This window comes from Falco rusticolus, chromosome Z, assembly GCF_015220075.1.
Source record: "Falco rusticolus isolate bFalRus1 chromosome Z, bFalRus1.pri, whole genome shotgun sequence".
In the NCBI taxonomy this organism is placed as follows: domain Eukaryota; kingdom Metazoa; phylum Chordata; class Aves; order Falconiformes; family Falconidae; genus Falco; species Falco rusticolus.
The window spans coordinates 229,491-447,567 of NC_051210.1; the positions used below are offsets into that span (position 1 = coordinate 229,491).

At 47.5% G+C, this 218,077-nt stretch overlaps 4 protein-coding genes and 1 long non-coding RNA gene across 13 annotated transcripts in view; 2 read left to right on the plus strand and 3 right to left on the minus strand.

Moving 5' to 3' along the window:
• The window catches only part of POLR1E (RNA polymerase I subunit E), a 19,313-nt gene extending 4,994 nt beyond the window's left edge, over positions 1-14,319 (minus strand). Inside the window, exons 1-11 of the mRNA XM_037372895.1 lie at positions 14,100-14,319; positions 13,908-14,011; positions 12,138-12,214; positions 9,886-9,971; positions 9,110-9,165; positions 8,574-8,718; positions 6,867-6,974; positions 6,325-6,421; positions 5,152-5,285; positions 3,905-3,986; positions 2,296-2,427 (exon numbers count right to left, since the gene is read on the minus strand). Of these exons, the coding sequence (XP_037228792.1) occupies positions 2,296-2,427; positions 3,905-3,986; positions 5,152-5,285; positions 6,325-6,421; positions 6,867-6,974; positions 8,574-8,718; positions 9,110-9,165; positions 9,886-9,971; positions 12,138-12,214; positions 13,908-14,011; positions 14,100-14,160 (1,082 nt within the window). The 5' untranslated portion in view covers positions 14,161-14,319. The remainder of the gene's footprint in view (positions 1-2,295; positions 2,428-3,904; positions 3,987-5,151; positions 5,286-6,324; positions 6,422-6,866; positions 6,975-8,573; positions 8,719-9,109; positions 9,166-9,885; positions 9,972-12,137; positions 12,215-13,907; positions 14,012-14,099) is intronic.
• A 141-nt stretch (positions 14,320-14,460) lies between these two features.
• Positions 14,461-32,495, plus strand: ZBTB5 (zinc finger and BTB domain containing 5). 5 transcript variants are annotated; one of them, XM_037373133.1, is made up of 5 exons: positions 14,461-14,609; positions 24,009-25,054; positions 25,636-26,742; positions 27,260-27,398; positions 27,531-32,495. In XM_037373133.1, the coding sequence occupies exons 3-5, from the start codon at positions 26,670-26,672 to the stop codon at positions 29,557-29,559; spliced, it is 2,241 nt and encodes a 746-aa protein (XP_037229030.1). In that variant the 5' UTR covers positions 14,461-14,609; positions 24,009-25,054; positions 25,636-26,669; the 3' UTR covers positions 29,560-32,495. The 5 variants fall into 5 exon arrangements, with proteins under 5 accessions (XP_037229030.1, XP_037229033.1, XP_037229034.1 ...); XM_037373134.1 differs by lacking the exon at positions 14,461-14,609 and having other exon boundaries at positions 16,586-25,054; XM_037373136.1 differs by lacking the exons at positions 25,636-26,742; positions 27,260-27,398 and having other exon boundaries at positions 24,009-24,086.
• A 7,681-nt stretch (positions 32,496-40,176) lies between these two features.
• Positions 40,177-47,305, minus strand: GRHPR (glyoxylate and hydroxypyruvate reductase). Of its 3 annotated transcripts, XM_037373858.1 has the most exons (10): positions 47,188-47,305; positions 46,985-47,115; positions 46,796-46,868; positions 46,283-46,399; positions 45,690-45,778; positions 45,236-45,340; positions 43,911-44,046; positions 43,099-43,229; positions 40,727-40,772; positions 40,473-40,586 (listed from the first exon to the last, which is right to left on the minus strand). In XM_037373858.1, exons 1-10 carry the CDS (start codon positions 47,250-47,252, stop codon positions 40,574-40,576), a joined length of 906 nt encoding a protein of 301 aa, XP_037229755.1. In that variant the 5' UTR covers positions 47,253-47,305; the 3' UTR covers positions 40,473-40,573. The 3 variants fall into 3 exon arrangements, with proteins under 3 accessions (XP_037229754.1, XP_037229756.1, XP_037229755.1); XM_037373857.1 differs by lacking the exons at positions 40,473-40,586; positions 40,727-40,772 and adding an exon at positions 40,177-40,458; XM_037373859.1 differs by lacking the exon at positions 40,727-40,772 and having other exon boundaries at positions 40,470-40,586.
• Positions 47,306-67,347: 20,042 nt separating this feature from the next.
• ZCCHC7 (zinc finger CCHC-type containing 7) lies at positions 67,348-187,419 on the minus strand. 3 transcript variants are annotated; one of them, XM_037373542.1, is made up of 11 exons: positions 187,366-187,419; positions 186,501-186,540; positions 183,751-183,872; positions 179,708-180,418; positions 106,847-106,890; positions 105,525-105,650; positions 103,758-103,928; positions 92,556-92,591; positions 74,688-74,783; positions 69,903-70,020; positions 67,348-69,430 (listed from the first exon to the last, which is right to left on the minus strand). In XM_037373542.1, exons 4-11 carry the CDS (start codon positions 180,393-180,395, stop codon positions 68,985-68,987), a joined length of 1,725 nt encoding a protein of 574 aa, XP_037229439.1. In that variant the 5' UTR covers positions 180,396-180,418; positions 183,751-183,872; positions 186,501-186,540; positions 187,366-187,419; the 3' UTR covers positions 67,348-68,984. The 3 variants fall into 3 exon arrangements, with proteins under 3 accessions (XP_037229439.1, XP_037229438.1, XP_037229441.1); XM_037373541.1 differs by having other exon boundaries at positions 187,354-187,416; XM_037373544.1 differs by having other exon boundaries at positions 187,350-187,393.
• Positions 187,420-187,727: 308 nt separating this feature from the next.
• LOC119141741 lies at positions 187,728-190,597 on the plus strand. The gene is made up of 2 exons (XR_005102027.1): positions 187,728-187,861; positions 188,032-190,597. It is a non-coding gene; the product is annotated as an uncharacterized LOC119141741 (long non-coding RNA).
• Positions 190,598-218,077: the final 27,480 nt, after the last annotated feature.

Sequence of the window (218,077 nt, forward strand, 5' to 3'; positions counted from 1 at the left end):
AGTTAGAGATGACTTCATTGTAACCTCTGGGATCAGCTGACAGGCCAAACTGCCTTCTCCCCTGTAGGGACACCTACTGGGTAAAAAACTTTGTCCTATGCTTAACTCATGCTAGCTGTTAATACCTGTATTGTTTTAAGTTTGCTTTGCAGTCAGTGTATTAACACCAGCAATCTTTGAACCTCATTCTGTCACAAACTTGTATTTTATGTAACAAAAATCCTCAGCTGAAGTCCCTTTTGTGTAAGTCTCCAGAGATCTGAGTAGTTGATAAAAGGGATTTGACTCAGTGACTCTGTCAACGGGGGTCCCCGAATAGGTTGGTTGAATTAGCAGCAGGCAGGCTGGCTGGATGCAAGGGTCTCGTCTTTCTCGGGAAACCGACGGGCTGATCAAATATAAATGGTTCAAGGAAACTCCCACTTCTTAACACGACAGTGTCCCAGCCTCAGGTGGGGTCCTGAGAACACACAAATCCCAGAATCCTTCCAGCTGACTTTTATTATCTTTGAAATCTAAAAAGATTCAGTTGGGAAGGGTTCTTCAGTCAAACCTCCCATTCCAGGAAAGAATTATTCCATCAAGTGGCCCAGGGCTATGTGTATCTCCTCAATTTTTCTAACAGGTACCAGCCTCCTCCCCCCTTTTCTCAACAGCATCCTACGGCCCACGTTCCTAGCTCCAGTACAGAAGAACAAAACCTGGGAGCAAAAATCAATGTGGATTCCCTAAAAAGCTTAGTTCCGAAAGAAAAAGGAGGAAAAAAAAAACCCAAACCCTAAATAAAAATTGGATAGAAACCAATAGCAAACACTGCTGTTAAACCCACTACTACCCATCAAAGAATAAAGAGCATAACTGTGGGCAAAATCAGAAATAATTGCAGCAAGGCTGATAAGGGAGCTTGCAAAACCAAGAGGTGACTAAGGGCTCTGATAACTTCCAGTTACGACCAGACCTTAACATAAAGCTCTCAGAAAGAAACCCTAGGATAGTCCACAACGTTTTTCTCGGTTGCAGCGAAGGGTTTGTGTCCCTCCACGGCTCCCGCTCAGCCGCGTGACTACTAAATAATCCTGTTAAGAAAGACCAAGGTGACTGAGTTATGAAGCACATGTCCTTGGCATCAGCATCGCTCACAGAACAGGACAGGGCAGGAAAGAGATGTTAATAAGCACGGCTGGACAGTCACGAACGGGGCCACCTGATCCCTTCCCAGCCAGGATTAAGAAGCTGCCTGCTGAGTTGATGTCTGCTTGCTGGGAGACTCCCCAGACAGCACAGTGGGCTGCTCGAGCAGTTCTGATCAATTCCTGATTTATTTTACCGTGGGGGGGGGGAGGGGGGGGAGAGGCAGAGAGACAGTACAGCACAAGCTGCAGTGGAAGAAGTGCCAGAGGAGCTGGCAGCAGGATCTAGCTGACACCTGCTGGGAAAGGCATGCCTTGCAGCTAGCAGCAGGTGCACGATGCTTCTGTACATAGTCTTCCAGGGAAAATTAAGAGTCCAGGGAGCAACCGCCCCCAAAAGCTAACGGAGCAAGGGTCGTTTGCCCTGAAGTTTATTTTGCAATCTGTTTTCAATCTGTTTGCAATCTGGGAATTTGCAACCCATTCACCATCACCAACCCGGATGTGACAAATCCTTATTTCAAATCCTGGGGCCAGCAGTTCTGCCTACAACCTCTCCCCATGAAGCTTTGCTGTTAAGTCCCCAAGTTCATCAGTTTTTCAAAAACAAGAACCAAGAAGCCAAGGGCAGAGTAAATAATTTCAGGGGGCTGGGTTTCTTCCATGTAAACACCACCTATATGCCCACAGTGTGACTGTAAGAACAAACCCCTCTTGTTTCTAGTTTGCCTGTTACAGTCGGCTACAAACCTGCACTTACAGCCAGACTGGTACCTAACAGGTACCTTCCAGCTCTGCAGGAAAAAGGGATACAGGGGACAGGAAGGGGAAAAGTGATGTGACTTGTCAGGCAAGAAACACAGCTGGGCGGCAGTGGATAGACCATCCTGCCATCTGCCCCAGCTGGCCATTCCAGTGCTGCCTGCCTCTGCTTCTTTTCCTGCAGAATAGCTGAAGAGCCTCTTGATGCACCTGAGGGTCTTTTGAGATGTGTAACCACCCCTCCTTTATGAACGCCAAGGCTTCAAACTAAAGCTTCGACACACAAAAGGCAAGAGTCCACTTACAACTAGTAGGTATTACTATGCCACCCAGGGGCCGGAGAAGCTCCCCAGCTCTCTCCTCAGGAGGATCACAGCAAGCACGAACACACGCAGCAACTCACCTGCTTTCTTTGAGCTTCACGTCATTCTGCAGAACAGTGAGGTCCGTTTGGAAGTTGTTGATGTGCAGAGCCAATGCAATGACATACGCTGTGATTTTAGCCTTCATGGACGCAGAGATTAAATTCTGGACACTGGATGGCAAGAGGGAGAACATATGAGATCCGGAGCGTCAATGAACGCAGAACACAACCCGCACAAGGTACAGACAGAACCGGAGCCCCAGTTAGACAGGACTTGACTTTTCCTAGCCACCAAAGAAGAGCTCAGAGCAACACAGACCTCCAAGCACTGGGACCTAACAGGTTCCTCTGCCCTCACATGCCCATATCTGTTCAGAGGTGCAACCACCAACTAACGCCACTTCAGTCTCTTCGCCACGCTGCTCCCTTGCGAGAGGAAACAAAGGGAAGCTGTTCCAAGCGCATTTGGCCTAACTAGTAATGGCACCTCAAATACATAATCCAGACAAAGCAGACAGCTAGCTGGTGATCCTCTGGGAGCATTTCACTGTTCGTCACTGGTTTGAGACTTCAGACAAAAGCTGGCCCGTTTGGACTCAAGTTCTCTGCTCCCACCACATCAACAGTGGCGGTGCAGCTGTGCTAGCGCTAGCGGAGCATCAGCATTATACGCTGCTTCTAGGTGGAGAGGCTGATGGCTCCTGGAGTGTGGGGAAGGCACTCTGGCAAGAGTGAGGATACTCTTCACCCTTGCCTGTAATTTGGTGCTTCCACTCATCGGGATGGCTGAATAATGCGTATTTATTCAGATTTCTAGCCACTTAGATGTATGTGGCATCCATCTGAAGGCTGCAGCCAAGGGCCACCTGGTCAAAGGCACCTCCACCAGCTGCCCAAGGCCCTCACTGCAGTAAGACAGCACTCAGCATCCCACAAGTGGCCCTGACACTGCTGGAAAGGACCTGCAGGAACTTCCCAGCCTCCGCTCCAGTCACGGAATGGCAGTTTCTCCTGGTGTGGGTCTCAGCCCAGGGTAAGTTAACTAGTGCAAATCTTTACACAGTTTTGTCTGTGTAGGTTTCACCAGAGAATTCAAATTAAGTCATGCCTAAAAGTTGATGTAAAAGCACCCCTGCTCGGCTAATAAAACTACGCAAGTGTGAAAAAAAGCGCCACTATTCAGCCACTGCACCACCTCCATCCTGACGCATTCTGGGACGGTGGAGAGACGACGCATCCGTGAGCTGCCTCGGTTCACAGTGAAAATATACACGTGGACATTTGCCTGTTCAGCTGCACCATCAAGACCCAGCTGCAAAGCCAGCACCCATTCTGCCATCCTCCATCCAGAAACCATCAGGCAGATGGCTGGGCACCCCATTTCGTCAAGCCAGCTTATATCCATAGGTGCAGGCTTGCATTTGCACACATGATCCTGTCTCTCCAAGTGACATTTTAGACTTGCACTGTCTAAAATGGACCATCACCAGCCACAACTCAGTGTTCTAAAGGGCTGGGGGTGTGAAGCGAGGAAGCTACCTTCCATTCTAGTAGGAAGTTTCCCGATAGATAATGTGTTCACGGCCCTTCAGGCTGAATCGGGCATCTCTCTGCCTCAAGGACATTCAAAACACACATAGTTCCTTACCTGCCATTGTTGTAGGTCAGTGAAGTGAAATTCTTCATGAGTTTCCTGCTAATAATGTGTGGGCATTCAGGACCCATCGGATCTAGGACAGAAAGGGGTTTTGCAGTGGAATGAGAAACACATACTCTTTCTCGTACTGCCCACCTCCAGCCGTCACAATAGCACGTCTGCTACCAGGACATTTAGTGCCTCTTTCCAGGAATACTGAGAACCTAGAAGGAGCCTGGGCACTTCATTTCTAGGTCTCATAATTTTTCAGGTCAGAGAGGCTCCTAACAGCTTTTATTTTCTTTACAAATGGGATCTCTCACTTCAACACAACACAACTGGCAACGCATGTGTGTGTCTATGCCTGTTTCTCCTAATAGATACCTGCCTTTCAACCGATGGTCCTGTCACAAAGTAGCATTAGAACCGAAACCACACTAACAAATTCATGCTAGCACCAAGACTGGTCATTTCCACATCCTCCTTGACCAAATCCTGCAGGGCGACTCCTGTGTCTCCAGCAACGCAGGACAATATTTACAGCCAGGCTTGCCATCTCCTCCATCACCCCCCCCCCCAGTCACTGAAAATGCTAACAACGACATTTTCATCACTGACAAGACTCAAGGTATGCAAGTTCTATGGGAGACAGCAAATCCTGAAATTCTTCAGGAAAATCTTTTGTGCAGTGCTTTCGAGAACAGCAGTTCCTACCATTCTAAAAGCAAGATCCTGAACACAGGATTATTGCGATTCACACATTGAGCTAATAAGCAAAGGAGGATGAAAACATTCTCAAAAGCACAAAAAGAGACACAAAGGATGTATCACACACTGTATGCCTCTTGCACCTGGAATATGGAGGCTGGATAGAGAGCGCTGACAGTTTCCAGCCTCTTGGCTTAGGCCTAAAGTGAAAATATAAACCATGTTTGTAAGCACAGTACTATCAATAAACTAGAAAGAACCTCAACATTTTCAATCTAAGCTACCTTATCTTCTATCAAGAGGATGTCACGGTGCCATCCTGATGCACAGCAGTTACAAAGAGACTGAAAAGGATGAGGCATACATCTTCCAGCAGACACAGAGCTAACAACCCTCAGCAACGCGGAGATCCTCAACTTCAGCATGGTACAGGCTGAAAGCAACTGCTGCAGCTAGCTGCCTGACCACACAGCTCATTCCGGGCAGCTTTACTCTTTTCCACTGTAGGAATTACAAACCAAGTCTCAGCAGGTAGCTTAAAACTCTCTTACGCTTCTTCTTGATCATTTTCAGGTAGCTGAACTTAATAAGGGTGTCCAGGAACCAGAGGCAGCGGGCTTTGTGATCTCTACTCTTCTCATCAGCAGGCAGGAACTTCAGCTCCTCTAAAACAAAGGAGCAATGGCTAAAAGAAAGGAGACGGAGGGAGAGGATGAGGCTCAAAGAACTAGGAACTAGTTTACATCTTCAGAAGACACACCTTTAACCTCAGTGCTCAGCTGTTTGAGGAGAGTCCCCTGGACACCTAGGAAAGGATAGCCCAGGAGGCTGCTTCGCGAGCACACTTTTCCTGTCAACGTCCCTCACGTTCAGCCAGCCCCGTTTCAGTGTGCGGCTAAGAAGGTCCCCACACCGCAGGCTCTCAACGCGGCACTCAGACACACTTCTGCTTCAGCACAGGCAGCCACGAAGTACGGGGAGTGAGGCACGGTGCTTTTCCTGCTCACTTCAGCCCCCCCAGCACAAAGGCTTGACAGCTCTAAGTGTATGTCCCTGCCAGCTTGCCAGGCTAGAGCAACCTCTGCAGCGAGTCAGTACTTGGCTGGGACATTTAAGGTAGATTTAGATTAGATATTAGGAAGAAATTCTTTACTGTGCAGGTGGTAAAGCCACTGGCCCAGGCTGCCCAGAGCAGCTGTGGGTGCCCCATCCCTGGCAGTGTTCCAGGCCGGGGCTGGACAGGGCTTTAAGCAACCTGGGCTGGTGGAAGGTGTCCCTGCTCATGGCCAGGGGGATTGGAACTAGATGGTCTTTAAGGTCCCTTCAAACCCAAACCGTTCTGTGATACGATTCTGTAACACGATTCTGTGACAGTCCCCAGCCATGGGCACACTGTGCTCAGCACAGTTCTGTGGTTTACCTTCTAGGCACGTGACTTCAGAGCCCACTCTGGATTTCTCCACGCTCTTCCTCTGCCAATTGGCTCCCCAAAGGGCAGCCGTGCTGCTGTGCATGCAGCTTCCTCACCTGTACACAACTAAACCCCGTGGTCCACAAGGTAGGTGCGGCTCAGCCACGCTTGGATCAAATAACCTTCCTCTGTACTGAAAAAATCAGCCTGGGTACAGCGGAGCTGGCAGCAGTAGCCAACCTGCCCCACAGAATAAACTACAGTTTCACAGGGCCCACCTTCACTATTACAAGGCTGTTTGCAGCAGCATTACCTTTTATCTTCCGTTTTCTTGGCGATTTCTTCCGCAGTGATGTTAACAAAGACCGCTGCTGGAACCCGCAACGCTTCATACTCTGCTGGGGACAGAACTGGTAGGATTTTCAAGAAAAGAACAAGTGTGCCTTTGCTCACCCTTCCGGACTGAAGGGCCCACAGTGAGATAAGCCCCATCCACTCTCACTTTAGGAAGCGTGGGGTAGGGAAGTAGGTAGGGAAAGAAACTCGAAATAGGTAGGACCTAACACCACAACCTGGAAGCCAGTCAGTAACAAAGGACTGTGGTTTGACCCCAAGTCACTTCTCCCGCATGGCTCTGACCTCATTACTATTACCAGTCAAACTGCAGGCAAAAAAACCCCCCAAAACCACCAAAAAACCACCTCAACAAAGCATCTCCCTGCTCTCAGTTTTTGGCTTGTGAGGGGATGAGGTTCAGCTCATTCACACACCTGCCAGCACTCACTCCCATGTGCCAGACCACTGACACCAAAGGCTTAGAGGTGTGGGAAACCACTCCACCACAGAAAAAGATACTGTCCTCAAACTTGTAAACATCTTCTGGTTTGTCAGCATCTTCATTACACGGTGGGAGGAAGATGGAGATGTTCTGTACATCATCTTGGGCCATATCCTGGATCAAAGCTTTGGAAGGAAGCAAAAAAGACGACAGTATTTGGACCACGCAAACAAAAACACAGAGAACATGACCCCAACCCAAATCCTTCCTTTAAACGCAAGTCTACTTAATGGTGGTTCTTTTGTCAACACCAGTTCAGTCACAGTTGGGAGTTTTAAAGTTTTAGAACTCCAGTTTGTCTCACTTGGGCCAGTAGTAAGGAAAAGGCTACCGCTCTCCCCTGTTTTGTTTGTTACTGCCACACGTAGGTGCTGACTACATCGAAAACATTCCAGTATGCACAGAAAGGCCGGGAGCTTCTGATACGCCTGCTACGTACTCAGCGTGCTGGGTTTTAACCTGGTGCCATCAGTTCTACCAAAAACTTTGTGTTCCTTAAGATTTAGAAAAGTCACTCCAGACTAAAGAAAAATCGAGGAAAGAAGCGCACCAAGACAAACTGGTTGCTGCTGCTGCTGCTGCACCTACCTGTTGCTTGCAGGACGGGCAGAAGATGGCTTTGGCAGCCTATGGTACAAAGCAGCTCTGAGAGCAATATCCAACCCGGAAGAGAATGCATGAAAGCCTGATAACAGATATCTCCTCCATGCATAGCCAACAAAGCTCAGAATCCCAGAAATACAGGTGAAAAGAAACTCTGGAGGTCTACTGTCCAACCTCCTGCCCAGAGTAGGACTGTCTCCAGCACCAGATCAGGGCAACCCTGGCTTTGTCCTCCAAAGCTTGGAAACCCCCCAAGAACGGTGACCCTACACCTCTGTGAGCTGTCCCAGGGCCGCACCACCCTCTGAGGCAAGAAGGTTCGCTCAGCCTCCCACCTGGGCCTCCCAAGGTGGGGTGACCACTGCCACTTGTGCTGTTGACCCCTTGCTGGCACTGCTGAGGCGGCTTTGGCTCCGACTGCCCTTTCAGGTAGCGGTGGGGCTGCTGTTAGATCCTCCTCGGCCTCCTCTGTCATTTTTTTACCTCCTTCTTGATCAGGGCAAGGGTGCAGGGGGGGCGGCAGAGGCATGACAACACAGTACAGATGCAGCCTCAAGGGCACTCAGTAGTGGGGTCGCCAACTGTCCTTGAAACATCACTTCACTGTGATGCCTCTGAGAGTGAACGTTCCCTGTAGCCTAAGTCCATCAGCCTGGTTCACAACAGCACCGGGGATGGCACCTGATGGGGCTGTGACCTGGTTTAGGGCACAGACCATTTTCCACAGCCATGCCACTGTGAAGCCAGGGTACAAGTTCACCTTAATGAACATTCAGCATCTCGGTTCAGACCAGGTGAATGTATCACCTTCATCCCAATAAAGTGGTATCTAGAGACCCCCAGAGGAGCTCCTAACAATGGGCAGGGAAGGACAGTGGTGCCACAGGGACCTTCCCTAATTCAGGCAACTCTGACACTAAGTCTAGCAGGATCAGAAGGAAGCAGTTCCCCTTCCACCAGAAAGATCTGCGAGTTCCTCCACCTGCGCCCTTCTCAGCTGTTAGACCAGCTGCTTCCTTGAAGAAAAGCCAAGCCCTTTCTTCTTCCTACCATACTCGGCAAGTAACAGACAGAAAAAGGTACTTCTGATGACATTAATTAAACTCTGAGACAATACTTACCTGTTACTCCCTTTGCATCTATTATGTTTGCTGCTGCTTCTGTCACAGCTGTATTCAGAATATCATTGCCCACTGCATTCATTCGCCGAGAGTTCAGAGCTCGTTTCTGCTTGCTGGTACCAAAGGTCTCAATGCACAAATCCATCTGTGCAAGGTAGACAGAGATTAAAACACACTGAAGACACTTTGCATCCAAGAGGAAAACTCAGCTGCTAAGCACCACCTGTTCCACATTCACACTCCCTAAGAAAACTTTAAACTTTTCCCTGGGCCCAAGTCAACCACACAACAAGAACTGATCTGCGCAAAGGGGCAGGAGGTAACTGGGATTGTAATCAAGCCTAAAATAATTGTGAAAGTAATGCCAAGTCAGGCACTGAAAATGCACTGTCTCATGGACCTCCAAAGCACAGAGACAGCGCTGAACCTGCACGTACACCCTGCAGTAAACCAACCCTCACAGTCTCAAACAAGTATCATCTGCCACTGTTAGCTGTATAATCACAGAAGAACACGATATGGGCTTTCAACTTTACCTTCTCCCTGTAGGATTTTTTCTGATAATCCTTTGTGTCATCAGGTATTAAGTTATCTATAAAAGAACAAAAGTTAGCACGCTTGGCTTGCAGCAGCCAGGACAGCACACATACTCCGTATTCCTGAAGCTCTAATGCATCACTGAAAGACTTGGCACATCACTTGAGATCTCCTCCACAGGAGCTGGTCGATTAAACAAAACACTGAATACACAAGAGTATGTACCGTAAACAAAAAAGGAACGGCAGGCCAGTTTTTGCTATAAAGCGAACAAGTGTTAATGCGTGGACTGCAGCAATACCTGGCTCCTGCTGCACAGGTTAAAAATAAACTCCCCAAAGACTTCGGATTATCCTCCTGAGGTCAGTAACAAAAAGCAGTTCTGCTGAAGAAAAATGGTTTTGTTTTTCAGTGATCCAGTCCCTCGACCTGACAATTTCCAGGCTTCCCTCAAGTCGAGAGCACCTAGACAAGGCTGCGCTTATTCTGAACAGTGACAGCTTTGTTACTGACTCCAGCACTTCCAGCCTCCCATCCATAACACTCTCTGCTTATCCTCCACCCTAAATTTCACCTTGCTTCCTTCTCCATTTTTCGCATCATGTAGTGCCTTGGAAGATGATGCTGAGGGAATAAAGCAAAAACGAGGAGTAAAGCAGCCAGGGAGACAACAGAGACCACTGCTGTCAGCAACCAAGCAGTCCATAGCTCAACGAGTACGTAGGTCTAGCACACTGTGACTCTGGTGCTGGAGTTACACACAGTATCTTCCTACCTGACAGTAAGGGCTGCAGGCTGAATATTTCAGCATTATAGACTTGCATTTGCCCAGAGTCCTTGTCTAACACGCCGACAAAATACCTGGGAAGAACAGGAGCAAGTGGTTAGTGAGAGACAGATCAGTGGAAGTGATGTTTTAAAATATATGGTGCAGAGCCATGTGTACTCCCCACTCCCTGCCAACCCTCTGCCTTGCGAATACAAGTCTTCCAAGCGCTTTCAGGACGTCAAAATAAAACAAGCTACCTTCAGGGCACGCACACATAGTTCACACACACAAGTGTGTGTATATATATATATATATCTCTCTAAAGACTTGTTGCTCTAAGTAAACGTAGAAGCCTTAAGACAACCAAATTAACTCCCAAACGCACAGTTGAAGCCTAGGTGCTGGAGTGCTAGCTGCTACTCTGTCTTTTTTGATGCACCAAGACCCTTGGTTTCTCAGTGCTTCTATGCAGTTTCCTGTGTTTTTAAATCTTGGGTTCCCTGCAGCCAGTTCTCTGCTCAGTACAAGTCACCAAGTTCTCAGAGCTTCTCAGAAACATGACTTTGCTGTCTCTAGAACACGGTAATTTCTCTCAGGTAAATTCCTTTTCAGCCCACATTTCAGTGGGGCAAGCCCAAATGGTTTGTACTGCTCCTCACTGTGCCTCATGACCCACCAGAAACAGGAACAGAACACCCTTGTCTGAAGTTGATCAGGGGTATCAACAGCACCAGTTTTTTATCTGGCCAGAAGAGTTCATTCCACATCAACCCTTCTGACTAGCGCCCGAACTTGCTCTCCTCCACAACACATCTTCCTAAAACTCAGGACACGCTCCCTGAAGACAAAATCCACCAGCACAACAGGATGCCTGCTGCAGTGGGAGCAACACACCACGCAACTACTGCCCAAGTACAGTGCAAATGACCATACTTCGCTGGTCAGGAAAGGATCTCTTGGCAGTTCCTGCTGTTCCAGAAAGCCCAGAGGTTTGCTGAACTCATCGACTCAGAAAAAAACTGGACTGTTCGTTCAGAGGTGGCTTCTGCTCCGTGTTATACCAACAATAGCCGTTACGAGTGCACAGTTTTAGGCTGACAGCTGCCACGAGCAACGGGAATGGATCCACTGTAGGAAATCCTCACACATGTAGCTGAAGCACACGTAGGAAGAAAGGGACAGAAGGAAAGGATAGGAAAACTTGAAAGAAAAGCAAGAAATTAATTTATTAATTCTTGCCTGCATCTCTGGAGATCCTGAGGCATATGCACACCTAATGCAAAACTAGTATTTGAAGCTGAATGTATATCAGCTGTTAGCTTGCCCTCTTAGTTACCACAGCTCAGAATCTCCAGAGGTGCAGGCAAGAACCACTTAAGCCGCTAAAATCATCTCTTATTTAATGTTCAGAGATAAGAGCACTAAATCGCCCTAGAAATAACACTGCAATACCTGTATCACACATTCATTAAACTAAATTTATCTCTCCGAAGTAAGGAAGAAAAAGCCCCTTTGTTCATTTTTTTTCCGCTACAGCATCTTAAAACTGAAGGCTGTTATATCTGACGGTCCAGTGCGCCTGGTTTCACCTCTCGGAAAGAACAAAGATTATTAGTATTAGCATGTTTTGATAGACTATTTGCAAATTTCACGTTAGCTCTCCACCCATTTGGCGGTTCTTGTATTCCAGAATGAGACAGATCTCGCATATAAAACACTCCTTAGGAGGACCGTGGGATCTGCGCCAGTGCCACAAAGGTCACATTCTTAAACCAGGACATGTAAAGGCTGGTGATTTCACCGACACTTCCTTTTATAGTGCATGGCACAGACGCCTTATCAGTTCACATAGCAGCATCATGCTGTGGCCCTGAAGTTAAGGGACGATTAATGACCCAGGGGTTTCCTGGGCAGCAGCAGATGATCTTGAAAATTCTTTATCTTTTAGTTTCTTAATAACAAAGCTGTTATTCCTAGGTTTCAGCTACATCAAATCACTTTCTCACCCTTCCCTTCACAAGATCTTTACAAATACACTCTATCTGTATGTAACATCACAACTTCCAAAGGGACGCAACACACAAACAACGCAGCTGCTAGGTGCTAGAGCCTCCTGTCAAAATCTTCTTGATTAAAATCACAGCCTCTGTGGGGACTTCTGAGCCAGCTTTAAGAAAGTCTACCAGGAACTTTGTATCTGAGTAATTCCTCTGCATCCACCTCCATGTTCCTGCCCCCACTTTGCCTGCAACCCATACCTGCATAGGGAGTTACATTTCCTAACTTCGCTGCTGAAGTTATTCCCCACATATGAAAGCCTTTCAGTTTCCGAGACCTGAAAAACAAAGAAAAATTACCTGAGTACAGGGCTGTAAATAACCTTCTCTGCATCTGCTTTATTATCCCTGATGCCACAAAGCTCTACATTCCCAGGCATCAGACACGAGTCGTGTACGCAAACTTCACTGCCCAACTTGGGTACGTGTTGCAGCAAGTCAAAATCTTTAAAAGACAGCACTTCTTGAAGCTTAAACTACCCATGATTCTACTTCAGCTTTCACTGGGCCAGAAGATGAGGAACCATTGCAAAGAAATTATGAGCATCATAATTTGAATTTAGATTTTATCACTGTAGCAGTTGGGTGCCACTACACTTAAAACATCATGCAGTCTTTACTGCTGTACTTTAATCCAGAAGCAACTTTGTGAAAGTAATAGGTTTATTCACAAAGTTGCCAGTGAATAGAGATCAGGCCTCTCTGCCAGAGAATTTAAGATACTATTCCCAATGCTTTAGGGTCCTTAACACAGCCGCTCAAAGCTTCTCTAAGCTTCCAACGAGGACAAACCTTACAGATTTCAGCCTGGGCCAGAGGCAAACACTGATCAGAGTCACTACTACAGACAAGGGGAACTGTTTAAGATATAATGTCTAATGATCCGCTCAAAGCTCCAAGTGACCGCAATTCACTGGAAAAAAAAAAAAATCCCACCAAAACCAAACCAACAAACCCAAAGAGCTAGCACTATCAGGAATGGCTCAATCACCTAGATGTACTTCAAAACTTTGTGTTTCTACTGTACTTCAGACAAAATCCTCAGGGAAAGTGTACTGAAGTAATTTATTCCTTGAGGAAATCATGCATGCAAGCAGCTGTAAGACTTAACAATACCAGCAGAAAGCATCTCCTGACTTTAATCGTGGTTCCCTCTTCACTGAAAGAAGCAGAAATCTCCTTGTAATGTAATGTAATGTAACAAAAATCTGGGTGAAGAATTCACCGTGTTCACTATGTAAACATAACACAACAGATTTTGTGATCATGAAGACCTGACTAGTTGTTAAGTAACGTCACTTTCAAACATTATTTCCCTTTAGGTTATTAAAATAAATCAACAACACACAGAACTTCAGTAAATGAATGAACCTTCATCTGAGAATACATAACCATGTATCAATCGAAATGTTTCACAGAGGCTGGGGTTAAACTCTAGTTATTTATATACACATTTGCTACAAAGAAAAACTCCATGCAGATTTTCCGAGCTTTGTTCATTGTACAGTAAGGAGGGCAGCTGGAGCAGGGCAGCTGTTTGAGGGCAGCAGCAGTCTCCCTGAAACGGGACCACAGGGCCTGCATGTCTGACCCAGGTTCCCAATCCCTACTTGCAGGAGCGGCCACGGCCACAGACATAAAAGGCGGGAGCGAGATCAGAAGAAGCGCAAACCCTTCGTCACTAGCTGAGGTGGGTAGCGTTGCCGGTATGCCTCGGGGTGCTGGTCTCACGCCGGGTCTCTGGCAGGCCCCGCAGCCTCCCAGGCGCCGCTCCCTCCGTGCTGCAGCGGGGTGCTCCTCGCACACGGAGAGCGGGCACGTGTCGGAGCCGCACCGATGCCACGGCCCGGTTTGGGGCAGGCGCAGCGCCGGGCTCCCCGCGGCCGCCCTTAGCGGAGGCGCCGACGCTGCCAACACGAAGCACCGGCTGCAGGCGGCCGCCGGGAGCCTGCTTCCCTGGCGGGCCCTTACCAGGATCCTCCGGTGTTTCTTCCCGGGATGGGCCGTGTCCTTGTTTCGGTAGACGGTGAACCGTATGGAGTCGGCCTGCCGCACCCTGCCGTTGGAGAACTGCACTGCAAGGCGGAGGGGAGAGGCCGTAAGTCCCGCTCCAGTCCGTGCTCCCGCCCGGCCCGGCCCAGCCCAGCCCAGCGCCCGCCTCACCCAGCACCGCCGGCTGCTCCGGCTCGGGGTCCCCGTGGTAGCACCAGGTGGCGGCGGCCATAGCGGAGGGAGCTCTCTCGCGGCCCGGGCCGCCCTGCCTCCCCGAGCGGCTCTATACGTGAGGCCCGGCGCCCACAGCAGGCCGCAGCCTACTCCCCGCCGCCACCGGGCCCGCTCCGCTCCAGCGGCCGCAGTGCTGCCCAATCACGGCTATAGTTATTGCCGAGTCGTGAAGGGAAGAGTGTGGGAGGGCGGTGCCGTCGCTTATCAGTAATGAGACCGCTGATTGGTTGGCGGTCGGGTGGGCGGGGTCGCGGCGCCGGTGGGCTGCTGCGCGATGGCGTCACTTCCGGCCGCCGGCGCGGCCGCCGCAGCAGCGCAGGACCCGTGGGGGCGGAGCCTCGGGAGCGGGGGACGGGGCCGCAGGGCCGAGGACGACGGCTGCGCCCGGCCCTGCCCGGCCCTTCCCGCCCAGAGAGAAGAGGCAGCGGGGAGGGGCGGGCACCTCAGGTGAGTGGGGCCGCTGCCGGGCCTGGCAGGCGACGGCGCAAGACACCGGGGGGGCGGTCGGGGGGCGCGGCGGGTGACGTGGGCGGCCGGGCCGGGCGGAGCGGGGAGCCCTCGCTGCCCCTTGCCGGCTTCCGCCGCGCCGCCCTGAGCCACCTGGGAGCCCCGCGGGAGGGTGGAGGCGGGCTGCCCGCCGCCCCGGTGCGTGCAGGAGATCGGCCCGGGGGCGGGGAGCGCGGCTGTGCTGTGTTGGGGGGGAGGCCGGCGGACAGCATGCGAACCGGTGGCGGCGGCGCTTCTCCCGGGCCCCCGGTTCCCTTCGCGGGGTTTCCGCCTGCCGGGCACTGGAGGTTTCAGTGGGGCTTGTTCAGGCGTGGGCTTGCGGCGGGCAGGGCCGGGCCGTCCCGTGAAGAGCCCGGCGGTGGTCGGTCGGGCCTTCCACCAGGAGCCGGTGGAACGGAGCTGGAGCCTGGCCTCTGCCTCGGGACTCGTTGGCCCCGGCCTGGTCACGGCACGCCAAACCGCGTGGCGGAGTGCGAGATGCTGCGTTCGGCAGGGAATCCCTGGAGGGCCACCTTGTGTTCACGGCGATGCCCGTGTAAGATAAGAAATGAAATACGTGAAATGTGGTTTTAACAGCTGGGGATGCAAGGATGGGGCGCAGATGCTGTCGCCAGTCTTGAGAGGGGCGTAGTGTTGGAGATCCCAGGTGATAATATAAAAAAAAAAAAAAAAGGCATAACTCAGTTTCTCAGAGCAGTGCATCCCATGCATTCAGGATTCTATGCAGGAACAACAGCATTTCTTATCTGTCTGTTAACTTCATGTTCTGGAATTTTCAGAGAAGCGTGTTCAGATGACATGTTATAAATTGGGGTTTACTTTCTTGCGCTTGGTGTAATTACTGACTCGTAGCTCATCTTGTGGAGGACAGCATACAGATGGAGTGGCGTTACCCGTACTGTTGGTGTACAAAAGTTCCGCGTGCACCGGTTGCTGCCCTGCAATGGATGTCTTATCTCTGTGGTGTTGACTTCACTAGCTTCCAGTTTTTCTCATGGTTGTGCTAGTGAAGGCAAACTCCGCGGGGGTCAGTGGTCAGACTGGAGCTTGTGTTGCACTGTGCTGTAAACCCATATGTTATAAAGAAATGGTAGACCTGAAGTGGCGTCTGTGTGGAATTGGAGAAGGAAATCACCACCTCGGAACTTGACAAAAAGCAGCTTCATTTTTTCCTTCATCTTTCAAAAATTACTCGGCAGTAATTTAGTTAATTTAGCGTGATATGTTCAAATCACAGAAATTGTTATCCTTTAGCGTGACTTTTAAGCAGTGATTAAGGTGATGTTTTTTGAAATTCATTCGTCTATGCTTGTATTGGGTTTGCATGGCGTGGTTTTGGTAGCAGGGGAGCTACAGGAATGGCTTCTGTGAGAAGCACTTAGAAGCTTTCCCCATGGCTTTTACGATGGAGCCAGCGCCAGTTGGCTCCAAGGCTGATCCACTGCTGGCCAAGGCCAACCCAAAGCCCACCAGCAACAGTGGTAGTGCCTCTGGGATAACGTATTTAAGGAGGGGGGTGGGGGGGTGGGGGGGTGGAACCTGTGCAACAAATTGCAGCCGGAGAGATGAGTGAGAATATGCGAGGAGAACAACTCTGCAGACACTCAGGTCTGCGCAGGAGGCCATGAGGTGCTCCAGGCACTGGAGCAGAGATTTTCCAGCAGCCTGTGGTGAAGCCCACGGTGTGAGGTAGGCTGTCCACCCTCAGGCCGTGGAGGCCCACAGTGGAGCAGATCCCCACCTGCAGCCGGAGAGGGCCCCCCACCAGAGCAGAGGGATGCTCGAAGGAGGCTGTGACCCATGGGCAGCCCACGCTGGAGTGGGCTCCTGGCAGGACCTGTGGTCCCGTGGAGAGAGGAACCCAGGCTGGAGCAGGTTTGCTGGCAGGACTTGTGAAACCGTGGGGACCCACACTGGAGCAGGCTGTGCCTGAGGGGCTGCACCCCACGGAAAGGACCCACGCTGGAGCAGTTGGTGAAGAACTGCAGCCTGTGGGAAGGACTCACACTGGAGAGGTTTGTGAAGGACACTTTCCCATGGGAAGGCCCCCATGCCGGAGCAGGGGAAGACTGTGAGGAGGATGGAGCGACAGAGATCAAGTGTTACAAACTGACCGCAATCCCCATTGTGGTGCTCAAGGGGGAGGAGATAAAAAGAGCTGGGAGTGAAGCTGAGCTCAGAAAGAAGGGTGGAGGGAGAAGGTGCGTTTAGTTTTGTTGTTCTTTCTATCCTACTCTGGTATTTATCAGCAATAAATAAAATTAATCTTTCCCAAGTAGAGTGTTTCGGATGGTAATTGGTGAGTGCTCTCCCTGTCCTTATCTCAGCCTGCAAGATTTTCATCTTACTTTCTCCACTGTCTTGCTGGGGAAAGGGAGCGAGAGAGTGACTGGGTGGGTGTCTGATCAGCCCTCCGCAATGTCAAAACAGAACTGTGCGGTGCCTCCGTGTAGATATTTTCCCTTCCGAGGGTAAAAGGATGATGTTAGAAAATGAGGTTTTTAAATGAGTTTGGGAAGATCAGAAGCGGATAATTCAACAGGTCTCATTTGAAATGCAGTAGTCACCTACTGAATCAGTTGTGTGGATAGAGTTATTTGCTTAGGCTGAAGATGTGTAATACTAATGAATCCATTGTGGTCATGGCAAACTAATATTTGTTACTTCAATCTAAAACATTTCCTGGCAAAAATAGATTATTCATTGCGCAGTTAACCCTGGCTTCCTTGGGGTTAAAATCTTAGGCAAAGGAGTCACCAAGGAGCATGGCTGGATCGGGTTGTTTAAAATTCTTGAATCTCTGGTACATGGTGAAGTTGAAGAGCTAGATTTAGAAATCATCGCTGTATTGAGCAAGAAGACGGCATGCTGGCACTGAGCTGTCTGTGGCTGCCCTTTCTTGTGGCATCCTTGCCTGCACACATTTGGTTCTGCGTGGTGTTTGTGGTTTGATTCTTGAATGGGGGGTGATGGCAGGCAGAAGAAGCTGGCAGATGTCTTTCCTTTGCAGTGCTGGCCATTCTTGCGAAAGGACGATGACAGTTACAGAGACTGACGTGGTGTCATGAACCTCAGGAGAGGTCTTCTGAACTGATAACGTAACTGTGAGTTTAGATCAGTCCTTGGTGGTGGTAGTTCACCTTCCCGTACCCTTAAATGGCTTTACTGCCAGTTCTGTGAAGCAGCATTCTCTGCTTTTCCCTTTGTAAATAAATCAAATAGGGATATTGCCCAAACAGCTTTCTTCAGGTGTTTCAGTGTGCAATGCCTAAAACCCTGTGTTGCTCTTGGGAATTGTCTCATATTAGACGCAGGTTTTTAACTTCCTAAGATCAAGGACAGAATCCATGAACTGTTTCTTAATGATACCTAGAAAACACTGTGCTTTTTTTATAAGTTGACCAGAAAAGCATGTCGGCCCTTTTTAAGAGAGACCAATGCCTGTGAAAGCTATGGTACTGACCCTGAAGTCCAATTGGTGAAGGGAATTCGCCAGGAATTAAAAGGGAACAAGTGTTCAGTCTGTTCTGAATATACAGCATTACAGGTGTGTTAAATAGTGGAACTACAACAGAGAAACAGCCCCCCTGGTGACAAGCTGAGATGGCACATCAAAATGCAGGAGTGGGGTTTTTTGCTCTCCTCCTGTGTGTCTTCTCCGAAGTATCACACTGCGCTGTGGGATCTGGATGCACAGAGATGCGTCACAGGGCTGGGAGGAGGTGAGTGGAAATGTCAGGAAGCAGGAGGATGCCCTGTCGCAGGTGGTGTCCCTTTCTTCAGATAACTAGGTGTCCAAGAAAACTCGTCTTTTTTTTTTAGGAAGCTTTTTGTTGCTCCTTTCAAAGATGCTCTTTGCAACTGGCAAGCTGTGCTGTTACTCTTTGTTAATGAGTTAGTGTTGCCATGAGTTTGACTGTCTATTTACAGTACCATTCGGATGATGAGAAAATACTAAGCCATGTGCTAATCTCTTACTGTTCTCTGGAGGGCTGATGCAACTTGCAGCGGCATTTGCAGTGCAGTTTATCCTTTCTGATTCTTACATGAGTTGTAACTCGTTGTCCCTGACAATAAATAGAGAGATAAACTGTGTGAGTTAAACTATATATAAAACCTGGCTAAGGAAATGCCTAAAATGAGATACTGTAAGCTCAGTGTCAGTCATGAAAGTCACTAGTTGCAGATGTGTCTCGTCAGACGCACACAAAAAATGCCTTTCATGGCTGGCACTCAACATTGTCACATGCATGAAAGCAGTGTAACACTGAAGCCTACTTCAGTTGTATGGGGCAAATCCAGAAATCGTTTTGACTGTTAACTAAAATTCCACCATATGTTTGGCTTGAAAACACTCTTAGAGCAGAGAATGCACACACTGCGTGTTTCAAAGTGACAAAACTTGCTGGAGGTGTCAAAGAAAGTGAAGATTTACATTTCTTCCTTCCTCTACTCTCCCACTGTCCCGCTGACTTGTTAAAAAAACGGATAGAACCGATAGAAAGTTTTCTAAAGGAACGTTTGTATCGCTGACTCCTATCTAGATTTATGTTTGTTATTTCAGTCTTCAGCGGAGCTTTTTTTAAGATTTTTTTTATTCCAAGCACAATGGTTAAACACAGTACAAGTATATTGTAACATTTTGTAAAATGTAATTTAAGCGAAGAGGCAAGCAGTTACTAATATTATATTGGCGTACTCTCAGGTTTTGACTATATGCCAAGGATTCTTGCAGGCTTAGTACCTACAATATCGAATGCGTTTAAATACAGGTTGTTGGAAATGAGGTTTGAGGTGCAAGTAATAAATTGCCCTTCATTTATCTGATAAGGAAAACCCAAATGCCTAGTCCAAAGTCTGCAGTACTGTGTTTGAATGTAAGATTTCTTCTGATGCCATTCTGCTGAATGGTATATCTGAGGCAGCTTTTATTGTTGGGTTTAATCACACAAAATGAATTCCTCCACAGACTTTTAAAAGCTTCTTTAGGGAGCAACTTGAGGTTCTCTTTGAATATTTTGTTTGTTTGACTTCTTGACAGTGTCTCAGGATTGCAGTGTAATCTAAACTGTGCCCTTTAGTATGGGACATAGTAAAAAACACTTAAGTAGATCATTGTACAGAGTTGCTGTTTTTCACACCGTTTTATAGTGAGTTTAACTTTTTTTAAAGAAATGAGAGAAAAAGTTTTTGATTCTGCAGTAGTTTCAGTGCAAGTGTACTTAAATACTTGCCGTGTCTCCTCTTGCTGCAGCTTAAGTATTAGAGCAGGGGGATTTGCTGGGAAAAGGGACTGTAAGTCTGCATAGTACTGTCAGTGCTCATCATTCAAGAAATAAAAAGAAATCATAGGAAGAAACAATTACTATTAAAAGTAGTAGAAATATGTGCTAATAAAACCTGGAATTCTGCTGGAGAAATCGATAGTGTCCCTTCTCTCCTGCCACGTGGTTTTGTTACCAGCTGTCCCTTGTGTCTCCTACCTGCCTGCCTGGGCTGTGTGTGCAAACTGGCCAGCTGGCTGAATTTGGTTTTGGGTGTTTTGTGTTGTTTAAGAGAATAAGGGAATTAAGCATGACTTGGTGAAAAGCGGTCCTTATAATTTGGCTGCTTCTGTAACCAGACACCAACTTCCGCAAAAAAAAAGAAGGGGATTCAGCACCTAGTCTCCACTTTGTAAAATTGGTTGGAGTTGACAGACAGACCCAGAGGTTAATATCTAATGGAAAATTAATGAACCGGCTGTGTGATTGTAAAGCGTAGGTCTTTTTTTTTCCCTAGAATTTGAGAACGCTTGCACATCATCTTCCCCATTAGGTATTTTTAATCCTGATGCTTTCTTAACATGGAAAGCTTAGTTTAAGAAATCTAAGCCCTATCTCCATCTGTATACATGAGGAATGTGCCACCAGGAATGTTTGGTTACGGGGCTCTAGCTCCTCTGCACAGCCCCAAAGGAGCTTGAAAACACAAGGACAGGAGTGGGAGCCCCGTGGGGCTGCTTGTAAGCCCATTCCTGGAGCTAGCCCGTCACAGGCCCATCTCTGCTAGCCCAGAGGAGCACAGGCACAGGTGGGAACCCCCCTGAGAAAGGGAGAAAAGGAGCACGTTGTTCAAGCCCCTGCCAGGGCAGTCCCAGCCCAGCCTCTGCCCAGTGTCCTGTTGTGCTAAGGGAGATGCTGCCTGCTGTCGGGACAGATGGGCTGCAGGGAACGCCAGGTTGGGATCCCGCAGGATGGTTAGGGGTGAAACCAAAAGTGAGGGAAAAGAGGAGTTAAGGGATTTGGGGACGAACAGGTGTGGAAATAGAGAGGGGTAAAGGAATAAAAAGGGCCGGTCGCGTTGCGTGTAGGCAGTTGGCTCGTCAGTGCACTTGCCTGGCCATGTCCTGCACCTGGTCAGTGCTGTCTGTCCTGCTCCTTATCAAATTCCTTCCTGGTTGTGTCCTGGGTGAGGTCTCTCTGCCTGATACGAGCACAGCCACAAGGCAGAGGGTCCCTTTGTCCGTGGGGCATTGACTGGAGCAAGTGCAGCTGTGCGGGTGTCTGATGGCCGGTGAAGCTCAACCTGGATGAGCCGGTGAAGTGGCCTGGGAGCAAAGGCGGGGGTGTCCATGGATCCCTAAGGGCAGCACTGGGTGTGAGAGTGCCTGTGTCTACAGGGACAGCACCATGGTGGGGTCAGCTGTGGGACCAGAGGAGTCTTGGCTGGCTCTGTGGACTTGTGACAGTCCGTACCAGCAACTGGAGCCAGGTTGTTGCCTGCCTGCAGGCTAGGGGTGGGGAGACTGGGGACCAGCAGGCAGCTACTGGGAGGGCCAACTGCCGGAGGGGGTCTACCTCGTATGCCTGTATGGATGTTCGCACTGGTGGACTTCCACCCTGCCCAGGCAGAGAGGGAAGCTGAACGAGGCCTCTGGTTCTGCCCATGTGTGAGTGCTGAGTGTCTCTTGTAGTGTGTACATGTGCTCTGTGCATTTGTGCCTGCTGGGGATGCGTCTTCTCCTGCTCTCCTGCTGTCTTCTCCTGCTGGGACCTGGGGATATTTAGCAGCAGCAGCAGCCTCGCCTCTCATGGGCTGTTTGATTTGCTGTGATATGATCTCCACTAGCGGTTTCAGTATCTATTGAGCACGCTTTTTATCAAAGTTTAATTACCTTTTTAAGGATGTAATCCAAATGCTAGGGAGAAAACGCTGCTTTACTTGTTTTCTAGCCAATTAATGTTACATTAAAAAAAATCTGTCGTTCCTTTGTCAAACTCTACTGAAATTACCAAAGCAAACTGTCAAATAGAAAGCCAGAGAGGTAAACCTCGTGTATGTAAAACCATGCCTCCGGTGACTTGTGGTTTAGTGCCTTCCCAGGTAGAGGTGGTGTCTGAATATTTAATAGCTCTCAATTAATTTTTCTTCAGTGACTCTTATGTATTCACGTGTACTTGCCCATGGCGAAGAGTTTTGTCGCTTTACTGTGTTACGTGGAGGAGTGTTTCTTTGGTTCTGACCTTGCTGGTTTCATTTCTTAAGCCTTAGTCCAAGAAGAGGCAGAACAGTTGTTTTCCAGTCAGTATTTCGTAGATGGTTTTTCATTGCTTGCCCTTAAAATTTTCCTGGCTCATGACTAGTTGTATTTGTAGGAAAACTACTTGCCACTAAACAATTTGGTATAGTTTCTTTTCGTTTGTGGTAATTTGATTATAAAACTAAGCTGTTCCCTCTCCCGCTGCTCTCCAAAAGGCTGCTGGGACTCGGTGTCTGCCGTTTGTACCACTGATGCCTCCCCTGAGTCGCACTGACTGGGTCTGATTCAGCAGGAGGTTTCATCTAACATTCCCTGGGTCCCCAGGATGTGAACTGGAGCTGGTTGTGAGCCTCACGAAAGCTGCACGCTGGCCGCTGAAACCACTCACTGCTCAGCTGGGAGCATCTCTTGTCTTTCATCTGAATGGGCTTTCACACAGCCGTGAGATGGGATGTCACCCATCGTGTGCTGGAGGTGTTGGGTTGTTTGAAAGGGGACTGATGGGGATGTGCAGCCCACAGGTGGTTCAGCGGAGTCTTTATGGCCAGCTCTTGCTGAAAGACGGGCTATCACTGAAGCAGGAGGGAAAGACAGACTGAATCTGCATCTCCAGAAATACGCCACCCCTTTATTTTGATACTGACTTAGGTGCGTTGCGTGTATTTAGTAACCTGAAGCAGCTGATATCTCACCGAATGTGGTCTGTGGATATAATGTAGTATATACCGCTCAGCCTAGTTTTATAACTTTTAATTGATCTTGTGCAAGATCTCAGCTCCACTCTGCGGTCCGTTTGTTGATTCTGGTTCAAGGACTTCAGCCTTTATAGTGTAGTAAAAGTTAAATACCAAGCCAAATTAATGTTATTTGAAGCAAAAGTGGGGTTTGTCTTGTTTCAGGTGCATGAAGGATGCACTCGCTTTTGGTGACTGTAAGCCAGTACTCTTTGGGTTCTAAAGTCCCTATTCATTGCTCAAAAGAATGAGTTTTGGCTGTTTTCTCGGGTTCGGGTACACGTTGCTGCCTGGGCAAGAAGACATCGGACCATCCCTGTAACCTAGCTTCCTTTCTGGAGTCTGGCTCAATCTTCTTGCTGATGTGAGATCCTGTCCTCATGTTCAGCATTTTCCACCTCCAGTCTTCTCTGGGCATTGGTTCAAAGGCTTTATTACAAAGCATTTTGTAATACCTTTGTATTACCACCTCCTGGGATTGGCTCGATAGGGGCAAGGCATGAGCGAACTCTCGAGTATTTGATAATCCTTTACGGTGCATTTCCTAGAATGACCTAAAGCAGTGCACAGACTGGGAACTGCTGGGGTGCTCGTGAACAGCTTGCTTCTTGACAACCCTTGAAGCTGGAGCGGTCTCTGCTGGGCCCTGTGCTTTTTTCCGCAGGATGGAGATTTACTGACCTGCCTTTTAGCTGGTGGTGCTAATGGTTCATCACTGACACGTTTTGGAAAGTAGTACCACGGCGTCTGCCAGTTGTGCTCCTTAGGGAAAGGAGATCCCTTGCCTCTCCTGGTGTGGTGGGTGCCTGGCATTTTCTGGCGAGTCTGCCAGCGGGCTGTAGCATTGTATGCTGTGCAGATCTGCTCTACGCGTAGTCGTGCAAGTGTGAAATGGTTCTTTGGAGCTGTTGATATTGACTTGAGAATGAAGTGAAAAGAAAGTTGACCAGCATCCAGGCCCCACAAGAGCGCACTGATGCTATAGTGATGGTACTGTGAATGGAGCAAGAGTTTCTTGTTGCTCTGGCAACTGTTGCCCCTACCCCCCATCTCCTCCTCCTCCTGTCTCCACATTCCCCCTAGGTGCTGCGGTTTAGTCCCTTTCCTGTGAAGCCAAGGACAAAGTGTTATCACTCACATAACACCTGGCCCATCTCAGAGGTGAGTGAAAGAATTGTTCGGCAGTCTCCTCTCAACTTTCCAGAAACGGCCGGCTGAGGGGAAGCTTTCCTCACAGAGGAGGTCATGCCTGCACGGTGCTTGCTGGAACGAAGGAGGCCAGGAGTATTTTTAACCAGGTGTGCCGGAGCTCAGAAGTCAGACAGCGATGTGGCAGCACTGTTCACAAAACAGCCCTGGCCTCTGCCACATTCCAGATGCTTCCTGCCGGGACTTGTGGCTGTTGTCACAGGTTCCCCGTCTTCCTTTTGTCTGCCTGCCTGCCTGAGGTCACAGAGTTTCAGTTTGCGCCTCCCTTCTCCTACGACACCAAGAAGCATTTCCTCACTTTCCCTCTTGTTGCGTTTCTCTTGGAGAAAATGCGTAGAAATAATAACTCCGCAGTTCCAAGGTTTTGTCTCGCTTAACATACTTTTGTTTGAAAATGTCATCTTATTTTTCATGTCAAATACACATTGGTATTGAAAGATAAATAAAATCACCTGTTACCTGTATTGCTATTTCTTCTTTTAAAAAAAAGTGGCAAGCTCAAATTCTTCTGTTTTATTACATAACTATATAGAGATAAGGAAGATGTATTTAATCTATTTATGGTGCTTATTTCAGGCATCATAGCCTTAGTGCTGCCAAATTACAGGATTTTTGATGCTGCTGGTAAGCCGGAACCCTCACCATTGCTGGAAGGCATAAACTGTAATTTATTTATTTATTTCATCTTTTTAAAATACACAGGCACTAATTACAGATTTTTGCCAGCAGAATTTTTTGCCTTTTCAGCGTTTAGGTAAAACTCTGGTTCTTCACGAGCCTGTATCCTTTGGAGAGGGGGCAGGGGTCTTTGTGCAGTGGACTAGGTGGTTAAATCTTTTTCTGGCAAAGAGCTGCAAAGTACGTGTTGATGACAAGAAGTGTTGCTCTGGCCACCCCTTCCATAGCTATTGGAGGCACTGGTAAGTTTTGAGTGAGGAGGTTAAGTATTTTAAGTCCAGCACTGGTTATACCTGTGGGCCTGCTAGAAAAGGGGGGAGCCTGGCTTTGTAACCTTACTGTTACTTTTTTTTTGCTTTTTGCTGCTCTGATAGTTACCCAGCATGTGTTCAGCTCGTGCTTGTCCCACTCTCTGCCAGTGGATGGTGTGACTGGGAAACGTCACTCCACCCCAGGCCCAGCCTGAGCTTCTTCTGGGGTCTGGGGGGGATTCGGTCTGACAGGCCGTGGAGAGGGAGCAAGTGGGGTTGGCGTGCAGTGTCGTGGTTTAACCCCAGCCAGCAGCCACGCAGCCACTTGCTCTCTCTCCCCCTCACCCAGAGGGATGGGGAAGAGAATGGGAAAGGAATGTAAAACTCAAGGGTTGAGATAAGAACAATTTAATAGGTAAAGCGAAAGCAAGCAAGCAGGGAATTCCTTCCCCACTCCCCACGGGCAGGCAGGCTCAGCCATCCCAGGGCAGCCGGGCTCCATCACGTAACGGGTACTCGGGAAGACAAACGCCATAATGCCAAATGTCCCCCCTTCCTCCTCCTTCCCCCAGGGTATATACTCAGCATGACGTCCCACGGTATGGAATCCCTCTCTGGCTGGCTTGGGTCACCTGTCCTGGCTGTGTCCCCTCCCCATGTCCCGTGCCCCCCCAGCCCTCTGGCTGGCAGGGCCCAAGGAACTGAGAAGTCCTTGATTTAGTAGAAACATCACCCAGCAACAACTAAAACCGTCACTGTCCTGTCAACGCTGTTCTCGCATCAGAGCCAAAACACAGCACTGTACTAAGAAGAAAATTAACTCCATCCCAGCTGAAACCAGGACACACAGGTAGTGAGGGCACACACCGCATGGGTTTACTTCATTTCCAAATGCAAAAACCTAACCTCGTGCTGCTTGCAGAATAACTCCTGAACGAGTTCCAAAGAAGTGTCTTCTTCGTAACAGAGGATCAAGAACTGTCCTGCTTTCCTAGCACTTGACGTGCTAGTGGTGATAATGCGAGGCGGGGGAAGATTGCAGAGTTACTTCCCTCCTTTGAGCGGAGTTGCTGCCAGAAGCCAAGGGATCTCTCTAATTCTGCAGCTGCCAGCTTGCATATGCAGAAATGTGTAAATCCGTTGTGATCTTGTGTGTGTTGCTTGGCTTTTTGGCCCTTACCAGCACGTGTCCGGCCTGCCTTGCCTCCCTCCCTGCCTTTTTTTGCCTTGCAGCGCAGCAGAGTACAGAGCCTTGAGTTCCTGCAGGCTGAGGGAGCCTTAGTGGCAACGTGCTGCTGCTGCTCCTCCATCCCTGCCATCTCGATAGCTGAGGTTTTGCTTTTTCTGCTGATCCTTCCAAGTAAATAGTTAATAGACAGCCCTCCAGGTGAACAAAATTCCAAAGTAATGAACAACCTACATCAACAGCTGTACCTGCTTTCCTCTGAATGAATGTGCGTACTTGGCAGCCACTGTCTCTGGCCTGAGCATACCTTCTGAGCAAAGCTGGTGTGTAAAGCGAAACACCTGGGAAGAGTTTGAAAGAAAATGTTATTTCTGAGCGAACCATTCTTTCCTGGTCCAGCATGACTATGGGAAACCTTGTATGCAGATTATTCACATAGCTTGTGACTTTGCACAGACCAAGAAGGTTTGTAAGAAACTTCTTCAAAATAAAGGTATGGAGACGGCTTTTAACGTTGACAGACTTTTCTGTCTCACTACAAAATAAAATAAGAAATGGGGTTTATTTTGTGGGAAAACCTGAGGACTTTTAGTGTATCCTAGCTGATAAACCACAGTCAATAAGAAAATTGTATTGCACTTTTGATAGCTAGTGGCAGTTTGCGTTAAGAGCTGACCGTTCGTTCCAGTGCAGAAGTGTCTCCCTTCTTTTCCATTAACTCTTCTTTTCTGGGTGTCTGTGTTGAAAGCAGGTACTTGAATGACAGTTCTGCACAGTAGCTGAGAAAGTGTGCAGAAAGTCATTTGCAGAAGGTGAAATTGGATTACGTGAGATGAGAATCAAAGTTCAGACTTTTCAGTGGGGGGGTTATCTAATAACGTGAGCCATTTATCAAAGGTTGCAGTAAATTATTCACAATTTTTTAAAAAAAAAAAACCACCCACAGGATTAAATGTTTTACTAAAGAGTGTGGTTTAGTTTGGACAGGTGAAATGACCTGCGTTATTCAGTTTACAGCAGAGCTCCCTGTGACACATCTGATGCTGATGTGACTGTTGCACTAGGTCAGCTCCATGGCAGAACCTGTATTTTCTTCCTTGTCCTCCTCCACAAGATTGTCAGCTTTGATACAGTACCAATGTGGCAGCAGTAAATTAAGATCAGTTATTGTTTTATCTGTCTTTCAGCTGTCATCTTTCATTTTTAAACCTGGTTTTCTTGTGGTCTGAATGGTGCTTCAGCTGTTTTTAGTATTATAGTTTCTTCTCTTTTGTTTTATAGGATCATGGATTTTCCAGGACATTTTGAGCAAATCTTTCAGCAGCTCAACTACCAGAGGCTTCATGGCCAGCTTTGCGACTGTGTCATTGTGGTGGGCAACAGGCATTTCAAAGCCCATCGCTCTGTTTTGGCAGCATGTAGCACGCATTTCCGAGCTCTGTTTACTGTAGCAGAGGGAGATCAGACTATGAACATGATTCAGCTGGACAGCGAAGTGGTGACAGCAGAAGCTTTTGCTGCTCTGATAGACATGATGTATACTTCCACACTAATGCTTGGGGAGAGCAACGTTATGGACGTCTTGCTGGCTGCTTCTCACTTACATTTGAACTCTGTTGTGAAAGCATGCAAACACTACCTTACTACCAGGACGCTGCCAATGTCTCCACCGAGTGATCGAGTTCAAGAGCAAAATGCACGCATGCAGAGGTCTTTCATGCTCCAGCAGCTTGGACTGAGCATTGTGAGCTCTGCTTTAAATTCCACTCAGAGTGCAGAGGAGCAGCCAAATACTATGAGCTCCTCGATGAGAAGTAACATTGAGCAGCGCACTACTTTTCCTATCCGTCGTCTCCACAAACGTAAACAGTCTTCTGAAGATCGGGCCAGACAGCGCATCAGGCCTGCCATGGACGAGTCTGTTTCTGACGTGACTGCAGAGAGTGGGCAGTCAGTAGTTCATTCACGGGAAGATTTCTTCTCACCAGATTCACTGAAGATTGTGGACAACTCTAAGGCCGATGCTGTTGCTGATAACCAGGAGGATAATACTATTATGTTTGATCAGTCTTTCAGTGCTCAGGAAGATGCTCAAGTGCCCAGCCAGTCTGACAACAGCGGAGGCAACATTGCACAGATGTCCATGGCATCCCAGGCAACACAGGTAGAAACCAGCTTTGACCAGGAGGCTGCTTCTGAGAAGAACAACTTCCCATGTGAGAACCCAGAGGTCAGTCTGAATGAAAAAGAGCACATGAGGGTGGTGGTGAAGTCTGAACCTTTGAGTTCCCCAGAGCCTCAAGACGAGGTGAGCGATGTCACTTCCCAAGCAGAGGGCAGCGAGTCTGTTGAAGTGGAGGGAGGAGTAGTGAGTGCAGAGAAGATAGAACTGAGTCCCGAGAGCAGCGATCGTAGCTTTTCTGACCCGCAATCCAGTACTGATAGGGTGGGAGACATCCATATTATGGAGGTGTCAAATAACCTGGAACACAAGTCTACTTTCAGTATCTCTAATTTTCTAAATAAAAGCAGAGGTGGTGGCTTCAGCGCTAGTCAAAACAGTGATGATAACATTCCAAATACCACCAGTGACTGCAGAATGGACAGTGATGCCTCTTATCTGATGAGTCCAGAGTCGGGGCCCGCTGGCGGCCATTCGTCTGCCACGGTCTCCCATGTTGAGAACCCATTTAGTGAACCTGCAGACTCTCATTTTGTTAGACCAATGCAGGATGTGATGGGGCTCCCCTGTGTACAAACATCTGGGTACCGAGCAGCAGAACAGTTCGGCATGGATTTTCCGCGGTCAGGCTTGGGCTTGCACTCCTTGTCAAGGGCAATGATGGGCTCAGTCAGAGGTGGAGCTAGCAGCTTTCCTGGGTACCGCCGCATAGCCCCCAAAATGCCTGTGGTCACTTCAGTCAGGAGCTCCCAGCTGCAAGATAACTCATCCAGTTCCCAGCTGATTATGAATGGGACCACTTCTTTTGAAAACGGGCATCCATCACAACCTGGTCCGCCACAGCTGACAAGGGCGTCCGCAGATGTCCTTTCAAAATGCAAGAAGGCCTTATCTGAGCATAATGTCTTGGTTGTAGAAGGTGCACGCAAGTATGCGTGCAAGATCTGCTGCAAGACGTTTTTGACCTTGACGGACTGCAAGAAACACATCCGTGTGCACACGGGAGAGAAGCCTTACGCCTGCCTGAAGTGTGGCAAGCGGTTCAGCCAGTCCAGCCACCTCTACAAACACTCCAAGACAACCTGCCTGAGGTGGCAGAGCAGCAACCTGCCTAGCACTTTGCTTTAATCTTCTCCACCGCAGGCCCAAAGGAAAATGCCAGTCTAGCTCCCTGAAGCACCACAGGAGTGTGAACACTATTTTCTTCGAGGCTGCAGGCTCGGAGGCTGCTCTTGTCGGTCGGTGAACGCTTCCCGTGTGATTGTGCCACACACACAGAAGTCTTGGGTCTGTCAGTTGGGGATATTACTTTACCTACCTCACAGGGGTGTTGTGAGGCTTAAGCAGCTGTAAGCAAAGAACCTGGAGATCTTCAGAAGTCGCACTGTAGGTGGGTGAAGTGTTGGCTACAACGTACGTTCAGGCCTTGGGCTGCCGGGGATACAATCCCTAAAGCTAAGCAGTTCCTTTGCAGGGCAGAGGGGTGAGAACGTAGTAGTTATCTCATGAAGTAGCACGTTTTCAACAACGAGAAACTGAAGTGCAAATTTCCTCTTTTTTTTTTTTTCTCCCCCCCCCCCCCCCAAAGTATTTTGTAAAAGTGAAAGCATTTTAAAAAATGACCTGTAAAACAAGTTGCTGCATTATGTATGGACAGTAGTGGCAGAGCTGTTAACTGGAACTAACGCAGAGTGCATATCTTTAAAAGAGAAGAACAACTTTGGATGCACCCGTCTTGACATAATGCTTTAAAATATGCTAATTATAAAGATAGTTCTAGGGTTATGAATGTATGTTAGGCTGTTTTGTAGTAAAGGACACTGTGTAAGGAAGGTGCTTAAATTAAATCCCAGACAAGTAACTTTTGGACTGCCAAATGTATATAGATACTTCGAATACAGCAAGATCTGGATGTTTGATTTTATTTTTTTTTTTCTGTAGAAACTTGTATTAAGTGGTAAGTGAAGTACTGTTTCTTGTTTGTGCTATTCTTAGCAGTATTTTAACCGATTTGTATCTCCTATGTTAAAATTATCTATCCACAGAAGTCTGAAAAAGAGCTTGTCTTTGTCTGCTTTGTTATTTTGAAGGAGAGAGAGAATTTGTGATGGCTTTTTTTACTGTGTAAGATAGTCTCTTGCTGTTTCCAGATGCTGATAGTCAATCTGATCCCCGATATTGCATAAGTATATTGTCCTTTTCGGACACGCTTACCTTCTGGCTTTAATTTCCTCCTCTGTACACTTACTTAATTTCCTTCACAACTATAGATTGTTCCTCGTATCAAACCAGTCAGGAATGATCCTCATTTGCCATATTTATTTATGCCGCTATAAAATGTAGTTGTTAAACACACTCTTTCCACTTAGTGTCACAAATGTACTTTTTCACATAAATTAAAAAAAAAAGCGCATAAATTTAATTTTAAAAAATAGCACTTTGTATGGCAAAAAATCAGTGATTGTTATTCTTGAAGTGAATTGTGTAAACCTTATTTTAATTTCCTCTTCTTTGATACCGTTGTAACTAGTACTGTCTGCAGTCTTTTTTTAAGATGCAAATGAATTAACTACTGGTGTTCAGCATGTTGGGTTTCTGAATAAAATTTTGGAGCACTTGTGCTGATAAATGTTGCTGTACCATATAGGAGTTGGGTCAAGGCTGCAGCATGTCTGCTGCTTAGGAGAGACAGAGGATTTGCATTTCCTGGTATCTTAAGTCACAGAACAACAGCTTTCCGTTAATACAAAAAAAAAAAAAAAAATTGCAAACCTTCCCCTCTTTTATTTTATTCTGTATAGCAAATGCATTTTGTGTGATGACATTCAGCAGTTTTATGGAGTTTGTGCTACCTAATAGTTTGCCTTCTTAAACGTCTTGGATTTATATTTGGATAAACTGAAAATAAAATCCTTATCCATAGTTCTGTAGGTCATTTAGCGGGATGAACTATCAAAACTGTGGAAGCATAGAAACCAAACAGTCATTGTCAGACCAAAGGAAATACGGAAATTTTTCTGTACTTGGCTTTATGTGAAACAGTAATCCACTAATGAAGAAATGTGTCTTCATCTCTAATTACAGTGCTTCACATGAAAAAAAAAAAAAAAAAGCCAAATGTCTGTCAATGTGTTACTTGCGCCTCGAGCGTACAAAGTAAACAGGAACATGGAAACATAGTGAATGGATTAATTCCTTTAAAATGTTAAGATTTTGTTACAGGATTTATTTAATGGTCATATTTCTAGCTCTTGATTTTATAGGCATTAAGGAAATGTGCTGCATTTTTTTAAAGCATTAGGATATGCCACAATTTGTTTTATAATGATTTTGATATCAGGGGACTAACAGCATTGAGCTATACTAAACAATCTCACTGAAATGTCAATAAAATGCAGTATTTTGTACTTTAATATTTTCTTGTGTTGCCTTATTAGTGACATTCTGATGGTTTCATCTTCCTTGCATTTCTAGCATGTAGTTTTAAAAATAGGGTGTTTTTTTACATTTTCTGTTTCCTATAGCACATCTGAATTCTTTGAATTCTTACAACACATAGGGATAAAACATCTATGCAAATGAGGAGATTAGAGTAACTGAGAACGAATACGAGCAGATGAACATAGTTAACTGTACCTTTTGAATGAAATTAAAATTGTAATGTTATTAGGAAATATCAGACCTTGTGCAGGAGGACTCATGTCTTTAAGAAAAAAAAATCAACTGGGAGCATTTTTGGAAGTAGCAACTTTCAATTCCATTATTCATTGCCATCTAGTGCAGCTGGAGGAGCACACTACAAACCTAGGAGCCTGTGGCTGGCTTGTCGCTTTCCTGGTCTTCCAATATGAAGCAATATCTCAAGAGTGGCATCTCCACTTAGCTATCCCCTGTTGTAAACTGAGAGTATCTCATCTCAAAGCCTGGTAACGCTGTCAAAGAGCTTATCGCTCTTGAGTTTTGTTCAGAATTTAACTTTCCAAATGCTACAGTGAGAGCTCATGTGAAGCAGTCAGTTATGTTAGTATTACGAAACGTGAAAAATAAACCCTACGTTTTTGTGCTGCTGTGTCTGACTTGATTTACTTGTTTATGTTATCCTGGTGTGTTTGCCAAAACCGTACAATGGATTGACTATAAACAAGTAATGCTTGTGTGTTAGCTGATTTGGCTCTTGGTGAGATCTTACTAGATCACTTGGCAGTGCAAAATGATCCTCTGTTGGTATCTAGGCACGCACGTAGGCATTTTTGTCCGACGAGGCCAAGCACACGCTGCTGCCCACGGCTGCCCGCCTGCTTTGTGCTGTGGCTGTGCCAGTTCTGAGAGGACACGTCGAATCACAGAATCACTGAGGTTGCAAAAGACCTTTAAGATCAAAAGATCTGACCGTTAGCCCAGGACTACCAAGCCCACACCAAACCATGTCCCCAGGCGCCGCATCTGCGTGGTTTTTTTAAACTCCCCCAGGGACGGTGACTCCACCACCTCCCTGGGCAGCCTGTGGCAATGCTTGACCACCCTTTCCGTGAAGAAATGAAGAAAAAAAAAAAAAAAAATCCTAGTATCCACCCTCCTGCAGCGGGGGGCCCAGCCCTGAGGGGCTGGTGTGACCCACGTGCAGGACCAGGCAGTGAGCCTTGTTCAACCGTGTACAATCGGCCTTGGCCCATCAGCCCAGCCTGCCCCGTTCCCTCGGCAGAGCCTCCTGCCCTGTAGCACGTCAACAGTCTTCCCTCACCCCCAGCTTGGTGTCATCTGCAAACTGAGGGCGCACTCTTATCTCCTTGTCCAGATCGTTGATAACGTTACCCAGGGCTGGCCCCAGCACGGAGAGCCCAGAGGACACCACGTGTGAGTGGCCACCACAGGATGTAGCTCCGTTCACCACCGCTCCTCAAGCCATCCAGGCAGCTTTTAACCCAGCGCAGAGCACACCCGTCCCAGCCATGAGCAGGCAGTTTCCCCAGGAGAATGCTGTAGGAGACTGTGTCCAAGGCTGTACTAAGGTCCAGGTAGGCACCACTCACTGCCTTTCCATCATCCACTAGGCAGGTCATCGTCTCATAGAAGGACATCATGATGTCATAGCTAATCAACGTGAAGTGGGTCCACATTTGAGCCAGTATGAGGTCTTGAAGGACCGTGTTGGCCCATCGATGCTTTGTGAGCTAGTCCAAACCAGGAGAGTGTGGCTGGACTTCACCGTGGTGGCTTTGGTTTCGTGTCTCATGGAACCACTGCCCCGGTGCGGTGGGCTGTCTTCTGGCTAGTTCTCTGCTCTGAAGGCGGCATTAAAAATGTTTCATGTGCACCATTTGAGACGTCCAATGGCTGGCTGACCTCCCTGAAGGGATTCTTGCTCCTGCCGCAGCCTTGATGGGAAGGGGCACGTTGCCTGCCTCTCCCTCATCAGATGAAGGCTGGATAGCCTTGGGATCCTGGGAGCATCCCCACTTGTGCATGGAAATTACAGACATTATTTTCCTAGCAGTATCAGTTCCCTGATAAGGTCATTTTGTGACTGTGCAGGTGCTCGTGCTGGCAAGGTAGCAAGGCTAAGGGGCTAGGTAATGGGGCGATTATTTTTTGGTGACAACATCTAAATTCTCATTGGTGACCTTCCAGATCTGCCGCATAAGGCAACTAACAAAGGCTGGTTTGGTGACTTGCTTAACACAATGTACTAGTGCCGCCGGGACCAAATTGCATGACATGATGGCATCATTCACGTCATTCAGGGCAGTTAAACAGATTTTGAAAAGGCATAAAAGTAGCAGTCTGCAATTTAAATGCTATACTGCACTCCCTTAATTTTTTCTTAATATTACGTGAAAATACTCAGCCTGGAGCTTCCTATGAAAAGGAATGATCGAACTAATGGAAGACGTCAGTCGGTAGAAGCCACACATCAACATCGCATCTGCGTAACTGTAGGAGCGCACGCTTAGCTGAAGCCTTGTGTTTGCTTGCGCTGTGGAACCACTTTTGAAGGTTTGCTGTTCCTGCCAGAGAAAATAAGTCTTGGGAAGACTGTGGCAAAATTTCCTGTTGGAAAACTTCCACAGAGGCTAGGTTGTTTGCTCTGGCCTCTGCCAGCTGCGTCTGCGGGCAGCCAGCGCTGTTCACTCGCGTCGGCGACTTCCACCAGGACGCTGCAATCTCACTAGGTCGGTCCACAAGCATCCCTTTGCTCATAATTCAGCCTTGTAAAATGCTACCAAACCCCAGCAAGAATATTTCTGTTCAGGAAGTCCCCTGGCAATGGTTGTTCAAAACATCATTATGTACTTCAAGTGCCGAACTGCGGCAGCAAATCCTCTTGCTTCTGTGGCAGTTTTACCACCTTTTACTGCTTCTGGGTTACATGCTGGGGGCTGACCCTTGCCAGCAGCTCAAAAGAGCAAGCATGACCACCGGCCACCTGTCCAGAGGGACTGCGTTCCTGCGCCTCTTCCCTAGGCTCTTCCTTCTGCTGTGAGCGTGTGGTGAAAGCAGCAGCTGCCCTGCTGGTGTGAAAAGCTCCTTCCCCCATGGCAGGGTGAGCGTGAATCTCATCAGCACCATCAGCCAAATAACCACCAGAACAGGCTGCTTGAAAGGCACGGTCAAAATGATAATTACTGTTCATGTCAACCTGTAAAGAAATACTTGTTCTAGCAAAAGCTAGTTGTAAAAGCCTGTACATCACTCAGTAAGAATTTTGCCCTAGTAGAATATGCTTTTTGTAAAAGCTGAAATAGCATTAGTATCTACGCAGCATCTGTAAAATCCATAATCTGTTGTCATTGTTGCTCTCTGAATTCCTTGTGGGAAGATGTTGATGCTGCTCTGCCCTGGGAGCTGCTGCAGCTCGCCACACTGGCTAGCTATTTAGCTGCTGGTGGCCCAAAGTTTTGACTAGTGACTGCTGGTATGGAGTATTTCCAGAACTTACTGAGCAAGAAATCTTGTCAAGAGGTGTTTCCTCTTGGACGGACAAGACTTACTCATACTTTGCTGTCAGTACATTCAGCTCTGACCAGCCACACTCGGACTTGCCTAAAAAACTACAGGTTCCTTTAAGCAGGAGCAGAGTGATAAGGTTAACATTTTATTACCTACAGGGTTTTAAGTATTTCTAGAAAACAAAATCTTTTCAGAAAGGGCTTATCGATGATTTCTCGTAGAATCACAGAACACCTTGGACTTGAAGGGACTTCAAAGACTGTCTTAATTCCAACCCCCTGCCATGGGCATGGACACCCCCCCCCCCAGCCCAGGCTGCCCCCAGCCCCGTCCAGCCTGGCCTTGAGCCCCCCCAGGGATGGGGCACCCACAGCTGCTCCGGGCAGCCTGGGCCAGGGTCTTACCACCCTCACAGGGAAGAATTTCTTCCTGATATCCTAATATCTAATTTCTGTGCCTGGCAAAATGATAGACAGCTGCAGAAGGTACTCTTTTAAGATGTGACACCTGAGATGTGCTCCAGTCATTCTGGCAGCCTTAGTTACAATCTTGTATCTTATTTCTTAACGTAATCGGGGGATCTAATACAAGTGCTCAGATACCGTTTCATTTGCGCTTAACTATTTCTCACATTGTTAGGGGTCACGATAACCTGCTGAATATTTAGTCAATATCCTTCAGCGTTACAGTAACTTCGCTAATACCAGAATCTTTAGTATCAAAACTGAAAAAGCATACAGACCAACAAACTCACCTGACGGGCTTGCGCCCATGTAATACAGCCAAGACTTTCACATCGAAGTAAATCCTTCTGATTTCTGTTACATCAATTGGAAAATTTCCAGCCAGTTGAGATGCTTGGGAGCCCAGTCATTCCTCCCTACCACCACGGCCACAAGCCTTTCCTTGGTCAGCAGAGTTCTCATTAAAAACTTCCCAGACACTTTCTGTTTCTGATGTGTGGGCATACAGTGATCAGCAAGGCTTGTAATCAAAACACGTTGATGAACATGTCAGAGACTCTCTGAGGCATGAAGCAAAAGTCTTCCTTTAACTAGCCAGCACCGGCAACTAATTAATGAACATATTTCAATAGCTACCATTCCTATCGTAGTAATCAAGAGGAAATCAAGCTGGGAATTTAGCAAGAACACTTGCCATGGGACAGAAAGAGGAGCAGATGAACTTTAATTCCCAAGCACAGGCTTTTCTCTGTGTGTTTCAGCTCCCTCCCTGCACCAGGCTTAGGACACTGCCAGCTGCTGCCCTCCCCTCTCAACCCCTCAGAAGTATTTTGGACTATTCCGCAGCACCCTGCTCAGCTTTTATATGGGCTGAGAGCTGGAAAGCACAGTGCAGACTGGGCTGGCTGGCTGGGATGGCTGCGGGGAAGCTGTGCTGGGCACTGGGCACCTGCCAGCAGAGGTCTGGCCGGGCGGCAGCCTCCCTGTGTGGGGAACCACGAGGCTCTTCCTCCTGGCTCCTGGAGCTCAGTGGAGAGGGGCTGTCAGCATTGCTGCTGGGAGCATCACCAGCAAGCTCCTGAGCTGGGAAGGAGACGCTTCCCCTCCTGCCTGTGCAGCCCCCTCCCCTTGCACCAGCATTTCAGTGCTGGTTTTGCATCAGTCAAGCAGCTGAGGCTTTGTGTCTCTCTTTTTCAGGGTGATTTCTACAGGCATGAGCAAAGCAGCTCTCAGCAAGACCTCAAGTGTGGTGGGGGCCTTCAGACCATAGGAGGAAGGGTCTTTCCTCCCTGGGCGTGTGGCATGGCCAGGCAGAGCCACAGCAGGTAGGCACCATGGTCTGTACCAGCTGAAGATCCCATCTGGCATCTTCAGTGGCTATAAAAAAGGAGGCAGCTGGCTGGTGGGGAGGAGTGGGCTGTCTCTGGTGCTCAGACCTTCGCTCTGCTGGACACGGAGAGGTGGCTGGGTCGGTGAGACCGATGCTATGCCGTCAGGGCAGCTGCTCCCAGGGCAGACACAGCGGGGATGGCTGGTGGGGAGGCTGGGTCATGGTCCGGTGGCTGAGCTTCACCCCGGTTTACTGCTGAAGGCTGACGTTTGCTGAGACTTGGTAAACCTCAGCCGGGACATATGTTTAGCCCAGAGGCATTTGCCTGGCTGCAGAATCACTTGGTTCTGGGAATGGGGGGGCACGAGTGGGGACGACACTGAGCCCGCACCTCCCCTTCCACGGTGCAAAGGCACGTTGGCAAACGCCTGCAAAGGTGAAGGCGCAGAGGAGAGGGCACGGGTGGCCACAGCTGAGCAGCCCTTGCTGTACAAACACACCTCTCAGCTGGGTGGATCAGCCGCTTGTGCCACCATTCACCCTGGCCACCACAGAAGGAGCCCGGGTGTCCTCCTGCATGAGCCTGGCCACCACAGGGAGGTTCACCTGGCTCAGCCCAGCACAAGCACTAAACAGCAAGAAGAGAGCAACAGCCTTGAGCTGGCTCCAGGCCAACGTGCTTGCCCAGCACGGTGACAGTGGAGCATCCAGAGACTGGTGATGGTCATCACTTTGCTGCTGCGATCCCACCGTGTATTGGAATCGCGGTACTGTGTTTGCCCTGCCGTTGCGGTGCGTGGCTGTTATCACTCTGCTAAACCGAAATCCAATGCAACAGGCCAAGCCAATGCCTACAGAGAAGCAGAGCTGGGGGGATGAGAGAGGGGGCTGGTCTGGAGATCGCGCTGGAGCCCACATGGCTTGGAAGCAGGGTGCCCATGCTAATCCATCCCATGCTCATCCATCCCACGCACCAAGCAGAAATCCCAGTTCTTTGCCCGGGGATGAGGGACAGCTTTTCAACCTTGCTTCAAGGCACCGTCTCTAGTCATGTTTAATCCTGACTGAAGGCGGCTCCTCCAAAGCCACGAGCTCCTGGGTTACGCTTACATGTTGCGCTGTGGAGCGCACGGTGGGTTCCCGTGCCCGTGAGGCCAACCGAACTGGTCCAGTCTTGCCTTTGGAGGAAACATAGGGTGGAGATGACCTGGTAGCAGCTGGGTGGCTGGTGCAGGTGCTCTGCTGCCGGCAGAGCTCATCGCTGCTCCGCACCTTCAGCACCTGCCCTGGCTGAACACACCGGGCACGCCTTGTGTTCTGTGTCTGGGGGATGGAATTCCCCTGGGATCAAGTGAACTGAAATGTTCACTCACCTCCTCCTCCTCCTCCTCCTCTCCACGCCTCTTGCAGCCTCAGAAACAAGACTGTCCCGGTTTCATACGCTGCTCTGAATGTTGAAACCTGAGCAGAGGAAGAGCAATGAGGCTGGGAGAGGAGGGGGCCTGACCGAGAGTACAGCTCAAAGGGGACTCGAGTCAAGGTCCGCTTTTCACCTTGTTCCCCAGCATGACTGGGAGCACACGGAGCTGGGAGGAGACTGGTCTGAAACGGGTGAGAGCCATCTCCACACCATGCAGTGAGGGCACCCACGGAGCTGGCCGGAGCGGCCGTGACCGTGATCGGCAGGGCTGTCCCCTCTGCCCTGTGGCCGTAGGTGCCAGGAGGGTGCAAAGGGATGGGACCACGGTGAGGTCGACATTTGCCTCCAAGCAGCTTCATCACCGCCAGGCAGGGATGGACCAGACCCAGGTCTCGTCCCCCCGCACCAGCCCGAGCAGACTGCCCTTGCCAAGGCTCCCCGACCACCCTACAGAGGTAGAACGTGAGAAGTTCAATTTAACAGACTCCCTCATCACACACGGGAACACAAGTTCACAATTTGCAGCTGTGTCCAGCTGTGGCAGCGCTGTCACTGCAAGACTGGGCGCACGACAAGCCTCTGGTAGAACTCCAGCAAAGTAACGTGACTGCTTGTTTAACGCACTTCGGTGTTGATTTCAAAATGCAACAATCCTATACGTCAAATCCTTGCCTTTTATTCTGCGCAGGATCCTGCGGCAGACAGCTTATGGGCACGCCCCGTACAAAACTGGAAAACTTCCTTGAGCCTTTCCACCCTTGCAGTGGGAAGATGCTGGGGGATCACACTCAACACACGCGTTGAAAGCAGGATTTCTGACCAGATTTCAATGTGTTAACATTTCTCCTGCTGCTGCAATGCAATGTCACAGCCACCTATCTTTTCCTTAAGGAAATGTCATTGGAGCACGCATCCCTCAAACAGGACATGGTAAAGAGCGTGCAGGTGCAATCCAAGGGGCACGCCTCACCAGTTGTTTCACCAGCTGGAGCAGAAGCTTGCTGGGGAGGACTACCAGCGAGAGATGGGTTCCAACCCCCATTTACAGAAGCGGCACAATTGTTGCAGGAGGGACAAAACCCTCAAAAGCCCCTGAAATGGGCTCAGATGTGCTCAGCCAGGCCTCTCCTGGCAGCTAGAGGCTTGGCACCCCGCTCAGCTTTTCCTTTGCACTAACACGTGTCTGGGAAAAAAAAATGAACTGGGGAGGGGGGGAACCAGTGTGGGGCTGCAGAACCTCCCAGCATGAATTGCAGTTTGCAATTCCCTTCAGAGCCATGCCCAGAATTAGTTAAGAGATACAAAAGACAGAGCTGGTGATGCTGGGGGGGGGGGCACGCAAGCTTTTTTGCTTTTCTTTAGACACCTGCGGAACAGAAGCATCACACCTTGGCACCAATTCAGCAAGACATCCTCGGCCGTGGGCTGTGCCGAGACCTGCCTCTCTGCCCTTCCTGGAGCTGGAGAGCGTTTTTCTGAGCTGGGGCCAAACCCCATCCATCGCCTTGATGGATGGACCCGCAGACCCCGCAGCGCTGTGTGCTCTGCCCCGCGCCCTGTTATCAAATGAAATGAGCACAACGTGGTCACTGCTTCTCTTTAATGGCTACAGCGCAGTTCCCTCACCACAGGCACCACTGGCATGCTGCTGCAGAGGCGAGGAGGCACAGGACTGGTCCACGAGGCTTCTCCAGGGAAGGGAACGCCAAGTCCTGCTGCTCTGAGGGAGCGGGGCTCTGGCCGTCACAGCAGCAGCTCGTGGGGCATGGGCTCCCCTCGCAGCCCGGCCAGCAGGTTGTTGGCTGCCAGCACTGCCATGGTGCTTCTTGTGGCATACGTGGCACTCCCGATGTGCGGCAGAATCACTGCAGGGGACAGGGAGTTCCTTGCTCATTTCTTACCTTTGCTGACCTCTTACAGGGGCCTTCCCATGGGGGGCAACCTGCATCCTGCGCCCCCCACAGCTACACTGGGATTACATCAGCCATAGAGCCTGAAAGAAAATCATCAGCCACTGAGGACTGGAAAAGACATCTGATAAACGGCTGACTAAGCTATTTTTTAAGTCCTTCAGGCAAAAAGACAGTCAGCCAAGAGTGGGTCCTCCTTTCTGCGTTCAGGCTTGGTACTTACCTTCCCGCACGGACTGAGAGTTGGCAGTAGATGTCAGATACCATCCCTGCAACAAACACGCACTGAAAATTGCACGCTGCCGCTCCCACACAGCTTTAGGAGGTTTTGCTCATGGACAAGCACGAACCAGCACCTCTACGGGCAAGGACCTGAATACTGTCGTGAAACATTGTTTTACAGACCCCTGGGTGCACGGGAGAGGCACGTGTGGAGGCAAACTGCCCCTGCTGAACAGAGCTGCCATGCTGTGGCACGGTCAGGGCAGTAGAAAGGACCAAGCCAAAGCTGCTTTAGTCGTAAATTATTATAACATTAGTAGCGGGTGGTACTTGCCCAAGGTACTTGCACTGCAGTCCCTGGTTGTTTTCTAACAGAGAACATTTACCAACAATGCAGAAACCTGACAGGCTGCTGCCCCGGGGAGAGAAGGCCTTCCCAAGAAGGACTGTGGGGCCACCAGCCTGGGTTCCGTGCTCCTCCAGCTGCTGAAACTATCTGGCAGGTTTGGGTGAAAGCTGCGAATAGTTTCAGAATTATCAAAGCCTCATTTCCGTGAATACGTATGTATTTGCTTTTCTCTTGCTTGGTGATATTCCTAAGATCTCAGAAGCCCTGTAAGTATTTCCAGAAAGTCTCTGCTTTTATAGTTTCTCACACTGTCTACTATGGGGACCAAAGCAAACAAATCAAAAATATTCTTTAGCAAAAAGATAATCAGAGCAACAGCTATGAACCTGTTTTTCAGAAACGAACGCTTGGTCACAGGCCATCCCCAATCGTCATGCGTGCCTCTATGGTTTGGGGTTTTTTTTGGGTTTTTTTTGGAAACAGCCTTTTCCTACTCCAAAACCCTCCTTCCTGGAAAGAGAACATCCTGCACAGCCACTCCAGTACTTTGCCCATGCAAGTGAAGATGCACACGCTGGCTCGCACGCTTTGGGGGCAGCTTGAGCAGCCAAGGCACTCGATCGTGCAAGAGGGAGCTGCTCTGGCCCACCTGGTGCCATCAGCTCTCAGCAGGGCTGGCCACCCCAGCACAGCCCGGCACCCAGGTAGGAACAGGCACCCTGCCCCTGCACCAGTGACGGGGTAGCAGACAATCACAAGATGGTTACTTTCTAACTAGAAAGCACTGCCTGCTCGGTGTTGCATTTCTGTCTTTTTTTTTTTTTCTGCCTCAAGGGATACCTGCGAGCCTGTGGAGGAGGAAAGCTCCTGCTCCAGCTTTACAGGGGACAGGCCAAGATACTCACTGAAGGCCACGCCAGGGAAGGCAGTGAACACACCAGGAGCTATCCCTAACTTGTCCCAGGCTGCTGGCCAGCCTGTGATGCCTGTGAGGATGGAACTGTGCTGGTACGTGGCAAGGCCATAAGAAGCAGCCCCTAGCACAGCCCCTTCACCCTTCACCAACGAGGATCCCAGGAACTAAGACTGAGGGTTTTGCCAACGTCCTGCGCTAAAATATCATCCTGCCCCAAAATATCATCCTGCCCCACACAGCAGCTCTCAGCAAGGTCTCGGGAAAGCACTGGTGAATCAAGCGGCGATCAGCTACTGGCCCCTGGCTGAAGGTGCTCCTGCCTCCAGCGGTTTGGCGATGCTGAAGCACAAGAGCAGCTGAGCAAGCCCCTTCCTAACCAGCCTTTCTCCTCCGACCTAACCTCCTCTGGAGAAGACACGCACTAGTCCTGGGACCAGCACCTTCCCAGCGGCCTGATGCCTTGTTGTGAAAGTTGCCTTGGGCTGTCCAGGGGATGCAGCTAGCCCACCTGCAAAGAAACCCTTGCTCATCCCACACCAGGCTCACAGCGGGTGGGCTAACGGGCGAGCCCCGCAGTGGCTGCAGCGCTCTGAAGGCCAAGGTTCCTCTAGGTAGATCCAGCACCCAGCTGTTTAGCTGCATGGGAAGCTTTTCTAACTGAGTATATGCCCAGGAGTTTACAGAATAACAGAACTTGGCAGGCCACCAGCAGGCATTTGCTTTCCCATTCAGGCACCTGCTGGTATCAGACCCCTTCAGGAATTTCACCCCATGCCTCAGCCCCCTGAATGGAGATCCATCAGGAAGGTGCTAAAAAATGAGCTGATCTCAACTGCTTTCTGGAGAATTATAATACTTCCCGTACTAGTTTGACATCACATTGGTGAGATCTTCCCCTCTGGCAGCTCCCTGCATCGTACAGTGGGCACAGTCTGCTCAAATACACTTGACCTTTCTGTCCTTCCGCATTTTAGTGTATGCTTGCACTGGCAGGCTAACGGGGACAGAGAATCTCGTCACACCAGCTAGCGGGTCCCCAGCTGTGGGCACCCAAGGCACCCCAAGCACAGGCTGCTGGAGCACACTGGGGGCCTTGCTGCCCACTTACCACAGTTCTTGAGGGAGAGCAGGGGGTGGTCAGTGGGCAGTGGCTCCGGTGTCGTGACATCCAGGCCTGCTGCTGCAATCTGCCCATGGGCCAGCGCATCATACAGGTCATCCTGGTTCACCACGGCCCCCCTGGAAAACAGAGAGAGAGGCCCAAGCTGCTGCTGAGGGGTCCCGTGGGCTCCCAGGAGTGCGTGGCCAGGGCTTGGGTCATGTAGGACAGCCTGGGCACCGGCCCCCAGGTCCCCAGGGCTGCCTGAGCAGAGGTCAGACCCTCTCTGGGATGCATCTGAACCTCCCACTGCAATGAGCTGCTCCTGCTCCAGGCTGCCCACCAGCAGGGAGAAGAGCTGGGTGCTGGAGAACAGGATGACCCCAGGGCAGCCACGGTGGGAGGCAACGGGAACGGGAGGCTACTGCCAGACCCCACCAAGGAGTCCTGTTGCAGCTGCCTCCACCTCAAATGCAAGGCTTCTGGCAGTTGCATCTGTCTCTTGCACAAGCCCTCAGCCCCACACCACCCAACTGTCACCGCCCGTCCACCTCACCGGGGTGGGACACGGGGCCCTGGGGAGGAGATAGAGGCTGCAGCCCCCTGAATAACTTCCCATGCCTTTGCCTTGATCCCAAGAGACCTTGGGCTGGATGGACAACGTGCTGGACAAACGGTTCCGGCAGCTGCAGCCATGAACATGTACAGGCTGTCTGGAGTCCCAGCGGGAGCGCACCTCAGAGCCTACCAGTTCTCCCCTGCAACCACAGCTGTCGGCAGCGTGGCAGTCACCCCCCGTGCAGCAGCTAGGTTGCAATTACCTGCTCGTGTTGATGAACACAGAGGTCTTCTTCATTCTGCCAAAAAAGTCCTTGTTGCACATTCCCTGGGTGGCCGGAGTCAAAGCACAAGTCACCACAACGAAGTCCGACTCTTTGGCCAGCCTCGTGAGTGGGACTGAGTGGAGAAACAAGAGGTCACAGCTCTGCTCGGGTATGTCACCAACCCACTTCAGCAACCCTCTTATCCATAAGGTTCACCAGAAAGCACGTGCTGCTCTGAAGAGACCTGGCTGACCATCCTCCACAGACTGGGAGACACAAAGACCAGAAAACATGAGAAACCATGCACATTCCTGCAGATAGCACTGCAGTGTTTTGTTTCACTTTTGATTTAAAATTGAGCCAAAGGGGAAACGAGTGATGCTTCAGCCGTCTGGCCCGAAGGAGGCTCTGGTATGTATTTCATGTTTAGACAGCAAAATATGGCAGCAGCAGTTTGCACCAGCATTAAATCTCTCTTTCACTCCTGGAGGCAAGAGGAAAAGTGCAAGGAGACAGACAAGTTCTGCCGATAATTTCATGCAAAAAAGTACCAACTGGAAATGCACTGGCTTTGGAGTGAAAATTAGCACTTGATGCAAGTCTTGGGACTCTTTAACAGGGCCACGGAAAAGTCCCATTCCGCAGCTAAGAGACATTCCCAGGCTTGGCCGGACATTAATTTAACATGAATGTTAAAGCAGGAGGTTAGAGTTGACGTTTGTTTCCAGCAGCCAGCATCTCAGCAAAGATCTGTGGTCAGCCTCAGCCTGTCCCCTCCTCCGTGCAGGACAGATGCCTCGGTACCCATCTCGCGGGGGGGGGGGGGGGGGGGGGGGGGGGGGGGAGGTCCACAAGACCCTTCCCTTCCTCCCAGGGGCAGCTGCCACTGTCCCCTCCCTGTCTGTTCCATTCCACTTCCTTGCGGGGATAAAACTGGGGGTCACACACAGATGGACACAAGGGAAAGATGAAATGCAAAAGCAGCAGGAACGGCCACAACCCACAATTCCGGTGGGCAGCCAGTTCACGGCCAGGTGTGTCCAGCTTTCCGGCTGGAATTGCCCGGCTCAAGGCAGCAGGTGCCCCTCCCCGACGCTGCGCAGGGAACGTTTGCGATTTGCCATCCCCTCCCCTGTTGCCACCACGGTGGTTCACACCAGCTACACCAGGGAGCCCCCCAGAACCTCCTGCTCGCCCCTCCCTGTGCAGCGGGCCAGCCCTGGTGGGGTGACACTTCCCCCGGAGCCAACCCAGCCACAGTGCTGCGCGCTGCCCTGCCGCCGCTGCCCGACAGCCGCCCCCGCTTCTGCCGCCCTCCTTACCAAACTCAGCTGCAAACTCCGCAGCGCACTCTGATTTCGGACAAGTGCCAGCGTACAAAAACTTCTTGACCCCAAACGGCTTTAGGCGGTGGGCAACTGCCTGTCCTAGGAGCAAGAAAGAAGGAAAGACACAAGCCATCGGCTGACAAAGTTCACAACGGAACGGATGACAGGCACGTCACCTTGGACTTCGTACAGGGCATTCGTTTAACTAAAAATCGAGAGGACAATGTCCAGTTTGCTGTAGCGTTCAGGTAGCAGGCATGTCTGAACGCTTTAAACTTCTAAGGTTTGGGCCTGGTGAGTCAAGATCGCTGTTCAGAGGAGGCCCTACACATCTCCCCTTGTTCTCCTGGATTTTAGAGGCGAGTGCCAGGGACACCGCCTCAGCGGAATCTCCCACCCCCCCCGCCACCACAGCAACACACGAACCTTGAGCCCAACCTGCACTTACCTATTCTCCCCAGACCTATGATGCCCACCGTACTACCAGACAGACCATAGCCGCACATCCATAAGGGCTTCCACGTTGTCCAGCCACCACTGGCAGAGAGCGTGAGATGGAAACAAATGTCAGACAGCAGCAGGGGAGAGCCTGCTCATAGCCTTGTCCAGCCACATTCTCTCAGGTTCCCGTTTTGTGACCTCGGTGGTCTCCTGCAGGAACCTGCTTGGACCCTGGGCGCACAGCAGCCACCTTGGGGCCAACTTTAGGCACCACTAACCACAGCCCTAGAAGCTATGGCCAGACCTTCCACGTGTGTCCTCCTTGAGGGATCTGTGGTGGCTTTGGGTGCTGTCTGCCACAGGTCCGCTAACCTAGCATAGAGAGGGGGAGTTCTGCACCTCTCACAGCCCCCACGGAGCGCATCTCCAAAGTGTCACAGAACTGCAGGGGACTCGGCCTGGGCCTGCAAGATGTTTTGGTGCAAGCCGGGTGAAACTCTGGCCTTCACCTGTCTGGTGTGGCATGCTTTCTCCTGCAGCTCTCAACTGGGAGGCTCAGAAGCCAGGCCCTTGCTCCAGCTGGCAGCTGCTGATACTCACTTCTTTACCTGCTCCGCTGCCTCCGGCAGCCGGCGGCACGCAGCCAGCAGCAAAGCCACGGAGAGTTCTGCAGTGGCATCGGTCAGGACGTCGGGGGTGTACCCCACCCGGATCCCTCTGCAAGGCAAGGAAGGTCTCGGGGGCAACGCCGCCAGCCTCGTGGTGCTACCTACAGGTTTCTGGGCAGGTTGCTGAAGCTATTACCTCCTTCTAGGTACCTGCAGCACCACGAGCAAGAGGGCCCCCGTTTTGGCCCCTGAGCCCTTCCTCCTCCTCAAGACTCTTCTCAATTGCCGTTGGGTCAGCCTAGCCCTTCCCTAGCATCCAAAGGCTCCCGCGACCCCAGCCGGGTCAGGGGTGACCTCAGGCGGGTCGGGGGTGACCTCAGGCGGGTCGGGGGTGACCCCAACCCCAACCTAGCAAGAGGGAGGTGCAGGCCCAGGCCGTGCCAATGGCTTCGCCTCCCTCCCCGCTGCCCCCCCACGCCCCCACCCCCCCCGGAGGGTTAGTTACCGCTTCTTGATTTCGTCCAGGGAGAGGTGGTCAAAGCCCACGGACATGGTGCTGATGACTTTCAGGCCAGGTCCTGCAAGATACCACCAGCACGCGGCTGCCCAGCGTCGCCCCGGGACGGCGGGACCGCGGACGGGGGGGGGAACGGGGTGGTGTTGGGGGGGGTTCGGGGCCGCAGCCCGCACCCACCGGCGGCCTCCAGCACCTCGCGGTCGATGCGGTCGGAGAGGAGGCAGAGCAGCCCGCGCTTCCCCGCCACGCCGGCCAGCAGCTCTGCCCGCGGCACCGGCTCCTCCGAGTCCCACTGCTGGACGCGGCACCTGCGGCGGGAGCGCGGCCCGTCACCCCGCCGCCTGTCCCGCACCCGGCCCCGCACCCGGCCCCGCGCTCACCCGCCGGCCTGCGACAGGACCCGCAGCCCCTCGGCCGGGATCCGCCGCGTCACGAACACCGCCATGGCCGCGCCGCGCGCCCGCCCGCCGCCGCCGCCGCCGCAGCGACCCCGGGCGGCCGCCGCGCCACGCCCCGCCCCGCGCCCCGCCCCGCGCCCCGCCCCGCGCCCCGCCCCCGGCCCCGCGCCCCGGCCCCGCGCCCCGCCCCCCGCCCCGCCCCCCGCCCCGCCCCCCGCCCCGCCCCGCCGGGAACAGGCGCGCTCGGGGAGGCTCGGCTGGGAGCGTCTGTGCGTTCATACCCATACCCATATATGTGTATATATGTTTGCATCCATTGATTTGGGTTCCTTTTGACTTTTTTTTTTTTTTCAAATTCCTTGCAACATCAAGGTACTATCTTGTCTTCTGGTGACATGTCTTCTTGTCTTCTGGTGTCTTCTCCAGAGCTGGCAGAGAGGCCATACCAAATATCGCAAACTGTGACACCGAACTGGGTCCATCAGCATGGTGACACCTTCATGCCTTTGTAGGAGAAGTACTGCTGTAATGCTATAAGGTGTAACGCTGTCTAATATCATCACCGATCAGTAAGTAAGGCGGGGTGGGAACTACTACGTCAACCAGCTTTTAGCCACGGCTTTGTGCCAAGGTCATTAAAGAGGTTGGTGATGACCTATACCACTTTTGCTTGGAGGTGCTGGGTTTCCAGACCACGTACAGGGTGATGGGTCCTCCCAGGTTCTGTTTTGCTGTGGTCACCCAACCTCATCCCTCATCAGGAATTTTATTTTTTTTTTTAGCTCTGATCTCTTTCACTTCTATCTCCTGAGGCATCACTGAAGTACTTCTCTGTCCGCTGGCCCAGGAGGCACAGAGGAGCCATGATACACCCTGCTGGGACCCAACCTGCATCTCTTAAGCAGCGCATACCTACTCTGAAGTGAGAGTGAGAACGTGCCGGCTGAGAGGAACCATCCACGCAGCTTGCTGCTCCAGATACAGCATTCATCTCCCAGAGATCCCTTTGTCCAGCTGCTTGAAGAAGCCATACAGAGCACCCCACCAGTAAGGATCTAGGCTGAGCTGGTTGCCTAAGCTTCACTGATGAAGAGGGATTGCCACCCCTAGCTGACAATTGACACTACAGGCATTGGGTACTGTTGTAGGATGATCATTTCCACCTCAGAGTCTGCCGTGACTACTTTGTGAAGTTTCCAAAGGCCAGAGAGAGGCGGAGTAAAGCCTCTCCCAGCGCTAAACAGACTTTGCTTGTTAATAGCCAGATTGAAATTTGCTGGGAGCCTGACCCGCATCTGCTTTATGGTCACAAAATGAACACAGCTGGCTATAGGAGTGGGTGGGTGGAGAAGCCAAAAAAAGACATGAGCTCATATAGGAAGGCGGGCTAGAACAGGCGTGTTGTCCCTGGGAGTAAGTACAGTCACACCTCTAAAGAGAACACATGCATGGAAGTTTAACATCCCAGAATATCTACCTGGGATTCCTTCTGCGGTTCCACAGCAGGTGCTTCACAAGCTTGCGCCACGCAAGAGGTGGGGATGGCTTGCAGCACACCTGGCGGCAGGTTTTTGTGTGAGGAGGAGGAGGAGGATCTGCAGGCCCTGTGCCCCGGCTGGCAGCTGCGACGTGCCCGCAGGCAGAGCCTGGCTGGCTCGCGTGGCTCCCTGCGCCCGCGGTTCACTGCGCCCGGTGCTGCTGGGAAAACAAAAGGTCTGTCTGCTACAGGGCCTCCTCCTCCTCCTCATTGCCCGGGGAAATAAGAGTCTTCATTGTCTGCTGGAAGCTTTAGCAAGAAGGCTGGAGAGAGCTGGAGTGCACAACTGTCTGATCTTAACGGGAATTTTATAGCAAACTCCGAGGCCAGCAACTTACAGTGCTTTTCTCTGGCACGAATCATCAGTGCTATATGAGGTATCAGCTTATCTAATGAAACTGTACTCTGCTAGTAGGATTTTCCTTTATCGTGATGCATGTCTGCTCCCACCGCCAGTATGTTGTCAGATTATGCCAGCAGAATCCGTTTTATTTTTTAGTAATTGCTTGAAAGTTTATTTGATTTTATTGATCTGGGTTATCATTAGAGCTGACATCTTATCTCCCTCCCTGATCACGTAAGGATTTGTGTCAGGAGTATACGCTCTCCAGCATGACATCTCCACACGAATCTTGCAGCGCAGTGGCTGCAAGGGTTTTCCTTTTCCTTTTCCTTTTCCTTTTCCTTTTCCTTTTCCTTTTCCTTTTCCTTTTCCTTTTCCTTTTCCCTTTTCCCTTTTCCCTTTTCCCTTTTCCCTTTTCGCTTTTCCCTTTTTCCTTTTCCTGCTGATCATCCGGTGGAGGCGGTGGAGTCGCTCCTCCAGGAGAATGTGCCAAGTCTGCCGGTGCCTCTTGTTGCTGGAGCCAGCGTGCCATGCACAGCAATGATGTCTGAACACCTGGCCAGTTCCTCCAGCAGCACCAGTACAAGGCACACAGTGGTCTCAGGATCTGCTCAGCGTGGTGTGCGTGTGCATGGCCTCAGAAAACCACTGCTCGGTGGCAAAAGTTTGTGACAGCATGACCCGGGCGAGGACAAGGGAATGTCTGCTTCCCTGCATGCAGCTGGCAGTCAGCTCCAGTGGGACAAATCCAGCCTCTCACGTGGGACCTGAGGATATTTTGCTTGCAGGCTCAGCCCCGCTCCTTTGGATCCCATCACTCGCACAGTTTGGTGACAAAATCCTTTTGCACCATACAAGCTGGCAGCAGCCCAGCTCTACGTGCCTGTTCCCGTCGCCGGTCACTCACCCAGCATGGTGAGAAACTTGCTGCCTCTTGGAAAGGTGGTAGCTCCTCAGTCCCTCTGGAGGCCAGGTCGCTGCCAGTGCCATGCTCTTGCACTGCATCTTACGGGTGTCCTCTGCAGCAGGGTGCAGCTCAGAGCCACAGGGTCCCTGAGGCTGGAGGCATCTCCAGAGGCTGCCTGGCCCAAGCCCTGCTCAAAGCAAGGTCGCCTATAGCCAGTTGCCTGGGACTGTGTCCGGCTGGGACTGGGGTATCTCCACAGATGGAAGCTCCATGGCCTCTTTGGGCAACCAGTTCCAACATTCAGCCATCCTCAAGAGTGAAGAAGCAGTTTTCTTCTGTTGCCGTGGAACTTTCCGTGTCTGGGTGCGGGCACTGCTGAGAAGAGCCTGGCTCCTGCAACTTTGTTCCCCTGCTGGGTGTTTTTTATACATGGAGATATGACACCCACCCCCGACCCCCACCCCCAGCCTTTTCTTTCCTCAACTCCTGTGCTGGTCAAAAACTGTGTCGTCAGGCCGGGCACAAAAGGGATTGCACTTGAAGCCTGCTCCTAATGCCCACAGCTTCCTCCCCTGGATCACCCCATCTCAAGCGTAACTTGGAGCCCCGGGTCCTGGCATCGTGGGCTTGTGCGCTTGATTTTAAAAAGGCATTCCATGAGCACGGGAAGAAATGAAGCTTGATTCCCCGTGAGTTTCTTCCTTGTGGATGACCGCCTTCAGTGTCGAAGGAGGTGGACGCCTCACTGAAGTGTTCCCCGGGGATGAGGACAGAGGGGGTGAAGGCACTGACCATAAGACTCGAGATTGCAATGCAGCCCTCCCCTCCACGCGTCATTGGCAAGGTCCTGGCCCTCTACACATCCACCTTTTGCCCCAACGGCTGTAGAAATGCGGCTCACATCTCCAGACACAGAGGGCAAATCAGAGTGGTCCAACTTTTTTCCAAGCCCTCGTGGTTTTTGAGCCAGCGAGTTGGGAGTGGGAGGAGGACAGCGTGCCTGATGCCGTCTCTTTGACTAGAGGGGGGTGCAGTCTTGGTACCTCACCTTCCATTGCGGGGGGTGTCAGGAGTGCCTGCTGACACACCCTCCCTGCAGGGATGAAGGTTTGTGACGTCTGCCCACCTCTGCTGACCCTTCCCTAACGTGCATGGGACTTCCATCCACTTTTCATCCCAGCCTGGCCAGCAGTCCTGCTTGCTCAAGCTGGGCACAAGGTGGGGGAGCAGGGCCAGTGCCCTTGCAAGGGATGGAGCGATGCCTCCTCTGTGGTTGCTGCTGGTCCTGCTGGAGAGGCACCCAGGCACCTGGAGCACCAGCCAGCTCCTGCTCAGCCAGCGCTTGTGGAGGTAGGAGGAGACTGGGAGTGCTGCGGGAGAGCTGGAGGGACTGGGGCAGGACCGTGAAGCCGGGTCTGGGGGAAAGGGGTGGCATGGGGGCAGCTGCAGGGAGGTGTGAAGGGCTGTAGGAAATCGGGCAGTAGATTGTACGGCACATCTCAAGGGGTGTGCAGCTGCCCCACCACTGCAGGGACCAAAGCAGTTTGAAGCCATGCCTGAGCATCCCTTGAGGGCAGAGAGCAGCAGCTTGGTGCTCCCATCCCCCTGCCCACTCCCCAGGCTGGCCGGTCCCAGCTGCTTTGGACCTTTCAGAGCAGGGGTACCAGTGAGCCACCCCAAGAAATAACCCCTATTAATTAGCGCTTCACCTGGACCCAGAAGTTGTGCCCTCGGGCAAAACACGTGGGCAGTGACTATTTCTGAGCCTGAACAGGCTCAGATGAGCAGATGAGTGTTCAGTCTGTTTGAGACCCCTCTGTCACCTGGCTCGAGGGCACACCACAGCCCTACGAAGAGAAGGAGCTATTTCCTTCCCTCTTTTTTACACTGAATGTCATTCAACCTGCCGTTCTCTTCTTCCTCTTGTCCCATGGGACAAACTGGATAGCAATTCCCAGTTTCCCATTTTGGTGTTTTGTAAATAGTACACGCATGTATATGCGTATAAAAACCCACACAGGCAGAGATATATGCATCATTTACATGTCGTATTTTCTGTATTTCCTCTAATTCCCTTCTTTTGGTGAAATGCCAGCCTGCGCTGCCTCTCCGCGGTACCCCCCTGGCCAGCTTCTCCGCTCCTCTGTGCACACCATGACAATGAATACGTCAGGCGTAGCCCCCACAGCATCTTTAGCCGTCACAGTATTCCCATCCCACCTTTTCCTTCGGAATCATTTTCCTGCTGTGTATGAGCCGTCATCGCCTCAGCCGGGGCAGGCCACTGACGTGGGTGGCTGTGGGGAGTCCAGCCCGGCCTCCCCGCTGCCTCTGCCTGCTCCTCATGGCTCTGCACCCGCCACTGCTCCACCGACACCTCTGCCATTGACCCGCCTTTGCTGGCTCCTTCTGAAATGCTGCACAGTGTCCATCAGCGCGCCTGACCTGGGGATGCCTTGTAGCCTTTCCTTGTCCTACCCTGCTTTGCTTCACCCCGGAGTTTCAGCATCATCAAAGCAGTTAGTTAATTGGTCTCTCATGTGTGACCTGGCATCTTTCCTGTTATCTGGACACCCTGGTGAAAACTGAGCGGTAAATAAATTCTGGTTTTACCATCTGCTTTGTTTCAGACAGTCCTGCAGACCATTTCACCCCTGGGAAACTCTGCAGAGCTCTGCAAAGCCTGTCTGAAAGCTGAAATGAGAGAGAGGAACAGATGCCGTGTCTTTCTCCACTTGTTGGCAGACGGCTGGGCTGCTGCTGGAGGAGCAAGGACACTGGGTATGTCCCAGCCAGGTCCAGGTCCAGCTTTTCTTTCCCCCTGTGCAAACTTGCAAGGGTTTGTCTTCGCAGCTAGCACATCAATGCTGTCACAACTGGAAAAGCCTTATTGTGGGAATAGCCTCCCTGAATGCTGTTTTCACGTTTCCCCTGTATGAGGCTGTTCTGAAGGCTTCGCTTATATTTTTTCCTGCCACTGGGCTTGGTGCAAAGAGAGCCAGCTCACCGTCTGGGTCAGAAGGCAGCTGTAGGAGACGTGTCTGAGCTTTGCCCAGCCTCTGCGAGCCACGGGCTGCTTGCCAGCAAGGCCAGGGAGCTGCCATAAGTTGAGCAACAGCTTCTGCCAGTGACTTGGGGGGGGTGTACTCCACCAGAGGAGGTGGAAAAATCACCTCTTGGGTACAGCAGGACCTTGATGGCATTTTAGAGTGCATGTCAGGGCAGGAGAAAGACAAGCACTGGCTTTCACTACATGAAGGTGATGTCTTTCAAAATACAAGAACCCCCTGGCAAAGTTTGCAGCCTTCCAGAGGATACAGGAGTGTGGAGGTGTGGCAGTTCCTTGCAAAAAGCCAGCACAACAGCTGGGTCTCCATCTGTCCAGCTATCCCACCCCACCCCCATCCCATCCCATCCCATCCCATCGCTTCCCATCTCATCCCATCCCATCCCACCCCATTCCCAGCATGCCGTCCTATGCTCCATCAGTAATTTTTCTTGTCATCGCCAGTACGTGGTGATGGGAAGGTTTGGGTCCATGTAAGGGCTTCATGTGTGCTCCCACAGGCCCTCATCTCTCCTTCCCCCCATCACCTGAAGGCTCCAAGCTCTACTCCGTATGGTGTCTCAGCACCTACACGCATGGAGGTGGGACTGCCCCGACCCACGGAGAGCCACGGCCCTTTGGGGTTGCTTCTCCTAATGCATTCACTTCCCATGCTCCTTCTCACCACCCTTGGATCTCCAGGACTTCTCCTTGGACAGAGGGACCTGTGGGAGCATACTGCCCACCCAGCTGGGGCCGAGGGCAGCAGGAGCCTGGCTTTTCCCATCCTGTGCCAGTCTGAGCTTCCCTCCATGGCTACTCCTGCTTGCCTCGCTGTGCCCGCAGCAGAGGTGGCTCCTCTCCACGGTGCAGGTTGCACAGCCGGGGGTTTCGCATGCGGCACACGAGGCGCAGGGCACTGCCATTTCAGGCTCTGTGATGTTCAGAAGTCGATTAGCCCGAGGAGAGTCTGACTTTACTGGAGGGCGAATGTGTACTTGGGCTGTTAGGCTATTATCACAAGATTATTTTTAAAATTTTTTCAAAAGTTTCCTGTAGGGACAAAAAAACATACCGTCTCCATTAGGGATTTCAACCACACTGGTTTCTTTAATCCTTCTTAAGGGATAGCTAAGATTTTTTATTTAGGAGCAACCGAAACCTTTGGGCAATGCTGTTCTAAGGAGCAATATTTGAATTTTCCTTTCTTAAAAGAGACAACTGCCACCTTTAAAAGAAGGCTCAAAGCTCTACCTGGGGAGAATTCACAGCGGAAGACCAAGCTCAGCACCAGTTGCCTTCGTGCAGTGTCCTGGCTGGGCCTGGGCCACCGCGCTGGGTCTCTGCTGGCCAGGGGATGCAGCTCCTGGGGTCTTCCCCGTGCTGACTCCTGCCCTCCCCTTCCCCTTTCCCAGTGGCTCGATGGACAAAGCCAAACCACTGCTGGTTGCCTCCTGGCTGGGCTGGCCCGGAGAGGCGGCAGAAGTGGGGCTGCTGGATTTTCACAGCAGGCATCTGCTCCGTATGGTGTCTCAGGGTGTTTTCGGGGGCACCAGGGAGGACCCTGCCAGGGGGGTGGGGGGAACAACCAGCACACACAGCGGGGCCCAGAGAGCTGCGAGAGAGGAGCGAGCTCTGGTTCTTGTCATTAGGCTGCCCGAGCAGCCGTCCCCAGACGCGCTGGGGGGGGGGGGGGGGGGGCACAGTCCTGCGAGGGCAGGAGGTGGTGACCCTTGCCAGCCTGGCGAGAGGGATGGGTGTCCCGGCCAGCAGCGCTGGCTCTGCCTGGCACGGCCCCCCCATGCCGCCCTGCGCCTGCCCAGGATGGCACCAGGCTGCCCTGACACGCGTCCTGCAGCCGCGGCTCAGCTGTCCCTGTGTGTCCCCACAGGTCGCGTCTGCTTCCCCCGTGTCCCCCTTCCCCAGCTGAAAGCGGCTGGACGAAGCTGGGTTGGTTAAGCTGGGGCTGCAGCTCCCGAGGCGATGGAGGGTTTGTTAATCGCCACGCTCCTCCTGGGCAGGCTGCAGGCGTGCTGACGGCAGTGGGACCATTTTCGGGCAGATCTCGTCCTGTCCCAGGATGACCCGCTGTCCCCCAGTCTTACCAGAGGAGCTCCTATGCTGGGTTTGCATTGCTGCCATCGCTTGCCAGGGATGCTGGAGGACGCTTGTCTGGGGGATGCTCGACACCTGTGTTTTAGCATTGCCGTTATAGGCCGGCCCACAAGTTGGTCTTTGACTGCGTGACGTGGATACCACACATGGAGAAATGGTCAGCCTGCTCTGCTGCCCACACCTGTGGCTCTCCCAGCGCTTCACATTGTGCTAGTTGAAGGGCCAAGGGCAAGTGCATCCCAGTCCCGTGCTCTCCATCCTGCTGAAACTGCCGGGAAGCGACCTCCAGCCCATGGTCCTCTGCAAACCGCCTTGGTGGGGAGAGCTTGGAAAGGCAACGAGGCACACGTGGGAGCAAATCTTCTAAACGGGAGCAAAACGACGGCTCCTGGCTGTATCGTGATGAGGCATTGTTTGCCGTGCATCAGTGCCGATTACCAAAACAAGCCTTCCTCCTTTTAATGCTCTTTCAATAAAAATATAACAGCGTGCTCATGGTAACTACCTGCAGCAGGGTGAGGGGAAGAGGGACTGAACGCAGCAAAAGCAAGCAGGCTACGGTTAACAAAGAAGCATTTAGAATAAAAATAAAAAAGGCAGGCAGATGGCATGAATATTAGTGCATGAAAATGACTAACACTCTGAGAATTTCCCAGTGTACTTCTGACTGGTTTGGGCTTGCTTTTATAATTAATTTATGGAAAGCACCTAAATTGGGAATAAACACAATCTCGCAAATCCCTTCTAATCTCTGCCTGTATTTTTGAAATGATACCCTGAAGGTATAGTTAGTTACAATGATTAAACTGTTTTCCTTTTAAGAATTAAAAGGGACTTTTTTCATGCGATTGTGCAGAACATTAATGGTCAGGACCAAACTCAGAACAGTTTTAGATGTGATCTATTGTTGGAAATGCCCGGATGGGGGCATTTCCCCATTGGACCACTGGATGCTAAATCTGCCAATGTTTTCATTTTGTATTCATGTATTTTAATGCAAAATATGACCTGGTATGTTGTCAGTCACCTAATGACTCGAAGCATTCTGACTCTAGCATCAATTTGGAACCCCCCTTTAAAAGGAAAAAAAAAAAAAAAATTTTCATGAAGTTGCTGCTTCTCTGTGACAATAAAACCAGAACTCCCTCCCCCGGGGAAGGATGTGCAGAAAGTGCTCGGGGAGGTGGCGCAGCGCGAACAATGGGGGACCTGGAGTGCGCTGCTGGTTCTTGGTCTCTGGGTGCACGCGGGAACAAGCTGTTCCTTTGCAGCCCTGCACACGAGGAGAAGCCTGTGGAGATACGGGCTTTGCTCCACAGTCACCGCTGCCTCACAGGGGGGGGTTCTGCTGGCTGCTGCTGCTGGCTGCAGAGGAGAGAAGCAGCAAGAGGCAGACAGGCAGAGCCGTGCCCTCTCCTGCCATCCCTTTGTGCCCGTGCACCGGCAAGCGGCAGGAGGAGAATAATGTGTGCAGTGGAGACCCTGGCCAGGCAGACCAGGGGGATGAGGGTGGGGGCCGCCTGGTGCAGTGGTGGCTGCTGATGGCGCAGCTCACCGACTCATGCTGATCTGCAGGCTGGTCCCCAGGCCTCGTTTTTCCTCTGCACCGCTGTGCATTGAGGCTTTGCTGCACCTCGCTATGACCCCAGTGGTGTGGCACTGGGCCCGTTTGGGATCCGCTGCTGTGGGCATATAGCGACAGCGCTGGCCTGAGGAGGGAGAGCGTGCCACTGAAATTTCAGCATTGTTGGTGGCCATGGGGCTGGGCTCCAGGAGGGGTCCAGCAGAGAGAACATGAGGGTGCGGGAAGGAAGCGAGGTTTTTATTACATGGCTTATCGTGTTTCAACATGGAAATCAAGGTAAGAATTACCCAGGGCACAACCGGTCCCTTTGATTTGGCCTTTGCAGCTCAGTCATGCATAGGAGAAACCTTTCCCTTGTTCCCTGCAGCAGCATCTCCTTGTAATGGCTAATGGGAAAATATCGTGGCAGTGAAAAACTCTCTCACCCTCATAAACACAATGACAAGGCTAAGTGATCCGTCTGCAGTGCAAGCAGGGTGTTTGGGCTGCATGTCTCAGATGAATGCTTCCCATTTTGCAGGCTGTTTGCATGTGCTTTATGAGCTCCAGTAGTAATTCAGGCAACTGCCAGACAGATGACAAGAGAGGAGACTGGCAGAGGATGCCATGGCTCTGGCTGCCGTGGGTGCCACCAAAGGGGGCATGCCTCGGACCTCTCATTCCCCAGGGGTGGCCAGAAGCCACCCGGCTGGGAGGGTGAGCTTTGGCAGCAGCCCCTGAGGCTGCCTGTGCTGCAGCATCTCCATGCCCTTGTGCCAGTGCTGGGCACAGCCCTTGTGGCGCTGCTCCCTGCAGCGCTGCCTGTGTCCCCCCCGGGGGCTGCAGCTTTGTCCTGCGCTGCAGCTGCACCTTGCTGGAGTGGAGGCCAGAAGCTGGGCTGGTTTGTACGTCTCCACCAGGGTATTTACTTCTCTCCCGTCGCAGCTCTTTGTTCGATCGCAACCTTCCCGGGGGTCCGCATATTTGGTTTTGCTGAACAGTTCTCTCCTACGTGTAGGATCGGTGGGGTTTAACATAGTTTTTCTGTTCCTTGGGGAAAAAGAAAGGAGAGTGAGGAAGATTGAATGTGATCTTTGCTTTCCGAATATTGCTGCAGTAATTAAAATGCTTTGGAGAAGGTGTTCTGTTCCCTGAAGTAATAAATAGTTTTGACTGTTTTGCCCCATTAATTGCATATTAGTTAAATACGTGTATTTTATAACATGCGTATTCACTCACCTGCTTACTCTGACAGCTAAATGCATATTTAAATATGCATTATACCCTTTAATGCATAGTAATTATTTGGTAGAGAGCGAAGACTCTTTCTGAGCAGTCCCTTTCAAGGGAGCGGCTGTTTGCGTGCGCAGTCTCGTGCTGACTCTGGAAGGCAAACTGTGACAGGTCTGCTGAGGTCACGGAGCATGGCTGGGCTGCGTGCGCTGCTTCAGCTCACGGCACCCCGCTGCAGCCCCGGGGCACGCATGCTGTGCCCGCAAGGCGCTTGGGGACTTGTGCCCGCTGCCCCGCAGCCTTCCCCCTTGCGCACCTCTCGCAGCGGCCACCTTGTCTTCTCCACGCCTAGGGCAGGCGCTTGCAGAGCAAGCACGTGGCTTTGACAAAGGGTCAGCCTTTTCGGGGTGAAAGGAAGAACTGGTGATGGTGCCCTGGGCTGGCCTCAGCCCACGGCTCTGCTGGGGGACGCCGGCGGGTGACAGACACCTTGCCAGTGCAGCAGCATCGGGTGGTGGCACAGGGTCCATGTGCGCGTTGTGTGAAAGAAAGCGTTGGCTGGGAAGGGGCTGGAGGGCTTGCTTGGATTCCTTTTTCTGCTCCACATCTCAGCAAAAGAGGCCCTTGTTTCAGATGCCCGAGGTCAGCGCAGGCTCTTGAGCTGGCCACCAGCTTGCTAAAGCGACAGCTCCTGCTAACCGTAGCTGGGCACTTCGCGTTCTCAGATTTTGTAGTAAACGCCACTTGCATGCTTTCGGTGGCCACAGTCAGCTGGCATGCCAAGCCAGGAGACGCCTTGAGGGGAGCAGAACCAGCAGTGTCTGGGACAGGACAAGCCATTTCCATGGCTGCTGTCCCCTCCCAGGATTACATGGGTTTTCTTTTGGACTGTAGTGCATGACAGCAAGAGCTCAGCAGAATCATCATCACTTAGGGAGGGTGAAGATGCCTTTCATTAGGTCACTTGGCAACTGAGGGGGTCTCTGCGTGTCTGAAAGCCCACCCGCCTTTCTCAAGTACACTCAGATGTTGCCTCCTGCAACAGGACCCTGATCTCCTACCGCTGCACTGGGGAAGAACAGCCAGCAGCTACTGGCGGCCGAACCAGCACTCTGTTCAAGACAAAGTAATGAGCTGGTGCAAGCGACGTCTTTGCTGGGGGCGGGTGAGTGAGCAGTTGCACCACCTCCCTGCCTCCAGCTGCTGCTTCCAGCTGCAGCCTGAGCAGTCCGCACATTGAGGAGTGGAGGTGGTGGTGGTGGTGGTGGGGCGATACACATGCTCCCATCCCTCAGAGCACTGCCTCTGTGATTGCCTCCTCCTTGGCAGTGCCTCCCTCCCTCCTTGCACAGCCCAGCAGCCCCTGCTTTGCAGCCGTGGTGCTGCTTTCCAGCCCTTGCACCCTCCCAGATGCAGCATTTGGCTTTTGAGCCAGCAAGACTGCAAGGAAGGGGGTCCACAGCCTTTACGTGGCGTGGTACTGGGCCAGCTTTCCCATCCCTGAAAGGGAGGGGGTCCCAGCCCTGTGCTTGGGGTCCTTCCAGCGGGATGTTTGCTTGTGCTGGCTATGTCCTCACCACAGCCATCGGCCTCGGGCGAGATTGCTCCTTGAGCTGGAGTCAATGGTGCAGTGTGGCACCAGTCCTGTTCCCCGGGTGGATGCCCCTTGGCAGTGCCACGGCTGCGCCCTGCCTCCCCGGGCGCTGCGGCCAGCCCTGGCGGCACCACTGCTCCGACGTGGCGGCGTTTCCAGTGAGGGGTCCGGCTGCAGACTTCTTAAGAACAATGGAGTCCTACTGTATGGTACCAGATTGTACATCAAAACTATTATTTCCAACATCTCTGGCTTAATTGTAAAACTATAATACAAATGACATTGGGGGTTTGCTGGAGTTAAATTTTAATAGCAAGCCAGTGCCCTTTTAATGACATTTTATACATTTAAATTGGGCATGATCCCTTTGGGAACAGTAATTTTATTCATGGAGATTATGTCTAATTTGAATATAAAAACACCACTAAAAAGATATTGGATTTGCTATTTTTCACTTGCAGGAGCTCCGGAGTCCAATCTTCCCAACCGACTGGGCTTTGGTGGATTAATAAAAAAAAAACAACCCCCACCCCCCACCCCAACTTCCACCCAGCCAAGTGTTGTACAGAGATCTACGTGCATGCGACCGTCACCACCCCAGCTTGGCGGCCTGGCTGGCTGATGCCCGCCCTTGCCAGGCATGGAGCGATGAGGGGAAGAAGCCACCCAGGATGGACCACTTCTGAGGCCGGTGCAGCTGTGCTGTGCACCTGCACGAGCTCTTGGGGACGGCGACGGCCTCTGGCACCGCTAGTCTTTCCCCCTCCCCGGGCCGGCCACAGCCTCTACATGTCAGCACTCAATCCCTGTGACTTCTGTCAAAGCGGCAGATCGCTTGGTCGTGGTGGGTCCTTGCCCCACCGAGGGCAGTACGGGCCCAGCCGCCTCTCTGCTTCGGGGGCGGCAGTCCTGCTTGTCTTTATTGCAACAGCCAAGTTCAAGAGGAACGGCCTACAGGCAGAGCACCTCGGGGGCACGTCACCAGCCCGCACTCACTGCCCGCTGTGCGTGAGGGACCCTCAGTGGCTCAGGGCGCTCTTGAGAGCAAATACGGTCTTGATGAGCTGAACACTCTTCCAACCGAAGTGATTCTATGAGAGGATGCTTGCACACAACCAGTGCTGAGTGGCCGGTCACCAGGGCACCTAGGGTGGCTGCTGCTGGCTCTTGCAGAGGCCAGCTGGCTTTAGTGGGGAGGATGCTGAGCAGGAAGGCACCAACTTTGTACGACACACGTTTGAGCCCTCTCCATCGGTGAGGCCGGCCCTGGTGGGGATCGGGGCTGTTTCGGTGCTCACCACTCTTCTGGCAGTACCTCGCTGTGCAGAGCATGTGTTCGCTCCGCATGGTGCTGCAGGAGGCAGACAGCTGGTGGGCAGGTGAGATCTGCAGATGCAAAATAGCTCTGCCGCTGCCTGGGGACCAGAATAAAACTTCCAGGGTTGCAAAATCCCTTAGCTTGATGGGGAGCGGGAAGGGAGACTTGGCTTGCACAGGAGAAGCAGGTGCTGGTGAGGACCTGGAGGCTGCCGCGGTGGCCAGCCGGGCTGCTTTAAGCGTGTTGCGTTAGTCAGCACACGGGGCTGCGTGCAACCCTCCCTGGCTACGAGCTGTATCCTTCAGCACAGCAGAGCCGATAACGGTGCCGACGCTGCTGCGCGTCTGCACAAAGCTGCAGCCTCGTCTCTGAGCCAGGATAAACTGTTTGGCCTTCGGACAAGATTATTTCTGTTCAGAGCAGGATGGTTATCACTTAATTGAAAATAATTATCCAATGCAAATTGGCTTCAAGTTGGCAGGCCGAGTTGAGAAGATGGCGCATTTCCAAGCTGTCCCGAGGAGGGCTGAGGATGGTGGCATGGGACTGGCCGCGGGGCTGGAGGAGGATGCTGCGGGGGGCAGAGCTTCCCTTTGCAACACCCACATAAGGAAACGAGGAAAACGGTGGGGTTCATCCTGCCTGCCTGGTGATTTCATGCACTGGGGTCCTCCAGTTTGCTTTTCCAAAGCTCGGACAAGCTTTGAATCTCCCCCCCGAGAGCGGGAAGCACCAGTCCGTCTTGGGGAAGCGGGCAGCCAGCTGCCAGCATGGGCAGAAAGGAGACGAGATGGCAGCTTTGGCCCCAGGTTGGCTCAGTTATCACCCCACTGGGAGCTGCAGGGGTCGGGCATATCATTTGGTAAAAGAGTGCGTGGTTGTGAGAAGGTGCCAACACCAATAACTCATCCTGGCGATGTGCACCTGGGATTTCTTCACACAGAGGATCCAGCTCTCCTGCTGCTGTCGGTCAGGATTGCTGCGGTTGTGTCCAAGGGATGGAGACAGCTGGCACTGTAGAGGGGCCGGGCCATGTCCAGGATGTGGAAACCTTTGGAGAACCAGGCAGAAACAGACCCTCTGGTGCCTTGGCTGGGCTTGTGCTGTTTTTACTATGGACAAGCACCCGTCATTCAGTATGTCACCTGCATCCGCATGCTGTCGCCAGCAACATCTTCTAAGGAGAACCAGAGATCCCCACATCTCTCTGTGAGGTTTCCCCCACCCCAACCCCCCCAACACCCGCTGAACCTTCCACTTGTGGAGTTCCTGTGGCCACCCTTGCCTGCAGGCTCCACGGGCCACAGTCAGCCTGAGGAAGGGCATCTGCCAGGGAAGACCCTACCCTGTGGACATCTCCTGGGGACTCATCCTGCCCTGAGTCAATGTGGGCACGTGTCTGGTGAGGAGCCTTCGGGCTTTTGTTCTGATGCGGCGGTGCTCTGCTGTCTGTCTGCCATGGGGAAAGCCAGCGGGGCCAGCCAGAGCCCTCGGAAAGGCACAGGCATCCCGCTTGTCCGAGGCCATCTGCACCAGCAGGGACAAGCCCTCCACGGTGAACAGACCCCGGGGCAGAGCCTGGTTCTTTGGCTTCCCCTTTGAAGGGAAATGCAGGAGCGCTCACCCCATCAGCTCCCACTCCTCTTCCCTGTCCTGCTTCTTGCGTACAGGCGTGTAAGCCGGCACAGCCACACATGCAGGGAGGGCTGGCAGAGGAAAGCAGCGACAGGTGATGGATCAGACACGGCACTGGCCGAATCCAGGTGGCGTCTGCATGTCCATGCTGCCGTCCCACCAGCAAGGACCCCCACCTGAGGTCCAGGGGCTCTCTGCAGCCATGCTGCCTTTGGTGTTTTCTCCTCTCCCTTTTTTTTTTTCCTGCCTGAACGGGTTTGGATTACACAAGAGCCTCCTGAATGTACACAACGCCTCTGGCAGTGCACAAACACACAAGAGGATACTGAGGTTTCACAACAGTTTTTATATGATTTGACCAGACTGGTACAAGGTTAATTAAAAACCCCAATGTTTAAATGCAGTTTCATCACAAGAAGTGTAAAATGCTTCTGCAAGAATCTCTGTCAGGCCTTTTCAAAGATTATGTACTTTACCCGGCAAAGCATAATTAGACACAGTCAAATATTGTCCCGGTTAAAGACTATTAATTTTCCTTACATTTGTCATGAATTAATTTTTTCTGGCTGTATCAACAGTGTTTCCTTTATAAATACAACTGGCTCCTTTACATTGAAAAATTAAATTTGCTTTGATAATGAACTGAGGTGCTAATAATCATTTTGCAATGCAAAAAACAGTGCAGTTACTGGCTGCCGTGCCAGGTAGTGCCACAGGCACTTGTAACTGGTGGACACATGAAGACAGTGAAGAGCTGCTCGGGGTCGCAGGGATAAAAGCGGCCCTGGCTGGAGAGCGGAGCAGTGCTGCGGGGCCGTGAGTGCTCGGTCGGTCCCCTCCGTCTCCGCCAGGACCACCGGGCAGGGGCTGGCGGGGCTGTGCCAGGCATCCTGTGGGCTGGACCCTGCTTTGCTGCACTCATCCACCCAGGTGGCTGCAGGGCTCTTTTGTGCCATGAGCTGCAGCCTTACCTTGATTTCCATTTTGCAGCAGCGCTCCTGCCTGCTGACAGGGTGCCAGTGCCTTGTCCCTGCCCAGATGCCACTGTCCTGCCACCACCACCATCGCACAGCTGCCCTGTTCCCCTTCTGCAGTTCCCGGCTCTCCCAGCATTGCCTGCACATCTGCTGTGAATGCCTGATGCCCACAAGGCTTGGAAAAACTATGCCAGGGCAACTGGGGCTTTCTTTCCCTCTCTAGGACACCCTCATCCATGCCAGCAGCAAGGAGCAGAAGGGACACACAGCTGCCAGCTTAAGACAGCTGGCGGAAGCAAAATGACAGGAGATAAAGACAGCTAATTTTGTCCCGCTCTCTGCAGGCAGCGCGGCTGCAGCTACATTCGGTGCTTGCTGGCTCAACAGCTCATCTGGGGGATACTGACTCGCCTCTGCCCTCGTGGGACAAACCCACCACGGCAAATCCACATCTCGCCCCATAGCGAGGAAACGGTCCCAAAACAGGGTGGCTTCCACCCTGTCTGCCTTGCTTTGGCAGGAAGCATCCACAGCTGCCTCCCTGCATGGATGTGGCCTCCAGCTGCTCCTGTGGCACAGAGCAGCATCCCCTAACTGGCTCCCAGGTGGATGCCATGGCTGGGCGCACGCCCTCCTGCAGCCCAGCTCACCAGCACAATGCCGCCCCACCAGTCCTGCCCATCTGCCTGCCACTGCTCCACTCCGTTCACCTCTGCCAGCAGAGACAACATCTACGTGTGGCGCTGGGGCCCTGAGTTAAGGAAGAGGGCCAAAGCCAGCAAGCTCCATCGCAAAGCACAACAAATTAAATCCCAGTCATGATCACGCTCTGCAAATGACTCACAGCAAGAGATTACTTCTTGGCAAAGAGAAAGGGCTGAAAGCTCCACGTGCTCTGGCAAGCCTGCCAAGACAGCGGTGTAGCTGCAGCTCCTTGCCTGAGAGGGAAGGAGAATGGTTTTAGGGGTGACGGGGCCATGCCTGTGCTCAGCTCCTGTTTGTGTGGGAGGTCTTAGGTATAGGTGTCCGGCCTTTGCCCTCCCACCAACAAAACGGGGGGATAACAGCTCCCTCCATAGCCCCCCAGCCTGTGCGCCCCCAGCTCCAGGACACCCCACTCCACCTGCTCCCACTGCAGCCTCTGCCTGGGCAGGACTGGGACACGGCTCTGTACTGTGGTGCCCCGATGCCACGGCGAGCTCTGGAACCAACGTTTTGCTGCAGGACGCCTGGGACCAACATTTTCACCAGTTTGCTGACAAACTGGGTGCCAGCCTGGAGAGCTGTCGTGTCCAAGACAGACTAACCAGCACTGCTGCTGGAGGAACAGCGCCAGCCCCAAGGAGGTAGCACACGCTCCAGTCAGACCAGCACGGGATCCCGCACCTCACCGGCGGCGTTGTCTGACGGGGGAACTCTGAATTTTGTCCCTGCTATCAGCAGCATGCTGCTCACGCGTGGTGCTTCCCTGATCTGGCACTGGCGACACGGGAGCAGGTTACGGTTCTGCTGTGGGTTCCAGACCTCTTTGCTGGGGGTGTGCAGGAGGGCTCCAGGCCAGGATGCAGCTGCGGTGCCCCAGCATCACCGGCTGCACGGTGCACAACTGAAATGTTGGTCACTGCTCCCCACGGTGCAGCACAGGGTGGCTGCGTAGCTCGGACATGCTTGGTTAAATGACTTTCCCAGCAGAATCTACAAGAGCTGGTGCCTTGAGAGACAGAGATGCCGACATTTTTAGGCAGACGTTAGTGAAACGAAAGCTTCAAGGAGGAGCCAGCGTGTTACAAAGACACGTTTAATTCTTTGCCAACGCACGCTGGTACGCTGCTGGGATGTACACCTCAAACACTATTCCTTTCTTCCTCAACCTTGCTGTGTAGCGGCCGCAACAAATGATAGACCAAATACTCTCTTCTCCCCTCTTCACTCCTGGGACAAGTGCCCCCATTATCAAACAAGACTCTGACCTTTCGATCCATCCATCTTGTCTCCTCCACAGAGTCTGGGCTGAGCTACGCCCCTTTATTTATTCACGCAATGTAGGTTTCCTCATGCTGCTTCACCAGTGCACATCAACTGTGACCTCGAGACACTGTCCTCTCCTGGGATAAGCATGTTTTTCAGTCCCAGGCATCTCTGGAGTAAAGGCTGACAGTTCTTTAGAGGAAGGGGGAAAAAGCAGGTGGGAGGAATGACAAGCTGAAGCACTTTTTGGTTTAATAGGATAAAATGGAGCTTGATGGAAGTAATTCAGCCTGCAAGTCACCTGGTCCCGAACAGGATTTTAATGCAGAGCTTTCCTTTCCGTAGTTGCTAATGTGCTATTTTTGCTTGTGGAAAATGCGTTAACTCCTTTTTGCCATTTTCCTCATCCTGTCCTTCTCATCTAATGCAAAAACATCTTCAACTGTATTATTTTTGCACTAAGCTCTGTAAAATACATCAATCTGCTAGACAGAAGCCTTACTGGCAGTGCTGGGAGGCACAAGTTACCAGTGACAGGCTTCTGGTGCTGGCAGCAACCCCTTTTAGTTAAAGCGTCCCAAGAGAGATGATCTGGGAGTGTCGTCCACTGCACAGGCACACAGACCAGGCGCTTGGTCTCCTGCAGGTAAGTGGAGATGATTTCCTGACTCCTCCACGTAGAGTTTAACGGTCGGGGGGGAGAAGGTTCACTCACTGGGTGTACGCTGCGGGGGGTCCATCTCCACGGCTGGAAACATGCTGCCGAAGAAGGTCCTGGCTGGCAAGAGACAAATCCTTGTCCTGCTGCACCTTGTTGCTCCCACGTGCAAGAAGGCTCAGCACCCAGCCTGAGGGGTGCTTTTGAAACTGGAGTATGCTGGTTGTGAGAGGTGGGGCACTGGGTTTCAAGGACCCGAGCGCTGCCTTGGGCTGGGGAGCGATGGCTGAAGACAGCGCAGCCCTACACAACCGGTGGGATGCGAAGAGTCTCGGTTCTCCTGCTCTCTATTCCAGCAGTGCCTGGCCAAGGGCGTGCTGAGCTCCTTCTGCCCAACAGCAGCACGGGCACGTTGCTTACACGGGGGCAAGGCCAGGACCGGGCTGCTGAGAAACCACTGAAGGGACCTCAGCAGAGCGCTCACGCATCAGCTCGCTCCAACCACCTCTTGTCATCTCTGGCAGATGTTTGTTCTACGCTTCCTTGAAACCCTCCAGGGAGAGTGCACGCCCGCCTCGGACAACCTGCTGCTCTCCCATCACCTTTACTGGTTTAAGCTCTGTTTTCTTTGTGCCTCATCTACACGTGTCTGTTCTTCGCTGTCCCACTTATTAAGACCAGCCATTTTCCTTTGCACCTTATTTACCCAGCTGCTTTTCTCTAGAAAAATACAGATGTTTATACATGAAAAATACATTCATGTTTAGTATTTCCATGCTAGCTGCATTATCCAGACCTTCTGATTCTTCTCCAGATTCTCCGGTTGGCCCTCCATAGCAGATTTGCTCCGTTTTGCTGTGCAAAGCCTGATATAAGTCAGTATTTGGGCCGATGTCTTAACATGCCATGACCCAAGTGGACGGTGCAGTTAATACTCCAGTTTGTATACGTTGCACCAGTATCTCGCTTCTCTTACTACAGCTTTGCTGCCTCGTGTTGGGCTGGGGAGTCACATCCTGGCCCTCACCTGCAAGGCTGCTTGAGGAAGCCAGACACGACGCACCGCAGGAGTCAGAGCTGACCTCAATGCTCAATCTAAACCAACCCTCCTCCCCTACCTGCCAGTCTACGTGCTGGTTCAGCTAAAGGCTACCAGAGGCTTTCGTTCAAATAGAACCAGGTATCGATAAACAAAAAGCATACAGGAAACGACGAGTTTCAGTGTTAGGGGCAAGTCTTTTCAGGAGTGGAATTAATTTATTGTTTTTATTTTTTTAAAAATCAGGGGTAAAAGCGATTTACTTTTTCAATATCGTCAGGAACTTTACAACCATGTAATCAATGAAGTTAAGCAAAATTAAATTTCAGTTGCCAGCAAGGACACACTTCAGCAAAACCGGGCATTAGGTTCCCAAGTATTAGGCTGGCATAGTTCTACCCCTAGCACCTCGGAGATGAGGTGATATGGTCACTGAAGTACCAGCGTTCTCGCTGGTGACCTTGCCAAACAAAAAGCTGATGAATTTAGGGAGTACTACCATGGGACACTACTGGCAGAAGGGCAGTCCTGATTTTTTTCTAGTGTACCCATTTCCCTTTCCCAGATAGCCTTGCATTAACGTAGGTTACAAACGCTTCCTAATCTTGAAACAGAACTGTAGCCAAAGGCCCGCTTCTTCGTAAAAATTCAGAGAGGACACGCACCTTTATGAAGCTGTGCTGTTATTTACTATTAAATGCTTAGCAAAAGGAGTGGTATCGTCCAGAGCAGGTCATGAATCTACAGTACAGTAGCTACAGCATAGGTAATTTCCTTTTCAAAACCAGAAAATCTCTTGCCAGGGGTTCAGTAAAGAGAAGACGACACTTTTTAATTATGTTTGGTAATGCAAGAAAATGTAGAACAAAGCTACGTTTTTTTAATATCCCTCATGTAAAGTTTTATTTAGGTTGTTCCTTCGATGAAGCGATTATTCTTACAAACCTTTTAACAACATGCTTGTTTAATTCCAGTGTACAAAAATAACTGTGTTTTGAAAAATTACTAAATTTTAGCACAGTTTGTCTGGAATTGAATACATTTTTCATACTCTGCTACCTTTTCTCCAGAAACAACTTCCACATCAAGGGGAGCAAGGACGTGATTTGAGATGTAAACTCTGTTCCATTCTCAGCTGGTTTTTCCTGCCCTGCTGAACAGTCAGCAAGGAGAGGGAACAGACTCGCGCAGAGCTTGTCCGTGCTCAGCACCAAAAGCCACGGCACCGAGAGAGATGGATCCATGACACCACGCTGGAGCACGAGGCGGAAGACTGTCACAGCCCAAAGTGCAAAGGCAATGGCTTTGTAGCACCTTCCAGGAGGGACAGCAGTGCAAGTGTGCCCAGCTGCGCTCTGGAGAGGACTGAGTGGCTGCAGGGAACATTTGCTACATCTGTGCCCCCGGTCTCTGTCCTGATGACTCCTGACGTGTCCAGCGTCAGCTGCGAAGGCACTGTGCTCCCTAGCAGCGGATCCTGCTCTGACAGGCAGAGCAACATCTCACTGGTGAAGAAACAAACCCTACCAAACCCAGCACGACCCTTTCCCCATCACCCCCCCCCGCCCTCCCCAAGCAAAAAAAATAAACTTACAGCCTATTCTGGGACTGCTGGAAAGTACGGCCATTTCAGGCAGGGGCACAAAGTCCAACCTGTCAAGCGGACCGTTCATGAAAGACGATGTTTGATGTTCATGAGAGGGATGTCTGGTGTGTGACCGCCGCCTGGGCATGCTGCCCGGGCTCAGAGACGGACTCAAAATCAGCGTGCTAAGAGAGGAACAAAAATAAACAGAAGGCAGAGCCGGAGCCAGTAAAGGCTGGTGCTACCTATCTGCTTCCTCATCACCAGAATTTCTGTTTGGACTTCTTCTTCCTTTGTTTTATGAGGAATAAATTCTCATTGATATCAAGACCAGTGTCCTTCTGCTTTTTCCATTTCCTCTTCCGTTTAGCACCCTCCAGAGGCTCCTGCACGTACGCAGTCTTGCTGCCCGAGAATGCCTGGAAAATGGACTTGTAACGGATTTTACTGCCCTTGCACGCATGCCTTTTACACCCTTGAGGGAAGTCCTCCAAACAGCGGTCCATTGCAACTTCACTCCTGTATTTCTCTTTTCGGGGTTTCTCTGCCTGGGACATCCTCATCTTTTTGTAACACTCGCCATCTTTGTTGTATTTCCTATGTTCTTGCCAAGGCTTGCTGCTTTTCTTATGGCTGTGCCCTCCGTGTTTTTCTTCCTGCCACAGTGTCTCTGACTGTTCTGGCAGAAGGCCGGCTTCCTGTAGTTCTGTAAAACAGAGCAGTTTATTTCAATACTGATGCAGAAAACACAAAACGCCAGTGGCCAAGTCATGACAGCTTTCCTTATGGACGTTGAAGGTAGGTAGAGAAAAAAATTTCTCTCTGAAAAGATTTTTTCATAGTGTTTTTTATCCTGCCAATAGACTAGAATCTTAACAAATTACAGTTTAGTTCTCTTCTTGTTAGTTTATAGCACTTTTAATGTCACTATGTTTTTTAGAATTAAAACATCTGACAATGTGAGGATGTTTTAGTGACTTCGGCACAATAAATTTCCATGGCAGACATGGATGATTGAAGTCACAAATCTTTTACAATCGTTAGACTAACTGTTCAAATCCCTATTGCTTTTCTCAACACAGGAAAATAGTCCCGCAATATTTCTAAAAGCAGCAAGCACAGAAGAAAGTATTTCTAAGAACTGAAAGGTAGGAGGAATCTCCCAAAATATACTGTACCTGCAGCCTTTCTTTTTAATCTGTTTGTTCTTCTCTTGATATCGTATTCATCATCATAGTAGCAGATGAATGGAGAAGTAGGGAACATGCTCCCATGCATCCGCCTTTCTGAGCACTCCTGCAAAACACATTTCGCGTCACCATATGTGGCTGAGTTGCAATTTTTTGGGAAGGTAAACGGGTTGGATTCCGCAGGTGCTGGTCTGTACCTGTGGAGGATGTGGCCAGCAATTCTTTAAACATTGCTAATTTTATTACCATCCAATAATCCCACGTTACACGTATTACATGAGCTGAGCTGCTGTCCTCTCGCAGCAAACTGAGAGGATCCCACCTCTGCCCATCCAATTGCCCATCAGCAACGGTAGAAGCGGTGAGTAGGAGGTAAGCGGGAGACAAACTGCAAACACAGCTGCTGGACCTGGGGAATGGGGCTGTCCTGCCTGCAGTGGGGCCAGGTCCCCCCGCCACTCGCCTTCGCTGCCCTCTCCACCCTCCCAGCACAACCACGTGCCCAACCTCCTCGAAAGACAAACCACTTGTAATTGCAGGGGAGCTTTTTTGCCCCAGGTCATTTTGGGTGAAAGCAGGTGCAGAAACGCGGCGGACTGAAAGGCTGGGTGAGCCGAGGGAAGGAGCAAGCGGATGCTTCCTGCAGTTTGGTCGTTTTTTTTTTTCAGGGCACCCTGTGGTATTAACTGATGCTTTTTTCTCTTTGTAAATTGCTTGTTACCCGTTGTGCTTTGCAATATTATCTCTCTGCTTCCTACTGCCCAAATCTAGTGAACTCTGGGCCTTTCCATTCTCAAAAAACTGTCAGGAGCTTTCGCTTGCCCTGGTGTCTCCACCACAAGCTAAGCATCTTTCCTTCTTGCGTTTGCTGCTTCTACCACTCGGTGCCACCTCCAGCATATCCTTTCTCTTCGTGTCCTCCTGCCTCCCCCCCTCTCTTTTGCCAAGGCAGAGTACATCAGAGATGCATTTCACATATATTTCGTATTTCTCCACTTGTATTTGGACTTGGCTGAAATTAAGTGAAGAATCAAGTTATTCCCTGTGGTGTCCTCCGAAAGGGCATCATTAGGTTGTGAGACAACTGGCTGGTCTCCCCAAGCATGGAGGAGCACGGACAAGCAGCGGCAGCTTGTAGCTGGAGCCTACCCAAGTCTGAGGGCTCAGCCTTACCGCACTGTGAATCAGGCTGAAAGGGACCTAGGAGGGGGCGTGTGGCTCCGTCACCTGAGGCTGGGCTCAGCAGCTATTCATCGGAGACATGCACACCCTGGAAGACGACCGGATTTCTTATTGCACACCTCGAATGGCCAGCTATCACCCCACCACACAACCTCCCCTCTCACCTTTCCCGGGTCCTCCATGTGCTCCCTCAGATCTAAGAGGCTGGAAAAGCATAACAGAGAAAACGCCACTTCAACTACCTGCATTTCACATGACTGAAAGCTCCGAGTAGCCTTTAGGCAGAGCACAAAGCTACCTGCTTTTATTTATCTGAAATAAAATGAAAGAAAATGCTGTCTCTAAACGTTGCCATTCCTGAAAACAACATAGATTGGCTTTACACAGGAGTAGGCAAAGGCACATTCAGCTTTCTGTGGCACCTGTGAAATGTACGGCTTGAGATGCCGCATCAAATCTAGGGCTTGCCCTGCACGCACATGGCCTGTTCATTATTTTTGTTCTGTTAAGGCGCTGACAGAGAAGATTTAGTGAATGAAAGGCACGTGCCACCCCCATCAGCACTCCTCTTTTCCTCTTTGTCGCCACTGCATTGATAAATCAGCCCAGCAATGCCCAGCATCCCTCCCAAGTAAGCTGCCGCTGCTCCCATACGCCAGGTACTGTTGAACACTCTCGGGACAGCCTTCAGCATCGGAGGTATCGTACAGAGCATGGAAAGCAGAAGCCGCTACCAACCTGCAGGAGGATTTTTCTGTGCGATTGGCACGCTGGGATGTGAATGCAAGGTACATCTGCGGATACCATACAGTTCCTTATCCCTGCTGCCTTGAGAACTTGCTGCAGCCTGAATAATGCAGCGGGCTGTGCCTCATTAACTTACCCTCCCTCTTAACTTTGCATGGGGGTGTCCCTTAAAATGACCACATCTTTGTCATGGACCGCAAGAGACAATGTTTTGGATGTGTGGACTGCTATGAAATGAAGTATGATGAAAAGGCTGCTAAATAAGATTTCTCGTCCTTATTAAATCCTGCCCTTAGTTCACGTAAAAACATGACTGTCTTAACTGTTTCCATTTCTAGAAACAACAAGAAGTGATCTGCAGTGACCTCCTTGCCAGGACTGTACAGTTAACTCTGGGATTAGGCAAGTATTTTGCTCTTGTCTCTCTTTTGGGGAAAGGTCTCCCTAGGCCTCTAGCAAAGGAAAGGAATTCCGGTGTTCCTAAATGGAATTAAATGGTAACATGAAAGGAAAGGACTGCAGCGGGAAGCACTGAGTATGGTGTGTGTACACAAAACTAACACCAGCCTTTTTTTCTTGGGTCAGTTTGTTACTCCTCTGCTTTAACTGCTTAAGAAAAGCAATAGGATAGTGTTCCTGAGGTACAGAAAGGGGACAAAAGTTTAGAGATGCTTGCCATCACAACTGATTTTTACCTGCTTAAAAAGAACTACATGAAATAAAACCAAACCAAAGACCTTTTTCTCCCCTTTAAATTATAGGCAAGAGCCTCCAAGCTCTGACAGAGCTGCTCGCTGCAGGAATTCAGGCACTGATTATGACCTTGGTTTTCTTAGCCAGTGAGAGCCGCAGCTCTCAGATGCATTCCCTGCCTGGCTGGGTCGCTGTGAAGATGCACGTGCAGCCTGCCAGTCCAATTTCCTCGGCCGTTCTTGAACAGGGTTAGTGAGTTGAAGGCAAATACTCGGTTATCATCACATAACCTGCCACGCGCCCCGCACATTCGTCTGTGTGCGTATACAAAGGTCTGGTATCTCTGCCCTTCTGTGTTGTTACTGACTTCTCCCATCTTCCTTCAGTCACTGCTAAGGCTATTTCTGCTCCTCGTACTGTCTTATCTTCTCTAACTTTGGAAGACATACAATGCTGTGCCTGAGTCACTTTACTCCTGTACTGACTTCATGCAGCTTCGCCCATTTTCTATTCAAGTAACTACTACCAGCTCCTCCCACAGATTTACTAATTATTTTTACAGCAGCCTTATTCGTATCCATGTACGGTTGCCTTCCTCAATTTTTAACAGTTCAGGAAAACGCTCCTGATCCATTGCCAGCAATCAGCCTCACCGCTTCTTCAATCCCGTCACTTCAGTTTTTATTCGATATGCTCATTCTAGTGCCTGTATTACTGGCAGGGGCTTTATTCTGGTTTTAACAGGATCAGTTTCAGCGCTGCTTTCATAGGTTTTATCAGCTTTACTCCCCAACAGCGGGCAGAACAAGCTAGTTCACATGACTGTATCACTGGGGTCTTACACCGCTGCCGCACCTGTAGCTGTGCTACGAGCAGATGTTTTGCAGGATTGGGCCCCGTGCACTGCAGCCGAAGCAGTGCTTGCGCTCCTGTTGTGCCAGGGTGCCACTGGGCTGCTGGCTCATGCTCGTCTCCTCCTACCAAGCTTGGACTGAAACCGCTGAGTATTTCCTGCCCCTTCCAATCCGGCTGCGTGGGCAGCAGCATGTCCTGGATGTTCACGATGACCTCAGCGCACCACTTGAAGGGGAAAATCTTTATGTGCCTCCAAAGACAGCTTGGCACTAAAAATCTTTCATCTATCTTTCAGCTCTGCCATGAGAAGATCCCAGCAAACCCGCCCTACTTGTCCCACTATTCCCCGCAGGGATTAACCCTTTAGCTGAAAACAGCAGCAGGCTTTTCACAGTACATTTTCAGTAGTCATAGTAGTCATAGTTGACGTAGGAGTCAACACACAGAGCACGCAGGAGAGAAGGAAGGAATTTGCCGGGAATTTGCTGTAGGAAACAATAAACTTAGCCCATCCAACACATAAGTAACATTCATTTTCTACAATACTTGTGGGCCCTGGACCTATTCCATCAAAGAAAAGAACGAACATTTGTTAGGTGTTCATATTTGCAGGTAGAGAGTTGCACTTGTCACGACAGGGGACTGAAAGAGGTGATAAACATAAGCAAGCAATCCTAGAAGATGCAGCACACCTCCAGTTTTCACTGAGGCCACTTAAGGATCACGATGTCCTCCTTCACCAGGCTGTGTACCTTACAGAGGGTTGATGTCAGACTTAATTCAGATGTTGGATTAAACTACGAAACTACAAATGAGGATAGTTGAAAGCAGGGAGAAATGGAAAATTCCTAAAACGGGCATTCAAATTGTCGGGCTGATTGTGGTGAAAAATCCTGCATGATGTCGAACACAGCAGTGAGGCACTAATAATTCATCCCATGAGCCACAGGGGGGTGGGGGGTGTGGAAGCTGTGTTCTGTCACTGTCTATTTTCTAATGAATATTCTGTCTCCCAGGCAGTCTCATTTTGATTTAAGACTTAAACAACAAAGCAATAAACCCGCCAAGGAGAGACAGTAACTTTTCCTCCGTATCTTTAAACCAGATGGGTGAGACCACTTTGTAGGTTGGCCTCCACTGATTGCAGCAACGCCACAAAGCCACAAACATTTCTTTAGGGTGGCCCTTCATTAGCTTGACTCTTCCATCTCTTTTCTCCAACCACACGCCACGGCATAGATGAATTTTTACTCCAAGGATGTACTCAACACTGAAGCAGAGACTGCTGAGACTTACATATCCGAAGTGTCCCTTCTGAGAGCAGTTGTAGCAGTACACCAAAGCTGAGTGCTCAGGGTGAGAACTGGCTGCCTTGATTGGTCCTGGCTTTGTCTGAAACACAGAAATAGGCAAGAATCAGGTCTGGCAGTATTCCGAGTGCTGAATTAAAAATAAATTAAAATTACATAAATATAATTTTATTATGCTTAAATCAATACATTCCTACTTGCAGTTGGAATATTAACTTGGAAAAAGAAGCAAGTGGTTCGTATTACTGTAATTTTGAAGAGCAAGGTTCAGCCTCAGCATCACAAATGAGGTGGGAAGAGGCATCCCCAGTATCTATTCCACCTGGCCATGTTATTTCAGCTCTGAATACAAGAAAAAAGGCTGCTGATTTATCTCTCTCCCCTCCTCCTTGTCTCCCATCCCCCTGCCCCTCTCGCAGATGTGCCACCATCCCCAGGGAGGGACAGGGCCATCAGATATTGCATCCACCAGCTGGATAGGCACATTTGTGTATTGCTGAACTAGTTTTGCTTAAAGCAATACAGCAAAGATCTGATGGAGATCTCCAGGCCTTCACCCGTGGCATTCCCAAGCCTATGCCTGCTTCCAGCTGCGGTGCCCTGAAGCTGGCGTGCCGCAGGAGAACCTACCAGTCCGTCCTAGAGAATGGGGAACTGGTTCTCCTCCCAGCAGAGGAGACACGATGCTACAGTCCAGAGCTGCTCTTGGGGCTTAGGTAGGGCAAAGGAAGATTTAGCACGGTCCATCAACTTCAGGGGAACAGGCAGTGCTTTTTCTTTCCCCTGTTTACTACCACAAAGTGGATTACGTGAATGTATTGTCTGTTCCTTTACTTTTCACATGCGCAAACATGCTCGTCCCCTGGAGAAGCAGTGGCCATGGAGCTTGTGCCTAGCCACAGCAGGCACACGATGAACAAGGGGTGCGTGTATTCCAGCTAAAAAGCAGCGGGCCAAGAGAGCGACCTTACTGCTTCCCACATCGCATGCATTTCCTTCTCTCTGGCACTAAAGGAGCACTGGAGAGTGGCCTGGATTTCAAATAAATTAGTAGTGGTTGCTAATGCTCATTCGGGGAACTGCTTTTTTCTTTAAATCTGTATCACCACTCTCTTCCGCTGTTAGAGCCGCTGTGTTCTCCTGCATAGCCTCCAGAAGAATGACAGCAGTGCTTGTAAAATAGTCAGAAACAACAGAAATCTTCCAATCCTATCTTTTATGAATCTGATCACACTTGCAGGGTCACCTTATTTTGAACCTCTTCAGCCTCGGGTTTAAATGCATTTCAGATTCATGTTCCTCAGTTCACATTCACTCAGCAGAAGGAGGCTAAAGAAAGACCAGGAAGAGTGACACATCCAACAGTGATTTGTGACAAAAGGCGGGGAAACAGGGAAAGGGAAAAACCACCATCTATAAAGTAATTTGTATATTTCTCATCCATGTCTTACAGCAAGCGCTCTCCAGCTAACAGCAGTGTATAAGTGACTTACTAAGCCGGCTTAAGTAGTTCAGGTATTCTTTTATCATAAATACATAGAACAGGCAAGGAACTCACCCACCCCCAGCCAAATGCAAACATTTGTATATTCCCTGTGAGGAAAAAAATCTGTGTGTTAAATTTATTGGATCAATCACCTGTATTCTAGTTAGTTTTTAGCATGAGGAGTGGCTCCAGAAATCATCTCCGCTTTGGACAGGGCTCCTAAAGAGCAAAAATAAATCCTACGAGTGATACCTTCCTCCGTCTTCCCACCGTGTAGAATTTTACCCATAGTAAATGTGTTTTCAAAGCTGATGTCCACTGAGGCCCACACTGGGATGCTGCCACAAAACCCAAACAGGTTCCTTCAGTCAGGCTCTTTCTGCTGGAGAGCTCTGCGACCAGAATACTAGTGCAATACAGCTGTCAAAAATAAAATCAAGACCATTACGTTTCTATTCCGCTTTCTGCCAGCTAGAAGGCCTTAAAATGAACCATAACATCAGTTGGAAAATGACACTATTATACTGTTTGGTCCTTGCAAGGTGCAGTGTAACAACAACACATAGTTATAAAAACCATGCATTATTCCAGAGACATGATCCTTTACGTTCCAAGGTATTGTCTGCTAAAGCACCTGCTGTAGGGTCCAACACCTTCATCTGCTGAATGGGCATCGTGCAGCATAAATAATGATGATTGTGGCCATCATTAGAGTTCTTACATGGAAACTCCAGTAAAATTTGCACTGAACAGTAAGATACTGTTACTTTTTACAGAAAAGAAACCACCTGCCAGCTGTATGGATGTTGACAAGAAATGGAGCACGCACACCGGAGTGTTTTATATGGCTAAATTAGTAAGTAAAGAGCCTTTACACATTCCTGCAATAGGTGCTTCCGCATAATCCAAAAGTTAAACAGGCAGCAGGAGATGCGAGTTAACTCACCTGACTCAGAAATTACACCTGGCACTGGCTCACCGGTATGTGAGCGCTCCTGCTACTAAATGCTTGCAGCTCTCAGTGGCTAACAAGAGATCCAGCTGAAACGCAGCAGCTGTGCAAAGTGCCGGTGGTGCTACCATCCCCCCGCTGCCCTTGTGCCACCGGCGGGGATGGAGGAGCACCTGTGGGGATGGAGAGGTGTCTGCAGAACAGCCTTGCCTTGCTAGAGATACCGGCACCTATAATCCAGGTGTGAAAAGATACGTCGGGGCTTTCCGCTAGTGCAGGAGCCCTTCCGATGCTCCCATTTATTAGGAATACACCCCCTGTGACCCCAACCTCCCCCGCTGCACCCCCTCCCAGGCCAGCTTCCCCCCACCCTGCTGCCTTTTGTTTAGTTACTAGAAAAGGTCATATTTAAAGAAAGAAATTAAACTGAATACTTGCAGGTCAGATTACAACTCTGCATAACTTTACTCCTTTCCAAGGCCAAACAAAAAGGAAACCCACATGTTATATACGCTCTGTTTTGTTATTATTGAAGGCTTAAAAAAGCATCTAAAGGCTCCAGCCATATGGGTACAAAATAAACTATTCATGAACGTAGCTTCTTTATGTTATAGGTTTTTTTGTTACAAACATTTAAATAATCTATATTTGTAGGGTGATATCTTGGAGATTACTTCACTATCAATATATAGAAGTAATAACCTGGTAGATAGCATTACCTATGAAAGGTCCATCCCATCTGCTATTCTTGCTGAAAGCTTTTCATGCACCAGTAAACTCAGTAAATATCAGAAGATAAAGCATAAGCCTACCACGCCATGGATTTACTCCTAATGTCTCCTCAAAGTGCAGCCTGATGCAACGATTACAAATGATTTTTCTTCTAATGTCATTTTACATAACCCTTTTTTCTGCATGAGTAGTTAGTGCGGAATGAATGAATGAATGCCATTAAAACAGTTAATCATTATCTGGGACACTGGCCTTCCTCCCTTCTCAACTAGGAATCTCCATGACAAAGGCCAAGAGATCAAAATGCCAGGGCTGCCTCTCTGGCCTATTTTTGACAGTAATTTTTTATGCAAATGGACCTGCTGGGCAGCTCCCTCTGTGACCTTGAGCTCCCCTTATCTGCACTGACTTTGATCCAATGAGGGCTTGCTTTTATGAAGCTCATTACTACTTAGGATCTGCAATCTGGCTAAATCTCACTAATTAAGGAAAATCTTCTGACTTCTATTTTTGTGGATTTCTCTGCTCCTCTGCATTATGTGATGCATGGACCTCGATGGCGTTGGGGGACCAGAGGTGAGACCCTTTTGTGCCATTCAGACCGCCCGTGTTGGAAAAATGCATCTCGTGGCTAGCCACGCCAACTGACTTCTACAGCGCAGCGCAGCGCGTCATGGCATGCTTTGTGATCCTCACTGGTACGACAACACACACCCAGTGTCGCTGATGGCCAACAGCAGCTCAAGCCCGGACGGGAGACAGACAGAGCCACCTTGTAACTCGCAAAGATGCGCCGCACCCGCGAAAAGAAAAGCTTTGCACCCTACCCCACGTGCCAACGAAACCACAGTGAAAAATAACTAAAATTCAGATAAATTCCTTGTACTGTAACTAAATTTCTGTAACTAAAATTCAGATAAATTCCATGGGCTCGTAATCAGATGAAACAAGGGTCATGCCCTCCATTGATCCATCAGCTATCGCGCTGCCTTTGCCTAAGGCTTGCGCTGAGGTTTTGGTTTTGGTTACGTACACCACCAGTTTGGGCAACTCCCATTTTAGCACGCGAGGGAATAATTCTGTAAACCCTTCACCCACTGCACCCCAGGACTAGCTACTTACACCACCTCCAAGTCACTCAACGCCATTCTTGCACGCCAAGAAGAGACAGTTACTTCTCCTGATGCATTTACATACATCGCTATGCTCATACTTAATCTGTCAGATAATTTTTACTGTTATTTCTTGTTGCACTCTAAAGCTAAGTAATTAAACAGTGGACTACAGAAAGAATGCAGGGGGAGTCAAAAAGCAGACCCAGGACACTCCTTCCAATAACGTGCCCGACACAATGAACACGAGCTCTGCACACCGCAGTCTGTTTTTGTGCAACTCTCTGAGACAAACAAGACATGAGGCTGGGAGTAAAACTCATTAGCAGTGATGTTTCACCAATTTCTTGAGTCACTGAAAGATGATCATCAAGTGAATCATTACACACTGTGGGTTGCTGACTGGAGTTGGACAGGGGAACAGTCACAACAGCTCTATCACTGAAAAATACACATTTCTTTTCCCTTTACCAATTATCATAATCTACTTGTATACCAGCTAAAACAATGGCAGGTTAGCATCATTCCCTTATATTCAAAATTGCCAATATAGGATATCATGTAATATAGTAATTATACTGAGGGGTTTTGTTGTTGCTATTTTCTTTAACCATGTCATGCACCCAGTAGACTTGCATTCCATTGGGTAATTCCTTAATTAGGCAGATTTTTGAAACAAGTATTATGTACACAACAGACCGGAACGTCTCCTTTGGAGTCTTCCTAGTCTATCAGGTGATTGCATCATTAAGCCACACATGCTACGTAGTAAAAATCCTTATGAAAATTCATGACAGAAACATACTGAGCTTGATGCATGCTAATAAGTGAGAAACACACAAATTTGGTATCTTGACTTTTAACTCCTCCCCAAACTCCAAACAATTATAAATAGAACAATTTCTTTACCAGATTTTATTCTTAATTTTTAAAGCCATCTAAATAAACTTGCTCTTCCAACAGGTGTTGTGGGGGTCACACCTGAGTATCTTTCCACAAATTACACCTTGACATTTAGTTTACTAAATGTGCTTGTAGCATTCGTTCCTCCTGGATTGCGCCAAAACGCAGCAAAATAACCAAGAAAAAAGTGATCTAACTAAACTTTCAGGTTTCGGTTTGTTTTGTTTTGAAGTACATGATACACATTAGATTACAAATCAAGGAAAAAAATATTTTTTTGATTGCACAGTCTGGAAAAACAAAACCTTTCCCAGAAGAAGAAATTTAACTTGTTCAGTCCACAGTATAAGCACTGTGAAGTGGTTATTTTCTACAGAAATAAGACATTTCTACAATGCATTTTAAATAGATGCAAATAGCATCTACAATCGACTGTGTGGAAACATTAAAAGGAAGAGACAAAAAGTACAATATTACATATTTTAAAGAAATGAATGTAATCGTTTGATACTCTTAAAAGCAGAGAAAAAAACATCCTAAAATATTAATTCAAAAACCCTTTCCTGAAAAATGGACAAAAAAATTCTCAGGTTCATAGAGAAAATGAATATATGCAAGATAGTAAGGATAACAACAATACAATCCCTGAATGCCTCAAAATCTTCATGGTTTAAAAGGCATCCCAATTTTCTCCAAAGGTGGTGGCATCTATCCAGTCGTCCATGGCTAATTTTACACAGAATGCAAAACGTTATTTAAATAGGACGGTGCATTAAACTTCAACTATTTCTGATGCAGCTCTCAAACTACAAACCTATCTTTCTTCTATTTTAATTTTAAAGTAAGTTAGCAAACACTTCCTTCTTAATCCCCAGAGACTATCTATACAGTGACACAAATGCACAAATTTATGACAGTAACATAAATGCTCCTCCGAAGTAATGTGCAACATTAAGTGAAATCGTTTCCTGGAAAGATATTATAGGTATCTATATTTTATTTGCCATCTTAAACATATCTGGGTCTTTATGACCTTATTTTTAAAATGTATTTCCTTTTTACATTTCCTGGTGCAAATGGACTGCATAAATAAGCAATGTGCTATGAGGCTTCAGACTAGCCGATAAACCCTTTCAATTTTCATGCCAGCTTCTTCTTTTGTAATTCAAATCTGGCTGAAAACTGGCAGCTCTGAAAACTGAAACAAGCACTGCCACAAATACCTTGTAATGCTATCGACCTTGTCTGCCCATGCAGTGAGAAAGGGGGATGCATATGTGTCTGCAGTCATCCAGATAACACAACTCATTTTTTTGGGGGGATAACAGAAGCCAGCCCCGGACTGTGCACCAAAAGCAGTCATTACCAGGCAAGCTGGAGAATAAGTCTCTTCAAAATACACAGCGCATTTAAAAACCATATACAGGGCTCAGCCACTGCTTTCATTACCAATTTTAATTTAGCTCCTTCAGTTTGCCAGCCAGATAAACTCTTTAGTGCTGTTTTTTAATCTATTTGCCACATTTTATGTTTAAGATTATAGTAATATGGGACAGGAGAAGGAATCACTTTTAGAGGAAATAAAGAAATAGATCCGCTTATCAGCGCCCATCAGAAAGTTCATTAATCAGCCAGGCTTTGTGCCCCCTAAATTGAAAGGTTAAATAATCCTCTCAGGAATATTTCTCGGCACCACTGCCAATTGTCCGGAGAGAAGCTGCCATTCACAGCACTCTGGATCGGTGACAGGGTATTTTACCACTGTTTGGACCCCAAACAATGACGGACAAATGGCCTGGCTTACAAAGAAACCTTTTAGTACAAGGATGGAAAAAGGACCACAAGCTTTGAAGTGGGGTGGGGGAGGGGGGTGCGTGGGGATGAGTCAGGGGAGGAGGAGAAGGAGGAGACTCGTGCATGGGGATACGTAGATTTTATTTGAATGTTTATTAGGAGACCCGCCAAATGTTGTTATATTGCACCCAGGCATACGTGCCCAGAGAGAGCACGCGCAGGCAGGCACTACACGCTCGCACACTCGCTGCACTAAGTGTATGCATACTTACACATACATTTATACATTAATCTGAACACAAACATTTGCAAAGCCTGTAAAGTCAGAAGATGAACAGAACTAAAACATGGTTATATTTATTAGCTAATACACCGGGGAGCCCAGGAAACCCCAATGTTTTAATTTTTACTGTCATTCTAGATGATTTACAGCTTCCTTTCTCTCTCTTTCTCTCTCTTTAACCTTTATGTTGTCTACTAATCACCTTTCACGATCAGAAGCAAAAGGAGGAAGTACCACATTTGAAATAACTTTCTTAGCGGAACATTCTTAACAGATATTTACTTTGAGGTGATTTCTGATTATAGCTAAAATTGAAGTAAACACAGAAAAAATACAGTGCTGCTGGAGGACACCAGATGCCAAAAGAGTGGTGCATCAGTTTGTTAGAAGAGGGTTTTTGCTTGGGTATATTCTAAATAAACAGTAATTCAAGCTTTTTTCTTTAAATTTCGTAGCAGCTAGGCTTCAATCTGTAGCATCCTTTACTGACGGACAATTTTACAGAAGCATTTTCCTGACATTGGCAACATGTTAACTGTGCATGTTGTTTATCAATTTTCTCATTATTTTTTCATGTGTTCTCCACTTAAGAGCATCATATATATTCAGTAATGCCATAATTATTTTTACCTAGCTTTTTAACAAGTGACATTCATCCAGCATACATCCTTGAAGAAATGTCTGGCAGTCTGTATACAACCATTAACGCACACAAGCTTTTCCATGTCCTTCTTGCACATCTGTTTTTGTAAATCAGTCTCAATTCCATGAAGTTTTTCCTTGAATACGACCTGGTACTTTCTAAACTGTCTACAGCATCTAAAAATGGATCAAAAGATTTCAGATTTCCGCTCTCTCACATCATGTAAATATGCCATTGATCAAAATTGTTTTCTCCAAACCAACTTTTAGGTATCTCAGTGCTGTTTTCTCTTTCCCTCCTCACACCATCATCAGAAAAGCAGAATTAATTTAATCGGGGTCTCATCAGCCATCAAAATAAGCCAGACAGCAACTGGATAGCACGCGCAAACCCAGTGCAATTAATTTTAAAGGAGAAGATATTTTGGGGTTACCATTTATTCCACAGAAATCCCTCAGCGTTTGCGTATCCTCGTGCACAGGCACCCACCACCCCATTTCGTAAGAGCCAAAGGAAGTTACAAATATGTTTTAGAAAGAGATTTAACTGCATAGTCAAGAAACAACATGAAATTACTTTCTGTTAACTACAAGCAGTTGCTAGAGGCAGAGAAACTGTAACTTGGGGGGGGCGGAGATAAAGGGGGAAAAAAAAAAAAAAAAAAAAAGACATGCAGATTTTGGACTCTGAACACCAGCAGTGACCAGTGACTCTCCATTTTGTCCTGGTCTACTATAAAAGTAGCAGCTCACCCTGTAATTGTTGCCCCCCTCCTACATCTGGGGGGGGGCAAAGCCTGCGCCATGCTCGTGCCGCGCTGGGCTGCCGCAGCACAGACCGCGATGCGGAGGGCACCGCAAAGGGACCACCAAAACGGGCCTGTCAGGCCAGGTGTGGACTGGGCTACAGAGTAAAATGCCTAATGAAGCAGCAGGTAAAAAAGTTTGCCTGCTCCCGGCGGAGGCGGTAAGACCAGCGAGGCAGCGGTGCCACACTGTTGTGATGCAAGCTGCTGCCAGCACCAGGGCCATACGGACATTGTGGAGCCGTACACATGGCCGTTAGGGTATGTTTGTCGAATGTTGATGTCACCCAAGTTCAACATTCAAAAAATAAGTTCAAACTGAGGGCCTAACTTCACTCCCCCAAAGCCAAAAATTCCGAGGGACGCTGCCTTCTTTTGCCATACGTGGGTGCTACAGCATACGTGCATATATCGTGCAAATCACCCACTGCTCTGAGACTTCTCCAGTGCTGCAGTAAAATAGCACCAACTTTTCGGCATATGGCTCTACGCTACTCATCACTTTGTATGGGTCTTCGGTTCCTTTGAATTCCCTTCATGCTTGATTTTTCAACATCTGAAACCAAATTCAAGGTAATTCTGTCATGGGGATAGCAACTTTCCTATTCACATGACAGGACCTAACAAGATGTATTAATATTATAGACATGATAGACCCTCTCAGAATTAAATCAGTGAATACTTTTAGGGAATCCTAATCTGTAGATTATTAACATGATCAAGCATAACTTGAGAAAGTTACTGTCTTAACCAATGCAAGCTTCTGGCTGCTCCTAACACACGGATCATTGACAAGATAAACTAGCAGGTCTGGGAGCGACATGGACGATCACATATGCTGATACCAGCGCAGAGCTCTGTAGGCTGCCGTTGCTAAATACCTGTGACATTTTACCATGCAAAGCATTTGTCTGTTAAAATGCAACAGTTTCAGTACTACTAAAGCACATAATTTACAAGCAGCTACTGAGTGGACATTTGACAAGTAAAAATGCCATTCCTAGTTAGGATACAGGCGCAAACAGTTTGTGGACATTTACGCTCTACTGACATTTCACATTTTTTCCACTTTGCAATACGAAAATGCACCAAAATACATTTTACGTTACCTACATGAAAGCGTAGTTTTTACGTGTTTACAAATGTCTGATAGATCACAGGCAATTTTTGGTTTCCTATGGAATTTTGAAACTGACTCTTAAGTTCTAATAAAACAAAACTGAGAAAAAACACCTTTATATCAAGGCCAGAGGAATAGTTTTCAGGAATTTCAGGGAACGTTAATATGGATATTCATACACAGAATTTACTGCAGAAAAAGGGCACATGTTTTTTTCTCAAATAACAGCCTGGTTTTTTTAAATGCATTGAAAATCTCACTCTAGCTTGAAAATTCTATTTTCCTTATTTAGGTGCTTAACACTAGAACTAGTAAAAATTCTTTAAATGATCATATAGGTTCACCTTTTCAAACTAAAGGAGAGGTGAAAATTTCTACCAAATTTGTAAGCATTAAAGAAGACAATCATCTGAATCCCCCCCGTTAAAAGAACTGCATTTACGTATGCGATGGGGAGCCATGCCAGCAATCAATCTTACCACAATTGTCCTGTTTTCTGTTTAATTAACCAGCTACCCAACAGTTTTGGTGTATCACAAAAATGTGTGTCACAACAATTTTGGCGCGTGTTGGGAGAAGGAGGAATGCACACGGCAGTTTCCACGTTGAGAACAGAGGAACTGCTGCCTGCAAGTTTGCAGGGGAGGGAGCAGCTCTCTGCAGTCATGGGTGCATCTTGCCACCAGGATTGCTGGCACTGCGTTTGAAAAATGTCACGCGCTGCAAAAATAGCTTCCTGGGCATGCAGGGGTCAGCTAACCACAGATTTAAACTTTCAAAATATTAAAATGTATTGATTTCCATGCCCTGCACTTCTCCTTTTCCCATTTAAAGGCAGGCCCAAAAGGCGTTGCTTTTGCAGAAAACACAGCGTTCCTTCAATAACAGTAACATGCATACTGCAGTCAGGGATTCTCTGAAGGACGCCGCTTCTCAAAGACAAACGCTTCGAGGAGGTTATTTGGAACCCCAAAATCAGAGAATTGGAAGTGACTTGGTTCAGTCAGCCAAGCTTTCTGTTTCCCTCCAGTCCCAGACTGCCTCCAGATATAAATCAAAGTGCAATTTCTGGTCAAGTTGTACTCAGTCTTTAGTGGTCCACTTCAAAAGCACCTTTTATTTTATTTTCTGGGGAGACAGATGAGGAAGAAGAGCATGAGCCGGATAAATGTTAAGAGAAAGCAAGGATGCTCTCTACAATGCCTACACGATTAAGGTAGGTGGCAGCTGGTGACGGCGCTGCTGGAAGGTTGCACAGCCCACCCGAACGGCCTCTGGAGTCTGGTCCAGCCTGGCAAGAGCTGGATGCTGACCTGGGGTAATGACCTTGAGCCCGGGCTGTCGGAGCAGACACCAGCCAGGGATCTGTCCTCTGCACTAAAAAGGCACCAAGACACCATTGCTCCTTCTCAGGAAACAAAGTGCAAAGCACAAAGATATGTCGGCATTTTACAGATAACCGCTTTGAGCCTTCTATTTCAACTTAACCGGCACACAAGACACACCCCCACCCCCACCCCCCACCCCTTAATTATTTGGTAGTCATAACCAGCCGAGGGTATTAGTTAAAAACTAACATTTTCATGAAAAGGCAAACTCTAACCAGTACTTTTTGTAGATGTTCCATATTTAAAGTTACTGAAGCTATTCTTTTTCCTGCAAATTTTAAAATCCAGTTTTCAAGTAAAAATTGGGAAAGAACTCTATCTAGCATGCTTTTGTACTGAAAGCAATAGCATACAGCTTTGTACACATAAACACACACTTACTTCTGAAATCCTCTCTCTTTTCTGTAAAAAAAAATATCAGAAAGGATACTGTCTTTCGTCAACTACAATTTCTTTGCAACAGAAAAAATATTTGGAGTTTATGCTTCTGGCAGCCTCAAAAAATATCCAAGACTTGAAAGAAAATGGTAACTAGGGAGAAGTTATAATCAGTAGGGGAAAATAAACACAATGTAAAATAAAATCCAAGGGACCCTCTAGACAGCTTACCAAACCACCTCTAACGTACTTAGTTTCACCAGAACAATTGTGCAGGGCAGGCAGGCATTTCAGAAGCATCTCTATCACAGAACGGCACTTGCACAAGCGGTAGAGCTCAGCCTTGAAGAAAGTATGTAGATAATTTACAAATAAAATTGCTGCTGGTGCTATCCAAGACCTGCCCTACCTCCTCCCCTGGCGAAAGAGGCTAGCACGCGTTTTTGGCGAAGATGAAATCTTCGCGTACCTAAGCACCAGAACGGCACCGCTCCCTCAAGGGCAAGTGTGGGGACAGCATCACCCTCCAGGTGTTCATGATTCCGCTACAATCCACAGGAGGGAAAGCCATCCTTACCCTAAATTCATATCCTCAGGAATTTTGGGTTGCCTTCCCTGTGAAACATCCTGCCGAATGGCTATGGAAGCGTTGGCACGCAAGGACCCGCTCTGTGAGTCCGAAATACGAAAAAATACACTGTCTGTCACATAAACCAGGTGGTAATTTGACTGGAGTTAACAGAAATAACCTCAAACCACCTGGAGAGAAACTGGCCAAGTGCTGAAATACTTCACGCAAACGCAATGATCTCATGGTCCGCAGCCCCACGTCACGCAAAGACTGGAGGAGCTGGCACTGCAGCCATGTTCACAGCCACTGCAGCAGCCCCATCCCTGCACACGGGGAAGCCAGGCTTAATCTCCTCCTGAAAATACTTCTAAACCCATCCTTTCCCTCACTGCACAAAACCTACAAAGCTTCTCTGGAAACCAAATGCTCTTTCTCTCCCAAGCTTAAATGTTTTGGGTTTTTTGGTTGTTGTTGTTTGTTTTTTGTTTTTTGGGGGTTTTTGTTTTGGTTTTTTTTTTTTTCCCCAGAGTGAGTCAGATTTTAAGTTTTCCCTTTCTGCAAGTCACATTTGAAAGGATACAGATTGACTTTAAGCAACGCTGCTTACATTTTCATTTCCGAAAAAAAGTGGCAGGCCATGAGGAATTTTAATAATGCACACAAAGAAATCCGAGCGCAAAATTTAAACACAAAAGATGCATTGTCCCTTCATGTCTTTTACGCACAGAGGCCAAAACAGCCAATTCCTGGTTCACCTTCTTTTATGTAAGTGGATTAAAAGTAAGATTAACAAACTGTCAAAAAGCATGTTAAATGATAGCTTCTGCTAGTTAAAAATTCTGACGGTTCTAAAACTCTGTTGGTGGCCATCTTGGCCTAGGAGCTTTAATATATACGAGACTGGTGAAGGCAGGGGATGGGGGAAGGAGTCCTTACGTCCAGAGCAGTAGAGGGAGAGGAAAAGGTTATTAAAAATGAGCAATCCCTGCAGAAAGAAAACACCTAGTGCGAGCAGGATTTGGATTTTAACACACAGCTCGACACTGAGAAACACGTCAGAAACGTTTAAAAAATTGTGCTCTGCCCATTTTAGGGACAGAATTTCATTACTCTGCGGATATTTACTGAAGAAGACGCTAATACTCGCAACAATATCTCCTATTTGATTATCGCAGCCGCACCTTGCTCCCGAGCCGGCCCAGCTACGCTCATTGCTGTGTACCACAAGTCCCCCCCGAACAATGAAGCAGTGCAGTGTACGTAGGGAGATCTACGCAGCCAGCACGTCTTCCATTTGACATGGAAATACCGAGGTGGTCATTTGCACGTCTTCTGGGTACCCTCTCCAGTCCCGCCGCGCAGAAGGGGGCTGAGTTGCACTTGAGGGGGCCTCGCTCAGAAGAAGCGCAGCTTCACGCCTGAAGCAAAGCACAGGTCACTACGTGCTAAAAATAAATTTCCTTTGCATTCTGCCACGATGTCATCCGTTGGGTGGAAACGTGACCGCTCACGGCAGCGCAGTGTCTCTACCCGCACCTTCACAGGGCCACTCCAGCGGCAAAGTTAGGGGTCCGGGGCCCATTCGGCTGCAGAGCGCGAGCCGCTTCCTTCCATGGCGCGGAGCCCCGGCAGAAGGCCAGCTCCAGCCGCGCTGGCCACCTGAAGCCCCAGCTGTTGGCGGTCACGGCAGCTCCTGTACCTCGGGACCCCGCTGGCAGCCCCACACTGAACCTCCGAGCCGGGGGGGCTGCGGGACCCCTCACCTCAGCACACCAGACCCGCTTAAAATGGCAGCTGCCACTGGGCATGCAGTGAGGCAGCTGGGTAGCCAGTCGGACTCAGAGGGACGCTATTGTATTTTTTCTCAGAATGAACCGCAAAACTGAACCAAACACATGAAAATCGTGGGGTGCCTTCATCTCCCAAGTTTTTCCACTGATGCCCTTTTTTTTTTTTTTTTTTTAATTTGAGGACTACAGACTGGCCTCCACTTCAGTGCGGAATACTTAATAAATGCCTCTACCTTTACGGCTGAAATCCTAAATAGAGGAGAAAGGGAATGAAAAGGCTCCAAACATTCTGAGGATGAAAAAGCCCTGCCAGGAGCATCCCCAATATCCTTAAGACGAAAAGGGATGTGACGGCATGTCCTTTGCAGCACAGACTATATTTCTCTGGGTTTGTGGAGCATCTGGCATTTAGACAGACAAAGTTGTAATCTAAGCTTCCTTATAATCATGAACAAAGCGCTTTACAAGACCTTCACATGCCTCGCCTGTGAAAAAAATTTCACACATCTTATTATTTACACTGCAGTAAGCTATGATCAAAACTGTTTATCCTGAGATCTGCAATGAAGTCCTTGTGTTAGTATCTGAATTGAAAATAACTCCTTTGATAAATGTAAGCAGGTATCAAAACTGACCTATTTATTGCAAACAGATATCTACAGGAAGAAAAACTTAAAATATGTTTTGACAAACCTAATTTCCCTTTTCTGCTACAGGAGAAATACACAGAGAGCAGGCATAATGAAAATTATTTGTAAAAGTTTTAAATCACCATCTTAAAGAGGTTATTAAATATTATTTTAAACCACAGTGGGAATTGGATTGTTCTGCTGACTTTGATTGGCTCCTTGCAGAATAATTCTAGTTAACAGAGTTGAAAGAACAAGTTAAAAGAAACTAACTTCATCCACTTACAAAGCTTTGATTATCATAGAGCCTTTAAATTTAAGCTACATTGAATACAATATGATAATCTTTTTTCTATCAAAAGGCAAATTAAAATATTCTGCTCATAATCCTTTTTGCCATTTCAACCGCTCCTAACATTTCTTGCACTGGCAGTCTATTTTGGTTGGAATAAGACATTTCTGCCCATACAACAAATTATTTGTAATGTGCCAAAATTTGTCACCACAGCTAATGTAAACAAAAACCTACCACCATCCATAACAACAGAATGGATTTATTATTTAGTCATTGTTCTAGTCAATCCACGTTTCTGTGCAGGGGCTTCAAAAAGTCAATAGATGGCAGTCCATCTCTTAGGAAAGAGCCAGATAATGAATAAAATCACCAAAAGCTTCACAAAAGAGAAATGTGGAAGGCTGTGTGTTTTTTCACAAGCATTCACAGCAATTAACTAAGAATACTTCATATAATGCAAAACATTTAGACAAACTTTGTAACGGCTGCCTGCAAGCAACGTTATAAAAACGGTCTTTCATGGCAAACCTGAATGCCTTGTTTTATTTCCGCTTATATGTACCTGCATGTGTGACATCCATGATCAATTTACCAAAATCAATTTAAATCTAGGGGTTGTATCCATGGCTAAAGCACAGGAAAAACTCACTGTAGCCTTGGTCTGTTTGCTAATGATCAGGTAGCCTCTGCAGCACAGCAACAAACACGACACTACCTTTCTTCAAACTTCTGTTATTTTTCTTTAAACTGTAACCCTGCTCGTCCAGAAATACTTTTTCTAAACCAGGAAAACTATAAACTAATTTCTGTAGTGAAATACTACTATGCTGATATGAGAGTAAAAGACCTCAGCTTGTTAGTTAATGATCCTATCATTATATAACATACATTATTGTAACGCAGAAGTTTTGATCCTTGTGAGAACACTGTTTACTTTTGTTCTGCTTTGGGTGCAAAAGAGAATATTTAAATGGAATAATAAAAGCTGGGACTCACATCTAAACAATTCAGACAATGAAGTTTCTTGAGGTTTAACTCATTTTTCTGTATCACAAACGTCCTTCACCACACAAATTTTTAAATTCCACACTTAATCTGACTACTAATGTAACTTTGTCACTCAAAGTGAGCCTTCCCAGGCAAAAAATGGAGATGTGCAAAGCATTTCCCACATTATCAGAAATGTTGATTATTTACAGATAATTTTCAGTTCACTGCAAAATAAAAAAAAATATTTATCAGTAGCTAGGGTCTGACTCCATGTCAATTTGTCTTTGCGTGCCCACATTTGACCGCATTTCAGAATGTCCCTAAAATGCACTAAGAATTTCCAAATTTTAATAATACACTCGGTACTCGTAACAACTACATTTTCTAACAAGAGCTTGTTTTGACAGATATTTCTGGCTTTATACTAAGTAAAGTGTAAACTCCAAAGCTTTTCTACAATATTCACAGATAAAATTTCCTACCTCAGGTACCTCAAATTCTGCCCTAGTAACCACTGGGTGAGGTTTTAAGCTCCCCCACACTTTTTTCCAAAAATATTTATTTTTCTAAGTGTTGACTGCAACTCATTTTTGGGGGGAATTTTCAATGGCAAGCAAGACTAAAATTAAATAAAAACTTACACCTCAGTAAAAAGAGAACCCAACATATTACTACATCTAATATACCTATCTGATTATTAGACTCCAAACATCATAAACAATTCAGAAATAGTTTTCACATGCAATCTTAGGAATTATAATGAAAGACAGTATTTACTTTTTCCTTCATGCAATTTTAAAAAAGCAAACAAAAATACTCAGTGAATGTACCTTTTGCTTATAATGGGGTTTTATTTTGAAAGTCTATACCAATTCTGTTTAAAATAAAAGTAAATGCTCAGAACGCGTGGAGGATTTCCAAAGCAGATCTTTGTTTTAAAACCATTATGCAGAAAACAGAAGCGAGAGGTTTTAAGAACCGATTTCTCCTGTTCATTGAATTTAGAAGCAAAACCAGAAAAAACACCATTCCACTACCATGAAGAGGTGGAGGAAATTAATTATAAAGCACATCCCATTTATTGCTCCAAAGAAAAAGCCCACACCAAAGACGCATAAAGAAAAGTAGTGGACAAACTTTTCCACTTTGTTTTGAATGGACAGCAGTGATTAATTGTAACAGCTAAATACCTACGAGGTTGATCTGGAGAGCAATGACAGCAAAGGTTCAGATGAAGTGCAAAAATCCTAATCTTCAAAGGTGTTTTTATGTGCAATAATTTTATAAATAAATATGTTTAAGATTTGTGATACCAATCCATTGAATACCGTCTTCACCAGTTAAATACTGTTCCAGGTTTAAATATCAGCCAAATTTATGCACATTTTGTTTTATTTTTATCTCTGTTTTACATAGGAGGAAAAACCTTAAGTAATACACTGGTACAGTTCACAAAGTGCTATTTTCTTGTCTCAGTGATTACAGATCAACTAATGCAGGCCAAAGAGGCAGCCATAGCTATATCCTTACCAATTAGAAATCATTCTGCAAAAGTTTATAAAGTGTATTTGCTCAATTTAGCATCTCCACTCTAGCTGAGGTTTATTTTACTCATTTAAAAAGAAAGCTTTGTCACACACAGTGATTAATTACCAGCATCTGGGATATCTGAGATGGGATTATTGCCTCTGCTCTGCATCTCAACTTAAAATTTAACCCTCTTTATATGTGTAAATGTAGCCACCGAGAGGAGAGAGTGCTGCAAGGCACTCATTTAATGATTACAATATTAAAATGAAATCACAGGTTCTAAAGATGTTTAAAAAATAGTGACAGTGTTTCATTGCATTCTTCAGTTCAAAAACTCTTCAGATGTTTATTATCTTCTCACAGAAGATGCTTGTCTATATTTTATGGTCAGCAGTTCACAGAAGAGTAAATAGGTTGGGTGTAGAAGAAAATAAAAAAGGTGTTTCTACTTACTGTTAGGTGATACTGCCTCCATATTTCTGGGCAAGCCTGGAAAATAAAAATATTGATCAGCTAGGAGCATGAAACAAGGTGCTTTACAGCCTGTTGGTTTTGGCATAACACAGTATCCACCGGTGTCGGTCACAGGAAAATAAGAAGCTTAACTGAAAGGGTCTGCATTTCAGCTTCAAAAACCTGGCTAGACAGTTTAATTGAATTTTACACTGGTTTAACACACTCCCTGCCATTGTCAGAAAGCCAGTAACAGTTTTCTCTCTCCCCTTCTTCTCTGAAGGTTAGAAGTTTGGGACAGTAATGTGCTCTTAACTGTAGTAAGTATTAATACTGCAAAACAAACAGGAATGAATTTAAATTCTACATTTTCTGACATTTTATATTTACAGAATGTTTTGGAAATTAAATCACAAGGTACCTTCCTTTCACGGAGGAACAGAAATATTTTAGTATTTTTGTACATATCTCTTTCCTAATCAAAATATAATTGTTACATGTAATAATCCTCAGTAGCCTAACGTCAGATGAGTTGTAAACAAGAGGCATAACAGATTGCTTTAACGTTTCTATTTTTACAATGGCTTACTTTATTTTTTCTTTCTTTTTTTTTTTTTTTTTTTAAAAACTTGCCAGACTTGCAAACAAACTTGTAAGTGCAGCCCTTCGTAAAAAATTTCGCAGAGCAGATTTTTGAATCACAGCAATAACACAATAGACCCGAGGAATACAGAAGAGAGAGGAAAGAGGAAAATGTGGATCTTCTTCTACAAACAAAATCAGACTGTGTTAATGATCAATAAGACAGAGGTTACTTTCTCAATGGTTCTTAATATCTTCAGGAAATTTACAATATTTCTGTCTTCCACAATGACCCCCAAGCCATAAATAAACGCAAAAAATAGTGGTACTTTGTCTGTTAGCCATTTAAGTGTTTAAGGGAGTGTGCACACGGTTACTTCAATGGAGGTCTTGCACTTTTGTTTAAAACATTTACCCTTTTATGAAAATAGCTCCTTAATCATTTGAACAGTTAGCAATTTGGTTTGCCAATCTCAATTTTCAGTATTTTATGAAGAAATATTAAGTTATTCCATGGCTTCTACATAATACGCTGTAGCTCCAATTTCAAACATTGAAGCCTCATGACTACTTGCAAATGAGTACTATTAACATTTCTTTAGATTTCTAATAAATTTTTCACTCATGCCTAAATTCTGGCCTTCTTTTCGTCTGACAGAGCATGTTAATTAAGAAAGACCCCACTCAGCAACCGATACCAGCAACTGAACCTCTCAAAAAATAATCCAAGTTTTTGACTGTCACTCTACGGCACATACAGCATGTTTTTCCCGGATGTGATGGAAATTATATTATTTATTATTCATTCCATCAGTAACACCATTTTCTGGCGAAAAATCTACAATCTGTTCTGTGTAATAGTTCGACATTCCTCCTCTTACTCAAATTCTGCATGTAAATATTTGAGTTTTATATTAATATTTCTATAAAGAAAATGTGTGAAGTACATCAGATCTCTAGCAGAGGAACAGGCTACAACATTTGACAGTTTGAACACACTCAAGCTGTCTTCGAGTGCAAACAAAAGGATTTTCCTCTGCTTTGCTAACTTACGTGGGATTTGAAGGCGCGATACATGAACAGTCTCTAGCGTATAAAAATACTGTATCAAGGGCTTTGCCTTCTCCCTCAAACCTGTAAAAGGTTTCAACTGTACAGGAGACTTTTGCTGGTTTAGCACAGGGGTAGCAAGCACTTATTTATACATTAGTTCTGGATAGTTTTCGATTACCACAGTGTCCCCAGACTAATATGGTTGAAAAATCGCAGTCAATGAGTTGTCATATACCGGCAAAATGCCACTCTGTGATATGACCTTTACTCGCACAGCAGCTATTTACTAATATTTAAAAAAAAACCTCCAAACCACTTTATTTTTTAATTATAGTTTGGTTGGGTTTGGTTCCCCCCCCCCCCCCCGCCCTTGCTCTGGACACAAAGGCATCACTTACAGCGAAAATCCGTAACTTGGAGTAGGAACGTCCAGTTGGCACAGCTCTTACCACTCTTACCAAAACACCAGGAGAGGCACAGTCCCCCCCCCTCTGCAGTGCTATCAAGAGGTAGGTTTTATCATCGCCATCTTTTAAGGATGTTTTATGGCTGTGGGAAAACTTAGGGGAGGTAGGAAGAAGGTGGCAAGGGAAAATTGGCCAAGCATATTTCTTCATTCAGATGGTGATTCAGTGCAATACTTTTCATGGTCACAATGATCACTTACAAACTTCAGAAGTTGAATACAATAGTTGAAAAACGGATGCCTGGCTAAACAACTGCTTTTTAGCAACAATGCTTTTAACTAGGAGTCTTATTACCTTGCATCAGCTCAGAGTTATTGTCTGCATCTTCTATCACAGGATGACAAAATGTATAATTAACAATTACTGCCAAATACTGGCTTCTCAAATGAAGCAAAGAGGTTCGCTACGGAAGACAGCATAACCAAATACAACAACCACCGAACCTGTGATTTTTCTTATTTATTTAAAAGTACTTAACCATGAACGGCCCTCATATAAAGAAAAGCCCTCGTGGTACACAACCATGATGGTAGCGTGATGAACTGCATTAAAATAAAATTGCATCTATTTCCTGCCCCAGTGGTCTGACCTTACGAGCATGTAGCTGTACCAGTGCAGAAGGTGCCTGCGGCGGCTGGCAGCGCTGCCACAGCACAGCCGCAGGACGCGCTGGCGAGGTGCGCTCCCCCGCACCTTTTGCTGTGCCCGCCGGCCTCTCGCCGCACGAGTGCTGGGCAATTAATTTTCCCAAATCCGCGCTGTTTTCGCTGCGGCCCGCATTCAGTTAATTTGGAAGGGTGATTATTCATATCGGAGCCTGATCCGGCTCAGGCTGCCTCAGCAGATGAATCGAGGCTGGGTACCGCACGTTTTGACCCGTATTGAATTTTATCAGGTGCTAATTATTGTTTTACCAGAACAACGGCTTAATGCATCTGTTGTTTAATTCCCACTTCCCCATTCTCAAACGTGAACATCAAAGAAAATAAAACACTCAATCTCAAACAGCCCCTGACAGCAGACCAGGACTCGAGTGCTCAATAGACAAGGCCCTTGCCACCAGTTCTCATATTTCCACAACAATGAGCAAACACAAAAACAGCACTAAGCGGCCTTTCCTCCTTTCCGCTCCCCTTGGCCAGTCGTCTGCCTTGCGCCGAGAGGGCCCTCGACGGCAGCCCTGCTGGGAGCGCGGCGCGGGGGAGAGGATTAGCCTCGCTAACATGCGAGCATTTGCAAAAGGGAAGGAAAAACCCCGCTACTGTATTTGGCGTATGAATAACCAAAATGCACGCGCTGACAGGAGACCAGGACGGGCCTGCAGCTCCCCGGGAGAAAATGTAGCTGTGATGAGTGACAGGGCTTTCAGGAAATATGTTCACAATCACAGACAGTGAAGGCCATGACCTAGATCGTTTAAGAGCTTGTCTTGTCAAATTATCAAAAGCTTCTTCGTCTCTGAATAAAGAGTGACATAAGTGAGTGTCAGAAAGCTGCAGGCTGACAAGCCAAGCATACAATAACAGCATGCACGTCACATACTTGCCGAACACCGCCACGGCTAGCGGCAAATCTTAATGAGAGCGCGGCTGGCCCAGGAGACTTGGGTCCCTGCTGGCACAGCTACTCATCTCGCAAAAATCCTTCAGCTCCAAGTCAGTTATGGTCTGACACGACGACTACAATTACTAAACACAACTTTTTAACAGAATCCTCTGGTGCTTTGTCAAAGCGGCGGCTGCTAGGAGCTGCCCCACCGCAAGCCACCACAATAAAACAAAAGATTTGCCAAAACACGCACTTTTCATCACCTCCGCATGGGAACTGCGGCAGAGAGTGCACAATGCTGCTCTTCAAAACCACTCCTGCACCAGCAGATGTCGAGACCTCTAGCCGCGCCGCCCGCGCAGGTGGCTGCCACTGCTAGGACAGACGCCAGTGCCCACCGGGCTCCTGGCAACGTCCGCTCGCGCCAGCCATGAGGTGGGCACCAGTGTGCCGTGAGCGTGAAACGTGGGCAGTGTTGTTGGGGAGCAGGGGGAGAAGGGCAAACCCCCCTCTCCTTCTGTCTCAGCACCGCTGGCAGGAATGGCCGCCCGCCAGCCCCCATGGACTGGTGCCCATGCCTCCAGCTGCGTCTCGGCCCACCGGGGCTGCCACATCCTGCAGGACGCACCGGCACGCTGCCCACAAAGGCAGAAGGAAATCTTCCAGAAGAGGTGGTTTACATGGCCAGGAGACACAAAGAATATGCTGGCCAAGATGCTCGGCTGATTCTCGGGAAGGAGCACGCCTTACTGGGTCTCGGGGGTGTGCAGACAAAACCTTACGAATGGGGCCAGCAGGCATGGCATGGCTGAAGAGTGACAGGGGCCAGGGTGCTGCCGGGGTAAGCTCAGGCGTTACCCAGCACCTGCACGACATTTTTCCTGAAGGCGTACAGGGATGCGCTGCTCTGCCTGCCATGTTTGCCTCCTCCCTGCCACGTCACCCTGGTTTTGGAGTTCTTTTCCCACCCTTGCAGCTGGCAGGCAGGACTGGAGACCACGAGCATCGTGACACCCACCCAACTGCCACCAAACCGGCAGAACACAGCGTGTTCACAGCCTGGGGTTTGCCGCATATATATACAAGAGCATAATTATATATATACATATATAAGTATGTGTGTATATACACGTATACACACACAGAAATATGGATACACATGTCTATGCGTGCACATGTCTGATGTGCTTTTTTCTAGGGGGAGCAGTGTATGGTCAAGTAGAGCTGCACTTGAAACTTTTGAGCAGCTCTGCTACCTGCTCCTTTGATGATCTTCCTAAAGAAAGCACACGAGGTTGAGCTGCTTCCAACAGGACTCCGTGTAAAGATGATTCCATACATTCTCAGGGCTGCCTTGGGGAAAGAGACTGACCTAAAATAATAAGAGTATTACCCTGAAAATGTTTTAAATAACTTTGAACATTTTCAAATCAGACTAGGCAAAGTATCTTGAGCTGCCTCACAATCACTTCGGGACAAAAGCATGACTGTGGAGAGTCCCTCTGAAACACTGGGCGCAGGAGCTCGTTCTGCATGCTTTGTGTCACAGTAAAAGAGAATAAATTTTCTGAGAAAGACAAAACCTTTTTGGAGCATCCAAAGTACTTGATAATGGCTCAAAAAAATTAGAGAATATATTAAGTCTTGCCCCCCCCCCCCATTAAGCTCTGGTCTATGAAGGCTGCAGTAGCATTTCAAGAGAATTTTGGAGAGCTTTGGGGAATGTTGGACTCATAGAGCCCCAGGTTCAGAGCAAAACCTGTTGACCTGCCTCCACCTCCTATGGACATGGAAGAAACAACCCAACAGGCAGGCTGATACAGAACAGTCACAGTGAGTGGGCTTGGGAAAACACTTCCAGGTTTTTGATGAAATGCCCCACGGAGGACTTGTAATCCTTTACAGAAAAGTAATTAGCAGAGGCACAGAAATAAGAACCTGTTACTATGATCAGTTTACAGAGCTGTCTACGTCAGACCACCTGCCCGTGGTCGCTAACTGCGGCCATAAGCCAATGCTCATGGAGCTTAAAACCAGGGCAAGCATGCACCCTTACCCCAACACTCTTCCACACCCAACTGTGCAAGCTGGATGAAGTTTCTGTGCGTTCAATCAGTCCACGCTTTCTCTTCCATGAACTGCTCCTGCCTCCTCCAGAACCAGAGCAGACTTTCTGTATCTCCTGCATCCCTTGGTAAGGAGTCTCACAGGTCTGCTACTGACTGCATGACGAGTGACCTCCTTCTGTCTCTTCTGAACTGAACTCCTACTGCCTTCATCCCCTAACTCTTGCACTGGAAGAAACAATGAACAATTGATCCATAACCACGGTCTCCCACCACGGATGACTTTGAAGTTCTTTACAGACCCTTCCCTCTGTCATTTCTCTTCCACGCTGAAGAGCTGCAGCTGTGCTGAAGGATGCAGAACAGAGGGACCAAAGTTGCACCCAGGTGTCTGCTGCTCTTCTGGTGATTCCGAGCATTTCACCACCTTTTTCTCACAGCTTGTGAACACTCGACTGATTTTTGTGGGGATGGTATATCATAACCCTTGACATTTGAGTCCTGAATAGTAATGCTCAGAGCCCGCCATTCCGCGTGCAAAGATGGGATTATTTTTCCTCAGGCATTTTACTTTGCCACTCAGGTTCATCTGCCATTTTCTTGGGCTCTCCCTCTGTTTCTTCCAGTACTCGGGTAGTTCTTCACAGCTGGACACTCTAAATAAATTCAGTCTTCTCAGCAAATCTTGTCGCCCTATTGTTCACCCTTTTCCATGTCACACTAGCATACCCTACCTCTACCCTCTTATTCTACACCTGTTCAGTTTCTTTAAAAGCTTTTGGTCAGGAACTTTGTCAAATGTCATTTGGAAATTGCTGCCTACATCAATTGGATCATGTTTACACAAATGCTTGTTGACCTTCTCCTTTGAAGAACTCCACAGATTCCTGAGAACTGGGATTTCTGTTACAGAAGCTATCTCGAATCCTCCCAGGTATATCATATTTTTGTGCATCCATTCCACCATGCCGCTGTTATTGCTGTTCCTGCTAATCGGCTTGGTGTACACAACAGGCTGGCAGGCCTGGTGGCCCAGCTCTCCCTGGGACCCATTTTAAAAATTGTCATAATATTTGCCACTCGGTCACCGATCAGGCAGAAAGCAAAAGGCTACCCACAGCCATCAGTCATCTGGCTATCTGACCTGCCAGTTCCTCTAACAGCTCTTGGGTAATTGTTACCCAGTTCTGGTAACAGGTTAGTATTCATAGGTTAGAAGTAACCCTAACATTGTCTTCAATTTCAGAGATCCTCTGATGATTCCCTCCACAAAGGAGGACTGTGGTGTTGGGGATGTCCCTGGTTTCTTCCACGATGAATGCTAGATACCACAAAACTATTTTTAGGTTGTTAGAAATAGCCTTATCTTGGCTCAGTGTTCTTTCGTGTCTTGATCATCTGTTGGCCTTACAGGCCTCTTGCTCTGATGTGAATAAAGATTTACTGTTGGTTTGGAGTCCTTTGTGAAGTGCCCCTTAAACTCCTTTTAACCCTCAGTTCTGCACTTTCACATTTAATCTGCCAGAGTTTATGATCACTTCTGTTTTCTTCATTTGCCGATAGACATCAGGTTTTCAGATGACACCTTCTTGCTTTTTGTGTCCTCTCCCACCCTGCCATGCAGCCTCACAGCTTTCATTTTGTTCTCTGCAGTTCTGCCATGCCACATTTCTTTCCAAGGATGAAAGGTTGAGGCAGACGAGACTCTGCTCTCACACTCCAGTGTTCACTGCACAGGCGGCCTCATGCCCGTCACGCAGAAGCACAAGAATACTGCCTCAAAGTTTCAAAGACAAGCCCTACTCATCTTAAGGTGGACCTAAATGAGCAGGAAAAAAAATACATGTGCTGTGATGTTCCTGAAAATCTACACAACTCAGGTAGGATTTAAATTTGGGGATGATAGAGGCATATAATCCTTTACAGAAAAGAAAATCACTTTAGACGAAGTGAAATCTCCCTGTCTATGGTGAGCCTGCCACAAACTCTCAGTTTTCCTTCCCTAACTGCTCACATCTGGTGCAGCTCCAGGGCATCTTCAGCAGGAGCAGGATGGACCCAGGCAGAGCCCGATGCACAGCTGCTCTCATCCCACCTGGACAGGACACTCAGAAAGCTCTGGAAGGGAAGGAGGTCTCCAGCGTTGGACTGCTAAGCCACAGGGTCAAACCTCCCGCTGAAACGCTATTATTCCGTCATCCAGCGACACGGGGACTGAATATAATGACAGCAGTTATGGAATGTAAGCTTTATCAGGTAGAAGAGTTATTCAGATAAACCTCTGTACTCAGTGAGAGGGAGGAGAAGGCCTTCTCAGGATCTCTCTCATTCTTTGACCAAATAGAAGAAATAAAGGTAGGAGGAGGAGATATTTAGGAAGAGGTTATAATACTTTTGAATTTCAACAAAACCCAGCATTTAAGGGAAGCAAGCAGGTGTATTTGGAAGACAAACATTTAAGCCATATCTTTAGATAGAAAACGAAGTAGGAACGTACGCTGATGTTACCACAGGTTGCCTGTTATCCTCATCAATTTGTGTTTAATTTGAGGGGAAAAAAACCCAACAGCATAAAAGGTTCATTTCTATGTATAGGACTGAATTTCTGGGACACGTAAAACCATAATAACATCTTAAAAAGTTAAAAAAATATGTTTAATCACAGTTGAATTTTCACCCATGTTTTCTCTTAGTAGATCATATCAAACTCAAAGGCCTTCAAACTCTTTCTGTCTTTCTCTTCAGTCCTTACAGTATAATGGCTGCTGCTACCAAAAAGCCACAGAGAAATTAAAGAAAGGACACAGCAAGTCCTCTGCCTGTATTTAGGAAATATGAGGACAAATCTTCATGTCACCTTCATAACTGAACCTCCTGCTAAACCGAATTAAGTGTCCTACTGCAAAGTCACTACCGTCATCTAGTTTACTTTTTCAAAAATCAGTTCAGCACTGTCTATGTAACTACATGAGAAGTACACACGTTTAAAGACTATCTGGGAAGGGCTTTGTACACAGACACACACACAAAAGCACATAAATACAAGACCTTTTCAAGTGTAGTTTTCTAGTGTCACTTAGTGTCATAAAGCGGTATCATCATTGCAATATATTTCTGCCTGGTTGTAATCACACAGATCTTTAATGTTAAATATAGTTATTAACCTCGACAATTTTGCTTGTTTTGCCAACCTCTTTTATTTTTCTACCAAACTTCCAATTCTATAGCATTCAACACTTTCTTAAGAATATTGAAGAATGCTTTTGTATAAAAGTCTCCTTCAGAGGTGTAACATTCGTGCCAAAGTAGTTCATCCTGCACTGAAACTTGATGTGAAATAATTCATCCAAGAAGCAAAAATTTAAGAATCAGTGGTGTCTAGGTTTGAGGTACACCATACTTAAAAAAGAAAACAAATATCGCTGGTTTGTGAATTCTCTGAGCAATTACAAAAAAACTTCTGTTTTTATATAGATGTATATGTGTGTGTGTGCGTGTATTATGCATGTATTTTGAAGTACTAGCAGAAGCTTTTAATGCGAGAAGCTTTTAAGTTCACAGAGTCACAGGATGGTTTGGGTTCAAAGGGACCTTAAAGACCATTTAGTTCCAGCCCCCCTGGCTTGGGCAGGGACCGCCCCCCCCCCCAGCCCAGGCTGCTCCCAGCCCCGTCCAGCCTGGCCTTGAGCCCCCCCAGGGACGGGGCACCCACAGCTGCTCCGGGCAGCCTGGGCCAACTCACCACCCTCACTATAAAACATTTATTTTTTAGATCTAATCTAAATCTCCCCTCTTTTAGTTTAAAACCATTGACCCTTGTCCTGTCACTACTGTCCCTGGCATATAGCATCTCTCTGTCTAACTTCCACGAGCAGTAATAACAGCTTTGGGCAGACTCTCAAGAGCAAAGCAGTTTCGACTTGTTTCAAAACGCATTCAGACGATTTGAAGAACTATATTAAAGGAAGGAGATCATGCAGAGTGCGTTTCCGTAACAGTAGTGTTTAAACAATAGAAAGTTTTGAGAAAAAAGTCTCAGTCAAATGAAGTCCCATGACCTCACCTCCTACCCAGTCTTCAGTGCAGAGAGTGCACTGTAACTGAATGACCTTTAACATGCTTCAGTACCTTACAGGACTTCAATGATTTTCATGTTTCCATACCTGGAACATACAAAGTAACTTCGTGCCAATGTTACTCATTCACTTTTCCAAGGCAACTCTGAACGCTCAGAACACAAGCAGAATGCATGTGTTTTACGGGGCCTCCCCCTCCCCATGAAATAAATAGAAACCCCTCCCCCGCTGTGCTGCTCCCACCCGAACCAAGTGGCCAAACATCTGGTGGGAAATACACTGAACATCCAATCTCCTAGTGAGATGAAAGGCGAGCTTCCATATTGCCACTTGACAGAACCATTTTGGCTAGGAATACAGGTGCCAGCTCACGAACGCCTCTGAAACGTTGTTTTAGTAGGTAGGGTACGGAAATTCTTATTTGCACCAAGTACTTTTTTCTCTCCAGTACTTGTGACACAGAGGCAGCATAACGTAACATGAACGAGGAATTAGGATGACTGGCAACAGGAGCAGCGCCCACCCAACTGAGCTGGTCTAAGCAGAAGCTCGGGTTTGAATGACAGCAGTGAAGATGGAAAACACGAGGGTGGTTCTCGTGGGATTAAGACAAAATATCAGTAGGTTCCAGACATTAAATGCTTCTGTCAATACTTCTAATAGCAGGGTATACCTTCTTCCAACTGTTCTACAAATTCTGTTACACTGTATGTGTGATGGGCCTGTCCGTAGGGATAAGGAAGTAGAGAGACAATTTCATTATTGTCTTTCTTCTTGCATATTCACAAATAATCGAGGACTCTGACAAAAAGCAGGCAGAAACTAAGCTAAGGCACATGAATGTGGTTGTAGACCTGCTTCTTTACGAGCTACTGTCAGATACAACTTTTATTCCCCTATAACCGCGTGAGAAATAAGGTGTACCATTTCCATTTTGTTTTTAAAGGATGTCTGTAACGTAAAAATACCTCCGGAAGGCTACTAGACATTAGTTTAAACTCCTCATATTTTCATTGTGGAATACAAGACCATAGTGGAAAAAAACCATGGATGTGGAACTCTTGGAGCATCAGCGTTATTCTTTACCTCTTGCTGGCATGCTTGTAGCATACCATGTCTCCTAATTTCAACCTCCCTACACCTTCCATTCAATAGAAATGAGGACATTTTTCTCCCCCCTAACTAAACTGGACAAAACTAAACTAAAGACTGAGCGTTCACAAAAGCTTGTTTTCTTTGAACCGTTCTTCATGAAGACTGTGATACTAACCACGATAGTTCCGTATGCTTAGAAAAATACACACTATATAAAATTAGAGAAGCATGAGAAGACTGTGGTGGTTGTAAATTCAATTTTTGACAGATACAAACCCAGTAATGACTGAGCTCTTTGCCACGGGCTATACTCACATCAGCATAATGCCCCTTCATATCACAGCGACTGCAGTGTTTATTCCAATAGGCTCTCTCGAGACATTCCCTGAAAAAGTGGCCAGGCAAACAGCAGTTCAAACAAAAACGTGCTGGGCAACTGTTCTGTAGGTGACCTCTCTCTGCACACAGACAACAAGGGGGAACTTTCTGTGAAGAAACAAAAAAAGAATTATGTTAAGTGAGAATGTTTCAAAAGATGAAGAAAAGGAAAAAAAAAAAATAGAAAGAGGAAACAAAGAGACCACCCCAAGTAAGTGTCTACTGCTTCCTAGGTGTTGCGGAGATGTTATGTTTCACCAAGGAATCAAAGTGAAGGGAGACTACGAATAGAGTAAAACTCAAAGCTGTAACTCTCTAGCCTCCCTGTACTTTCTTGATTTGGACTTTGCATCCGAAGCACTTGTTAAATGCCCAGCACCCATGTTATTTGCTCAGTGAATACAGCAAAAATAACCATTAAACCGGAAAGCGTATTTCACTCAGAGTGGAAGTATTGGGCACTCTGTAGGAACACTTGATTTTTTTATCACGTTTCTTAAAAGTCGAAAACAAACCGGATCATAGGAACATGACGCGCAGTTTGTACCACAACACACTGGACTGGTCTGTAAATATAGTTTGTGCCACAGACCATTGCACTGCCAGCAGGTTTGGGGTGCACCAAAGGCCAGCGGGACACAGCCAGACAGTCGAGCCAACAGCTGAAGGGGTATTTGTTCCATACAGTGCTGTGCTCAGCAACAGACTGGGGGAGGGAGGTTTTCTGACGTTGCTGTTGCTCAGGGCCTGGCTGGGCAGCAATCTGCTGCGGTGAATGAGTGCTTTTGCATCACGGGGCGGGGGGGGGGGGCGGGGGCGGGGTGTGTCTGCATTTACTATACTGTCTTTCTTTCGACCCTTGAGTTTTTCTTGCTTTTGCCCTCTCCCCCACCTCACAAGTAGTGTGTATGCGAGCAGCCGGCTGGGGGCTTAGCTGCCAGCCAGGGTCAGTCCGCCACAACCACTTGGCTGCATGCCTTGCGACTCACACAAACAAGCACATGCAGCCACAAATACAAAACGCTGAAGACTATTCTAAGGCCGTACCTGTATCTCTTTAAAGCCAATCTTCCCAGTGAGTGAGTGTATCCTCACTCCAAGGGCTTACGTTTCAACTAGATGGGATGCAGTTGCTCGAAGTCTCAGTGTGGGTACCAGCCGAGGGGACTGAGGTTTTTACAGATTCTGTTGTGGGGACTGGTAAATCCAGACTCTCAAGCAATTGCCCTCACTTCTTCACAGTATAGCGACTGATTTTTAAAACTCTAATCCTCGAACAAACTTTCTGTCTGTAATTTTTTACATTATTCCTATCACAGTTCATTATATAGATATCTGCTTTCATTCATTTAGTAAGGGTGATTTCTGGATTGTTGAATGTTGAAAATCCATTTGAAAAACAAGGTACATCTTAAAGTGGTTTTACAATAAGAAAAAAAAATGTTTCTATGTCGTACTTGACCCTCTTTTTGCTCAGTTTATACTCACAGATTGTTTCCTTTTATAAAAACAATAAAAGCAATGACCTCCACAAAACAGACAGCTAGTTTTATGTAGTAAACTGATCTTGTGCAAACTATCCTTCAACTTGGAGCAACTTTTCAATGAAATAACAAACCACTGAAGTAATGCTTGTTACGGCAAGAGCGAAAGAGTACTAGAAAACACAGCTGCAACTACAAGCAATTTAGGTGTTGCATTTACCTTTGGAGTAGGACAGTTCTTGGACAAATGACCTGGTCTATCACAATTTCTACAGGTAACATTTTTATTGGCTCTGTAGTACCGCATACTGGTATGCCTCAAACTTCCATAGTTGGAGATCTGTGCCTGGTGAGACAAGAAAAAAGCAGCAAATTTATCATTTCAGATTCTGTAGTTTAGTGTTTGTTGGAAATTTGTGAAGGTCACTGCTGGTAGCGTTCAAGTTAGAAATCTAACTTTTTACCAGTTCAATTTACATGTACAAGTTTGAACTGGATAATTCTGTATAAAGGAACCTGCAGAGTCTTGAAGTATAGTCTTGTTCAATGTTCAAATATGCTTCGGGACATTCTTTTTTGCTGTTTAAAATTGCAGTTGTGAAGTTTTGCGTTCCCTTGATTAGTCAAGAGACTTTTACTCACTACGCTACTTCACGATGAACTGACATTTTTCTCAGAATACAAACATAACTAACATTAATTGCAAATATAAGTTACACATTCCCTTGCACACATTAAAGGAAACTTCTTGGACAAAGTACAATGCTATACAAGTCTAGACCAAATCTGCAAGTTGCAATTGTAAAGAAAGATTTAAAAAGGAAAAAGAGGAAAAAACCAGAAGCTGGAAACAACTCTCTCTCTCTCTCTCTCCCAGTGACCTCACACTTCCCTTCTGTGCTGGCAAACAGAATTGAAAATCCAACCTCCAACCTCCGCGGCTTAGTAAACATCGTAATTAAAAAAAAAAAAACAAACCTGAAATAAAATACTGAAGAAGTGAATGGGAGAGGTACAGAAATACCATTTCTCTTAAAGGGAAGAATTTTTTAACGTTAGCCGATTATGTAAGCTTTACTAAACCTTGGAAAGAGAACTCGAAGGAGTTGGATCTTATAGCTGAAGCGTACTCTTCCTGGACACGATGGCATCCTGCACGAGTACTCCGGGCCACAGCCTAAGAGCATCAGCTCCTAAGCCAACTCCGACCTCCGGGAGGGCAGGAAGGCTACCCACACACAGATGGCTTGTAGTGCTCCCGCGGGGATGGGATTTAGCTCCCACAAAACAATTACTAGTCTCTGAAGAGACTGGGAAGGAGCTGAGGAGGCACTCCTGATTCACGGCACCCTCTTCCCACTCCGTTTGTGTGACTGCTCCAGCGTTCCTGCTGGACAGGAGCTCAGGCTTCACCTGCCTTTGACAGGACACCGCTAAGGATTCCACACCAAAACTACAGATGGATATTTCAATCCCATTGCCCTTGCTCTGCTTGTTAAGAAACGTAAAGAATTATGGAACAATTTGGGTTGTCTGTGTTACCTCTAAGTCTTTATTGCAGATGGACCAGTCCACATCAACTCCTTCTGAAAAACAGAAATAAAATTGATCGCACTTAATTTATGTGAATATTTTTCTATAATATATTCAAATTTATCATCACTGCACTTACTGAAACTGGTAATAGACTCTGAATTGTACTAAAGCAGAGAAACTAGCTCTGTCTTCAGTAAAGGAAAGCTATCAGCCCACTCGGCATCAAATTTGCTTGACCTTAAAACCAGCAGACGTCCAACTCTTGGGTGGACTTCACCTGACACCACCCTCTTGCGCTGCCCCCCAGGGTATAAATTCAGGCAAGGATTTAATTTCTTCAGAGGCAGGGACTCCAAAGCTTCTGTTTCCAGCCATTTGAATTATCTCTGCCTGCACTCATGGGGATGCCTAGCTGCAATCCAGAGCTTGCCAGAGTGGGAGCACATGGAACAAGAAGTTAATGCGCAGCATAAAATATGCTTTTCCTCTTTGCAAATTAGAAAAATCTGTGTCTTCAGCACTGCTTTCTGACTGCTGCATGCCAAAATGACTTTATGCATAACCACGGCAACTAAAGACTGTAAGCTAAGTAACTCTATTTCAAAACAGAGTTTGGTAATGTGCAATAAATCAGGACGACACACTAAATTATCAACTGTCACACCATAACCTTCTCACAGACAGCCTTTGGACTGGCAGAAGTAAAAAGAAAAAATATAAAAGGAAATAAAAAGCAGCGAGCTAAAAGAACAGGGACGCAGTTACAGCTGTTTAAAAATTCTGCATGTCAACACTGTTTACTTCTCTCGCTGTGCAAAGACAGCTGCATCATCTTTTTCATCATTAAAGGAGGATTCATGTCAACAGAGGTGTTCACCTTACCTATACTTTTGCAGTAACCATTACAACCTGTGCACAAATTAATCCCGTGTGTTTGCAGACTTTTTAATGCAAATTGTTCCATCCTGTTCCCACAATCCAAATCTGAAGCATCTATATATGTGTTATTAACACAAATCACAACAACATCAAGATTTACAAATGGTAGAAAAACCAGTAAAAATGTATCCAACTGATTTTGATTGTTACTATTCATTTCCAATGACTAGAAATTAAAATTATACCCTCTATAATGTCATGTCTAACCCTTCATTTATGGAAAAAGTCAGTAATCTCAGCTGAAGTGTGTAATGCAGTATCTGGGTACAAGGTACGTCACTCAAACATGCAAGGGGTGCTTTAGAGCATAATACCTGCTTGCTGCTGTTCTTCATCCAGAATCTGGGGCTAATACTATCTTCTGTAATCTGAAAGCACTCTGAAATGGTTTTATTTTGCTTTTATTTTATTTTACTGGCTAATGCCAATAACACTTAAAAACCATCACAGAGACATAAATAATGAATTAACTAGCCTATTCGTACATCAATTTGAATGATGTGTCGTACCTAAGTCATGGTACACATAGCAACTGCCACGGCACAAACTCCAGTACAAGCCCCCAACACATCCTTCACTCGAGCATCATTCAGGGTGAGAAGCTATGACCCGAACGAGAAGTGGTACCATGCCCGCAGCCCTGGAGACTGCTTCTCCCGGACTCTCAGGTCCCAGCAAAGAGGACGGAAGAGACAGCATTGCATCAGGTCGCTTCGGTGCAAGTGAGTCGTGGGTATGCCCAAGGGAAAATCAGGCCTTTGGTGTCCGGTCATTGCAAGTAAAGAAACGTGCTGACATATTTGAGAGCATTATTTATTACTTGGAAGCCTGTTAGGGAAAGTCATACATGAAGAAAAAATATCTGTAATTCAAAATTCTGCCTTGGCAATCAGTACTGTGAGCGCCATGTTTCACAGAAATGCACGTACAGAATGGTTGGCAGGTTACAGATCAAAATTACCAGCGAATTAACTCCTGTTAATCATTAGGCATGTCCTTCCTGAGGACAAACCAACTAAGTTTCTCTTCTTCACTGTCAAAATCCCCTGCTTCATAGGGGAAAACCGTGATACAAAGATTCAATTATTCCTAATGCTAGAAACTAAAAATGCTCAAAAATAAATACAAGAGCTTTCATTTCTTTTTTTCTGTATAAAAATACTTTTTTTTTTTTTTTTTAAGTAATGAATTAATATTACTACAAAATATATCTCCACTAAACTTGTTTGGTGACCTAAAAGTTACGTCTAATTCACAACAGATTGCATCAGGCTCTGGTTTTACTCACAAGAAACTATTCAGACTGAAATACGTAGGAAGGGTTACACTTCTGCACCCAACACGAAATCTTGCTTTAGAGACACACAGAAAAATCTCCACCGATTTTCCTCATTGACCACAGCACTAAATCATGAGACGAAGCACAAAACTCTGCTCAAGTTGACAAATACCTCCCCTTCCCCCCAGTTCACTGTACTTATTCGGATGAATTAACTTGTCCAACAGGCACTTCCAGTCTCTGGGTGGCTTGCGGGTTCCCCTGAGCTGGCTTTCTGGCCACTCCACCTTCCCCCAGCCCTGCAGCTGCCCTTTGCTCGTTCTCCAGCGGCAATACCCATCGGCGTGTTGAGGACCCCATTGTACCGCGCTCTCCCTGGTCTGTAGCACCCATAACGTTTGTTTTCACTCCTTAATACTCAGAGGCATGCAGGCGACAGGCCTGGGACCGCTGACTTCAAGAAACTCTTCTTGCAAGGAGACAGTGGTGGCCCAGCTTGCAGCCCTGGGGTGGGCAGGCAGCCAGCACCCCTCAGCACCTTGAGGTGCGCAAGGACGATGCTCTCCCACCCCAAACCCCCAATCAGTAGCCTCAGACCTCCCCCTGGGACTGAGAGGGTGATTTTGGTCAAAGCACAGGCATGAAACACATATGCTAATTACGGAAAGTTTCCGTATTTAGCAAAGACTGGTACAATTAAATCTGCCACCTGATGTTTTCCAAGGCCAAGCCAGTAACTCATTAAATCGTTTCATCCTTTTTTCAGACGTGCACACACACACACACACACACACAGAGGACAGATTTCTGCCTTAAGAATGGGGCTATGAGCACTTTGTTTTTACTCTTAAGAAAGCAGCAGTTTTAAAAGTATTCAGATAATCTCTGTCAAGACTTTCCTCTTTTTTTTTTCTGTGGAGAAGTTGCACGCTTGAAATTTACATTACTTAAAGGGTCCTGTGAGATTTCACAGTGTATTAATAAAATCCTCCCAGAACATCTTCAGCAAATTTGTGCTTTTATTCTTTCTCATCTTCATTCGTTAAAAGCAATCTCCTTTGTAAGATTACACTAATTCCTATACCTCAACTAAAAAAATACAACTTGTTGTCTAAGTTTCTTGAATTTATACTTTGAAAAAAATGGGTTTTTCAAATTGCAGAACAGGGAAGGAGAGGAGGGGAAGAAGAGGATGCAAAATATCTACAGTTTAGATGTAAATGGAAGCTCTGTGCAAGGTTCTTCCTTTAGCAAGTATTACACTTTGGCTGTCCTGTGCCCCTCTACAACAGGATGAATGATACACAACAGCTTTGCTTTTACTTAAAGAAAAATTTTGAAAGATCATTGAGATTCAGATGTATCCCTCCACCAGCATGAAAATGTAAATTTCCGAGCAGTGCTCATGGCGAAGCCAGATTTAGGACCACTGTTCAATGTGCATTCAAGCCTTCCCTCTTTCATTCCAGAAAGGGAGAAGAGGGGAGGAGGGAGAATGAGGACCAGCAGTCAAACCCTGAAATTACCCGGAGAAACAATCCGTTTCCACAGAACAAAAAACTGACTTAGAATTAACAATAAACTGCTCAGAAGATTTCCTTATATGCCACACCACCAACGATCCCAGCAGCAAGCAGGCTACCCCAGCAAGGCAGAGCACGTCCGGGCGCAGATTTTGACCCCGCCAAAAAGTCACACTTTGCTTATTGGGGCTGGGAGAAAACACGTCCCTGTTTCCCCATGCAAGTTCAGCCTGCCTGCAAGGGTTTATTCCATTACCTCATTTAAAAAACACAGAGAAACGGTAGAGTATGGACATTCAACTTTGAAAATAAACCACTACGTTTTCTTAAAAGGGGAAGGCAAGTCGTGCCACCCCTGCTCCCTTCTAATTGGAAAATACAGGCAGACATGTATTTTATTTAGTTTAGTTTATGATCAATTCAGTGAAACAGGATGCTTCAAGCTGTGACGGTACGATATGTGGCCTGAAGGGCAAACACAATTCAAAGCTGGGCTTTAAAAATTGGATTTTGACTGCTAATTAATATAGCACATTACAGAATAGGGAACCCTAATTACATTCCCCTGTAAGACCTCTGTGGCAAGGACTGTTTCAGACGTATCTCTGAACAATATTTAGCATGTCAGGACACAGCTTCTGCTGCTACTAGAATAACAAATAACATTTTAAAATGATAAGTCTTAAACCCCTAAAAATTATCTAGATCTGTAAGAATTTCACATTGTGACGTTTTGCGTATATCTGAAAAAACTCCTGTTTATGTTTGAACCAAAGTGATTCAAGTCTGACTGTAACATAATTTTCTATAAAGAGTTCCCCGTTTTTCTGTGTTCAAGCAGCCCTTCCTCCAAAATACAAGTAATGGAAGTGTGAAGTCGTACCAACCAAGCAGCGTCCCACAAAAGAAGTCGAGATTGCCTCCCTGCATTAGACTTTGCAAAGCACAGGAATCCAGATTTCTATGCACTAGGATGCACTATACATTTTTCTCTTCTGGGAAGATGTATCCCAAGTACCCATATATATATATATGTGTGTGTGTGTGTGTGTATCTATATACATGCACACGCACGTCACCAGAAGTTTTTGAAGTAAACGACATCTCTCTGCGGGCACTGAAGACTAACTGTGAACTGAAAAGGGAGCTAGTCCTCCTTATCCTGCCTGAAGTTTGTGCCCAAGCCACATCTGGATGCAGCACAGCGCAGGTACAGAGGGCTCCAAAACACATTTGGAGGGAGGGAACCACAGGTCTGAGTGACTCCTCGTGCAACCTGTGGATCTCAGCACACTGTCCGGAGAGACCAGTCACGCACCTGCATCACAGGTTCCTGATTTGTTGCAGTTCCAGCTCCATCCCAACATGGACAACTCCTTGCAGGGTACCCAGGCTAGAAGATGCACACCAGCCACAGTGGATGGAGCCCTCTCTGCAACACCCAGTTACTCAAATTAACTGCTGTGAAGAGGGAATGGAACCAACTGTAGTATTTTTCTTAAGACACTTCTAGGGATTTCTCAGCTTTGCTTTGATGAGGAAAAAGGTGATTTACTTCTGCCTCTCCCCTTGCTACCTAATATGTATATACGTGTGTGTGTGTGTGTATATATATATGTATGTATGTATGTGTGTGCAGTACTATGCACTTCTGCCAGTGAGAAAATACATGCAATACTTAATTTTTAGGAACGTTCATCTGATCCAGCAGGACTTTTTCACAAAATCTGAAAGGTGACAGTGAACAAGCTGCAAAACTCAACCCATTTGAAATGAATTAAAACGTAAGAAGTTGATTGAAGCGAAGGCAGCATCGGCCAAAAGCATACCAGAGTTTAAGAAGAAAAAACCCACACCTCTGAACAGTTCTGCATAAGTGAAAAAAAAAAAACAAAAACCAAAAAAAAAAACCAAACCCAACCACCAAACCCCAAGACCTATGAAAGCAACTTTAAGCAAATTTAAGCAGCCATTACCCATGGGAGAAGACAACCGTCATTGCCAAAGAAGGAAAGTCTGATGGCTGGGGGCTCCGACGTGGTACTTATAATCCCTAGGCAGCATGTTTGGCTGGGGCCCGCTGCAGGGCCAGAGCCGCAGTTTTCAAGAAGACGCACAGGTCATGAAGTTTAATACAGATGAATTAGGAGTAACCTAACCAGGCAGAGATGTGTGCTTTTGATATTTAAAGGGCCCACGAAAAAATACAAGAATCACCCAGGTGCTAGCACATCCTGCCTCTTTTTGGTGAATGTCAGGCATTCAGTATTGCATTTCAGCTGTGTCTCTCTTTTCTGCATAGCTGAACTGCTAGACAACTTCTCTAACAATAAATCCTGAACCTTCTCCCAAGTGTATGTCCTTTTGCATCTACCTCAACTCCATTTATTCTTATGGGTATGTATGGGCAAGACGTTTCACGAACTAAGTGGGAATAATGATGTGCAGTGAAAAAGGTGAAAGACAATATGATTCTGTAAATCGTATTCTTGAGGAATATGTATAGCACCAAATTGCTAAAATGCACAGACACAGGTTAAAACAGAAATACATACTCTGTTTTTTCTCTTAGGTAAGTACGCATAATTTTCTGTCTGTTTTCTGTCTCATGCTATAAACACTGCTTCCTTTAGTCTTGACCACTGCTAGTAATGTTAATTCACAAAACTCAGTGGCTCATGATTTTCAAAGCTTAGCGCAACATTTGCAGAACAAAGTAGGTTTTTCTCTCTTTTTGGTGGGTACAAGTATGGGGACCACAGGAACAGTTAAATTCATGGCATGGTTGGTCTACCACACAGTCGGGGGAATTCTTTAAATAGAGCCTGTCACTCTCTTTGCCCATCAATGGGATTTCCTTCTCAAACTGCTGATTCGTTCAGGTACACAACAGAGGAAATTTCAGTTAACCTTTGTTTCACCCCGGGGAAAAATCTGTCTGAAAAGTATAAAATGAATAGATTTAAAAAAAAAAAAAAAAAAAAAAAAAAAAAAAAAGAAGAAGAGGAAAAAAAAAAGAAAGAAAAGCTGCAGGGTCATTATTCCTAGTGTTCACAGCAGTCAAAGTTAAACAGAGAAAAGGAGGCAAACATGAACATTTTATTCCCACCAGAGAATAAGGTGTAACATATGATTTAGAAATTCCGTTGTCTATACTGTGATTTCTAATTTAGAGAAGGAAAGACAGAACACAAATCCTTTGTCCTCACTGGGTGCATCAAGAATTCACTTTTTGACTATTTCCTATATGACTGAAATAGGAATAATTTACTTTGAAGAGAAAGCCTTTTAAACTATTTGATTAAGTTGTCTTAAATACCTTTTGGATTCCAGCAGTCCCTGGTGAAGAGAAAAATAATAAATGCTAACTCAGAATTACCTGTGAAAAAATGCATGAGATAAAATCAAAAGTACAGTCATAAAATAAAGGGAAGCTTCAGGACAGATTACTGCCAAAAATGGCCTTAGACTGTTTTAAGTTAATCACTAAAAAATCACAATTATAATTTCAAAATAGGAATAATAATTTTCTGGTGCGATTCATCTGACAACACGTCCGTACTATTCACTCAGGTATCGAACTGAACGTCACTGCAAACCTCCCCCCAGCCAGTCTGCGAGGGACGACCGCCAGCAGAGCTCGGGCTGGGCGGTCAAGGTCCTGGCGTGGAGGACTAGAGAGGTCTGCATGGGTCTAGCTCCAGGGCAAGTGCTATCCTGAAATTTCTTGGAGGATCAATAGGATGCCAAGAATTGATGCTGGAGTACTGACTCCAACATCACTGAGCCTATTTCTGTATTTAAGTCATCATTACTGCGCAGCAGATTTTGTCAGTGGCAATACAGCACTTCATCGAAGAAGGTCATAAGGGAAGCCAGAGGCTTTGGCAGCTGCATCACCATGCAGAATCTTCACCTCTTAATCAGCCCTTGAAGACTGGTATCTACTGCAGTTATCAGCGTTAACTGTTAGAGCCCAGAAGCCTAACCAGTGCCCACGGATTGCTTTAACGATCTGTACAGATTCCTTCACGGAGTCAGCTAAAATGGTACTCAATTAACGGCTAAGACACGAGCCTGAAAAGTACCGCTGCTCCACCTCTCAAGTGTCAGTTAACAGCAAATCTACAGTTGTACCTTGGGAATCTCTTTTGGCAACATAGTGCGTCTTTCTCCACCAATACAGAATGAAGGAGATACAAATAGAAAAGAGGGAGCAAAGTCCACGAAGCCTTGTTCTACTAAGGCTCGTGGTGCCTGATCTGGCAAAGTCACTGGGCCTAAAAGAAGCTGTGTAAGAGATGGGCTAACAACATTATGCCTCTTCCCACAATGGAGAGGAATCCAGATTTAAAGTTCCTTGGAAATGATTCATTAATTCTTCAACTGAATAACAAACCTGAAACCATTAACCATCAACTGTATCCTAGAAAAAAAGCACGGCTCTCTTGATGCTGCCATTAGGAAATTCCTGAGTTTGAAGAATGCTGATGTAGATAAGCATCTGAAGCCTGTAAAGTTTAATTGGAGCTCTTGCCTCTACTTTTGCCCTGAAATTCAAAAAAGCTTTAAACCAGGAAAAAAGAATAAAAAAAAAAAAATCACATTTCAACACAAGCTAACTGCCAGTCTTTGGCTATGGGCTAGAATTTCACTTCAACTGTCCTTCATGCTGATAACCTGACTCATTGGGCAATGGCAAGCTAAATCCTCCCAGTTCTGATAACCCCTTCCCACCCTCATGGTCAGACCAGGCTCTCCCCACATAGTCATGTGGGAGAAGAACAGCTCTTGGAAGTCGTAAAGAACCACCACTGGGTCTCTGGGATGAGGCAGACCCCAGGTGGTCATACTAGAACAGCTCCAAAGGTTCTCAGTGCTTTCAGATTCCTTTCCTGGGAGCATTCAAACAAACTCCACAGTGACTAACCTGTCTCTAGAGAACAAACTGTAACGGCTAGACATCGTGGCTTGATTCTCATTTGGCACTTCTGTGGTTCTTAGGAGAAGCAATTTATAAATTGTTAACACAACCAGACTTAGACCGTGCCTATAGCTTTTCAAGGTTTTGAAATGTTACACATCATTCGGTAGCTTCACAGATATGGAGGAGGACAACCCTCAACACTTCTAAAGACACAGATGGAAATGGGAATGCCCGAGTACTAAAGTGTAACGGCACCAATGCGGTTAACAGGTTCCAAAGGTAGTACAGAGCTCTAACGTGATGAAGAGCAGGCTAAAATGACACCAGAACAGAACACCAGAGAGGTCTTTACATGGTCTTTACCTCTAGATGAAAGGAATCCCCCAAAGCCTGATCAAAACTAGGATGCAGGCGACTGCGTTACCCTGAGAGCAGAACTGAAGTTTGAGCTAAAGCTACTATGGAGACCTGGAGTGGGTGAAAACCTGTTGGATACATCCCTAGTTCCTCTTTTTGATCCTCGTGAGGATTATAGTAAAGATGGAATAGGAAACACATGCAGGAGGCTCCTGAAAAAATATTCATACTGAAAGAAAAATTCTAACAATTCAGGAACAGAAATCCACACCACTTCATTGATTTCCCATAGACGAAAAAATTCTACCCAAGGAAACCTCCTCATGTGGCACACGTGAGGAATACAAGCAGCACCCTGGGCACTACGGTGCCCCTCCATGTTAAATCATCTTCAAACTCGCAACTTCCAGGAAAACAAAGACATGAGAAAAGCTCCAGCAACACAGCACTCCTAACAGCAAGTGGTAACAAAGCACTGATCCAGTGCAGATGTCTAACGGCACGTCGTGATTTTACGAGAAGAAAACTCCAGTGTTAAGACTCTGCTCTAATTTTGGTGTTCCTGAGCTTTTTACGAGCTTACTACCATACCAGACAGGCAGATCTTTTAGCCTGTATCTGGAGGCATGCACCACAAACATCTCTCACTGCCGGAAAAGGGGGAAAGTTCTTCTCAATGCCTTCTTCATGGTTTGTAAGCATGCATCAAGATGCTGCAGTGGCTCTTCTGAGAGTCACTAACATGGAAGATTGTAGTTTGCCCTAGCGAAGATGATACATTGCTCTCAAGCCACTGTGAAGCTCTGTAGACACTTCAAATGTGAAAGCACCAAACAGCATTAGTAAGCTGTGGAGACCCTGAGAGTCGTACCTCTTGAGCATGATCTCACATTGGTTGGGTTCTGAGGGACACAGATTGAAAAGAAGCAGAGAATTCAAAAGAACAGTGTCTTTTCCATTTCAGTCCTCATTTTTTGGTGTACTACATTCCACATGACAAAGACATCCTTTTCTTGGGACAACCGGGATGGACTTCTCTCAACATCAGCTCGCAATAGAAAACAGAGTTTTCCAGAAACACATTATTTCCATACTTGAGGCACAATTGCAAGGTGATGAAAAACAAAGTGGCCTTGCTAAAGAACTACTAATTCTCACTGGCTAGAACAGTTTCGTCCTTGCAAGAAGGACGCAGCAGAAAAGATGTCTCTCTCTTTCCTCCTTTTTCTGAAGAAAAGAGAAAGTGGGGAAAAGAAAATGTGATGTCTCTCTAGAATCAGCAAAGAACGATTCTCAATGAGAGAATTCAATTTTTGCTTATTCAAAAATGTTTCAGTGGTGCAAGTGGAAAACAATAATCCCCCAAAGCATCTGAGACTCCCAATTTCATCTGTTTCCCATGTACACCAGCATGTACATCTTGACAGTGGGGTACAGGCACCACAGGAGGAATTTTTTTTTTTTAACCATTAATAAATAAAATAAAATATGTTTTTAAAACATCGTTTACCTAATGTTTTTCTCATCCTTTTTTACTTTCTATTTTGTCTATGTTTTATAATGTACATAAGACATCAGTACAGTATTACATGTATATAATTTATAAATAAATAAATACACATATGGTGAGGGTGTGGGCTCAAAAATGTTTTTCCTGATAGGGGTGTGTGATCGAACGTGTTTGGAGACCACTGCGCTAGGCCATGGCTTTCACTAGTGGCCAAAGAGTTACCAAAGAAACAGAGGGAAGCCAATTTTCTGTACAAAAGCCTGCAATGGATAGAAAAATTGGAAGTCCTCATATGGTGTTTTTTTCCATATCCTCAGATCCCGTGTTTGAAAGACGATGTATATTTAGTACACACTAACTTTCATTCTTTCAGAAAAAAAGCTGGAGTCCTTTGAAGGAGGATGCACTGTAACCGCAACTGACACTTAAAGCGCCTGGTACAAAAGAGGTATTTACACTTCTTTTTTTTGGTGTTTGTTTGTTTGTTTGGGGGTTTGGGTGGGGGTTTTTTGGTTATTCAGCATGGATGCATAAAAGAAGTCAGAGGAAAAGTCAGCCCTGTTTCACTGAACTGCAATTAGACAATAGCAATACTTACGCTCTGAATGCACTACTAACCAAGTTTCAATAACCAACAAGCATTAAACTAGAACCATAGTGCTTTTAGGCATAGATAACATACCCTGTGTTCTACTTTCTACTTAAGAAAGAAATTAAGCATAAATACAGTTTGTGCTGGATGTGGTTACTGGCCTAGAAATTGTACTGCAACCAATCTGTGCTCAAATTCAGAAGTCTTGTTCTATAAAAAAAAATCATTGGAAAAAAAAAAAGCAAGTTGTCCATTCAGATAAATATCTGAGGGTGAATAAACATGAGATCAAGGAAGAAGTGCCCCAGTGGTTAAGCACCATATTAACCCTGGTGAATGCTGCTCAAATATTTTCACAGCCTGTGTTGATCTGCTCAAGATATTAAAGTTTTGTGGGGACAAGTAGAGCTCACAAGTCTTATGTTTGATTTTAAGCATTTAAATTCAGAGAGTTTAACCAGCCACTGCTGAAAATCAATGAGACAACAGAAGTAGTTAAGGTGCACGTAATTGTTTTGAAAGTAGCACTTAAAGACATTTAATAGCACTTTTTCCTGACATTAATAGAACTGTATAACACACCTGCTCTTCCTACCTGGATATAAATACTGCAACTCTCGATTTTTCACTGTTCCAGTAGGAAACTGTTACGCACTTCATATTTACAGGTGTTTGGGTTTTTTAATTTATAATGTTTTTGTTTGATTAAAGCTTTTTTTTGTTTGTTTCATTGTTGATTTTTAAGCAGTCATATTCTTTAAAAATATGCAGTTATTTAATTCATCTCAGTAACTTCATGTGTGGGACTGAAACATTTGTATTAATCTGAGAAAGCTGAAACATTTCTGAAGTTGTGATTTAAGTCATTCTTTTCTAATAAGGCCTGAATAACCTAATCAGTTTAGCCTATATGCCTCAGGCGAAAGTCCCTTACACTGTAGCAGAGTTATGATTCTACTCTGCAAACACTGAATATACTTTCCGTATCACAAGTCCGAGCAATAATTTGTGAAATCTTCCAGAAATCAGGTTTCCCCCCCCGCCCCCCTTCATCTGGACAAGAGCAAGGGATGTCTGAATCCATGATTAAAGGGCTGGTTGCAAAGCAGATTCTGCTTCTACCTAGCAACACTCAGAAAAAAACAACTGGTCCCACCGCTGAAAAAAATTATCAATGCCTCATTTAAAATGTGCAATCAACCGAATTTCCTGAGCAGTGTGGTAGCTGGTCACTCCTTTAAAAAAAAAAATAATACAGACACTCTTTCTAACTCCCACTGTCTTTCACTAGGTGGTAAGCAAAGAGGAAGGGGACAAGAAAAGCAACAAAACGTCACATCGGATGCTGTGAATCCTTCACCGGGGCACAGGCTTTGCACCGTGAAGTGGAGCCACCACAGATCTCGTGAAGATCAATACCATTTCTAATAGTCTTGAGGGTCTGGGAAGTGGAAACTCATGGCAAACGTTACAAGAGACACTCGTGAAGGGAGATGGCAGCATTTGAAAAAAGACAAACCAGACTTCAGAGGAGGAGACAGAACACGACTCATGTCTACCCTCCCGTCTTTGGCTGTCCATCGAACGCCGGCAGATCAGCACATGCGGGGCACTGCAGCAGTGGCCGCTCTGGTGCTTACAGAGGCTCTCCAAAGACAAGTCCTGTCTTATTTGTCATATCTCGACAGCAGAGTAACATGCACACCAGCAGGTTTCACTTGGTGTCAGTTTATCAGACGTTGCCTTACCGAACGCCCTTGGCACAGAAGGGGCTCGCCAGCAGCACTGTTGGTTTTGGTACTGGATCAAGCCCTAGATGCCTTCACGAGCCTCAAAGAAACTATGGCTGCAGGAGGTGGTTTTTGCTGGAACAACTGCCTGCAGTGGGGGATTGCGGTCAGCACTGACGGCGCCGGTGAGCAATTGCAATTCAGTGTGTCACTAACAGAAATGCAGCGGCACAAGCGTGCAACAGTCCCACACGCAACGAGCATGTGGCCTGGCACTGAAGCTATTGTACACATGCACCTGGTGCTGACAGCCATGAATTGTCATGAGGTTTGGCTTTGATGCTCAGTGCACGTGGTTTAGAAAAAAAAAATCCAACTCTCAATTAAACTAAAAAAAAAATAAAATCCAACTCAATTAAAAACCAGACTTAAAATATTCTTCCCATGCACTCACCTCCTAAACTGAGGGCAAAACCAGAGGCAGCAAACTACTAAAACATGACTGGGTTTGGGTGGCAGTTAGGACCTCTCTGAGAACAACCTTAAATAAATTTATTTCAAGTCAGTAAGAAATGGTGGGATGCTAGAGTTTGCCCTTCCTTTTTCTGTAAGTCAGTGATTCAGAAGATCCAGTATGACTGAATTCAGACATGTATTTTGCATCTACTGCACAAGCTTGAAAAATCATATATTAATTTTCAAGAAATGTGAAGACAGCATATTTGAAACGCATTGTTTGTACATTTGCTTTAGTTTACTCCTGTGTTCATGCAAGATCAATAGCTTGCTGATGCAGTAGGAAAAATGCGATCGCACTGTTATTATTTTTCTTAACAGAAGTGCAGAGGGAAGTATAAGGGAAAGATAATCTGCAATTTGTTACCCAGTAAGCCTCTTCGAGTGATTTTCAAAAAAGAAAATACAGTACAAAAGTAGAAAGCCACCTACTCAACATAAATGCTTTCAAGTAAACAAACTGTTTAAACAGATTACATCACTCACCAGCAACATTCAAAATCTAAGAAAATAAGTGGGCCAACTACTTACTGTTAATCTGAGAAAGGGCACGTACAACTTGCCTTCCTCTCTTCGAAACATGAAGAACGATAAATTAACTGGTTGCTTGAAAAGAACATATCTAAGGCGTTGTAGAAACACTCGTTTCCTTTTTTGCCATTGTCTCTGATGACATGCTCTTTGAATTACATACCTGCCTCCCGCCTTCATTATTTCTACGTTTCATTATAATGAAGATTATACTTTGACTTCCAAGGCTGCTCGCCATTATAAAACCCTGCAAAACCTTCTTTTCCCTTGCAATCTTACAGTGCCACAGTGAAAACAACACAGAATTCTTCCAGGTATTCCTTTTACCCATAACACAACCCTTGACACCAAATGAAAAAAAAAAAAATATTAAAAAAATAGTGCAGAGAACACACGGCCAATGAAGCCCACAATAGGTGCCGCCACTGTTCCCGATTTCAAAGAGAATTCTTAGATTGGAATATCTCGTGACCTGCAGCAGTGAACAAACAAACTAGTGGAAAATATGAGTTGCTTAGTCATGGACAATATTTGCCCTCTTACAAATGTACAAAACTGTTGAAATATCTAAAATGGCTGATTTTCCTGTCAAGTCTCCAATTATCTCATGAGATGCACACAAACCTTTTATTGAAATTCCCAATTTTGAGTTCTACAGCTAACTTGTGTGAGGAGTCTGCACAACTGACATTCCGTAAGCATCCCGTCAGTGCTGTGCCACTTCTACACTACATTGCAGAGGACTGCGCTCTCGTCATGACCAACTGTGAGAAACCGCAAATGATAAAGCTGAGGCTGGACTGTGACCTCCTGTTCCTGTCCCTGTCACTTCTCTGGCACAAGAGACGAGCCCCGGCGCCAGCAGATGCCCTGGGTGTGTGGGCACTGCCGGGTGGGCTCTCCACCCGCCCCAGTCAGACCTGTCCCAGGGCACCACGTCCTCTCCAGGCAGCACCAGGATGGTGGAGCCGCAGCACCAACTGGGCAGCACCTTCGCCCTCCTGGCCACACAGGGATGCCGTCTGCACGGTCACAGCCTGCTGCTGGCACACATGGGGGGAGGGGGGGGAACGGGACAGCTGCTTGGTCACCAGTTACTTTTCTGTGCTGAACTCCTGACACTTTTGCTCAAGGTTCACGCTTGTGTTTGCACTTCCAAAGAGCGTTTCACATGAGACCGAAGGTCCAGTTACCATCTTGAGCATCTACAGCTTCAAAAAAAAATAAAAAAAAAATCAGGAGGGTTCCTGTTTAAAAAGGAAAGCAGCGTTCAACTGTTTTGTCAGGAACACATTTTACCTGCTGCGATATACTATTTGTTTAGACCAAAGAAGGAACTGTAGCAATCCCCCTGGGTTATTTTGGGCACAGTTCCCAAAGCTCTTGCACATGCCTGCAGGCTTTATTTGTGTTGAATAATATAACCTTCTTTTTTTCTTCGTCTTCTTTTTTTTTTTTTTTAATTCAGCTATTCTTGCACTCAGACAAATTTTAAAAAATTAACTTTCTGTAAACATAGTGTTATCTTAATAAGTTCAAATATTATTAGACTATTCCCCAGGGGAAGAAAAGCAATATGTTCTAAAGCAAGTGGCTGTACATTTTGCAGAAGGTGGCTATTCGGAAATTAAGAAATGCAAATGATTCTACAGTTTATGTGCCTCAAAGTAAAAATAATGATATTAAATTTTAAAAAGGTAGCATAAGATATTGCTGCTTATGCAGGAGCATGAGGATGCCAAGGGACCCAGAGCGATCCTCGGTCTAAGGTTTTCAATGGCACAGACTAGTGATCACAGGATGCTGGTGATACTCTCCAGTTACCCCTGGCAACCCTTCTCAACTGTAACGATGCTGCCCTACAATAGCTTTCACTGGGCAGCTTTCTCTTCACTTAGCTGAATGCTTTGGGACCATCTGCGTCGGAAAGCATAAAAGGCCAGCCTGCCTGTGGGCCCGTCACTCTGAACACCACCTCTCTGACCCCGATTAAATACAACTTTCAATCCCTTTTGTCCTCCCTGTTGACTTCTCCTATTAAGGGAGCCCTTTGACAAAGAAAGCGGAAGAGTGGACTAAGTGCCCCCAAGAAAGGTGATGTCTGATACTGCTCAACACAAGGATTAGCAAGCCAATACATAACAAAAGCAAGTTTGGGGGAGGGGTAAAGAGGAAAAGAAAAAAATGGTTTTAGCCAGGTCTTTGACTAATTCAGTAGGTACACAGTTCAACAAATAGCTATACAAGAGGCCTGCTCCGAAAGAAACAACTACTAGAGAACAATAATTTGAGGAGATACCTTTCAGCATCATGACACAAGGCCATGACATTGACAAGAATGGTGGATATATCATTTGCTACCTATGCTTTTTTAAAGTGAATTTTGTGGAGAGGAAAGGCATTAAGAATACTTGAGAAGTTACATCAGAGACAGACTGCTTCCTACAGAAGGGCCTTGGAAAATATCTTAACTTCAGTCATCCACGCTAACTTTAAAGGCAGTAGGCTACAAACCCACGAATGACAAGAACAGCATTGGCTAGGGGAAACCTAAATTACTTGCCATGCAAGAGGTGACGGTTTCCGAAGGCATACACTAAAAAATTGACTGCTGTTTGGAATGTGCAACGCATCTTTACGAAAAATGAAAATTTGCCTTATTTTTGGCCTGAAAAGACTTGCAGTAGCAAAGTACGCCAAGGTAAGACAGCCTCTGAGCCTGAAGTCAACAGTCAGCACCAGGGAGTGTCCGAGCGGCTCCAAGAGTGCGGAGGCATGAGGAGCAGGAGCAGAGGGAAGAGTGGAGTGTCAGTGACTCCCGCCATCCATGCCTAACCTCAGGAGAAGAGACCAGTCTCCTGGCCAGCACTCTCCGCAGTGGAGATGAAGAGCTGGGAGATTGGGAACCTAGCTGTGGCCTGCCACAAGACAGAAAATAATGCTGCTCCAGGAGTGCAGAAGATGTCTCCACTGAAGACCCTGAAGCCAAACTCAGAAGAAAACACTTCTGTAGAGTGAAGGAGCAGGAGGGATTACCAGGGGTTTTATTTCCAGGAAAAAAAAATAAAATATTGAAACAACAGGAGTGACCAGAAGGGAGGAACAGTAGTCAGAAAGCCATACACAAAACAAACCTTAGAAGAACCCCAACGAGTCCTGGGAGCAGACCCTATTTCTAACCCCAAAATCATCAGTAATTAGGCAAGGGAAGCAAGCAGATCAGATTAGCCCCGTGAAAATGTTGCAGTATGGCCAAGCTACCCACCAGCATATTATGAAGGATTGCATTACAGCACAACTGCCGGCCCACAGAGGTTCTTTTCACACTACCTACAGCTTCACAGATTTTTTTCCCTTCCTTACAACAGCTCTGCCTCCCAAATCTCTGAAGTTATATCCATGACCCTTCCAGCTGAGGACCAGAAAAGACTTCCTCCAGAGCATGTCAGGAATGCCTGATCTAGTGGTGTTTGTCCACAGTATTACATTCTCTTCTTCTCATTCTTCTTGGTGGGGCATATCATTCCAAGGAGCAGATCTCTTCAGGGATTAAAAGCAACTTGGGCACATCATCAAAGCTGCGTTCACTTCCCAGCCATCAGTAAAGTCTGGTTTTGCTATTTAGAACAACATCAACTCCTGGCAAAGTTCCTCTCTGCGTGAGTGCTCTAAGTGTCCTCAATGAAGCTTGATCTGCAGAGGCATCGGCACTGCTGGCCCTACCCGAGTCCCCTTCTCTAGCCTGCTCCTACCAGTTCCAATCAGGTTGTCGAACCTTATCTTGTTAGATAAGCAGCCAATCTCCAGCTTTCACTGTGTCACCAAAACGCTCTTATACTGCCTTTAACACTGTCCACCTGTATGGCATTTCAGTGCGACAGTAGCGTCACAAACATAAGGCAGCTGGCGGTCCTGACCCTGAGAACTGGTTCTGCATGACAAGAGGCAGAAATGGAACAAGAGCATGTGGAACGAGTAAAAGTCTCCGGCCGCCACAGAATAGCAACAGAAGGAGATACAAAATCAGTTTTTAAGATGAAATGATGAGAGGAGATACGCCACTGGGGTTGGCCCTGGGTCACAGAACAAAAGAGTTCCCATCAGAAGAGGCTTCTTGCCCTTCTGGCGACGAGCAGCGTATTCACACCCCCGGAACTGAGATCGCACCAGGGAGAAGCTGCACAGCCCAGAAGTTGCAATGCTGAACTTATCCTCCCCCGGAGTGGGGAGGGAAGAAACGGGGACACATCAGCCATGACAGCTACCAAAATGGATGGTGTTAGCCAAAACCTGTGTGTTCCCCTGGCTCGGTGCTGGCGGAGACGGTGGAGCTGGCAGCCTGCCGTGGCTGGAGCATGGGGATGCGTGCGCTGAGCTCCACCGCCATCCGTGTGTGGCACGTGGCGAGATCTCACACACAGATGAACGGACGGGACGAGGCACGCTGCGGCAGTCATGGCTGGAAAAACCGAATTCATATGCTAACTGTACCTTAAAGCATGGCAATCCCACCTTCAAAGAAAAGGTTAAAATTGCGCTAGCATCGGTGAAAAACCTCCCTACATGCAGCTAGGCCAGAGTTCCACCAGCTGCAAGTTCACCGGGGCAAAGATCAGCAGCGCCACTCTCCAGTGAGTGAAACCTTCCACTTGCAAAAGGCATGCCTGGCTACTCCAACCTCCTCAACAGCGCTCCCTGCAGCGCCTCATTTTGACTCCCAAATTGGTACAGCAAGACACAACGTCAAGTGGACCTGGTGTGTCTTAAATCTTAACAGCACGAGATCGAAAGGAACAGACCACCGCGCTACCCACCAGCCAGCAGGCAAAGCTTATGGCTCCAGGGACAGCTTCCAGGCACCACTCCAGCGCGGGTCCTGCACGGGTTACAGCAACCACTCAGGCATGGTTCTTGCAGCAACTGGGTTTTTACTGACAGCTTTATTAACATTAACTCTGTGCCTTTTACATTTTCTATTGAAATGTAATGTTTTAGTTCGCGCAGTCAATTTAGACGACAGATGTATTTCCTCCTTCCTCTTTTTGTCTTTTTTGAAAGGGGGGCAAAAAAACATCAGTAAAGTCCCCGAATGGGTGCCACTGAAAATTAGTATTTCTCTATGCACTCCAGAAAGTAATAGATGGGAACCTGTTTCTAATAGTTTTACTTTCTGTGTTATCTGGAGAAAAACAGATTCATACATACAAAGTGGACTGTTTCAGAAGATAGTGCTGTGAAAAATGAAAGACTGTTCCAAAGTAAAAAGTGATTATTTCAGATGAAATGAGAGGCTCCAATGTCAACCCTACTGCCTGAATCAGCAAAAAATCAAAGCTTCACATAGAATAGGAAATTGGAGATTTTCCTTAAATTTACATTTCTTTTTGCTGAGCACATTTTTGCTTAAACGTGAAAGAACTTCTTAGAGACACTCCTAGTTTCAGACATTGCTTTTTGCTACGGTGCTGTAAAACGCTGCTGCCTGGGACTGGAATTCCATTAGTACAATTGGAAGAATTTATGTATTAATGCTAGATACGAGCTACAACAGCCACGGGAGCCAGCTATTCTTAAGACTTATGCCTACGGATAACATCATCTAAATGAAATTTTTTTGGTTTTGGTTGGTTGGTTGGTGGGGGCTTTTTTTGTTGTTGTTGTTGTTAAATAAGATCTCCTCAGCTGTATAGACAATTGTCCAACAGAAAAGCCAAAGCCATATAACCCCAAAATATAAATTGTAGTTTCTGGAGGCAGAATCCATCAGAAATGTAGGCAAAATATTGACATACACGTCTGATATTCTGTGCACTACTACAATAAAATAGGAAAAACTAACTCTCGGAATTTCAGAATATAGCATTGTACTATTTATTAAACCTAAGTGATACATTCCATTGTATATGGAATACAATTTCTATTCCATATATGTAGTATCATAATTACATTAATTAAAAGATATAGGTTTGATATTACAATCTACCTATAGGAGGCTCCTTCTCAAAACTATCTTTGTGATTCTGAGCCTCCAAAAAAAAAAAAAAAAGGGTAAAAAAAATAACCCTGATCAGTCAGAAAACAGCTTTGCTTTAGTCCTTAAGTGCTGCTCCTTCCCCCTCACACACATTACTGAAGAAATGCAGAGTATCCTCCCTCATAGCACTGTGGCTGTACAGTCTCTTCTCGAACAATGTGCAGATTTACCAACTGAAACTTTCAGTGAAAATAGTAAACTACGGGCAACACAAGAAGCAGCGATATGATTTTTCTCTGCAGGTAGGGATGATAAAATAATGTGTATTTACTACATGAACACTGACAATTCCCCAAGACAGACCAGACTCTGTAAGATGTTTGGTTTCCAAAAAAATTTCAGTAAATGAAGCATCCTCAGCCGCACTATGACCATAACATTTTGAAAATAAACCCTTTTCTTACAGCGGTTGGGTTTTTTTGGTAACCGTTCCTGAAGTATCTGCTGAACTTCTGGATGAAACACAAAAGTACAAGGGAAGTTATCATTGAGCTGCACCTAAAAATACCGGGATTACAGAGAGAAGCAAAATCTTCTCTTGTGAAGAAACCCCACAATTTGCAATGGGAAACCAAAACCTGGTTCTCCAGCCTGTGCTGACAGTACCTGCTGCTGTGGCCTCTTGCAATACATACGCCCTGAAGAGCACAGCAAGAGAAGACGCTAAGGTCTCCAGCTGCACATCCAGGGGTGCACGCCTGCTCTCATGGACCGTCTCTCCTGCAGAGGTCCTGCAGAAGAACCAGCCTGGCAGAAGATGAGATCAAGCTTTTCTAGGACTGAACTCACCAGGGGGTAGCTGGTTTCTGAATCATTTGAAATTGCTCCGGCATGTGAGCCACTGCTCCCTTGCATAAGCAAACTCCAGTAATCCTTCAAAAGCAGAGAATATGCTCACATTAGACTTTCTTGAATAGATTAATAATTTACAGAAAATACTGTTGGATGAACTGCTGATTCATCCACAGCAACAAATATCCACAGTGGAATCTTAAGCTGTGGGCATTAAAAATAATAAAAATTTAAAAAATTCAACAAATAGTTGTTTCGAAACTTAATCAAAATAAATCTGCTCTGTATTTGCTTCTTTACTTTGGCACTATGTGTTAGTTGTGTATGATGATCTCCCCTTGTGTTTTTGCCTGTCTTGCTAGTAATCAAGTGTTTTAGTTTTGTTCTGGCTAGTAGAAATGCAAAAAAACCCCACCCGTGGGTCACCAGTGTCTGCAAGGTAGATGGACAATCCAAAAGAAAGGAAAGTCACAGGGAAAGAGCAAAGATGTCACTGCAAAAGATAGGCAAAAAGGACAAGCACAAAGTAGTCAGAACTACGAAAAACACAGCAAAACCAGCAGAGATGCTAAAGGTGTTTTTTTCTGCTTCTTGCCATCAAAAGCACTACATTTTACTAGTAAGTGACCTACTCAGGGGTTAAAACTCTAATTATTCTGCACTTAACCCCATATGCAACCCAATCTGTTCCAGCATGCATAAGATGGAAACAAACAATATGAAGCCCAACAAACACGTACAAGTTGCCATCAAGACATTTCTTCTTAAGACTGCCTTTTCAGAATTCACAGACAGGTATCTGTGGCAGTAATTTGTATCTAAACCCAAATAATAATAATAAAAATTCCCTTTAGATTACTATTTTTAAAGTGTTTCATGAAACGGAGTGGTTAGATGACATTCCTACATTTGGAGAGGTCACTTCAACAGAGATTTCATTTGGTGACAAGCCAGAAGGGCAGAGGGAGCAGTGTGAGCAGCCTGCCTGCCAGCATTCCGTTCCTGCTTTTTCTTTAGTGAAACTCTGCTCTGCCCTTCGCTGCCGTTATCAGGGAGATAACAGCGCCCGCCGGGGCCTGCTGGGGCCAACCAGAGCAGTGAGGACGGGGCGCGGGGGCGCAGGTTGCAAGGCCGCAGCGACCGGGCTGCAGCAGCGGGGGCAGCATGGCCGGGGCAGTGGGCAGCACCAGCGGCGGGACAGGCAGAGGCCCACAGGCCTTAGGGTGCATGGCCAAGGATGGCAGCACCATGCAGGGGGTTTCAGAAGCTCCTGAGGGAGGCCTGGGCAGGGGGGAGGGAGGGGTGAGAGCACAGCCCCCAGTGGTCCCAAATGTGCCGGTTCCCCCCAGACACAGCCCCCACCCAGGCTGCCCAGCTCTGGGGCGTGCAGGGACCATGGCAGCTCAACCTGCGACAGGGGAGGTGCAGTGGCACGAAGGGACGCCAGGCCAAAGCCAGTAGCAGCAGATGGAGCTCAGCCATGCACCGAGCCAGGACGGAGCTGGGAGCTGCTGGGAGCTCTGGGCAGTGCTGGGGAGCCCATCAGGGCACATGCCGCCCAGGCAGCACAACGCTGCCCAGGCACTCAAGACTGGACAGACAAGTGCTACAGCCGCGTACCAACGCCGCAGCTCTGAGGACACCTTCCCAGCTGGGCTGCTGGGACAGGGAGCAGGCGCCAGGCTCCCAAGGAGGGTCAAAGCAGCCATGGGGCATGCCTTGGTGCTAGAGAAGGACTCACTGGTGGCCGAGTAAGCGTCCCCCCCCTTCACATTACCTTGTGTAACAATTAGCAGCACAGGGCAGAGAAGCAAAGTGATGCCACCAGCTCCACCCTTGCCCAGCATCCCAGCTCAGGCTGTGGAAGCACAGAGAAGAGCCGGGCAGGACCTCCTGCTCCTCCTGCAGCTCCTACGCTGCCAAGGCAAAGCCTGCTACGCCACGGACAGCAGGACAGAGCTGGCAGCAGGGTGAGGCACTCAGGACGGAAAGCTTTAAAATTACTGAGGGGAGCTCTCCGAAGACCAGGCTATATTTAAACACTGAAGCATTTTGCCTGTCCAAATGCGGAGGAGGACGAGCAGCTCAGGGGAGAGAGGACAGCACCGACCCTTACGTCACTGAGATGCATTGCCCAACGGAGGGAAACGTCCAGCCCCGTCACCTCCAGCAGCGCAGGCGGCAGGAGCAGATCCACGTGCTTCTGCGGTCGGAGCTGTGGCGAAGCATCACCAGCGTGAGGCCCAGCTTTGTTGAGAGGGACCAACAACACACCCTTCCTCGTGAACAGAAACAGAAAAAAAACCAAAACCAAAACAACCCCAAAACCCACTTATGACTTCAGCCCACAATATCTGAACTTAGTGAACGCAATCGCCTTTTACCTTTTTGTCTTCCAGCCTTGGAGACTCCAAGAACCCTCTTACCTGCCCGGGCCAACTCAGGACACCTCTGCCATCTTCCCAATTGACAGCAACTCTGCTGGGGCTGAGCCCCAAATGTTATTCCACAGAACCGCGGTGGCGCTGGGAGAACCACACAGGGATGGCGTAAGGAAGAGTGCTTCGGCATGCACAACCTGTTCTAGGAGCGTGGCTGTCAGTGTACAAGCGAGAGTCCAGCTTTTCAGGACCGGGTAACAACTCTTGTGAAAGATATTTTCATGGATGAAAATTTCTTTCTCACGTTAACATTTTCACACTCCAAAAATTTAGTTCCCTGCAGGGGAATGGTATCTGAGAGGAATTCGCTTTCACGACGTATTTGTAATTTCAGCATGGAGAGGGACGGAAGTCTTTCTGGCAATCTAGCTGGGAACAATGATAAACGAAGCAAGGCAGCCCAAACAAGTGCATGCAAAACCTGCACTCAGAATATTTTTCTACCCATGCTCTTTAAAAGGTGAAACTGCACTGCTAAAGTCCTCTCAGCAAGCAGTAACAGCATATCATCTGTGCAATCAGTTAAAAAATCTCTTGATTCCAGCATTTCATAGCCAACGCCGCGATGTCACATCCCCACAGCAAATTTACCTCTGTGTTCTTTATTCCCATCTACTCTTCTAATGACATGAGCCAAAAAGAAAAGACTCAAGTGAAACATAATTCAGACATTTTAAACTTTTCTCTCAACTATTTCAGAAACATATCTGTTCCATTCAAGCCTAAAAAAAGGAGATACAGAGTGGGGTTAAGTGCATCTTTTGTCAGTAACCTATCTGCTCCCTGTGGTCTCGTAAACAAGCCGCTTTCTTTAGAAATACAGCAGACCTTCAATTTAAATTTATGGAAACGCTGAACCAGAGGAGCCCACACTCAAATAATTTTAATAACCTATTAAGTTGCGACTTCAGATTCATTTTATAACCATGTTCCTCAGGGAACAGCACTATCAGGATAAAGATAGAATTTTTTTTCTTTTAAAGATAAATAGCATCATTAATCTGCAACATTTCTTTTCTATTATCTTTCAAAACGAGGAGTTATTTTGTTCTGATCTTCAGGTAATTAGCCCTCATTCACTAGCCAGAAAATGTCTGTGTTCTGAAAATTAAAAATGTGTCATTAAGTGGAATTTACCATAATGTCATTTATCTTTATATAGTTCATCAGTGACAGCAATGGGCCTGGGAATCCATCAGCTTTTACCAAGGAAGCATTAAAACAAATTGAAAAACAGAATAATCCCAGGCACTCTTTAGCACAGTCAAAGCCATTTGGGTAATTAAATAGTGGTATTTAAAGTTTTAATTTAGATTTCCCCCTCTGTTCATCAGCAGTCAAATGAGATGTTCATATTCATAACTGTTTGTAATAAAGGGTTTCATAAAGCAAACGGAATATCAATGCCATTAAAATTAAAGAGAACACAGAGAAATCTTTCAAGTGCAAACAGGGAAGTTCATTCCTACTGCACCCTATTTTCTAAGATTACATCGGGAATAAACCGTCGCTATACCTGGCTCGCTTTCCATACTAATAATGTACAAATTCTATGACGCTTGTGCTCCCCGTAGTTACAACTATCTTCATTTACATTTCTTGTCTTTGAGTGTTTTGTTACACAGAAAAGCCAACTTCAAGAAGTGGTATAGTTTACCTTCTGTTTCTATTGTTTTTCAATTGTTTGCATATTAATCTCAAACACCTTTTATCTTGTATGTTCAGCTCTTGAGAGGTTATCATTCTGTTGTGCTCCTACAGCTATTGCAATGCAACAATGTGCACCCAGGAAACCAGTACGTAGTATAAATAATGCTAACAATAATTATTTAGGAACACAAATAGAATCACTAATGAGCGAACCGCACAACTGTAATTGACTTCAGGGGATCTTTTTTTTTTTATTTACTTAATGTATACAGGCAAAATGTTAAGAAAATGTTTATTAAAGCCTAAGAGCATCCCAGCTCAACCTGGAATAGTTTCTGTGAACAAGCTGACATGAGCATCCTGCCTAGCACAGAGAGGTAAGCCAGCGCGTACTTCTGGAGCCTGCTCCCGTGGACCAGCTGACTTTGGCAATAGATGGTTTAACAGAAAGATGATGTCTCTTCGAGGAAGGTCCTCAGTACTGCTATATAGTGAGATAAAACGCAATTTAATCTTAATTTCAGGACACAGCTCTAAATTTTGTAATTATGGTTTGATTATATTTAATTACAACTTCCATGGCAGGAAAACCAATGTATAAAAGCTTGCTAGTACCCTTCTTACCAGATACCATTAAAGTCTACTGCCAGTTTTTGCCAAAATTAAACTAGAGAGATAAAATTAGTAGTTCCTCATGAGGCAGTTTCAACTGAAAGAAATCTGACTAGTGAAACTTCCAACACATGTACATTCTCACCAACATGCTATTGGCTGGGACACAGTTATTTAAAATATGGGAAAAAAAAAAGCATATAAGCTCTCTTCTGTGTGCAGCTGGACCTAAAATAGATCAAAACTGTCAAGAGTTTAGTGCATGATTTTTGTTCCCTTCTTTCACATGGTAAAAAATGTTAAAGGATTTTAGCTTGCTTCTGAATGAGAAATCTAACAACTTTTGTTCACTCTATTTTAAATAAAGCAGAAAACCTCCAAATTACGACTCCATTTGCAATGTTACAGAGACTTCAGATGTACATTTTTGCAGAACCACCTGAGATGTTGTGTTTTTCAGTTCCAGAGCAGTGGGCAATATATCGGGCAAGAAAAGATACTCTTATATAGCATTAGAAAGAAACATTAGAAACTTGAGTGCCTCTGGAATTTTTCATGTACGGAGCAGAACAATAAGGCACAGCATAAATTAGATAAGACGTAAAATCAGCAAAAGGTTAACAACTCAATAAATACCACGACACTGATGATAAATCAGGCTGTAGTATTTTATGCTATATTCCTATTCCTCCTTTGCTGAAAAATATTGTAATTATTTCTCACAATTTTAGCACAGAAAAGTTCAGTACACATACATCTTTCAAGAAAGGCTGGTCTCTGAAGAAGTTGCCATGCTACTAGGTTTTTAGTAGTGTAAATTTTCTTTTCTGACAATAATGACATACTTCTTTTAGTTACCCTTTTCAAATATCTTCCCAAACTTACTTACCTCTGATAACCTGTTCCCATGAACACCATTCCAGCAACTTTGGGTTTTCTTTCCCCCATTTTTTTTTTCTCCCTTTAAATTTTAACTAGATGCTTTTGAGTCTTAGCTACCTTTGAAGCATGGTCATACTGGCACATTTGGACTTTAAGCTCTACAGCCCTGCTAGATTTCACTCCTTTTTAGCAGCTCCTTTTGTTCACAAGCACACATTGTCACTGAAGGAGATGGGGAGCAACTTTCAATTTGTGAAGCAAGTAGGTCTTGTGAAATTGTTCCATTTCTAATTCCTCCTACACAGGCAGTGAAAAAATACACCATTACAGCTGCTGTGGAGCGCAAAATAAACCTTAAGAGTTGAAAAGATAAAAGTGAAGTCATACACCAAACCAACAAAAATACCTGTGGTACCTGCTAGAACGAACCGATCAGCACTGTTTTTAAAAAACAAAGTTGGCTCACCTAAAGCCTAACACAGACTATTTTTAAAGGCGTACATGGAAGGAAATAGAGAAGGTGGTGCAAAATTCTCCCTGTTACGTAGCGGCGAAGTAACTTAATAAAGAAGTTACAGGAGACATTTCATGTCAGTAGACAGAAACCTCTCTGCCTGCCAGGAGAGCCGCAATGTCCCCCCGCAGGGCTGGCAGGCTCTGGAGAGGAGGGGAGCCCGTCCATCCCACACCTGCCAGGGCAGCCAAACGGGTGCGTGGGGGCAGGGGAACAGAAAGGAGAACACCAAGATACACATCTACTAGGAATATTTCCACCACCTCCCGCACAGCCGGGATGAGACTGAAAAGTTGCATTTTATAAAGTTACCCAGATAGCTAAGGGTGACTAGTGGCAAAGACAAAACAAAATGCAAATAGATTCTTTAAAACGACCTCTGTACCACAGCTCTGAGTGGCAAAATGCAATCAATATGATGTTTGGAGTATGCACCTTATGCCCCAAACCACCGGCTACCTAGTAGGGTCACAAAAATAGCCAGACTTTCGGTAATCTGAACTCTATTCTGGTAACATTTAACTTAACTTCCTGTGTCTTTGTGTTATTCAAGGAAGTGAAACTCATGCATAGCATGTTTATATTATTCCCCTTATAGCAGACTTGCAGACAATGTCAGGTCTGGAGAGATAAGAGCTGCCTCTAGGACATGAATTCTCATGAGGATTAGACAGCCACCATCTGGGGCCTCGCGTTTATCTGCAGCAGCTGCAGTCTAAATATCGGTGCTGGATAAAAACGGGTGCTGGTCCTGAAGTGTTTAACAAGTTGCTGCAACTTGGTTTCAATTACGGTTTGCTGTCTTTTGAAAAAATGGAAGAATAAAAAACAGAATGACCTCCCTTCTCAGCAGAAAAGTGCCAGCGGACGCTCGCTGCTGCTCTGTGACGTTCTGTACTGCTCTCTGCCCAAAAGAAAACCAAAAATCACAAGAGTCAAGGTGAACTGGTTTGGTATAAAGGCTTCACAAAAAACAGGACATGGCGAAAAGAATCAAGTGTTTTAAGTTCACTTGCCTACTGGCAATTCCCGAAAAGTAAAACTTCCAAAGGTCTCCAACAAACAGCATGAGGGGCTGCAAGTTTAGGTATCCCAAACATTCAGCATTTCCCCGGCAATTAAGGAATCAAAGGTAATCGTCTGAGGCATCTAACTTCAGACATATCAGAATCCTATCCGGCATGTTTTTCCAGGCACCGTGAAGAAATGGGGGAACTGGCAAATAACTTGCACTTGTTCTCAGTTTCAGCCTGCAGACAAACCGATCGAGCATGTAGATCGCTCCCTGCTGCGCTGGCCAGGCAGCGGGAACAGCCCTTGCCTAGAGATCTTTGGCACTTTCCTCTCTAGCCACTCTTCCTTTTTTTCCACTTATTTTCTGCTGCAGCTGCATCTTGCTTTGTAATTCTGTTAAGCAAACCGCAGGGCCCTACCTAAAAACGGTCAGTAAATCTCATTAAAACAATTCTTTTTTTTCCAGGAAATATTGCTGATGAAAAAGCTATTGGAAAGGTATGGAACAACCTGAAACAACTGGCAGGAGGAAGAGAAAATCCTAGTGTGAGCTCTGGGCATGCCTTTCTAAGTTGACGCTTCAAATGCAGAAGTCTCATTGGCTTCTCAGGCTTTAAAAACCTGATTTTTAAAAGAGCATTTTGGGTTCGTGACAGGGTCTGCCTCATGGTGTTGCTACAGCGGTGAAAAGGGAGGGTTTCTTAGTTCATTCAGCTCCCTAGTCTTGGGTTGGCATTGCTCTGCTCCACGTGTCCCAGTGCCATCACCTGTAAAACTGGACTGAAGCTAAAGATGGCCATTTGGGGCCACTGGAGAAAGCAAAGTGCCTCTTACACTCCCGCTGCACGAGAGGTGAGCAGCCCTCAGACTGGACGTGCGAGCCCCCAGTGTCCCACGGCTGACCTAACCCAGGAGCAAAGACCAAATCCCAGTGGGAGGCAGCCTCCAGCCATCCCCGGCGATCCTGAGACAGCTACAAATTTGGGTCAAAAGTTCCCGTTATTGACCCCGGTGCCTTTTTCCCAAAGCTGGAAACGTCCACCAAGGGAAGTCAGCCAAAGCAAGGACATGCCAGATCAGCAGAAACGAATTAAATATCCAGCCTGACGCCGGACAAAGCATGCAACCACCCTACACACTTCTTAAGTAGAAGCCAGATATTTCCTGACAAAGATGTTTTAGCGCTGTCAGGAAATATCTGGCAGGTATTTATCTGTCTGGATTTCTGATTGATATCTGCCAGGAAATTTAGATATCTGATTGATATCTGTCAGGAAATTTATGGCACTGAGTGACCCCCCAGTACAGCAGAGGTGCTGCTTCAGCGCTGGGCACTTAGCACTGTCCAGCCAGATGTGATGGCTAGGTGCTGGGAACTAAATTTTTAAATCCATATTAAACGTTCAGCTAAACCCCAGTCAAAGTAGGAGACCAATTTTAGGTATTTTGGGGGTTTTTTTGGTGGTGGGTTTGTTGGTCCACCCCCCATCCCCCCGATTAGAACAAGGCACAGATTTTGGACATTACAGCAGCACATCAGATGCACCTCTTCTACCTTTTTTTGTACCCAAAGCACAGGTACCACAGGGTGTCCAGGAAATGTGACCAAACGGGCACATCTGACCAGCTTGTATTGTTGCCCTGCCTGACCACAGCACATTTTGTACTAAGCCAGGACACTTGTCAGGTCACTGCAACAAACCCGCAGGCCTCTGTGCAATCCAATATCCACCAAGTCACGGAGAGGTGTGCAACACAAACGTTCACAGATCTCACAGGAAAAAGGGAGAGAACGAAACCTGCCATAACCAGCAGACTACCAGGATCTCCACAGAGATCCACCTGAACGCCCTTCGTCCGCCCGTGGCCCATGCTTATGCGGCTCTTCAGAGCTGTGTGGCTTCCCACAGCAGCAGTGCAAGGAGCAGGGTGTTCGACTCGATGATCCTTATGGGTCTCTTCCAACTTGAGATACTGTATGGTTGTATGGTTCTACAACTGGCGCCAGCTTGAAAGCCTCCTGTTCCATCTGCACAGACGCAAATGTCAAGAACAATGTTGGATGTGGAGTAAGTAGCCAACCTCTTGCCCTCTGGACTAAGAAGCAGAGGGCTATTTTAGGAACAACTGCAAACACTACGCTTCAACACAGCCATCGGGCACGGGAAACCTCCCAGAAGCAAGAGGTGTCCGGAAAAGCCCTCAACTTCTTCAACAGAGATGGTCTGGGACAGGAGTGCCCACTGACAGAAAGGCCAATTTCTGCTTCTTCCAAGTGGTCCCCAGAGCCGTGATCAGCCGCAACACACACGGGGGCCCGTGGCAGGATGGGACACCTCAGCTGGGACAGGGCAGCCTCTGAACCCAGCCCCGCTGGCAGCGCCTCCCAGCTGTCCCCACACAGCGCCGCCTGCTCTCGCCCACCTTCTGGAGACCGTCTGCCCCATCGCCAGGTCACTCTTCAACCGCAACTGCAACGCAGCTCACCAGACAGCAGCACCCGACTGGGGCCAGAGCGGCTGTGGCACGGGGGATGGACTTCACGGGCCACCTGCTTGGTGGCACTGCAAACCTGCGTGGGGTGCCCACAGCAGTAAGGACCATGGCCCCGAAATCTCTTATTTCCAAATACGCCCGTGTCTCTTCATAATCCAAAGGAGCCAGATGACAGACTAATTGTAAAAAGCAGCAAACTGCGGTGACTACTTATCTTTACCGTTAACAGCCTTTTCTGTTCTACCTCCAAAGGGCTGGGGCTACCTGCTGCCTTTGAGACATCTGGCACGTCACTTGGACACAAACAGAGCTGCAGGAGCTTGGAACAAATAGTTGTGGCCAGTTCATCTCCAGCTGTGGCCAAGAGCTGGCACCTCGGGAGATGTACCAGGGCATTGAAACCTCTCCTGGCTGCCCTCATGGGTCTTCTGAGCCCATGAAGCATCTTGTGTCATGAAGTGACCCAGCTGGGTGACACGGAGCCTGAAGAAGGACTGTTTCAAATGCCAGCTTTGCTGGGTGGTCGCAATGAACAGACAACAAAAATTTTTAAACAATCCTCTTTTCCACACATACGATTTTACGCAGCCCCTTCGTCACCCTCCCACTGCCTCTGTTTGAGGCCTCATTTATCAACAGCAATTATAAAGGATCTGAGAATCACCATGAAGTGTCGCATATATCCCGTCTGAATGTATTTGCAAATTTTAGTTTTGTACAGTAACATTTAAAAGCACAAATACATAGGCAGTTAAACGCCTAAAATTCAGATGCCGACTCCAAGAAATACTGATGTGTGCCATCATCTTCATTGCTGAAAAAATGAAAATAGTTGTATTTCTGTAACAAAAAGCCTTGTATGTCTTATCTTCTCACCTGTTCTATTCCTGCCAGATAGTCTGTTCGAATGCCCAGCTTAACACACTTTGAACACACAAGTATGGCTAGAAGAGATGTACTACTTTTGCGTAACTATAATGAAGATGCTATATTTGACAAGAAGATACTAAAAACTGAGTTGAAATTCTCCTGTGCCAGCAATGCATGTAGCGCGTAGGGCAAGAACAGCCAACCCATCCAGCCGCAGCTCCCAGTCCTTACATTGCTCTGGTCTAGTCCTAACAGACTTCATTTTAAAAGCATTTTAATTTCGTGTTTCTGAGGGACGGGGATGTTGCAGACAGCCTGCTGACTCCATCAGCTTCATCCTAGCTGATAAACACATTCATTGGTGCGATTTTAACAATCTCCTTCTACTTGTGTACCGCACATAGAAGTACGAAGGGCAAACAGGCAGAATTGAAAAGCTGGCCGCTGGGCTTTAGCCCCAGACACTTCACCGCTCAAAAAATGCTGCAACTTGATCACCCCTACACATTTCAGATGCTGCAATTTCTAGTGTATTTTCCATTACTTTAAACGTTTTCCTAAATCCATGAAATATAAAGGTGTAAGTGAAAGGCCACGGGGACAAAAGGTAGATTCCACTGTGTATCAATTTTATGCAAAGCAAGTATGGTTGATTACAACCTCCCACTTTCATTTTGCAACCTGCACTAAATAATGCCATTAAAAGCCTTTGCAGTCATCAAGAATGAACAGATGTATGGAAGAGGCAAGCAAATCGCGCACAGTTCGCTGGTGGATCAGAACACATACTGCCTGTTCTGCCAGGAGACGCTGCTGAGATAACCCGGCCCCATACAGCAACGCTGCCAAGGGTGGCCCTCGGAGGATGGGCTCGGGGAGGACTGAAGAAGTTACACCAGGTCAGGTCCCCCTGGACACACTGATCTCCACCGGTGCCCACAGGCAGGCGTAGGAAATCCTCCTCCGACCAAGCGCGAGGCGTGTTCTCCCCAACCCCTCAGCTCCACTCTTCCAGGAACAGACCTGTGACCACCTGCAGAAACATCTTCTGCCTCAGCCCCTCGGTCCCCACGGGGATCGTTGGGTTTGCCCTCAGACACGGACGCTGCTCCCTCCCAAACCCAGCAGCCGTGCCCCAACGTCCTCCCCGCTCTGTGAGGGCAGCGTCAGTCCCCCTCCTCCTCACCACAGCCCCACCGGTGGCCCTGGGGACCAGCCGCCGGCGGGGATGTGCTTTGGCCAGCCAGCCCCGTTGCCGTCGCCAGGTTTTAACGGTCTGCTCTGGATGCTCCCAAAGCCAATGAAGACACACTGAAATTTTGCTGGAAGGGGTTTTACCAGCCAGTAAACAAATGGTTCCCTGCTGTGTTTCTAACAGAGACAGCAGCATTGTACAGTGAGATCCAGAACATGTTCAGGGAGGTTTAAAAAAACCACAAACCACCCAACAAAAAAACCCCAAGCATGACTGCTTTAACACGAGTGAAAGGCAACATACAATAGATACAGCAAGCTATGTACATTATTTTACCAGTCTAGGGCTCTAAGTAGACAATTATATGCTTAAATGTTAAGATTTCCTAAGCTGGCTTAGTGGTCTCCATGAAACAGTTTGAAGCATCTGTTTTGCAAGAAGATTGGCTGTTCAGAAGTTGAAGAATAAGAGGAAGAGAAGCACAAAAATATGGTTTTATGGAAACCAACAATTCCTTGGAAAATAAGCAAATAGTAGTGTGGAGGGGGTTTGCTTTTCCCCCAAATGAAAGCAAGTTTCTCAATGTCATGATTAGAATTAAATTTCTAAATTTAGGTTGTAATTCCTTAAAATTGCCTGTTACACTGAAGACAGAAAAAAGAAAAAAGGGCTAGGTAGTGTTCCCATGACTAAATGGATTAATTCTTTAGTACAATTACTGCTCTCCACACAGTTTCAGTGAACATCTAAATAAACATCCAAAGCTTATTTCACACAAAGAAAAGATCCATTCTAAGGAATAACCCAAATGCTAAAAAGTTGACATTTTGTGTAAAAAATAAATACAAGCTAACAGGGAAACGGGGAGAAAGAAAAGGACATTTTAGGTCAGTTTATGGAGTGACATCTACTGACAAATGGATATCTTTGTTGAAGCCGCATGGTTCATGTGCCTGTTTTATTTCTGGATGGCTTTCTCTGAGCAAATTTTTTTTTTTTTTTCCTGACACGGGGAGCTCAGCTTCAGCCCATCTGACCTTTCTGAGCAATGAAAGGACCTGGCTGAGCAGCTTAGGGTTCGGAGGAGGCCGTGTTACCGTGCAAGTCCATGCGGAGCCAGCGTTCGCCGCAGAGGCAGGGAGCTGCCATACCCAGCTGCTCCAGGGGTCCGGCAGCCCCCGCCAGCCCCCGGACAAAGGCTGTACTGGGGGATGGAGGGCGGCTGTCTTCATGACGTACGGTTGAGGAAGGAGAGGCAGCCAGGGCATGCGCTCCCAGGGTGGCACGCAGGCCACCGCTCCCATTGCTGTAATTGCTAACACTGTATCACATTTTGTTAGGGTAGAAATGGCTGCGGCTTTGATTTTTCCAAGGTGGGTATCCAGATTTCTAGATGCTTACATAGTGCTGTTGATAGATTTGTTACATCATGCCTTTTTCTAAAAAGCAAAAGCTCAAGAGCCGTAAACCACTCCGGGGGGGAAGAACAGGAAAAGTTCTCCTCAGCTTCTAAATTTCACTGATTTCTGCCACTTCACAAAAAGGCCTGCTGAGCTGAACAGACACCACTTGTTCTGCTTCTCTTAAGGGAAGCAGCCTGGCTAAGGTCAGTACTACCTGGTTTATAGTAAGTTACGGCAGATTAACGTTGAAACTGGTTTATATTTAACAAGACATGCCTTGCCATCTACACAGAAATCCTCCTCTCCCATCCTTCTCTCAAAAACATCCTGCATTTCAGCAGAGCGGCATTTCCATGGTTGTTCAATGCAGACTTAAACGGGGGGGGGGGAAACCAGCACCATGTCTCAAAATCGGTGTAAAATTACAGCCTTTGAGGGTCCAATGACCAATTCAATGTTGTGAAACTAAAACAACGGCAGAACACGAATACATGTCATATTTCTCCATTTCGACAATATTACTAACAGTTTAAGAACCAGCCCGCGCAGAAATAAGATTTAGCCCAGCACACAGCTGTCCTCAGGTAAAGGCATGTTACTGAAAGGCTGTGTGTTACGCTGAGCTCAGCACATTTTTTAAACCCCTTCTCTCTAGCACATTTATCAAAATTGCTAACAACAAAATGACCACCGGCAGAGTTTGGAAGGATTTCCTTTTCCCAAAGAAGATGGTTCACACTCAGCATGACAACCAGAGAGGAAGCATCACCACGTCTCTTTCAAATTACTAACGCTGACTGCAACTCATCGCAGAGTAAACGTAACCAGCGTTTTATTAAGGACAAGGAATTACCCAGCAAGAGCATCTGGCTGTGTTGGCAATCTCTGACCAGATGCTGAGGACAGGAAAGACAGGTGTGTAGGTCTGTGCATCCAGCCAAAATCAAGGGAGATGGGGTACCCAAAATTAGGTCTACAGGAAAACACCTTGGTTTTCTCTTGGCCACCCCCACACACCCCCCACGCACCCCTGAAATGGGCAGATTTGGTGCTGAGTCCTAGGTAATATGAAAACCTCCAGAGGCTTATTTTTGTGTGACATTTTAATGGTTAAAAACTGAACTAAAAAGATGTATTTTGGAAAGCACAAAAGCATAAAGGAATGCCTAGCAGTATTTTGTACTTAAGAGAGAATGGTTTTGACTCGGACTAGTATTTTAATATTCACTTAGAAGTGTGCTGTATTACAGTATCTGGCGCAGCACCCTCTGCTTTCACTGGCCTTTCTGAAACTTCTGTTGTTTCACTTTGGTTTACCCCTTTAGACGTAAACGAGATAATACCTATTCCCAAACCATTTAGTTGAAGGCTTTATATACTGCGAGATGGTAAAGAACTTCTGTTCCTCTGGTTCAAGACAAATACTTTCTTTCCCCTAGGTAATGGGATACTTTCTAAGTCGCTTTTTAAAACACATCCTTGAACACAGCAGCTTGCTGACGTGGAGATACAAATACCCTCCACATCGAATACAAATTTCCACCAAATCAGGACCACCTTATCCTTGAAAGTTAAGATGCTGAATTCATCACGTTTGTGTTCTGTGCTGTTTACAGACGCCTTTAATTCCATTAAGGCCAATAAAAGAAACAAAAGTTCTGTAGATAAGCATGTGTTGCTTGTTTTCTTATGTTAGGGCACCCTTACTTTGAAGGCAAGTGGTAGGTTCTGCCAACTGTACTTAACGTGTTTGTAAAACCATAAAGATTATACAGTATAATGTTATAAATCCTATTATAGTCTATAATCTCTAAATTACATTCAAGTGGATAAAAAAATACACAGCTTGTTAATGAACTTTACATTTTCATAGCACCACTTGCACTGCATAGAGGAATTCCGTTGCTTTGGATAAAAAGTTTATGAAAATCAACTTTGCATATTCTGTTCGTCCTGGGAATCCATTCCCCTGAAAACACTGGTCTTAGAGAGGGGCGATTTCCTCACCTGTGCCCTTTTTGCCTTCTCGGGGCTCCCACACATCACCCTGCATGGCAGCCAGAAGCAAAAAGGAGGTGGGTGCAGACCAAAGACTGGGGGGGGGGGGGGGACACGACACATGGGATGTGACCCCCCTCCCCCTCCCTGGCAATCAGGAGAGGGCATCCACAGCACAAGGAGGGCGGCGAGGCACAAGGGTGGCAAAAAGACTTTCTCTTCGTGCTGGGACATCAGGGAGCAGCAAGGGCGAGAGTGGTGCAAAGCACTATTGTGTGAAACAGAAAAAAAGTAGCTTTGTCATGGTGGCTCAAAACAGGGGAAGCTGGAGTTTCAGAAGCAGCTTTTTTTTTGCAACGGATGAATGAGTCTTCCCGATCCCCGATAAATAACATGGAAACTAATGTAAATCTGTGAAGCCACAAAGCCCAACCAGTGCCTCCTGGGCAGGGTTTTAAGGCAGCAGGTTGTAAAGCTGCGACTTTCTGACCAACAGTGGAAGTAACATAATTTGATCTGAAGAACTGTATTTACTGGCACCCATGAAGTTTTGGAACAGTTTGACACCAACTGAGCAACCAAACCTTAAGCAGTAAAAATCAGCAACTCTGAATACAGCACACACAGGAGACAGCATGCTCCTTTATCAGCAAGGGGTTGTAAAATCCTAGTGACGTTAATTTTACTAGTAAAACTGCTGGAAGAAAGAAGCGAAATGACTTTCAAACTTGTTAAGGCTGTAATCCCTTTTCCAATCACCAGTGTGTGCTAGCACCAGTGAAAACAGGAGTGCATGAGGACAACTGCAAAAGGAAAACATCCCCTTGTCAGATTCAAGCTGCAAAACAATAAAAGGGTACGAAGAACAATGTATATATAGGTATGTGTCATTATAGTATAGCACATCTTCCCTTGGGTGCTCCGAGCAGTATGTTCAACCAAAGAAATTCAAACTACGTGAACATTTACTGTAATACTACTTGTGTAGACTAAAAAAAAAAATAGTATCCCAAAAACAAATCACTGGAAAAAAAACCCACTTCACCAGTGACATTTTAACAAGGCCTACCATAACTGAGTTATGTGGCCATGATTTTTGTTACGGTGTTCACCTCGTCCTCCATACTGTAATTCTGTTTATAAAATAAAGCATGCCTGTCGTCTTAACTTTGAGAACAGGATTTGAAGGATCTGGCATCCTTAAGTCTGCAAGAAGACAATTTGAATGTGGGAGTTAACAAATTCATCTCAAATTCCTTAACTCCACAGGTCTGAAGCTTTTTAAATTTTTCTCCAAGAGGCCACAGAACTCGGCATTTCTCAACAGAAAGTGTAATTTCCCTGCAGCCAGACATCTGTCAGGTTTTGTCCCCAGGCAGCTGCCTCTCACGTTCCATCCTTCCCCTATGGGAGACGTCATGGGCACACAGCAAATATCCCTCACGGTGACACGCAGAGCTCGGCACTGGGATGTAAGAGACCAGAGCTGAAAACCCCATCCTCGTAAGAGACCCCAGCTGCAAACCCAGCCTTGTTTTCCAGCATATAGAAAGCAGCATTCCCAGACTGGAAACCCTGGATGCCTGGGCTCCAGGAGTGGGAAGATCAGCAGTGCAGCCAGGGGCAAAACCCCGTTGCTGTCTGCCGGCAGGAGCAGCGAGATGGTGCAGAGGGCACGGGTACCGCAGTGGGAACCCGGGCCAGGCTGCCTGCAAGGCAGGAGCTGTGTCTGGCCAGGCTCCCAGCCCCTCTCCCTGCCTGGTACTGTCTCTCTTTCTCCACCTCTGCAGAAAGACGGGCAGTTTACACTCCCTCAGAACTCTGTGTCACGAAGGCTTTTAAGGCACCAGTTTCATCTGCCTGGTCTGTTGACGGGCTCAGTGCAAGGCTGCAAAAACCATCCCCCTTGGCAGGCTCAATCTGATGCTCTGGCTGAAATCAAAGGAGGGATAACAAGGGGATGAAAAGGTCAGGGAAGGAAACGGGTGGAGGTGAGGGAGAGAGATACCAGCAGGAACTAAGTCTGGGATTTCGTAAGGGGTTCAACATGGAGCCAAACTGGGTATGAGGCACACAGATGTCTCCCTTACCTCACTCTGGGCATCCATCAGAATGAAAATACTAGTATTTCATGGCCCGACTGCCAATCTAATGGCTACAGAAGTTGGTGGCATGACTGACAGATGCGTGGATCAACGTTTGATTCTAATTGTTTATTTGGTGCCACTTCAGCTTTTTAACCTCCGAGTCCTATTTTATGGCTCTGTGACTGGTCAAATGACTGCACACCCCGCACACCTCTTGCTTATCAGCTACTCTAACAATATTCTGGGGTGTGACCATAAAATATTTCTGTTAGCCTGATTCATCTTTTTTATTTTTTATAATGAACTCTTACTGGCAGTTTTATGTAGCCTGTAGCTAGATTCCAGTTCCTAGCAAAAATTAAAAGCAAGGACCTCTACAGCGCGTTACCTCTTCTCTGCGCCATAAAAAGGCTGAAGCTTTCAATTAAAAGGGGTGGTAAAGTTATATTCTTCCAGTCGTCATTAGAGAGGGATAGCATTTCTCAGTATGCACAGACAACTCAAGCTGATCTTGCAGAGGCTGCTTCTGCAAAAGCATCACTCTGCCTTCAATCACCAGCACGTGGTCCCAAGTGCTGGGTGAAGGAGTGTCTCGGGTAAACTCGTATCATCTGCTAAGTTATAAAAACACAGCCTGTCCTGTAAATCCAGTGGAAACCCTGCTAAACAGATTTCAAAGCTCTTTGACACTGACGCCGTACCCACGTGTCCGCATAACAGGTCAGACACTGGCTAGGGAGACCTTCCCCCGGGGAGGGGGACTTGGTCCTCTGCCGAATCCCACAGTGGAAGCCTGGCACCTTCATGGATGGACTGACCGAGGCAGAGGTGGTCTGGTCAGCTGCTGGGTGAAGCTGCAATAACAAAATCCAGGCCAGAAGAATGACCTTTTTGTGCCCAGCCACAGCTGTGACACGGGTCGGGAGGACTTTGACAGGAGCAGCAGATCCAAGGATGTCCAAGTGCTCCTGGGTCCACTGCAAATGAGCCCTTACGCCTGGGCGGTTCATCTCCTACTCTGTGTAATCTGAACACCGCTGTGGTACCATGACAGCCCGCATTTTTCACCTCTTTCGCCAAAGAAGGACCGCGGGACAGCAGAAAGCCTGAAGGAAACCAGCACAGCCATTATCCTCTTTGCCATCTGCAGCTGGGCTCTGCTTGCTTCCCCAAAATGTATGTTTTCATGGAAGCATGAGAATGACCTCAAGTTTCTTTAAATTTCTCTGGTCTTCTTCAAGGCCAGGCGGGACGGGGCTTTGAGCAGCCTGGTCTAGGGAAAGGTTCCCTGCCCGCAGCAGGGAGACTGGAACTGGATGAACTTTAAGGTCTCTTCTAACACAAACTATTCCAGGACCCTGTCATCAACGGGAATAACACGGGACTGCAGCTGGCAGACGGCTGCAGGGCAGCGTGACCACCAGCACCCGTCACCAGCAGCCAGCTGAGGCTTGCCAGGCAATGCACAGGCACCACCAAACCTGGCCTGCAACGAGGTACCGCGGGGACCCGGCTCGACGCCTCTGCCACGGACCTCAGCAGCCACGACACCGGGTGACAAGCGGCTTCAACCAGAAAAATAAGCATGCAAGGAATAAGATTCCCCCAGAAAGCCAGTTTCGCTGGTTTTTTCCTAGCCTGGACTGAAAAACGAAGTAAACACATTTCACAAAACGGTAACTGAAGCACAAATACTAAACTTAAGCACTCGTTACGAATTGCATGAGGCTGCTTTACGTTCTGACATCACTGCTTAAAAATAACACATTCCTCTCAAAATTTAGCCAAACAGCAAATTTTGCAATTTTTTTCTTCAGTGTTAAGTATACAAAGTACAACATAGATGTACTTGTTTAACTTGACTTTATGACTTATGCAAAGCATCACCTATTATTCCAGTGCAAGTCTCCTTAAATAAACCTTTCTAAGACATTGTGAAAATGGAGGTTGTGGATTAGTGAGCAGCGAAAGATGAGGTCATCTAGGCCTATTGAAACCGTGTTTTGAGACCTTGCGGACCAACAATAGCAGAACTTCAGCAAATCCTCTGAAGTACACCCCCTTGTTTTCCACGCAGCCGGGATTAGTCTTGAGCTTCTAGATCTAAAAATACAATAACCCTTTCACTCATATATAATAAAGAGAAATAGACTATACTAAAAAAAAAAAAACAAACCAAAACCTAATAGGTTTATTTACATGCCCAGCACATAGAACTCTTCTATATTTCCAATACAGAGGGCAAAAAAACCCAAAACAAATGGCAATTTAAAAAAAATACGGTTTTTTTTCTAAAAGCTGTTTGGATGTGGTTTGCAATTTTTCACAGCTGTGTCAAATAAGAGGCATTCATGTCTGGAACTGACAAATGCACGGGCCTCCAGGAACATCCGGGCTGTATTTTAACAAGCCTAATTTTTAGGAGAACATAATAGTACAAGAATAAAAAAATTCACACGTGCAATTAGGTCCACCAAAAATTCCTGAAAACACGCAGAAGAAAAAGCTGAACAATAAGGGCTGCTCTCCTAATTTAGGGTTACTTTGGCCAGAAAGTGAGGTGTGTCTGGGAGCAGATCCCGCAGGGAAAGAAGAATTTTGCTCCCAATCTCAGTGACAGGAAGGTCAAGCTTGTAACAGACTGTGATTTTCATATAAATGCATATTTGACATTTCAAAGCCACTGGAAAAGAATCGAACTGATGCCTCGAGTTTTCCAAGGTGCTCTGGCAACAGGAAAAAAGGAAAAGAACTCCGCAGGTAAGCTGTATGTCACACTTGGTTTGTGCTGTTGAAGAGGTAGGACAAGGGGCTCCACTCAGCGCAAGCAAACACGAGGTTTGGGCATTTCCACGCCGCACCCTGACTTTTACATCAGAATTTTAGCACTTGCAGCAATCCTTGGCAGAGCTGTCTTGTCTTTACGCTGTGGGAACAAAGTAATGGGGCCTTGGAAAATCTGGGAATACCGGGGCTTGCTACGAATAAGCGGGGAAAAACTCCATTGCTGTTTTCTATGCCAGCTGCTCTTAGCGTTGAACAAAACAGAGGAGGGAACATGGAGAAAAGTGTCGATCATCACTGCATTCATTTCTTCCAGCAGTAAACAGACCACTATAGGCTCTATAGCAAACTCGCCACAGCTTTAAATCACCCCATGGCAAAGTGGCTGAAATACAGGAGCCGCAAGCACCATCCTGTGGATGTCACACAGATGCAACAGAGGACCAGCCCCCAGTGTCTGTACTGTTTGGTTTTACAGACAAAAATATTTACAGTATTTTGCTCAACTACCACAATATGAAACGAATATAAATGCATCTTGATCTCTCAAAGAAATCATTATTTTTTCATAGTTTTAGGGCATGAGCAAGAGGGATTGACTATAGATCTCTCCATAATACCCGATTTCTGCATTAAAAAACCCCAATCCTGAAGCAACTGTCTTTTTACCAGTAGAAACAAACCAACGCAACATGCATGCAGCACACGTGCTTTGCAACGCTGGGCAGCTACTTCCAAATCTCTGTCACAGATTGGGAAATGTGGAGCTAAACAAAGCCATTCGCCCAGGCTCACAGGGAGATCACGCCTCACAACCTGGTGCGAACGCCGGCCTTGTGATTCTCTGTATTGCACCCCAGGTACCACCTTGAGGGTAGGATGGGTGTGCAGCTCTGTTTTCCTGACGCAGAACAGGTTGCTGGCTGTGGAGGAACTACCCTGCGCCCAGAGGCGGCTCCCTACCCCCATTTTCAGCCCTGCTGGATCTATCACAGTTACAGGGAACCACGTTTGCCCCCATCCTTGGGAACCGCACCCTTTGAGTTGAGCATCTCTCCTGGTGAGAGCGAGCACAACGCACGAGGTCCCCGGGCTCCGCGTGGTGGTGGCAGCCTCCGGGCACCCACCGTGAGCAGGGTGCCGGCCGAAAAGCGGGTGCAGAGCACCAGGCAGAGCCACGGCCAGCAGTTGGGACCGGCTGATGGCAGCTGGGGCTGGCTCCCGTGCGGTGGGAAGGTTGGGCTCTGCAGCACTGGCTGCCCAGCGGTCAAGGCCCTCGCAGGTGCCCTCACAGACCTGACCGCTCCGGTAAATGCTGCTGGAAACCGCCGCCTTTCCAGCTGGAGGGAGCTTCCCTGGTTTTGCTCTGCAGCTTAAACAAGCCATCACTTCACAAAAAACAGCTGCGGGATTGCCCTGCGATTTGTCGGACACCCACCTCCCGCTACGTCCCGCCAGGCTCACGCCAACCTCGAGCCTCCCTTTGGCACAATTAAAATAAATGCTGGAAGTGACAAATCTCAGAAATCTGTTCTCCTCTGCAAGGCACTTATCACTCAGAAGTAAATTTCTCTTGCATGTGCCAAGAAGGAAAACCTTTTTCTATGTTGCTGGCAAAACTGTCAATCATCTTGATGAGCAGCAAATAAATGAATGCCCAATGATGGGATTCTATATTATCCTTAAAAAAGAAATCCATCAAATAAACATCAACAGGTAAATGTTTATACCCGACAGCCATCAATTTCAGCTATCCATGCAAAAAGACAGGTGAGCTGGACTGGTAAACCTCGAAATTAGAGAGGTATTAATCATCTGCTCCCAGCCAATATAAACAGATGTTATTTTTAAACAGGCAAAATCATCTCTTCCTCTGAAATTTATTTGCAACAGATAATGTTCTGTTACATTTTTAATCAAGCAGATGAAGTTACATTTAAATTGAAAATCTGCTGCACTCAACTAATCAGGCAAGTAAAATTCGAAGATGATTGAATGGCAGTACAGAGCACACTATTACAGCAGGTAAATTGTGAAATTTACCTGTCACACCACACAGCTTATTGTTCAGCCACCGCGCCTGCAAGTTAGGAGCAAAGAACTAAGACAAAAAAAGGAAAGCCATGTTAAACGTATTTATAAATCCACCATATTTTAGGAAAACACCATTAACAGTGGGGGAAAAAAAAAGAAGCTCCACCTCTTTCCTACAAAAAAGCCAATAAAGATTTACATAGGTTACTCCTGTCTGCTTCATGCTAGTCTAAGCTGCCGAGTGTCTAGATATGCTGAGATCAAGGCACATCATGAAAAACCTCTCATATTTCTCCCACAATAAAATAAAAAGCAAGAAAAAAAAATATCTTAGGGAAGAAACTGTGATTTTTCTGTTAATCTGTTTCCTGTCTCTCCTACAGACACGTCTGCAAGCTCTGTGCCACCACCTAACTTCTCTGTGCCTTAGTTCACCACTTTTAAAAGCTGGTATTGATGTCCTGACTCAGAGGTTCGTAGATGCTACACTTATTTATGTAAATAGTGCTGTGGCAGAAGCAGCAGTCATCTCAACAGACGAAATACAGAGTTCAGCTACCTACTGTCTGCAGAAACACCGTAAAATACTTTGCTACAAGAAAGTGCCAGAAACGAGTATCTTTCATCTTAATTTTAAAATGAGATCCATATAGTCTCATGCATGACATTTATAAATTATGCATGGCTACTCTTTTTTTTTTTTTTTAATGTCAGGATGAATAGAAACTGACAGCAGACATCTGGAAGACTGTCAATTACTGTACTTTTAAAGCATCCACACCTTAGCCGGCTGCAGATGTGGACATACTGACACTGAAGAGCAGCGCACAGACCAAGCCCCATACGCGCTGCAAACTCTGCATCATCCTGTGCCAGGTGCAGGTGAGGCTTCACCCCACGCCTGGGCACTCAAACCCTGCAAGCCACGAGGACCCTCCCTAGGATCAGTGCTGATCATTAGAACCAGAACAAACCTGGTAGTAAATCTAATAATCACGTTAATTTGTCTTTGCAAGCATTGGTAATTCTTGGGTGGTACCAGAGCGCGTGTACACTGCAGAAACTCTTCAGCACACAGCTCTGCAGTGCGTTCCCATGTCCTCCGCCACATGATGCCAGTACTCCCTCAGACTGCAGCTAAAACTTGCCATTCCCTAAAAAAATAACACATTATTTTTTAAACCTGAAAATGACACAGAGACCCTAATGCGCCATGGTGAACACAGGAAATATAGGAAAGACTCTAAGAAAGTCAGGTTTAAAAAGCCGAACAGTTGGGAAGTTGTTTCACTTCCATTACTATTCACAAATTGGTAATTAAGACTCATTTCTCCCTTTTTTCCTCTAGGAGTGTAATAAACTATTATTTTTATGCATTATGTTATTTGTTAATCAATTGGTCCTCTAACGACAAAAAGTTTAATGGTTAGTTTAGCACGGTGTATTTGGGCAAGGGGTACACCCTGCGGTTCACAGTCTAGATTAGGAAAGCAAACGTTGTTTAAAAACAAAAATAAAATCAATAGAGTCATTTCATACTGGCGTATTTAAACCACTGCGAGAGTTTAGACACTGCAGCAGCTTTTGAACCAAACCCTTCCCCTAAGACCTTTAAGTTCAAGTTGAAATATATAATTACACATTCTGTACGTCCTGTGGTTAAAACCTGGTTCACCGTGGCCCAGTAACACACGGTACCATCACAGCACTTACCTACACCACCTACTCGGGAGAGCTCACGGCCCTACTCCGGGTGACTTGGTCCAGCTACAACTACCTGGTGGGACGTGGCTGGGGTTTCTGACAAGCAGGGCTCAGCCCGCTCTAGTCCGTCACGTTTTCGCACGGGTCTGCTGGCCCAGAATGGCCGTGTACTGCGGGGAATGGCAGAAGGAAGGTGCTGCCTTCACTGGTGCCACCAGCTGCATTTACAAAATCAGCGTGTGCATGCACGTGTTGGATGGGAATTCACACCCGTAGAATTTCCCCAGCTACCAGTATTCAAACAGCTTCACTCTAAAGTCACAGGGTTCCCGTCATATTTTTCGACCTGCCTCCCGGTGAACTGGCTTACTGGTGTTAGAGAACATCTTGCAAAGGCTGTGGAGGATGTCCATAATATCTCGTGCAATCTTCTCCAGCAGCAGCTAGAAAACAGAGGCTCCCCTTGCATGACGTTCGGGCAGCCAGGTAATGCAGTCAAAGGAGCAGAGTATTTAGATTTCCTTCAACTGTTGCTGAAAAGCTGATAAAAATACGATTTTTCTTAACTGAGGAAAGTGAGTTCTTCACCGACCAGGTGAACAGTTCTGTCCAAATTCTGAAAAGAATTCTGGTTATGTGTCTTAAAGAGGTAAGACAATATACATTTACCTGAGACAGAAATAGTTTGGGAAAAAAAAGAGAAACATTACAATGCAGTCTCTGATTTCACTACCACCACTCTCTATCAAATATACCAAGCAGTGAAAAGAAAACAAACATTATCTAGAGCATACCATGTCCTGGATTTTATTAATACGATCAATATGATGATTAATATGTAAAAAAAGGAAGTGTGGTCCCTTAACATCTGGCTGAACAACTGCCCCGGACCATGGTCCTACGCAGTGTGAAACAGCTTCTGGTAGCCAGTGCTACACAAATCCAAAGCATCTCACCTTTACCTGAAGGGGGGGGTTGGTTTGTTTGTTCTTTTAAGAATATTTTATTAAGACACCCCCAAAACCTTACACCCGTTTTCTGTTCAAATTGAAAACGGCACATGGAAAGTGAAGCTGTACCAAACCCCCAGCCTGCCCACGTGGCCGTCGCAGTGCCACGTGTGGCACACAAGGAAACACAGTCCCCCGTGACGTGGCTGCCCACGGCAGCGCCGGGACCGCGGCACGACCACAGGGGTTGCGGGGGTGTGACAAGCGCAGCGGGAGTTCTCTGTCTGAAAAATTACCGCCCCATGACCATGCCACGCTCTCACTCCTATACCGTCACTACGGACCACATAGCGGTTTCCCACTGCGGAGACACGCACCCCCCTGATCGCGCAAGGGCAGGGGACGGGAGAGCCAGGCAGCGTGCCCACAGGCGAGGCTGAAATGCCCTGGCCTCCACTTGGAAAATATTTCAGGTGTGCTTAGCTTTAAAACGAGAATAATCCTAAATACAGAGGACATAAGCATGCATTTGAAGTTAAGCACATGTTTGAGTGTTTTGTTGAGCCAAAGCCTTTCTGCGTATTTCTGTCTCATTCACTGCACACTGTTCAAATTATTAATTAAATGCCTGGGCAATTTTAACATTGGGTTTTATTGTTCTAAGTACCTCAATCATTTTTCCTTTAGTGCTAGTTATTTTTCTGCTTTTTCCCCCCCAGCATTTAAAAAACATTCTGTCATGTTAAAACTGCGCAGAAAGCTATACACTGAGACGGATCACAAAAAGTCCCCCAAAATATCCCTTTTCCTAATTGCCCTTTAATACATCTAGTCTTTAAACCAGACTTCATGTTGAGTTATTATGTAAGAAATAAGCACAAGAACAAAAGAGAGTAGTTTTCATTTTAAACGTACACAGTAGAGACCGAATCTTTGGGCAGCACTGTAGCGCTATATTGCAAATCGATACAAAAGTCTGTAATTGTCCAAATCTGGAAGTTCACCAAGCAAATATTTACATTTCAACAGCCTTATTCAGGAAACTAAAATTTCTCCACCGTTTGAAACCAGAGGTGTCTGTTCACTAAGCGTCCCTGCAGACCTCACTGCAGCCAGCAATTAGCACCGGGCACCAAGACCTTTGCAGGGTTCAGCTCTTCCAAGTTCACACTCATTTATAGCTCGTGACTTCAAATTCCATAGTATGTGTTAACCTGCATAGTATCACGGGTTTCAGCCATTCAAAATGTTATGCCACCAGGTTAGTTTTTAGTTAGCTTTTAGAAGCGAGGGTTGGGAAATAACCAAGTTTAAGATGACACATCCTGCGCAGTAACTTTTATTTTGAAACTTTTTAGGAGTAACTTGCAACAACATATTATGACAAATCATTTAAAACTAATGTAGCAGATTACTAAACATGAGCACTTCATGCTAAAACTGAATTGCTTAACTTCCAAATATTTGATCCTTCAACTCAGTATTATATTAAAGATTTTTTTTTGCACATAATTACCCTTTTAAAGGAAATGGAAGTTAGCCAGAATTATTGACAATACCTATATCATAAAGTTTAAAAATTCAGATGACATAAGCCCACGTATTCACAAAAACTAAAAATCCCTTTTAAATCATAAGCAACTAATTTCTAATGTTTCCTACACGTGCAAGTATTGCAATACTGCACAAATTAAACTTTGTACACATTCCAATTTCTTTGGCATTTAATGCACCTTTAAAGTCGTGTTCTTCCCAAAACCAGGAAATAAATTTTGAAAAGCATTATAATGACATATTAATGATGAACTAGAGCATTACTTTGATTAACATCAAAGCTAAAGAAAGGCAACTACTAGCAAATTTAAAGATGCATTTAAGAACGCCTCTGCGCGCAGGGATTCCTTTTCAGACTGGATGTCTCACTGAAAGAGACTGCTGTGCAGCAGTTGCTGACTGGTTTGGTTTAAGTCTCCAAGCAGTAACCAAGAACCTCGTGCTTCTTTGTTAAACTGGAGAGGAGCGCGGAAATGTGCCTTTGAGATGCTCAAGCTCGGAGGTCCTGCCCAAACTGCAAAAAGCTACAGCAGGGGCAAGATTTCAGTTTCAGTTTTGAAAAAGCTTTGCCTGCCCAGACCTGCAAAAAATGGATTGGATGTGTTTCTGGTGAACTGGAAAACACACCGTGTGCTCACAGCTTTCACATGTACTCCTCGCTTTCAGAAACACAGCACTTGATCTGCAAACTGCTTTGGACACAAACTGAAAACACCCGTGCCCTCTTAGCCCACCCTGCTTTTCTATCAGCCTGAATTACTCAAAAAAGAAAACACCACAAAAACCGGAGTAAAGTAAGGTACTTGAAGAGAGGCAAGGGGCAAACTTTCGAATTTTGCTCTGGCTGTGACCTGAAAATCCTATGCATGGAGTAACACTGCGAAAAAGTGGCAGGCGTTTCAGTAGTACAGTTGCACTTACACCTCTGTGCCAACAACTGGTGGTGTAAATCCAGCAGACCATGTACAAGTAATGCATGCTACAGAGCTTCTTTTTTTTTTTTTCCTCACACACACACCCTCCCCCGCTTTTTTTTTTTTTTCCTTTAATTAAAGGAAAGCTGCTCTGCAGAAGACAGGAAACTTACTGTAATTAAGACTTTCAACTTCTAGAATCTGTGCTTTATTATCGTAACACAGCAGAAAACTCTTTTCTAAGATTTTAGAGGACAGTTTTGTATAGTGTGTGATTGCTTTCACTTCACAGTTACAGCTGGGGCTGAAAGCACATCGCTTCCCACAAGCAGTTCAGCGAAACCCGTGCACTGCATGCTGCTTGGGCCTCTCCTGAGCTCCTTCCACCCTCTCCACTGCAGCACCAGTATTTCTACAAGTGTTTTCTTTCTGTAAAGAGCAGCATAGTACTTTTACTTCTTAAATCCAACAGCATTTACTGGGTTTAAGGGGATGTCTGCAATACAGAATGAAGAACTGCACTCAATTCACTGATCTAATAGCCCAGGCCATCATTAGACCCTGCTGCTCCCAGAAGAAACTACTGTATTTTTTAATTGTCTCTTACCTATATTGTCACACTTCAAGTACGGGAGCCAGGATTTCAGAAATAGTAACAGGCATAAGAGAAAAAAAGACACGCACTACACTTTTTCTCTTGCACTAGTAACAGAAGTCAAGAGGAGGCTTCAAATACCGTCACAATGAAAACCTGAACCTAACTCTGCTCCTTACTACATTCACCATTTCAAGGGCAAGTCTGTTTACAACATTTTTAGTAATGCACTTAAGATTAGAGTCAGGCTGTGCCTTGAGTAAATGGTGTCACTTCAGGAACACTTATTTCACCAAGTAATGTATGTAAGCCAACAATAAAAAAAAATACACTTACTATTTACACTAATAAAACCAGTGCACTTCATTATTTCTATTCTGTAGGTTTTCCCTCACTTCATTGGGCAGCAGGTGATTGTTTTCTTGTAGCCTCTAGCTAGGGAAGCATCAATGTCCCATCTGGGATGCGCTCAGAGGAGGAACGGGTTTGTGAAGAGCAGCAGTTCCTGTTGCTGCCAGACCACCTTGGCTCCACTTTCAGTCTTCACAAACAACCAAGACAGTACGATGGCTCAAATGGGAAATGAGGATTACCCAGGACTGCACTGTAAATGGGGCTTACGATTGCTGGACATTGCATGAACTCACTGTAAGGGATAAAAGAAGTGCCAAAAAGAAGTTTTGGGCTTTGTAATACCTGTTACTAAAGTTAGCAGAAGACCTACTAAACGTATCAAAAGCTTTTCCAAGTTTTAGTGTTGTTTTTCCAATTCAAAAAAAAAAATAAAAAATAGAACTATTGTATTTGGCGCTGTGTGTTACGCAATCTTTGCAAGAATAAAGGAAGCCTTGTTATTAAATAAGCAAATCAACTTTTTTAAGCATCACGAGCAGCAGCCTGAGGAACTGCCGCACCTCACACTTCACAAATGGAGACAACGAACTTTTTCCGCACAGGTTAGAAAGTGTAGCCAGCTACAACTGCCAGCTCCAGCTGTCCTCCAGTGAAGACTTCCCCATGCAGCACGGCTGGATAAACCTGTGCCCCTGCAGCACTGGTACCTGACCCACATCCACCGAGGCTCTGCACTGGCCTGTGCTTCAAAAAAAGTGATTTATTGCAACTGCAAGGCCGCACCAGGATCTGAAACGAAAGAAGTATGAGGAAAGGTCACTGCTGGCAAGGGGGCAGGAAGGGCAGGGGCTGCGGACCCCTTCTCCCACCTGCCTTGACCCGCAGTGCCTTCGGCAGCGTGGCTGCACTTGGGGCTGCAGCACGCGCACCCACCAGCAGCCCTCCTTGGAGGGGGGCCGGGGGCGACCATCCCCATGTCAGACACCCCTCCAGGCTGCTGAGTCCCTGGGGAGCACAGAGCCCCGGCGGGCTGGTGGGGCGAGCCGAGCGCTGGTGACCAACGCTCACAGCCAAGGGTGCTGCCAGTTGCTCTCCCCAGATCAAGCTGTCACGCTGAAGTCCTTTCTCCTGGCGAGCTGGCCACCAGATTGTGGTTGAAATACAGGTCTTGCTAGTGGCTGCCCTTCACCACGGTGCTGCTGCTGCAGGCACCCAGCTCCAGGCGATGCCTGGCATCCTCCTGGTGCATCCCTCATCCTGCACACTCCTCCCTCCACAAAGACATTGTCCAGACCCTCAGCATCCCAGGAGCAGGCAGACACTGCCCTTTCTGGCATGCACAGTCTGTTATTTCCTATGCTGCTGCCCAAGTACCCTTCCCACGCTGTGACTCTGCACCTCGCATCGCCAGCTGTGGGTTCCTCGAGAAGCTTCCCTGGCTCTGTGCTTCCAGCAGTTCACTCCTGGGCAAAGAAAAGCTGGCACGGGGAAGAGGGGAGGCACTTGCATAGAGGATGAGCCAAGTGTGCACCCATCACACTGGCCATTTCGGGAGATGGCAAGGTCCCTGCGTGCCATGGGGAGGCGGGCTGGGAGGGCTGGGTGCCACTGCGAACCACCGCAGCACTGAGGGGCATGCTGGCAGGGCTTTTGCCAGAGCAGTGCAAAACACACCTGTCACGATCCTGGCCAAACTAGAAGTTGCTCAGCTTCACCTAATGTTCTCACTCTGAGCCGTTACTACACGATCTACCACATTACTGCAGTAATATGTAGTAATTAGGTAGTAATACAATGCTGTAGTATTGGCTGTACTAAAGTTAGGACTCCTGCAGTATTTCTCACCAGAAAGACATACACAAGAGAGCAAGTCAGAAAGGCTGAGGTGCCACCTAACGCGAAGGGACAGCTTGCACAGAAGAAAGCTCAGAGGATAAGGCTGCAGACTGGGGTTTCCCAGCAATTAAAAAATGTTGACATGGATTTTACTAGTATCCATGGTATGCAGATACTGTGATTACACTGACCTCACCGTGCTAACTGCAAAGGTTAGCTCGTTCCATAAAAGAGAACAAAAACTAGCATGCAATCTGCCAAAATGCCCCTGAGAATACCCCAAACTCCTATTTAAATGCAGAACTTGGTGACAGAATACAATCATAGTATCAAACGTCTCAATGTGTACTCAAAGTCCATCCATCCTGTGAAGGGGAAAAAAAAAAAAAAGAAAATAATACATTATATTTCCCTCTGAGTTTACTGTAAAATTTACCTTCTAGGTAGTGCATGTCTTCTTTTCACAAGTCTTAAAATGCCACCACAGTTTCTGCAATAGTCTCCATGCTGCTCCAGTGATGCTCACTGCGAGTGCACTGAGAAGTTTTACACTGTAAGATTTTAATTACTGATGTAATATAATCCTCAATCTTCCTTGAATTACAATCCTGAAGCCTTAAAAATCCCACCTGCCCTGCAGGGATTTCCAATACGGCAGATTCACCTCCATTTAATAAGAGGTCCCAGACAAATGCTCTTCCTTTATAAGACACGTGAGATTACCGATTTGGATTTCTGCTTTTCCAAACGTAAGTGAATGCAGGAAACGTGACATGTTCGAAATCTGAACCTGGTAACAGGACTTCTTCAGCTGCCCTTCTGCATTTACGTGACCAGATGATGGAGTAGCTGTTGGCAGGAAACTCTCCCATTTGTAATTTTACAAAGGTATGAAATTGAGATGTCTTCATACGCATCCCACTTTTGTTCTTAAGCACGACACATTAGCAGCCCACCTACGCAATACACTCTAAACACCAAAAAACCCCTCCCAACCCCAACCCAAACCTGGGCTACATCTGCTAATGTTGAAGATCCTCAAAGTTCAACTTCAAGTCACAGTTGCTCATATCACCTGGCGGGTGGGGAACAGCTGTGTCAGTACATGGACACTGACCACCCACAGAGTGGGACCAACTGCACCAGCCTGCAGAAGGCCCCTGACTGGAAGTGGCCAGATGTTCCTCATCCAAGCCCGACGGGAGGAGAGCCCCACACGGAACAAGGCAACGCAGATGACCACTGCCAGCGACAAGGCTTGATGCTGGTTTGAATCCTGAGCCTGAGCATGAGTCAGCTCCCAGTTTACCACTGAACACCTTCCATAGGCCAGGAGTTAACCCCATCAGAAGCCTAGATACACACAGCTGGCCGCCAAAGCTCAGGATCGCCAGGGTTTATTCAGGTCGGGCACAAGAGTACGCGAGCACCTGAGCCAACCCAGCCATTTCAAGCCATCGTAAAGCACGAGAGCGCACGCTGATTGACGTAGGGATGCCGGGAACCTCTGGCTGCATGAAGGCTGCTGAAGGGCTTACTCATCTTCTGTGCGCTTGTGCCCCGTGCCAGACTGGCCGTCCTGAACGCAGGGCTCCAGGGAGCGCAGTGCTGGGAGATGCAAGGAGCTCAGAGGTTCTGGCGTGTCCAGTAGTCTTCTGTCAGAGCTCATAAATCCTGCAGGGACAGGGCTGCATTTCGGAGGCAGTAGGTCAGCACTTGGTATCCTGAGCGTGCCGCAGTATGTGACCATCAGGCTTTTCTGGTGACCTCGCCGTTTACCTAACGCAAAGCCAGATGGGCATCACCGCACACAGCGATGCGATGCTCACGGGGGTAGGAAGAGGGTATCACTTGTGAAAAACCTTCAGACTCTCTGGACCGGTCTGGATTGCTGCGTTTGCCATTCCCAGACGATCCTCACCTTGGAGCTGCAGCAGGATCTTCTACCCATCTGAGGTTATTTCTTCTGCAGCCGGCCTTCAGGCTGCCTGATCATGGTCAGTCAGCACAGGCTCTTCCAAGGAAATGAAGAAAAGCCTGCCAGTGGAACTGCCTCAGTTCTTCTACCTTTACACTTGCTCACTTTAATCGTCTGTTGCATGGGGGACTGGAAGAGGCAGAGCAGCAAAGCAAACCCCAGTCTGCTGCCACCACACGCAGAAGACAGCCTGAGCTTCTGTCTTCTACCCCAGCACCAGCTGCAGCTCTGCTCCCACCACCCCACCTTGCCCTCCAGAATGAGGGTGTCCGAAAAATCTGTAGAGAAGGTGAATTCAGCATTATTTGAACAGCAGTAGCATTTTGTTGACTGGGGGTCTCCTTAGAGCCTGCATAATAAAGAAGTTACCGGCACTAACACTGAGATGACGGGCTAGACAGAAACGCCACTCAGCAAACAGCAAGAACCAAGACCAAATGCAGCGCCAGTTCAGCATTAAGACATTCAATACCATCTCATAAATTCACACAGTTCAGAAGATTCTCTTTCCTAAGCCAAAGAAAATAACCTATGCCTGCAAAATGGCAGCTAACAGCCGTTTTCCTTTCTTCTTTTCTTGGTGTGGTAACTAACGTACACTTTAAGCCCACTATGCAGCTGGCTGCTTTCTAGCCCCCACCATAGTTTGCAAAATGCATGAATAATATAAAAATAAGACGTTGCCAAGTATTCCAATTAAAGAACAGTCTGGCTGTATCTTTCAAACTATCACACGCCATCAAAAATGTTATCTGTGTAATTCCAAAGATGAGTTCCTCATTATTTCAAATTATGTCAAGGGATTATTTGGGGGTCAGGGAGGTACAGAGCAAAAAGGTCAAGAAGAGTAATTTGACCTCTCAAAAGATGGAAATGAAGAGCTTTTGGCAAGATGCCTAGAGGCCATTTTCTGTACCTTGAATGATATTATAACTCGCTGGTGGAACTTGGAAGAGGCAAATAAATTTTTAATCAGAGAAAGTAGAGGGGAAAAAAAAAGCACGCTAGAGAAACTGGCAGTAATGTTTTGCCTCTTTTAGGATCAAAAAATAAGTATTCCACATTTGGAATGGGGCAGCCAGACTGACTGCATCCTGCCGCGTCTGCCAGCCAGCAATCCCTGCACCTGGACCGCTGTTTCTATGTGGCCAAGCTCCAGCACACGATGAAAGAGGCACATCTTGTTATAATCAGACAGTTCAATCTAAGACTCGTGTTTAGAAAAATATAATTAAAACAGGACAGCTGTACAAAGTATTTGTTGGAAAGCAGTATTCAGGAAAAATTTACCTAGTGAGCTTTGGCAACCGAAGAGCTTGCTGCTCAGAGGATCTGATACTGGCAGAGGAGCATCCTGAGAAAAGATGCTGTTTGGACAATGTTCGGTACAGCCTGTCTGTCCTTCCTGGCCCACAGGATACTCTAATCAGTGAAAATTAACTAAGCAGGCCTGTTATCAGCACATTTACTACACAAGGAAGCACACAAGTTGGACACAACAATTACCATTTTACACCTCTTGCCACATGTGATGAAATTTACCCCGAGTTCTCTTTAAAGCAGCCTTGGCTTTTTGCAGGGAAGATGAGCGAAGTGACAAGTATCCAAACAACAAACCATTTAAAACGGCACCCTTCCAAAATGCATGAAAGCAACGGTAATCTTGCTTTAAAGGAGGTCAAAGAGCGGGGTGAAGACTAGGTACAGTGTTCCAAGTAAATTGCAAACGAGAACATGAAGCGGGGCAGGAATTCAGCCCAGCAGGACTGAACGCTTACAAACGCCCCTGTGTCCGAGGGATGAGCGTGTACTTGTACAGGACTGCCCTGAAAGCCAGCCCTCGTTTGTTTGCTATCTAAAGCAGATTCTTCTCCATCACTTCAACACGCCCCCCGCCTCATAATCTCTCGGCTGGCAGTGCCATTGGGCCTTAAACATTTGGATTTGGTACATCCCGCTACTGTTAAATGCAAGCACAGAAACCTGCAAGAAAAAGTAAGCCGCTTACAGAGCCCAGCAACAACTTCTATTATTCTTTCCTTCCCTCGGGTTGTTGATTTATGTTCAAACACAGGGATAAAACACTGTAGTATCAGAACTATGAGAACAGTTACTCTGATACCACACATTAACACTAAAACATGTTTCCAAAGGTAAATCTTGTTACTGCACTAAACCCACTGAAAAATTAAATTTCTCCAATACACATATATTAGAAATTCAGTAATTTTCCTGCTTCCAAGATAACTTGTGCCAAAATCCATGTGAATTATTCGTTAATTTATTACTTGTTAACAAAAAAAAAAGGGGGGGTGGCTGGGTGGGGAGTGAGAGCCTTCTGTTAAAGACAAGTCACAATTACTGTGGCTTTTACAAGCTGCAGTCAAACAAGGATTTTTTCTGTTTCCATCCACCTTATTTATAGTTTTTAAAAGATCATAATATATTTTAAGGAACCGCTCTTTTGCTAAAAAAAAAAACCAACAACGGGGGGGGGGGGGGGGCGGGCGGCAAGTTAGACCAAAGAAGAAATAGCAAATGTTACTTTCCAGGTTATGCTTTAGCAGTTACCATGCATTCACATTGTGATTTCCTTAAAGCTTTTACAAGTTAACTATCTCGTACAGTGCCAAAACTAGCTCTACTTTTCAACAGACAAATGTTAAAGGTCAAAAAAATCCAAACCACAGCTATTCCAGCTACGGATCACCCCCTAACTGTAGCTGTTTTCCCATACACATCCTCTAACAGCATTTGCTGCAGAAATAAACTCGTGTCATCTTTCCGCCTCAGAAAATAAGAATGACATAAAATTGGAAATCATATTTTGCCATTTTTGCTGGTTAAAGATGATTATTTCAATGCAAGAAGCTTATTATTTTGCAATAACATTTCATATGGTTTTCTGGCACATTTCAGCCATTGATATTGGGGTCCAGGACGGAACGTAGCTGAACTTACTAGTGTTAGTATTTTATTAGCAGTCTGTGGCATTAACAACTTAGCACAACTGTGGTCTTTGCAGGTTTTTGAAATTGTTATTAGCTACTGTATGTTTAATTTCAGAAATAACTAATATATATCTCTTCACAGATACTCCATCCAAATTTTTTTATTTAACATTTGTATAATTAGAGATACTACACAGCCACAAACGTAAGGATTTTGCCGTAAATAAAAATACAGGAATGAGTTTTGTTGAATAGAATTTGTGTGTGCAGAGCTGAAAAGCACAGAGGTAGCGTAATTGTTTCCAGAAAGATACAATGAAAGTTTATTTTGAAGCTCTATGTTTATACTTCATTTTGTATAAATATTACAGAAATTGCTCTATTAACTATGTGTTCAAGGGGGGGGGGGGGGGGAACCCACAAAAATGTCTTCAGAAAAGTCAGTGCTAAAGTGTAAACGAGCAAGTGCCCTGTCTTTCTGGTGGGCCACAAGGTGGGCCATTCCTCCACTTTTCCTGATGTCTCTTTGAGACTACTCCCCTCTCAAGGGGGAAAATAACCTTAACTTCCGAAGGAAAAACATATTCTTAAGTCACTGAGGGTTTCGTACCTATTGCCCCCAGACTACCTTGCACCATTCTTCTCCCCGTTGTGACGTTGCAGTGCCCAGGCCACAATGCATTCTGCATGAAGCACCGAGATGAGAGCAATTGTAGTGATTTTAATTTCTGTGGTAACACATCAAATACCAGGGAAAACATTGTACTATATTGCTTTACTGGTTCCACTACTTATCAAGTATACTAGAAAACAGAGAACTAAGCCTGTTTTTATTACAAAAAACCCACTCTGTATTACACTGCTTAAAGCAAAAAGCTGAAAAATCATGGGTTTTTTTTAATCAAGAAGTGTATGCGGAGATAGGATGCTTGTACTACACAGCTGAATATGGAGGTTCAGCAATGTTGCCTGTGTACTAATTTGATTAACTGTCCATTGTTTTCAACTCTTAAGCAATGATAATGTATATGCTCAGGTCACTTGTCCTAGTTTTTGCTCACTGAACCACGCTGCCATTGGTCAATATTTAAAACACAGAATTTTAAGTGTGGAGGCTGGTGAAGGCAGCCTGATACTTATTCCTTGATGTCATTTTGATTTTTCTTCCTTTCTCCTCCTGTCCTTTTTTCTTTTTCTAGATGACAATTGTTTGAACAGACTGATTTTTCATTCATTCCATACGGAATCGTGTCCTACATGGCATTTAATTTTATTAATAAACTTCAAAATTACAACAATAAAGTTAAATTTTGGAACACAAACTGAGAAGAACTTGTGGACTATCTAAATTTCCCATTCAGACGGGAAGAACATTTTCTGTTCTTCTCTTTTATCCTTTAATTGGTTGACATTAACAATGATTTTCATGTTTTCCTCATTAATGGTACGTATACCGTTTTTTAAAAAAAGCGACTAACCAGACATATTAAACCAGCTATCCATTTCCTTTAGGAAAACAGGATGGGCACTAAGATCTCAGTTATTTCCCCGTCTGATTTATCCTGCAAACTTCAGGTGAGCCCACTGTGGACAGTCCTGTCAGGAGATGGCAGAAAGCAGATTCAAACCAGGGTGACCTGTGACATTTAATTCTACCATAGCTAATACCACAAGCCTGCGATCCTTTCCTGCTTCTCCTTTTAATTTCAAGTGCTGCACCCAAAGTTCAAACCAACAGAATTACCTATGAGAAGACGAATTACAAACAATGGCTTCCTTACGTTGGTTAACCTTAAAAACATAAAAACTCCCACAATTCTCTTGGAGCACATGGGGAAGCACAGAGGTTTTGATGCACACGCTGTGTTCATGCTGCTGTACGGCGCAGTGAAGCTCTGCGTGGGAATACCTACAATTTCCCCAGTCAGGACATGCAGGTTTTTGCTGCATGATTGCAGGGCATCTGAGCAGCTGTGCTGTCTGGCAAGCGTACTGCTGACATTATAATCCACCTGCGCTGGGAAGCTGTCATGCTTTCCTTCGCGTATTTATGCTCTCGGAGAAACTGCAGAAGAAGAGAGCTACATCCAAATTAAAAGTTGTTCTTGCAGCTGTACCATTCCTGAACGACTGACAAGGATTTTTTGATGTATTTTTCGTTTATGCCTACTTTTATGAGCAGATGTCCTCCCTGTGAGATACAAACTGGAATGGCGACGTAAGAATGCCGACTGAGAAATGTTCTCAACTTTTACTGATAAAAAAAGATCAGATATTTGCCAAATTAAGAAAAAAAAAAATGTTTCAGCAAAGTTATCCTTAATAACCAATAGATTTTCAGCTTCTTTTACAACACCGTAAATAAAGTGAGACTACAAAAATTTTCTTTTAGGAAGAATTCAGTTCCCAGCAAGCCTCCTTGCTCCTTCAAGGTCCTGCAGATTTTTAGCTTCGCAAAGCAACTTGAGATTAGCCAAGCTTTGAAAAATTGATAATAAAAATAAAAACGTGAGGGGAAGATGCCTTTGAAGGTGCATTGTCCGTGATGATGAACGTAGGATGCTAAGCAAACCAAATAGGCTTTAAATGAACTAAATACATTAGACATAAGCAACCTGCAGGCTTAAAACTAGTTACCCAAGGAAGTACCACTACTCCATCAATAAAGGGAGTCCCTCTAACTCCCGAGGCGGGCCTATCCTATCCGTATGAACGCAGTCTCAGGTCCAAGTGACTGTTGCTGGATGCTAGCTGTTTTCCACCCCGTGACAAAGCCTTAGGTGCTTAGCGGAGAGCTGCCAGGCTTTCTCAGTCTGCATTTATTTCCCTTTTCAGTGCTAAGACAACGTGGGCTGAAAAGCAGTTACAGCTGCCTTTTTCTATTTTGATGCAATTGTGTTTCACTGCCCCACCAAATACCTAGCACATTTTCATGTGTTCCTTCCTAATTATTTGAGTCCATTGGAGAATGATTTTCAAATGTCTATTTCCACACAAGCCGAAGTATTTTTTAGCTTTTGTCCTTCAGAGACAGCACATGCATGTGCCATTAAAAAATTACATCACTGACACACGTCATAAAAGCGCCATTCATATTTAAAAACAGTGCATTTTGGACATGGAAGCTAAGATATATAACTAACAGCCAAACTTAAGGATTTTTTGCAATTTTACTGTTTTCTGAAGTCGGTAATTTAATGACCATTTTAAAGAAAAGGTAATTTTTAAGGTAAGTCACAAAGGCTTGGGTTCAGAACGGCCCATTAGCCACATTCCTTCTGTCCCAGGGACTGTGAAAGCAAGACCGGAGACAAAAGCACACTGGGTCTCCCCTGACTCCTCCACAAATGTAGTCAAACAGTGAAAAGATACTACAAGGAGAGAAAAAAAAAAAAAAAAAATCAGAATGAACCTCTCCGATGAGAAACTAATTAGTACTAAGCACACAACATCTTACATTTAATCCCATTAATCGTCAGGGGCAGGAAAGATGCGACTCGCTGTCCAGCTGCCTCCCTGGCTGGCTGGTCTGCAGGGCCAGCAGCACTATCCCTGGCATTGACCCTGGCCCTGACACCAGCCCTCGCCAAGGACCCCTCTCCCCCAGCCACCCATCTATCAACAGACGATGCTCCGGGCAGCACTGCGGCCAGGGCTGGGAGGGCGGTGGGGGTCCGGCCACCCAGCAACCTGGTACCGGCCCAGCAGTGAGAGGCAAACAGGAGGGGAAGGGGTGCAGGGCACAGCAGTGGGCATCTCACGACCCCCCCCCCCCCCCCCAAAGCCACGCAGCGGGGGCTCCTGCCCGGAGAGGCCGGCGGAGGGGAGTGGGAGCCAGCGGGACCAGTGACGCGCTGCTCATCCCAGTCATCCTCGTGCACCTCGCTTTCAAAGCAACCACACTGAAACACAGCACGCTGCGACTCTTAAGCTGTAATCAAATCACCCTGGTTTTAGAGAAATGACAAGTAAAACAGTGTCATTCCACCGGCGCGAGGCTCAAAAGGACAAAAAAACCCAAAAACCAAAAAACAACCCAAAAACCCAACCCAAAAGCAAAGTGAATGCCTGATGCCTGGTTTAGGCTTCGTTTTTGACAAAAGGCTGTAGCACTAGATCATTTTAAATACTTGGGTTTGCTATGTAGAAATCTAAAAACTTCCAAAAGTTTTTGTGTTGGTCTTTTTGTTTGGGTTTTTTTTTTTTTTGAAAGAGTAAATTGAAAATTAAATGAAATAAAATAGGTAAAAGAATAAAAGCAGACAAGCAGACAAAATCACTACTACATTCAAAACAAAGGTCAGCATGGACGTATTTCAGAAAAAAACCCAGGGAATAAATTGCCTTCGCTACCCACTCACAAAAACACAACTCATGGGAGGTGTACGACATAAGTCATATATATACTACAAATGCCAGCTGCAGTCCCTCTGCTCCGGCTGCTGACGCTGATTTCTTAAAGGGATCCTCTTCTCTGCCACTTTGAATTTTATGCCGAAACAAAATGATGCTCATTCAAAAACAGATGAGAAAACCCCCTCTGGCACATGCCCACTCAGCTTTAGTTCTACAAGTATCAAAAGTACAGTTAGATGACACAGAAATTGCCTCTGTTCGGAAGAGCAAGCCTCAGGGCACAGCTGTGTTTTGTGTCACGACTATCGCACACTGAAGCCTATCACACAGACCCCAGCCATCTCAGGAAGGAAGAAAAGGCTGGAAATGGTGCTGCCCCTTCTCGGAGGTGTATTTTGAAACAGGAGAGAAATCTCCGTTCAAAGCTGGCAACTTTTTTCCACTTCACTTTTCTTTGTAACGCTGCATGCTGGATATCCCGCACGAACGCAAGGCAAATGGGAACGCTGCACCCTCACATCCGCCTCTAAAAATATACATACAAATCCATACATGTTGCATATGCTTACATGTGTGTGTATGTACGCTTATAGGCAGTCCCGAACCGGAGCGAGCTGCCACGTCTCAGGCCAGAGCCCCCCACGGCTCCGGGGTGGGGGAGGGGGGTAATCCCCCGATCTCTGCAGCTAAAGTTTTAAATATACAAGACACGGTTATCAACTTAGCGGCTTTACGGCTTACCTTCAGGCAGCGTCGGGGCTGGGAGGTGTGTGCAACCTTAACGCAATTACTGCCACCACAGAGGCTTTGACACCAAACGTTTCGCTGCCTCCCCTTGAGAAGGGCAGAGAAAACTGATCTTTCACCATGCACAAGAGTTTCCAAAAGAGACCGAAAAAAGCATCTGGCAGCCTTCCCACACGCCCCCCCCCCACCCCCACCCCCCACCCCACCCCCCACCCGCCCCTCTCACTCTCTGGTTGTTGGGGTTTTAAAGGGGTTGATGGAGGAAGATTTATCAAGTACTGAGGATGGCTGGCCGGGACTTTGCTGTTCCTGGTGCTTCAGGGCTCTGAGGCAGGACGAGCACGCCACGACGAGCCGTGCAACAGCGACAAAAAGCAGATAAAACTGCCCTCTTCGAGCAAAGACTTGCTTTGTGACTGGCGCCAAGGTCTGTGCTCTGCAATAGGGCCTCCTCAGTGCCTGTGAGTATATTCTCCTCACCTACACTTCAAAAGGGGCCATACGGAAGAAAAACGGCCACCACTTCTCACACCTGACCCTGCGCAAAGGCACTCAGAATTGGCACCAAATGGGTGACAAAAAGCATCTTGGCAGCCAGGTCAGTGCACATAGTCTTCCAAGCACGTGGGTGATGGCCTCGCTGCTCTGTCATATAAGCCATACATCACCAAACCCACCACAAGAAGGCCGGCTGAACAGAGAGAGCTTTTATTGTCATGTTTTCTCATTTCTAACAATGTCATTATCTCCCAAGATGTAACCGGGATACCTGTCACCATTGCATACCATGTAAAACCAGGAGCATTAGCAGGAGGAAACCCAAGCATCACCATCACCACCATCATAGAAAGTGAGTGGAGGTTGAGCCGGGCAGATGGGAAACCTTCCTGGCGCTAAAAATTTTCAGATAGAAAGAAACAGCTTCAAGCTAAATTCCACAACTGCCCAACATGCCATGTTAATGGGAAATGCCCCTGCTAACCAGAAACCCTCGGCAGGCTGCCGGTACAACCTCCTGCGAGGTCCTCGGCGCCTGCCATGCCTCGGCTCCTGCCAGCCCCGCAGCACGGCCAGGGGGACCACGTGCGACCACCGAGAGCTGCCAGGGAGAACCAGGGCACTGGCAGCATCAGGCAACTGGACAGGTCCCGGTGAACAAAACCTCCCAAATCTGAGCTTCTCTGGAGATTGGAGAGAGATTTGGATTTGCACGTGGAAGACTGGAAACGCTGTCAGTGCGAGAGGGGAAACCGTACAGTCAAATAACGATGTGAAAGCAGGCGCAGGGCTGTGCTCAGCCTCAAGCACGCCGGACAGTGGTGCCCGCGGGGCTGGTGAACAATGCCAGGCGTGCACTGACATGCACTGACTTTTCGCCAGTGGACACCACAATTCTCATCTAGCAAAAGATGCTGGAGGGGGATTGGTACGCAGGAAACACTGGCACGAAAGGCATATAACATTTATTAATAACAACACTGGAATATCAATTATATACATCAATAGAGTATGAAGACAACAACAATATTCATCCCAGGACTCGCTGGCCTGCGTTATAGACATCGCGTGTATCTACCTGTAACATGCACAGATGTTACAACAGGCTAAGGATCTACTTCTGTATCTCCTCCAAATTAAAAAAGCGACGAGCCACCGCATACCAGCTGTCACGAGACTCATGGTCACCATGATGGCAGCACAGGGTAAGTTTTCTGTGCTCTTCAGTAAGAAACCCACAGATTACCAGATGTGCTGCATGCATGTCCATTTTGACCACTCAGCACTTGCGGTTCAAACCTTCCCAGCGAATCCCATCCCGTGCCAGAAGGCAACGGAGCAAGTTCTTTGAGGCGAAAAGGCCCCGATTTCTCTAGACGCATGCCAATTACTGCCTAAGGGCTCACAAAATGATGTGCCATCCTTCTGCATTCCTCTGAATGTCAATATTGCCCACAGCTTCAAAGCACAAACCCACTTTCACTAGGTGCTCCTATTAATGGAAAGACACAGAAGGTATTAACAAGCCACCTTATTCCTCCTACCAGGCCTTCTCTACTTTCATTCTGTTTTAAATTCATTAATATAAGCTGTTTTCCCTGTGCTTATTTCATGCACATATCTGCATGATTTATGCCCCTTTGTAGCCCAACTCAAACTTTACTTTTTCCCTTTTTAAACCCTTAAGTCCTTTGTCTTCAGTATATTCTCTGTTGCATTTTTTAATTACTTAAAAAAATTGAACTTCTCCTTCAGAAGGATTAAATCAGTTTCCCACCAGTGTTCAAAAATTCAATTGCAGTATGACAGTCTTTCCCCACCTGTAAGAAACCCAAAGAAACAGGGACAAGGAAGAAAGATCAAACTGATGACAGAAGTGGGGAAAAAAAAATTCGTCTTATAACAATCAACAGAACAGGGGGGGAAAAAGAAAAAAAAAAAAAAGAGAGAGAGAAAAAAGTGAAAAAGTCACCCAGAATATATGACCATGTAAGCATGGGCACTCTTGCAGAAAACCTAGTCAGCAATCCAAAGCCATGGGAAATTTAAATTAGAGCTAAGGTCCACAATAGCAGAGAAATCTGTACAGATAAAAGGGCCTGCTCAGGCTGCAGGTATACTTAGTCTAGATCTCTTCAGATTTGCAAAGGAACTTTATTAGTTTTATTAATTTTTTTCTTAAATAATCAAGAGATTCGAGTGTATCCACATTACACGGCAAAGAAGATTAAGTTTTTTTCTTTAATCAAAATATCCATATGCATGTGCTGTATCTTCCACATGGTGGGTGGATTCCCACTGCTTATTACTGCTCCGGGGTGCATTCTGCTATAGTAACTCATGCACAAAACACTCCTACTACATTGAAGTAGCGTTAAGGGTCTAGCAAACGGGAGCGAGAAGAAAAAAAACCCCCTCACATCACAGCCAAAGTCCCAGTGTTGAGCAGCGCACGGTTCTGAGGAAAGCAAGCTGATAAAAGGGTTTCAGCAACGCAGCCACAAACAGACAAAACACCAAACGCGGTGACATCAGCTTCTACTTTCCGGGCAGCCGGCGTGACCTGGCATCACTCCGCCGGTTTCGCCCTTGGAGGGGGATGAAGCCCCCAGCCCCGCGCCTGGCTCTGCTCAGGAGGGATGGGACGGGGAACCGTGGTGCGGTGGATGCTTGGCGGGACCGCAGCACGGCCACGGGCACGGCCTGGGCAAGGGGGACCAAAGACCACAGGTTCCCACCCCCTCTTGGAAACCCCTCTGTCCTCAGGCTTCGCAGCAGGCAACAGACAGCGCAGTCCCATGTGCATGGCTTACCAGCCCTCACAAACACAACTCCCGGCACAGGCTGCTTCCAAACAGCCGCTAATTTCACACCGAGGCATCTTTCTGCGAGCTCTTCCATCAGCTGACCCCTCCAGCTGCCCAGCGCCCACCCTCAGCATCCCAGGGGAGACGCCATGCTCCAGGGTCACAACAGCTTGGCCCCCGCGACCCCTCGGCAAGGGGCCACCGAGCCGCCTTCGACATGACGTGACGTGGATGGCCACCGACCCGCAGCGCCCGAGCAGCCTCCCCGGCCTCAAGAAGGACCAGCAGCGAGTGGAGATGCAGCAACGTGCCTGCAGCACCCAGCCGTGCGCCGCCACGCAGAACTGCCCGGGAACAAACCCTTGCCTTTTGGTTTGGTTTTGTTGTTTGGGGGTTTTTTTTCCTGGTTTTTTTTTTGTTTGTTTTTTTTGCGACATTGGAATTTGTACATGAACCACACTTACTTAGTCTTGCTGATACCATTAGGTATTAATAAGAAAAATATTTTCATTGCAAAACTAATTTTCACCAAGAAATCTTTTTTTTTTTTTTTTACTTTTGAAAGCAAGTTTTGCTGAATTCAATCCAGCAAGTCCACAGCTCAAGCATCCAAAAAGTACATCTCCTCAAATAGTATTTCTGTAGCCTAACAAAATGAAAACTTTCTTGTAGACGTTTTTGTAGAAAATTTAAGTTGATGCTACAAATACCAACAAGACTCTAGAACAAAAACATACTACATCGTGCAAAGGTCGTGTTCAAAACTAGCTGTCAAGGGGAAGGGTAAATTAAAGAAGAAAAGCACAGCTCACTGTACTTTTTTGTCATTTTAGAAATAAGCTTACCCCTTCTCCCCGTTTAAAAATACACCAAAGGATTTGAATAACAGCACAGAGAGGAAAAAAAAAATACAGATGTGGTCAGATCTTTGAATAGTTTCTGTAGTACCATGCAGAGTTAAGAGAAAATTAAGTCATACATCGAGAAGCCGCCATTTGAAACACCAATAGTTAACAAAGGGTATTTCCTTTTTGAGCATGGCTGACAGAGATAAAACAATGAGCTAAATTTATCAGAGACTGCTGTTTTCATTTTGACTCCTTAAGCTGTAGTTACTGCTGCTGAACAGAAAACTCCTTCCTGTATTATTTTTTAGGGAAGAGGGTCAAATGAAATGCTTTCAAATTACCTTTTTTTTTTTTTTTTTAACCGTTTCATTCACTAAATGTTCAAATCTTTTTTTTTTTTTTCTTTTTTCTTTGAAAGATGTACTTTTATTGTTTTGGGTTTTTTTACTAAAATGAGAGACTTGATAACTCAGGCTAAAAAGCAGTGTATAGAAAGACCTCTAAACCTGGAAAACAAGATGGAAATAGATGCCAAAATGGAAAGCTGAAACAACTGCTTTGGAAATAGTAGCTTGCCCTTTGTTTTATGTTCACTGTTTCTTTTCATATAGGGCAGTTTTACAGGACAGTAAAAGTTGACATAAAATCCTGTGCCTCAAGTGAAATGATTTACCCCTTGAACGCTGGCTTCCCTTCATAACTCCTGTCAACAGAGAAGATTAAAAATACTTGTATTTTACCAAATTCCAGAAGTCACTCTGTTAGGAAACACCAAAATCACTTCATCTACTCAAGATAGCTAGAAGATCATGTGACAAACAGATTTCAAAATATCCTGCAACACCCCATAAGCCTCAGCTGAGTTTTGTGCTTTCTCCTCCGAGCATCCTGCTCTTCCGTGTGTCTGAGGTCACCACCAGAGCCAAAGCTACACCACACACGGCTTCTACACAGTCGTGGAACAAAATGCTTAAATAAAAGCACAGTGTCATCCTTGCTACAGAACCTATTTACGCCCCCGGGCAGGAGCAAGCTCCGGCTGAACAGGCGCTGCACCCGTACAGAAGCCACGTCAGTCCTTGGTCTGGGGGGGACACCTCGTGCAGCAGCTGCGCCGAGCAGCACACATGGGAATTGCTCCAACGGTTGTGTGCCATGTCACTGTCTGTAAATGTCATGAAAATGTGGCGAGAGCTGCTAAGGAGGTGGCACCAGGGTGCCTGACGAGGTTTGCAGGCCGTGGAGCAATGACCGCAAAGGCACCTGGACACAACGCTCTTTACTAGAACAGACTGATACCCAGTGACTGTTACTTTTAAAAGCAACTTCTTGTGCTGGAAGTAGCATCTCTAGCGATGCTCTTGTAAAAGCCTCACTTACTGCGCTAATAAGAAAAAAAATCACGAGCAGAGAAGAAAACAACCGTTCCCTCCCTGGGAGACCAGCAGAGCACCTATGTGCTATTTTATAGAAACTTTGGATTCAAAAGCAGCCCTACCCACTGCGCACCACAAAGCTGCCAAGCGCAGAGTGCAATCACATTAGTTTCTTGCGCCCGAGGGCGATACTGGGTGGGCAAAGGATGAAACAGGCAGACGATGCATTGGGTTTTGTACCCCTTAGTGGCCTGACATCAATGCAGCACCTTCGAAAGCTGTCTTTCCAAAAGCCGTGAGGAAAAAAACCAAATTGCAGAGGTTATGATTGCAGCTATACGTGGGAGAGGAAATACAATAAAAGGAAGCATTTAATGAAGGAATGGGTGGAAGACTTCCAACTACAGCAGATTAATGCTCTTATCATATATACTCTTACTGCAAACTGGAGGAAAGGGATGGAAGGGGAGAACCCTCCTTCAAAGACCTGGAAACGCTCCAACACTAAAAGTGAACTCACTGCCATTTACTATATGGTACAGTTTGTAACGATTCTCTTTGCACACTTACTTCTAGAGCCTAAAAATTAAAAAAAAAAATCAGAAAAATCATACCAAAGACCTAGATTTGCTGAATTACCTGGGTTTGAAACACCACAGGAAGCAGGTAGGACCCTTTATGCAAAGACCAAGCAGCAGCAGCAGTGCACGCTTCTCCAAATGCCATTGCAAGGAAACCCACCGACGACCGAGTGGAAGCAAGTAACACATCACAGGTACACGGTCACTGTCTTTCAGCTTGGCCGACCGTCTGTAATTCCAGCGCCTGCTTCGCTTCCAAGCTATGCGCAATCTCACCACAGAACAAACAACAAAGTCAGAATAAGGAGGGACAAGAGTCGCTACAGACACAGCAAGCGCTTTGCTTGATACCCCTCCCCGCGAAGCGAGAAAGCCAGTGCTCATCTATATATCCCGGCTAACGAAATGTTGCCAATCAGCTGTACAGCTGTCTTACGGAGCAACCAGCAGACGCATGACAAAAAGCTGTATTTTACAGAAATACAGGCAGAGATACGCTGCTGCTTAATGTGGTGTTAGGCAAGCAAAATAAAAAGTGAGAGGTATCTAAAGCCACTTGGAAAGAGGGTAGAAGCGGCAGGAAAAGTTTCCAGCTGTGTACTGAACAGCAGTGTTTGTGGACCAGCCGTAACGTTTGAGATGTGAACTGAAGATGGAAGGGTACAGGTGAGTCTTGGTTTTCTATCAGGAACCACAGGTCATTTCTCAGGCTCATTTCTGCCAAAGCAGCCAGCAGTGACTGAAGCTAGAAGTGGCTGTGTGGGAAGAAGACTCTCTGTGCATTGGAGGCATCAAGAAAGTGTTATTTGTTTACAGAGAACATGAAAAATAATAAGGCTGTTAGACAAGAGCAGGGCAGACAAATAACATGTAGAGGAGTTCGCAGAATAAGGAGATATGCCCAAGTCCTTCCCTCGAGGAGTTATTTCTGACTCCAGTGGAACCTCAGCACCCCTGTTTCAGGGAGGCAGACATGAAAACACACTCATCAAATGACTGACACAATCAGCTACGCTCAGAGTCACAGAATCATTCATGTTTCAGTTCCCTTTTTAATGTGAAGCAAACTGGACACTGGACGTACCATGACACTGTCACGGGAGGTCTATCCCATTTACAGACAGGCAGTTTTGGGGGAGAAAGGAAAAGGCAAGGATTCACCAGTCACTCCACTCTACATCCATCCTTACCGATACTGCAAGCCCTAAACCAGTAATGTACGTACTGTGTAGTCACCTACATACTTGATCTTGTTCTTTAGAAATGGTGAAAACAGAACCGTGCACACGGCTCAAAATAATTTCAACGAATTAACAGATAATATCTTTGCCAGAAAAAACACAGATTTTTTTTTTTTTTAAATGCATTTCTTCCTTCAGATTTAAAATTTTATGTTTCTGTTTCAGCAGGGGAGTCCTTTATAGAACTGGAGATACAACGCTGCGTAAGCTCAATAAACAAATTATGGTTACTTTACATTAGGAAGATTTATGGTTTTTGTTCCCTAAAACTATTTTGATACTGTTTTGGCTTTTCATTACATACATACACGTACATACCACAATGATTTATTTTAAGCCTCTGTCTTTGCAACCCCATCACCATTAGAAACAGACCAGCCGAACCCAATTTTTGCATGCCAGAGCTACCTGAATAACATTCACTGGAATCTGGGAGGTGGTCGAGAACCTGAGGTTTGACCAGAGCCCAGCCTTGTGGTACCCACTCCACCTCGGGCATGTGTCTACGTCAGGCCAGCACGGGGGCATGGCCCTCTGCTCTGCCCGCTACATACAGTGGAGTCAAATGTATCACCGTGAACTCATTCTCAGTTGGAAGAACTGTGCAAAGGTTGAGGCTTTCTGCAAAGTCATACATCTGTAGAAAGGCAAAAGCTGAGATGAAGAGAGAGGTGTGCGTACCAGCACCTGCTCCCAAACGGCTGCACGTGCCTCATGCATGTTGCTTATGTCCCATTCCTCCAGGCACGAGGCTGCTGTTGGCAAAACCACTACTGATGCCAGGCAAGTCACAAGAAGGGGTTTTGAGGAGGTTTTGATGTAGCTTGGAGAATAAAAATCAGAGTAGGAGCAGAACAGTTGTATTTATATGAGTTTCTTGTGTGGCTGCTTTTGACTTCCCACTCAAGCCCCTCAAAATGTGTTTACACTGACTACATTAAATTCAACAATTTTAGTTCTGACCAGTATGACAATTTTATACAGCGCAGGAAAATTCTGCTTCTGTTACCTGCCTTGAACATAGCTTGCTTATTTTCAGCATCTATGAATGTATATATGAATAAAAAACATTACCCAATTTCTTACAAAAGCATACCACAAGTTAGCAAAACTGCCTCCTGATATTTACCGCCCACGCTGATTTTTAAAAGCCTCTCTCAGTTAGCACTGGCACACTTTTGCGAGGCAAAGCACTGGCAAAGAACGGAGACATAAATTTTCATTTTCATGTATACCTAGTAAGCATAATCACTCCAATAAATTAATTACAGAATGTTCACCACAATGTGTATATGGAATTTTGAAATATGCTTGAAGTCTCAAGTACTGTTTAAACATTTTTTATCTTCTGTTTTCTTGAGTACTGTTTAGTGCTACCATCAGCAATTCTGGTACATAAATGCAAATTGATACACAGAGTAAACTAAACAACGGAAACCTAGCTCCAGGTCATTTGCCTGTCCAGCAGTTGTGAGAAAAAGAGACAATTCCCAGAAAATGCATTAATGGTGCTAGGCACAAACTGCATCACTGTTACAGCAGTCACCACATGGCACCAAACATTTGCTCCCCAAGAGGCAGAGTAATTTAAGAAAAAGACAAGCTAATTAGCTCTAGTTTCAAAGAAAAAGATAGGATACGGCTATACAAAAAGAAAGATATTAATGAAATTTAGCAGCTTCTCAGAAACTCCATTTTGAAAGATTCACGGGGAGAAAAAAAATTACATAAATTCCAAATATAATGTGGCTGTCTGGGGTTCTGGCATGGCAACTGAATGCTCTGACACTCTTCCAGCATCGCGCTGGGAAGAGGGAAAGCATTTCTTAAATCTCTGAGGCTTGGGCAAGCACGCTGGCATCTTTAATCAACAATCTGAGACTGAGTGCACGCTATGGGCTCCTTAGCCACGTACTATGCAAAACCAGACAGAACAACTCTAAGCAAAAAGTTACTGAACGTTTACAGGCAAGAAACAGGTGTTTCGCCAGAAAAGAAGGCAAAGGCCTCCTCAGCTTTCCCCTCTCAAAACAGCTTAGTAGCAGCATGCGAACAGCAGCAGTTTACAAAAACTTGATGAGTGTCAGCCTTTAGATCACTGCTGCAGAACACTTCATTGCACCAAAAAACGCCACCAATTTGCATGCGCACCTAGTAAAATTATGGTATAATTATATTAAAGGGGGGGGGGGGGGGACGACGACGGGGTTTAGTCTTGCAAAGGTCCTGAGCGCTGTGGCTGATGTGGCTAGCCTTGCCTTTCTTCAGGTCGCATTTTCTCTCACACTGGCAAGGGATGCTGTTTCTGGAAAAGATCTTTGTGCACTGGGAAACCGGTGGGCAAGGAAAAAGCACGGCTGGATTGCCCAGCAGAGTTTTTAGTTGCTGATGACGAGGTATGTATTACATAGTACGATTATTGCAAACACGTATCTAAAATCTGTCACATTAACCATCACATTTACTAACTTTCTACACTGTAACTTGGAAGAATATTTTGAGAAATACCCAAAATGTGAAGATGTTAGTTCTTAGCAATTGGGAATCTCTCTGAATTACTTAATGCAGAATCTATGCAAGAAGTCCCAGTAAATTTTAGATCAACAGCTCAAACTGTCAAGACTCCTGAAGGAGTGGTTAACACAACCTGCTTCAGGAAGGGGAACCAGCTCAGAAGGTCTCCCTTCCATTCCTTGCCCTCTCCTGTTACAGCTCATCCCTTTCCATCAGAGTTCCAACTTCTCTGGTCTAGCACGCGGCAAAGCCTAAACAAGCACTGGCATCTGCACTGCTGAGGGGCAACGAGGCAAGGCAGACAGGGGCAGGGGGGCCAGAAACCTCATCACATGAAAAGAGGAATGACACTGCTCCCTGGGCAATGAGCACTGTTTACTTTCCTGCCCTGTGGTACTATTCAAACTTTTTATTGTTACGCAGTTTCTACCTCTGTCTTTCTCTCTGCCTGTAGTTCTCAAAGGGCTGTTTTTTCCTACATACTTTGTTTACAAGAAGAAAACATTGTATTCCCTCTTCATTTCAACCCCCTTTCCCCTTGCAATTTCTTCTATGATCTTAGGAAAACAAAATGTACAGGCAAGTTGGAAAGCTCACACTGTGAATCACTCTGATGACACTACTGAAATGATGGTATTGAAGTGGTGTAAATAATGGCTGTTTCCTTGGTCATAGTTTTGTATGCATCATTACGCGCTCCGATTCGCTTTCTGTTCATCATTCTTTTCAAACAGGGACCACTGGAGATCATCTTGCCCCCTCCCCTGGGCTGCTCTGCAATCTCAGGAACCCCTGTTAGGCCCTGGCCGCTGTGTAACGAGTCGGGCAGTTAAGCATCCCTTGTCCGTGCATGTGTTTGTGAATTAAGTACCTCATAGTAAGTATAGTATAAGTATTACCATCCTGGATCCCTAATTAAGTCACTGTTGTGATTACAGTAAATCCTATTTGATTCACTTTGTAAGCAATAAATTAGTCATTGATTACGTGCTACTAAACCGCTATGATCAATCTTAAAACTGTGAACAAAGCTTGCCTTTCCTTTAGATATAAACCATTGACCAAGTCTGGATCTAATGGCACCTAAGCTCTGTTAAGAGTTCAGAAAGCAAGGGGGTCCACTCTGAACCTTGTGACTCAATGGGAGGATCTCCCTTACTCTGTCACATTTATAATCTGTGTGAATCACTCTAGCTTAATTTTAAATTTGATTCTTTGTGTGACTTATCTATGTAGTAACAGAGTGAATCTTGCCATCTAACCTTGTGAAGTTGCACTCCCACAAATACCTGTTAGAACTATTTTGCTAATACTTTTGATGGTGACTCTTTAAGTGACCTAAAGTCGACATCAGTGTCGTGGCCGGGTGGTTTTTGAATGTCTCCAGGGAAGGAGATGCCACAGCCTCTCTGGGCAGCCTCTTCCAGCACTCCGTCACCCTCAAAGAAAAGAAGTTTTTCCTCGTGTTCAGAAGGAACCTCCTGTGTTGCAGTTTGTGCCTGTTGCCTCCGTCCTGGTCCTGTCACTGGGCACCACTGAAAAGAGCCCAGCCCCGTCCTCCTGACACTCGCCCTTAAGGTATTTGCAGATACTGACAAGATCCCCTCTCAGTCTCCTCCAGGCTAAACAGGCCCAGCTCCCTCAGCCTGTCCTCACGAGAGAGATGCTCCAGCCCCCTCATCAGCTTCGTACCCCTCCACTGGAGCGTTTCCAGTAGCTCCCTGTCCCTCTTGAACTGGGCAGCCCAGCACTGGGCACACGCTCCAGATGCGGCCTCACCAGGGCGGAGCAGAGGGGGAGGGTCACCTCCCTCCACCTGCTGGCCCCGCTCCTCCTCATGGACCCCAGGATCCCCCTGGCCACCTTGGCCACAAAGTCACACGGCTGGCCCATGGGCATCTTGCTGCCCACCAGCACTCCCAGGTCCCAGTCCGCAGAGCTGCCCCCCAGCAGGTCAGCCCCAGCCCGTACTGGTGTGGGGGGCTGTTCCTCCCCAGGTGCGGGACCCTACACTGGCCTTTGCTGAACTTCATTAGGTTGCCCTCCACCCAGCTCTCCAGCCTGCCCAGGTCTCACTGAATGGCAATGCAGCCATCTGATGTATCAAGCCGCTCCTCCCAGTTTTGTATCATCACCAAACTTTCTGGGGGTGTGCTTTGTCCCTTCAGCCAGGTCACTGATGAATAAATTGAACAGGACCGGACCCAGTACCAGCCGCTAGCTACAGGCCTCCAGCCAGACTCTGCAAAACTAGACAAACTAGACAATGTGAAACACTGACATCAGTATCATTGCAGACAAATCATCCCACACACAGAAGAATAAACAAGTGATTAAAAAAAAAAGTACTAACCTTCACTGACAGAAGTTGGACAGCCTTCAAGGTTCAACATTATATCTTTATCTCTGTCATCTGCACCGGCTCCCAAAAGCATCCAACTCTGGACATCACCACTTTCAGATACCAAGCTCTCCTCCTCCGAGCTGTCATCTATTACCAACACATCTTGGATGTCATGAACTCCAGCACAACTAACTGGGCTAAGCTTCCCACTAATGCTTTTCCATGGCCTTGAAATGTTTGTGCCTGATCCGGCAGGATCCAGGGTATTACATCTAGCAGCTTTGGCCTCATTTGGTGTGGAAGATCCTGGATGGGTATGCGTTTTACCTTGAGCTAAAGAGCTTGTTGAGTGCTTCGCTTTCATTTTGTAAATACTATCTTCTTCTGGTGTATCAGACAAGACGATGAGCTCAGGGTCATCTGAAAGCTGAGCACCACGATCAACTAATTCAGCGATTTTCTTGTCTTCATACTGCTTCTCAGCTAGAGCTGAACTGTGACCCATGGCTCCTGAAACGTCAGCTTCCTCATCCACTTCCAGCGTGCTGGATTCTCCAAGATTCTGGGAATAGTGGATCTGGCTGTACAGATGAAATTCCACCTCACTATCAACGCTCTGCTCACTGGATGACTCCTCGTTATAAAGTTCATCTTCATACGCTTCAGTATCCTCGGCGTCTTCATATCCGCCAAACATTCTGGAAAGTGAATAGTCTGTATCTATAAAAAAGCCAAAAGGTTTTATCAGAATGGTCATGAATGTATGCCCAAAACAACCTTTCAAATGACACCTCTGGTCTTTCTGAAATTGCTAAGGTTAGTCGCAGAGCTCTGCGTACAGAACATAAAACTGAGCAGACTTAGCAGCTACAACAATCCATGCTCAAATCCGTAACAGCAAACGCTCCTCAAGGGTCCACCTGCTTTACTTTTAACTACCACTTAACCTCAGCTAGTTTGGCCTCGGAAAGTTGCACTTCATGTGCTCTCAGCTTCCTCAGCTCCTTCCTATCCTGGGTTCAAAATGAGGGTACCTGCATGAATTGGGAGCCAGAGAAGTGTCTGAAGCACAGTCTGGATCATTCCGCCAACTAGTATTAATTCTGAGTACTTTGCAACTTGTTTTACTAAGTAACATGTAGATACCTGAAAGAGCAGGGAAGGAACACTTCGCAATATTTGACAGAAATAACTTGGAGCCCATCTGCACCTGGGCTGCAGAGTCACCTGAACTGGCACTCCAGAATTTAACCCTCTGACGAGAAGTGCTAGGGCAATGGTACCAAAGCACCCACGGACGCTCAGCACAAGCTCAGGTCTGAAGGTAGCATAAAAACCCCAACCAGAACAGTAGAGGTAGTATACAAATCTGCATCCTCCATACAAGCTAGCAGGTCGCATGGTCCCATCAGGACTTAACCAACTGAGTTACAAAGCCATGAAAATGCAACTACAATGTTCTGAGACCTGAGGAAGATAGACCTCTGAACAGTGTCTGCCCAGCTCAACGTTAGCTGTGACATCTCGGTGCTGCTACCAGTTAAGCAATAATTACCTACAATCTTTAACGGCCTTTTTGGTGGATCTAGGACTAAAGCCTCAACCTCCCCCTTCTCATGTACTCAGCCATACTGCTTTTTAAACAAGGATGCTACAAGAGTCGGCTGACGGGACAAAGTGCACCCTGAGCAGCTTGCAGCTGATTCAAAATGGGGAGGAGTGGTTGATACACCAGACGGTCAGGCTGCCATTCAGAGGCACCTCAACAGGCTGGAGAAGTGGTCAGAGAGGATCCTCATGAAGGACAAGAAAGGTAAATGCCAAGTCCTGCACTTGGGGAGGAGACAGGCTGAGGGCCTCCTGCCTGGAAAGCAGGTTTGCAAAAAGAGACCTGGGGATGGGCCAAGTTGACCATATGCCAATAAGCTTCTGGGACAAAAAGCATCCTGGGTTCCTGAAGAACAGCAGCAGCAGGGTGAGGGAGATTATCCTTCTGCTCCAGTCAGCACTCATGGGACTACATCTGGAGTGCTGCGTACAGCTCTGGGCTCTCCAGTACTAGAAAAAATGGACATACTGGGGTGAGTGCAATGAAGGACCTCTGAAACGAGAGCATCTGTCATATGAGGCCAGGCCAAGACAGCTGGGACTGTTTATCCTTGAAAAGAGAAGGCTCAGGGGGATCTTACCAATGCACCTAAATACCTGATGTGGGGGGAGTAAATAGGACAGAGCCAGGCTCTTCTGAGTAGCAGCCAGCAACATGACGACAGGCAAGAGACACAAAAATCAAAATACAGGAAAGTTCACTTAAACATAAGAAAAAAACCTTTTTTTTTTTTTTTTCATTTTGCGGAGCCTCCATCCCTGAAGATGTTCAAAACCCAGGTGGACGTGGCCCTGAGCAAACTGCTCTAGGTCACCCTGCTTTGAGTCAAGGGGACTGGAGGTGGCAATTGCCAGAGGTTCCTTCCAGCCTCAGCTATCCTGCGATCCCAACCCAAGAGTGAGTCTCTACAGCTCACCACCTACTCCCTAGCCTACAGCAAATCCAGAGACCTTCTGAAGTTACTTTGCCTAATTCACAGGATACTTTAAGTCTTTTACACTACCACATCATGCCTGGAGGAGAGGCAAAGGAATACTTTCTCTGAACAGCCTACCTTTATTTCTGTGTTACAGTTACTCCCAGGGAAGCCAACAAACTTTTTTAGATATGAATACTGTCAGATGGGGTTCAGTTTTTCAGTCATGGAAGTAAGCTGCATGGTATTGTTGAAATTCACATACCAATACTCAAGTAAAAACTTTTCGATTCAGGAGTTTGGTACAGAAGTAATTTGCATGACGATGGTATTTGAAGAACTCTTACTATCACAGCTTTCTGTGCTCACCCTGCACAGGCTTCTTCCCTGATTATGATACATTTGATCTCATTAGTATTCCTGTTACACCAGAAGTCAAACTAAAGAGGAAAACACTTATCCCACAAAAATAAACAAAGCAAAACCACATAAACCATGACCAAACAAGCAGGAAAATACAATTCATACACTGTAACCTTTTCTTTTGGGGCTTCCAGCAGATCAGCATATGTCATTCAAAGAAATCATCCTGGTCATCACCAGCTGAGATCACATCCAAAGACCACCAGAACCCTACTCATCCACGCGTGTGCTCAGCTCTGCCACCTTCTAAATACACTCACGTGGGTTTCTAACCTGCAAATACAGTCCTAAAACTTAATGAGGGGAGGCTCTAGAATCTCTTTTAAAAGCTCTCCTAACCACACAGCAACTACAATCGCCTCGAAACTTTTACACCTGTCAACGCAGAACTCTGCTTAGTGGCATAATGTGTGCAGCAATAACCTGAAGATAAAGAGGGTATCTCTGTATCTGCTAGGCTCTGCCCATCTCATCCACGTTCTTAGGTAACTATAATAACTATTATGCCAAATAAAATAGGAAAGAATGAGGTCAGAATTTGGCGGTAATAAACTAAATGACTCTATGTTATACCAGTATTTAGGTTTGGATGCCATAGATAGGAGGAAAGTAAAATGCTGGTCACCTGTGCGGTTGTAGGTAGTAAAAAACTAAGACAGAAAAGCATCTGACAGACCCCATGAAGCACCCATACTTCAAACATCTCTCTCAACTTTATGTGGAGTCACCCTTTCAAACAGGTCTGCTCCCACCCACAGGGCAAGAACAAAAGCAGACCTGGCTCCAATCAAGCACATTTACAATATTAATCTGTGGTTGCTATACATGAGAAAAGAGACTGTCACCAATGCAGGAAATTAAAGAATTCCCCTGAAGCATGCCATAATTTTAGTGATACTCGACAAGCCAACTCAAGCACTCTTTCCTTCCCACTCTGTCACCGGCTGGATGAAGTTACAGAAAGTAAGTATGTGACCATTGCTGAAAACATGCAGCTAAACAAGCCCGTTGAGATCACAAGTGTCGAAGAGTGCCCAAGGAGCTGACTCACAGACGCTGCATAACTAAGACGAGTAAGAAGAGGCAGCATGGCACTACACTTACTGTAATTTATCCTCCCCAGAAGCTCAGGTCAAACAGCAGCTCCTTGTCCTCCTCCTCTCAGGTCCACGCACAACTGGAATGACAAAGGGCTCTTCCTCTTGCTCAGCATGTATGGCAGGCCACTGGGGAAAAAACAAACATCAGCATCACCGCATAGTCTGAAGATACCTAGTTCCACTGTTCGCCATCCTCAAACTCAGGCAACAGCTATGCCCACCTCTTCATCACAGAATGAGAAAAACCTCTTTCAGGTGTTTGGCATCAAAGCAGACAAAACCACCGCAGCTAGGAAAGGGAACTGGAGCTCAACAGACAAAAAGTTGCTGTTTTTTCAGATTGTCTCTTACTGTATTCATACTGATACTCAAACAGAGAAAGATATATCTGACTGCCAGTCTTCAGCAATTTTGATTTCTTCTCACCAGTGAAAGGTTTAGCTTAGGGGCAATCATCTTTTTTGCTACCAGCCAGACTGTGATAAAGACATCCCTCATGTCGGAGTGTGAAAACCACATTAAAAATAATAGTAATGCACAGACTAGCTGGTTTGATAGGTAATACAGGCTGCAGAGAGCGCAACACACTGATGCATCATAGTTTGGAACGGGGCTGCCGTACTTTTAAAAAAACGCCCCAAAACCCTCAAACCCTAGGCCACAAAAGCACCCCGTCCCTTCATCAACGCAACCCCATTCCTATGTGAACCCAGACCACAACTTTCCTCAAAAGTACCCGACTGCCTCTGTGGTAGGCTCTAAGGGAGGAGAGTTCAGGTAAATGGCTGCTGATGTTAAAATCAAAACATCACAAGCTATCTGAATTTCCTTTCACCGTTTTTGAACAAAACTCCAGACAGATACAGTTAGAAAAGGCAGGAGATCATCTCCCCAGGTCATTTACAAAGACTGCTTGCCAGTACTTTTCATCTAGTCCATTAAGAAAACCAACAGCCCACCCCTTGATAAAGTAACAAGTTGGCAGCAGCAGAGCAGTAACGAGGGAGGTGCCGACAGCAACCTGCAGCCAGGGACAACACGCACAAACAAGTTAATCTTGAGCACCCACAGCAATTTTCAAGTTGGTGTGGACAGCTATCCCCCTCAGCCAAAATTTGAAAGCAGTTTGGGACACTCAAATGTAACATACGTGCAGAAGGGTCTCTGCATCAGTGGCAGCAAGATGCCGAGGCCATTCCTCCTTCATGCACCTCATTTCTCCCAATCAACTCCTCCTTTCCTCTGCTTAGCTTCGTTACTTCTGCTGCTCTTGCTTTTAAAATTCCTCCTTCAGAGCTTACACAATAACCTTCTCCTCTCTTCCTCTTGCCATTTGAAATATGCATTCTGCTTAACTTCAAATATTGAGATTTTTTTAAAAGAAAAAACCCTCAAACAAAAAAGGAATTGCAAAAAAGATTATTTGTCCTTTGCAAATAAGACTTTTCGGACAAGTCTACTATTCCTACCACAAATCACCAGTGCATTCCAAGTATTTCCTTATTTTTCTTGCTCTCTGCTTATCTTTGCAGTACTGTCAGATCTAACACTTTGTGACAAAGGCCGAGTTGAAAATAGAGCAACAAATGTGTTCTTTGCTGTCTTAGGAGGTAAAAACACAACATAACCCTATCATCAGCCTCTGTTACAGATAGGAACAACAATAAAATGGGAAAGAAAGTTCTTGTGAGGAAATAAGCAACAACTTCCTAAAACCACAAGTATCTACCAGAGCAGAGGTTCAGACATGGGAATGGCAGGAGACATCAACAAACTCAACAGTTGTGTGCAGCCTAGACCTTTTCTCGGTTTTCTATTTAGTCGTATTTGTGATACATAAACTGCCTAGGCCTTTTGACTGTTAGGATACTGCACAGGCACAACCGCAAAACTGATGAAGAACTTGTCTGTTCCAATTCAGTTAAATGAAACCTTTCATTTCAGCTGCTGGTAACTACTTTTGTACCCTTCACCAAAAGCAGCGTACCCCTCTTAGGTGAGAGAAGTCAAAATTATTGTGATGAAGCACGGCCCCAGAATGTCACATCTTTGTTCTTCTTGCCACCCTACAAAGGTATGCAGATGTCAAACCTGAACATACTTCTTTAATAAAAAGCACAACAATATATGTTTATTATCAGAGGTCAATGCCAGGAGACAGGCGGGGGTTTTCTTCACCCGTTTTGTGTTTCTGTACCAAACGTTATACAGATCTGATTTTGGCTTACAGCGATAACCACGCTGCACGTGAAGCATGTGAGAGAGAAATTCTCTTCATTTGCCACCCAAGGTGAGGTGTGCAGTCATTAGACACCTCGAGTTGTTCCCTGCGCTGATGTGCTCAATCTAGAGGAGAAATGCGCTCACAGTGAAACATGTTAACATGTCATGAGGCAGATTCCAGGGCAGCCACCCCCTCAGTTTTCACGCAGCAAACCCCGACAAGTATGTACAGTAGCCACTGTCTCAGTTTCAAGTAGCCAGGAAAAGGGTTGACATTGCCATAAACCTCATCTAGCAGTGACATTTGCTATTAATTACTGTCGACTAAACTTTGCCGCTCGTTTCTTCACAAGGATAACTTGTGCTGCTCGATGCTGAGATGTAAAACGCGTGTTTATGTCGATTTGCTGTGCGCTCGAGAAAATGTGTCTTTTTTTCTGTAGTTTCTTTAAATACAGCGCAAGTGAGTGTAAAGGAGAGAAGAAAAAGCTTTGGAGAAAAGGTGAATGTTTTTCTAGTGACAAGCTATACCTTCAGGAGATCACAGGAATAGATCTTCCACACCCAAACCCTGGAAAATAACAAAACATTCGAAGTTTACTTCAAGCCTTTTGGAAGATTATTTTTTTTTTTTTTACTTTTCCCCCTTTAACAACAGTTTTCAGGATTGTGTTTAACAGTAACTGCACGCACATCCTCAAAATAATACATTTGCTTTTCCTTCCACTGGGACCAGGTCTGGTCTGGTGACCTGAAGGGAGCTGTGCCCGCGTGCAAGAAACACAACCCTGAGCTTCTTGGAGCAGCAAGAGGGAGAGGCCAAGGGCTGGGCCGGGCGCGCTGCTGGCAGCCGTGTACCGCCCGCGGCCCGGCGCCGGCGGGACCTTCGCCGCCCCGAGCTACCGCAGGCCGGCCCCGCCAGCGGCCCCCGCACGGCCCCCGGCCCGACGGCGGCTGGGGCTGCGGAAGGAGCGCGACACGCCGCCGCCAGAGACACACACGGACACCCAGCAGCGACTCGCAGAGTTTAATGGCAAGGAGGGGTTGCGGCGCTGGACACCGGCACAGCGGCCAGAGCCCGGCCCGCGCCCGGGGGCCGCACCGGCGGAGGCAGGCCGCAGGGACACGGGGACTGGCACCCCGCCGGCTGCGGCGCCGGAGCACGGCGGCCTTCACGGGGCGGCGGGGGGCAGGCCCGCGGGCAGCAGCGCCCCGGGGCGGTAGGGCCGGGGCCGGCCCGGCGGGGCGGGGCGGGGGAGCCGGCGGGCGGCTCTGCCGGTGGCGGAGCGCGGGCCGGGCCGGGGGCAGCGCGGGGAGCCGGGAGGGCGCGGGGGAGGGGGCGGGGACGGGGTCCGGGCGGCGCCGGCGCCGCTCGCGTACTCACTGCCGGCCGTACCGGGACACGCCGAGCAGGAAGTGGCGGCGGGCGCGCCCCGCCTCCCCGGCCACGTGCTTCCGGGACCGCCCCCCGGCCGCCGCTCCGCCCCCACCGGCCGCGGGCGGGGCCGCACCGGGCCGGAGCGGGGCGGCCGGGGCGGCTGCGGCGGCCGCTGGAGGGGGCGGCCCGGTCCTGGCCCCGGCCCCGGCCCCGGCCCCGGCCCCGGCCCCGGCCCCGGCCCCGGCCCCCGGCCCCCGGCCCCCGGCCCCGCCTCCGCCAGCGGCAGGGCGCGGCACCCGCCCGGGCTTCTCACCGGGAGGCAGGGCCCTGCTGGGCGAGGCCGCTGCCTCGGGGCCGGGCCCGGGGGGAGGGAGGTGCGGGGGCCTGCGGTGCTGGGCGGGTGGCAGCACGGCGTTGAGGAGAAACTACCGTGAACTGGGCGTTTGGAAAGGCTTGCCGTTGCGGCCCACCTGCCTTTGAGCTTAGGCCTCTTCCAGGCCTGCGAGAAGCCCCGGTGAGGGACGGGAGGGAGCAGGGGTCGGGGAGGGGTGTCGCGGGAGAAAGGCAAGGGGGGAGCACGCAGATGCTGGGGAGCAAACCCCCGGTCAGGCTGGCTTCCCCACAGCTGCACACCGGTGCCGGTGCCCGCTTGCTTTGCCACTTGAATTTCTGCTTCCCGAACAGGACGGTGTGGGGCTGCAGCTCCGTGGTCAGCGGGAATGAATCCCATCAACGCCCTCCGTGTGCCTGCGCCGTGCTGGATGCACCGTAAAGAGTTGGTGAGGATGATTGCGGTATCTCTGGGGAAGAAGATGCGGTATCTTTGCAGACCGGTCAAGGAAAGGGATTGCACATGAGTTGGGCTGCCTCGGGGAAAGCAGAGCTGGCTGAGGAAGAAGCAGTCATTTGGGTGCAAAGAGCCTGAGTAACTCCGAGGCCGATTGCCCTCAGGGGAACGGACTTGGACATCAGGGAATGGACTGGGACATAACGGTGAACCATCACAGGAGTCTGCTGAGGATTGCTGAGGACGGGACTGAGACTGGGAATAACCAGCTTGTGGGGTTTGATGGATGTCCTGGAAAATGTGAGCCTCTTGTCTGACCCACCTGCCAGATTGAAGCGATTTAACCAGATCTTTCAATCTCAAGCAGTGGCTGCTTTGGAGAAGGCGGAGGATTTGGCATGTCATGTTTCAGGGCAGTTCGGAGGAGAAGGGACACTCTGGGTCAGAGCTTTGGCCACGCTGCTGAACCCCCGTGGTGGTTAACCTGAGCTGGCCCACGCTGCCTGGCCCTCAGGCTGGGAGGTGCTGGGCACATCCCTTGGCTGCAGGATGAGCTTCCCCAGCTGGTGATGGCAGCAGGGCAGCTCCCACTTGGTCCCAGCAATTATACCACCTGCCTTGGCCTTGCCTTTATCCATGAGTGCAGCAAGGAGTTCTCATGCAAAACTGCTTTCTGGCTGAGAGTACAGGTGACGAATAGGGCTGGGTCTTTTCGGAGAAAATCCTGTAACAGCCCAAACGACCAAAGTGGGGTACCCCTTCCACAGATGGGACCTGCGGGGCATGCTGCATGATGGTTGGAAGCCTGTCGGGTGCCGCACAGCTTGTGGGTCCCAGCATTTAAAGGGACCCAAGATTATCTGTGTTATCCTCTGTTTACGGTGCTAGCTCTAATAATTAGCATATTTGGTGATACTTTATGGAGTCTTAGTGCCTTTCTTACTGGGATCGTAGTGAGCCGGCACCTCCCAGTGCAAAATAGCTGCCTCTTCCCTGACTTGCTAATACAGGAGGTTTTCTCATTACACTGATCTGGCAAAGACAGCGAGTAATAATGTTTCTTGATTTTGCTGTCTTTGATTTTAGAATGAACTTCTTCCACCCTGGAGGGACAGAACAGACATGCAGATTTTCAAGAGCATGCAGTTCTCCACAGAATTTGTTCAGGATTTGCCTGACACTGGAATGTTCAGTTAAACCCCACTTGATATTTGTCATCTGTTAATGGCTTTGGATATAATTTTTTCATAGAAAGAAACATTCTGTAAGCTGAATTTCTGCACCAGACTGCTTTACCTGCTCCTCTGATGGCAGCAGTTAAAAGATTTTCCTATGCAGCTTACTAAAGATGAATAAAAATTAATGCAAAAAAAAAAGCATTTAAAGGAGCTAAAGTCAACATCTGTGGTAAATATTCCCCGTGTGTAAAAGCATGTTTCAGAAACAAAATCCAAATGATTGGTAGAAATTGTCAGTGATGCCATGGTACTCCCCTGGAGCATGCTAGAAAGTTTTAACATGCTTTTTGCTTGTTGTGTTTTGATTTCTTGTTCAAATACTCAAAACGGATAGGAGGCGCAAGCCGTTTTCACTTGAACAACAGGTCATTCTTCAATGCGTCATGGGCTTTCAAGTAACTTTTTCCTTTTTTCTCTTGAAAGCAAACCTCTATAGAAGAGTACAGATTTGGTTTTCACATGTTCTGTCATGGTGATGAGTAATTCTCTCCTTCCAGCTTTTGGTTGAATTACTTCCATGGAAATCTCAGTGGTTGTAGCAAGAACTGCTCTTCTTTATGCCCTTGAGGCAATGCTGGAGGGGGTTGTTTTTTGTCTGGTGGCCCAGCAGCAGTAATGTACCATTGCTAGCAGCGCGCTGCTGGCCCTGGCCTGGTTTGTGCTGTCAGACTGTGCTGTGCGGAGGCAGAGCTTGCTAGCAGGCTTCTCTTCTGTGATGACAGCAGAGGCCCTTGAAGGTATGGGCACGGGTTGGAAGCAGAGACCCCAGAGACCAGCAGGGACAACTAATCAGTTACCAGTCATTGGAAAAGCACAACTGCGAGAGCTGGGAGAAGCCTGCTCTGGTTTTGGGGAAGAGGCAACAGCCAAGCAGAGGAATAAGCAGGTCAAGCAGCCACGTGGCCCATCGAAGCAGCCCCTCTGCCTGCCAGCACCCTGCAGCAGCTATCACCTCCAGCCTGTGCGTGGGCAGGGTCCCATACTGGTGGGAGAGGGAAGACACTCCAGGCTTGCCTCCAGGAAGAGCCTGCACACTTCTGCCTCTGTGACCCTGGCAGCACCAGCCACCAGCGTGGCCCCGCTGGCTCCTGTGCTCCCAGTGAATGGAGGGCAAGCCCGGGGAGTACTGGCTGCCTTGAACACGTAGTGGTTCAGCACCATCTGTGGGCATGAAATGTGGTGTTAATGAGTGTGTGCTGCTAATGAACCTCAGCCTTGTTCTGAAGTTCAAACTGGCCTGATTTATTGTTCTCCCGAATGTCCTCATTACAGCAACCTCCAGTTCCCTCGTACACATACCCACACAGGCATTCAGTGGCAGCACTGCTCTTCTCGCTTGTGCAAAGGCTATCTGCCTGCACAGCAGCGGATGGCTGCTCCTTCCTGGCCCTTGGCAGAGACCCCAGCACAGTCCAACAGTGCAGCAGAACCCCTTTCTCCACTGGGTGTCAAGGGGTTCCCCCCACGGGGGCCTGCCGAGGCCAGCAGCCCAGCCTGCCCTGTGCCGCATACCTGGGACCAGCCAGGAGTGAGAGTGAGCGTGTTTGCCCGTGGGCACGTGAGGAGACACACACACGCGGAGCACGTAGACGTAGACATGTGCACGCAGCCTGCCATAATGGGCTATCAACAGGGACAGGAACCACAGCCTTGTCTGGTTCCCCTCTCTGGCTGCTCAAGACGCAGGTCTGTTGGTGAAAAACATGCACATAGATGTATGCATACGTATGCAGGCACATGGGTGATGTATGTACACGTGGGTCATGCTAGTAGTTGACTTTAGCCAGCTGTGGTTGCCCTGACGTCCCCAACTGCCACGCACAGACACATATGCACCAAGCACGTCTAGCCTCGCTGTCACTCGCTAGTGAGCACTTGGATGCTCCAGTCTCTCCAGTACCTATCTGACACTGGGCTCCCAAGCTGGCTGCCCTCCTTGCTGGCCGGCACAGCTTTACATTTGGTAGTGATTGCCCCTCACTGGCAATGCCCCTCGCTGCCCACACAGCCAGCGGGGATGCGCTGCATCCCCCCAGGTGCTGCGTCATCACACACATCCCTTAGGACCCGGGGTCCAGCTCCTCTGGCTGGCTCTAAGACCTCTATACAAAGTTGTGCAACACACCATAGAGAGCCCCTCACCCTAGAAAACAGATGTCCTGTTTAATATTGCCAAAGCAGCTCATATTAGAGTCTGCATAGTGTGCTTCTGCTTTTGTGAGCCCTGATGAGCTACAGCAAGTAGCAGCGGGGGGGGGGGGGGGGGATGTGTGGTTTGTCATGCAGGGCATCCGAGAAGCAGGAAAGGTGAGCAGGAACAAACGACTGGATGCAGGGAGCCATGGAAGACTTCAGCTGGATCTGCTGCTGAAGGAAGAAGGGTCATGTGCCCGGTCACCCTGCAACCATGGAGCAGCTCCTCTGTCCTGCCCCGGGACAGGCACCTGCACGGCTCCCTTGGGGCCAGCAGTGTTCTGCACTGGCTCCCCAGGGTGGTTCGCCTGCACAGCCAGCCACACGCACACTGCTGCGTTTGCTGAGCCCAGATCTTTCATTTTTCATTTCGTTTTTTTTTTTTTTTTTTGTAGGCCTTTCAGACTTCGGGGGTTTCCTTAATGCGCTGCTAGTCCTCTTATTTTCAACATTACCGGCGTGTAATTACAACCTGCGTTTTGCCTCTGGGAACATTAGCACAGCCATGTACATGTTGGCTGCAGAAGTGCCTCTCAGAGGGCAAAATGATCTGGTTCTCTGTTCGTCTAGGCTTTCTGTCAAGAAAGAAGTGAACAGAAAATGACCCACAGTATGAAGGTTTTGTCTTCCAGCAGAGAGTAAGCAGACCCTGGCAAGAGTCCGAAACGCAGCCGTGACACCTGATGCTTGCAACAGGTACTTCTCTCTGATCTAATCACAACACCTTTCGAAACCAAAGTGTTTTTACTGCCTCTGGATGTTACAAAACCATCTCAAAATGTATCAGATAATTAATTATTGTAAAACATAGGCTGTTAATACGATTAAAGGATGGGCTGGAACTGCAGCTGTCTGGGCCCTGAGGACACCAGTGTGTTGTATTGACCCAGGGCCGTGTCTGACCCCAGTTCCCGTCACCAGGCCTGATCGTGACACCTGCCTATGGGCTGGCATCGTGGCCCAGCCAGCCTTGTCCTATCTCAGTCCCCATGGAGGTGCCCAGTGCCTGGGGCTGCCCTGGTGACCCCCAGCTGCCCTGTTCCTGACTGGGGTGGTGGGCTGGGCGCTAGCCACCGAGCCTGGCACTGTCACTGAAATGGTGTAAAATACATGTTTGGAGAAAGAGCTCAGGTCAGGTACTTTTCCTCAGAGTAACAAGGAAAGAAAATGCCATACTTCTAGAATAAGCCACCGAAAGTTTTGAGAATTTGGGTTTAGCACTGATACAGTGGTATTTTGCATTTGCAAGAACTCAGTCTTGCCCATTTTGACCTTGAGAGGAAGTTTCTTTTTGGCGGCGCCATTGCGGAAAGTCAGCAACCTACCGCCTCTGATGCATCCTGCGCACGGTCGCCCGTCCCCATGGACTTGTGCACCCCCGCAGCACCCTGGGGACACAGCAGGAGCTGACAACAGCCTCTTCAGCTGGCCAGTGACCAGTTAGCCCCCGTGCTGTCAGTTCACAAGCCCAGCCTGGGCCATACGTGTACATATGGGACTACCTTGTGATGGATGCTTGAAGGCAGGTCTTAATATGGGTTGTATTGCTCTGGTTTGCACCAGTGTAGAAACGGTACAAACAAGCCAGCAAAACTTTTCAACCAAAGGTGTGCCAACAGCATTCACTGTTAGCCTCCCCCAGTGAGAATCGGTGCCTTCTCCAGGTCCTCCAGCGCAGCTTCTCTAGTCCAGCCAGTTCTGTGTGCAGGTGAGGTCCTCAGGAGCCGGAATGTCTCTTACTGAGCGAAACTTGAAAGCAGTCACCACTTTAGGAGACACTGAAGCACAGTGGTTTAGGTGTGTTACAGAATTTCTCAATGTCATGCAGCAAGGGAAAAGCAAGGCCACATGTCTGCCTTCATCTTGTTTGTCTCTCCTGGAAGAAACAGCTTTCGTCAGAGCTTTTACTTCATATTGTCCAAGGGCATCCATCCTAGGTAGGGAGGTGGCACAGCTCCATTTTAGATGTGCTACAGTGTACTTTGCTGCTGCGGAGAAGCGGAGTCGCCTGCATTCAATGCAATGTGTCATCATCAGGCACCGGCATTTTCACCCTTGCACCCTTTCTCTCTCGGGCAAATTGAGTCCTGCTGCTGCCTTGGCTTCTGAGAGCTGTTTCTTAGAAGGACTGCTAAACTCTCCCTGCTATGCACCTGAACCCAGTCCAAACTGTTTACCTCTTCCCCTAAACAGCACACTCACATGAGTGACTCGCTCATGAGAGGAGAGAACCTCAGCACAGCACAGAGATTCACGTTCTGCTGCTTACACGCAGCCAGGAGATGAGAGAGTGGAAACCCTTTTCCACCCTGGGGCTGGTGCTGTGAGACATCCGTGGTTGTGTTTGGCTCAGCTTGCGAGGCTGCGTTCCCTCCTTGGAGAAAGTCCCCTTCCTCCACAGCTTTCCAAGCTGCTCAAGGTGGAAGGAGGCATCTTCCTGCAGCCCAGAGCTGGGCTCCAAGGCTGCAGGGAGCAGCAGGACTGAAAACAACCCTGTCTCCTTCCTACCCGACTCGGTGTGCTGCAGCTAACTGCTAACTGCTCAAGGCATCTTCTGCAAAAGCAGTGCAGCCCAGTCCAGGCTGTGCCTGCAGCATGGCATGGGCATCCTCCACACTCAACTCCAGCCAGCATAATCCTCTGCAGAAGGAGAGTGATGGTGTTTTGGCCACCACAGTGCTATCTTCCTGCTGTGATTTGCTCAGCCACCCCCCCACCCCCCATAAGTCACTGTCCGTGCAGGGAAAGGAGCATCCCTTCTCCCATGCCTGACAGTACTACCCTGCATCCCCACGGTGCCCTTCCCCCCCCCCCCCCCCCCACTCTCCTGCCCTTTGGAGACTGCCCGCATGGCTGCACAAACACAGCAAGAAGAAACAGGCATGCCAGAGTCTGTTGGGGATATCTGCGCAGGCAGGCTTTGCAGCATCTCCAACTGCTTAGGGATGGCCAGGGTCACCTTGAGTCTTCCAAGGTGGAGACCATCTTTCTTCCACCACAACCTTTACGGGCTTAAACATGGAAAGGGAAGAAGGCGGGAGATTTTCCACGTGTGTACTGGCAATTTACAGTCCAAATGCCAGTAGGTGGCACCCAAGAATGTGCAGCATTGTTCATAGCCTTTGTGCAAGCCTGACTGCTTCTCACCAGAGGTCTTCAACATTTGCTCTCCTTGGAGCACCGGGGAAGCCTGGAGGATTCGGGTGCCTGGGCGGGAGGAGCTGTCAGAAAGGACCCTGGGCAAGAGAAATACTGATTTTCCTTGGCTTCTCTTCCAAGCATGTTTCTGTGTGCTGTAGGAAACAGCATGAAGTAATCTAGAGTTAGTCTCAACAGGGTTACTCATTAATAAGTCATGTAATAACATGTCAGGATGCTGGTTTCTATTTCTCTTACCTTTGCTGGCTGTCAGCCCTGTGATGTGAAGTGGTCTCCTAGAGCTGCTGCTTCACCTGGCGTTCCTTTGAGAATTTACAGCTGGAAGGAGCTGCCCTGTCCAAGAACCTCGCTGAAGAAAATCCCAGGAGCATTGGCCACGTTGAAAACTTTGTGTGATGTCTCTTTCAGTCTGGAACAATGTGAGAATGCGACTGAAGAATGCAGGCGTGCAAGGAAGTTGATTAAATGTCTACATGCACTCGTCTCCTTGTTTTTAAGAGCTTGATTTTGTAATTTTGTTGAACGCTATTTTTACCTGGACTCATTGAATGGGACGGGTTGTACTTTTTTGTGGTTACCTGTGTTAAGGAAAATTGGCTCTGACCCAGCACAGGCTGTTTCCTGACAATCATGCTGGCCCAGCAGCTGCAACCGATGTTTTTCATCCATGACAATCCGAACCGATTGTCTGTGTTGGGTGTGTAAGCCTGTGAACTCTAGTTTCATCTGTCCTGATCCTGCAAAATGTGTAAACTTTGAGGTGATGAACCAGTCCTCCTCCTTGAAGTTCCAAGGTGGTCCTGCCTCACTGTGCCAGGCAGAAGCAGGCAGCACCACCTGCACTGGTCTCACACAGAACCTGACAGGTTACAGCTGCAGGAGGACTGAAACGGTTCAGAAGATGCTGGGCAAGGAGGCAGGGAGAGGCAGGGAAGTGGAGGGGAATGAGAGGAAGAAGAACAGCTAAGACAGGACAGAGAAGAGGTGGTAGATGTCTGCTATTGCACTTGCCATTTTTGCATCTTGCCACCTTGCACGGCACAGCATCAGAAACCTGCGTTTCCTGGCTCACAAAACCAGCACTTTCAAAAGACTTTGCACTGAAACAGCATACGAAGATCGTAGGCACTGAACCTTGGCAGACCTCAGGGTACTCAGTGGCCTGCCCTGGTGGGATCCCACTTAGGAGAACTTCATGAGAGCGCGGAAGCTATGCGCGACTCCCAGTGCCACTGGATCTGGGCACAGACCACAGGGACATTTATCACCGCACTGCATTTGGACCTCTGCAACCTCCTGAGCTGCAGCCCATCATCCTCAGCCGAGTGCAGCAGGGACAGGAGCACTTCAGAAGTGAATTAAATTCCCACCCCACACCTGATCCGCTCTTCCTCTTCCCGGTGCTCCACTTTGCCGCTTCAAACCAAGCAGCAGGAGAGGGGAGGGAGTGTAATTATTTAGCTCCTTAGAGCTAGCTCTACTGTGCTTCATAGCTTGTTAATTACACTTTCAGATGTGCTAGTCAGTGGAGGACCAGAAGAGCATGTGGGTACTGGGGGGCATGGGTTGAGGGAGGGGAGGGACTTGGTGAAATGAGGAAGAAGCCACAGGGAGGGAGAAGACGGAGGGGAGGGCCAGGGTCACTGGCAGCTAGGAACCTGGGCAAGAGCTGCAGGAATGGGAAGCAGCTGTAAAGCAGGGGGAGACAGAGAAGAGAGCGGAAAGGCAGAGCTGTGTAGGGGTGGCAGCATGGTTTCTCTGTGGAGGGTGATGGGGACACAGGTTGAGCACCCAGGGATGCTGTGCACCGGCATCACCAAAGCATGTCCTTCATAGCTGCCTGCCTGCCTTCTTGGGCAGAGCAGAAATGCCCAGGTTCCAAATCCAAGCGCTGCCAGTGACTGTCCTGCAGTGCAGTTGGGTGGGGATCGGTTTCTGGAGGACAGAATGGCTTTCACAACACGCTGACCCTTGTCAGAGAAAGTATTTCCTTTCCTCAGTCATCCTGATTTTCTCACTGAATGAGCAAAATAATTGCCATGGTGTTCTGCCTCTCTCCCTATTCCAGCAAGTAAGAACCCTCAGCATTTTCAGGGCAAAAAGCCCCCAACGTTCTTGCTGCGATGAAGAGCTGAAGCCCTCCGTGGGACACACGCAGGACCCCGGTCTGCTGGGTACGTGCAGCACTGCAGAGTCCCTGCCAGCTGCCAAATGCCAGAGCTCAGACAGGAACCGTGAATCGGTGAAGCTGCCGTTTTCCTTCTCCTTTATGGGGTCGGTGCCCCGGCGCGCTGTGGAGTGAGCCGTGCTGGCCACACTGGGCAGTGCCCTTGGAGCGGGCAGAGGAGGCTGAGCAGCCGTGACAGCTCCATGCCGTGCTGCCATGTGGAGGGCTGGGCTGGGAGCCTTGGGAAGGCAAGTCCTGCTCCCTCATCTGGCTCTCCTCCTTGCTCTGCTGTCTTGGTGGAGAGGACATGGACCAGGCAAGCGAGGAGGTACCCGTCCGTGTGCTCCCCTTGCCTCTGGGGCAGCTCCCTGCTAGAGAACAGCATTTCTGCTGCTGCCCCCTGCTCTGAGGGTCCTGGGCTGAAGGGAAGAGGTTGCCCTTCTGGACATGCACAGTTTCCAAAAATAGGTGGTTTAAAAGAATGTGGTGGAGGAAAGAATGTGCAGGTCCTCCATGGAAAACCATTTTGGGCTTATCTGTGGCTTATGAAATGAACACATGTGAATTTGCTCTTTTGACAGAAGTGAAAGGACAATTGAGAGCCAGAAAAGACTCTGTGCTCAAAGACCTGATGCTGCACTGCCAACAGTTTTTAACCCTGACTTCATGATTTCCATTTTCTTTTGGCAGTTCCCAGTCTCTGTTTCTCTTCTTTTTCTGGAAAATTTCCCGTAAGAAACCACCAGTGATGGCCCAGGAGACAGTATGTGAATGCTTTGCATTATGTAATGCTTTGACATTTGGCATTCCCATGGCATTATCCCCATTATCCCCCATCAATACAGAGTAAGTTGTCAGAGCATGAAATTGGTATTTTTACATATTCTTAACGTACAGATGTCAGTCTGAAAGTCATGCACAAGCATTATGATTAAATTCTCTGTTTCATTCTCTGCGTATGCATGGATCTGTTTGGAAGATTTCTTTCCTTTTTGGGGGGTTATAGGGAAAAGACACAACCTTAAAAAGAAATAATTCTATTTAACAACACTATGAAAAGGTGAAAGCTAAGTTTAAGACATTGTGCACTGAATGCAATATAGACTCATAAATCCAGAGAAATAGTGTTCAGTTTTTAGCACCTGTGTTCCTGGCATGGTGGCAGAAAGTGAACAACAAGTACCAGATGCATAGATGGAATATAATCAGTGACCCAGTTTCTGGTGCCAAATGTATCAACATGTTCCAAATCAAATCTGCTCAGAGTTTACAAGTTTGTTATTCTATGTTAATTACCATGTAAGAATGGCAGATCCTTATGGGAGGATTAATATGCCTAAACATAATGTACCTGGAGAAAGAACAGGAAAGGCATGACTAAGGATCCACCTAGGACTCCAAATTGCTTGATTTGGTTGGTTTGATCACAAATACACAAAGAAGAGGAGCTCTTGAAAGTCACTTGCTTGGAAGCAAACCAGCTGCTCCACCCTCTGCTGTCAGCCCCTGTCTTGAGGACCTGCGCTGTGACAGAAAACAGAAGCCAATATCGGTGCAAAATGATGCAAGAGACTGTGCGGTTTGCCATTGTTGGGAGCTTCCAAGGCCAGGCTAGGGAAAGCCCAGAGCATCCTGGTCTGGTCTCTTAGCCGACCCCACTGTGAGCAGAGGATTGGACTAAAGAGTTCCTGAGGTCCCTTCCAGCTTGAACTGTCCTGTGACCTTGTTCTCTGGTAGGCAGAAGGTTAGAGCAAGAGGATGTCCAGCTTTTGCATGACGGACCTTCCTGCTGGAGTTCTTAGTGTCTGTCTGAACAGCTCTTAAGGTTGCGCAGAGCTGCATCGTGGCACTGCTGTTCACCATGCTTCGATGCACGTCAAGAGTCTGCGAGCATCTGCAGGGTTATAGGAGGAGCCCACCTGCTCAGGCAGGATTCCACTTTACACTGAAATCGGGAGAGAGGCCAAAGGCCTGACCTCTCATCATGTGTACCGAGAGCAGCCCATGGGCTATTTTCAGCTGGATTTCCCTAAAAAATGAGGTAGGCAACTGGGTCATCAGCCATTGCTTGCTCCTCTTCCCTGTCCTGCTCTCCACCCTCCCAGAAGCTTGTGCTGTACAGGCCACCAGGTCTGGTCAAACACACTAGAGCAGCGAGGAACTCGAGGGGAATGACCTCAGAGGATTTTCATGAAAAACATCTCTGTGGAGAAGACAGAGGGAGACCAGTGTCCTCACTGGTCACAGGGCTCCAGAATGGGCTCAGCAAGGGTCTGTGTGGGCTCCTGGCTTGGACGTGGTCCAGGACCAGCAGACCACAAGCTGCCTCTGGCTCTGTGCTGGTTGGAAGAGGTGAGGTGGAAGGATGCTGGGGAAACAGGAGCTGTGAAGTAGCAGATGCTGGGAACATGGGGGTGGAGAACAGGAGGAAGTTGCACAAAAAGCGAGAGATGTGATGAGGAAAGCTGGATTTATTGGGATGAATGAGGGAGATGGGGTATAGGGAGAAAAGCTGTAGATTTTGTTAGTTCCATTATTTATTGGAGAAATTGCTAACTGATGGCATTCTTACTGAAAAATCACTGGCTTGATTAAATATGATGGCACTTGGGCTTGGTTTTCAGCAGAGTACTTAGTCCAGGAGACAGTTCAGGACCAAATTTGGAAAGAACAATTCAAGCCACAGATGCAACATAAAGCAAGAAGAGTTTCAGGACTGCTTTCTGAAGTGGCCATTTATAACGGTCTTAAATTCCCACCTTTGCAACCAAATGGCTGGTGACATGTGCAGCTGCTCCAAGAGCCTGCCACATGGTGAGCACAGAAGTTCTTGGGCTCTGTAATCGTCTGCAGCCCCTGTCCAATATCTGTCAACAAACAGAAAGCTGCTGTTCTCTTTTGTGCAGGTGGACAGGCACCTTCAGTCTGAGATGTTCGCATCTCCCAGGTGTATACCACCTGCTGCAGTTCATCCATTTATTTTGAAGGTCACAGACCGTTTTCATCATTCTGTAGGAGATGATGAAGTTAAGGGTTGAGTAGGGACCTCCAAGGGAAGTCTCATGGAAGGCTGAAGACAAGTTGCCCCAGAAAAGCCACTTTTTTCCCCCAAAGTGAATGTGTTTCTCTTCCTACCCCCCTTCTGCTCAGCTCCCAGTCTGACTGGGAAACACAGCAACCGGGAATTTGGCCAGATAACTACCATGGAGTCCATGGAGTGCACCAGACTGCGTCCAGCTGCTGAGTCCTTTGAGCAGGTGCTGTGCCTCTGGTGGCACCCGCCATCAGAAGCGTCGGGAGCGGAGAGGATTAATCTGTGTGCAGTACCTCCACTCCGTTGCTGAAGCCAGTCTAATACGAAATAGCTGAATGAGTATCCTCTGGGAAATGAACCACAGCCAGGCTGTTTCGGCAGGGCTTAAAGCAACGCTCCGAGACTGCAGCAAGATTTGCACATTTGGTCCAGGGCAAGACGGCCTTTCGCTATAAGCGTGCGTTACAGCGATCTCCTGTGTAACCACAGATTCCCCTCCAGCGCACTCCACGGTGCTGCAGCTCTTCGTCGCTAGGTCCAGGAAAAGATCTAAATGTGAGCACGGATTGTTTTGCCTGAGAATGGCAAAGGCATGCTGGACCTTCTGCACGAAGTAGGTAATCATTGCTGGGACCTGGGGTCCTCGTTACCACTGGGATTGTACATTCAGATATGAACGTGTGCTTTATCAGAAGGAGCAGGCCAGGAGAGGAGAAAGTAATCCATGTAGTGACTGTAAAAGGCTATCCCGAGCTAGTTGGGCAACTTCCATTTACTGAAGAAAATGTTTGTTTTGCCAAACAGGGGTATGAAGTTAATCCTCGTAAGGGGAAATCTAAGTCCTGTGCTGCTCTCTGCAGGATTTCTCCTACTTCATTAAACTCTGACATCTCAGAGAGCAAATCCGCATTGTAACATGTCACTTGTGCTTGAAAAAAACCCGTGCGTATCAACGCTTAATACAAGCTCGTTTTTCCTTCTTATTTTGCAAGTGTAATGGCATAGTAAATCGAACTCTGGGCTTTTATTTACTTGTAAGTGTTAAGTGTGTGTCAGGCTATATGTAAAAAAAGGGTTTGAACACAGATCTGGAGTAGAGGCAGCCTGCGGCATCTGAAGACATGGTCCATGTCTCTCCCTTTACCAGGATGGTTTGAGGGAAAGGCAATCAGAAGGAGCAATGACTTTAGCTCAGGTTAATAGGCTGGTAAATACCATCATTCGCCAAGACAGTAGCATAATATTCCTGGCTGGTTGCTTTACCACCGAGATTTTAGTCTCATCTAACATTGTTTTTCCCAGGAGCCTTTCCGTCTAAGCTGATGAAATGTTTAACGCTTGTGGGAACAAAATTTCCAGGAGCTCTCCCTGCTGTGAGACAAGGGGAGGCGGGCACAGAAAACCTGGGAAGCACCGGGACCACAGCCTTCAGTGGGGGAACAGGCTGTCCCACAGAACAGATTGCTTAACGCTGACCTGAAATGCCGCCTTCTGTTTCTGGGGGATCATTATAGACGATTTTAGTATTTAACAATGTGGGAAGAATCCTCACGAGCAGGAGGCATGGCCCAGACAACGCAGCTCCCCTGGACAATTTCCTGGTAGCTCCCATAGCAATTGATGCAAACACCTCATTTGGGGCAAAATGTAACAACGCAACAAAATCAATCTTCCTTTGAAGTTTTCCGGCACTACCCTGTAAATCACTGCGGTGGTGAATTGTCCTCACCATTCAAAACCATAAGCTTAATTTCCAGTCCGGGTTTATCCGATTCCTGCTGCAGGCGCAGGTCATGCTTTTAAGTTTGTCTGCTGCACCAAACAGCCCTGCCTTGTCAAATTTCTTCTTGCCAGGAAGGCATTCGCAGGTAGTGCTCACAATCTCCTTGATAAGTGGAATAGCTCATGCAGCCTTGGGCCCATGAGGTTTCCAATCCTTTCACCTCACGTGGCTCCTCTCCGCACCCCTTCCCCTGATCCCTGGACAAGCTGAGTGGGGAAGGGCAAGTGGGACCCCTTGAAGCGACGCAGAGCCAGCCCAGCACCACCACTGCTGCCAGACTGCCCGTGCCACCACCTGTGCCGTGCGTCAGCGCAGAGTCACCCTGGGAGCCTCCTCCACCCGATTCTCCCCTTGCAACATGTTCTCGCTGGCCAGAGCCCACCTGCCTGGGGGGAGTCCGTGCTGCCCACCCAGGGTCACTCTGGCTGCACCACAAGCTTTGTTACTCACTTTCATGCAATTTTCCAAGCCATCTCTCTGTCTCTTTACCAGAGATTTGCAATTGTTCGCCTCGCTCCCTCCCTGGGAACAGCATCAGTGGACATTTTACCTGTTCTGTCACAAAACTGGGGGAAATAACCATCAATCTGCCTGCACAAACGACTCCCTGAGAGGTCATCCTCTTGCACCTGCTCCATGCAGATGCAGGCTTGCTTCTTGTGGTCCAGCTTAACCTTCCTCCCTGCGCACAAGGACTTCCAGTTAAACTCCACAAGTTTTCCAGCTTACCTCATAGCCGCCCCTGTAGCAAGGTGAATCCCTCTACTGTTTCCCGTATTCTACATCAGCCCCGACTTTGGTGCTGAGCCCTGGCTAAGCCAGGAGGTGTACTGTGAAGGAACAGACCACATCCACCCCGCTGTGGATCCTGCAGCCTGTGCAAGGAGCTGGCAGTGATGAGAAGGGTGGCAATACAGGGGCTCCAAGCTGGGGCAGGGGCGGGGAGGAGCACCCAGAGAGGCAGCACCCAGAGAGGGAAACCCACCCCGCAACCAGGCTGCTCGAGTAAGCCATATGTCCCACTCCATGCAACTCCAGAACCTGCTTCCAGCACCATGTTTCTTCTTGGTGACTTTCGTGGTGCTTGTTCATGGGAAGAAGATCCCACCGGAGAACTGCTCATGTTGCTGAGGATGGACAGAGCAGAAGAGATGATGCTGGGAGTTAGGAAAGGCAGGTTCTCCTTGCTCCCAAGCCTGTTCCCGCAGATGCTTGGTATTTGACACCCCAGGGTCTTTCTGCTCTGCACCCCAAGGTAGAAGAGTAGCTCATGCAGAGCCACCTGTGCAACACATCACACAGCATGTGAACTGCTGCGGTGTGGATTCACCAGGACCCTGGGGAGACCCTTGGACCACGCTGCGCTGCTCTCCGAGCTGCAGATTAGCACTACCCAGAGTTGCAGGAGTTACTGGCATCAGTATTGCCAGGTTGTGCGTTTCTCTAGGCATGCTCTGCAAACATGCACATGGTCTGCAGACAGAGGACGTAGCCATGGCAGGAGACGCCCCCGCAGCCCCGAGCCCCTGCAGCACCCTGCAGAGCTCAGTGATCATTCCCTTGGGCTTTTATGAAGTGGTGTTCGATTTAAATGGCATTCGGGAGCAGCCAGCTGTTGACAAGGCAGCACCACAGGTGTCTCTTGTGAGGTGTAAGGCAAAGAGGGGTAACGCAGCCAGTACGGACAGTGCAGGGGCAAAACAAGCCCGAAGTAGTCCGAGCAGTGCGGCATACAAATGTGACTGCCGATGCACTGCCAGAGCAACAGCTGCCAGTACAGATGCAGCAAGTTTAACCCTGAGGCCACCTCACAGCCCACTGCTTCATTCTTTGCTTTTCATTTCAGGAGGGCAAATGGAGCGGGAATTGTGTCGTTAACAGCATCCAGTTGGCCTTAGCCCTGCTTCATTCCTCCTGCCTTAGGCTACAGAGACATCTTTCCAGGAGAGCTGCTGCCTGTCACAGCACAGCTGCAAGGAGCAATGCGCACGGCTGCAGGGATTTCAGACTCCGATACTTGGGCACAGTCTCTGGTGCTCCTGAGCAAAGATCTCTGGATTTGCGGTGTCTGTGGTGATGATGAATGTGAAAAAGTGCTGTGCAAATGCGTTTTCTCCCTGTAGGGAAGCTTTCCGTGGTGGCGAAGTGTCCACATGAGAGCAGCTCTACATAGTGTCCGGTTGTGGCTGCTTCAGGGTGTTTGCTCTCCGCTACAGAGACCACAGAGGCACATCCCCAGGGACACTGTGGGAGCAAAAGACCATGTCTCCTGTGAAGGCAGATGGGACATATTAAGCGTAGGCAAAGCAGGCAGTTGCTCAGCAGCACATGGCTGGGGAGGCAAAACTCTCTGCCTTTTGCCAGGGTGGTGGGAAGCCAACCAGTGATGGCTGCTGCTCTAGTGGGAGGTATCAGGAGGCACAGGGCTGAACTGACGGGAAGAGGAGTGGTAACCACATCTGCCAGCGCAAGAACATTAGGGTCATGGTGATGTAAATAGAACTCTTTTATTCATTGCAATTTTAGCTAATTCCATTGCTGAAATAAGTGGTAGATACTGTCATGTTTTCACCCCGGCTGGTAATTAAGTACCACGCAGCTGCTCACTCGCTCCCCCTCACCCAGAGGGATGGGGAGGAGCATCAGAAAGGAACGTAAAACTCGAGGGCTGAGAAAAGAACGATTTAATAGGTAAAGCAAAGCTGCGCACACATGCAAAGCAAAGCAAGGAATCCATTCACCGCTTCCCATGGACAGGCGGGTGTTTGGCCATCCTCAGGACAGCCGGGCTCCATCACGTAATGGGTACCTAGCTCATCGTCCTGTTGAGCTGCTGCTTTTTTCAGCAATGAATTACATAAAATTGCTGGTCTCCTCAGGGGTACCAAGCCTGACCAGTTATTGCACATTTCTAAGAGCAGGCTGGTGCAGAATAGCACAAGTGGAAGGATTTCATATGGTAGCTCTGAAGCAAGGTGATGCAGAGGGGATGTCTCTACTCTAAAAGATCTTAAAGGTCTTTTCCAGCCTAAATGATTCTGTGATTCTAGGAGCGGATGGAGGAAGCAAATAATGGGTCTCTTTGGTTGAATCCTCTGCATTTAGTAGACAAGAAATGTCTCTGAAAACCTATTTGGTATGTCTTTCCTGTGCTGGAGAGACAACCTGGCTGCTCATCGATGGGCAGACAGGCTACACTGTGTGGACAGAACATGACAGTCCTGATGTCAAGTACTGGTGTTTAGGAAAGGACCCACATTTTGGTGACCTGCTGAACCTCCTTTTTTTTTCCCTGGGTGGCCAAAGCCAAGGCTGAAGGGAAAGGCTTTCCCAGGATGTCCTGTTCAGACCGGGCTGAAACAAGCTACTTATTGACCTTATGAAACCAACACATGTCTGAACCAGAGAGAGGCAGCGGAAGGAAGACAAGATGCTGCTCAGCGTGGGTGGAAGTTCAGGTGCTTGAGCAGCCAGTTGCCTCACGTCTGCTGGTCATATATGAACCAGCAGTTTACAGTGTCCTCAAACATCTGTGGCTTTCCACAGGGAAAAAATAGATGTGTAACTCTGAGAAGTCCACTACTACATAAGTGTGGTATTCTCATGGTAAAAACTGGTCAAAGTACTGCTCTGAAGCAAATTCTGAAAAAAAAAAAAAAAAAAAAAAAAAAAAGAAGTTGAGGTAGGAATACAGCATGGATTGTTGTATTCTTGAGAAATGATTACTTTTTATCAAAGCTATTTCAGAAAACAACCACCAAAACAAGCGAAAAAACCCCCAAAGAACCAAACCATCGTCTGAGTCATATGCATGGTGTGGAAACTTTCAGCCCAATCTCTTAAAATCTGGTGAAGGTGTCAGCAACTGAAGATCAGATGGGAAGTGATGGCCATGCTTTAGTTAGGCAGTGAACCTTGAATCACCTATAATTAGACAAGGGAACGTGTCTATACCAGAAACGATACAAACAATAGCTGCTTCGTTTTGACCGTTCTCCAGCCAGCGGTTAGGGCCAGGCAGGTCTCAGAGCCTCGCTGGCAATGGTTGGGGTGGCCACCACACCGAGGTGCAGCCGCCCTCGGACCCTGCCTCCGTGTGGGGTCTGGCCCTGCTTCATTCTCAGCAGGTCCTGCAGCCATGCAGCGTTTCTCGGTGCAGCCTGCACAGATGACACAAGGCGAGCAGACACGGGGAACCTGAGCGCTGTTTCCCATGGTAAAGCAGATGTCCAGAGGGGACATGCAGGCTGTAACCCATTTGTGATATGTTCCCTCATCCAGCAGCCCAAGACCCTGGCCAAGGCAGGACGGCATAGTGCAAAAGGCTTGTTCTGGAAATTTGACCCAGATGTTCATATCCCGTTCCTCGGCTCACCTGTACGGCAAGACCAGGAGACACTTCTGGTAGTGAGTGGCTTTGGTCTGCTTGGCTGCGATGCTCCTTACAGATTCCCAGTCGCACCTGAACAGCTGCTGGCGTTTGTGAGAGCTGAATGGTGGCAGCTCCTGAGCCATGGGAGATGGGAGAGGGAGCTCCCACCCCTGCCTTCCATTGCTGGACATCAGGCAGACATAGAGGAGCCCGGGTCTGGGATCTCCCCATCTAGATGTTGTCCACAGGTTAGCATGTGGAGAGCTTTGACAAAAACGTGTTCGTCAAATATGAACATGGCCCCAGGAATAATAAAAGGAAAGCAAGGGTGTCTGCAGTGTGGGGAGCTGGAGGGCCATGTCAGGGCATAGGACAGACCTGCCTGGGCGTGGGGACCGGCACAGCCCCATAGCCATGGGGACTTCCCAGGGAGGTGGAAAATGCAGTTGGTGCTGATCAAGCACATGATGGTGGATCCAGTCCCTCCTGGGCAGGACCTGTCCCATTTACAAGACCCAGGGATTCAGGTCTGGATTTCTGGGTGGCACAGGACAGCCATGGGTCTCAGACCTCTCTGTTCTCCTCCCACCGTTTCAGCCACAGCCACATCGAGTGTCTGTGGCTTCCCCGGCTAACCTGTGGTCCGCCTTCCATCAGGGGTTCTCCTGCACCTGGCGCGAGTCGCCCAGGTCTGGGACAGCACCACAGCTGCGCTGGCGCAGGAGGGAGGACAGGCTGCAAATCAGGGATGGGAATCAGGGAGGAGAGGGCCATGTCTGTACGTCACACAGGATCTAAAGGATAAGGGACAGAATCCCTGCAACTGGCTGGGAAAATACCTTCCCATGCAGTCTGGTGGAGATACGCTCAAAGAATCTTCCAGATCAGGGCCCCCTGGCTCCCCTTTCTGAGCAGCTCCAGCATGGCGTGATGAGATGCCAGCAATTATCTCTGTGCTGGCAGTGTGGAGACGCACCCTGCCGTGGTGGTGATGAATAAAGTGTCTTCGCTCTCTGTTATCATCCTGCCCCGGGAAGACGTAAGGGCTTTCTACTAGTTGTAGAGGTCTTCGTTTGTGTTCAAGAGATCTACAGGTATGTCCCAACCTGTACTGCGATGGCTCCCTGCACTAAAAAAACGTGGTGGAGACCTGCCACACCTTTGGTACCCAGCTCCTCGTTAGCGGGAAGGCAGATGGATGCCCTAAGTGTTAGTACAGAAACGCTCCGGTGAAATTACTCATTTGCGTGTTTGCAGAAATACATGTGTAACCTTGTTACCGCAGTGTCTGAGAGGCACGGGCTTAAGCGGGAGCCCTAGAAAAAGGACTGTTAGGATAAATCCTGGAGGTTTAGGTTCAGGCAGCCACTGCAGTGTATTTTAGCCCTGGCTTGTCTATGAGTATCGATTTCTAGAACGAACTAGAAATCTCTCTAATCTTTGTCTTGCTTAGTTAGAATTGATTGATTCCGGCTAATATTTCAATATTTTACTTACAAAGGGCAAGTTTTCCAGCCCCGTCGGCAAAAAAGAAGCTCCTTTGATATATAGGGGTGGATCTTTTTAAAATCAAGCTTTTCCGAATTATTTAATTATTTTGAAATCAATCTGTGCCTGATGTCAGCTTTCTCTGTGCGGTGAGTTCATGCAGTGTAACCTCATATTTAGTATACTGTATCTGTTGAAGCACCCTATAGTTTCCAGCACGTTTTCTGAGGTATTTAGATTTATTTCAATGTTTACAATGTATTTGTTGTTCATTAAACATATTTACCCAGGCTAACCCAACATGAAAGAAATTATCTTGTTTACAGTGGAATCTTGACAAAAATACATGCAGAAAAGATAGACAAACACACATAAACCTGGATTGCTGAGTGGAACATTGATTTGCTGCCGCTTCCAATTTTTCTCATTAGAACTTACTTTATTTGAACATAACTCGTGTAAATGTGAAGTTGTTAATCTTCTTACTATACAGAAAACAAATTAATTATTATGCATGATATTGGAAATGGGTTGTTAGGTTGGCATTGGGGAAGATTAGAAAAATACACTCATTACTTCAAATTATATCTGATATACATGTACAACTCTGTTTTTAAAATCATTTGCAATGTTCACATAGCAAATACAGAAAGTAGAAAAGCGCTTCTTCTGTGTGGTTTTAAAATTTCAGGCCCATGTTCTGAAGGTTGGATTAAAGACTGTAGTTTGCAGTTAGACTTGTATATTTTAAAACGCCAGTATTGAACCAGAGCAAATGAAGTCGTTAGATTGAATTTCATCCAGCTGCAAGGCGGGAGTCACTGTGTTGGTGCAATTAACTAGTTTGAGATCTGGGTGGCTTACCTAGACAGGACAAGGAACTGCATGTCAGGTCTGCCATCTCACCATGACTGCTTTTTAAAATCTCTCAGATGGAGACAGAGGAAGCCCACTGGTGGTATTAATTTAAAAAAAAACCCAACAAAAAAAAACCCCCAACAACAAAACAAAACAGTAATACTGGGAGTAGGAAAAGGAGCGTGTATGTAAGGTGTCTTTAGTGGTGAAGCTTGCGTAGCTGCTAGTGTACAGGGGAGCCAGGCTCTGGTCAAGAGCGCTAGTTCCTGTGGTAGTAATAATATTTGCTAGTTAGTGAGCATGGATTTGAGGAGGATTCAGGGTGTGGGGGGAAGCTGCTCTGCTCACATTCTGTCTGTCTGGAGCGTGTCATTTACTTGCTGGTGAGACAGTGAGAATGGTTGGGGTGGGCGACGTGTCTCCTCCTTCTAATGTTGCTGAGAGAGCCAGCCTTTTGGCTGAGTGGTGAAGAGGACTGGCATGGATGGGCTAGGCTCACTCCATCCTTGAAGATGCCTGTGCTCCCTCCTGAAGTGTCTACTCGTGGCACCCATTGAAACATTTACTGTTCTTAAGTGTCACTCGTTTGAGTAAGGGGGCAGAAACAAGCCTCAGCAGTCAGAACCGTCAGGTCACCAGTCACAGCTTTGTAATGTAGTTAGCAAAATAGTAAGTTTTGTCTTTTAACATCTTCTCATTTGCTGTTAGATTTGCATGCTCAGGAGCTGCCTCTTTTAGCTTCTCCTTTGCAATCTTGCAGACACTAAATGCGTTGCTTTTTCCAAGGAGAGCTGACAGCCCAAGGAGTTTCATGTGAACCCAAGTGGTGGAGCTTTTAGCAAAACGTATGTAAAATTTGAAACAAAAGAGTGAGATAACAGCAGTGGAGAGTTGACACAGATCTTTGCCTTGCTCGTCTCCTGTGTTTGTGCTGGGATCTTTTTGCCCTAATCACATAGATCTGGCAGATCTTAGGAGATGTTGAAGCCTGCCCTCCAACCAGAATGCTCAGCCAAGCTAGGGACATGTACAACCTCTGACTTCCATGCCAGAGCCTTTCCATTTTTCAGACCGAATCCTTCTCCCTGCAGATATCCTGCCAGTACAACTGTACTTCCCCACCAGACTTGGACAGACCTTCCTTTGCAGCGTACCGCTGGAGTTCTTCAGGTGGTGTCCTGTCTGCTGGGCCAGACAGTGAGACAGAAAGATGGGGAGCTACCTGCTGATCACCCATGCCTTGCTGCAAAGCGTAAACCCAGCTGGGTTTACTACCCTCCTGACCAGATCATGACAGCCTGACAAAGCTGGTGGCATCTTCCTTCACAGCGGTGACAAGACCCACTTGTCTTGTGCTGTGGGTGAGGTTGGAATATGGGCCAGGGTGGTTTCTTTGACTTCTAAAACTAGGGAGGGGAATGGAGAAAGGCAGAACTGCCAAAAAGCAAGATCTTTGTCACACCTCGAGTTTCCAGAGAGGTCTCCCAGCTGGGCAGGCATCACCGTGCCCTAAACAAGAGTTTAACAAGGTCCCATGTAGCTTGCTGCAAAACCTCTGAAAAACTCCTCTGAAATTGGTTGCTATGCTTGAAATAATGCATGTCCTACAGGGCAAGAAATAGAGACAAAACTAAAATAGCAGCATTAATGAGCGACGTAAATAAAAGAGCAGAGCTGTAAAAGCAGTGAGGAAATTCCCCTAAAGAATGTTTTGTTCCGCTTTAGCGACGCTAGATACGAGGGCTTGTCTTTGCAGTCTCCGTCATGCTGGAGGCTGCCATGAGCTTTGGTGACAGGAGCGCATCCCGTGCGAGCAGGGGGGTTGTCCCACAACTCAGCTGGGCTCAGCTGGACATTCGTTGGACAACGCCATCTCATCCCCAGAGCCACAGTTCCACCAGATAATAACCTGCTAGGGTCTCCAGCCTGGGAAAAAAAAAAAAAAAGAGAGAGGCTAGGTTTTAGGGGAAAATGAACCTTTTCTTCCTGTTTGAGCTACTGAGCAGGCAATTACGCAGTGCTCCCCAGCGAGCATCATGCAGCAGGCAGAGCTGGCTGTGCCCTCTGGGCCACCAGATGGTGCCTGCCCACAGCCATGGTCCCTTCCCGACCAGGGCGAGCGGCTCTTTCCCCCACGCACGCACGTTGAGGCAGCCTTGGCCCCGCATATCGGCAGCTTGTGTCGAGGTGCTGCTGCATGACGGTGCAGGCAAAGCCTTTTTGCAGAGCAATTTTTGCTGGTGAGATGATGGAGGAGTCTTGCCCACTGGCTGTGATTACCAGAGTTTTCTCCTTTTGGTGATGCACCCTGTATTTCTGCTCACATGTGTTGCCCCATCTTGTGCTTAACTGTATTTTATTTTATGTAACTGTATTTTAAAGCCAGTGAGCAAGGAGAGTCTTCGGTTTTCCTTCCTGCAGAACACAGCACAAGGTAAATAGCTTTTCATGGTGGTTATAGCTATATATTGAGCAAACAGAGTAAGTGTTATCAAACTGCTCTTTTTTAATTTTCTTCTTATTGATTTCAAAATTTAACTAAAAAAAAACATTTCAATTACAAAACACCCTTTTCATATTTCACACCCAGTAATTTTCATACAGCTGTGTAATTGGAGGTAAGCAGTATCTGGAGTTAATGAAATAGATTTCTGTATTGTTCTCAAAGTCTCCAGTTAACTACAATTTCACCGTGTGATGATAAAGGGCAGAGCTCTTTGCCATCTGCTCTAAACACGGCCCCCACCCTGCAGAATTCAAGTGAATGCAAATAAAGAAAAAGAAATTACACCAAAAATACCTAAGGAGAGGAAAAAAAAACCCCAACCAAAAACCCAATCATCTTGTGCGGTAGTTATTCTCAAAGGAACGCACGGACTGAAAACACCCCCGACTTATCGCTGCGTGTAGCTGAAGCACTGCAGGTCACTCACACACACACAGACAGTCCTTTCGCATCCCTTCTGCAGGATGGATTCCTCCCAAGCTCACGGCATTAGGGAGCTGCAACCGTCCCTGCAGCGGGACAGGTGAGGCACCCAGCCTGGCAGACAGCAGAGGCCACAGGACACGCGATTCCCGATTCCCCACGCAATTCCCGGTTCCCCACGCGATTCCCGGTTCCCGGGGCTGGGCAGGGTTTGCTGAGGCTGCGCAGGACCTGCAGCTGGAGGCTGCCTCTGCCTTTCGGTGTTTTTCAAGGCCTGGCAGTTTGAAACACTGCCCACGAGTATTTCCAGGGGAAGGAAATGCTTTGTTTTATTTTATGCCAGGGTGTAAATTACTAGGAGTGAGGCTAGTGGCCAGGAATGCAGGTGGGAGAAACACAGTGAAAGCAAAAGGGGAGGAGCTGATTCTTGAAATGAAAAGGCAAGAAGCCTTCCCAACCTTTGCAAGTAAAATAACTGATAAAGCACAGATAGCAAGTGTGCTGAAACTTTCCTTTTTTTGTTTTTATTTTTTTTCCCCCTTGTTGGGCAACGGACTTTTTTTTTTCAGTCTGTTCTTTGGCAGGCTGTTTGGCCCAGAGGGCAAGCGGTGGCAGTCTTGACAGGGCTGGGAGAGCAGAGACAGCTGGACACGAACAAGGAGGAGGGGGTGACTGGCCCACACTGCCAGTATCCTGGCAGAAGGCAAACCAAAAGAAATGGTCACCAGAAAAATATCCGTGCTGAGCAGAGGTGGTGTTGCAGTGACAGAGAGGCTGGCACCTGGCTCACCAAACCAGGTGCTGGCCAACCACTGTGGAGTCACCTTGATGATGGTGCAGTTCACGGGGTCTGTCCTGCTGCCATGGTACGGGCATTTCCAGTTTGTCAGAAACTATTCTGTCCGGATCCTGGGAGGACGTGATGATGGAAACCCTGAGCAGCACGGCAACGGAAAGACAACAGAGCTGGCAAGAGACATAATTACTTTTTTGAGCATCATGACGAGAACATACCACCTCTGTTAGGGCCCAGCCAATGTCATTTGCTCTTTGCTGGTGTCCAAGCAAGCCTGGTGCTGGGTTGTAACAGTGTGGCCTGAGGACTGGACATGTACAAACATTTTCATCCACTCTGCTCCTTTAAATATCTGCCATAAATATATAGCTCTTGCTGCATAAAAAACTCTGGTGATTAGCGTGATAAAATACATATTTAAATGTTCTTGCAAGTACTGGCATGGTTCCTAAAACTGTGAAAGGAAACCTTTCTGCAAGCCATTGAAAGGTGGTGGTTAAAACACCTACCTAAAGCATGTGTTCTGATGTATCTAAGAAATATTCTCGGGAAAATTTGAGATCTCTTTAGAAGCGCAAGATGTTGAGATGAAAAATCCTTTGGCAGCTAGGTTTTACAGTGGCATCTATTTGTGTATGTGGCAGCATGTCAACTGAGAGATGTATTTACTCGACCATCAACTATCTAGCCAAGGAGAAGCAGGAGAATATTGTACTGTGTTTTCCTGTAGGTATTAAACACCTGACCTAGAGAGATTCTGGACAAAGCTGGACTCTGAATGCTGCCCGGTTTCTGATCTTGGCCGTTTATTTGATTACAGTTAATTATGTGTTTGGAGGCTGTGACCCACCACCCTTTTTTTCAATCAATAGGTGTGAAGCGGATATTAACACGACACCTAATCTAGAAAAAATAACAGTTAACACCCTGGGTATGGCTCCTTCTGAGCCTTGAGAAAGCCATAGATTTCTCTAACCTCCTGTCTCCTGCTTGCGTTTTCTGGGCACTTTAATGTCTAGCAAAGGGCTCACTTAATCAGCTGTATTTTCCTCTTCACCGGTAATTGTTGGTAGCCGACTATTCAGTGATTTAACTTCCTATTTTCCAATCTACCTCTTCTCCCAGCAAGCGTCAAAGCAAAGGAATCAATTTGACCTTTTTCAGCATTTTAATAGCAGCAAACACAAAAGTTACAGCACAGGATGAACTTGGGTTGAATTTTTTGTTCTTGGCTTTCTAGAGAGAGGCTGGAAAAGCAAGCATTGTATAAGGAGAGTCGATCACTTTCCAGCTAGATCTCCCGTAAAAAAAGATCTTCATTCTTGGTCTCTTTACTTCACAGCGTAGCTGAAATGGGCCCCTCTTTTCAAAATATCCACAGGAGGATGCATTCAGAAAGAAGGAAGCAGGGCTTATAAGTGAGCAAGCTGTTCCTTCAAGCAAGACGGCAGCCCCGCAGCAAGCTTGTCGGCTCTGCCTAATGCAGAAGTTCCGTTACAGCCTGCCCCTCGGGACATGCCGCTTGCCAGGTGCCCCAGGGGTACTGTTGAAGTCCGAGCTTGGTGACAAAGTCTGGACTTCGAAGGGGCTTTTTCACGAGGCCCCTGACCTGCAGCTGCACGGATCCGATTCCTGCTCTGTGCTCTGGCCGGACCTGCGCGTTCCCCAGGCGTGCTGCTGCACCTCCTGGGGTTTCCTATGTGGCAAAGGGATCAGCAGCCCTTCCCGGCGCCTGGCTGCAGCTCTGCTGGCAAGGTGGGAGCTGCTCTCCATGCCCAGGCACCGCAGCCTTTGAGGGTCTGTTCCCTCTGCTCTGCACTCCGGTCCCAAAAGCAGCACTCACCCCACCTCCGCCACTGCCTCTGGAACAAGCACTTTGCCTTCCCGAGCATCCTGCCAGGCTGGATCCCACTGGCTGCAGGGTACCAGCTCTGCTGCCGGTGGTGCCTTGTGTCACGCTCTTCCGCTGGGTTCGGCCGAGGAGCTGTCATGCAGGGCCTGGGGAAGCCCGAGCTCTGCAGTCCAGCCGTGCTGCGCTCCTGGGAGGCCAGGCCCTCACTGTACCACGTCACTGCAGTAATGTCAGAGGATACGGTGGGGTTTCTCACACGGCTCTCAGGAAGAGGTAGAAGCCAGCATCTGGTGTGGCTTGACCTCCCTCGGGTGCTGGCTCGTTTTCAGCTGCGCATGTAACCGTGTCACCAGGCAGAAAGTTCTGCCAAGTTGACTTTTAAAACCGTGTCTTAACTATCAAAATAACCACACTTGAGATCAGTGAAAGTGACTGAGGGGACTGAAGCATTTGCTACGTCCCTGAACCCTTCCACAAAAGACTGATAAAACAGGTTTGGGCTATTCATTGTTTTGATAAACTGGGTTGGGCTTCTGCTTAGATGCAAATTTATCAGTGAAAATGCAGGTCCAGGCCACTGTGTAAGTAAGTAAGTAAGTAAGTAAGTAATAAGTAAGGCTGTGGAATGGAGAATAAAAGTCTCAGAGGTGCAGAAACGGTGGTGAGGAGCAGCCTTCAGGGTGCGGTACAGCAAAGTCGCGGGCAGCCTTTTCAGAAAAGCATTTCACCCTGCCTTGGTGCTTCCTGCAGCAGGATGCCAGGGGCTCTCTGCTAAATACGCCCAGCGAGGACCCCCAGCGCACCACTTGCCATCTGGTGCGACCAGTGGCAACTTTCTGAGACAGCAGGTAGTGTTAAGGGAGGGGAGAGCAAAAGTAATAATGCACATTGACTGAAAAAGAGAAGTCTTTCAGCATTTCCTGTCCTCCTTTCGCACTCAAAAATAAACCCCACTGGTATTGCCAGCTGTGCCCCTCGGCTTTGCTCCCTTGATGGACTGACCAGGCTGGGAAACGGAGCGCTGACAAGACTGGCAATGTCTCTCCCTAATAAATTTCCCATTGTTAGCACATCATCCATGGGGACAGAGCACCTCTTCCGCATGGGCTGCCCCAGCAAACTCTGACGATGATGGGATGCCTCCTCTCCATGCTTTCATCCTTCAAACCTCATTTCCCAATGGCCTCCTGTGGACAGCTCTCTGAAGAGGGCCCTGGATATCAGATTATGCCACCCAAGTGCTCTCAGCTTTACAGGACTGCCCATCTAACACGTTTTACGTTCCTACAGCCTAATTGTCACACCCATCTCAGAGTTCACTTTTATCCCTGGGAACATACTGGGCCGGAGTCACCACTAGATCTCCCATATTTTCAATTTGAAATGACAGACATTAGAGGGAAAAGAGACGATGGTACCACTGGGAAGCAGCGGCTATTTCTAAAACAGTAACACCCCCTACCCTCTACTAGTCCTGCCTAGGCTGAGGGGCAGGTGGGTCATTTGTAGTGGCGCTCTCCCTCTTTCACATTTGGTGTTGGTGTGTTTAACAGAAATGTGAGGAAACTGTTAACTGTAAAGATGGTGTGGGGCTTCGGATGCTCTGTGCAACCCTCTGCCCCTCCGCTCCCCCAGAATCATGGTTCCCCTTGCCTCGGGAAAAGGAGGACGCCCCAGGAGCAGAGCAGGCTGGTACCCAGGGAGGCAAGGCGATGCGAATGCTTTGCTCCAGCGGTTCCAGGTGTTTTGCCGGTGATCCGAACCTTGCGCAGCACCCGGCTCCTTGGTGTGCCTGCAGGGTGGGGGTCACCCTCTTGCCTCCTCACGCTGTGCATCAGAAAGAAAAGCACAAAAGATTGGTCAGGGCTGATGATCTTCTCGTCGTTTTGGAGAGGGCAGGCAACAACAACCGCCCTTGGAAAACTCTCAACAAAAAAATAATTCTGCCGTGCTGTGGTTTCTTCCTTCTCCCCGCTGTGTCTTCAGCGGCCTCTCCGCGCGCACAGAAAGCACGGCAGTACTCTGAAACGTGGTGGGCTCTGCGGTGGGCTGGGGCTGGGTTCCATCTACGGTGCGACTTTGCATTTCACACGCCCTTGCAGAAGTTGCTGCTGCTGCTGGAGCCAGAGGCATTTTCCCGGGGGCACCCGCCCAAGTGGCGGGACCCCCACTGCGGGCGGGCACAGCAAGAGCTTCCCTTGGCTGCTGGCGGGGCACGGCTCTCGCCCCCCGCCCGAAACCCCTCCCTCGGTCAGGCTCGGGAGTGCCGGGGGTGCCCTGGGACGGAGGAGCGCAAGTCTGGCCCCAAACGCTGCCCCCGGTCCCCCCGCCCCGCGGCGGCGGTGAGGATGCCCAGGCTGGTCGGGTCCCGGCGGCGGAGCCAGGCCCGCACATGGCGGGATGCCGCGGTCCCCGAGGGCAACGGGCCCGGTGTGGCAGCGCCGGGGCGGGCGGCTGCGATGCCGAGGCGGGTGGGGGGGCGGGAGCACCGCGGCCTGTTCTTGGGACAATAAAATGTTTTTCGTTCGTTTCCCTGCGTGAGGTCGGAGAAGCGCTGCCGGGATTCCTCGCTGCTGCCGCGGCCGGGGGAGAGAAGAGCATCTGGAGGGGATGGGGAGGGGGGGTGTCTGCTGTTCGCTTGCTCGGTTTACCGGGGGCTGCCTCCCCGGCAAGGGGAAGGGCCGCCCCGGAGCGGTTGTTCACCCAGCGGCTGCATTTCGGAGAGAACCAGCGGAAAACGGGCTCTGTCCGCCGGCTATTTTGGTGTAAGCAAATGAGAGCAAAGAAACGTTGGTGAAAAGGGAAGCGTTTAGCGAGAGGCAAACTCGCAGGACGGGGCCACGCGGCCGGGGGTCCCGGTGGGCCCGGTGCCGGCCCAGCTGTAGAGCCAGCCGGGGCAGCCGGGTCGCCCGTCCTGGGATGCGCCGGCGTCCGGAGCGGAGGGATGTGCGGGAGAAGGATGTACGGCTTTGGGATGCAGCAGAGCCGCGTCCATGTTAGCTCCTGGGGGAGACGAGGGGGCGCCGGGGGGGAGGGCGTGAGCCCCCGGTACCTTCCTGGCCTCCCCACATGCGGGGACGGCCCTCCTTCCCCGCCGGCCGCGGCGCGGGGCTGCCCCTGGCCGCTCTGCCACCTCCCTTCGGCCCCCCGCGGGGGCAGCAGACCCCGGCCGGTCCCCCGCCGACGGGCGGTTTTCACGTCTGGGCGGGTTCCGTGAGAGCGAGACCTGGCGGCGGCGTGGGAGGCCGGGGGCGTGCGCGGGTGGCAGCGGGGACATCGCTGCCAGCGGGCCAGGGCGGCGGCGGCCCCGGTTTAACGGCAGATACCGTGTGGGGCTGGTGTTGATTTCGTTCCTTGCGAAAAGCCGCGCCGTTACTTTTTTTAAACACAGCCTCCCCCCCCAATCGCTTTGCTGAAAAATAAATCTGGGAACGATCAGGCCTCGTGAAATCTCCTCTCCCCGCCCTCACCGGCGCCGCCGAGGCCTCCGGGACGCGGCCGTGGGTCTGCAGCCGCGGCTCGGCACCGGTTGGAGGCCGCCATGCAAACGGGAGGTGCGGGGGGTGGGGGGAACCCCAGCAGTCCCCTGCACCCAGGGCCGGGAAATCCCAGCCCAGCCCCCTCCTCCCCACCGGCACCTCCGTCGGGCCGCTCGCCCCCGGGCTGCGCCCCGGCTTAAGGTCTTTTCCCTCCGCCGGGGGCGAAGGCCAGGGCAGGGCAGGGGGCGATGCCGGCGCCGGGGGTGTCTCCGCCGTCCCCCAGGCTCTGGCAGGCAGGTCCCCGTCCCGCCCCCGCTGCGGCCCGGCCCGGCCCGGCAGGGAGCGCAGCGCCGGGGCTTGCGGCGTCACCTCCCGGCCCGGGAAGGGGAAGTCGGTTCTGCTGAAAAGTTGGTGAGGGGTTGGACGGGTGGGGGCAGAGCGGGCAGGTGCCTACGCCACCGCCGCCGCCGCCGCCGCCGCCGCCCTGCAGCAGCCGCCGGAGCGCTCGGGGGGCGGCTGGCTGCGAGCAAACTTTGATTCCTGCTACAACAGATGTCAAAGAGTTTTCTTGGGTTTTCTTGGCTGCGTCTGGGGA

Excerpts from the sequence above, each read along its gene's own strand:
- ZBTB5 (XM_037373133.1), top strand. The coding sequence starts at position 26,670 with ATGCAGATTATTCACATAGCTTGTGACTTTGCACAGACCAAGAAGGTT. Across the intron at positions 26,743-27,259 it reads GAAACTTCTTCAAAATAAAG|TTTACAGCAGAGCTCCCTGT; the intron begins GTATGGAGACGG and ends TGCGTTATTCAG. Across the intron at positions 27,399-27,530 it reads ACAGTACCAATGTGGCAGCA|GATCATGGATTTTCCAGGAC; the intron begins GTAAATTAAGAT and ends TTTGTTTTATAG.
- GRHPR (XM_037373857.1), bottom strand. The coding sequence starts at position 47,252 with ATGGCGGTGTTCGTGACGCGGCGGATCCCGGCCGAGGGGCTGCGGGTC. Across the intron at positions 46,400-46,795 it reads CTGGACGAAATCAAGAAGCG|AGGGATCCGGGTGGGGTACA; the intron begins GTAACTAACCCT and ends CTTGCCTTGCAG. Across the intron at positions 43,230-43,910 it reads GTGTTCATCAACACGAGCAG|GGGGGCCGTGGTGAACCAGG; the intron begins GTAATTGCAACC and ends TCTGTTTTCCAG.
- ZCCHC7 (XM_037373542.1), bottom strand. The coding sequence starts at position 180,395 with ATGTTTGGCGGATATGAAGACGCCGAGGATACTGAAGCGTATGAAGAT. Across the intron at positions 92,592-103,757 it reads TGAAGGGGCATTATGCTGAT|GCTTGCCCAGAAATATGGAG; the intron begins GTGAGTATAGCC and ends TTTATTTTCCAG. Across the intron at positions 70,021-74,687 it reads AGAAGGGACACTTCGGATAT|GAGTGCTCAGAAAGGCGGAT; the intron begins GTAAGTCTCAGC and ends TGTGTTTTGCAG.